The sequence below is a fragment of the Peromyscus eremicus genome, chromosome 3 (assembly GCF_949786415.1).
Source record: "Peromyscus eremicus chromosome 3, PerEre_H2_v1, whole genome shotgun sequence".
Lineage (NCBI taxonomy): Eukaryota > Metazoa > Chordata > Mammalia > Rodentia > Cricetidae > Peromyscus > Peromyscus eremicus.
The window spans coordinates 124,144,655-124,389,654 of NC_081418.1; the positions used below are offsets into that span (position 1 = coordinate 124,144,655).

Genomic DNA, 245,000 nt, shown 5'->3' on the forward strand with positions numbered 1-245,000 from the left:
TAAAATTTGGTGTGGTGATACACACCTATGACCCCAGCTCTAGGAAGGTGGAAGAGGGTCAGAGGTTCAAGATCAACTTGAACCTGTCTTAAAAATAATAAAGACCAAGAGGGGCATGATAGTGAACACCTTTAATCCCAGCACTGAGGCAGAGGCAAGTGGATCTTGGTGAGTTCGAGGTCAGCTTGGTCTATAGAGCAAGTGCCAGGACAGCCAAGGCTACACAGAGAAACCCTGTCTCAGAAAAAAAGAAATAAAGAAAGAGAGAGAGAGAGAGAGAGAGAGAGAGAGAGAGAGAGAGAGAACAAAAAGATGAGTCAGATAAGATACGTGCTGTTGCACTGAGAAAGGTGGGCCTTTGAAAGCACTACCTTGCTGTCTCCCTGTGTCGCATCAATGGTGTCATCCTCTAGGCACTACTGATGTCTGTTTGTCTGTCTGTCTGTCTTTCTTTTTCTTCCTTCCTTACTTCTTTCTTTTCTTTCCTTCCTTCCTTCTACCTTTCTTTCTTTTCAGATAAGAAATGGTCTCCCACAGAACAACCATCAGGAGTGTGGCCTCCCTCTGGGGTTAGCTGCTTCCTCTTTGTCTTTGGATGCCAAGACCTCCACATCTCTCACCAGAGCACCTTCAACAGCTCCCTGCTGGCTCATCTGCCTCTGTTCTTGCCTCCTTACTAACCTTTTAATTCAGGAGCCAGACCAGTATGTTTAGCAAATCATAACATTTCTCTTGTGGCCTCCACTTGGAATTGAATACATACTCTTCCCCTTGGCCCTCATGGCTGGGCCGTGATCTCATCTCATACCTTTCTTTCCTGCTCCCTGAGCTCTGCCATCCATATATATACACACATATGCATTCATATATATATATATATATATATATATATATATATATATATATATATATATATATATATACATTCATACTTTTTTTCTTTCTGTAATGTTCCAAGTACTGGCTGCTCAAGTAGATGTTCCTGAGACCTTTGCCTGGTGTCCTCTTCTCAGAAAGCTATGTCCACACTTCCTTTCCAAAGGACAACTCTAGCACACCTCTGTGTTTTGCTTTCTTCACTGCATGACAATATCTGAAGTTTATTACTGTTACATTTGTTCACATAATGACTGTTTCTAGACTCTCCATCTCACATTCCCACCAGGCCAGCATGTCTAAGATAATTTTCTGTGATGGTGAAAATGTCCTATACTTGTGCTGTCCACTGTGGTATGATTTGGGGTGGCTACTGAGTACTCCAAACACAACAGATTTGACCACAGAATCAACTTTCATTTGGGTTTTATTTTAAGGAGTTGTATGTGGCTGGAGGTTAGTCCCTGTGGTGGTTTGAATGAAAATGGCTCCCTTAGGCTCATAGGGAGTGGCACTATTAGGAGGTGTGGCCTTGTAGGAGGAAGTCTATCACTGGCTTTGAGGTTTCAAATGCTCAAGCCAGGCCCAGTGTCACTATCTCTTCCTGCTGCCTGAGGATCTAAATATAGAACTCTCAGTTCCTTCTCCAGTACCACGTCTGCCTGCCATGATTCCCACCATGATAATGAACTGTAAGCTAGTTCCAGCTAAATGTTTTCTTTTATAAGAGTTGCCATGGTCATGGTGTCTCTTTGTGGCAATAAAAACCAGTGCCCTAGCAGAGACACTGTAAGGATGTAAGGAGGCAGGGATCATGATTGTCTCCCTTACAACAGTACCTGACGTGTGTCATGAGGTTGAAAACCATGTCCATGCTGCACAAATATAGACCCATGGAACCCCATGGGACTTCTTCTCGGCTCTCTTCCCTGCTGTCACTGAAGGCTCTGCAGCCCCACATCACCATCAGCCCCAGGGTTTGTTTGCTGCACTGGCCTTAGGTACTGGGCAGAAGCACCAGGTGCCAGGGCAGCAGAGTCAATTACTCCCTCCACTGCACTCCATTTGGAGCCCAACACCTCCCGTGAGGAGGTGGGTGGTAATGAGGCCTTACCAGGCTCCGGTACATACTGCAGCTGCTTCCTATCTAGTCATCTGGGCTTTATGGAATGTGGAAATGGCTGGGCCTATAAATCCACGTGAATCACTCTGTTCGTCTCCTCCTCCTCCTCCTCCTCCTCCTCCTCCTCCTCCTCCTCCTCCTCCGTGTAAGGTTGGAAAGCAAGAGGAGGGAGAACAAGTCAGTGTCAGGTCAAGAGGCTGAATTCAATTAAAATGGTTTTTGGACTCAATCGCTTTAGGACATAAAATCAGCATCAGGCTGAATAATATATATATATATATATATATATATATATATATATATATATATTTGCAAGTTAGGGTCCCTCCTGGGTTCTCTTTAAGCAGAAAGATAATTCAGAACAGACGTTAAATCCAGTTTTATGTCTACCCTGTGAGGATTAGGCCATCTACATTATCCCACAGTGCTAGGACCAACTTCACCCCCACCACCCCCTCTCCAACAGCCCGAAGTGATGACTGAGAAAGAGTCAGCCCCAAAGGCTTCTAGAAAGTACCGTATGAAGTTGTACCCAGAGCTATACAGGAGAAGGGTAGGCACAGATACTTCAAGGGATCAACCAAGACAGAGAATTCCACAGAGTGTAGGGGCAACTGTTTACGGGACAGGACAGACTAAGCTCAACTCCACAAAAGTGGCTCTGAAGTTGTGCTTCCCAGAGAAGCTGGCTCTTGCTGCAAACAAACATAGGAAGGATCCTTAGATGGGAAGGAAGCTCCTGGGCCTGTCCCAAGAGGCTGAGGTGCTCTTATGAGGGAGTTACAGCAGTTCAATGTGACGACTCTGTTTTCTGCGGTACAGCCCTGAGAATTGCCTGTGATGTGATCTAGGGTCCCACAGCAAAATAGCTCTCTCTTAGGGCTGAGTTTTTACCTGAGATTTATTTTAAGGGATTGAAATGTAAAAAGCCACATGTAGCCTCCGGTTGTGCACTGGACCGAGCCACTCCACCACTGTAAGGAGGCAGGGACCGATGGTGTCTGTGATTATCCCCCTACAACAGCACCTGACAAGTAGCAGGTTGCGAATTAGCATTTGTATGGGGAAGTGTTTGTGATGCAGTGGGAATGGGGCATACACCTAAATGTTGTGTGGATAGCGCTCCTGAGTATCAGGTGCGCTGAAATACATAAGGTGGCGTTTAGGAAGCCCCGACAATGTGCAAGCTTATACACGAAGCCATTGTCAATATAATCTCAGTGAATCCCCATTACAATTCTAAGATAACTATAGTATTTCCATTTCACAGATTAGAAAAAGTGGGGGGTGGGCTCTGAGAGATTAAGTCACATGCCACACTAGAGAGACTTGTGAGAAGCTGAGGTGGCTACTAGCCAACATGAAGCAAGGACCTGAGGCCTCATTCCAACAGCCTATAAAAAGTTGTGTCCTAGCCGGGTGGTGGTGGTGGCGGGCAGCGACGATGGGGGCGGCGGTGGGGGCGGCAGCGGGGGCGGGGGCGGGGGCGCACACCGCAGGCGGATCTCTATGAGTTCAAAGCCAGCCTGGGCTACAGAGTGAGTTCCAGGAAAGGCGCAAAGCTACACAGAAAAACCCTGTCTCGAAAACAACGACAAAAACAAAAACAAAAAATGGTGTGTCCTATCAAAAAACACAATGTCATCTTAGGAGGGAACTGGCCATGGACTGAACTGTGTCCCCACAAACCAAACCCATATGTGGATATGATGATGTTTGGAGAGGTAGGGGTCTCAAGATGGGATTAGTGTCCTTAAAGAACCAAAAAGAAGCCGGGTGGTGGTGGCGCACACCTTTAATCCCAGCACTCAGGAGGCAGAGCCAGGCGGATCTCTGTGAGTTCGAGGCCAGCCTGGACTACCAAGTGAGTTCCAGGAAAGGCGCAAAGCTACACAGAGAAACCTTGTCTCAAAAAAAAAAAAAAAAAAAAAAAAAAAAGAACCAAAAAGAAAAGATGGTCCTCAAATACTGATAAATCAAAAAAATCTGCAGGGCTTCTTAACCTATTTCTGAATGCCATATTACTGTTTAAGAGACCTGGAACAGGGCTGGGAATTTTATATATCTGGGTTCTGCTGAAGTTGAGAACAGCTATTTTTAAAAGAGAAAAAAAAGGGGGGGGGTGGCTGGAAAGATGGATCAGTGGGTCCAGTACTCGCCATGCATGCGTACAGGAACCTGAGAGACAATCCCCAGAACCCATGTGAAGCCATGTATGGAAGCACACATCTGGAATCTCAGGACTCCTATCATGAGATGAGAGGCAAGAACAGGAGAATTCCTGGAAGCTTGTGGGCCAGCCACCCTGGTACACACAACAGTGAACAAATAATGTAGATGATAAGGACTGACATGGGAGTTGTCCTTTGACCTCCACATGGGCTCTGGGGTGCTGTGAGATATTTGATATGTCACTGTGACTGGTTTAATGAAAAGCTAAGTGGCCAGTAGCTAGGCAGGAGGTACAGCAGGGACTTCTAGACAGAGAGAGCTCTGGGAAGAGGAAAGGCAGGGTCCCCAGCCCAAGGCAGAGGAAGCAGGATGGGGAGTACAGAGTAAAGCTAACTGAGTCATGTAAAAAAAAAAGTAAATTAAAAGATATGGGTTAATTTAAGTTATAAGAGTTAGTTAGAAACAAGCCTAAGCTAAGGCCAAGCCTTCATAATTAATAAGTCTCTATGGTTTGTTTGTTTGTTTGTTTGTTTGTTTTTTCAAGTCAGGGTTTCTCTGTGTAGTTTTGGTGCCTGTCCTGGCTCTTGCTCTGTAGACCAGGCTGGCCTCGAACTCACAGAGATCCTTCTGGCTCTGCCTCCCGAGTGCTGGGATTAAAGGCATGCGCCACCACTGCCCGGTTCTATGTTGTTTTTTGTGTGTGTGAACTGGCAACCCAAAGAAAAATCTGTCTACAAATGGCATCCAACATGAAGACTTAAGTATTCAAACATAGGGCCTGAGAAAGAAAAAAAAAAAAATTGGACAAAGAGCTAGATGTAGCTTCCTAGTCCTGCAGTCTCTCAGGCAGGCTAGTGCCTGGCAGCATATGAAGGTACAGCTACCAGCTGCTGCCTGCAGACTGGAGTCATCCACCAGTGCCATGTGCTAAGCTGAGCTATGCCTGTGGCTGACATAGCAGTTTAAGATTTGTCTCACGGGGCTGGACAGATGGCTCAGTGGTTAAGAACACAGGCTACTCTTCCAGAGGACCTGGATTCACTTCCCACATGGCCATGCACAACTGTCTGTAACTCCACTTCTAGAGGATCTGACACCCTCACATAGACATACATGTAGGTAAAATACCAATGCACATAAATAAACAAATCATTTTTTAAAAGAAGGTTTGTCTTATGAGATCAAAGAATGTTGCAGATGCTTAATCAAGACAGATCCAGATGGAAAAAAAGAAAAAAATCCTAAACAGGTTACAGTGTGTTTAAAAAATGTATGTAGGCTTAAAAATAGAAAAGAAAATAGATATAGACAGTCACAGAAAAATAGTTTATAAATAATAAGATAAAGTCTTTTAAAAAAATAAAATAATATGAAAAAGATAAGCCACATTAAGATGGGAAATACACAAGAGAGTCTGGATCCTATACAGTGTTGTGCTAATTTTGAATTTTTTTTAATGCTAATGGACAGAAAATGACAGCTGTTGAGAGACACTGGATTGTGGAAAGGACTGCTGAATTAAACCAGCCTAGATACTTTAGGAATGCCTTAACTTTAATGGAAGTCAAAAAATGTGTTGCTTTGGGGAAGAGGTTATACTTTTGTTTCCACAGAAAATGAACAGTTGTGGATTTGTTCAAGGTTAAAGAGGATCAGATTTGATCAGGGGACCCCTTGAAAATCCTGGCTACAGACATAAAGAAATAAACCTGCTGGGTGGTAGTGGCACACACCTTTAATCCCAGCACTTGGAAGGCAAAGGCAGGTGATCTCTGCAAGTGCAAGACCAGACTGGTCTACATAGTGAGTTCCAGGACAGCCAAGGCTACACAGAGAAACCCTATCTTGAAAAACCAAAAAAGAAAAAAGAAAAAAGAAGAAGAGGAAGAAGAAGAAGAAGAAGAAGAAGAAGAAGAAGAAGAAGAAAAGAAAGAAAGAAAGAAAGAAAGAAAGAAAGAAAGAAAGAAAGAAAGAAAGAAACGAAGAAGAAAGAAAGAAAGAAAGAAAGAAAGAAAGAAAGAAAGAAAGAAAGAAAGAAAGAAAGAAAAATAGAAAGAAACCTAAACAAAACTACAAGACAGGTGACCTTTATTTTATCTGCTCAAACATAAAACTAAAAATCATCTTTGGATGGCCTGTGTACAACACACAGTCCATACTTGTGTTAATGCAGATATATATGTTACCTTTGAAAGTTTATATGTTTTTAGAGCAAGGAGACCAGACATTAATGAAAACAGGTGGCACAAGTGATCCAGCCTCTCAGAGTGCTCTGTTGCAGTTTTCTCAGAGTTCTATATCCAGAACAGCTTCAAGGCTATTGGCTGAGATGGTCCAGTCTCACAGACTACTCCAGCCAGACTTCAGATAAGCCCTACATTTTCCCATCACACTGAGACTAGACAACAGCTAGCTCTTCCAGGACTTGACCATTTCTCATGAAAATTTCTCAATTTTGTCAGGACCCCTCAAAAATCACCCCCAGACAACAGGAAGCAGTCTAGAGAACATAATGCCCACATTCTCAAGAGGTGGGGTGGGTGGCTTTTGGTCATTCAATGGGTTATGGATGTTTGTCATCATTGTTACTGGTCATGGTCAGGGAGAAAGCTGAACAAAGGATATTATATTCAAGGATCTCTTTCTGAGGGGAAAAAGGGGGAATATGATATAGAAATGGTTGGATAAAAGGGTGGATTGTTGAGTCTACTTTTGAACAACCACTAATCTCAAATATCTTGCATTGGTATGGAATTTTATATATTGATACAAATTTAAGGTTATTTTTGTTATATTGTATATATGTTTCTATTATTGTTTAAGATATTGTACCTATTCAGCTCATTTTAAAATGTATTGTAAAGGTTTAGCCCTTGAAAGCTATTTAGGATAATAAAGAAATATAGGTTAATAGTCATCTAAAACAATCAAACTTATAGTCATGTAAGGTAGGTTTTCAAGGTCATACAGAGATATATTTTAGATAGACAGGTGGTCTTCAAATACTTCAAAGATCTACAGAATACGGCATTTAAAATGTTTTAATAATATAAGGCTTTTCATGACAGTGAGACACATCTGCTCCTGGCAGCACCAATTTACTTCAGAAAAGGATGATGGGCATTGAAGAACCTCCTTTCTTGGTGGCAAAAGCTATCTATTTGAGCAAGAAACTGCCCTTGCCTCAACTGCTGACAGTATGTTGTTCAAATTGAACAAGCAAGACACATAAGAAGACAATGACAAACTTTGCCAAGACAAAGTAGGATAGTCCTTCAAAATTCCTGCTTCACAGGAGTCTGTCAGATATTCTAGGCCTGTAGAATGAAGATGGATGCCCCAATGTTGCAGAGGAAATGTGAGTGACTATCAGGCAGCCAGCTGTTTCTGTCATTTCCATAGTTTTGGAAGTTGTTTTCTCTATACTTCCTGTTTACTCAGATAATATTATAGTATTATATCCTTCTTGGGTCTCTGATGGAGTTGAAAATTAGACAGTTATAGTTACAGTTTTCCTTGTTACCAGATTCAGAAAAGAAACTCACAAAAGAAGTGTAAAGTGTATAAGGTTGAGAGATATAAAAGCTTAAATTGTTTATCCAAGAAATTTTTTTTGTTTTTATTTTTTGAGACAGGGTTTCTCTGTGTAGTCTTGGTGTTTGTCCCCGATCTCACTCTGTAGACCAGCCTGGCCTCGAACTCACAGAGATTTACCTGCCTTTGCCTCCTGAGTGCTGGGATTAAAGGTGTGCATCACCACCGCCTGGTTTCTAAGAAAAAATTTTAAGGTCTAAAAAAAAATTAGTTGATAATACAAGTTAGGATAGAAAGTGAATTCAGTATAGAAGTTTAGACTCAGCAAGATAGGATAGATAATGGAACATTTTCTATGAATTTGCCAAATGCAAATGGACTGGACATTGTGAATGTAATTCTTATCTGATAATTGTTCTTTTTTTTTTTTTTTTTCAGAGCTGAGGACTGAACCCAAGGCCTTGCACTTGTTAGGCAAACGCTCTACCACTGAGCTAAATCCCCAACCCCAATTGTTCTTATTGTATATAGTTTTACTGTGGTAGAGTTAAACCTTCCTTTTATTTAGAAAAAAAGGGTAAAATGTTGTGAGATATTTGACTATACCATGTAAAGATGTGTCACTGTGTTTGGTTTAATTAAAAGCTAAATGACCAATAGCTAAGCAGAAGGTATAGCAGGGACTTCTGGACAGAGAGAGCTCAGGGAAAAGGAAAGCCAGGGTCGCCAACCAGAGGCAGAGGAAGCAGGATGGGCAGTAAAGAGTAAAGGTAACCAAGCCATGTAAAAGAATATCGATTAAAATGTTAATTTAAGTTATAAGAGTTAGTTAGAAACAAGCCTAAGCTAAGGATGAACTTTCATAATTAATAATAAGTCTCTATATCATTTTTTGTGAGCTGGCAGCCCAAAGAAAAATCCATCTACACAGGGACACACACAAAAGCACATACATGCACATATCATAACACACATATACACAAACCATAATTATTCAGTGTTTATCTATAGGAAGTGGCTCTACGGATGATGATATCTTTTATTATCTTTTTGAGATTTTAAGATAATTACATCGCCGGGTGGCAGTGGTGCACACCTTTAATCCCAGCACTCGGAAGGCAGAGCCAGGTGGATCTCTGTGAGTTTGAGGCCAGCCTGGTCTACAAACCATCTCAGCCTTCCTTAGTTGCCTATAGTTTTTTGTGTAGGGTTGAGGCCTCCTGGGCTTTCCCCAACTACTTCAGCATTTCTATGGTTGTTGTCTTTGTTCAGCTCATGTTTAGATAGTCATGCTGGTGAGACTTTACGGGCATAGCTTCTGACATTCTTAGGAGAGACATAAAAAACTCACTGATCTTCTGCAACTTATAACCTGTCTGCTTCATCTTCCTCAATGATCTCTGAGACTTAGATGTATCCGTTGGGACTGTACCTGACAGTACAACAGTACCTGACATGTGCCATGTGGTTGAAACACACATTGAACAACTCTGCATTTTTATTATTTGTAGTTTTCTGGAATGATTTCTATCTGTTTCAAAGAGAAGTTCTCTTGTTGAGGGGTGAGTACTACACTTATCATGGGTTCAAGGACAAATACTTAGAATGTAGTTAGGGATTGTGCTGTTTTAGTAAAGTGATGGTCTCCAAGACCCATGACTTCACCAGCCCTGGGAAGTTGACTAGATTTCCAGTACCAGGCATGATTTCCCTCCTGTTGAGCAGGCCTTACGCCCAGTTAGAGAACTGCTGGTTACAGCCAAGACATGTGTACCACTGCTGCACCCTTAGGGCTATTGTGTCTCGCTGGTCATTGTTGCGGTTCATAGACATCATAGCTGGATAGGACTGTTGGTTGCTTCCCTCATTTAGAAGCTTGCAATGGTGCCTTCTGGTACCATGAAAGTTGGTCCTCGGAGTGGACGCTTTCAAATCAGTTCCAGCTCAGGGATCTCCAGACTCTACATCTAAAGTACAAGGTGTTCTTCATCATTATGAACTTACCTTGAACTTCTGGAGAGCAACCAAGGGCAATAAAAATGGTCTGTAATGTTTTGGAAGTCTCTTGGAAAACCCTGACCAACACTTGAAAGAGGGCTTCCTTATGTCTGATATTGGGGTTTTTGATCTTGAAGGGAGGACTGTAGACCCAGATGGAAAATTCCATTTAAACTATACATGTAATGTATTTTATACACTGAATGATGATTTTTTTTTTTTTTTTTTTGGTTTTTCGAGACAGGGTTTCTCTGTGTAGCTTTGCGCCTTTCCTGGAACTCACTTGGTAGTCCAGGCTGGCCTCGAACTCACAGAGATCCGCCTGGCTCTGCCTCCCGAGTGCTGGGATTAAAGGCGTGCGCCACCACCGCCCGGCCTGAATGATGATTTTTAATGCCATATAATATTACTATGTTATATTTAATGTTGATAATAAGAATGTATGCACTAGTGGGACATGATAGCACATGCCTTTAATCCCAGCACTTGGGAGGCAGAAGCAGGCAAATCTCTGTGAGTTTGAGGCCAGCCTGGTCTACATAGTGAGTTCCAGGACAGCCAGAGCATGTAGAGAAAACCTGTCCCCCATACACACCAAAAAAAAAAGTATGTGTTTTATAATCAATTTAAAATACATGAGTATGGGGCTGGAGAGATGACTCAGTAGTTAAGAGCACTGGCTGCTCTTCCAGAGGTCCTGAGTTCAATTCCCAGCACCCACATAGCAGCTCACAACCATCTATAGTGGGATCTAGAATAAAGTTGATAGAGCATTCATATACATAAACTAAATCTTTAAAAATGTATAGGTAAAAATGAATGAGCATTATCACAGAAGTAAAAGTTAATCCTTAGATACAAATGTATAAAAGTCAGTCCTATTGCACATAAAATTAAAATTCAGACAAAACTAATCCATAGTGATCAAAATCAAACATGACTGCTATGGAGATAGAAGGGTCTATCAGAAAGGGTCATAGAGAATAATGAGTAAGAGAAATGCTTACTTTGATGTGCATAGTAGTCCCTCAGGTTCATATATATATAGAAACTAATCAAATTGTATAAGCTCCATACATTTTTCTATGTGAAGTTTAACTCATTAGAAAAAGCCACTATGGTCAGCAAAAGTATCACATACGCACAGCATAGATATCATAGTCCATACGTCGACATGACAGCTCTAGTTATAAGTATGCAAAACTGATACATACATGAGAGTGCTGATCAGATGATCACATGGTAACTGGAAACTGAATCAAACGGAGGTTGGAGTCTAATAAAACTTCATTTCTATTTTTGCTGATATAGTATTATTTGCGGGGTGATTTGTGTGTGTGTGTGTGTGTGTGTGTGTGTGTGTGTGTGTGTGATTTCTTTTTAATTCAATTCCTTTTTGTAAATGCTACTGGTGTTTTGTGCTACTGTTCCAGGAAACTCTACACTTCTGACATCAGTAACTGCAGAAAACAAAAGGCAAAGGACTTGCGGGGGAAATATAGGAGTGATATGCCACCCAGGGTCTCTTTTGGTTTGTTATTATTGTTGTTATTGCCTGTGAATTTGGACTAAAACTCTCACTTTCCCAAACGTCTCAAATGTTGGCTGTCGGGAGTAGCCAACTCCAGCTCCCCTCAACTCAAGCATGGCCCTGAATCCAGGTGATCTACCTGACTGGAGGATAGAACCTCCCTCGGCAGCCTCTTGCAAATGACTGCCAAACAGAAGACTCATACTGGCTTTGGAAATACTGAAGGACTGTTCCATGTCAGAAATTCCTGTAGACCTGGCAGTCAGCTGCACTCACACCCTCAGAGGTGTCTTTGCTGAGAGCAGTCCCATGAACATGCTCACATATCTCTAATATGAAGATGGGAATTCAGTGTAGGACTATTGGTGCCCCTACTGAAAGCAAGTTGCCATTTCTTAGGGTTGGGTTTCTGTTCCATGACAGGCCTAGCTAACAAGGTGAAAGAATGCTGAAGCAAAAACCTGACAGCTAGGGAGAGGGCGTTGCAATGCATGGGTAATTTTATTCTTCTGACCTGCCTCCTAGAACTTAAGTCCATAGAAGATGAGTTAAGAAAGACTATACTGGGGCTGAAGAGATGGATGGCTCAGCAGTTAAGAGCACTGGCTGCTCTTCTGAAGGACCTGGCTTCAATTTCCAGCACTCACAGAGTGGCTCACAACTATCTGTAACTTCAGTCCCGGGGATGTGATACCTTCTTCTGGTTCCTGTGGGCATTCTGTACACACAGTGCACATGCATGCAGGCAAAACACCCATACACATAAAAATTAGTAAAATAATAACTATTTTTTTAAAGAAAAGCTATACTTGAGGACTATTTCTATTGTAACCACAGAAATTTCCCTGACCTTACAGCGTTCCTGAAACCATGGGAAGGAGACGTAGCATTCTTTCCTGAGCATGAAGCCACTGATGATGTCGCTTGAAGCCACTGATGATGTCGCTTTGCCACAATGGCTACATGCCGTTGACGAGTAGCCTTCTCTTCCTGTGGGAGAACAAGAAGAAGGTGCCATGTGAGTGGTTTCTTTCAAACTTGAGGGGAAAATATGTCTTAAGAGTAATCAACATTATACTAAACGGGGAAAAGCTAGAAGTGTTTTGTCTAAAATCTGGAAAAGACAAGGTTTTCCAATTGCCTCCACTCCTTTTTTTCCCTTCTCTTTTTTAAAATTTATTTTTATTTCATGTGTGTAAGTGTTTTGTCTACATGTATGTATGTGTACCACATGCATGCAGTGTCTATGGAGGCCAGAAGAGGTCATCAGTTCCCCTGGAACTGGGTTTACAGACAGTTAGGAGCTGCTGTGTGGGTGCTGGGACGCAAATCTGGGTCCTCTGGAAGAGAAGCAAGTGTTCTTAACCTTCTTTCCAGCCCTATTCCCTCCACTTTTATTCAACATAGTACTTGAAGTCTTGGCTAGAGTGCTAAGACACAAGTTGCCCAGACATACATGCAGGTGAAGCAATCATTCACATAAAATAAAAAGAAATATTTTTAAAATATATAAATAAATAAAACTGCTTTGAGATCCCACTTCAACTGAGACAAATGGCATAAAAAATAATAAAATAAATGGCATTAAATGCTGGCAAGGATCTGGAAAAAAAGAGGAGCCCTTACTCAGTGTTGGTGGGACTTGGGTAGCCACCATAGAAATCTGCGTGTTGGTTCCTCAAAACTCTGAATTCGGAACTGAATTCAGATACTTGTCCTGTATCCAGCTGCAGCACTCCTGGGTACAGGACAAGGGCTTCGAGTCAACAAAGCACAGAGATGCCGGCGCATCTGCAATTATTGCTTTGCTGCTCACAGCAGCCAGGAAGTGGAGACAGACCAGATGCCCATCAGCAGCTGAAAAGAAAAACGAAGTCATGACATCTGCAGGGAAATCATTATGTTACAGGGAATAAGACAGGCTCAGGAAAGAAAATGTCATGTTTCTCCCATATATGGACATATGCGTGCGTGTGTGTGTGTGTGTGTGTGTGTGTGTGTGTGTGTGTGTGTGTGCTTCTGGGTGTGTATGTGTTTATATACATGAGTGTGTTTGTAAGTCATAAAACTAGGAAGGGATTGTCAGGCGGTGGTGGCACACACCTTTAATCCCAGCACTTGAGAGGCAGAAGCAGGCAGATCTCTGTGAGTTCAAGTCCAGCTTGGTCTACAGAGTGAAATCCAGGACAGGCACCAAACTCCACAGAGAAACCCTGTCTGGAAAAACTGAAAAAAAGAAAAGAAAAAAAAAAAAAAAAACTAGGAAGGGATCATGAGAGGGCTAGGAGGAGATCTTTGGGAGCGGGGAAGACGGGAAGAGATACATATGATAAGAAAGCAGAAAGGGGAGTGTCTGAAGGAAGGACGGGGACGGACGGGCCAGAGGGAGGCAGGAAGTGTGGCGGGTGATGAAAGAGGGGAACACGTGACGGAAGTATAATGAGTCAGGAAAATGCTGCCGTGAAACCTGTTACTTCCTATGCTAACCAAAACCATTTTTTTTGAAATAGGGTCTCCCTATGTAGCTCTGGCTGTCCTAGAACTGGTTATTTAGACCAAGGGGGTCCTCCTGCCTCTGCCTCCCAAGCACTAGTATTGATAGCAGATTGTAGAAGCACCACACCTGGTTCTAACAGGCAAACAACAGAGATGGGCTGAGGAGACAGCTGAGTCAGTAAGTCACTTGCTGCACTAGATCGAGGACCTGAGTTTGAACCCCCAGAACTCACATGAAAAATAAATAAATAAATAAATAAATAAATAAATAAACAAACAAACAAACAAACTGGGTACAGCTGCTCATGATTCTAATCCCAACTCTGAAGAACAGCCTGGCTCACCGCGGCTCACTGACCAGCCGGCCTATACTAATTAGTGAGTTCCAAGCCAATAAGGGACCCTGACTCAAAAAATAAAAAATAAAAAATAAACAGATGGATGGCTTGAGGAACAGCAGCAGACTTGACCTCTGGCCTCCACACATACACAGCCTCAGACGTACACATGTACACACACACAAATGAACAAATACATACCCTACTTATATCTCTATCTTTCGTAGTTCTTACATTTGCATCAAAGGTTTGACTGAGTTCTGCAGTTTGGCCATCCTATGCCAGGTGACTGCAATGAGCTGGGTGTGTCAGGAGACCCTTTCATCTCAAGGCTTCAGAGCCTGAGGCAGGGAAATTAGGAGTTCAGCCTGAGCTACACAGCAAGTTCCAGCCCAGCTTGGGCTATACAAGAGATCCCCATCTCAGAAAACAAACAAAACAAACAAACAGAAAGTAAATTTTAAAAAAAATTAGATCTATTTTTATTGTTTTTAATTCTCTTTAGTTCTCTCTCTCCCTTTCTCTTTCTCGCTCTGTGTCTGTCTGTCTGTCTGGTGTGCATGAATACAATTGCCTGAGGAGTCCAGAAAAAAATGTCAGATGCTCTGGAGATAGAGTTGCAGGCAGTTGTGAGCTGCCAGACGTGGATACTAGGAACAAGACTCCAGAGCAGTGTGTGCCATCTCCCCAGTGGTAAGCCATCTCTCCAGGCACCCTTTGCTCAGTTTTTAATCTAGTTACTGATTTTTCCATCTCTATAACAAGCACCTGAGATAATCAACTTCAAAAGAGAAGGGTTGTTTTGGTTCACAGTTTTAGAGGGCTCCACCCATGGTTGTTTAGCCCTGTTTCTTTAGGACTATAGAAGCACTGAATGGCTCACTTAATGGCCCCAGGAAGGAAAAAAGAAGGAAGAAGAGGAAGTCCCACAAGGTTCCCCAATGACCTCCCACTAGGCTCTCACCTTACAGTATCTCCACCTCTTAGTAGCACCAAGCTGGGGACCAACATGGGCCCTTGGGGACACTTGAGATCTAAACCACACCAAGTTTGATTTGTTATTGCTGGGCCACAGAAACTCTTGCTACAGCCTAGTTACTAACCCTCTGTCAGGCACACATTGGCAAGTTCTGTCTCCTACAGCATGGGATGTATTTCAAGTTTTGGTGTCAACTAATTTGCCTGTTTTGTTTGTTATTTTTGTCTCTGCTCTTAGTGTCATTACCAAGAAATAATTACCAAATCAACTGACTAGATGTCAGATATCAAAGATTTCCTTCATGTATTTCTCTGCTTCTCTGCTTTTGAGACAGGGTCTCAATAGGTCATCCAGACTGGAGAGGAGTTTGCTATGTAGCCCAGGCTGCTGTGGAACTCACAATCCTCCTGCCCCCACCTGTTGAGTGCTCAGATTACAGGTGTGTACAACCACAACTGGTCCACTTATGTTCTCTCTAAAAGTGTAATAGTTTTCATTGTTACATATGGGAGCTAATTTTTGTCTAAGGTGAAATACAAAGGCACAATTTCATTCTTTTTGTAACTAGATATCTATTTTTCCCAAAAACTGTTTCTTGGAAAGACCAAGTTGTTTCTTGGCCCTTTGTTGAATATTATGGGTCCTTCATTTGGTTCTGTTGGTTTATCTGTTTTCCTATATGCAGGTGACCACTTTTAAATATCCTTTCAGAATTATTCTGTTCAAGGCTGGAGATGTAGCTCAATTGGTAGAGTACATGCATACCATATTTAAACCCTGAGACTCAAATCCCAGTACCACACAAACCAGGCACAGTGGCACAAATCTGTAATCCTAGTATTCAGAAAGTGGAGGCAGGAGGATCAGAGGTTCACAACAAGCCTATGAGATTTCTCAGCAGGTAAAAAACCTGACTGAGTTAGAGTCTCAGGACCTATGGTAGGAGGAGAGACTTGACTTCCAAGATGTTCTCTAATCCCAAAATGTGTGCTATAGCATGTGCTTGCACACACACACACACACACACACACACACACACACACACACCCCACAGCACAATCCACAAATAACAAATTAACTAAGTTCAAAATCATACTGAGACAAGGCAAAACAGTACAGAGATTCCTCCATTTTGTATTCTTGCTGAGGCCATTTCAGGTTTAACTAGAATTTGATCTCCTTGATGGAGAATCCCATGGAAAATTACCCAATGCTATTCTAAGAACCCATGGTCAAGATGTCCCAAGTAACTTAGCTTCTGTTAAACTGCCTGCTTGTGCAAACCTCCCCCTCCAGCTAACCGCTTATCTTAGCTTCTGTCAAACTGCTTGCTTGCTCAAAACCCCTGCAGCTGCCAAGGGAGATGCCAGGATGTGCTTTCTGCCTTTAAAAATCCTGTGCTCTGGACACTCAGTACTACACTTCAGTCCCAAATATCTGAATAGTAGTCCCAGATGGCTGAAATAAAGATTTTTCAATTGGCTATAAACTGAGTGGTCATCTCTGGTGGGCTCTTCATAACAATACTTAGCAACTTAGCAAGCTTGAGGCCAGCCTGGGATACATGAAACCCTTTCAGAAAGAGGAATAGGAAGAGGAGGGGAAGAATAAATATTCTGTTCAGCCTCCTGGAACAAAGGTTTTCTACTCTTATCTGTTCCTGTACCTGCTCTGCAAAAGCAAACAAACAACCAAAAAAAAAAAAAAAAAAACCAACAATAATAACTTTGTAGGCTTGGAACCTATCGAGTACCTGGTACACAACAGGAGGGTTGCTTTAATGCCAACTTGTCACAAGTTAGAATCACTTGAGTAGTAGAATCACACCTGAAGAATTGTCCTTACTGCCTTGATTAGTGTGGGAAGGTCCATCCTGATGGTGGGGACACCTTCTGGTTAGAGCCCAGATAAGAAGGGTTCAAAAGGACGTTTATTCTGCCTTTGGCTGCTTGGCCTCCCTCTTGTTGCAGAGTTGACTTACCCCATTATTGCTGCTGTTGCTGATTCCCTCATTGACAGTAGAACCAACATTTAATCTTCCATCGTGGAATAGGGACCAGCGGCTCTCAGGGAACTTCCCAGGTGCCCAGAGCCAGATTGGGATTACTGAAGCACCCTGCCTTGTGAACCAAGGGACTTCCGGGTGTTGCCTCCCCAATGAGAGCTTTTCTGGGACTATTGAACCACCCAGCCTCAAGGACTGAGTACCTGACTCTCAGTGGCCCAGGTATGATTTGGTTGTTGTTACTATTTTAAAGCTCACTTAATAAATTTTGGTGTGTGTGTGTGTGTGTTCATGTGTGTATGTGTGTTCATCCTTGGTTCTGTTCCTCTAGGGAGCCCTGACTAAATCAAAGCTCCAAACAAATGTGACTCCCACATGCCAAGATCCTGGTAAGCAACTTTGTGCTCACCGCTTACCCTTGAAAGGAAGTTTCCATTCAGTTCATCTTTGAAAGAGGTCAAACTCCACACCACTGAAGCTGGTATCATCTTGGGAAGACAGGAGAGAATGTTTACCTTGTGCATCAGATGGCAAAGATTTCATAAAACTTTCTATGTGTTTCTCTCTTCCTGCAAGGCCTCCACTACTCAGGCATTGGCCTCAGAGTACCAACCCATTCCTCCAAATAAGAGCCTGGTTAACTCAGTAGAATTGTCTATTGTCCTTCAGACTGAATGCTTAGGACTCCATCCTCCCCCACCTTATGCAGCTGATCCAAACTTTTACACAATTACCTGGGTTTCCTAGAAGGAGAGAAGTGTCCTGATTTCTTTTCTGGTCAACTTGACACAAGCTAGAGTTATCTGGAAAGAACCTCAGTTGAGGAAATGCCTCCATCAGATTGGCCTGTACAGCATTTTCTTGATTAGTGATTGATGTAAAAAGGCCCAGCCTACTATAGGTGGAGCCACCCCTGGGCAGGTTGGTCCTCAATTGTATTTTTTAAAAAGGTAGGGGGGTGGCAAGCTAATAAGGAGCATCCTTCTGAGGCCCCTGCTTTGGTTCCTGCCTCCAAGTTTCTGCCTTTAGTTTCTACCCTGACTTCCATCCATTTGAAGAGCCAGGCTGACTCCATCTTAGTTTCAAAAGCCACCTTATAGTAAAGACAAACCAGGTTCATTCCTGTTTATAATTCAACCTCTGTTTCTCAAGGATTAGGCTATGCCCCACCTGTAACCTTAACTACAAATGATTCTGTACTACCTGTTCCAGGAAACGACAACCATGCCTTTGTTTCAAAAAGTTAATTCACCATCTTATAACCCTACCTTTGTTTAAAAAAGGTTGTTATGGCTACCAACCGTGTTATGACTAACTGTTGTTATGACCACCTTGCAATCATGTTTTTGTTTCATGAGGTCATTACGACTAACTTGTTATGCTTACGTTCTGTTCCTGTAACCTGCCTAGTTTGCCTACCAAATCCTCCATTTAGAAACTCCCTACCCCTGAGCTATAAAAAAGTTTGTCTTCCTCACATCCAATGCTGACCTCTGGAACCCCACCCAAGGGGGGCAGCCCATGTACACAAATTAAAAAAGCTTGCTTTAATTAATTGCTTGCTTGGCCTGATGATTTGGGTCAGTGATCTTTCTCCTCCCAACTTTGAGATGAACACATTATGAACTATAAACTGTAAGCTGAAATAAACTCTTTCCTCTCCAAGTTTCTTTTGATCATGGTGTTTTATGACAGCAACAGAAATCAAACTGAGACAAGGGGCTAAGGGAGGGAAGAATCTATTGCTATGAAAACAAGATTTTTCTCTGTGTGGTTTTATAAAGATGTGTTGAAAGAATGAATCAACCAAGAGTATCACCATCAAACATTAATCAGTGTCAAGACACTGCACCTGCCGGAAGCTGGAGCTCCCCTAGTCCCAACCCCTTCTCCTGCCAACTCTTTACCGGGTCCTTGACTTAGCAGAAACCACAGTAAAGCCACGGGTCTGATTAAAACGCCTTCTGCATCACTGAGGCATTCCCTAGTTTGCTTCCCCCGTATGCACGTATGATTTCTGAGCTGCCTGTCTCTCTGGAACCTCCTGAGTCAGCATCCAGTCCCCACTCATACCCCTGTCTCCTGGTCTCTGGTTCAAGCGAACATCTTCGGCATGGCCTCCATCCCTGAGGATCTGTGCTCATGGAATGTTTTTTCCCACCTTAGCTCCACTGTTTCCATTCTTTCCTGACCACTGGACTATGGGAGGAACAGAGAACCAGTCTCGTGTTACCTGATCCTGGCTCTATTTCACAATACTGTGATTAACAGCTTTCAGCCAGCATGTTTGGGAGGAATACTACACTGCCACCCACAAGACATTGACCTTGGACAAGTCACTTGATTTATCTGTGTCTCAACTTTCTCGTGTGAAAACAATATTATACTCACTAGCCTGAGGTTGAGTTAATACAGTGTTCAGTTCCCGTGAGCTGTTATTATTGTAACATGCATACCTATATTATAACTCATACATGCTCCTCATTTAGTTCTAACAAAAACCTCCCAAGTTGAGTACTGCTCTCCCCGACACATAGATTTTACAGAGAGGAAACTGGGTTCAGAAAAAGTGAGTAATCTGCCCATTCTGAGCCTTTGTCCCTCCTACTCCATTCATACGTTAAATTCATAGCCCCAAGATAACAATGCTAGGAGGTGGGGTCTTTAGGAGGGAACTAATCCTCCATGGACAGGCTTAGTGCCTTTGTTAATAGAGAACACGGAAAGCTGCTGTTATTTTGCTAAATGGGCACATCGCCAAGCTGGTCAGGGAAGTTTCTTTTTCACAGTGGGCTGCAGCCAATGCAGAGACTCATAACTAGTCAAAGTGCTGAGAATAAGTGACCATTGAGTGCTCAGCCCTACCTCACCCCCAGGCTCAGGGAACATCAAGGAAGAAGGGGTGAAAAGAATGGGAAGGCTGGAGGAGGGAGAGGGCTGTGCAACACTGTCTCCTAGAAACAAGGCCGTTGCTCTCACCAACTTGCTGAAGCTGTGGTCACTACACACGCCCTGCCCAAGACATGCCAATCAAAAATGCCATCACAAGGCTCCCCCTCTTTCTGAGGAGCTATTGACAGTTGATGGCTGCTGGGTGATGGGGGCGGGGGTTGTGCAGGGGTGCGGGTCACTGGTGTGCGGCCCTACTCCCATGCATATACAGGGCAACACTCACTGGAATCAATAGGTCAGAAAGAATGAAAAAGAGAGGAAGGAAGGGAGGATGGATGTGAAGACAGACGGGAAAGGAGGGAGGATTTGGGAAACAGAACAAGTGGGAGGGGGCATTTGGGTTGAATATGAGATACACTGTATATTTGTCCTGGTTAGTTTTTTGTCAACTTGACACAAACCATCTGGAAAGAGCCTCAGTTGAAAAAGGCCTCCATCAGATTGCCTATAAGGAAGCCTGTTGGGCATTTTCTTGATTAATGATCAATGTGGGAAGGCTCAGCCCACTGAGGGCAGTGACACCCCTGGGCTGAGTGGTATAACAAAGATGGCTGAGCAATTCAGGGGAAGAAAGCCAGTAAACAGCACTCCTTCACGGCCTCTGCTTCAGTTCCTGTCTCAAGTTCCTGTCCTGCCTTGCCTCAGAAATGAAATGTGACTGGGCCATGTAAGCCTTTCTTCCCCAAGTTGCTTTGGTCATGGTGTTTTATCACAACAATAGAAAGCAAACTAATATATATATATAATTAAATATATTTTATATATATATATAATTGTCAAAGAATAAATTTCAAATATTCTAGGAGAAGACCACAGAGAACTGCCTTGTCTCTCCCACTGTCTGAGGACCATGAAGAAAGTGTGTGTGTGTGTGTGTGTGTGTGTGTGTGTGTGTGTGTGTGTGTGTGTTCCATGCCATAAGCCAGGAAGACAGCCTTCACCAGACAGATAATCTGCTAGTGTCTTAGACTTCCAGCCTGTATAACAGTGAGAAAGCTCTGCTGTTTATAAGCTACCCATGGCATGACACTTAGGGACTTAAGGTATTCAGCAGCCTGAATGACCAAGACCATTACAGAGGCAGTACATATAAAAGCAAGGTCTAAGTCAGGGTCTGTTTGGGCAGCAGAACCAAGCCTTTTCCACTGTGTCGGGTTTCTACCAAAGCCAATTATCTCCAAGGTATGCAGTGGACAAGGCTTCCTTGGGGAAAGAGCTAGGCAGAAGAGGCCTCCAGCTGGGGCAATTACTAATTCTTTATGGCATACCTAGGAAGTCATGTAGCGAAACAAATGAATATTAAACCAGACTTGAAGTATACAGTCCTGCTTTACCACTCATTAGCTACATGCAAACCCAGAAAGAGGATGCTAACGCTGTGTTGATAGTAAGAATGCTACACATGCAATCCCATGGTGGGAGAGCAGAACTGGCTGAGTGGGGAATCGGTAAGAAGATGCCAAAGGTCCTAGAAGTTATCAAAGGTCCGAGTGCCCTTTAAAGTCGGCGTAGTGGGAGACACACTGTCATCGCAGCCTAGGGAAACAGGGTCATTAGAGCAGCTGTGCACCCTTGGCAGGCGAGCCCATTCACTTCTGGAAGTCTGGTGTCACTGTAACAGAGTTGGATCTGACTCTTTCAGATGCCAGTGACAGGAAACTAACTCGAACAGTCATCTGCGTTAAAAGGAGGATTTCTTCAGACCTGGAACCTGGACTCCAGCGGAAGCACACATGGACTCACAGGTTAGCTCTGATCTCAGCTGTCTTCTCTGTGTTGCTGCCATCTTTAAAGGGCAGCCCTACCTGCTGCACATCGGGATTACACCGGACCCCACTAAAGAACCACAGTATTGCAGTACTTTCTCATCGGGACCGCCAGCCCGCAAATAACGACACAGAGACTAACTATTAATTATGAAAGCTTGGCCTTTAGCTTAGGCTTGTCCCCAAATAGCTCTTATAACTTAAATTAACCTGCTTCTATTAATCTACATTCTGCCACGTGGCTCAGTTACCTCTGCTCTGTACCATATGTCCAACCTCTTCAGAGTCTCACTGGTGTCTCTTTGGCACAATCTGTATACCTAGATTCCTCCTTCTCTTCCTCTCTCTCCCTGGAAATCCCATCTCTCTCTCCTGCCTAGCTATTGGCCATTCAGCTCTTTATTAAACCAACCACAGTGACACATCTTCACACAGTGTAAAGAAATATTCCGAAACACCACAGAGCAAAAGACTTTGAAATGAACGTTCCAGGAATCATTCATTGTGACCTGGCTTCATGTGTCTATGTCTGGAACATCATGAGAGATGAAGGACAAAAATATCCTAACTGGCTAACCCCTGGAGTAAGAAGGATGGGATGAGACCCATCAGTACCCTGTAAATTATGCTGGATGTGTTGGGGGAGGTAGATCTGAAAACCACGAGGTGCTGTTATCTGAATGAATGCTGGACGAACAGCAGAATATATCCACGTCAGAGTGACAGGGTACAAGAGTCAGCCCCGGTGTAAATGTGTTTCGGATATGACTAGGTAAAGGTGACCAGAGAGTACGATAGAATTCTGCAAAGCAAATCAGAGCTACTGAGAAGTCAGTGCAATGGGAAGCAACACGAGCATCCCAACCGAGACAAACACAGTGGATGCAGGACAGTGGCAGACACGACCTGGGACTAATCCCAGGGCTAAAACCAAGGTCAGCTTCTTGAGGGAGAAAAGTCTGGGGCTCAGGCCAGGTAGGTGGTTTGATATAATTGAGGACATAGCCAAAAGGCCTGTGCTGATGGAGCTGGTGCCTCTGGCTTTGGTTGAGTGGACAGCTTGTCCCTCTTCAAGGGCCAGCCTCAGCAGGCTAAGGAAACCATAGCAACCACAAGTTAAGAAAGACAGATGAAAAGCTTGTAAACACAGCTTCCAGCCATGTGGCATAGCTTTGGGCTCCTAGGAGACAGCCACATAAAAACCAGTCTAGCTCATGGCGACCAGGCAGAGGGGACTATTTCTGGGCACCACTGTGGGCCAACTCAGAGCCTGCAAAGCAGCCAGGCAAACAGGCAGCACAAACACATGGGTCTCGGTGGGTTGCGAATCTAGTTATTCACAAATGCCGAATGGCCAAGTTTGCTCCCTATGCTACTGCAGCTGCTATAGCTACTGTGCTGTTAAGCCACACACACCCTCCAGGACCCACCTCCCCTTCCTACCTCCTTGCAAACTTCTGCTCCACCCTCCAGCCTGTGAGGAAAGTTACCGCCAGCACAGAGTGGTAGCGCTGGAGAAACCTGCTGACCAGCTCTGTGTAGCTCCGTCATAAATAACCGGCTGCCTCATGCAATTTCCCGAGCTGCACAACTGGCAATGACAACCTGCGTTTCCATCCATCATCCACAGTGATGGTGGGGCCTCAGCGGGATGCTGATAACTCCATTTTTCAAGGCCGTGGCCAAGCTCGTTTTTCACTTCCGGAGAGTTAACTGTTTCTCTGCGGGGCTTTGTGACAATCCCCACTGAAAACAACCATTGAGTAGGACATAAAGTCTACTTTCTCTCACTCCGATTTTCCAAAGGCAGAGCACACACACATGGGGGGGGGGGGCAGGGGGGAGAAGGAAGAAGAGAGAGAGAGAGAGAGAGAGAGAGAGAGAGAGAGATATCAGCAAATTCTTTTCCCCTGATAAATACTTGAAATTTTAGGTGCACCAAACCCAAATAGTAACTATGGCAACACAAGCCATTCCAATAAGAGGACAAGGATTATTTCCAGCACAATAGCCTGGCTTGTGCTCCAAAAGCAGAGGTAATGTTGGCTGAAAGCAATTCCTGAATTGGGGTTTAAAAAAATCTACTAGCATTTGAAGCTTTATGCTTAGGATTCTACTTCCAGACCCTAGGACTAGATGGCAAGATGAATTGACTGCTGGGTCTCTAGCCTGCCTCTCCAAGAGAATGAGCGTGTCACCTCATCCTCTTCTTAGTCACTCTCCAGCCTCAGAGCCGTCTAAACCTCAGGATTTGAAGAAATCTAAGAACACGGCTTGGGAAAATCACAAACCAGCCAAGGCTCTTTGGGTTCATGCCTCTGGGAACTCCAAGGGCAAAGAGGTGTGCTGACCCGGCCCATGGTTGAGGAAGAAGATATCTAACCTCATTTGTTTCTCAGATTGGGAAACTGTGACCCACAGAGACTAGGATGCTTGGCTATGGACACTCAGAATCAGATGGTCACATGGACCCTGTTGAAAGCCACCGGCTGAGGAGGAGAACAAGATAGCATTTGATACCATATCAAAGCTCAGTGTGGCGCTGGCAAGATGGCTCCCTGGGTAGAAGCACTTGCTGAGCAAGCCTGACAGCCTGGGTTTGATCCCTGGAACCTGAGGTAAAGGAGAGTCAGACCTCCCAAAAGCTCTTCTCTAACGTCCACGTTTGTGCAGTGGCACGCGTACACTCATACTCACACACCCACAGCGGGAGTTTCTTAGAGTCGCATGTGGAATCTAAAACCCTTTCAGTGGACTTTGTTTGGAATTTGTTGGGCTTTCTGGGGCTGGGGATGGAACCAGGGCCTTGTGTGAGCTAAGGACATACATACTCTTCCATTGAGCCACATTCCCAGTCCCTCAGTGAACTTTTCATACTCTATTACAGTACCTACTTATTGGCCATTTTATATGGATTTATTTCTTTACTTATGTATCATTTTCGACAGCACATATTCATTCATTCTTTGAAGAATATTTGCTCACTGAGTTAAGCAGATCATCCAAACAGTATCACATTTCATTATCTAATATCATATATACTAAGTTAATTACCAATCTTATGAGATGGGTCTTCAAAGATAGGGATGACGTCTAGCTCACTGGAGGCAGATATTCTAATTTCCACTTGATAACTGTAATGGGATCTTTATAACAAATACCATCAGCCTTTTTCCTTGCCAGGCCCCTGTTAATTGTTTCTTGGAAATCCTCTTCCAAATACCCAATCTAGAGAACTATAATCTTTATCAATGGATAATTGTTACTGGTAAAATTGTTTACTATTGTCTCTCATAGTAATATAAAACAAGCACATATTAAGAGGTAAACTTAAAATGAAGGAACCAAGCATATGTTAGCAGGCTCAAATGACATGTTAAAAACTCCCCACCCCACCTCCCACCCCCCGGGGCTAGGCTAGGAAAGAGACTTGGAGAATAAAGGTGCTTGCCAATGAACCTGATGACCTGAGTTTGACCCCAAGGATCCACATGGTGGAAAGTTGTCCTTTAAGCTCCGTACACACACCATGGTATGTGTGTATTCTCTCTCTCTCTCTCAATGGAATTTTAAAAATTTAAGGTACAACTTTAAAAAGGATGAAAGAATGTTTAAAGAAAAGTGTTAAGTGGGTAGAAAACTGGCTTTCCTCATTGGATGGGAAAAGATGGCCTCCCACTAGGCAGAATTCATCTGCATATCTATAGGCAAGATTATTTTGTTCTATTTTTGAGCCAAGGTCTCATGTATCCCAGGCTAGTGTCAAACTCTCTTTGTGTAGCCATGGATGACCTTGAACATCCTGATCCTTCTGCCCCAATGCCAGAGTGCTCAGGTTACAGGCTTGGACCACCATGCCTGGTTTATTTGGTGCTGGAGATCCAACCTAGGGCTTTGTGTGTGCTAGTCAAGTACTAATACCACTGAGCTACACTCCAGCCAACAAGATTATTTTGTATTGCTACAATTTGACAGAGTTGTTAAATAACTCCCACAGAATCAGAATCAGCTAAGGAGTGTGCACCAAACAATATCAAGTTTTGCTTTGAAGCACAAATACACCTTACAGTTTTATGCCACTCACTTTTTCATGCATTGCACACACACACACACACACACACACACACACACACACACACACACACCCTTCAGTATGCTTCACAGGGCCTGGGCAGTGGTGGCACACGCCTTTAATCCCAGCACTTGGGAGGCAGAGGCAGGTGGACCTTTGTGAGTTCGAGGCCAGCCTGGTCTACAGAGCGAGATCCAGGACAGGCACAAAGATACACAGAGAAACTCTGTCTCAAAACAAAACAAAACAGGGCCTTTTATATGTACTTCTCATTTAATAAAACAAAATATTGAAACAATGTGTGCACATGAAGGCTGACATTAATTGAATTAATCATTTGTACTGCCTGATCAAAGACACACAAATGAAAGGAGGTTTGCATTTGGCTTGGTTTGATTTTATCACGTTTGGCAAGAAGAACATACTGGCTGCAGCCCTCATTTCAGGGATTCCACACCCATGGATTCAACTCATGGGGGATGGGAATATGTGTGTTGGGGGTTGGGGGGAACCTTACATCTGTACTGAATAGACACAGGCTTTTTCTTTGTCACTGGTCCCCAAATACAGTAGAACAACTGTTTACAAAACATTTGCATTGTGTTAGGATTTATATGGATCTAGATTTAGAATCAGATGTAAATACCATGCCATTCGCTTTGAAGGGTTTGAGTATCCACATATTTGATGGGGGAAGGGGTAACTAAAATCAGTCCCCTGGGGACAGATAATAGGATGACTGCGCCACGGTCTGGTGCTACTTCTGGTTTCTGCTGTAGGGACAACTTTAACAAAAGCCTATACAGTGGGGGCTAGAAAGATCGTTCAGCACTTAAAATGCTTACTGCTCTTACAGAGGACCAGGGTTTGGTTCCCATCACTGACGTGGCAGCTTACAATCAGCTGTAACTCTAGTTCCAGGGAATCTGACACCTTCTTCTGACCAGTGCATGTTCCTGCATACATGTGGTGTACAGATACACACTTGGGTACATTTACATACACACAAAATAAAATTAACTAAGGTTTTATAAAAGCCAATACAGTGAAATGAGGTCACGTAACTAAATGTCATGAAATTTTTGCCAATAGTAAAAGGTTCCTGAACACATGACAAACACAGTTAATTCAAAATCAAACATACAAGGAACCGAAATTTCCAGAAGTTCTTGTCCAGGTTGCACTATGGCTGATTTGTGGTTCTGAACACAGCATGGCTCTTCATGTCATGCGCGCTCTCGCACCATGTGACAACTGTGAATGCCATCTGAAACACCTAAATATCAAATTATTTATTTCTGTATTGTATTGCTAGAATGTTTGGCTTTATTTCTTTACTTTTGTCTTGGTGGGTTTTTTTGTTTTGTTTTGTTTTTTGTTTTTGTTTTTGTTTTTAAGACAGGGTTTCTCTGTGTAGTTTTGGTGCCCATGTCCTGGATCTCGCTCTGTAGGCCTCGAACTCACAAAGATCTGCCTGCCTCTGCCTCCCAAGTGCTGGAAATAAAGGTGTGCGCCACCACCACCCAGCTCGTTTTGGTTTTTTGAGAGAGGGTCTCACTGTGTTGCCCTGGATGACCTAGAACTTACCCCCATGAACCAGGCTGAACTCAAACTGGAAGAAATCTGTCTGTCTCTGCCTCTTGAGTCACTGGGATTAAAAGCATGCACTGCCATGCCCAGCTAGATTACTTGATTTTAAAAGTTAGTTTGAATTTCTGTCTCAAGCTCCATTAAAAAAAAATGGTTCAGTCAATTTTATTTTGGGATTAGGACAGAATTTCTAACAAAAACTAAACGTCCTTAAGCATGGTTGTGCCGTTTTGTACTATGCATCTCAGCAAAGCTGTGTTCTCAGCATTGATGATTATAAAATCAAAACATCAATCAACTCTGAAGACTGTTGAAGATGCCCTTCGTCCTGCAGCATCAAATACTCAGCCAAGATCTAATTCCTTATGTAAAAATAAGCACATCATCTCATTAGTATGCAAATTTGCTTTCATCTTTAATAAATGGTGAGATGCGACACACCAAAGAATTATTCTAAAACAGACTTCTTCATGATCTATAAATGTTTGATTCTTTTACCCATTTTATAAATCTATGTATTCAGGGTGACATAACAATTTCTCAGGCAGAGTGGGCTATGAGTGGAGCCTGAAGGAAAGGCAAATCAAAACCATCATCTTACCCCAGATAGAATGGCCATTGCCAAAGGCAAACACAAATGCTGGTGAGGATGCAGAGAAAGGGGAGCTCATGGGTGGCTGGCAGAAGTGTACAGCCATGAGGGAAAACCGTGTGGAGGGGAAAAAATCCTAACAACAGGAGCTGCCACGGAGCTTGTGGGAGAGAGGTTACCATACGTGAAACCTGGGTTCAAGTCTCAGTAAAATGGAACTGTGGTATCATCCAGGACTTCCACTGCAGTGTGTACTTCCAGAAGAAAGGAAATTGGAATGTCCAAGATAGTACACTTCCACTTTTATCTATTCCAATGCTATTCCCAAAAGCCAGGAGAGAGACTCAACCTAGGTGTCCACGAACAGACAGAGAGTGAGGAAAATGGAATACACTGCACAAGGAATATTTTTTTAACTTTTTTATTGATTCTTTGGGAGTTTCACATCATGCACCCCAATTCTGCTCACCTCCTGGTCTCCCCATGTCCTCCTCTCTTCCCTGCTGTGCCCCCTTAAAAAGGAAAACAAAACAAAGTAAGCAAGCAAGCAAACAAAGACAAAACAACAACAACAAACCTCCTGCTTCCCTTTCTTTCCGGCCTCTCCAACACCTCATCATTCGTCCTGGTGGCACTGAGGGCCTTACACAGTCTACCCTTTTGTCCCATCAGCTTTACTGGCAACTGTTCATTGAATGAGTCACTGGGCTGGTTCAAGGCCTCTGGTTTCTGGTACACCATCATCACTGGATCCTCACTGGAACTTCTCTGTGGTATCCCTTGGCTGCCTTGAGTCACGGAGATCTGTGGGTATTGTTCCACAGGACCAGTCCCTTCACAAGCTTCAGCAAGTCTTGGATGGGGTAGATGATATGGTGGGCCAACCCAAAGCCCGACTGCAGGCCTGGGTGGTAGCCAAGCTGGTCAGTCCGGGCCACTGGGGCTACCCACCTCAGGCAAGGGGGCAGAGTCAGCTCCCCTATGTCCATGTCCTCAGGGTCAGTTCACCCTCACCTGTGGTGAGGGGTGGGCCATCTCTCCGGAGTGCAGGGACCAGCTCTCTTACGGTAGTGTCCACCAAGAGTCTTGGCCAGCTTTCCCAGGGCCAGAGAAGGGCAGGGCCTACTCAGCATGGCCCTCTGATTTCATCTCCCATGGTTTCTAAGGCCTCCTGAGGTGACACGGGCCACAGACATAAACACAGACCCCAGCTGCAGCTGGACCACAGACCCAGACATGGTCCTCGGTTATCAGCTTGGGCCAGGATGTCATCCTGGTTCTGGGTAAAAGAAATGGCCACCGGACACCACCGAGGCCTCAGGTTTCAGCCCCAACCCTGGGCTTTTTTTATGTGACCTTTGGTGGCAATATGGGACCCGGACTTCAGCACAGCCCCCAGCTATGGTAGGACCATGGACCCAGACATGGTCCTCAGCAGCAGCTGGGTCTGGATGTCACCACTGCCCTAGGTGGCAGTGCAGGCCACTCAGATCGGCACAGGCCCCAGCAGCAGTATGGCCTCAGACACCAACATAGCCCTCAATCTAAGGTGTCTGCACGGCCTTTCATGGTAACAGGAGCCTCGGACATCAGCACAGATGGAATATTATTCAGACCTAAGAAATGAACATCTGCCATTAACATGATGAGCCTGGAGAATGCTACTGTTAAGTTCAGTAAGCCAGACACAGAAGCACAAATGCCATGTTCTCACTCATACTGAAAGCTAAAAAGAATTTGGTCTCCTAGAAGTCTGAGAGTAGAACTGAGGTCAGGCAGGGAATGCAGCTCAGTGGTAGAGAGCTCACCTAATACTCTCAAGGTTCTGGGTTCATCACCAGTAATAAACAATAAAGGAAAGAAAAATGTAGGTAGAGCAGAGATAAACCAGGGGCTGGCAGAGGAAGAGGGAGAGAGAAAAGTTAAATAATGGGAAATAATCAAAAGACAGAGATAGGAGACATAAACTCTAGTGTCCTAGAACACAGCAGAATGAGTGTAGTTAACCCCAGTGCAGTGTGTGAGAAAGAATTCTTGCCTTCTTCTGAAGACAGCCTCCATTGAGAGGTATATTTCATATTCCCTACAACTGGAACCAAAGGAACATCTTTTTCTCTGAGGGTGCAGAGACCCCAAGAAGTTAAGGGACAGGCCTGGCTCACTTCCCACCTCACCTCAGATCATGTCCCTCTGAGCCTGAGTGAGTCATCCCTCAGCTGACCTCATAGATTGCAATTCTTATTTTCCTCTGTTCTTCAAACCTAAGCCTAAAACACACAGGGTTAGCAGTCTCTTGGGTCTTATTTCTCAAGACTCTTGTGTCAGATAACACTTCTATTAAGTAAGTTTGTATGCTCTTGTTCTTGGTAGAATCGGTCTCTTTTGAAGGGCTCAGCCATAAGCCTAGTGATGGATAGGAAGAGAGTTCTTCCCTCTTTTCCCAATCCCACACAGAGCAATAGTACGTGTGTGTGTGTGTGTGTGTGTGTGTGTGTGTGTGTGTGTCATATTCAAAATGGATCAGTAAAAAAAAAAAATGGATCAGCATCTTAGTCATCTTCCACCTCAAAAGAAAAGAAAAGATTAACTGGATATGGTGGTACAAACTTGTTACTCACTGGGTGTGGTGGCGTACATCTTTAATCCTAGCACTTGAGAGGCAGAGGCAGGCAGATCTCTGTGAGTTTGAGGCCAGCCTGGTCTACAGAGCGAATTCCAGGACAGGATCCAAAGTTACACAGAGAAACCCTGTCTTGGAAAAAAAAAAAAACAGAAACAGAAACAAAAACAAAAACAAAAACTTGTTACTCTAGCACTGAGGAGGTGGAAACAGAATCTGGAATTCAAGGCCATCCTTGGCTACATAGTGAGCTCAAGCTTAGCCTAGGCTACATGAGACCCTGTCTCAAAAATAAATAATATTAAAATCCAAAAAAAAAAAAAATCCCTCAGCTGACCTCATAGATTGCAATTCTTATTTTCCTCTGTTCTTCAAACCTAAGTCTAAAACACACAGGGTTATCAGTCTCTTGGGTCTTATTTCTCAAGACTCTTGTGTCAGATAACACTTCTATTAAGTAAGTTTGTATGCTCTTGTTCTTGGTAGAATCGGTCTCTTTTGAAGGGCTCAGCCATAAGCCTAGTGATGGATAGGAAGAGAGTTCTTCCCTCTTTTCCCAATCCCACACAGAGCAATAGTACGTGTGTGTGTGTGTGTGTGTGTGTGTGTGTGTGTGTGTGTGTGTCATATTCAAAATGGATCAGTAAAAAAAAAAAATGGATCAGCATCTTAGTCATCTTCCACCTCAAAAGAAAAGAAAAGATTAACTGGATATGGTGGTACAAACTTGTTACTCACTGGGTGTGGTGGCGTACATCTTTAATCCTAGCACTTGGGAGGCAGAGGCAGGCAGATCTCTGTGAGTTTGAGGCCAGCCTGGTCTACAGAGCGAATTCCAGGACAGGATCCAAAGTTACACAGAGAAACCCTGTCTTGGAAAAAAAAAAAAACAGAAACAGAAACAAAAACAAAAACAAAAACTTGTTACTCTAGCACTGAGGAGGTGGAAACAGAATCTGGAATTCAAGGCCATCCTTGGCTACATAGTGAGCTCAAGCTTAGCCTAGGCTACATGAGACCCTGTCTCAAAAATAAATAATATTAAAATCCAAAAAAATAAAAAATTAAGACATTAAGACTATATGTTCTTATTAAATTAAAACTATAAGTTTTAATTATTTCCTTGTTGCTTTTCTGTCAGCTTAGCAGCTGCACCTGAATCTACTGGTATACTGATATTTTAACTACAGTAAGCACTCCCCCCAGACCAGGATTTCTGGTCCCAGTGCACCAGCTCAGCCAAGGCTGCCAAATGTAGTTTTAACTAAGTCTCTATCATTCTATTTACCAATAAAGACTAGGCAGGGGCGGTGGTGGCGCACGCCTTTAATCCCAGCACTCGGGAGCAGAGCCAGGCGGATCTCTGTGAGTTCGAGGCCAGCCTGGGCTACAGAGTGAGTTCCAGGAAAGGCACAAAGCTACACAGAGAAACCCTGTCTCGAAAAACCAAAAAAGACTAGGCAGTCAGATATTGGGGTGAAAACTTGCTAGCTCAGAGAAGCTGAGAAGTAACCACCTGACCTTCCTTTTTGGCCGGAGACCCAGCAATAGAAGCATCTCTCCACTGGTCCCAAACCAAGAAGACTACACATCTCTACTCTTCCCTGTGCATCTCTCTATCCATACTCCTGGCCCCTCTGTATTCTTTATGGCTAGTTCCTGTCAAATAGTCTCTGGCTCTGCCCCCTGAGCCAAGGTTAATTTTATTAACACAGTCTTACAGTTTCACAGTTTGATCAAATATTCCACAACACTTCCTCATCCAAATTCCAAATTATTGTTTTCATATCTTTAAGTTCTAATTTTTTCAACAACTCAAGACACAGGTATTGCTTTCTGAAGGTTGTTTTCTCTGTTCATGTACTGATATGTTCTTTGGTCCTCATGCCTTCCACCTTCTACATAAGGTCCAGAATTTCACTGCTATGGAAACTAGAAAAGTGATTCAGCAGTCAAGAGCACTTGCTGGTTTTCCACTTATCTGTGTCCCCCAGTAAAGTTTATCTGAGGATCAGAGGGAAAAAGCCAGCCACTATAGTAAACATAGAGGTCAGGCAATGGTAGCACATGCCTTTAATCCTATCACTTGGAAGGCAGAAATCTGTCTGGATCTCTGTGAGTTCAAGGCCACACTGGAAACAGAGCCAGGCATGGTGGTATATATCTTTAATCCCAGCACTAACCATAAAGGTCTGGAGGTCTGTACAGACAGACAGGAAGTGACAGAGTTAGGCAGGAAGAGGAAGTGATGTAGCTGGGCCGGGATAGGAAGTGAGCCGGCAGACCAGAAAGGCATATAGGCATGGGTATACAGGAAGTAGGTCTCTTTGGAAGCTGCAGAGTTGGTGAGGTGAGGTTGGCTGTGGCTTTTCCTAGTCCTCTGATCTCTCAAGTTTTAACCCCGATATCTGGCTCTGGGATCTTTTATTAATAAGACCATTTAGCATTTCGACTATAAGAGGACAGTAGTGTGGTTCTCAGCACCACTGAGAATATATGTATCAGGCACAACCATCTGAAACTGCAGCTTCAGGGGGGTCAATGCCCTCTTCTGGCCACCATGGGCATGTGCACACACACACAAATACACACTCACACACACATACACACATACACACACACACACACACACACACACACACACACACACACACAAACCCTTTTATTAAATCAGAATTTCACTAGTTATGAACTCTCTCAGGCTTCACCTGTAAATACCTTCATTTCGTCCATTTTTTTTTTTAAATATTTTACTGCGTAGCTAATCCCAAGAGATTTCTTTTCTCTTGGCACATTTAAGATTTTTAATTGTTTCTACTATTGCTGACACAAAGACAAAGGTGTGGGGGTGGCAGAGGGGAGTGGTTGTCACCATTCTTTAAAGTTCTTCTGTCTTGCCCTGTTCTTCAGTTTCACTTGTGATATGTACAGGTATGCATTTTTGTTGTTGTTGTTTCTCTTATGTGAGACTCACTGGGCTTTCTGAGTGTGTAGAAAGATATTTTTCATCAATATTGAAAAATTCTCAGCCACTATTTATATACATGTTAATTAGATCCTTTCATTCTGTCTTCCACATCTCCCAAACTCTCTTTTTTGCCTTCTATCTCTTTGTCTCTCTGCCTTATATTCTAATTTTTTCAGAATTTCACCCAAGTTACCAACTGTCTCCTTGGCTACGTCTAATTAACTGTTGAATCTATATTTCATTTCTAGAAATTCTTTTTCTAAAATCTACCTTGTCATTTTCAAAGTGTCTTTACTTTCAACTTTATTTCCTATATTCTGCGACTGATGAGTCTACAATTTGTCATCTCTGTGAGTCTCGGTCTGCTGCCCCAACACTCCTATTGTCTTGCTTTTTTATGCATTATTATTCTTTCTCATCATGAGCTAACATTTCTTTTTTTTAATTAAGAAATTTTCTATTCATTTTACATACCAACCACAGATCCCCCTCTCTTCCCTCCTCCCACCCCCAGCCTTCCCTCATACCCCCCCCCCATTCCCTCCTACAAGAAGGTAAGGTCTCCCATGGGGAGTCAGCAGAGCCTGGTACATTCAGTTGAGGTAGATCCAAGCCCCTCCCCCTGCAGCAAGGCTGCGCAAGGTGTCCCACCATAGGTAGTGGGCTCCGAAAAGCCAATGAGCTAACATTTCTTAAACTTCTGTCATAACAAACTCCTGTAAGCCTGGAGGAGTCCAGTGAACTTGGTTTTGTTGTGATCCCTTGGATTACTGCCCATCTAACAGCACCCTGCATGAATTCATGTCTTCCTTAGGTCATCAAGAGATTTGACCTGTGGTTACAATTCTAATTCTCAAAGATTTCTTTGCGGGGAACCTCCATCTAGCCAAACTGTTTAAGATAGGCAATAATTTTCCGCAGAGAGGATTCTCAGTCACCCTTACAGTAAATCACCTTTGCCCCAAACCATGACCATTTGAGATCAAAACTATAAGATAGGTTATATTAGATCCTTCCCTTGAGCAGAGTTTAAGATTTGGAGCCATAAAAACTCAAAGGTCAAAACTCACTAAGTTCAGAAAGTATCTAAGAGGCAAAAGACAGCTTTACTTTTCTTAGTTTTTTACTTAGGAGGACTCCTTAATTTGCTGACTCACGTGTATTTATCTATCATCTGTCTGTATATCTGTCTGTATATCTATCTGTCTGTCTGTCTGTCTGTCTATCTATCATCTATTTATCTATCTTGGCTTTTTGAGTCAGGGTTTCTCTGTGTAGCCCTGGCTGTCCTGGAACTCACTCTGTAAACTAGGCTGGTCTTGAACTCAGAGATCCACCTGCCTCTGCTTCCTGAGTGCCAGGATTAAAGGCGTGTGCCACCACAACCTGGCTCATGTGTATTTTTTTTTAATGGAGGTAGTGTTTTGGTTGTTTTGTACATGAGAGAGAGAGAGAGAGAGAGAGAGAGAGAGAGAGAGAGAGAGAGAGAGATATGCATACATACACGTGTGTGTATGTACACACATATGTGCACATGCAGAGGACAAAGGAGGGAGTCCGGCATCTTCCTCTATAGCTCGGCATCTTCCTCTATAGCTCCCCACCTATTCCTGGGAGGCAGAGTCTCTCCTGAATCTGGAGCTCCCTTTTTTTTTTTTTTTTCAGCCAGGCTGGCAGCTATCAAGGCCCAGCAATCCTCCTGCCCCTACACTCAGTGCTAGAGTTACAGGCTTGTTACACAGGTGCTTGGGTCCAAACGTGGGCCTTTGTGCTTGAGCAGCAAGTGTTCTTAACTGCTGAGACATCTCTCCAGTTCCTGAACGTGGCTGTTAAATATGAGCCAGCATGCTTAGCTGCTTGCAGCAGGAAGGTCAGTAAGGGGACCTATTCTGGCATGCTGCCAGAACACAAATCCACACAAAAGCATCCACCATGTGAATAATAAAGGGATTAACATGGCCTTCTTATACACAACAGGACAAAAGGAGGGCGGTGAGACTGGAACTACAGCCTAAGCTGTGGACACACCTGAGCAGCTCAGCAGGGACTGTGCAGTGAGGAGCACTGACTGCCATTCTGCATCTGAATTTGATCCAGCAAGTAATGAAGGAACTTCCAAATTTGGACAACGATTCATAGTTTTTCACATTAACATTTCAGTAGTTTATTATGGCTTCTTTTTTTCCCCTTTTCTCATTTTCCATATGTGTGTATGATGTGTATGATGTGTATTTTGTATATGGATATTTTGCACATGTATGTATGTGAAAAGCCCAAGATTGAAATCAGGAACCATCCTCCATCACTCTTTCTCCTTAATCGTTGAGGCAGGATCTCAGTCAAAACAGAGCTCACAATATGGCTAGTCTTATGAGACAGCTTGCTCTGGGAGTCCCTGTCTGCCTTTAGAAGCTAGAACTATAGGCAGATGGCATGCCCATCCAGCATTTACATAAGTTTGGGGGATTTGAACCCCAATCCTCATGCTTGCACAGCAAGTGCTTTATCCCCTGAGCCACCCCTTCACCCTAAGTTTCCTTTTAAATAGTATTTCTCAAAATGTGGTCCAAGCTCTACCTACATGAACATCCTCTAAGTCACCCATCAAAACTTCCAGATTCAAGCCATACCCCACCAACACCAAACTGGTATCCCCAGGGAGGGAAACAGGGAGAAAAAATTTCCAGAATGTAGTAATTTGAATTTTAACCAGCTTGCAAGCAAACATTATGCACAATAACTTAGAATCTATGCATCAGAGTGAAGCTTTCCAAACAGTTGAGACCATCAGTGGGTTGGGAAATCCATTTTTTTTTTCTGGAGCTGAGGTCCAAACCCAGGGCCTTGTGCTTGCTAGGCAAGCACTCTACCACTGAGCTAAATCCCCAACCCCTGGGGAGTCCATTTTTATGAATTGGAGTAAAGTCAAAACTCTAAAGGATAAAGACAGCTGAATGAAGCCTTGTTAAGGTAGGAAAGTGTATGTGCATGTGCAAGTGTGTGCATTTGTTTGTGTGTGTGTGTGTTTTGTGTGTGTGTTTGTATGTGTGTGTGTGCATGTGCAAGTGTGTGCATGTTTGTGTGTGTGTTTTGTGTGTGTGTTTTGTGTGTGTGTTTTGTGTGTGTGTGTTTGTGTGTGTGTGTGTGTGTGTGTGCACATGCATTCTAAACTGTGTTTTCTATACTGAGTTTTAAAAAGTTAGACAGGCCCTGCCTTAAAGGATGTCTCTCCATTATTTCAATCAGATTCTACCCATAACTTAAAAAACAGTGTGGGGGGGAATCCAGTGTAATTGGCTGAATGGATCGAATTCCCACAACAATCTAAAGCATATCTATGTGTGTACATGTACCAGTTCATTCTGGCACTCCCTGACTCCAAGTAGAGTGAGCAAATGAAGCATCCATCTGAGTGTGTGTGGCTGGGAACATGCTGTTAATCGCCACCTCCCCAGGGATGCTTCCTGGTTTTTGTCAAGATAGCACAAAGCCTGTGTTCCAGATCTCACTACATCTCAGTAGCTTTGTACCAAAGGAAAAGGAGGACCATAAAGTTCTGGCAAAGTGCTGTGTGCAAGATTCTGTCGTACCAAGTTTTGCTCCCACACGTAGGTTGTGGGTTGCCACTGGAGTACCTTGGCTTGTGTGGGAATCTTCCTTCCTTGTCCTGATGTTTGCTGCAGTCAAATGTTTCTGCAGCCTTTTCTCAAAAAAAAAAAAAAAGAAAAGAAAAAAGAAAGAAAGAAAAAAGAAAAAGAGAAAAAAGGAAAGATGAACAGATCTACTCAATCAAACATCAATACCAAATACACATGTAAGCACATGCCATACACATGGAAATACACAGACACACATGTGTGTATAGACACACATAGACACATATGCATAGGCACATACACACACATACACATGGAAATACACACATATAGTCACACATGTATGTATAAACACATGTAGACACATGCACACACATATACACATATACATGCACATACAAACATTAGTTATCTTCAATATTCCTTACAAATTTTAATCATTCATGTCACACCTTGTATTTCTAATTCCCACAAACTTCTGATACAATTCTTTATCTTTTTCATATTGTACTTACTATTATTGTGTGTGTACAACATGTATTTGGATACGCTTGTACCATGTCATGTGCATGGATGTCAGAGGACAACTTCCTGAAGTGGGTCTCTCCTTCCACATTAACATGGGTTCTTGGGGTCAAACTCGGTCATCAGGCTTGTGTAGCAAGTGACTTTACCAGCTAAGTTGTCTCCTCAGCCCATTTACCTCTTTCCCATAAGCTGAGTGGCACAAATAAGGTTTTCAAAAGGAATACTTTATGCCATCCCTATAAATTGAAAACTAGTATCACTTGGGGAAAAAAGGCATCTGTAAAAATAAATGTGAGGAGAGAGAAACACGATCACACTCAGGTTCAATTCTGTTGCCAACTGAGCAACCTCTGAAATTGAATGAAATCTGTTCTCATTGTTCAAAACCATTCAGACAGAGGAAGACTTGGGTGTTTCTTCTTAAAGACCAGTTGGAGTGGAGAATGTCAGAAGAGGGGAGCTTGGGGAAGAAAGCACTTACCACAGCAACCTCCTCTTCTCTCTTAGACCTTCAACTGACCAGGTGGTCTAAGATTTAGCAACTTTTATGTTAGCATCTCAGACTTGGGGAGACAAAGGTAGAAATGTGTGTGAGTATGAGAGCCCCCTCCAAAGCTTTTACAATCCAGATGGCTGTGCCTTGTCTCCAGAGTGGCTACCTCGGTAGGCAAAGCCTGGCAGTCTGTGTTTCTATCTAGCAAGTTCCCGTAAGGAACTGGTGCTGTTGCTGCAGGCCACTCTCTGAGAAGCACTGAATACATCAATCCTGTCCATCTCTCTCCCAGGCCCTACTCAGGCCCTACTCAGGAAGTCTCAACTTCTCGGCTCCCCACCAGCCTCCTTTGCTCTCTGCCCTCCTTAATCTTCTCATCTAGTAAGAACACCCCTCTCACTGTTTCCACCCAAAGGGAACATCTTATTTTTCCTCACTCCACAAAGACCATGCTTTGAAACACTTTCTATCGAACAAAATACATTTATTAGCTGATAACGAATTCACTTTCTCATGTTTTATTAATCAAAGACTGCCAGTCAGAGCTTCCAGTCAGCATGGGGTAACTGGTGTTTCTATACTGAGTTGATATAATTCTAGCCCCCAAGCAAAGAAACCCGATGTTTTGGTTTAATTAGCCGGAGCATGTCATCCCTGGTAAATAGGCACTGCTGGGTTTAGTCTGTTTTGAAGCCTGGAAAGAGCACATAGGTCTCCTCTCCTCCCACCCCATCACTGCTCTCTGGGACCCCGGGGAGCCTAAGGTGCTCAGATTGGGACCACCTCACAGATATCACTCCTGCGGTGATTAATCACTCGTCTTCTGTCATTTCTTCCACTGTTGTCTCAAAAGAGCACAAAAGGAGTATATCTGACCTTTGCTTTTAAACTGTGTAATGCCTCACTTGGGACTATAGAATAGCAACAGCCAAAAAAAATTACAAAGGCAGGACCACACTACTTGATTTATATTATATGTTTGACTATGGGACATTAGCATCCAGAGAAGAACAACTCCATTTAAGTTCCTCTGCTGTAAAACAGTCCTGCACTGGAGAAAGTAAATCTTCAGTCAGCAAAAACCACGCACCTTCTAGGATTGGTACAGACTTGAAAATAACCACTTGCCTGGGGAAATAACTAAGATGTAATTCCAGATGACAACTGTGCTTGGTACTTCTAGAAGAAGGATGGTAAAGGAGACCAATTGCCATGAGCCCAACTTATTCAGAAGCCAAACAGTCTTTGGATAATGCGAAGATCTTAATGAATCCAATCTGCTTTCCTCAAGGGGATGACTTCTACAATTCTATTTAAAACTCCTGTGCTGGTTTGAATAAAGAAATCTCCATATAGGCTCAAGCATTTAACCATTGGTCCCCAACTGGTGGCGCTGCTTGGAGAGGTCATACACAGGGAGGTGCAGCCTTGCTGGAGGAAGTACGTCACCAGGGGCGGCTTTGAGAGTTTAAAGCCTCACCCCATTTCCAGTTCCCTTTCTGCCTCATGTTTGTGTCTGAAGACGAGTTCTCCGCTTTGTGTTCCTGCAGCCGGGCCTACAGCTTGCTACCCTGCTTCCCCACCATGGTGGACTCTTATCCCTCAGGGATTATAAGCCAAAATAAACTCTTCCAGAAGATGTATTTGGTCATGATATTTTATCACAGCAACAAAAAATAGCTAACACAACTCCTGTCTCCCAGAAGCCAAGAAGAGGTAGTTGCCACCACACAAACCGACTTGATTCTAGCCACACTTTATCCTAAACTCCCCTGGCAATATAGTGCATGGCATTGCTATTGAAATTTCAAAATTGCTTCCTGCAGCCCATGACAGTGTCCTAAAACTTGACTTTTATAGAGTAATTTCTTTATATGATGGCCTTGCACATACTAGACATCTTGAAAATGTGAAAGGCCAGTGACAGCAGGCTTTTATCTCTCAATCTCTTCATGTGTCTTCCTGCCCTACACTGGTGAGAAGAACTCTTCAATACTATTACTAACTCTGCCTCAAATATTTCACCAAAGAAACCCCAGGAAATTCTTCTGACTATTGATGACTCTGAGGGTAAGCAATGCAAAAAGCAAGATTTGGGAGGTTGGTTTACTTGTTCTAAAGAGTTATTAGAGTTGACTAATTATGCAGCTTATCAACATAGATGATCTGATGGGTGCCATGTGGTGATCTGCCCCACCACTTGTGCCTGATTAAAGAACGTACATTGAACCTGAGAAGCCCTTCTTCTAATCAGGTTCCTGCTCTGGCCTGTTGCTACGGCAACTTAGGGCTCCAGCCAGGAAGACAGCAAACGTATTACACACTGTTCCATCTATGTTCTCTCTCCTTTAATGCCCTCAGAGCCATTCCGTGCTTCATACTGTACATGTTCAAAATGTTATGCCTGTGATTTCCTTTTTTCCTCCAATGTGGAAACCAATTGTATTTACATTTTCTACCATCATCTCCTCCATGTATCAAGAAGTACAAAAAAAAAAAATCTTACAGGGTTTAGTTACAGTTGGTGGGTTGGATGGACCATGCACATCTTTTCCTTTCTCTTCCTAAGACCCTACTTAAATTATGATCAAGAGATTAAAAAGGAAACCAGGCAGTGGTGGAGCATGCCTTTAACCTCAGTACTCTGAGGCAGAGGCAGGCAGATCTTTGAGTCTGAGCCTAGCCTGGTTCCTAATGAGTTCCAGGACAGCCAGGGCTACACAGAGAAATCCTATCTTGAAAAACAAAACAAAACCAAAGAGATTAAAAAGAGATATGTTCACATCGACCTGGAAAGTGAAAAGTACTGTCACAGTGAGCCTGAGATTTTCATTCCCTCCAATCTTTGCTCCTTTCTTATGACACAAATTATGCATAATACTAAATTTGCCATTTTAGGGCTGAGGACATAGCTTAGTTACAGACTGCTGAGCTAGCAAGTGCAAGGCCCTTGGGTTTAATCCCAAGGACTGTAGAGACAGGAAGAGAAGGGACAGGAGAGAGAGAGAGAGGAAGGGGGGGAGAGAGAGAGAGAGAGAGAGAGAGAGAGAGAGAGAGAGAGAGAGAGAAGCTGTGAAGCTATTTTAGATGTTCAGTTCACTGGCAAGATATACATTCCCATAATGTGCAAGGACCCTTAGCATCCTTCTCAAGAACTTTCATGGTCCCAAATTGAAAATCTGTCCCCATGAAGCACTAACTCCCAGTCTTCTCCTTCCCCAGTGCATAACAACTGCCACATACTTTCTGTATTTTGCTGCTGTTGATATCTCATGTAAGTGAAATCATACTGAACACATATTCAGCCATTTTGTATATGGTTTCTTTCATTTGCCATCCTCATGGTTGAGCTATGTAGTGAACTATACCAATAATTTATTCTTTCTTCGGGCTGGAAATATTCCATTGTTTGTATACACCACAGATACAGAACAAGCTAACAAGACTGCCTACCAAAACCCAATAGCAGGGACCCCTACTTCATAAGAGGTCAGAGCTTCTGTGATGGCTTGTACTGAATGTCAACTTCAGAGGATCTAGAATCACCTTGGAGACAAATCTCTGAACATGTCTATGAAGAGGTTTGTAAACTGGGTTAATTGTGGTTGGAGAATTCACTTTAAATGAGGGTGATACCATTCCAAGAGCTAGGGACCCTGGACCATACAGAAGGAGGGACTGGACTGAGTGTTAGCATCCACCTCCTGACAAAGGATCATGGTGTGCCCATTCCCAGTTGATACATCAATAGCACAACCCCTACACCGATAGCTGAGGGAACATCTTGGAAGAGGAGATGAAAAGATTGTGAGAATACTTACCTGGCAGGGGAGATACCATGATCACGAAGGTGGTTTTCCCAGGGCGAGGCTTATCCATTGCACTCCAGATGTGCTGACCCCTGCAATTTCCCCAAATGCGGGAAACTCGACTGCATAATTTGTGGTAGTGGGGGACTGCGTTCGCGCTCTCCCCTATAAAAAAAAAAAAAAAAAAAAAAAAAAAAAAAAAAAAAAAGAGGAAAAGATTGTGAGAGCCAGAGGACCAGTACATCTTCATTGAGATCATGTCTTCTCTAAACGACAGGGAAGCTGCACCCATGAGATCTCAACAGTGTGGCTGCCTAAACAAGATCTGAACAACAACAACACTTGTTGACACACCAATGTGGATGCGGGAAATCACACAAGGCTCCATTCTTAGAAGAAGAACTACAGGCAATTAATGACTACAGAGAGAGGGAGAATCAGTCTTCCCCAGGGATGAGACTCACAATGGGCTACCCAATACCAAGCGGTCAGCCCTAAAAGCACATATATACAAGCAACACTACATGAACTCTGTAGCTGAAGTTTTTTCTGTGTCCCACCTGGCCCATGGTCAGGACAAATCTCTCTCACCCACCAGTCCTGTAGCCGCTTGGACCCAAGTAAACACACAGAGGCTTATATTAATTAAAACTGCTTGGCTATTACCTCAGGCCTACCACTGACTAGCTCTTACATTTAAACTAATCCATAATTCTTATTTATGTTTAGCCACGTGGCTTGGTAATTGAGATTTTTAAAAAATTGAGACTTTTGAAAAGAAAAACAACTGGTAGGCCCATGGAAGTTCTAATAGGAAAGAAAAGGACAGATTTAGGAAATAATGCAAAAAATAAGAGAAAGAAAATGAAAAGACATAATTGACTCCAAGAAAAACAAAAAGTTACACAAGGAAAGAGATGTAATCATAGCATACTTTTTAGATTTTAGGCAGATAATCATTATACAATATTCAAAATGTAATTGTGATTGATATAATACAGTATTCAATATACAACATTCAATATGTTCATTTGACTAAAAGTTATGATTTGGTCACAGGAATTTGCAAGAAAGGGTAGGGGACAAGTATCAAGCTTTATCTCGCATATCAGCAAGTTAAGAGATGATGTCTACACTGACTTATTAAGCAACAGATTTGCTAGCATTTTCCTTTGGTATGCATCACTGGATACTTTGATGACTGCAGTTTAGAACTTTTAGGCCTAGTGACTTGGATCCTTTCTGTGGAACTGGCATAAATTCATTCTCTACCTGGTTTCCAGGGACAATGTGGGAATCAACCATTGAGAATACGAGTTTGGGGGCAGGTGAGACAGTTCAGCAGGCAAAGGCATTCACCACGCAAACCTGACCTGAGTTCAGTTACTGGGACCCACGATGGAAGGAGAGACTCAACTCCTGGAAGTTGTCTCTTAACCTCTACACATATGTGGTATGCAAAGGCATTCACCACGCAAACCTGACCTGAGTTCAGTTACTGGGACCCACGATGGAAGGAGAGACTCAACTCCTGGAAGTTGTCTCTTAACCTCTACACATATGTGGTATGTGTGCTCATGGCCACATTCCCAACACATACTCGTGCACACACACAGGCACAAACACACACACATACCACCACCTTATTATCATCATGATAAATTAAAAAAAAAATTTTTTAGTTTTTTGAGTCAGGGTTTCCTTGTATAGCCTTGGATGTCCTGGAACCCACTCTGTAGACCAGGCTGGCCTGGAACTCACAGAGATCCACCTGCCTCTGCCTCCCAAGTGCTGAGATTAAAGGTGTGTGCCACCACCACCCAGGACATTAAATATTTTTAAAGAGAATACAGGTTTCTAATTCATACTGGCCAAATATTCAGCTTACTTTGTCACTCTTTCATTTTAAAAATTTCTTTTGTATGTACAAATGTCTGTTTTGCCAGCATAGAAGTCTGTGCCACATGCATGCAGTACCCACAGAGGCCCAAAGAGGGTGCCAGAAACACTGGAACTGGCGTTCCAGATGGTTGTAAGCTACCATATGGGTTCTGAAAACTGAATCCACATCCTCTACAAGGGCAGTAAGGGTTCTTTACCAATGAGCCATTTCTCTAGCCCCAATTTTGCAACTCGTTTTGTTTGAGAGCCTTGACAGATAGCTCAGGCTAACTTTGAACTCATGTTCCTCTTGCTGTTTCTACCTCTCAAGTGCTAGAATTGCAGGCACACATCACATCTGCCAGCTCCTGTCACAGTGAATGTTTGCAGTAGTTGTCACATATTCTGTGCTCATTAAATGTAGGCGAGTATGAGTGTTGTCTTAATGTTAAAATCCAATTGCACTGGTCTTCCCACAGTAACAGAATCAAAAGGTAAGTTCATGACCAACTCAGTTGATTACTGTGGTTTCATGATTAATCTTCGTGGCTTCTATGGCTAATTTTGGTTGTCAACTTGACACATCTGGGAATAAGGAAACACAACTAAGAATTGCCTCCATTAGATCTGCCTGTGGGACATGACTGTGGGGCATTCTTTTGTTATTGATGATGTGGGAGGGCCCAGCCCACTGTGGGTGGTGCCACTGCTGAGCAGGTGGTCCTGAGTTGTATAAAAAAGCAAGCCAAGGGAAGCAAGCCAATAAGGAGTGTTCCTCCATGGCCTGCTTCAGTTCCTGCCTCCAGGTTCCTCCCTTTAGTTCCTACCCTTGTTTCCCCCAATGACGACTATAACCTGTAAACCAAATGTAGAATATTATTTTAAGGTGTGTTACATTTGTTTACACTCTGGAATATTTGCTTAATGATGCAAAGATGTGTCTCCTTCTTTTATGTTTCATTTGTTTAACTCTGTGAAGCTGTGTTACTGTGCCTGTCTAAAATACCAAGAGCTGAACGGCCAATAGTGAGGCAAGATAAAGGATAGGTATGCCTGGCAGGCAGAGGGAATAAATAGGAGGAGAAATTTGGGAGGGAAAGAAGAAAGAGCAAGAGAACAAGGAGAGGAGGACTTCAGGGGCCAGCCACCCAGCCATAGAGCCACATAGCCAGCTACAAAGTAAGAGTGAAAGTAAGATATATAGAAGAAAATGAAAAAGCCCAGAAGCAAAACGCAGATGGGATAATTTAAAGTTAAGAAAAGCTGGCAAGAAATAAGCCAAGCTAAGGCTAGGCATTCATAAGAAAATAATAAGGGGCTGGAGAGATGGCTCAACAGTTAAGAGCACTGGCTGCTCTTCCAGAGGTCCTGAGTTCAATTCCCAGCAACCACATGGTGGCTCACAACCACCTGTAATGAGATCTGGTGCCCTCTTCTGGCCTGCAGGGACACGTGCAGACAGAAAACTGTATACCTAATAAATAAATAAACCTTAATAAAATAAAATTCATGTTGAAGCTTAAAAAAAAAAGAAAAGAAACTAGTAAGACTCTGTATTTGAGAACTGGGTGGCGAGCCCCCCAAAAGAGTAAAGAGCAAAAGAGTAAAAAAAAAAAAAACCAACTACACCAAACAAACCCTTTGCCACCCAAGTTGCTTTTGGTCAATGTTTTATCTCAGCAACAGGAATGTCTCTCTAATCATCCTCTTCAATTCATCTTCCCCAAGGCTGCCACAAGCTGTTTCTGAAACAAAATTTCAATTGTGATAGCTATCCAAAGACGGCCTCAGTTATGCCCTCCCTGTATGCACATGCCTCTCTCTCCGTCAGAAGTCCAACCTATTTCCCCTCGCCATGAATCTGCCCATGAGCACTTTGACCAGCACAATACACAGGAAAAGAGGTTGGGGACTCGTGGGTCTAGGCATCAAGACCTGGCAGCTTCCAAGCCACCAGGAAGAACAGGCTGAGAAAGTGGTTACAAGGGAAGGCTCGGAATGATGGACAGTCATCCAGGTGTTAGACATGCCACCCCAACCATGTCAGTGCCACCTCGCGAGAGACTACAAGCTAAACCAGGAGAGGAATCACCCAGCTGAGTGCCAGACACTCCCAGGATGGTGAGGTAAACACAGTGGCATACACAAAGTGCTCGGTGCATGCTAACCATCACCACCACCATCACTGCCTTGTACTGCTTACCTCCCAACCCTTCTCCCTAGTCACTCCTATGCACGCTCTGGGGGCACAGTCATTCTAACATACATTTGCTCCTAACATATCACACTTCACACTCCTCGTATGTATCCTGGAATGGCCTTCACTCACCATGCCTGCCGTTTATCCTTCTGGGAAAGGTTTCTGGATCTGCCCACTCATTACAGCACTTGTCCCTGTGATTCTCTGAGCACCTACCTTCTGTCTTTGTTGAGGGTTTTCCCTTTTGCAACCTACGTGACCCCCGCATCCCTAGCTGGACTCCAAATTCTTGACGGATGGAGTGTGCATATCTGATTCACAAGCCAGCAAAGCATGTATCCTGGTTCATTTTATGCCAAGCTTCAGTCATCTGAGGGATGGAAACCTCAATTGTGAAAATGCCTCCATCAGATTGGGCTGTAGACAAGCCTATGGGCATTTTCTTAACTAATGGTTAACTTAGGAGGGCCCAGCCCATTGTAGGTGGTGTCACCCCTGGGCTAGTGGTCTTAGGTGCTGTACGAAAGCAGACTGCGTAAGACATGAAAAGAAGGCCATCAAGCAGCATGCCTTCATGGCCTCTGTATCAGTTCCTGCCTCCAGGTTCCTGTCCTCTTTGAGTGCCTGCCCCTACTGTCTTAGATGATCAAATATAATAAGAGAAATAAACTCTTTCTCCCCAAGTTGCTTGGCCATGGTGTCTTATCACAGCAAAAGGAACCCTAAGGAAAAAAAAAAAAAAACTGGCACCAGGAAGTGGGGTATTGCTGTGAAAGACCTGACCATGTTGTTTTGGGGAGGACTGTGGAAGGATTTTAGAACTTTGGGCTAGAAAAGCCAGTGAGTATTCAAAGCTTGGCGAGTTGTTGTGAGAACTTGGAAGATGAACCTTAAAACATCAGAGGATGGAGGCTGACTCCCGAAGTTTCAGAGGGAAGCAAAGACTCTGTCAGGGCCATTTGATATTCTGAATATAGAATCTGTGGTTCTAGTCAGCTGTGGCCAAAGATTCAGCCATGATTAACAAGAGACCCGCACCACTGAAGTGACACCTTGGCTTTACTGAGACAACTGATGGCAGTTAGCTGGACAGAGAAAACAGCAGTGCCTAAAAAGGGACCAGTATCACAGGGACGGAAACCCTAACTAAGACACCGTGGCACAAAGGAAGGTCCTTTAAAAAAAGATTTGTTTAATTTTAATTACGTGTATATGTGTGCATTTGTGTGTAGGTATGTGCATGTGTGAGTACAGGTCACTGGTAGAACCCAGGTTCTGGTAGAACCCAGAAAGGGGGCTGAATCCCCTGGAGCTAGAATTACAGGCGATTGTGGGTGGTCCAACAGGAGTGCTGGCAAATGAACTCAGGTCCTCTGCTAGAGCAGTCTATGCTACGAACTGGAAACCATCTCTCTAGCCCTCAGAAAAATTTAAATGAACTCAGGTCCTCTGCTAGAGCAGTCTATGCTACGAACTGTGAACCATCTCTCTAGCCCTCAGAAAAATGTAATCCATGTTTCAGGAAGGGAATGAGGAAGTAGTTGCTTTTACAACAGTGATTCTCAGTAAGAGGGAGGGAGGGGACAATTCTCTCCCCCGAGAGACATCCAAAGGACATTTGGCTGTTGCACTACTGGGGTATTCCATGCTCTCTGGCAGGTAGCAGACAAAGCTGATGCTCACACCAGACAATGCACAGGGCAAGCCATTACCTTGACAGAGTTGAGATTGAGAAGTCTTGTTTAGAAGATCATCACATGCAAGAGACCAACAGACAGACAGACAGATAGTCAGAGAGTGAGAAACGGTTGAATGCATATATGCATACTGGCCACCTTCCTTGAGCTCACCCTTCGCTCATCAGGGCCCTGTTACCCATTTTCTACGCACAGTCCCTCTGGCCCTGCCTGGCACTCATGATCCTGCGTGGCAGCATGGTGTCTGCTGTTTCTCTCCTTGCTGAAAACCGTCAATGCTGCACAGATTCCGTCACATGCCCAGAAAGGAAAAATCCCAGAGTCTGGTCTGAGTCACAGAGTGCTTGTGTTACATCTTGGATGGCTCAACGGACCTCACGTGTTGGGGATGCAGGCTGCCTGGCTGGCCCGAGGTGCACAAAAAAGTTAGATGTGGGAAAGTGACCCTTAAAGGTTCTAGGACTAAATATAATCCAAGAGTCCTTGTATTTGTCACTCAAGGCAGCTTGGAGGAACAGAAAGTCATGACGGAAATCTGCCTCTTTGTCCCCCGGGTTTAGAGCAGTAAGAAACTGCTCAGCACATAAGAGCACTTGCTGCTCTTCCAGAGGATCAAAGTTTGGTTCCCAACACTCTCATCATGTGGCTCACAACCACATAGAACTCCAGTTCCAAGGGGATGGAACACCTCTTCTGCCTTCCCCAGGCACCTCCCCCACCCAGGTGACATATATTCACACAGACACATACATATAATAAAAACAACAGAAATAAATCTAGCCAGGTGTGGTAGCATACACCTTTAATCCCAGCGCTAGGGAAAAAGAGGCAAACAGATCTCTGTGAGTTCAAGGCCAGCCTGGTCTAAATAGTGAGTTTCAGCCCATCCATTGCTACATTGAGAGACCTTGTCAACAAATAAATAAATAAATCTTTTTTAATGGGGTAAGAAACCTCACCCTACAGATGGGCGTTTCCTGGGAGGGTGTACCCTGCAGGACTCTCATGAGCATGGATGAGGCCCACACTGTTGAAGGGTATGTGTTTACTGTTTTTGCCAGTTTACAAAGGAGGCAGTAGAGTGCAGAAGTACAGCTTAATCTTTGGCATTAGATGGGCCTGACTGTGAGGCACCCTCCCGTCACTAGGCAGTGACCCTTGAGAGATGACTTGGTCATATCTGTCACCTCCATGAGGTGAGAACAAACTTAGTACCCACTTCCCTGGGTTGGGCTGCAGGTTCATGGTAAGCATGAGAGCCTCGGTGTAGCTAGCGCACCGCCCAGTATAACTGAAATACGAGACAGGTATCAGGAAAGGATGCTGTGGCAGTACGGGCAGCCCAGTGTCCTCCCAGAAGCTCCTCCGTCCAGGAGCCATGAAGCTCACATTCTCATAGGTCCTACCAGTGCTTCACACTGCAGTAAGCGCTTGAGCTCTGTCGGCTCGGCTCGTCCTCTTGATGACCTCCTGGAATATTTTATTCTCCCACTTTATGGATGGAATCATGATACACAAGTTTACTCACAGGTATTCTGTTGTGAAAACAGGACAAGTTGTAACAAAGGCAGTTGGCTCCAGGGTCCCTGCCCCTAGCCACACACACACACACACACACACACACACACACACACACACACACACACACACACACACACACACACACACTGCCCCTGCATGCCTTCAGAAGCAGACGAAATGACAAGGAGCCTGCCTACATCCTTTCCTGCTCCCAAACACCTTCTCCATCCTTAATGGCAGAAATTGGTAAATGCCCAGCGGAGAAGCACTAGCTCTGCCCACTGGGGTCCAGTATGAAATGATGCCTGCAAGACAAGATCTAGAAGAGTCTGTGGAGAGCTGGGTAACAGATGCCACATGGCGGTAGGAAGCAAATGAGGTTCAGAACTGAAAAACTGGGACTCCACCCTAGTACCTCCTTGGTGACAGGAGGCCTCTGAGCCCAGAGACATGCTTTCTCACAATTTTATTTCTCTCTTTCTGAAACAAGGCTTAGACACAACATCCCTGCTAGCTCTACAGTGCTGGGCAGTCCTAGCAGGGAAAGGCCACTGCATGCTGGGAAAGGGGAGGAGTGATTTTTGTCTGAATCTATCCCGGTAAAAGAGCGCCATCTGGTGAGCATTCTGAGAACATTCCTAGCAGCTGCTCTTACCAGATCCTTGTAACCCAAGGAAGATGCTTCCTTCCACTCTCAGATATCAGATTTACAACAGCAAAGGCATTGGAAGCTGGTAATGATGATAATATCTTCAATCCTTAAAGCCCTTGTTGCCAACATGTTTTCTTACCAATCTATTTCAAAATGGTAATGAGTTGTGAACAATGCAAAGAATAAATCTCAGCCATGAAATCCTTTATTCTGGATATGTCAATAAATCACAATGCCACCTCTACTTTTCCCCTTTCATTTTTGTTTCCTCGGATTTTGGATGGATGTTATTGTTATTGTTTTGAGGCAGGGTCCCACTACCAAGGCTGGCTACGGTAGGCCAGGCTGCCCTCAAACTCACAGAGATCTGCTGGTCTCTGCCTCCTGAGTGCTGGGATTAAAGTCATGCAACTCTATGTTGGACTTCTATGTTTACTTGTTTATCTGTTTATTGATTTTGGTTTTTCAAGACCAAGTTTCTCTGTGTAACAGCTTTGGCTGACCTGGACTCTTTGTAGACCAAGCTGACCTTGGATTCAAAGAGATCCACCTGCCTCTGCCTCCTAATTGCTGGAATCAAAGGTGTGTGCTGCCGCCACCACCACACCCTGGCTACTTGCTTTTAATTGTAAGCACACAACATGAGACTTTCCTCGAAGTGTGGTGCTAAGTAAAGGTAGGGTGGCACTAACTCTAGGCATGATATTGTACAGCTCTTGAGAGCTTACTCACCCTGGATAACTGAAATACTTGTCATTCACTGAGTGTTGTCTGAGTATTGATTACATGATTAGCCCTGTTGGGATTGCTTTATTCTTACAACTTCATTTAGGCCCCTCCCCCAAGTAATCAGGTGAGTAGGGAAGGAGCTGGAAGACTATACTACTCACTGTGTCAGCACCTAAGACTCTGCCAACTTGAAAAGTCCACACTAATAGCATGTGTAATGTGAATTACACTTGATAAACATGCCCTGATTAAAGCCATATGACCACCTCAGAGGAGAGAGGTTGTTCTCACAGCCAGGTGGAGATATATCTCACTATAAATGTGCTGCAGTTTGGACCTTAAATGTCCTTCAAAGGCCACATATTAAAGGGTTGGTCCCCAGCCTGTGGTATTGCTAGAAGGAGGGAAAACCTTCAAGATGTGGAGCCCTAAACTGGGTGGTGGTAGCACACCCCTTTAATCCCAGCACTCTAGAGACAGAGGCCGGCAAATCTCTGTGAGTTCAAGGCCAGCCTGGTCTACAGAGAGAGTTCCAGGACAGCCAGGGCTACCCAGAGAAACCCTGTCTCAAAAAAAAACAAAAAGAAATAGAGCCCTCGTGGGAAGGTTTAGGTAATGGGGAAAGGCAAGACTTCACAGGGGATTGTGGGACTCTGGCCTCTTGGTTTTTCGGCACCTGAGGTAGAGGACTCCCTTCCACACTGCGTGTTGCCACCATGATGTGCCTCACTGAGGCTCAGGAGCTATCTTTCCTCTTGACAAGTTTGTTGTCTCGAAAGCTGACTACACAAGTTTCTGTGTGCTGAGCACTGTGCTAGCATCTAGAGGTGCACCTGACCAAGGTGCTTGTAAAACTGTCCATTTGGCAGCAAACAGAGATATGACTAAGTACTCAAAGGGTGAATGTACTGTATGGAAGCATCTAGAAGCCAGAAGAGCTGACTTGCTCTAAGGGAAGAACTGTCCAAATGTCGATGCCCAGAGTGATGCTGCTCCAAGTGTCTGCATCCCTCATGAAAGCTACATACTGCCCACAGACCTATTTGTCCCCCATCTTCCCTTCTGACACCTCAGCTCCTTAACAGCACGTGTGTCCTGATCACCTAATAACCAGTGCCCAGCAAGGAGCAGAACAATGGCTGCTAAGTAGATATTTAATCAGAAAAGGCCTCTAATTCATCTTTGTCTTTCTTTCTTCTAGTTCCTGAAGGGCCATCTAAGGACATGGGGATTCAGAGGCAGCCACCAGCCTAAACAAGCTAATGGCACTGACGCCTCACAGATGCAGTTCTGCACTGGCTCACCTGGCACAAGGTCAGTAAGGACAGTAAAGCTGACAACTGCACTGGGCCAACACTCTGCTGGCCTACTGCTAAGCCCCTGTTGCATGAACCTTTCCTGGGGAGACATGACCAAAGGACTGCTCCCCCAAATAGGGTATGTGCTGGTTAGGATTTTGTCAACTTGACATAAGCTCAAGTCATCTGGGAAGAGCAAATGTTGAATGAAGAAGTGCCTCTGTCATATTGTCTCTCTCTTGACAATGACTGATGGTCCCAGCCCACTGTGGGCGGAGCCATCCCCAGGGCTGGCGGTCCTGGGTTGCATAAGAAAGCAGGCTGAATAAGCCATGGGAGCAAGCCAGTTCACAGCACTCCTCCCTGGCTTCTGCTTCTGTTCCTGCCTCCAGGCTTTTGTTTCTGCTCCTACCCTGACTTCCTTCTATGATGGACTATGATCAGAGCATGTAAGCCAAAAAAACTCTTTCTCCCCCAAGTGCCTTTCGGTCCTGATGTTTCTCGCAGCAGTAGAAAGCAAACTGCGACAAGAGCCCCAGTGGCAGGCCAAAGTAACGATTCTACCCAGCTCTGGCTTGGTGAGCTAACCAGTTTACCAGACTTACAGAAGCATGGGTTACCCCCAAAGTAGCTGCATTACTACAGGGATTTCCTCATAGCTGTAGAGATGGAATCACCTCCCCACCACCCCCTGCCTTCCACATTCTATATACCCTAGTGCCTCCTGAGAACACATACAGCTGGGGCAGAATTAGATACAACTGGCGGAGAGACACAGGCATAGGAGTGGCTGAAACCTCAGGTGAGGGCCAATGACCCACCCCACCTGCTCCTTCTATAAGGCAGCATCAACAGTACCCACAGCTGCTCTGATGACAATGCTGATGACTGACTGTTCACAGGACAGTGCTCCACAAGCACCCCCTCAACACAATCTCATTGTGTCCTCACAGCCACCTTCGGAAACAGGTGTCGTCCCACCACCACTTGACTTCTAAAGAGGAAGTTGTCAGGTTGGGCCTTCTAGAAGAAGATGTTAAGACAGAATTAAACATACAAGAGACACTGGGCAAAGCACTTATGGAGGGGAGGGAGCAGGAGTCGGGAGGAAAGCCTCAGCCCATCGGGCCTGACACTATAGAGAGAGAGAGGGCGGGAAGAGCTTCAGTCTGTAGAGCTCTAGTGTCCTTTCAAGCTCCATCACTGTGGAGACAGCCCAAGAAGAGAGTGGCCTCAGCGTGCATGCCACGAGGCAGGCTCAGGCGGCCACAGCTAACTACACCCCTTGCAGAAGCTCTCCCTTGAAGTTGAACTGCACAGTGCTCACCCACAGTTGACAAAAGACTCCATTCCCTGCTGATGTCCCAGCCCCAGGCCAGGCCACAGCAAGCACTTGGCAAATACTTGCTGACTCTGCCTCTTGTTCCTTTTGTGTAAAGGGGAACTGGGTAAAGAAAACTTTCCTGACTTGTTCAATGGGACGCAGTTGGTAGGTAGCCTTGCTGAGATTTGCATCCAGGTTTTCTCACTCCAAATTTCATACTGTCCTCCAGCTTTCTCCACATCACTCCTCTTTCTCCACACTGAACATGCCAACATTACCTGGCTATTCAGGATTCCTGCCAACTTTTTTCCCTCGCTCACTCATTTGTCCATTCATTAAGCAGAATACCTGTGTAGTATCTTGACCCAGGTACTACTGCAAGGTACTTGGATGATGCAAAACAACCAGGAAAGGTCCCTCCCTTTGAGAAGTTTACCATCAAGGGCAAAGAGGCAGGTACATGACAAAGAGCAACTGTGACATGTGACTGTTTTGTAGCACTGCATTGCTCAGTATTAAGTCCCTGGTAAGAGAAGGGCCAAGGAGTATGGCAGAAGCCTTCATGGTTCCAGCTAGATTCTGTCACTACTCGCCTTTCCCCACTTCAGCCACATAAAACTTCTGGAGGGAGTTTAACCTCTGAACACACAAGTCAGCCAGAGGGCACAGAGGCTGGAAATGCTAATGGGATGGTATCTCTTTAAGGAGGGAATGGCAACCTGGTAACTATGGTTACATACAATCCAACTCAAGTATCCAAGGGATATGTCTGGTTCACAATCCCATCTCATAGGGATGAACTTGTTTCTTAACCAAATGCAGGTTATGTTTAATAACTAGGCTGAGGGCTGAAGAGAGAGCGCTCAGCAGTTAAGAGCACTTGCTGATCTTGAACAGAACCCAAGTACATTCCCAGCATTCACACCAGGCAGCTCCCAACCATTTATACTCCAGAGCCAGAGGATCCAATGCCCTCTTTTTCCAGGCACAGCACCACCCTAGTGCTTGCATTTGTGTGCAAACTCACTTGAAGGATGGCTGATAAACACTAACATATAACAGATGTGCCCTCTGGGTGGCAGAACCTCAGAAAGTTTTCAACCTGTCTGGGTTGTTTGCATGTCTTATTTTATTTTATGGATGTTCTGCCTGTATGTCTGTGTACCACTTGCATGCTCAGTGCCCATGGAGGCCAGAAGAGGGTGTCAGATCCCCTGAAACTCATCAATCATGTCCACCCTTGTCCTATTCTTCCTCTGTGTTTAAAACCAGGATTTTTAAGCCTCCATTGGTGGTTCCCTATGAACACTGATGTCGATTTTTGCATCCTTGTACACCATCCCGTCCCATCCTGACTCAGGATGGCCATAAGATTACTCCGGCCAATGAAACATGACTGAACGTAAAGTAAACCCAGCCTGGATGAGCACTTATCCATTGTGGCCTGACCCCACGGAAGGCTTCCCTTGGAGGTCCACTTGGTGTGTGAGGAGCACAGGCTAGACAGTAGGGATCAGAAACCACAAGGGGATAGGGATTCAGCCAGCCTCCTGTCCTGACTAAGCAGCCTACAAGGAGCCCCAGGCCATACTCGTAGTCAAACCAAAGAATTACAATAAACAAAATGCTGTTGTATTACACTACTAATTTTTGAAGCAGCTCCTGTGTGATAGTGGGCTGGCTGGTCTTACGTCAACTTGACATACAAACTAGAGTCATCTGAAAGGAGGAAAACTTAATTGAGAAAATGCCTCCATAAGACCCAGCTGTAAGGCATTTTCTTAATTAGTTATTAATGAGGGAGGTCCCAGTCCATTGTGGGGGGGTGCCATCTCTGGACTGGTAGTCCTGGGTGCTATAAGAAAGCAGGCTGAGCAAGCCAGTAAAGCAGCATCCCTCCATGGCCTCTGTATCAGCTCCTGCCTCCAGGTTCCTGCCCTGTTTGAGTTTCTGTCCTGACTTCCTTTGATAATGAACAGTACTATAGAAGTGTAAGCCAAATAAATTTTTTCCTCACCAACCTGCTGTGTTTTGTCACAGCAATAGAAACCCAACTAAAACAAATAATGAATACTGAAACATCCTCTGCATGATATATCTCATCACCTCACCCCTCCATATTTCCATCACCTCACCCCTCCACATCCCATCACCTCATCCCTCCACATCCCATCACCTCACCCCTCCACATCCCATCACCTCACCATTCTTTTCTCCTTTGCTTCCTACACTTCAGATAACTTTGGAAACGGTGTCCCTTCTTGCTCTGTTTGGCTGTCATACCTAGGACACCTACTTACTGTTCTACAGAGAAGCCACCAAAGCTGGGCTCTCAGAGAAAATCCTGGAAACTAGAGCAATGGCATTCACCTAAATTCAGAAGGAAGTGAGATAAAACTCCAGGGCACAGTTAACCTCAAATTTAATGATTACCCATTCATGCAAACAATATTTTTCTAGACACTTGTTATAGTGTGATTTTTATTTTTAAAAATAGGCAGAAAGTATAATGCCCAATCTAGGGAGCATTCATTGTTTCACCTTTACCACCCACTTCTCCCTTTTCCCACTCAGAGTCTCATTTTTGCTGCTTCTTCTGATTAGTTAGTTTGTGTGGGGTTAGCACACTTCTAACTTTGTGGGTGAGTCTGGCCAGCATAAGCTGTCAGTGTAGGAGGCATGAGGTCCTTGTGCTCACAAATAAGCACTAGGGAAACCAGGAATGTTAAATACACAGGGTTGTGTCCTCAGCGGAGATGTGTACCGTTTTCCACCCAGAAAGCTGGGAATGGATGTAGTTGATAGCCTGGTGATCCGGGAATGGATGAAGTTGATAGCCTGGTGATCTGGGAATGGATATAGTTGATAGCCTGGTGATCTGGGAATGGATGAAGTTGATAGCCTGGTGATCTGGGGATGGATGAAGTTGATAGCCTGGTGATCCGGGAATGGATGAAGTTGATAGCCTGGTGATCCAGGAATGGATGTAGTTGATAGCCTGGTGATCCGGGAATGGATGAAGTTGATAGCCTGGTGATCTGGGGATGGATGAAGTTGATAGCCTGGTGATCTGGGGATGGATGAAGTTGATAGCCTGGTGATCCAGGAATGGATGTAGTTGATAGCCTGGTGATCTGGGGATGGATGAAGTTGATAGCATAGTGATCTGGGAATGGTTGTAGTTGATAGCCTGGTGATCTCTGTTCTCTGTAGTGCCAGGCCACACCTGAATCCCCCAGACTATTATCTGAGACTCTTCCTTTCCAGAACTTTATCTAGAGTATTCTCAGTCAATAGAACCCATCCTTATGGGAGATGTCACATGTACTTTACAACAGCCTAAGTGTCCTCTGTGCTACCTTTGGGCCAGACCACTCCTGACTCCCACAGACTCTTATGTTTATCTCAGTCATTCTCCCTGGACCCTTATCTTGAGCGTTGTTTCTGATTCAACAGAACCATCTTTATGGAAAAGGTCACATGTTCTTTGTAAAGAGTTTCGATGTAAATATGTCTTGAGCTTTGTTGTACACACAAGATTGAGTTCATCATCATCAGGAAACTTTTTTCCCAAAATTGTGCTGTTCTTAAATATGCCTAAAATAAACTGCCCAGTGTCAGATTGTAGAAGTTTGAACCAATACCAGCTACTGAGTCCTGCTGAACCTTACTTCCGTCTTGTCTCAGATTGTTACTCTGCCAGCCCTGATGGTCACAGAGACCCCAACATCAGAGTATCCCACCACTGGCTACAGTAATTGGCTTAGGGGCACAGACTTAAGTATCCCTCAGAGGCCATGTGTTGAAGGCCTGGTTCCTAGCCTGTGATGTTATCAGGGGGTAATGAAACCCTTAGGAGGTAAATTTTAATGGGGGGACTGGGTCATTGGGAGCATACCTTTGAAGGAGATATTGGGACCCCAGCCCCTTCATCTCTCTCTCTCATTTGCCTCCTGGCTGCCACGAGGTAAATAGGTTCCCTCTACCATGTGCTTCAGCCATGATAGTTCCCCTCACTAAAGGCCCAAGGCATTGTGGGTAAGCAACCAGAACTTAAAGCCTCTGAAACCATGAACTAAAATAAATTTCCTCCTTTTATTATAAATTGATTTTCCAAGGTATTCTGTCACAGAAATGAAAAGCTGATTACCACATATTCCAATTCCGTAAAGCCAATGGCACTTAATGAGATGTTTCCTAGTTTTCTGGAAAGGGACAGTCCTATAAAGCTAATCAAAGAGATAGCCCATCTTTGCTTGGGTGTAGTATGAGGTGGCAAGGTCTGAGGCTGTGACAACCAATTAGTACCTCAATAGAAGAACCTCATCTGGGATTGGTGGTTCTGGACCTGCAATCCAAGCACTCAGCAGGAGGAGGCAGATCTCTGTGACAGGGTCTAGAGAACTATCAAGGCCAATCCAGGCTTTATAATGAGACCCTGTCTCAAAAACAAAAACAAAAATGAACAAACAGTAACAAAAATTCAGAACAGACCACAGGGTGGATTTGGCTTTTCAGGACATAGTTTCATCTGCCCCTTCTGAAAGATTTCCTAAAGTCAATGATACTTGAGGATTTGAGAAAAGGAGTGGGAAGGGGCAGCCGTGGGTTGCCATTATCTACCCTGCTATACACTGGGCATATGTTGTGTGTGTCGGCCCTCTGCTATCAGGAGTGAAGTAGAACTGCAATACTCTACTGTTGCTAGCATAATGAGCATGAGTTGCTGCTACCCCTGTACACCAATGCATAGAGCGTAGCCGTCCTTTGTCGCTGGAAGTTCAGCAAACCTTCTGACATTACATCTAACATGCACGGTCACCTGAGTCCCGAGGAGCATGAAATCTGCCTTTGCCAAGCCTCAGGCACTGGGAGAGAAACTGGGGGCTATCAGACCAGGCACAGGGCCAGGCCACCTCCTCAACACTGCCCAGGAAAGAGATAACTCAATGCTGATTTCTACAGCAATCCCATCTGCTGCAGGCCACAGGAATATATCATAAGAACTCAGCTGGTTATGGCAAAGTCACTACCTGGAGGGATCAGGGAATTCCTCCAGAGGAAGCCAAATCGCAAGGAGTTTTTGGTGTTACTTGGCTTGTTATATATCAGCTGTATTCTGTTATTAAAATCATGTGTGCCTTCATAGTTTTCCCAATTGACTTTTCCCTAAGAAGGGCAAACAATGTGGACTGATCACTCTCTGGACATACACATTCCAGGTATTTGGGAAACAGCCTCGGGAAAGGCTTTCTCTGGAATTAGATATCTCCCTTAGCCACTTTCAAGGACTACAGGAAACACCGCCCAGGGGGGCGCCCAACTTCCAAGGACTAACAATGATAACAGCCCATGTGCAAGTCTCCTGACTTAAATTCCACAAGGAGATGCCACCCAGGTGGGCCCCAACTTTCAAGGACTAACAGTGATAGCAGCCCACATGCAAGTCTCCTGACTTAAGGTAAATTCCACAAGGAGACACCGCCTAGGAGAGGTGGACGTTAAGTAATAGCTTTACACAATTTAGCTCGGACCCTCCCTTTTATATACTGGGACTTCCAGGGCACAGGACGGAGAAAAGAAAATGGAAGAACTAGAAGGGTAAGAACTTGAGAGGAACAAACTGAGATGGGGAAGAACTAGAATGAAGGGCTAGAAGAGAGGACTAGAGGAACGAGATGGAAGATGAGGAAGAGCCAGATGGGGAAGAACAAGATGAGGAAGAGCCAGATGAGAGAGAAGGAGATGGGAGAGGAGCTGATAGGGGAAAGAACTAGATAGAGGAGAACCTAGAAGGGACAGAACTAGATGAAGGAATTAAGATAGAACCCAGAGGGGACAGTAGATAAATATAGAGAGAAATCAGGCAAGAAAGGAGCTAGATATGAGAGCAGAATAGAAGCTATGTAGAGAGAGAACTATCACAGAATAATAAAGTATATGAACTAAGGAGTTTCGTGTACATAGATTCATTTCTTTTCATCAAAGATTAATTATCAGCTGGTTGTAGATTCTTCCCAGACCCTGGGAGGGGACTATCGAGGGGCTGGACCCCCTTAGTCCCCGATACCCATCAGGTCTGGCCTGAGACCTGGAAGCACCAGACTTGGAGGTGGGGGAACCATAGGCCTCCCACTGTAGGAAAAGGACAAGCTCTTCGCTTGAAGGGTCTACAATAAAATAAATCCCCATATGTGTTCTATCTATCTCTTTCATTGCAGGAACACTTCATGCCCTCCTTCTCTGAGGCCCCATGACCAGGGAATGTATTGGACTTGAACATCTTTCTACCCTTTTGTTGTCACTTACTTTTTTTTTTTTTTTTTTTTTTTTTTTGGTTTTTCGAGACAGGGTTTCTCTGTGTAGCTTTGCGCCTTTCCTGGGACTCACTTGGTAGCCCAGGCTGGCCTCGAACTCACAGAGATCCACCTGGCTCTGCCTCCCGAGTGCTGGGATTAAAGGCGTGCGCCACCACCGCCCAGCTGTTGTCACTTACTTTTTATACCTGGGTTAGACATCTGTCTCCCATGCTCCCTTGTGCTCTGACCATCATGTTTATCATTTATATTTTCATTCATTTATTCATTCATTAACAACTCTGAGATAAGATCTCATGTAACCCAGGCGGGCCTTAAACTAGCTACATAGCTGAAGATGGCTTTAAATTTCTGATCTTTCTGCCTCCACTTCTGGAGTGCTGGGATTACAGGTGTGCACATCCACTCCTACTTGTTTGGGCTTGGATCAAACCCAGAGCCTTGTGCATGCTAGACAAACACTCTACCAACTGAGTTACATCCCCAGCCTTAAGTTCCTTCAGGTTCCTTCAATGTGCCAAGTGGTGTGCCAGGCACAGCACTGACCAGCATAATACAGAAGTAAACAAGCAAACAAAAATCCCTGCCATCAAGGAGTTACACTCTAGTGAGCAGAGGTATACGTAAACAAAATGCATCAATTATAACCCATACGTATTCAAAGTGGGTAAGTGCAATGGGAGAAGACCAGGAAAGAGGGTAAGAACCATCAGGGAGAATATTTGAACTTCATGGAGAAGGTAGTATTTTAAGCAAAGACTTAAAGTGGTTCTCAACCTTCCTAATGCTGCGACCCTTTAGTACAGTTCTTCATGCTGTGGTGATCCCCAACCATAAAATTATTTTGTTGCTGCTACTTCATAATTGTAATCTTGCTACTATATGAATTGTAATGTAAATATCTCATATGCAGGATATCTGATATGAGACCCCTGTGAAAGGATCGTTCAACCCCAAAGAGGTCTCAATCCACAGAAAAGAGATGACCTAGAGGTGAGGAGTACACAAGCCCTTCAGGTGTCGGGTGGGAGAGTGGAGATGGGGTTCCCAAGTCAATGTGATGGCAATTGCTAAGGCCCTGGAGTGGATACCCAGTATGTTGGAGAAACTGCAAGGAAGCCAGTGTGGAAGCAGAATGCAACTGGAGTGGGGTAATGTTTGGGGTGTTGAATGGGTTGCAGAACACCCCAAGCTGGTGAGTAATGGAGGATCTTCAGTGGAGAGGAGATCTTTATCTTAGTCTGCTTTAAGCTGTTGAAACAATGCTACAGACTGAGTAATTAATAAACAATAGAAGCTCACTTGCCTTGTGGTTCTAGGCTGGAAAGTCCAAGCAAGATGAAGGGCTGTATCCCATGAGAGCTGCTGGGGTCATAACTCAGCAGAAGTCATTGCATGGCAATACAGGGAGAGAAGGAGGGCCCAGGAAGCTGAACACACGCTTACAGTCAGGGAGATCCACTCTAAAGGGCAGAGCTATTATTACCTAATCATTTCTTTTTTTTTTTTTTTAAGCTGTATTTTTTTTTTTTTTTTTTTTGGTTTTTCAAGACAGGGTTTCTCTGTGTAGCTTTGCGCCTTTCCTGGAACTCGCTTTGGAGACCAGGCTGGCCTCGAACTCACTGAGATCCGCCTGCCTCTGCCTCCCAAGTGCTGGGACTAAAGGCGTGCGCCACCACCGCCCGGCACCTAATCATTTCTTAAAGGTCCCACTTCTTAATCTCGAAATGACAATTAAGGGTCTTTTTTTAAGATTTAACTTTATTTTATGGGTATGGGTGTTTTGCCTGTATATAGGTCTGTGTATCATGTGTGTGTAGTGCCCATGGAGATCAGAAGAGGTCCTGGATCCCCAGGAACTAGAATTATGGATGGTTGTGAGCCACCATGCAGGGGCTAGGAACTGAACCTGGCTCCTCTAGAAGATCAGCCAGTGCTCTTGACCACTGAGCCATGTTCCCAGCCCCAGACAATTACATTTCAACATGAGTTTTGGATGGGTTATTTCAATCATAACAACACATGGTATTTTTGTTATTGTTATATTAAAAGATCACATGAGTAATAATGTTCCAAAATTTCTCTGAGAAATGTATAATTAGCTGGACTGAAGTTTTGACACCCAGGTATCTAGGCAAGTGTTCAGGCTTTCCTTTGTTCGTTTGACAAACTCTACTGAGCCAGACACCCGGGCAGGGTACCAAACTGTGAACACCATGGTGTGAGTCTCCACTGTCAAAAAAAGAACTGAGGAGCAGGGAAGATGGATCGCCACAGCGTATCTAATAAAAAAAAAAAGTGGGGGTGTGCTCCCACCTTGTACTTTCTATTAATAAATGAACAGGTGTAGCAGGAATCTTAAAAAGTTCTTATTAATAAAATCAAACCTGAGGCCAGTTATTGGGGTGAAATGCTGGAAGGTCAGAAAGACAGAACAAGCCACAGCTAACCTCACCTGGCCAACTTCTCAGCTGGTCTTGTTTCCTCAGACTGAAAGCTTCTGTGTCCTCATCCCAATGGCTCTCAGCTGAACTGCTGCTAGAAAGCCTGAAGCTTAACCTGCCAAAAAGCTTAACCAGCCAAATGCTTAACCAGCCAAATGCTTGTAGTTTTTGGTCCTCACACCTTATATACCTTTCTGCTTTCTACCATCACTCCCTGGGATTAAAGGCTCACTTTCTGGGATTAAAGACCTGAGTCACCATGCTTGGCTGTATCCTTGAACAGATGGATTTCTGCCTCAGGAATGCTAGGATTAAAGGTGTGTGCTACCACTGCCTATCCTCATGTTTAATATTGTGGCTGTTCTGTCTCTGACCCCAGATAAGTTTATTAGGGTGTACAATATTTTGGGGAACACAATACCACCACAAACAGGGTATTTCCTGAGGTGACTATGGCTGAACTTCATAGATTGGATGCATCTCTTCAGAATGCTTGGCTTCTGGGGGAAATATTGGGTTCTTTTTTAAAGAAACTAAAAAAGAAATCCCATTATCAGTAATTTGTAATACTAAAAAAAAAAAATGAAGTAACTTTTATTAAAAGGTCAAACTCCAGTAAATCCATCTTTCCTTAATAAAAATATCCTGTGTTTAAAGTCTATCTATTGCTATGCAGACACTTGCAACTTAGAAAACATTGAGAGACTATTTTGGAAAGTCTTCTTTTTAATATTTTTGCCTTGATTGATTGATCAGTGCATGTGAGGTCAGAGGGCAACTTGTAGGAATAGGTTCTCTCCTTCCACCATGTGGGATCCAGGGATTACACTCAGGTAGTCAAGCTCAGCAGCTTCTTTTCCCACAGAGCCATCAGTGGTCCTTCTCTAGGTTCTACCAACATATATCAGCTATACATACCAGTGGGTTTCATTATGACATAATGTGTTTTGATCATTCACCCATCACCCTCTCTTGTCCCCTTCCCACTCCCGTTGATCCTTTTCTCTTCCCAAATAGTCCCTGTAGCCCAAAGCTTACAGTCACCCTTCTACTTCCATGCTGGGGGGCGGGGAGGGCAGAACCCCAGTGTGTTTAATTAATCAGGGTTGCTTCCAGCAGTACGGATGAGGAATTACTTATAGGAGCATGGGCATTCTACCAGTGGTTACGCCCCTGAAGATTGTGCCTGTGCTCCCCTCCCCCATCATGAACTGCCTATAGATGCTCAAGGGAGCCCTCCCCTCTCCGGGAGGGACTGTTGGTAGGCCCAATCTTGTACAAGTCTTGTGTAAATAATCCCAGCTGAACAGTGAGAAATTGTTAAGTCTCTATGTTTTGTCATTTAATAACAAAAAAAAAATTTAGAGAAAGGAAAACAGAAATGAATTGTGTCTATTATCAAAAAGCCACCTCAACAGATTCCAAAGACCAAATTCCTCTGGTAGCACAGTTCTGCTCTGTCACATATATCATGAAAGTGGGTCACTGACTACAGCCAAAAGCTTTTTCTTTTTAAGGTATTTCTTTTCTTTTTTTAATGTGTGGTGATCTTTACCATAATTTTAGAAGTTGGATGTTTAACTCAAGCCAATACTCTTGTTTGTGGGAAGGAATGCATCAGATACGTTTGTTTCAAAGCCTGCCTTCCAAGCAATTTCCACACTTAGTAAAGCACGTTTGACTCCATCTTTGTTCTGCCTCTCCACTACTCCCCACTAAGCATCTTAAGGCAGGAGAGGAGGCTACAGAAAGGCTGTTTTGGTTTGGTTTTTTAAAGCCTGAGAAACTGGGGCTTCCCTGTCTTTCAGAGCACAAAGGTCTATTCTTTGAGGCAAGGGGCCAGGGAGGCGGAGTAATTCAATTTTGTAGGCCACCATGTACTTCCTTCTCCCTTTCTCCTGCCAAATCAAGGCTCATACCAATCCCAGTGGACCTTAAGGGGCAGCCCTCTATGAAAAAGTGAAAGCAGTCGAGGAAAAAGAAAAGGGGCCAGCCAGAAGCAGCGTCCTTCAGAGCCTGGGGAACGCTCATTATAATTGAATGAAGCCCATGAAAGGGGCCTTTTCTGAGCAGCCTTGGTGGGGCCACTGCTCGGCCCCATTGTAAATTCCATCTGTGTGCTATCACTTCCTGACCCAGAAACAGGGAGAGGTTTTGGCCACACATTTCCCTAGGAGATGTGCCAGACCACACGAGGCTCACAATCTCCCAGAGATTTTGTATATAAAGCTTTAAGATCATGTTGGCCTGCAGTGAATTCCTTTTCTGAATTTATTTACTAAAGGGTCTTTTTCTCATCTCCCCACTTTCCTTTCCGAAACTGAAGCCTAAGTGAAGCAGAACGCAGTTGGAATTGTTATGAAGGAGATTCGGGGGGGAAAACAGAAGCTACCTGTCTTCCCAGCAGAAGCTTATAATGTGCAGATGCCCCAAGCTGAAGCCAGTCAAACAGCTAATGGGAACTTGACTGTGTTAGAGTCTGAGAGAATGGGGTGTAAATAAAAAAGCAAAATAGTGTGAAATAGTGGTTTGTTCTCACACTCTACTGTGTTTGGGGGCGATCTATAGACTGTGATTCGGTAATTCTGAGATGGAGCCTGAGAATGTGCATTTCTGTCTCCCTGTACTACATCATGAGTGCTACATCCCTGTACTACATCTGATGCAGAAAGGGTTAGTTATCCCAGGCCTTGGACATCAAGACATGAGATAATCAAAGGCTCAACAACATCTTCCTCAGAGTCAGTAAATGCACTGTGGTACCCAGCAACAGACACAGGCTAAGTGCTGTATACAGGCACTGGTTACGATTCTCCATCTCACACAGGTTTTATGTAATCATTTTTGACTATAAAATAAAACAGTTGTGCAAATCCATTTTTAGCCTGTATCCAAACAGGATAGCAAACATGTCATCTAGGTGAAAAATGACATCAGGATAGCAAACATGTCATCTAGGTGAAAAATGACAACAGGATAGCAAACATGTCATCTAGGTGAAAAATGACAAGTTCTAGTACTTATGGAAAACCATGGAGCTGGAAGGAGTAGATTCTGATCCCTACTGAGGTCTGCCCATTGCAATAGTCAGTTGAAATATAATCACTTTGTCTGGCTCATAGGTAGGCATCAGTCTTCACTACTTACCACTGAAACATGCCTCACCTCCAAGACTGCCTGACCCCTTCCAGACCAGTACCCATGCTAGGGTGTGGGAACACGGTCCAGGAATGGAGCCATGAGTGAATTCTGAAGTGATTGTGAGAAAACTCCAAGAAAACAAGAGTCTTGTGACCTCAGTTTCTTCAAAACATGGAATTGTTCTTGGAATGCATCATGTTCCTCCCAGGTATAGTGGATAAGAGTGAGTCTACTTCAGATTATTCATCACAACTGGCTATTGTTATCTGTTTATATGCCTCTATGGAAAAACATGGTTTCGTCACATGTGACTTATCCTTGTGATTGGACACTTTACTCATGTGACTCCTCAACCTTCAGAGTATAAACTAGCCACTGCTATGGATAAAGCTGCCTATTGCATGGGACTTCAGTCCGCCTCACTTGTCAGCTCCATTCTCCCAGGTCCCACCACCTTTAGAGAGGCACTTCTCTAGAGAGGCACAAAGACTAGGCACTTCAGGAATCCCAGATCTGTTAGCCTAGTCCTTTGTGGTCCAAGAACTCTGACCAGAAAACAAAGCACAGGTTTCCTATTCTCTGTGACTTCCTATGTTCTACTTATCATTACACCTTCTCCATGTCTCCTCCTCCCCATCTGTACCCATTTCCTGCCCTAAACAATTGAGTCTTTGCTAGTCTGAAAGAGAATCTCTCGTTTTGTTTTCTTTGGGTTTGGGTTTTAGTTTTTTGGTTTCTTTGAGACAGGGTTTCTCTGTGTAGCCCTGGATGTCCTGGAACTCAAAAACTCCACCTGCCTCTGCCTCTTGAGTGCTGGAATTAAAGGTGTATGTTGCCACTACCACCCTGCTTCCCTCTCCCTCTCTCTCTCTCTCTCTCTCCCTCTCTCTCTCTCTCTCTCTCCCTTTCCCTCCCCCTTGTTCTGATCATATTGGGCATGTCCATACCTTTATTACATGGTGTGTGTGTGTGTGTGTGTGTGTGTGTGTGTGTGTGTGTGTGTGTGATGCAGCTGTGCCACAGTGTGCGCAGAGGTCTGAGTATAACCTTTAGGAGTCAATGCTTTCCTTCTATCTTACAGGTCTTGAGGATCAGACTTAGATTGTCAGGCTTGGCAGCCCGTACCCTTACCCACCGAGCCATCTCACCAGCCCAGTTTGTTTGGAACAGGTTCTCACACTGTAACTCAGGCTGACTTCAAACCCCCAACAATCCTCCCACCTCACTCGGCCTCAAGTGCCAGAAAAACAGGTGTGGGTTACCATACCTAGCTTCCATATTCATCCACATCTTGATGTTCCTCTGAAGACTTCAAGTTTTTGAAAACCAAAGCTGGAAAAAAAAATCCATGCTTTATTTTGTTTCTTTTCTGACATTTTTCCCCCTGAGTCAATAGCACAGAATGGTCTGCCTGTTCAAATGAAGAGAACAGCATAACAGAAGGATGCTTGAAATGGGCAAAATACATTTATTGAAGGCACACAAATTATCATTTGGGAATCACTATTGCCAATTGGGCAAGTGGGCATGGCAGTAACCCTGCAGGCTCTGCCCTGCCTTCTGTGCCAGGATAAGGAGAAACACAGACAAGAAGTATACCAGGCTTTTTCTTTTGGGCCACCAACCAGCTCCCAAATCATGACACGGAGACTTCTTATTAATTATAAATGCTGGCCTAGCTTAGGCTCATTTCTGGCTAGCTCTTTTAACTTAAACTAACCTGCTTCCTTTATCTACCTTTTGCCTTGGGGCTTTTTACTTTTCTATCCTTCTGTATATCTTACTTTCCTGCTTCTTGTGTCTGGCTGGCTGGCAGCTGCATGGTTTCTTGTCCTAGGCATGTCGTTCTCTTCCTCCCCTATTCTCTTCTCCTTCCTCTCTCATTCTCCTCTCCTGAGCCTAGATTTCTCCTGTTTATTCTCCTGCCTAGCTATTGGCCGTTCAGATTCTTACTAGACCAATCAGGCACCTTAGGCAGACAAGGTGAAACAAGTGCAACACATCTTTACATAATTAAACACACATCCTAGGCCGGGCGGTAGTGGCACACTCGGGAGGCAGAGGCAGGTGGATCTCTGTGAGTTCGAGGCCAGCCTGAGCTACCAAGTGAGTTCCAGGAAAGGTGCAAAGTTACACAGAGAAACCCTGTCTCGAAAAAGAAAAAGAAAAAATTAAAAAACCCACACCCTGACATCATTAAGCAAATACACATAAACAACTTTACACCGTTAAGGCAATATTCTGCAACATAAGCAAATGTGACACATCTGCCTGGTTAAAATAATATTCCACAACAAAGAAGTGATGAGTATTATTGGCTTCTTCCTTTCAATTTTATTTTATTTTTTTTTTTTTTTCGATTTATTTACTATGTATACAGCATGTATGACCAGAAGAGGGAGCCAGATCTCATTAGGTGGTTGTGAGCCACCATGTGGTTGCTGGGAACCGAACTCAGGACCTCTGGAAGAGCAGTCAGTGCTCCCAACCTCTGAGCCATCTCTCCAGCCCTCCTTTCAATTTTATATCTAACTACAAATACCACTCCCGCTCTTCCAACTCCTCTCCCTACACACTCATTAATGTGTGCCTATGTGCAGGAAAGGCTAGACTACAAATAGATTTTACCAAGAGATTAATAGTAGCTAAATCTAGAAGGTAAGATATTGAGTAATTTGAATTTTTTTCTTGGTTTTCTTTTCTATATTTTACAATTTTCTAAAAGGAATGTGGTTTGCTTATAAAATAAACATACATACATAGGGAAGTATTTTGTTTTCTGTGTATAGGTATTTTGTCTGCATGTAATGTCTATGCACCACATTTGTGCAGTGTTGGAAGAGGGCAGAAGAACACATTGGATCCCTAGAACTCGAGTTACAGATGGTTGTGAGCCTCCATTTGAGAGCTGGGAGTCAAAGTCAGGTCCTCTGGAAGAACAGCCAGTGCTCTTAACCACTGAGCCATCTCCCCAGCCTCACATAGTGAAGAATTTTAAACAAGAATATAAGCTAAGGATGTAACTCAGTGAGTAGCATAGTACATGACTATCATACATGAGGCCCTGGGTTCAATCACCAGTATCTCAAAAAATAAAATAAGAAACATAATAAGTAAAATTGGACTTGGTGTGGTGAGTCATGCCTATAATCTCAGAAATAGACTGAGGCAGGTGGATTCCTATGACTTCAAGTCCAGCATGGGTTACAGAGTAAATTCTAAGCTAGCCTGAGCTACATAGTAAGAAAATTCATTATTCATCTGAATGCCTACTGTGTATCAGATACTGTGCAAAGCATTTTCCATATATGATGGGTTTAATTTAAACTTCACAATGTGTCTGAGAAATGCTATTGCTGAGCCATTTTAAAGATGAAGAAATGAGGCTTGAAGCCATACAGACTGACTAAGGAATACAACTGTACAGATGTGCACAAATATGCCTGACTACCATCATATGGCAACTGTTGCATCCACTCTAAGGGTAACTGAGAGAGGAGGCAGCTATTTAAAACTCAAAACTCAGGATGGTCACCTTCCCAGACCCACTACTAGCCTAATAAGAATTCTCTTTTAGGTACCTAGCTATGTGGGAGATAAAAACAAACTGACCAAATGCTTTGGGACATCTCCTCCTCGTTTGTTTTTTTTTTTTATAATTTTATTTATTTTTATTTTATGCATATCAATGTTTGCCTAAATGTATATATGTGTACCATGTGTGTGCCTGGTGTCCACAGAGGACAGAAGATGGAGTCAGGTCCCTTGGAACTGGAGTTTTAGGTGGGTAGTTTAAGCTCCAGCTCCCTGGCTCCATCTTTCAAGAAGTAGATTCCCCATTCCTCAAATCTGAGTTGGCCTTGAGAGTTGCTTTGATGGACAGATTATGGGAGAGGTGACACTATGTAAGCACCAGGGGACTTGCAGATTCTACCTTCACAGGTAGAATTCTATCTTGGAAACCCAAGACCACCATCCTGTGACAAAGCCCCAAATGAAAGACCTCACAGAGGCAGAAGCTCAGCTTTGTATCCCAAATGAACTCAGCCCCCTTGCCAACCTTCCAAGTGAACGCAGCTATGAGTCCAGGCAAAACCAGCAGAAAAATCTACCCAGAGAACCCACAAAATAATGGAAAGTACTATCAAGCATCACCTGACGATGTCTCAGTTAGCAACAGACAGCATATGATGGTGATCTCACAAGATTGCATTATCCAGAGAAATAGTAGTGTGTGTAGGTATACTACTGGATGATGTCACACAATAAAACAGCTTCTCAGACTACATCTGCATCATTAAGTGACAAGTGATTGTTGACTGAGGCCAGTTAATGGGGAAGGGATTTATTATGCAGCATTATCTAACTGATACAACTTGGATTTAAGAGTGAGCAAGCTGTCAAGTTCTAAATGCCTGTGGTTGTCATGGTTATTAAAGTTACATGATATGGTACAAGACCTTGCAGTGTGCCTCGTGCACAAATCTAGACCAAATTCCATGCTCAAAGAATGAACATAGTCTCACACTCCCTTCCCAATACTCTTCTCTAAACAGAGCAATCTGCAACTAAACAGATTCTGGTGAAAAAGAGGAGATTATGAGAAACAAAAAACTGTGTCAAAAGAGCTCTTTCTGCTTGAAAGCAAACTGTTTATGTAGAAAAGCCCCTGATAAGACCATTTTTTCTTCCTTTGTCTTTACAGCACATTGGGCTCCTGCCCCTCAAGATTTACTGGTTTGTGAGATGCATTAAGTATAGCAGACCAAGTTTCAATTACAACAGAAGGCAGGGGTCATTTACCTACAATTAAATGTCTCTTGAATAACATACCCCCAAGCAAGAGGAACTTGCTGCAAGAGGCATGTGGCTGGAGCTGTCATTCTTATCCCATATGAATGGCTCTAGACCCCAGGAAATCCTGTTCTCCCCAAACACAATTCAGAACCCACCACTCATTTCAGAAGGTGCTTCGTCCACATGGGTAGTTCCCTCTCAAAATCAAGAATCACAGCAGTAGGAAAAAACACTCTTGCTTACTTAGGGGGTGATACCTATGGTCAGTTTATAAAACACCAGCACATGCTGATGTCAATCATGATAGCCTTAAAAATAAAATCATCATTAGCTTAAAAAAAACTTTCCTGTTTTTATAAAGGAGGAACACAAACAATAATAAAACCACCAATAAAATGCTGTGGCAGTGGCTTAGGATGGGATGATAAATCCTCATGCTGTCACTGGGCTCCTCAACCCAACAGCCTCTTGGCCTTTCCTTCTAGGCCTTCTTGCTTTGCTGGCTTCAATCACTTGACCCCCTGGTTGGTCCTCTTCTTGACTTTCAGTCCCCTACTTTCTGCCTGCCATGCCAAGAGCAAAGCTGTTCCCCACAGGACATCCTGCATTTCTCTCGTGGTGGCACAGAGGAAGAGCTCTCGGGCAGGGTCGCGTTATGCTGCCATTTCTCAAAGATTTCTGTCTCTCTGTCTCTGCCTCTCTTTCCCACCCTGTCCCTGAATATGTTTTGATTAAAGAATGTGGGTAAATTCTGTCACCAGTCAGAGGAGTACAGGAGATTTGAATCCTAGATAACTACTAGGGTTCTGTTTCTGGTTTTTTAGGGATGTCAATGGAACTCAGAGCATTCTGCACACAGGGCAAGCACTCTGCCACTGAGCACATCCCACACCCCACTCATAGATAACTTTTAAACTTATTTACTATGTATTGTTAGTTGGGGGAGGGGACACATCTATGGAGGTCAAAGGACAACTTTGTAAAGTCAGTTCTCTCCCCACACCTTTACATGGGTTCTGGGAATCGAATTCAGGTCACCAAGCTTGCCCAGCAAGCATCTTTTTCTGCTGAGCCATCTTGTCAGTCCATACACAACTTCCAAATGACGTTTTCAAACATGTCCCCAGAGAGTAGTCATATATCTTCTCAGATGCTAAAGTAGAAATTCAATTTAAATCAACAATTACTGAATGTTTACCACCTGCCAGACCTTAGCATAAGATTGGGACTCTGTCATTTAGAGAAAATACAGCCGAAGTAACAAGGAAAAGCAAAGCCCCACCAGCTTCTTGATAGCTGGAGCTGTGGTCCATAGTAGAACCCTTGCATAGTATACAGGGCCCTGGGCTCCAACCCCAGCACCACAAAAACAACAATCAGCTGTTGGATGGAAAATGGCAGACACCATCTCAGCATCTCCAAACACAAAGAAATTCTCAGGTACCCATTTAAATATGAAGATAACGAGATGGATGATAACACTGGCTTCTCAGCCTTATCACTGTAGAGATCAACCAGAAGGTGTCTGTTGTTTGGATTTTGCAATGTCCAGGGAGTCTATAATTACTGCAAAATAAAAGAGTTAAAAGAAAAACTTCAATGTAATTGAATGTGTCTTGCAACTATATCATTCAATTTCAGTTCTACTTAATCAGCATTTACTCAACCAGATCCTAGACTGAAGACTACAAAGAAAAAGGTAACCCATGAACCTTGAAATAAAACAGCCAAGGAAGGGAGAGACACTGAGGAGATGGAATATGGTGTGCTGTGTGCTGGGACAAAGCTACAGACGACATATCAGATGGTATATCAGAGGTTACATAACCCAGGCCAGGGAAGGAGAGCAACATCTTGGGATGCTCTGGAAAGAGGATAATAACAGAGTAGCACTGGTTCATTAAGGCCTATGTGCTAGATGTCTGAAGTCAGGCATATGACAAGCAATACTCTCAAAAAGAAACACTGGACATAGGGTTCCCCTTCTTTTTAAGTTTTTTGTTATGTGTGTATATGTGTGTGTGTGTGTATGCATACACATATATACATATACATGTTTAAACATATATATATACATATGTGTAATATATATATATATATATATATATATATATATATATATAGTGTGTGTGTGTCTGTGTGTGCAAGCCCATGCCACTGTATGTATGTGGAGGTCAGAGGACAAGCCATGGGAGTCAATTCCACATTGTGGGTCCCAGAGATCAAACTCAGGTCCTCCAGTTCATCAGCAAAGACCTTTATCTACAGAGCCATCTCACAGCCACCCTATTTCTTTTCAATTTTATTTATTTATTACATGGGGGCATGATGTGTATATGTGGGCACACATGTGGAGGTCAGAGATCAACTCTACGGAGTTGGTTAGTGGGAACAAACTCAGGTTGCCAGGCTTCTGCAGCAAATGCCTTTACCTGCTGAGCCATCTCCCTGCTCAAGGGCTCCCCTTCTTGAAAACATCCCACTCATTGATTTGCAGAGCTGGGTTTTATGGCTACCAGGTCTCATGGCCCAGGAAGATTAACAGTTGGCTGCCCAGATGGAAAGGAGGAAGCCCCAGACTAAGTGAGGAGTGATGGTACTTGTCCTACTCTGTTACTGTGTGGCTCTAGAGTGTCCTTTGGCTTTCTGATGGCTCAGACTCTTCATCTATACCACGGTAACGTAATTCCACTGGACCTGACAAGGTCATTGGGATAATGGGTACAGAAAATGCTTTGAGGGGCTGGACAGAAAGCATAGTGGTTAAGATCACTTATTGCTCTTGCAGAGGACCCAGGTTCGATTCTCAGGACCCACATGGTGTTTCATATCCATTCATCACTCCAGTCCCAAGGGATCTGATGCCCTCTTATGACCTCTGTAGGCACCAAGCATGCACGTGGTACACAAACATACATGCAGGCCACACACTCACATGCAAAATAAAAAGAATAAATCTGAGTTTGTAAAAAAGAAAAGAAGGCCATGTGTGGTGGCACAGGCCTTTAATCTCAGCACTTGGGAGCACACCTTTAATCTCAGCATTTGGGAGGCAGAGGCAGGATCTCTGTGAGTTTGAGGCCAGCCTGGTCCACAGAGTGAGTTCCAGGATAGCCAGGACTGTTCTCAAAAAAAATAAAAAATAAATAAATAAATAAAAAGAAGAAATAAAGAAAAGAAAAAGCTGTAATGCCTTCCATTCAGTGTCCACCAAGGTAAGGACAGACTGGTGATTCACCATCTGCTTACTGGGAGGGCTGGACTTCACCATCAAAATCAGAGCAGCTATGACAGCCAGCAAGCGTCCCTCAACCGAGATTCCAGGCACTCCTTTCCCTAGGAACCACACTTGCCTGCCCCTCCCCCCACCCTGCATGTGGTCTCCTAAGGAGTGAGACTATATACAAAGTGCAAAGTTAACTGAAAGGGTACTCCATCCGCACAGCGTTTGGGGGTTCATTATCCGTGCTGGGACAGGACATTTCATTGAAGAAGCTATTTTGGGGTCACCCACACTCCTGAAAGAAGCTATTTTGGGCCAGGCGGCAGTGGCACACACCTTTAATCCCAGCACTCAGGAGGCAGAACCAGGCGGATCTCTGTGAGTTCGAGGCCAGCCTGGTCTACAGAGCAAGATCCAGAACAGGCACCAAAACTACACAGAGAAACCCTGTCTTGAAAAACAAAAAAACAAAAAGAAAGAAAGAAAGAAAACGAAAAAGAAAGAAGCAGCAGCAGCTATTTTGGGGTTTCCCACATTCCCATAAACCCACTAAACTCAGTGAAAACAGCATCGATGGCTGAGGGTCAGAATGCTTGTGGCCGTGAGTTTAACTGTTTTAGCACTCCTCTCTCATCTGAAAGTCTGAACAGATACCTCACAAAAACACCTTTTCACTTCATTTACTGGAGAAAATTCTTTAAGAGAAATAATCAAATCAGCTCTAATATTTTTACTTAATTTTTAAACTTTGTTTGATGATTAAGTATAGCTAGTTTTCTTGGTCCTGCCTGGCCCAAGGTCAAGACAAATCTCTCTCACCCGCCAGTCCCGCAGCCGCTCAGACCCAACCAAGTAAACACACAGAGACTTATATTGCTTATAAACTGTATGGCCATGGCAGGCTTCTTGCTAACTGTTCTTATATCTTAAATCAACCCATTTCTATTAATCTATAAGTTGCCACATGGCTTGTGGCTTACCAATATCTTAACATCTGCTTCTCATCCTGGCGACTGGCAGTGTCTCCTGACTCAGCCTTCCTGTTCCCAGAATTCTCTTCTTTCCTTGTCCCACCTATACTTCCTGCCTGGCTACTGGCTAATCAATATTTTATTTATTAACCAATCAGAGCAACACATTTAACATACAGAACATCCCACAGCAATTAAGCCTTGTTATAAACCTCATCCTTCAAACAGCTAGAGAAATGGCCCAGTGGTTAAGAGAGGATCTGAGTTCAGTTCCCAGTATCCACACCTGGCAGTTCAAAACTGCCTGTAACTCCAGCTGTAGGGGATCTGACAACCTCTTCTGGACTCTGTGGGCACCAGCACCTACAGGCAGAGACCCATACATAGACACAAACTTATACATATAATTCTAAAATAATAAAACTAAGTCACTTTTAAATTACATCTTTTAAATAATGTAACTTAGAAAACCACCAAAGCATACAAATAGGATCATTGTAAAGCATAGCTCACACCTATTTCTTGTAGGTGTGCATTGTCCTTAAGTGTCTCTCTCACTCTCTTTAAACCTGAAGCATGTATTTATCATTTCCATCTAATAAACTCGATAACTTAGCTTCAGGATGACTCATCCTGAAATTCGTTTCTGCAACATAGTCAAAAATGTGTCTTTGTTTATTGGAGCAATTCCTCTGCCTTTTGGTAGCAGTACTGGGCTATGTCCCCCCATTACCAATGACTTGACCTTAGCCTGCCAAGGTTGCCAGAGCCCAGGCTTTTGCCATATAAACTGTAGTTACATGAGGATTCTGCTAATTATATCAGCTAGCTCTTGCTGCATAACAAAGTACCCTACAACTAGCTGATATCAAAATAGTATAATACTTTTCACTATTTTACTAGTTTATTAGATAGTTTTCTGTATTAACTGATATCACCACCTTCATTTGGAAGGTTCACTGGGACATAGGCCCTTTTTCTTTTTTAGGTGTTTGGTTTTTTTTTTAAAAGATTTATTTATTATGTATTATGTATACAGTGTTCTGCCTGCATGTATGCTTGCATGCCAGAAGAGGGCACCAGACCTCATTACAGATGGTTGTGAGCCACCATGTAGTTGCTGGGAATTGAACTCAGGACCTCTGGAAAAGCAGCCAGTGCTCTTAACCTCTGAGCCATCTCTCCAGCCCCTTTTTTTTTTAGGTGTTTTTAATTTTTATTTAATTATTTATTTATATTGAGACCCTGTAGGCCAGGGTAGCCTCCAACTTGCTTTGTAGCCATGGATGACTTTGAACTCCTGGACTTCCTACCTCTACCTCACAAGTGCTGGTATTAAAAGAGTGTACCACTACATCCGTTTTATGCAGGTCTAGGGATAAAAGCTAGGGTTTTTAGCATACTAGGCAGGCACTCTGCCAACTAAGTTACATCCTCAGAGCTATGTAGAAATCTCTGATCTTAAAATATTAACTAATTTTCAATAGAAAACATTGTGTGGAACTGGCAAGACAGCTTAGAGGGTAAAGGCAGCTGCCACCAATCCTGACAACCTGAATTCAATCTCCTGCATTCATGAGCACATGCAATTTAAAAAAAAAAAAAAATGTTTGTTTGTTTGTTTTTCGAGACAGGGTTTCTCTGTATAGCCCTGGCTGTCCTGGAACTCACTCTGTAGAGCAGTCTGGCCTTGAACTCACAGAGAGCGAGTTTTAAAGAAAACATTGTGTAGTCGGGCAGTGGTAGTGCATGCCTTTAATCCCAGCACCCCAGCATTCGGAAGGTAGAGGCAGGCGGATCTCTGTGAGTTCAAGGCAAGCACAGGCTCCAAAGCTCCAAACCCTGTTTTAAAAAAAAAGAAAGAAAGAAAAAGAAAAAAGGAAAGAAAACATTGTGTGACACCACAAAACACATTAGGGCCCTAAATTTGGAACTTGGGCTACCAACTGGTAGCCGCTTATGCAAAGCAATGCTTTCAGCTAATCCTTCAATGTGCATTCTACCAGGTTTTCCTCAGTCCAAGGAGTCTGAATCAGGGACCTGGGTTCTGCTCCTCAGTCCTGATCCTCCTGGACAGAGCTTCTCAACGTGAGACCCCCAAGACCCCAAGCATCAGCAGCACCTGAGAACTTGTTAGAAATGCAAATTCTTTTGCCCCACCCCAAATCTACTGATGCAGACACTGTGGACAGGACCAGGCATCAGGACAACCTGGATTGCTTCTAAACTATTTTATGCACTGGAAACACCTGGAGACCTTAACAGACTACCAATGCCAGAGCCTCACGCCACTGAAATTCTGATTTACATGCCCTGGGTGCAGCTCTCCCTTCAAGAACTTAAGTGCCCTGCAAAAGACTCAAAGCTGCAGCCATGGGACTTCACTTGGACCTTGAAATATGGGGAGGGAGGCAAAGAGAGCTAGGGATATCTCAGAGGGGAAAGTACTAGGCGATTGGAAGGCTAGGCCATACCCCTACCCACACTCCATCCCAGGCCCACCCCCACACACCCAAAGCTATGGCTCTAACTCAAGGCCTCCCACATGCTAGTCAAGTGCTCTACTCCTGAGCTACATCCCAGCCAGAGACTCATTCTTGTAACAGCTCTTTTCCAGTTGCCTTCCATAGAGCATGATGGGAGTTATATCCTGATAAATAAACCCATCTTAATGTCAAACAGTTACAAGCCTAATTCTCATAATTCAGAGACTGTCCATGTGTATAAATACATATGTAGGAATTAGCTTGCATGGTCACAGAGGCTCAAGATCTGCACGGTGGAGGTCAGGGAGATGGCCCAGCAGGTAAGTGTTTGCCATGCATGATGACCCGAGAACAATCTCTGGAATCCACGTACAGGTAGAAGGAGAGAACCTACTCCACAAAGTTGTCTTCAAGCCTCTACACGCATGCTGCAGTACACACACCTGCACAAAACACAGGCAATAATAATAAACAGTAAAAGATCTGTAAGATGAGTTGAAGGCCCAAGAGGAACGGGTGTACAAAGAGAAAAAACTGATCCCTGTCCAAAGGTAGCCAGGCAGGTGAAGTTGCCTGTTAGTCTTCTTTGTTCAATTTAGGTAGAAGGATATACTTTACTAAGTCTACCAATTTAAATGCTAATATTATCTAGAAACACACTCGTAGATACACCCCAAATAATGATGGACCAAATACTTAAGCATTCCATAGCCCAGTCAAATTGACACAGAAAATTAATCATCACAGGGAATATGGACTCAAATTTGTGAACCAGTATTTCCCAAATGCTTTTCTTGAGGATCTAGGCCAATGAAATTCTCCACCAAAAAGGCCTCTGTGAAAACACAAATCTTGGGGAACGCTGTGTAATGAGGCATATTAACATATCAAAGCTATGAATCACCCCACAGGAAAGAAGTGACTCATAGCTTTCTCAACATTAGTGTTTGATCCCAGAACCTGTTTTTTACTTAACACCTATTCATTTCCCACGGAACTAAGGTGTTGCATAGCACATATTGGGAAATGCTATGCCAAGCCATGAGAAGATAATACAGATTTGCAACGTGGGATGGGGCATGATGTTTTAGAGGAATTTGACAGCACTGAGGTTTTTAAAAAAGAGTCTAGAAAAAGAGAGCCCAGTCGTGTCTATAATGATAAAGGCTTGTTTTTGTTAAGTGGGAATGGGCAGAAAAGGAATATGATGAGATAATTAATGGAAAAGAGCTTGCACATATAGGTTATAAAGAGAAAATAATAGAAAATCCCCAAATTTGGAGCTTATGAAATGAAAAGACTAAATAGCTACTGATAAGAAAAAAAAAAAAAGTTAAGAAAAGCCGGTTCAAAAACAAAAGTATATATATAAAAAAAAAAAAAAGTATGGCATACTAGGCTAGAGATGTAGCTCAGTGGTAGAGTATGTGCCTGGCTGAGGGAGGCCCTGAATTCCATACCAGCACCCCCAACACACATGCACACCCACACACATGCACACACACAAAATACGTTCAATTTTTGATGTGTTAGTTTGAGGGTCACAGTAGACAGAGAGCTCTAAGAAATATGCAGCAGTTTTCTGAATTCTGAGATTGGTCTGCAAGACATCAAAATGATTCATCAACTTGAGACTCATCAGCAGAGAATTGGAAATTAAATCACCTTTACCCTCTTTCCTACAGCCAGACTAACCCCTTCTCTTTGAAAAGCCATGCTTTTAAGCCAGCCTTGAGTCTTCTTGGTGGGTTGTCCAAAGAAGCTTTCTGACACATCTCTGTGCACTGTGGCAGTAGGAAATATCACCCTTTAATGAAGGAAGCCTCAGACTCCATATATACAGCCCAAGTTGACTGTAGACAGAAACATTACACTCATCCTGTTGCATGTAAAATATAACCTTCTCTCCGGGGCCTTCATATTATAGAATCCCAAAGTTCTAGGTACCCAACACCAGCAACTTTCAGATAGATTTCATAAACTGAAAAAAGTCTTGTTGCAATCTCCTTGATGCTTGTACTAATGAGAACATGCTGAGCATCATTGTCAATCAATTCAGCAAGTACTTAACAGGTGCTTTCTGTATAGTTAGCCCTGAAGTGGTCCAAGGCCTCTTCCCTTCTCCTCCATGCTGTTGTATTTGAATCCTAGCTGTTCCCCACTGCCCCATCAGCTGTATGAATTCAGATCAATTTCTTTAATTACTTTGGGCCTTGGCTTTCTTATTTATGAAAATGTCTTCTTTGATTATTTATTCATTCATGCACGCATTTATTCAATAAATGCTTCTGAGCTCCTGCCTTGTAGCTATAGTCATGTCAGACATAGTGTCCTCTCACAGTGGCAAAAGATGCAGGCGTGGTCCTTGTAGTCATGGAGCTTAAATATCACTGGATTCTTAAGAAAATTAGAGATAATCTGTGCAAATTACAAGGCACAGTGGTTCGTGTATAGAATGCACTCAGTAGATGCTGATGTCTTTGTATCTGTTGATAGATCAAAGCACACAAATTCAAGTGTTTGTGGTAGCCAACATGAGCATGGGCAGCGGTGAAACGATGGCAATATCATCTGTAGTGTCCCTGTCCTCACCAAAGGGCAAGGGCTACTCAACACCAGTCCATTGTCCCAGGAACAGCTGTGGATCCAGGATTCTTTAGGTTTAAAAAAAAGCAAGGAAAATCCGTTTTTAGATATTTCAAAACTAGTGGGGGCCAAATACAATATATCTGACCCAGGAAATTCAGGTTTGCAAGCTGACCCTGAGCAGGCAGGGTCCTCAAGAAAGTCTCGGTTTTCATTCTCACTGAGACATTATGCTGAAAAGCTAATGGACCCTCGAGTGAAATCCTATTTCACTCCAGCTCAATCTCAATCAATCAGCCTAACTCTCTTCACGCTCCACTGAAACAGGAACCTGGAGTGACAGGATCATTATCACCAGAGGAAAGGGAAATCTCACCACGGGTCATCAGCTTGCATTGTATAAATGACTATAAGGGCTAGATGGGAGCAAACAGTGGGAGGAGGCCCAGCAGAGAGCAGCGGAGCACAGGCAGTTCAAGAATCCAATCATGCTGATTGGATCTGAAGGCATCACTGAGGGGCAGCCACGCATAGAACCGGAACACTTAGTCAATCCCTGTAAGGTGGTCCTCCACCAGTGGGAAGCTCATGCTTTCATCATCTCTGATTCACTCTTTCCACTTCAATCCATTCTGTTTATGGATTTCATATCTGGTTCCATCCTTTGAAAGAGCTCATTATTTCCCTCTGTTCTCTCTTTCCCCTCCTGCTTCAGAGCAGGGCAGATGGAAAGCCCATAATAAAACAACAGCAGATGTGAAAAGATAGGGATATTTGTGCTGCTTTGGTGTGGAGTCCTAAATGAAGCTAGCTTAAGAGGCAAGAATGAAGCAGACTCGTTCCTTCTAGAAGAGTCTAAGCATTCCTAATGCTGTCATTCTTCTTCACAGAAACCCAGTAAATATACTTTTGTGCTCATATGACCTAGTTTAAAGTTTTCTTTGTACTCAACCATGTGAGATTAACTGGATGTTCTACAAGATCATGTGATCCTGTAGACCTGAGTGCTCCCCTCCATTCCATCATGTGACTTGAGATAATACATGTGTCTCATATACTGGAAGTGTGGGAACAATAACACTGGTCCCCAGTCCCATTCCTTGACATGCATGAGATACATGAGTACTATAGAAGAGGTGCTGAACTCAATTCACAACTGGAATATATAACTCTGGGTGACAGACTGAGGAGTTCCGTAGTTGGCTTTTTTTGTAACTCTTTGGGAGCCCAAATAAATACACATAGACTTATACTTACTTAAGGATGCCTGGCCCTAGCTTGGCTTGTTTCTAGCTAGCTTTTCTAACTTAAATTATCCTGTTTATCTTGAATTACATTTTGCCTCTGGGCTTTCTACCTTTCTTTATTTTATATATCTTCCTTTCCTTCTTACTCCATGGCTGGCTAGGTGGCTGGCCCCTGGCATCCTCCTTTCCTTTTCCTTTTCTCACTCCTCCCCCTTCACTCTCTTCCTTAGATTTCTCCTATTTATTCTCTCTGTCTGATAGCAGTGGTGATATTGTGTCCCCCAATATATTGTGCACCTTAATAAACTTATCTGGGGTCAGAGAACAGAACAGTGATAGATAGACATAGAGGCCAGAAAATGGTGGCACACACACCTTTAATCCTATCACTTGGGAGGCAGAGATCCATCTGGATCTCTGAGTTCAAAGCCACACTGGAAACAGCCAGGCATGGTGACACAAGCCTTTAATCCCAGGAAGTGATAGCAGGAAGCAGAAAGGTATATAAAGTGTGAAAACCAGTAACTAGAGCCTGGTTAAGCTTTTAGGCTTTTAGCAGCAGTTTAGCTGAGATCCATTTGGATGAGGACTCAGAGAGAGGCTTCCAGTCTGAGGAAACAGGATCAGCTGAGGAATTGGCAAGGTGAGGTGGCTGTGGCTTGTTCTATTTCTCTGATCATTCAGCGTTCACCCCAATACCTGGCTCTGGGTTTGTTTTTATTAATAAGACCCTTTAAGATTCGTGTTACAGACAGCCCTGCCTATTTCTTTCCTGACTAGCTATTGGCTGTTCAGCTCTTTATTAGACTAATCAGGTGTTTTAAGCAGGCAAAGTAACACAGCCTTACAGAGTTAAACAAATGCAACATAAAAGAATGCAATACATCTTTGCATCATTAAACAAACATCCACAGCATAAACAAATGTAACACATCTTAAACTAATAGTCCATAAGAGTTCCTCAAAAAGAAAAAGGCTGTCAGCAGAGTCCACCATGAATGAAAGAGTTTGGCAAATGAATGTCTCATTCAGCCTGGGCTGCCACAACCAAACACCATAGACCAAATAACTTAAGTGAGAGAAATTATTTTCTCACAATTCTGGAGATTGGTTTCTAGTGAGGGCTCTCTTCTGGCTTGCAGAAGACAAGGAGAGAGGGGGGCAGGGGAGAAAGAGGAGAGACGAGAGATAAGAGAGAGAGAATATCTTTGTCTTAAAGCATGAGTATAGGAGTTCTACAGAGTTAGGGGCCCATACAATTAGTACCTCATTTCACATCACTTAACATTAATTACCTCCTAAAAATACTATCTCCAGAGAGAGTTACATTGCGAGTTAGGACTTCACCATATGAATGATAACATGGACGGGGGGCAGACAACTAAGCCATAGCAATGAGCTAGTTAGAGCAGCATGATTAGATGCTCAAGGATCATCACCTGGTTATTCCCCAACCCAGTAAGACACCGCCCCCCATGTTCAAATGTTCTTTGGCTCTATAAAAGAAAAGCATAAAGCAGGAAGCTGTGTCACTGGGGCTAAGAGCTCAGCTACAAGACCATACCTATGAGAAGGTTTAAGTGTCTCCCAGATGCTTAAGGATATGGAAGAGATTGGAGATTGGCTTCTGAGGGAAGAGGCTGCCACCAACACAGGCTGTAGCCAATGAGCTGTGTGAAAATCAGCATCTAGAGAAGGCTAGTAGACAGGGTGGTCAGCAAATGATGAGAAGTCTGGAAATCAGTGACCCAATGAAAGTTGGTGATGTGGAGCGCCATGCCTGTGATCAAAGGGAATTCAAAATGTTGGAAGCAGGAGATGCCAAGCAGAAAGTCTGCTGCTTCAAATATACCCAAAAGCCTCCTCTCCCCTCTCAAGGCTTTCCAACACCTCCCCTCTCCCATTCAGAGGGAATCTGTTGAGAAAAGAGGAGTGAGCACCAGGCTTTCTGCTAATCCTAGATTGAAGTATGGCTACAAACATCACACTTATATTCACCAGTGAGCCCACAAGATGTACACTACCTGCGTTTTCCATCAACCTAGAGAACACACACTGGTGGAATCCGTTTTCCCAAACTGCTTGAGTCTCTAAATACAGATTTTCTTAACACTTTGCTAACAATAGTAGAGTTTGCTATGTCTAAATTTAAAGTTAAGTCAAGAAGCTAAAATAAATATTGTGTTTCTCTTTTATAAAAATGAGAAATGCTGCTAGGGAGATGGCTCTGTGGCTAAGCACTTGATGTACAAGTGTGAGGTCCGGAGTTTGGATTCCCAGAACCCAAGTGAATGTCAGGAGGGCATGGTAGCCTGCCTGTAATTGCAGTTTTGGGAAGGTGGGGACAGGGATTCCCAGAGCAAGCTTGCTAGCAAGACTAGCCATATGGACAGTTCTGGGTTTCACTGAGAGACTTAAATTCAATGAATAAAGTGCAAAAACAATTGAAAATTATACATTGCTCTCTGGCTTACCATGAACATGCACACACATGGAATGCTGTGTTTACAACTGTCAACAGCCTCTATATGGCCATGTTGGGAACTTTTCATAGTTGTGGTACTTGACCTCTCCAACAACACCTGTTATGTGGACAATTCCCTATCACACTCCCCTCTGGTGAGCTCCTTTTCCTTCTCAACTCTCTGGCCACTGTTGGTACGCCATTGTCAATCTAGGCACACATGGAAAGGCAGGACTTTTTAAAACCACATATGTACCTGTGGCACTACCAGGAACTGCCTTGAGCACTTAGACACTTGAGGGATCCCCATCTGAAAAGCAGTAAATGGAATATCAGACACAAAAGGGCCTGCTCTGCCCCGGAACTGTGGTCACAGTTCCATATGGTGAACCTTCAGTTCTCCTCACTGAGTGCTGGTCCCTGTGCCTGCTGCATAGCTAACCTGCGGGTGTCCTAGTAAGCTGAAAGGAACGCAACATTGAGTTGGCCCAACTGGTCAGTCTCGCCATGCTTTAAATCCAGACTGGCCCATTATAGGCTGGCCTGGCTTTCCAATCATATTTGGCTTTCTCAGTGGCCTCCTCTGCCTTGCCCTGCCTGGACTTCTGCTACCTGAATCACTGACCACTCGGAAGCATCATTTCCTGCACAGCTCATCATTTCTTGCACAGCTCCTTTCATGGCCTACTTCCAAGATACCTGACTATCACCTTGGTTTTAATTAGGATTTGCACTGACTATTTAGATTGCTGATTCTGTGCTCCGTGTCTCTAGACCAGACACCTGGGTTCCAGACTCATGGCAGCTTGGAACAGGCCCCACAAACCCCTTACACCCTGTGTTTCTAAGACTGACTTCATGATCTCCTTCCAGTCTAGGCTTCCTCATATGTTCTTTCCAGTAGTCAGTTGTACCTCCGTCAATTCAGTTATACAGGCCTGAAAGCCAAAATCATCAAAGTTACCTATGTTTCTTTAAACACTTATTTGAAGCATGGCAATGATGAATGAATCACATTGGCTCTTTTGAAAGACCAGTTTTATCACTGGCTTGAAGGTGTGGCCTATGCTTATTGTTCTCTCATAGGATTACTGATCTCACAGGTAGGAGTACAAAGTATGTCCAAATCAGCCTTCTGAGTCATCTACATCATCTTGTTTCTCACCTGAACTGCTGTAATCATTTCTTATCCAACCTCCCTTGTTCATGTTCTTCTAACTTCTACCAAGCTATTTTTGTTTCTTTGGTTTTTTTGTTTTGTTTTGTTTTTTTGTTTTTTGTTTTTTTGTTTTTTGTTTTGTTTTTCGAGACAGGGTTTCTCTGTGTAGCTTTGCGCCTTTCCTGGAACTCACTTGGTAGCCCAGGCTGGCCTTGAACTCACAGAGATCCTCCTGGCTCTGCCTCCCGAGTGCTGGGATTAAAGGCGTGCGCCACCACCGCCAGGCTTCTTTGGTTTTTTGTTTCTAGTAATTAAAGTTTTTTTTTTTTCATTTTGCTGAAGTAAGAAAACATCTACTGTGGATATCTTGGAAAAAATATTGTTACAGATACTCACTGTTAACATGTTTGTATATATGTATATATGTATGTATGTATGTATGTATGTATGCATGTATGCATACATTCCAGCCAATTTCCCTCAATGGGCATACCTCTTTAGATGAAAAGAATTATATAATACACATTCTGGTATGTCATGTCTTTAAAATTAGTCTTGTGTATAATTTTTTATGTCAATAAGTCTCTTTGTTTTCATTATTAGTGAAAACATAGCATCCTATTATTGGGACCATTAGGTTTCTTTCTGGATTTCCTCATCTTAAAAAATACGCTGTGGTAAACATTTTTGTACATAGATCTTGATCATATTCATGTTTTTTTTTTCTTATAGGTTTAGAAGAGCCAATGATGCTGCATATTTTTAAAGCTCTGAAGCCTTCACCAAACACTCTGACAGAAGGGTTTGGTCTGATCACATTCCCATTGTGGATGATCACTGTAATGTGCTTCAGACTATTGCTGGAGACTGGATAGAAAGTTATAGGTTCAAGTACAGAAAAGCAGAGAAGACTCAGAAATCAGGCATTCAGGCCAGTGTCTCTAAGCATAGCTGTGGCCCACTACAGAGTTCAGTTCCCAACATCCACATCAGGTGGCTCACAACTGCCTGTTACTCCAGTTCCAGGAGATCCAATGCCCTCTTCTGGCCTCCTTGGGTACCTGCATGTACATACACACTGCGGGCTAGTTTTACGTCAACTTGACAGAAGCTAAATTCATCAGAGAAGAGGGAACCTCAATTAAGAAAATGCTTCCATAAGATCGGCTGGAGGCAAGCCTGTAGAATGTTTTTCAAATTACGGATTGATGTGGGAGGACCCAGCCCATTGTGGGTGGTGCCATCCGTGGACTGGTGGTCCTGGGTTCTGTAAGAAAGCAGGCTGACGGGCGGTGGTGGCTCATGTCTTTAATCCCCTCACTCGGGAGGCAGAGGCAGGCAGATCTCTCTGAGTTCAAGGCCAGCCTGGGCTACAGACTGAGTTCCAGGAAAGGCACAAAGCTACACAGAGAAACCTTGTCTCGAAAAACAAAACAAAACACCAAAAATCAAAAAAAAAAAAAAAAAAAAAGAAAGAAAGAAAGAAAAGAAAGCAGGCTGAGAAAGCCATGAGAAGCAAGTAAGTAAGCCACACTCTGTGGCCTCTGCATCAGTTCCTGCCTTCAGGTTCCTGCCCTGTTTGAGTTCCTGCCCTGACTTGCTTTGATAATGAACAGTGATGTGGCAGTGGAAGCCAAATAAACCCTCCTCTTTCCCAAGTTGCTTTGATCATAGTGTTCCATCACAGCAATGGTAACCCTAACTAGAACATACAGAGACAGGCAGGCACACACACATACATGTAAATAAAATATTTTTGATGTGAAAATACAGCCAAGCTTAGTGGTACAGGCCTGTAATCCTATCTACCTAGAAAGCTAAAGTAAGATGATTGAGAATGTATGGCCTGTCTTGAATATTCAGGGTGTTTAGTTCAGTCTAGGCCACTTAGTAAAATTTGTCTCAAAAGAAAAATGCAAGAAAAGGGGTGGAGTATAGCTCAGCAGTGTTTGCCTATATATATGCATGAGCCCCTAGGATTAATTTTCTCCCCCCCCCCAAAGATTCAAAACTGCACTTTTTTATTTGATTCTTAAAGCAAACAACATGCAAGACCAAGGACTTTCATTTTTTATACACAACTAAGTATTTAATAGCTTCCTTTGTTAATTATTAAAGGTGATTAAGTTTTTATGTTCACAGAGAAAAAATGAAGTACCGCCAAGTGTTGTAAATTCTGGACTGCTCAGAAAGTTTGGCAATGATGCTAATTTTCTGCTGCACATGTGAGAACATGGTTGTGGGAGTTTCCAGTCTTCCAGAAGAATCTTTCTGCCTTCTCCACTATCGTCATCATCATTGTTGTCTTTGTCTCCTCCTCCTCATTATGTGCTCCCTCCCTCTTACCTCCCCCCCGCCTCCAGCATCCCCCTGGCTGTCCAGAAACTCACTCTGTAGACCAGGCTGGCCTCAAACTCACAGAGATCCACCTGCCTCTGTCTCCCCAGTACTGGGATTAAAGGCGTGTGCCTCTGCCACCTGGATATTGCTCCTCTCTTATTCCTCTGTTATCACCAAGTTCTGATACTAGCCTAGGCAGAATGGAAGCACCAGGCACATTTTAGGGTCTTTTGGCCCCAAAAAATCAGAACCAATGGTCTGAATGGCTCAAAATCTTCTTTCTCTGAAACTAGATTGGTTTACTTGTAAAGAGGTCTGACGCATAAGATGATCAGATGTTCTGGGGATGGAAGGAGCTGAAAGCAATCTTGAGGGAAGGTCAGAGACTTATCCTTTATGCTACCAACTCTTGGCTTTGGAAGCACCTGTCTTAGATAGCAGGGCTTAGAAGTCAGAGATGAGTCTTAGCAAACGCAAACAAGTCTGAGTTGAGAACTGTAATAACACTGTTTCATACTGGGATGAGCTATCTCTGGCCATTGGCTTACAGAGTCATAATACTGTGGATGTGAAGATGAAACACTAGTAGGAAAGAGAAGCAAGACCTTCCTATATCAGTGACTATCCAAGAAAACACAGCTATCTATGCAATTGGTTCCAGCTATCTGTTCAACATGTCTTTTCCCATCTAGCCCTGGGAAATCATGCTTCTAAAATGTATGTGATTACCCTGACAATCAACTTAGGAGAGAATATGGAGTCTGATTTCTTCAATCCCAGCTTGAATATCAAGAGGGATTCTTAGCAGAAACTGCCTGACAAAGGACTGCTCTGCTGCACTTCAGTACATTTCCATTTCTTTATCTAGAAAAAGGAGAAGAGAAAATTGGCTAATTATTCCTACTTGATTCTGTTCACATTTCTACTGCCAAGAGTAGCAGTTACTCACCAACAGACACTAGGAACACCCACATGCTAACAGACATGTACAGTCAGGCCCATGTCAGGCTTTTGCAGCTTTCCATTACACTCATAGAAGCCTCTGTTTGAAGTATTCCCAAGCACCAGAATAGGGCTCACCTCAACAGCAGAGGTTTTAAGTTTGTATTTCCTTTTATGTGTATGGATGTTTTGTCTGCATGTATGCCTGTGCACCACATGGCCAGACGACAGTGTCACATTCCCTAGAAATGGAGTTACAGATAGTTGTGAGCACCATGTGGATTCTGAGAATCAAACCTGGGTCCTTTGGAAGAGCAGCCAGTGCTCTTAACCACTAAGTCATCTCTCCAGCTCTGAACAGTGGAGTTTTATATGCAATAAAATTGCAAGCAACCATGAATTACAGACATATACTGTGATTCCAGCATCTATTCTTGGATCACAGGAAAGATAGAATACCCAAAGATAGAGGGAGAAAGAAAAGAAAAGGCAAGTTAAATATAGCTGTGCACGCCTATAGTCCCAGTATTCAGGAAGCTGACAGAGGAGAATTGCAAATAGGAGGCCAAGCTGGGTTACAGAGTGAATCTGAGACCAGCCTGTGCTACATAAGCAAGACCTGTTTCAAGAGAAAGAGAGAAGGAAGAGAAATAAAACTAAGTGAAAGCAGGCTAAAAGTAAGCAAACATTTTAAAAGATAAAGTGAATGATCTCATGCATTATAGTACTGGATTGTTCCAGGTATTGAGCATAACCTATGTTAAATGTTGCTCTATACCACTGTTTAATTCAATGCATAGTCACCACACACGTTCTATATACTAGTCATGGTTCTAAAGAAAGAGATAACAAAATACAAGAAAATTCCCTCCTTGGAGCATACATCTCAGGGGACAGCTTATCTAGTTATCCCAATAAAGAATGAAGACAGGAAAGCAGGAGGTCTGAGGTGTACTGCAGTGGCAGAGCACGTGCTTAGCAGGCACAAAGCCCTGCTTCTGATCCCCAGCATCAGGAATGAGTGAAGAGTGAAAAGGTAAGGAAAGAACAGGAAAACAATACATAGAAACAGAAAAACGGGGACAAATATATAGGATAAAAAAAACATTGAGGGATCTCCTGGTTTTGTTTCTGTTGCTGTGATAATACAATGACTTGGGGAGGAAACAGTTTATTCCATTTTACAGCTCACTGTCCATCATTGAGGGAAGCTAAGGCAGGAACTCAAGTCAGGAACCCAGAGGCAGAAAATGAAGCAGAGGCAATGGAGAAATGTGGCTTAATGGCTTGTTCTCCATGGTTTGCTCAGCCTCCTTTCTTATACAGCCCAGATCCACTTGCCCAGGAGTAGTGTCAACTACATTGATCTAAGCTGGGACCTCCCCACATCAATCATTAATCAAGAACATGAGCCAGGCGATGATGGTGGCACGTGCCTTTAATCCTAGCACTCTGGAGACAGAGGCAGGCAGATGTCTGTGAGTTCAAGGCCAGCCTGATCTACAGAGCAAATTCCAGAACAGGCTCCAAAGCTACACAGAGAAACTCTGCTTCCAAAAACCAAAAACAGAAAGGAAGGAAAGAAGGAAGGAAGGAAGGAAGGAAGGAAGGAAGGAAGGAAGGAAGGAAGGAAGGAAGGAAGGAAGGAAGGAATAAAGAAAGAAAGAGAAAATGACCCCCAAAGAGATGAGGTATACAGGCCAATGTGATGGAGGCAATTCCTCAATTGAGGTTCCCTCTTCACAGATGACTCTAGTTTGTTCCACACATTACAAAATCCTAACCAGCACAAGGGAAGAGGCTCTAAAGGAAATCAGACCCTGTCCCAAAACAAACAGACTCTCCAGGCTTGGCTGCTTCACATAGTAACTGTAGCAAGGGCAGTGCAAAGATTGAAAGTGGAGGCTACCAGGCCTCTCATGACTCACACTTGGGGCTGGTCTGGGACACACTGCCACATTCCAGAACACTAAGTCAAATCTAGAGGTAAAAGCAAGCCATAAACCCTGTGCCCCTTGTTGAGAGGATATGAGAACTGTTGGAAGCCATCTTTGTAAAACCTTTAAATTACCTCAATGACTATCCATAGCCACTTACGAGACAGTTATCATTTTACCCCTATTGTATAATTAAGGAAGACTTGGTCTGGGATGACTAAATAGCCCCTGTAAGCAGGCAGCAGATCTAGAGTAGCTCCTCACTGTCTCAGAGTCCCAGCTTCCAGCTGCCCTTCAGTGGAGGACCATGGTTGAATGAACAGAACCCAGTGTCCTTTCTCTGAGAGGATGGGAAAGAAAGCAAAATACTCAAGAGTTCAGAAGCCGGAGCTCAGATCACCTTAGTTTGTGTTTGAATGCTGGTTCGGACTCATTGACTCCATGACTTTGGCTAGTCAGCCTCAGTTTCACCACCTTACTATTGGAACTGATAACAATGTGCACAGTTAGAACAGTGGTGAGACAAGGCCCTGCCTGGACGCACGTAACCAGCCCTCTTTTCTCATGGGTTCTGCACTCACCAATTCAGCCAATCACAGATAGGAAAGATTGTTAATTGCACCTGTACCACACATGTACAGACTACTTACGTACCATTTACATTTTATTAGGTATAATAGACAACCTAGGAATGCCTTAAAGTATGCAAGCTGAGGTGCACAAGTCAGTACTTCTGCCATTTTATACAGGAACTTCAATATCTTTGAATGTGGGAATCTATGGGGGTACATGGAATGAATATACTGCCACATCTAAGGACCACTGTCCCTTTACTATTGTTGACATGGGTGTCCTAATTATTCACCTTCAATCAAGCACTATATTGCAGTCTCATGACCACAGTGTCCAGAGCTCCTATGGCCTAATGATCCTAAGTCCTCATGACTTCACCATCTTTGTCCTATCATCCCTTTGGACGCTGTCTCTGAATCAGCTTTGCCTCTGACCCCAATGCTGCTGCAGTGAGTACTCCCAAGGGACCCTGTCACACTGTTGACCCTGTGTCTGCTCTTTTGTTGCACCTTTTATTCCCTTTGCAACTAGTTGCCACTTGGTGCTAGAGCCCTAGTGGCCATCCATGTTTACCTACACCATTTCCAGTCTCTCTCAGCTCTAACTAGACAATTGGAGCAGGAAATGGAAGTTTCCAGTTTAGGACATTTGCTGCATTTGTTTCCTGTACTAGCTAATTTCTTTCCTTTTTTTTTTTTTTTTTTTTTTGTTTCGATTCGTTTTGTTTTGTTTTCTGTGCTTTCAAAGAGCCAAAATGTTCCAGCGTAAAGAACCACTAGGTGGCAGGGGTGTTTCACTGTCTAGCTCATCACCTTCTTTATTCCCTTCTATACATCAATTGCAGCAAAACTACAGTTTCTTTTAAAATGACTAAGTTGCTTTTAAATCAACTTACTTATCAATATGCAATTGCTGAAGAACTAATAAAATTCACATACTTTCTTCTGAAAATCCACTGTGATGTCACTAATTCCTTTCAGAGTTCTCACAGGGGTCATATTACTGAAGAAGTTTTACTACCTTTGGCTTGAAAGGGCGTGGGAAAAGCAAATAAACCAGTGCTTGTTCAGCACAGGGCCAAAGCTAATTGTTTTCCCTGCAGTTGTCAACACCCAACAGGACAAAGGTCTTTGGGTTAAGGGTTCATGGACTATTAGGCTGTTGTTTCATTAATAGGATTGTAGACGCATCTCTCATTTCCCAGTGAGGTTCCCAGGTTTCTTTGGAGGAGATGGAATTTCAGCTGCTTGCTGAGATAGAAGCCAGTGTAGGCACATCCTTCTTTCAATTACATCCCCACAGGACTCCAACCTGCCAGGTGGGATAGTCTTTTAACATAATGGACTAGCAGGGACAAAGAAGCGGGGAGATGTGGAGTGAAGGCCAGAATGCTAATAAAATCCTCACCTTACAGCATGGAGGAACAAGAATGCCATGTACAGTTGACAGGACAAGATACAGAGTCAGGTGTGGTAGTATGCACTTGTGGTTCCATTACTTGGGAAGTAGAGACAGGAAGATCTTGAGTTCTAGACCAACCAATGCTACTTAATGAGACTGTAAAATAAATAAATAAACAGTTATTTAATGTATCATTTAAAGTTAAATGTAACATTAAGATACAAACTCTTTGGGGCTGCAGCTGTAAGGACAGAAGGAAGGGGAACATGGATGAATGAAAAGTTAACAGGATCAACTTAAGTACCTCAGCACAATCCATAGAAAATACGGAAAACTGAAAAAGCAAGAAATAGTACTGTGAACATGTTATTTGGAGCATGAAAGTAAGCACCAAAAAAAAAAAAAAAAAAAAAAAAAAGAAAGAAAGAAAAAGAAACAACTAAACAACAACAACAAAAAAAACCCTAAAAACACAGAGTTAATAGACCTTGTGTCTAGAGAGATGAGGAACTAGGCAGTAGAGTAGCTGTACTGTGTGATTTTCTACCATGACCTTGCTTTATGTTAAGAATGGGCTAGGGCAGCCAGGTGTGGCGCAGGCCTTTAATCCCAGCCCTTAGGAAGTAAGGGCAGGTGGATCTCTGTGAGTTCAAGGCCAGCCTGGTCTACAGAGTGAGTTCTTGAAAAACAAAAGGGGGGCGGGGCTGGGAGTGTGGGACAGCTCAGCAGGTAAAGTGCTTGCTGTGCGAACCTTATCATCTGAGCTCTACCCCTAGAATCCACGTAAAGATGGAATGAGACAAACAACTCTTCCAAGTGCTCCTCAGACCTCCAAATGTGTAGCGTGTGATACACAAATCATCACCATATCATCATCATCGTCATCAAAGAATGAAGTGAAAGGCTAAGAAGTGGTTAGACCTGAGTTCCTTGCTGGGACCCACAGTGTAGACAGAGAGAATGAATTCCTGCCATTTGTCCCCTGACCTCCACAAATATAATAAACATGTACACACACACTAATAAAAAAGGTAAAACATTTCAAAACATTTGTTTCCTTGGAGATGACTTTAGCTTACACTTCTGCCAGGAGCAGTCATGCTCACCTTTAATCCCAGCACTCAGGAGGCAGAGGCAGGCAGATCTCTGTGAGTTTGAGGCTAGCCTGGTCTACAGAGTGAATTCTAGGACAGTTGGAGATGTTACACAGAGAAACTGTCTCAATACTGCCTCCAAAAGAGAACCACTGCTATGAGTTAAAAATAGAGGTTTCAGTTTTCATACACATATGTAACTTGTTCAAAATAGGCATTTTCTACTAAGGATCCATTTTAGTCAGTATTTTTGTGGCATATCTTTGGGCTCTTTTATGATAAACTAAAATAGTAGTCCTCTCCAACTCGATGTTGTATTTACATATCTATATCTGTATAAAATAATGATTATAAATGTTTGTTTAAAAAGAAGTGCAAATGTGAATTTAACAAGAAGTTGTAGATTTTTCAACACTGTACACAAATTCCTTTGTTGCAAATAAATATTTATGCTTCTAAAAAAATTAGTCCTCTCTACTAAACTAAAATAAAGAGAAAATGTGCTGTTGGCTTCATTGGTGACATTTCGGCACGAGTTCATCAGCATGGACCTATCAGCAGAATGTGGTTGCCCTAAAGCAGCAAATTTGGAAGGCCCTGGCCATACACTTCCTTTTTTTATCTTCTTTTGAAAACCACATCCAGTCTCCCAGCAATGACTGCTATTCCTTCAGAATGTACCAGAATTTGACAACTCTCACCATACCTAACCCTGGCACTCTAGTTTGACTGTTACCATCTCTTACTTGGCCCACTGAAATGTCTAGTTACTGCTTTTTTTTTTTTTTTTTTTTGGTTTTTCGAAACAGGGTTTCTCTGTGTAGCTTTGCGCCTCTCCTGGAACTCACTTGGTAGCCCAGGCTGGCCTCGAACTCACAGAGATCCGCCGGCCTCTGCCTCCCGAGTGCTGGGATTAAAGGCGTGCGCCACCACCGCCCGGCTACTTACTGCTTTTATCTGGGCTTCAGAGTGATGCTGTTTGTGTTGTTTGATTTTTGGCTTTGAAACAAGCTATCAGGAAGTTCAGGCTGGCCTCAAACTGCCATGTAGCTGAGGATGACCTTGACCGTCTATTTCCCAGGTGCTAGAATGACAAACCTGCATCATCACCACATACTGGAGATGAATTCAGGAACTCTGCATGCAAAGCAAGCACTCTGACAACTGAGCTACACTCCTAACCCCAGAGTGGTGAACTTTTCAAAATGTTTATTTTATGTGTGTGTGTGTGTGTGTGTGTGTGTGTGTGTAGACTAGGAGACTCCATGCACCAGGTCCATTGAAGCTGCAGCTGTGGATGACTGTGAGCCATCCAATGTTGGCGCTGGAAATTGATCTTTGGTTTCATAATAGCAACAAGTGTTCCTTACAACTGAGCCATCTTTCTAGCCCCGGAGCGGTATTCTTAACTGCAAGGCATGGTGAGAATTTGTAAAATATTGGTTATTTCATCTTACACTTGATTCCTCATTTTCTTAGCCTCCTATCTAATTCCAGACCTTTTGAACATTTTGAACCTGCTCTAGAATACTCTTCTTTCAGATTGCTAAACAGCCCGCTCTCTTCCTTAGGCTCTGCTCTGTGACCTTACAAAGAGACCTTTCTTGTCCTGTTGACATAACATTGAATTATTCCTCATCTCTCCTGCACTCTCTACCTGCCCCAACCCTGACTTTCCTTAGTTTTTCAGCATATTACTGATTCTCAAAGAATGTTATTGCATATTGTTTACTATGCTATCATTTTTCTTTAGAATATAAATGCAGACACCTAAGGATCTCTCCCTTGATGCCTCCACTGTTGTATACCCAGAGCCTAAATTAAGAAAGCCTGACATATAACAAATGGTCAATATTTTCTATTGCCTACATTGAGAGACCCAGCATACAACTGGTAGAACTTTAAAATAAAAATTTACTTATTTTATATGCATTGGTACTTTGCCTACATGTATGTCTGTGTGAGGATGCCAGATCCCCTGGAACTGGAGATACAGACAGTTGTGAGCTGCCATGTGGGTACTGGAAATTGAACCTGGGTCCTCCAGAAGAGTAGCTAGTGCTCTTCACCACTGAGCCATCTCTCCAGCCCCAAACTCTGAACCTTATTAGATAGTATGAAGACACACATAAGATACACATGAGATGGCACTAAATTAGACCCAGAGAGTATCTCTTCAGTACTCTAACCCTTCATTATGTCAAGAAAGTCTCTGTTAGTGCTCGGTTGTCTCTATTACCTCATCTTTCACAACTGGAGAGTGGACTGTAGATTCATAGCCAACTGAAAGCCTTTTACAATCCTAAGGTAAGTAATAATAAATAATCAAATGAATACATTTTTAGAAAAAACAAACAACATACAAGCCTTTTACACAGAATACTATCTGACCAGAATTTAGTAATTTTATCTTATTTTCATTACTATTTGTGTGTGTGTCCCTGTGTGTACCCAAGCCATAGCTCCATCAGTACTGGAGGTTAGAGGACACCTATTGAAGTTGGTGCTCTCCCCAGACAATGTGGGTCCAGAGGATGGAGATTATCAGGCTTGGTGGCTGCAACCCCCACCTGCTGAGTCATCTCACCAGCCTCTGTTCCAATTATCATTAAGAACACCATCCATTTTATCACATGGCTGACAATGTGTTAATCTCATTTAAGTCTCCCAACAATTCTTGGAGGAAAGTATAAGTTTGTAAATGAAGAAACGGTAGGTGAATCTCCCATAAGATCCAAAGCGTCCTCTATCCAGATAAACTTCACATAAAATTTGCTATTTTATTAAAATGTATAATCCTGTGTTTCTTAGTATACTTAAGATAGTGTGTAACTTATTATTACTACCTAATTGCAGAACATGCTCATACTCAGAATAGCCAATAACCTTTACTTCTCACCTCCAATTTCCCTCCTAACCCTAAGCAATACTAATCTGCTTTCTAACTCTATATATTTACGTTTTCTAGACACTAAAAATAAATGGAATTGTACCTGTGGTTTTCTGTGATCTCTCTGTCTCTGTCTCTCTGTGTCTCTGTGTCTGTGTCTGTCTCTGTCTCTCTCTCTCTCGTGTGTGTGTGTGTGTGTGTGTGTGTGTGTGTGTGTGTGTACACCCACGTTACTGGGGATTGGACCTGTGGCCTCTCACATGCTAGGAAACAAAGGACACTATCACTGAGTTACACCCACAGCCTAAATGTGGTCTTTCGCATCTGGCTTCTTTCAGTTAACATGTTATGAAGGTTCATACATATTGTAGCATATATCTGTACTTCAGCAGTTTTTATGAGCAACTATGGAGGTAGCTTCTAGAAGAGTGTTTACTTAGCACATGCAAAGCACTGGGCTTGATATAACATACCACAAAATTTTTAAAAAATTGAATAGTATTTTTTATGACTAAATACTAACCTGTTGTGCATCTATATCACATCTGTCCATCACCTCATGGATATTCAGGTTGTTTCTACTTTGGGCCTATATACAATGCATATTTATGAACTACTTCTTGTTTGAACATGTTTCCACTTCTGAGAATACACTGGTAGAATGGGGAATGTGGTGATTATATGTTATACCCTGTTCAGAAAAGCTAAATTGAATCCTAACATTGCTATAACATTTGCATCGACAGCAGCAACATTTCATTGCTCCATATCCTTTCTAGAACACGAGAGGAGATTCCTGCTTTTCAAACTTGCCATTTGAAGAGGTATCACGAAGTTAGTGTTAATTTACATTTCTCTAATGATTACTGATATTGACCATCATTTCACAAACTTATTGGTCATCTGTATATCTTTTTAGAAAGTTCTGATGCAAGTCCTTTGTGAAGTAGGAAAGGAGAAATTACAGGGACCTGAGAAGCAAAAGGAGCCTCTTTCTCACAGCTGAGAATCACAAATTCAAAAACAACTAGCAACTGCTTGAGGCCTTTCTCCTTTCCATTTATAACCTATAATTTTCTAGGACTCTCATCAGAAACTCCACTTACAGTAAAGCGCATGTCCTAACCCCTTGTACAATACTAGTGGCTCCTGGTTTTATCAGATTGTAATCCCATCCAAGGCACTTCTGAAGCATCTTATAATCTCACTTATGAAAAATAAAAAGGGATAAGCTTTCTTTTTCATTTGAGATGTAACTTCAGAGCCACTAAGTGGTTAAATTACTCTTAACTCCTAGGCTTAAAGTCTATGCCAAAACTGTCTTTATTTAATAAAGTGCGCTCCTTTTTGAGAAGTCTATACTAAGACTGCCTTTATTTAATAAAGTGTGTTCTTTTTTGAGAAGCCCACACCCACACTCTCAGATGTGCTTTCTTTTTTCCTGGAGTATCTACCCTCAACCCCCACAGAGGGTTTCTCTGTGTAGCCCTGGCTGTCCTGGAACTCACTCTGTAGACCAGGCTAGCCTCATACTCAGAGTATGAGTATGCCCTCCCCAGTGCTGGGATTAGGGCATGCACCACCACCTCCTGGCTCTTTTTTTTTTCCTCCCTAAACATTGATTTATGGGGTTGGGGCTCTCCTGGCACAGATGTGGAGGTCAGGGAGCAACCTGTGGGAGTCTGTTCTTCCACCATGTGGGTTCTGGGGATGGAATTCAGATGGTCAGGCTTGGTGGAGGACACACTTTACCAGCTAAGCCATCTATATCAGTCCTCTGTTTTTAAATAAACTACAACACTGCTTTATACTGGCTGGTCCCCAACATCTGTGCTGCATCCAAGCCCAAGATCTGGCTTTACCTTATTCATTGTCCCTGCTGATAGGAATAGTGTGGCTCCACGTCTGTTGCTGCTGCAGCCACTAAATTTTTTTTTTCTTAAGGTTTTTTTGGGGCGGGCAGAAACGACAGGGCCAGGGTCCGAGGCATTTAAAGAAGAGCTTGGGACCTTGGTCTAGTGAGCACGCGCCGGCCGGCCGGCCGTCTTGACACACGGCGGCGTCTCGGTCCCTCGTGCTCAGGTGTCTGCTGCACAGCTGCAGCTCCCGCAGCTGCGCGAAGGTCTTGTCCCAGAGGTCGGAGTTCAGGGGCCCCTGGATGCAGCAGCCTGACAAGCCAAGGAAGCTGAGGCCTTGGGGCCGCTCTTGGAGGGCAGATGAGAGCTCCTCCAGACCGGCACAGCTGACCTCAGGGTTGGCAGACAATACAATTTTAATTTAAAAAAAAATCGATTTGGGGGCAGGGAGAGAGAGAGGGAGAATGTACGTACACATCATTCATGCAGTGTCACAGTGCCCTTGGAACTCAGACTCAAGTGTCAGAGCCCCCGGAACTGAAGTTACAGGCATTTGTGAGTGGCCTGATCTGGGTGGGTGCTGGGAACAAAACTTGAATCCTCTGGAAAATCAGGTCTTAATCACTGAGAACCTCTCTATAACAACCATCACTTTAAAAATTCAGTTGTCTCTTTTTGTTGAGTTGTAAGTTTCCTTTTTAAAATGTCGCATTTGGGCTACTGAGACGTTTTAGAGAAAGGACTGCTGCCATTCCTGATGACTTCAGTTGGATCACTAGAAGCCACGTGGTGGAAGGAGAGGTCCAACTCCTGGGAGTTGTCCTGACCTCAGATTCGGCACATGCTCCCCCCCGCCCCACAAACACACAAAATAAACGTAACTAAATTATGAAATGTAGCCTTTGAAATATAAAGAAAAAACATGAAACACACAATAGTGTAGTAACAGTCAACATAAAAATGCAATACGAAAACCACAGACCAGGCTGTGGGCTATATTCTAGTTACAGCCCAGCTTGCTGGCCCCTTGCAGAAACCAAGCCGGGTGTGGTGACACCCATCTTTAATCCCAGCACTCCGGATGCACAGGCAGAGACCGTGGATTTCTGCGAGTTCCAGGCCAGTCACCGCTACCTAGAGAGACTTCCATCTCAGAACCGAATTCCAAGTAAAAACTGCTATGCAAGACGGGAATGGGGAGAGATAATCTCTTTAGACCTAGTTTCTCTGACTTTAAAACGGGAATTAAGTCATAGTACCATCCAAATGCTTGCCGCCTGACACAAACATCGGGGCACAACTGAGGAGCTGACTCAGCATTAGCTCTGGCTACGCCCTCCGCGGAGGTTACCTCAGGGCAGGTGACCCGCCCGCAGCGCTTCCTGTTCCGGGTCAGAGTGCAGCCAACTGCGCACAGCGTTATGCGCACCCTCGTCTCACCACGAGCCCACCCCGAGCGCGGGAGAACCATGACCCCCCAAGGCCTGACTTCCGTTTCCGGGGCGGCAACTCGGCTTCCGGCGGCGTGCCCCGAGCGCGCCTTCTCCGCAGGTGTGGCGGCCGGAAGGGTCTGCTTGCAGCCGGTAACTGGCCCGGGTGGGAGTGGCCGGGTAGGCGGGATGGAGGGAGGGCGGCGTTGGCTTTGTGCCAGTCGGTGCCGGGATGGAGCATCTGGCCCCTCGCCTGGCTTCATCGCGGGTGGGAATGGGAGGCTTCCCTCCTAGTCGGAGCCACCTGTCAAATTCTCCAACCTGCCTGTAGAAGGTGGAGTTAGTTCTGTTCCCAGTGGCCCGCGGTGACACTGTGTCACCGTAGTCACCTCTGTGGCCTGTCCTTGGTACAGCATAGGGCCAGCGAAGGTGTTAGCCAAAGTCACAACTCCTTTGAAAATATAATGGGAGGTGTGGATCCTCCATCACGGTAACACCTCTCCAGCCCCTTCAGCCTGCACAAACACACATACAGGAAGTTTGTTTTACTAACTTCAGGTATTTTTCCAAGATCTCCCCTGGATACTCATCATTGGATCTCAGCGTCACCATGTATTGAGCTTTCAGAGCTTTGTAATTTACATAGTGGAAGTTGAGTTAATCTTTATTAAACTCACTGCCCACTTGACTAGAGAGAGGAAAATAGATACCCTACCTACACACTAAAAAGTTTTGATCATTAGTCCAGAATTGTGTTGTTCTCATTAAAATCTTCCAAATTTGAGACATATTATTTAATTCCCAGTTTGAGGCTAGGCACGATTAATTTTGCTTTAGGGTCATTTGGACCTGAGAATGTGGGAGGCAAGAATTCAAACCCTCTGAATTGCTAGTTAGAAGGACAGGGTGGGAGGAGTTTCTGTTTTTATGTTAACAAATATAGTTGTAAAATGGTGCTTGCCACACAGATGACCCCCAAACCAAACACTGCATGCTGTGGAAATGCTCTGATTTGTTTTCCTTTCTCTTACGTGCCTGTGTATTGCTTATTTAATCATGTTTCACTGCCTGCAATCCCTTCCCTTATTTATATGACAGTTTTAATTCTGATACATACATTTGAAATATGAAAAGACTGGGGTTTATTTCTCTTTTTTTCTTTTCTATATTGCCTTTAAAGAGACTGTTAGGCCTTCCAGAAACATTTCTATCATGTCTGACACTCAAGAAGTTACCAGCCAACTCCTAGATCTGAACCTTCAAGAGAACAAGAAGTCTGTGCCAGTGATGGAAAGTGGCATCCGAAGTGAGTCTGAGCATCTCCAAGTCACTATTGGAGCCACTGTACCTACTGGCTTTGAGCAAACAGCTGCAGATGAAGTCAGAGAGAAACTGAAGTCATCATGCAGAATCAGCAAAGACCGGGGCAAGATATATTTTGACATTCCAGTGGAAAGTCTGGCTCAGGTTTGAACAAAAGAGTATTTAAATTAGTCTTTCAACTTGGTTACTTTTTGATTACTTTTCTGGTTTGTAGACACCTTGGCAGTCAGTCCTTTGCTTTGATCTGCTCAAAAGGATCACTGGGTTTTCTGTTGTGTACTGATTTGTGAAATTGACTATTTTTTAGTGCACAGTGTTAAATGTTTATAATGTCTTTATAATGTGCGTTCAGTTTAGTACATTTTAGCGTTAGTTTACTATGCTTTAGAGGTGATCATAGCATTTCCTGATGATTGATTCACCAAAATGAAATGGACATGACTGTCTGTGACACTTAAATTTACTTTAGCAGAAGTTTGGGTAAGTACAAAAGCAGAGGTTTTCCATTTCATCTGTGTCAGAGACATTCATAATCAAAAGTAATTCTGCATTCCTGCAGGTGAGAAGTAGAGGTCTGCAAACTGACATCTCATTCTAACAAAAGCTACAAGCTTTCTTATTACTATACAAGTGACATAGGGCATAGATTATCACCTGGAGATTTTTTAGATTTTGTTTTTATCTTGCCAGTGTATCCCAGGCTTGTAGTAGGCACCCACATAATATTTGTGGTATGTGTTGGTAAACAAGTATTTTGTTGATGCCTTCAGCAGTTTTGTGATGATTGAGCAGTATTACTCTTGTCATTAATCAGGGGGCTTAAGAAGCAAAGTAGTAGTTGTCTTCAGTAACTCAGCCATCACAGAATTAGAGCTTAAACCCCATGTGGTTTTTTGGGGAGAAAGAAGGTTGAAATAGAGTCTGATATAGTCAGGGTCAGCCTGACTTTCACTACACAGCTGAAGATGACTTTGAACTCCTATTCCCTTTGCTCTACCTCCAGAATGCTGAGATTGCAGGCAAGCACTGTACATCAGCTTTCAAATCCCACGTTCTTTGCCACTGCAGTACACAACAAACCACTGCAAGCCATGAAAGAAGTAGAATAAAGCTCCACTTATGTTTACGTTTTTCCCTTCTCCAAACCAGGATTGTTTTCTACATGACATTTCAAACTGTTGTACTTTGTTTTTTTGTTTTTTTTTTTAAAAACACGCATTCTTCGTGTTGTGTAACAAAACTGACCCTTTAGGAGACACGGTCATAATGCCCATGGGTGGGTCTAGGTATGGAGATGTGAAATCCATGCATACAAGTTTCATAACTGAGAGGAACAAAAGCCAAAGAAAAAATTCCAGATAAACGCTGCATATACATGACGTCCCTTTTGCATTGCACTTCAGAAGGGGAGACCTGGCAGCAGCCCAGCCCCCCACAGTAAACCAAGGGCAAAACCCTGCAGACGACCTCAGCACCGAGTGTCAGGGCCTAGCAGTCTCCAGTCGCAGGCAGGCGAGAGTCCTTGAGGTCTTGTGCCTGTACAAGCCATCTCGACCTCCCTCAGCTCACGGCTGCCCTGTTGGGACTGGAGCAGAGGGAGGGCTTCTGTGTGATCTTCTCATGTAAATAACACAACTGGAGGAGGTGGTGGCCTCTTGTCGACTAGGAAATCATTTTTCAAGCTTGGGCATAAGAAATCTTATACAATTTGCATAAACAGTTAAGAGTAAACGAGATTATTTGGAATAAATGCAAGTATTTTGACAGTGGCAGATTCAGTTGCTACTGAAGACAATATTTTGGGGGTAAAAAGACAAGTCAGGGTTTGCTGTACAAGATGCTGGAAGGCACAGAACGACCCCCAAGTTCAGTCTCTGCATTTTCATTTTCTTGTGATTCCCTTGTTCAACCAAGCACCAGAGGGGATTTCTAAGCACTCGAGCACTTAGGGTTTGAACTGCTCTAGAAATCAGTAAAAACCTCAGTTAACTGGGGGGTAAAAAGAGAAGGGAGGGTTCTGACAAAGTGCAGTTCTAAATACATGTTTAAATGAACAACAAATCTTTTTTTTTAAAGATTTATTTATTATGTATTCAGGAGAGGGTGCCAGATCTTATTACAGATGGTTGTGAGCCACCATGTGGATGCTGGGAATTGAATTCAGGACCTCTGGAAGAGCAGTCGGTGTTCTTAACCTCTGAGCCATCTCTCCAGCCCATACTTTGTTTTTTAAGATTTATTTATTTATTATGTATACAGCGTTCTTTCTGCATGGATGCCTGCAGGCCAGAAGAGGGCACCAGATCTCATTACAGATGGTTGTGAGCCACCATGTGGTTGCTGGGAATTGAACTCAGGACCTCTGGAAGAACACCCAGTGCTCTTAACTGCTGAGCCATCTCTCCAGTCCATCAAACTCTTGTACTTTTATCTCACTGCCCTTTCTCTGGAGTAAAGCAGGAGCTGATGGGTAACCAAAGAATGGAACATTTAGGATGGGAAAATTTTACGTTTACATTTTTCCCTTCTTCAAACATGACATTTCAAACTTTCATCTCACTGGCCCTTTCTCCTGGAAAAAGCAGAACTGATGGGTAACCAAAGAAATGGATGGGGAAATTTTTAAATATAAAATACAGATATGAGCTGGGTGGTGGTGGCGCACGCCTTTAGTCCTAGCACTTGGGAGGCAGAGGCAGGCAGATCTCTGAGTTCGAGGCCAGCCTGGACTACAGAGTGAGTTCCAGGACCTTCAGGGCTACACAGAGAAACTGTCTCAAAACAGCAACAACAACAAAAGTACAGATATGGGGTACTTTTAAAACCTGCCTGTAACCCCAGTACTGAAAAACTGAGTCAGGGAAGTTGTGAGTTTGAGGCAACCCAGAGCACCATAGCAAGACCCTGTCTCAAAACAAAAATGAAACATTTTTGTACCTTTTTCTTTTTTTAAATATTTAACTGTAGCTAGCTGTGTTATTCAAAAGTATTTTCTGAAGTTTGTTTCTAACGTTTGTTTTCCTCCCTAGGTTCATTGTCTGAGATCAGTTGATAACTTGTTTGTGGTTGTTCAGGAGTTTAAAGATTATCAATTCAAAAATACAAAGGTGAGCTATTCTAAGTGTGGTGGCTGATTCTCAGCCATCTTTCCCAAAGAGATTGTCTTCTACTGTTTACTGCCTGTCAGTAGCTCTGCTGTTGGTTTATTTGTTTACAATGTTAAGATAAAATGAGAATCTGGCACGTACCGAAATATGTGATCACAACAAGCTTTGTCATTAAAATCCAGAGATCTCTTGCAGTCCATCCCAAAAGCTGCTTTTAAAGGTCAGTGTTTTTTTTTTTTTTTTAAAAAAAAAACCCTGAAGTTACAGTAGAAAATAATAGACTGCTCTTAGATTAGCTTGACCTGTAGTACATATTTTGAAATTCCAGTTTGAAACTGGAATTGCTTCTAGCACATGAAGGAAAGATCACAGATAGCATTCCCTCCCCATTTTGCTTTTGTCCTGTTTTAGCTTCATGTTTTGAAGTGAAGCCGAAGCAACATTTAATACCCTTCAGTTGTTAAGACAACAGCTTTGTCTCCAGCCTGTATTTATCATCTGAGTCCTAAGTATTCAGCTGCTGTTTAATCTGAAGGGTGAAAATAGGCCTCAGTAATACTTTAAGGTTTTTTCCTATATCTCTTTCTGGCCAGGTTTCCAGAATCAAGTGCTTAAAACTTTTTCTGTCTATGTTATGTTAATGTCTAACTTAGAGGTAATCTTTCTTAAAAGAACTGTGGTATGCTGTCTAATTCTCTGGTCTTTATTAGTTTTCCAGATTATTTTGGCTAGCCAAAGTATTCCCAAATCAATCAAACTGACCTGGGGGAGAAACTGATCTGGGGGAGAAAGTGATAAAGCACTTTCCTTGTTAGATTCTAGTAAAAAATTTAAACAGCAACAAAAAGGCTAAAACCTAAAGCCTAAAAAAGCTAAACCCTAAAGCCTACACACAATTCAAACAGCTCTAAAATATCCACTGAAAATAACTAAAAATTTTACTACCTACAAAACTAACTTTCAACGTTTAGAAACACTAGCATTATAATCCTTCGGATTCCTTTTTTTCTTTAGTGATGCCCTGGGGGTTGATCCTTTGACCTTTGCACCTTAAGTGAGCACTCCCACTGAACTCCCCAGCCCTAACTCTTGAGTCTTCTCATAGTTACTACAAACTGAATGATACCTAAAAAAATAAGAGGCAGTCTTTTGAAAAGTTATGCTGCTAAGTATTTGGGAATTTTGAAGGTCAGTTTTATGCATGAATAAATGTTACTGGGTATTAAAATTTTTTTCCTGTCTTAAATTCTCTTACCTTTAAATTACCAGGACATTATTAAATTTATTAAATTCTTGGAATTTTGTCATCTTAAGATTTGTATAGTTGAGGAAGTTCTGATATCTAAATAGAGGTGAATTTGGTCGTTGTGGTACAAATTTACATGAGCTAACCTTTCAAAGTTGCTTTGGAAATCACTGTGAAAAGGTTCTTGAAGGCGAGGGGATCGCTATTGGTAAGGTACCTACTGCACAAGCACAAGGACCCAGGTTCAGTCTCTAGCACCTGCACGAAAGCCAGGCAGGACCGTCAATAGCTGTGACCTCATCACTTCCGGAGAAAGAGAGACAGGTGGATTCCCATGCTCTTCAGCCAGCCAGCCTAGCTGAATAAGCTCCAGGTTCAGTGAGAGGTCCTATTTCTGTTTGTTAGATTTTTTGAGACAGGATTTCTCTGTGTAGACCTGGCTATCCTGGAACTTGCTCTTGTAGACCAGGCTGGCCTTGAACTCAGAGATCTGCTCAGCGATCTTGGATTAAAGGTGTGTGCTACCACACCTGGCTTTTCTGCTATGTTTTTAAATAGTTTAGAACTTTTATTTTTGTGTCCTAGCTATTAGCTTTATAAATGCAACTTAGTACTATCTATCTACTCTACTATTTTCTTTAATATCCCTGCTATGTTTGCAGATGAAATTGTCATGTTTTCCCCATTTTCACTCCATTCTGATTTTATTGTTTCACTTCCTTACTGTTGGACCTGTAAATATACTTTATCAGCATGTACTCTGTCCTTTGGCCTGTAAGTATAAGCAATGAGGGTTGCATCATTCTTAAATTACTTCTCTTTCCTATTATGTGCTGAGTGTACCTAACTTTGCTTCTGTTTTATAGTCACAATTCACACTTTGTTTTTATTTTAGTCTTAAAGCCAAATGTGGATAAAGGTGTACTTCTTGCCCTTCACTGTTGGCTTGTTTGGTTTTGAAGATGAGGTTTTGTTCTGTAGCCCAGGCTAGTCTTGCATTTGAAGAGATTCTCCTGGGATTGTTAGCATGAGCCCCTATTCCTGGCTGTTTCTTGTTTTTTTTTTAATGGCCTGAGTTGAGGGATGTTTATCTTGTATATTCTGTTAGCTGGAGTGTAAAGAACTAGTCTTCCCTTCTAGAAAGACCATGGTAGTTCTTCTAGCAACAAATGTTGTGAAGAGTCTTGAGTTCATCTTGATAAATATGTAATGACCAAAAAACAAGGGAAAACCCAGCTTTCTTTGAAGACTTTTGAGTATCTCTTATTGTTAATTCACTTAAACTTTCTGGAAAAATATCTTCAATTGCTGAAAATTTCAAATCTCCTAGGTAAATAAATACATGTTAATTGTCTTCCTTTTTTTTTAAATCATTTTCTCTTCAATTCTTTTGAACTCTTTTGCTCATTGCCATGCTATTTGCTTTTCTTTTCTCCACATCCTTTACTGTTTTTCAGCAGGAATCTATGAATACTGGTTTCAGTGTGGCCTTTACTGGTATTTATGTATAGGTGAGCACTCATATCTCCACCTTATTCTCATTTTTAGATTTTTTTTTTTATGTGTATGGGTGTTTTGTCTGCATGTATGTATGTGCACCAGGTACATATGCCTGTTGCACGGAGGTCAAAAGAGGGGGCCGGATTCCCTAGAACTGAAGTTGTGAATAATGTAAACTATCAAGTGAGTGATCCAAACTTGGGTCCTCTACAGGAGCAGTAAGTGATCTTAACCACTGGGTCAACTTTCCAGCCTCCTTTACCTTGGTTTTTGTTTGTTGGTTTGGTTTGGTTTGTTTGTATTGGGTTCTGTTTTTTGTTTTTTTGTTGTTGTTTTTTTTTTTTTCCTGCAGACAGGTTTCTCTGTGCAGCTTTGGAGCCTTTCCTAGAACTCACTCTATACACTAGGCAGGCCTTGAACTCACAGAGATCCTCCTGCCTCTGCCTCAGGAGTGCTGGGATTAAAGGCACGTGCCACCACCACCTGGCCCACCTTTTTTTTTTCTTTGAGATAGGGTCTCTTGGTAAACCTAGAAATCACTGTCACCTAGGCTGGCTAGTGAGAAAACCTCAGGGATCTTCCTGTCTCTCCCACCCCAGCACTGGGATTATAGGTACACACCACTGTGCCTGCTTTTTTTTTTTTTTTTTTTTTTTGAGAGAGGGTTTCTCTGTGTAGTCCTGGAACTCTCTTTGTAGACTAGGCTGGCCTTGAACTCACAGAGATCCGCCTGCCTCTGCTTCCCAAGTGCTGAGAATAAAGGCATGCACCGCCACCACTCGGCTGTGTTGATAAGTTTTGAACTTACTCATATGTGAATAAGGCAGTTTCTCTTGGACCTGCTGTTTATAAGAGGGTCCTGGTGGTTTTCCAGACCCTGAGGATTTTCTAGACCAAGAAGAGCTCTCCCTGGACTGACTGGGGATAAACAAGTCTTTTCCTCTTTTTTTCTTTTTTATTGTTTTATTGAAGTATAATTTTCATTCCACTGAATGAATTGTTTTAATCTTTACTTCCTTTCTGGCCTCATGCGAACAGAGGCTTTGGAGTTTATCAAGAAAAGCACATTTAACTCTTATCAATGAACTGTGGACAAATATTTGAAAAAAGTGTATTGATACAGCATGCTAATTGCTAGATTGGAGTGTAAAATATGGCTGAAGTGACTAAGAAACTGAGTATTTCATTTCCTAAAGGTTTTGTTTTGTCTTTTTGTTTTAAAACAGAGTCTCACTGCATCCATACCTGGCCTGGAACTCATTTAATAAACCAGGCTGGCCTCAAGCTCACAGAGATCCAGTTGTCTCTGCCTGGGATTAAAGACGTGCACCACCACACCTGGCTTCTGGAGCTTTAAGTCATTTAAACATCCATACTGTGGTGGTTTCTATAGATTATATAGCTCTGTTTGGATAGTGTTTGCTCTGTTGGATAGCAGCATTCTGTATTTCACATTTAAATGTCATCCAGTAACTGCTTCTTTGTTGTTTACTCTTGCAGTACTAGCAGTTGACTTTAGGACCCCGTACACTGTACCATTGAGTTATATCTATGGCCCTCTTACTTTTTATTTTGAGATAGGGTGTTAATAAGTTATCTAGGCTGGCCTTTAACCCACTCTGTAGCTCAGGAAACCTGAACTTGCAACTTTGCCCAGGTTCCTTCGTAGCTGGGATTACAACTCTGTGCCAATAAACCCACCCTGGCAGCTGTATATTAACCACCCTTTATATGCCTCTGCTGTTGTAGGTGTGTGGCCTATAGCAAAGGTCAAGGTAGTTTGGGTCCTTCCACCATGCATTTACAGGAGTGTCCTTGCTAGTAAACAGTACATAAACATAGTAACCATAGATCATGCTTAGTACTGTAGTCAAACTGGAAGAGAAGAACTTGATAGGGCAGGTACCGCCAAATTTACTTTTTAAAAAACATAATCATATGAGCCAGGTGTGGTGGCCTACACCTTTAATCCCAGCACTTAGGAGGCAGAGTCAGGTGGATCTGAGTTCTAGGGCAGCCCGGCCAAAGAGCCAATTCCAGGATAGCCAGGGCTGCAGAGAAGAGACCCTGTCTCAAAAATACAAAACAAATGGATAATCATACTATTTAAAATCTGGACAAATAACATTTTTAACTTCTACAGTTTGAAATTCAAATTCAGAAGATCTGAAAGGAAGTCATCTAGACTAGTTGTCTTCTTCCTCTGCTGCCGTCCATCCCCTGCTTCCCCTCACGGCATTCCTCAGTGCTATATGTCTGATCTGCCTTCTCTTATTCTTTAGTAGTGTAGTGTTTATATACCCTCACTTCTCATTCACACTGAGAGTTCCTTAATTACAGGCATTATTTGGTTTACCCTTTGCTTCTGCACTCCCACCCCTCCATCCTAAGGACCAGAGAGCTGTCTATAAAGAAAGTGGGCATTTATTTGTTCAGTTGAAGTGGTGAGAAATAAAAGAATTTCATTCATCCTTTGCAGGAAGAAGTTCTAAAGGACTTTGAAGAATTGGCTGAAAAGCTCCCATGGTCTAACCCTTTAAAAGTCTGGCAAATTAACACCAGTTTCAAGAAGAGGAAAGCAAAGCACAGAAAGGCAAACCAGAGTGCAGGTAAAGAGAAGGCCAACTGTGGACAGGGAGACAAAGCAGAAGAGAAAGGTGCTAAGAAGCTTACCAGCAGCACTTCAGAACCCCAGATCTTGGACTATTATGAAAATCCAGCCATCAAAGAAGAAATATCAACCTTAGTGGGCGATGTCTTGGCGTCTTGCAAAGATGAGACTGGCGAAAGAGAAGAAACTGAACCACAAGTACAGAAGTTTAGAGTCACCTGCAACAGAGCAGGAGAGAAACACTGCTTTACCTCCAATGAGGCTGCGAGGGATTTTGGGGGTTCTGTTCAAGAGTATTTTAAGTGGAAGGCTGATATGACCAACTTTGATGTAGAGGTGGGTATCAGCTTCCACTGATGACTGTAATGGGGTTGGGACAACGGCTCAGTGGGTAAAGTGCTTGCTGAGCAAGCCTGAGAACCTGAGTTGGGATCCCTAGCACCCACCTAGAAGCTGGAAACAGATGTGTGCATGTTAACCCTAGCACTGATAGGTAGAGACAGGCAGTACCCTGGAGCTTGTTGGGCAGTCCAGCTGAAACAGCAAGACCCTATTTCAAAAAGTAGAACAGTAGAAAGACACTCACACACAAAAGGGAAGAAAGGTTCTCATGTTTGTAGAATTTCTAGACTAGCTTAGTAAAGGGACAGTAAAACAGTGGCCATAAAGCTAGGAGGATGTAGTTAGGAACAGCATGGCCTATGGAGATAGATGTGTAGATTGAATTTTTTTTTTTTTTTTTTGGTTTTTTGAGACGGAGTCCTGGCTATCCTGGACCTTGCTTTGTAGACCAGGCTGGCCTCAAACTCACAGAGATCCTTCTGCCTCTGCCTCCCGAGTGCTGGGATTAAATGCGTGCGCCACCACTGCCCAGCTGAGCCTCTGTTTCAAATGGAGCCAATAATAGTATATACCTTGAAGGTCTATACTATAGAAGGCAAATGAAATAATGGTTTAAAGTGTTTGGTATAGTATATTAGTATATGCTAAGTACTCAATGGATAGATGCTGTCAGAACTCAAGTAATGGGGGCATGCGCCTTAATCCTAGCACTCAGAAAGCAGAGGATCTTTTGTGAGTTCAAGGCAAGCCTGGCCTACATAGTGAGTTCTGGGACAGCTAGGACTATGTCGAGAGCCTGTCTTGAAAAACTCTCAGGTGTTCTCTGTCTGTCTGTCTGAACTCAGCATCAACATGTCCAGCAGAAGAGTCATTTTTTTTAAAATTGCAGTGCTGGACTCAGACCCAGGACCTTGCACATAGTAGACAAGCACTCTACTTCTAAGTTATGTCTACCCAGTTTTCTAGTTTCTAGTCTAGTATTTTTCTATATTATGTGGACTTCTAGATTGTAAATTTACCTAAAACAAACTTTTATCTGCAACTAAACCATAGTGGAATCTAATTTTTAGACCCTTAAATCTGGGTTTTAGGGCTAATCCTCATCTAGAACCAACTCCGCTAAAAAAGTCAGCTAGGTTCTCAAAACCAAATGCCTCCTGTTAGTTAGCTTGAGAATCCTTGTGACTACTGAGTGACTAATGTGGATAATAGTGATTGGAGTTCCTTAAATTTCTGTTGGCATGTATAGGTCCCTAGCAGTTGACATGATTACCAAGAAGTTGATTTCTGTTGCTTTGGGGTACTTAAATCTGGAGCATGTCACTTTCTTTGTAACTTTTCTTAAAAAAAAAAAAAGTCAGATTAGTACAATTCCTCATGCCATATTCTCTTACACAGCTGCCATGAGAATGAATAGGCTAAAGAACAGACATGTCTAGAAATTAGCAAGGTGACACAGAGGACAAATCATGGAGCCACACTGCCTGGGTTAAATTGTAACTCAGGCACTGGTATGAAGGGCATATGAACTGATGTCTCTGTGTCCTAGGCTCAGAGGGGCTTATAGGAAATGAGGCCACTCGAGTAAGATGTGTAGAACAGGGCCTTGCATGTTGGAGTGTCAGCTCTTGACTGCTGTCTTTGGTAAAACTGATGAGGACATTCTAAGGGGAAGATTGGGGAACATTTTATCTTCATAGAATATTTTTGAGCCGGGCAGTGGTGGCACACGCCTTTAATCCCAGCATTCGGGAGGCAGAGGCAGGTGGATCTCCCTGAGTTCGAGGCCAGCCTGGGCTACAGAGTGAGTTCCAGGACAGGCTCCAAAGCTACAGAGAAACCCTGTCTGGAAAAGCCAAACAACAAAAGAAGAATATTTTTGAATTAGGAACACTAGGACAAAGATAGTCATAGCAGACATTATGTAAAAGTACTAAGAAAACAGTAGTTGATAAAGCAAATGTGACATGGTGTCAGCTTTGGAGAGAAGGTACATTTGAGAGTCTGCTGTGAAAGTGGGCTTGCTGCACTTACGGATGTTCGAAGTGGTTTCCCAAAATGTAGTCATTTAAAAAATATATGTAGTCCAAGTGTGGTGGTACATGCCTTTGACTCAGGAAGCAGAGATGGGCTGATCTCTTATTTGAAAGCTAGCCCTGGTCTTCTCTGTAGCAAGTTCTAGGCTAGCCAGAGTGTAGAGTGCATAGTGAAACCCTGTCTGGTTTTTTGGTGTTGTTTTTTTTTTTTTTTTTTTTTTTTTTGGCTTTTTGAGACAGCTTTCTCTTTGTAACACTGGCTATCCTAGAACTTGCTCTGTAAACCAGGCTGACCTCGAACTCAGAGATCTACCTGCTTCTGCCTCCCGAGTGCTGTGATTAAAGGTGTATGCCACCACTGCCCATCTAAATCCTGTCTTTAAAAAACAATAAAATGCACACACACACACACACACACTCATACACTCATATTTTAAAGCCATGTCATCAAAATACGTTAATATAATAAAATCTGGGAGATAATCTAGTGATAGCCAGCTTGTATATATAGTGAGTGAAAAGAAAATATTTTAAAATTCAATGAAAATAATATATAGAGGAAAATACATATATTTCATTTTTGTGAAGTTCAGAAATGATACAACTAATTTATAATAGTAGTGGTCAGATTAATGATCACCCTGCATGTTGTCCAAGAAGGAAACAAAGGGAACCTTCTAAAGGGTACTGTATATAGGTCAAAGCTCACTGAAATATGTATGTAGTTAAGATTTATATACCTCTGGGCTCATGAAATGGCTCAGTGGGTAGACAGACTTGCCACCAAGGCTGTTGACCTGAGTTCAATTCCTAGGACACATGGTGGAAGTTGTCCTCTGATTTCTACACCCTGTCCGCATATACACATAAATAAATAAATACATAAATAAATGAATTTTATGCACTTTATAGTAAGCATGCAAAGTATAACTCAATCAGATAGTTTGGGAGGCTGGAGAGATGGCTCAGTGGTTAAAAGAACTGGCTGTTCTTCCAGACAGTACAGGTGTAATTCCCAGCACCTACATGGCAGGCGCTCACAATGGTCTGTAACTAGTTTCCAAGGATCTGACACCCTTTTCTGGTCTCCATGGACACCAAGTGTGCATGTGGTGTACAGATACACATTTAGGCAAAATTCTCATGCACATAAAATAAAAAATAAAAAATTTTCTAAAAAGAAAGCTTTTGTGCTTGGTAGATATGTGAGTACAAGCCATGCCTGGCTTTTCTGTGGGTGCTGAGTATCCAAACTCAGGTCTTCATAATTGCAAGTACTTCTCCACTGAGTCCTCACCCCAGCCCTGAGTAAGAGAGTTGTCTTGTTTTTGTTTTATCTTAAGACTTCAAAACTTCTTAATAAGGCAAACATATATCACATACTTATGATCATAGCATTTATGAGGCAGAGGCAGGAGGGTTTTGAGTTTCAGTCCAGCTAACCTACAAAAGAAATTCAAGCCAGGCCGGGCAGTGGTGGCACACGCCTTTAATCCCAGCACTCGTGAGGCAGAGGCAAGTGAATCTCTGTGTGTTCGAGGCCAGCCTGGTCTACAAAGTGAGTTCCAGGACAGGCTCCAAAAGCTACACTGAAACCCTATCTCAAAAAACCAAAAAAAAAAAAAAGGAAAAGAAAAAAGAAATTCAAGCCAATCTTGACTCAGAACTGTCTTTTAAATTTTTTTTTTTTTGTTTTTGTTTTGTTTCATTTTGTTTGAGACAGTCTCTTTATCTGGTCCTGACTGTTCTGAAACTCATTATGTAGACCAGGTTGACCTTGAACTCACAGATATCCACCTGCCTCTGCCTCCTGAGTGCTGGGATTAAAGCACTTGGGAGGCAGCACCACACTCAGCTAAGGCCCTATGTAAAACAACAAAAAAAAAGATCTTAAAGAATGCCAACTGTTTCTTTCATCTAATTTGACGTAGGTTCTCCTGAACATCCATGATAATGAAGTCATTGTCGGCATTGCATTGACAGAGGAGAGTCTCCATCGAAGAAATATTACACATTTTGGACCTACAACTCTTAGGTCAACACTTGCCTATGGGATGCTGAGGTAACAGAAGGGATTTTCTATCTTTATTGCAATGGACACTTTACTCTGAGTTTTGCTTTAAAACACTCATTTTCTAAAAAAATGTCTTGGTTAGAATTACAAAGTTGCCTATTTCCTCTTCAGTCTCACTGTTGTCGGCTTAGCTGGTGTGTTAGTATTATTGATTAGAAAGTGAGAGTGGTAGTTTCATGTATGTCTTTGGTGGATTGGCCGTCTCTGTTGAGAAAGGATATCCTTTTTTAGGAGATAGAGCCAGATTTGCTGGGCTTTGTTTTTATACAGTGAAGCAGACAAGAGAGCCTTAAAATGTGTAAGTGAATACAGAACTGGTACATTGAGTGAAGGTGTTGCAATGCAGCACAGGCCAGCCTTGGTATCCTGAGTGCTGGGCTCATAGAACACACTACCACACCCTGCTTACTCATATGTTTAAATGTTACACTGGCAGCAACCCAGGGATCATCTTGGGACTTTCAGAAGTGCAAGGCAAGCAACTCTTTGCTGTTGTCATTTTTTTTTTTTTCCCAGAGCTGAGGACCGAACCCAGGGCCTTGCACTTGCTAGGCAAGCACTCTACCACTGAGCTAAATCCCCAACCCCTGCTGCTGTCATTTTTCTGTCATTGGTGTTTCCTTTCTTAAAGTTCCCCCCCTCTGCCCCTCGCCCCACCCCCCAATCTTGAGATTTCAAGACTGGCATGGGACTCAAAAGATTATTCATGTACTCAGTTTGGCAGTACATATGCTAAAATTAAAGCAATAAAGAGAAAATTAGTATGGTCCCTGTATAAAGATGACAGACAGATTTGTGTAGTGTTCCATATGAACAAAAAAAGAAAAAGAAGAAAAAATTTATTCATGCTGGAGAGATGGCTCAGAGGTTTAAGAGTGCATGCTAGCCGGGCGGTGGTGGCGCACGCCTTTAATCCCAGCACTCGGGAGGCAGAGGCAGGCGGATCTTTGTGAGTTCAAGGCCAGCCTGATCTACAAAGCGAGATCCAGGAAAGGCGCAAAGCTACACAGAGAAACCCTGTCTCGAAAAACAAAAAACAAAAAAAAAACAAAAAAAAGAGTGCATGCTGAAGAGGACCTGAATTTGGTTCCCAGCACTCAGGCTGTCAGATAATAATGACCTGCAACTCCAGCTCCAGGGGATTCAAGCCTCTGTCTTCTGCAGGCATCAGCATTTACATGCACACATCCACCCACACATGCACACATACACATCCTTTTGAAAAAATAGAGTGGTGGCTGACTTTGGGGTTATAGAGATGGCTCAGCAGTTACTAGTTGTTGCTGTTCTCCCAGAGGACCAGAGTTCAATTCCCAGCACCCATGTCTGGAAGCTTACAACTGTCTTTAATTCCAACTCCACACCCTTTTCCAATACCTTCTTCTGGCCTCCATGGGTACCAATACACATGTGCACATGCAGAGAGAGACACACACAAATACATACACATTAGTAAAAAATAAAAATATTTTATTAAAAAGTTGTGTTCATGAAAACTAAATGCAGAAATACAGATAGGTTGTCTTATTCTGTACAGTGCCTGGCATATCCTAATGAGTTATATAAGTATATTTTCTTCCTTTCTAGTCCTTGCTTCCTCTTTCATCCTGGTCATATGTGGACTCATAGTTCCTCACAACTGGAGCATATGAAGTTGATAACAAAAAATTTAAAGCAAACACTCTTAAACTTCATTCATTGAACAGACATTGATTATTTGTCTCCAGCTGTGATTATAGAAACCAGCATACAAAGAAGTATTTTGGGTGCAAGTATTAAAAAGCTAAATAGAATAAAAAAGTGATGATTGGGCTGAGGAAGTAACTCAGTACAGTTTCTGCACAAGATAAGGTCCTGAGTTTGACCTACCAGCAGCACATGCGTCTAATTCCAGCACCAAGGAGGCAGAGAGAGGAGGACCCCTGGCCAGCCAGTCTAACTGAATTTATGAGCTCCAGGTTGTGAGGGACCCTTTCTCAATAACTGAGGTGAAGAACAATTGAGGAAGATGCCCAGCCAGGCATTACACACCTTTAATCTCAGCACTTGGCAGGCAGAGGCAGGTGGATCTCAGTGAGTTCAAGGCCAGCCTGGTCTACATAGTGAGTTCCAGGACAGCTAGGGCTCTGTAGAGAGACCCTCTCTCAAAAAACCAAAACCAAACAAGAGAGAGAAAATGATTCCCAGTATTGACCTCTAGCCTTCACATGCATGTAGGCAAACACAAGTGTGTACGCATGTACACATCTATACATGAAGTGATAATTATGCTAAGGATAAGGTGGTTGGAGAGATGAGCAAATATATCAAATCCACAAAAAATCTTGAAAGCCATCTCAAGAAAGGTAGACTATGGGGCTGAAAAAATGGCATAGCACCGTAGGAGCACTGGCTGCTCTTCCAGAGTTCTTTAGTTCAATTCCTAGCACCAACATGGTGGCTCACAATTGTTTATAACTCCAGTCTGGGGATGTGATGCCTCTTCTGGCTTCAACAGGCAATACTTATCTGTGATGCAGATATGCATGCAGGCAAAACATCCATACATAAAGGTTAAAAATTAAGAAGTGTAGAAACTAGGTAGTAGAAAACACGAGCTTGCTTTTCTGTCTCTTGAAAGCTTATGGACATATGCTCAGCTCACCTGTGCACATGGCTGCCCGCATTTAAATATATGTACCTCCAGTTGTACATGACTAGTTCACACAACCAGGGGCTACTTGCTCTTTATTACAAATTCCTAAGAGGATTTGAGTGACATGTTTTGATCAGATGCCCAGTCCTGGCTCATTAGCAGTGACTGACATTACAGGCTTGCCTAAGAATCTGTCTTATGAGGGAGATTGTTAGCATGCATGGTGTAAGGTCTCAAACAAAACATGAAAAGGTTAGAACAGACAAAACAGTAACCTGAGGATTGGTACTACACAGAGCAGATAGAAAAACGGGACCTGTGGTCCTGACTGTCACCTCGTTTTGGGTTCTAGGAAAAATGCTTCTTTGCATCAGTTTATCTGTTAAATAGTAATGGGGTTGTTACAAGGATTCAGTGAAATAACAAGTGTATAAAGTTAAAGCAGTTATTTTATGTTAAAGACATTATCTCTACATTATACACAAAATGAAAGGATACTGAATGCCTGGTTGTCAGCAAATGTCTTCTAAAGAATCTTCTCGCCGGGTGGTGGTGGCGCACGCCTTTAATCCCAGCACTCGGGAGGCAGAGGCAGGCGGATCTTTGTGAGTTCGAGGCCAGCCTGGTCTACAGAGCGAGATCCAGGAAAGGCGCAAAGCTACACAGAGAAACCTTGTCTCGAAAAGAAAAAAAAAAAAGAATCTTCTCAGCTTAGCTTCCTGAGTGCTGGGATAACAATTCTTTCTTTTACTTTTTTCAGCATTGAGTCTGAAACCCAAAGTTTGTACACATAGGTGAGCACTGCTCCTGACTTTCAGACTATAGATTGCTGCTCCTTCATGCCTGTGTCCTAACCTTTAGGAATCTCTATTTCGGAAGCCTCAGCTTTTGGCTGATCTCACATGTGCTGAATTGTTTTCTCCCTCCAGGCTCTGTGAACCTAAACCTACTGATGTAATAGTGGATCCAATGTGTGGAACAGGGGCAATACCAATAGAGGTAATCACGCCTCTTTATTTTTACATAAGCAAGTGATACTATCATGTATTTCAAACAGCCCAGTGCCATACAACTGAACAGTAATACTTGTTTTCTGGCTCACAGAGGAGCTGGAAGTGACGGCTCAGCCACTAGATTGACTAGCAGAGGAGAACTGAAGGTGTCATACACGGGAGGAAGTTGGTTTTCATCTCGATAGTTAGAGCTTCCTGGAGTGAACAAGTTTAGTTATGAAGAGGAGAAACCTCAGTGGTGTGGCTCAGTGCTGGGGTGGGGTACTTGCTTGGCATGCCAGAGGTCCTGGACTTGATCTTCAGCACTGCAAAACAAAACTAGAAACCAACCCACCACCTATGAGCATTCCTTATATTTGTTTCTCTGTTTTGAGACAGGGTCTCACTATATAGCCCTAGCTGGCCTCGAACTCAGAGGTTTGCCCATCTTTTCTAGGATTAAGGGCACAAACTACCACACTCAGTCTTTTTTACCTGTTTTCTTTTTTAAAAAATTACATGTTTTAGGAAATCTGACAAAGCTACATACCCAGTGACCTTAAATAATTTTAGAATTACTACCTCACTTATAAAAACTAAAGAAGGCACTGAGCAGTGGTGACCCACGCCTTTGATCCTAGCACTTGGGAGGGAGAAGCAGGCAGATCTCTGAGTTAGAGGCTAGGCCTGGTCTACAGAGTGCGTTCTAGGACAGTCAGGGCTACACAGAGAGACCCTGTCTCAAAAAATCAAAACCAAACAAACAAACAGAACAAAACAAACTGCAGAAGGCAAAACAAGAACTGAAAAGATTTTTTTATTTTATTTTTTTAACCTTTTTGAGGCAGGGTCTTGGTACGTAGCACAGGCCGTCCTTGAATTCATGGCAGTCCTCCTGTCTGAGCCTCTCTCAGAGTGCTGGGATTACAAGTGTGAGCCCCACACACAGTGGGAATGGGATCTTGTAGGTAGAGAACTGTTGAGACTGAGTGAATCACATCACCTATGTGTCTGTAAGTGATTGACAGGCAGGAGCTCACAGGAAAATCACTTAGTTTTGTGTGAAACACAGTGAAATATTCCAGACTATACCAAAAGCCAGTAAAAAGAAACTGCACAGAAGTACCACAGATTGTGTTGAGTGGGCAGAAATGGGACAGATGAGCAAGCCCAAAGCAACCCATAAAGGGTAAAATAATCCAGAGTGTAATTAGAAAATCTATGGTCTGACTTTGATCAGGAGTTAAGATCCAAGAGGAACCACATAGTCTGCATGTTCCACTAGTGTTGGCTGGGGAATGACTCCTGCTTGAGATCTGAACCAGAGAGTTTAGTTACGGTCAAGAATTGTGGAAACAAAGTTGTGGTTCTCCAGCATTAAACCATGACTTTTCTATGAAATACCAGGTAAAGTTACCATGTGTCCAGAAACATGCAACAGAAATAGACACCAGAATAAAAGAGGGGGAAAAACAGTCTGAGCCATTTCCATGTAAAAATAGGCACGAGAGCACCATTGTAGTAACTTTAGCTGAGGAATGATGGAAATCGTGAAAAGTTGCCAAGGTCTGTGGACAGATGTGGCCACTAAAGTATCATATACCTGGCCTACTCAGAGGATACTCTGAGATTTAGAAGTAATGTAAAGTGCAGCTTGAGGTGGGAAATCCAAATTGGATTAAAAATTAAAAAAAAAAATAGTTGGCAAAGATTCTTACCCAATGGAGCCACATCTCCAGTGGGTAAGAATCACCTGAGAGACTTACCCTGTGGGTTCCTTCTGTATCCCTACCTACCCAGTTTCTGGCATACCTGAACATTCCTTTTGCTTGCAGTCATTGTAGAATAATAGACTAGAATATGTCATCAGCTTCAGAGATCTGAGCAAAATACAAAGTTATGAAGTGCTGCATTCATGCATGCATGTCTTCATGGCACAAACTACCTTAGTGTACTCGTTTCACAAGTATGTATTGCTTGGCATATATATTCTGGTGACATTTTTTACTTAACTACAAAATCCTTTCAGAGATATATGGTGGTTATCTTTTAAAAGCTAAACTTTCACAATCCAAGAATATAGGTCTGGTTAGTTTGGTTAATATTTTGGGGGGTGGAGGGTTTCCGGGACAAGGTTTCTCTCTATAACAGTCCTGGCTCCTGGAACTCGCTCTGTAGACAAAGCTGGCCTTGAACTCACAGAGATTGCCTGCCTCTGCTTCCCAAGTGCTGGGATTAAAGGCATTCGCCCCCACCACCTGGCAGTTTGGATAATTTTTTAAAATCATGTTTATTTAGTGAATTAGTCTCTTGTATGTGCCAGCCTTTGCTGGGTAGGGATTGAATAAAATACTAGACCTATCCGGGAAGAGTTGCTAGATTACTTGGAAGACAGAATTGATAGACAGTTAAAAATGGGACAAGTCAGCAACAGAGGTGTACAAAGTGCTTCTGGGGCTGACACTGATGTGGTAGTGGGTGACACTGGAGCCACGTCTCCAGTGGGTGAGAATTCAGCAGGCAGAAAAAGAACAGGGAGGTCATTTCTGCTAGAGAAATAAATGGCACGGGTCACCATGTTATTGAAAATTGACCGTAATGACTGTCCCTTTAATTGTCTCTTGTGGCATATTTAACCAACATTCTTGTCTCATAGGGGGCTACTGAGTGGTCTCACTGTTACCATATTGCTGGGGACAACAACCCACTGGCAGTGAACAGAGCAGCAAATAACATCTCATCTCTGTTGACTAAGAGCCAGATTAAAGATGGGTAAGTTTAACTTCAAAGACCGCATTGCATCTTTGCAAGTCACTCTCCATACTGACTTGGAATTGTCATTCATTGCCTATGCTTTGTGATACCTTTAGAACCAAATGAACAGTGTTGGAAGATACCATCTAGCTTATTGAAAATCACTTATAATTAATGTAACTTCAATTTCCATATTTTATTGCAATTTTATTTCTCCTTTTTTGTTCATTATTTGTCTTTTCCCCCAAACAGTATAGTATAGTATAGGTTTATTTATTTAGAAAAGGTCATATCCTATAACTGGCTCTTACCTTGAACTCACTGTATAGTGCAGCTGGCCTCAGACTCACAGTGATCTTCCTGCCTTCGCTTCCCAAGCCTGGGATTATAGACATGAACTACCAAATCCAACTTTTTACATTTGCAGTACATGGGTAGATTCATTTTAATGTCACCAATTTGAGAATACTTTCAGTATTTTTACATGGTTCATTTTTAATGACTACACAGCATTCCATCATATAGAACTACTACAGTTTACTTATTTAGCTTTTTTTCTAAAATAATGTGAGTCGAGTCAGGGTGTGGTTAACACACACCTTTAATCCCAGCACTTGGGAGTCACTGTGACTTCGAGGCTAGCTTGGTCTACAGACTGAGTTCCAGGATAGCCAGGACTACAGAGAAAACCTGTCTCGAAAAACCAAAAAATAAATAAATAAAAGGTAAAACAATGTAAATTGAAAGAAGCATGAAGGCCATTCTCATAACTTCTAAATTACCAGTAATCTTGACTCGTGGCTCTGGCCTGTTCAGATCCTCTAATCACTTTGCCTTTGAAGCCTTTTGGATTGGTCTTTCTGTTTATTTGTGTATGTGTGGGCCTGAGAGTGCCATGGAGCTGTGCTATGGTGTAAAGTCAGAGGACAGCTTGTGGGAGTTGGTTCTCTTCTTCCTCCAGGTCCCAGGAATCAAACTCTTGTCAGGCTTAGTGGCAGGCACCTTTGCCAGCTGGGCCATTTCTCTGGCCTTTTACACATTTTTTTTACATGTAAACTCATTTCCTCTGGTGCTTTTTAAAATTGTGTGTGAAACCATACATCCTTTGAAAAACAATTATAACCATTTAAAAAACTTGTATTTCAGTTATGTCTATATTTCTTCCTATATTACTGTAACATTTCTTCTTAGAAAAACAATGTTTAAAAATTAATACTGCAGAATGTTTTTTCTTTTTACATTTATTTATTTGTGTGTGGGCAAAAGAGTAGGGGCTTGAAGGTCAAACTGAAGAATTCAGTTCTCTCCTTCCACCATGTGGGTGGGCCCCAGGAATCAAGCTCAGGTCATCAGGCTTAATGGCAAGTGCCTTTGTCTGCTATGCCATCTCATTAGCCTGGGAGAATATATTGAGTATCTTTCCTTTGTCTCTACAGAAAAACATCCTGGGGTTTGCCCATTGATGCTATTCAGTGGGATATCTGCAACCTCCCACTAAGAACTGCTTCTGTGGATATTATTGTAACAGATATGCCATTTGGAAAAAGGTAGAATTGGGTTTTTCTCTTTTTGAAATGGAGTTTGATTTCACCTGTTATTGTACTGTTTGTCTTCTCAGTCAGAAAGTGTACCATAATTCATTTCATCCGTTATGCCATTACATGATCCTATTCTACATTATAGGCTGAGGAGCATTTGCTTCTTGAGACAGATTTCTCTACTCAGTGGTTTGGCTCATATAATTTGTTTCTTGTCTTCATTGAGATAAGTTACAGTTATAAAAAATTATTCCAGGCAGTCCCGGCACTCAGAAGGCAGAGGCAGGTGGATTTCTGTGAGTTTGAGGCCAGCCTGGTCTATAAAGTGAGTTCCAGGACAGCCAGAGCTGTTAACACAAAGAAAACCTTTCTCGAAAAACAAAATACAACAAAAACAAACATTTTGATAGAAAACTCTGAACACTTGGCTAACATAGCTTCCTTTATTGGCGTAGAATGTCAAAGCTCTGGCCTCTAAAAAATGTCTTCTTCCTACCTTGGATTTTGTTCTTATCTCATATAAGAAACTACCTATTTACCTTTTGCAACACTTTTTATTTGACCTTCTTTTATAGGATGGGCTCCAAGAAGAGAAACTGGAATCTATATCCAGCTTGCCTTCGGGAAATGAGCCGTGTCTGTAGACCAGGGACAGGCAGAGCTGTACTGCTTACTCAGGACAAGAAATGTTTTACCAAGGTACCGAACATGAGAGTTAAAATCTCAGCCAAAGGCAACTTTAGGATTCTTAAAAGAAGGCTTTGGACCCTAGTGATAGGATAGGGGCACAGCAGGCAAGGCAGACAGGTGGACCCTCAGAGCCATTCAGTGAGCTTCTGGGTTCAGTGAGACCCTTCCTTACTTCGCCTGCACGCGTGCTCATACACACACACACACACACACACACACACACACACTCACTCTCTCTCTCTCTCTCTCTCACCTGCCTGTATGTGTACCACATTTATGCCTGGTGCCCTCAAAGGACAAAAGAGGGTATTGGATGGACCCCCTAGAATTGGAGCTGTAGATAGTTGTAAGCTGCCATGTAGGTGCTAGAAACTGAACCCAGATCCTCTGCAAGAACAGCAAGTGCTCTAACTTCTGAGCCAACTCTCCAACCCACCACCCATAACATTTAAGTGGCAAAGATTCCAGGTTGGTTTAAAAGCAGACTTGGCAGCGTAATGATTTTATGTTTTTTGTGTGTACCAGGCATTATCTGGAATGGGACATGTGTGGCGAAAGGTCCATACAGTCTGGGTGAACATCGGGGGCCTTCATGCTGCAGTTTATCTTCTAAAACGCACACCTCAAGCCTTTGTTCATCCTTCAGAACATGATGGAGGAAGACATGCTCCTTGGTAATGCAAAGAATGAAGACGACTGTATATTTATAGTTCCTAATGCTGGACGTGTCAGCTTTGGGAGAAAAATGGCAAAAAAGTAACTTAGCATTGCAGTCTTTACTGCTTAACTACTCCAGAACGCTTTGTTAGCAAGGTGACCGTAATGGTATTTCCTGAGAAGCCTTGGCTTCTAAGTTTGAGAACACTTTAGGTCACGTTCTATCACCTGTGAAGCCTAATGTTCTATAGCCTAAGTTCTTTATATCACCCTCAGAAAGTAAAGCATCCCTCAAGACCTAGTTTACCATCTGCCTTAAAATACACACAACCAAAACAGGGCAAAGGTGCTTTGTGTGGCTATTAGTAATAAGACATTACTAAGTAGTCCAAGTGTCGGTAGATGACGTATGGGACCAACAAGCCAAATTAAAGCAACTTTTCCTTTAGTATACATGTCTTACTTTTCAAAACCCAATAAACAAATAAATAAATCCTGTCAATGTTTGTGGGGGAGCTAATGTATCTTTAAATGAAACCCTGACCTGGGAGGCCTAGTTCATCATTCAGTTCTCCAGTTGTACTGAATCCTTCCTCAGATAGTGCTATGGGAAATGAAATAACCTCAGTACTCATCAGTCCCGCAATAGTGTGTCCTAAACAAGCCCTGCTTAAGCTTTGATGGGAAGTTATTTTGGAGAGTCTGGCTTCATTCAGCTTAGATTTTCATTATGGTGTTTCTATTTAGAACAAAGGACACAGTACTTCCTTTCTTTGAAAACAGAATCCACATTGACAGCATAGTCAGTAGCCAGTTGGCTTGGAATTACTTAGTAGAGAATGAACTGGGATTAATAAATTTGTAAAGGTTTTATATCCTAGATGGGCATTTTTGCAATTGTCAAATTATTGAACAAATTTACAAGTTTCCACCTTTGACAAAAGAAACCGTTTAAATCTCAAAGCAAGCTGGGCAGAGCCAGGATGTGCAAGGATAGTTCTGTTTTCATCACCATTTACCAAGTTCCTGACACAGTATTTGCCAGTGAGCATTTAATATTCACTGAACAAATAAACTAGTACTTTCAATGCTACGTTCTCAAGCTAATATACCAGGTTTATGCTTGATTCATCACAGATCTAATTCTATAAGTATACAAAAAATCTGATCAAAGACACTGCAAATACAGTGGGTACTATGTCATCTTCATCTCTGGTTGGTAAATTGTTAATATGGTTACTAGAATAAGAAATGAGCTATGAGTTTTTTTCCCCCTCTAGATGAGGTTTTGTTACATAGCCCTGACTGGCCTCTGCCTCCCAGGTGCTGGGATTAAAGGTATGCAATACCATCCCAGATGAAAGTCTTACTTTTAAGTTGTATTTTTGTGCAGGTGCCTATATGTGGAGGCTAGAAGCTGGAGTTAATAGGCAGTTTGATCTGCCTAGTGTGGGTGATGGGATCTGAACTGAAGTCCTCCCCTACAACATCTGGGCTCCATTGTTACTCTTCCCCCACCACCAAGGTAAAGTTCTTGCTAATCAGTTGTTAAGATGGAGCCATTTAGCCAGGCGGTGGTCGCCTTTAATCCCAGCACTGGGAGGCAGAGGCAGGTGGATCTCTGTGAGTTCGAGGCCAGCCTGGGCTACAGAACGAGTTCCAGGACAGGCTCCAAAGCTACACAGAGAAACCCCATCTCAAAAAACTAAAGGGAAAAAAAGATGTAGCCATTTAAGATGCCGGTTCAGTTTCAACTCAAGTTCTTACTTTTCTTCTGTGACCCACTTAAAGCAATACACTTTTCTACACTAAAACCTGACTGTCCAGTGTGCCTAGTATAGTCTTCTAGGCTTTTTAGGAGTCAAACTGTTTACCATGTACATCTTTCTAGAGAAGCCATTTTTCAAAATTTAAAACCTAATCCTTACCATTCTTAAAAATTTGAAACATTGTAGCACCAATTGCATTTATGTTAGGATTTATGTGGGGGTGGGGATGGGGTGGGTCAGCTCTGTTTTCAAGACTGGGCTGGGAATATAGCTCAGTGAGAAGACTAACCTAGGAGTTTGCAACTTTGAATTTCTGGGTTAAGAGGCCCAGATGGTTTTTGTGTTCGGCATTCAATTGAGAGGGGATAGGTATTAGGCAGAAAGCACTCTATCATGGAGTTATACACCTTCCAGTAGTTCGTCCAGGTCCATTTTGTTATGACCATCAATAATTAGAGTCAAGTTCTCATGCTCTTAACAGTGTACAAGTTTACCCAATTCTGGTTTTTACCTCAAAGTTTGCTCCCCCCCCCTTTGGTTTACAACACAAATGAGTAGCAATGAACACTGTGCCAAAGCACTGCAGCTCTACCCACTTTGTTTTTCATCATTAGGACAAATATCAACATAGTTGTTCCAGATAAGCCATGAGATTAAAAAGTCATTGCACACTTTTGACTATTTTAGGACATAAGTTTATTGCCAAGCTTTCACATAAATAAATAGAAGCACAGCAACAAGTCCACACACACACACTTGAAATTAAACTGAATGTACAATGAAGTAATAGAATAAATAAGAAATTAAAAACAGACACAGAGGAAAAAAATGTTCCTGGAGTTACAGAAATAGAAGGAAGCCCAGTGTGGTGGTGCATGCCTTTAATCCTGTCATTCAGGAAACAGAGGTAGGTGCACGCCTTTAATCCCAGCACTAGGGAAGCAGAGGCAGCTGAGCTGGATATCTGAGTTCAAATTTGGCCTTGCACACAGAAAGAATTTCCAGACAGTAAGTTCTACACATTGAGAAACACGGTCTCAAATAAAATAAAATATAGAAGAGGCCTGAGTTGTTGCGGCTGGAGAGATGTCCTAGCCATTAAGAGCACTGACTGCTCTTCCAGAGGACCCGGGTTCAATCCCCAGCACCCACATGGCAGCTCACAACTATCTGTAACTCCAGTTCCAGGGGCCCCTCACACAGACATTCGCACAGGCAAAACACCAATGCACATAAAATAGCTTCATCAATTTGAAAAGTGTTACATATATTTTAGTAGAGTTTATATCTGTGGGAAAAATCTTTAACAAGTTACTATAATGCTCAAAAGAAACACTGAGCATTTCTTTTCATCTGGCAGATACTCAGCAATATCAACTGTATAGTTTCTAAATTCTTAGGCATTATACATTTCTCCAGCTAATACAACAAATAATTTTCTTCTGAAATATTCAGTTTTTTTAATTTGTGGTTTGAAACTTATGACAGTTTTGTTTTATGGAACACCAGAAGTCTGAATTTAAATTATTCAGTAGCATTCAAAACAATCCAACACTCATTGGAATGACTCTACAACATAGCTGGTGCCAGCACCGTTCAAAGTTAGGGTGTTGCAAAGGACATGCCAAGTTAAATGATCTCTAAAGCCAGTATATATTTTCACTCCCTAAAAGTTTCTTGACCAACTCTTCCATATTTGTCAGTTTTATATAATATCTTAAAACACAAGTAAGATTAGTGGAACAATTAAGTATCTTCTTATAAAACCACAACCATCTTTCTAATTAAGTTCTAAAGTTGCAGTTTTATAATTTGGAACTTTGGGGAAATGTTCAGAACATTATGACAATAAAACACCTTTATCCTTATATACAAAGCTACAAGATTTAAAAATAACAACTGTATAGATTATGGAAGGCATAACCTAGAAAGTTAATAAACACATACTCCATACCTAAACTACCTTAGAAAAATCCAAACTGCACAGCAGCATTTAACATAGTGACAGTATCGTCAGTGAGAATCCTGTGTCTGTTTGCTTCTGAGAATGTAAAAGGCAACAGCTTGGTATTACAAAAAGTGTTGATCTCGAAGACCTGGTTCTGCTCAGACAGCAGGGATACAGCCTTAAACAAGCACTGTCCTCTCCTTAAGGAACAATCTAAAGGAGGAAAAACAATAATTACACAATTACTATTCTTAATTAGATTTTAAGAGCCATGACAACATTCAATTGGATCAGATGTGGTGTAGGGGTGAGGGCATTAAGGAAAGGTTCCTTGAGATGTTCTGAAAGCACTCTCAGTGACTTAAGACTTGGTCAAATTTTTGAATTCTTCTCTCAGAAAAACCTAGCATTTTGGTAGTTGCTCTATCACTACCTTAAATCTATTTCTAGATTTCCTAAAACAATATTTGAATCAGAGCAAGGTAGTACAAACAAAGCTGGTAGGAATATCAAAGGCTAGGCCAGTTTCTATCCCTAGCCCCAATCTACTCGTATGCCCATGAAGTTAGTAAATCTGAGTTTTAGTCATCTCTACTGTACACAGACTCGTACCAAAGCCTCTGTTATGATGAATAGTACTTCATATGGAATTTTAGTGAAGGGCCAAAAAAGACCAAGTCTACTGAGTGAATTCAAAATCCACCCAATAGAAGTAGGATTGGGTTGAGTAACAAAATACTCAATTTTACAAATATGACCTGAAAACATGTTAATGTTGCCAAAAGGAAGATCCAAACTTAAAATATTTCTTCAAACACCTAGAAAACAAGGGTGAAAAAATACCAGGACAAAAAAGACCAGTGATTACTAAGTCGGAAAAACGAGTCTAGGACATCATAAAAACACAACTCCAGTTCAAGCCTAAAGGTCACTCAGTGCTAACTAAACCAGTCAAGAACGGAGTCATGAATATCTTCTGGGTAAGTATGTCCTCCAATATATAAACTAAGGTATCAACCTTCAAGGTTAAATGCTTGACTCCCAAAGTTGTGACCCAGCAAAATGCTGTATAGCTAGGGTTCTCCACAAACTAGTCTCGTTCTTGGGATGCCCAACTGTCACATTTTAGACCAAGGGTTGTAAACCATAATTATAGTTACACCAAACATAAGGCCTTATCTAGTTCAAAATTTTTAAAGTAAAAATCACAAACCCTCATCTTTCACATCAAGCACAAATGTTTAACATATATAGCAAGTTTTTGTGGTAAGTATATGAAATCATGGCACAGGAAATTAAGTTTATTTACCACCAGCCCAAGTCATGCTTAGTACAAGAATGGGATAGCTGCAATGGTTCGGGGAAACCCAAGGAAGTGCTTCTGAGTACAAGACAGGGAGGCCTCAGTTTCCTCCATGAAAAGAGCATTAAGACACTTCAGTTAAGTATTAGATTCCTGCACAATAGGAGCTTTGTCCTTTATTTCATGGGCTTTAACTATGAATTGAAAACTTTGATTTCACAAATCATAAAACCAACATTTGTTTGGTTCCCAACTCTGCTTACTCACTGAAGAAATCCCTGTGTCCTTGAGGAATGCAATTTGATGGGAGAAACATAGTAGATCAAAGTTGAAGGAAATATTTGGAATATTTGAGTATCCTTGTATGTAGGTGGGTGTGAAAGACAACTTTGACTATAGTTTATTTCATGTACACTGGTGTTTTTCCTGTATATATTCTGTGTGAGGGTGTCAGATCCCCTAGCACTGGAGTTACAGACAGTAGTAAGCTGCCATGTGGGTGCTGGGAATTAAACCTGTGTCCTCTGGAAGAGTAGCCAGTGCTCTTAACCACTGAACCACCTCTCCAGACCACCTGTAGTTTCTTAGTTGCTATCTGCCTTGTTTTTTGAGATGTTCTCACTGGCGTGGAGCCTGCCAAGTACCTAGGCTTATGTGGCCAGTAAGTCCTAGGGATACCTCAGACGTGCTCTAACTTGCCTGGCTTTCTTATGTGGGTTGTGGAGATTTAATTCAAGTTTTCATTGCTTGCAACACACTTTACTAATTATCACCCAAGCCCCCTTAATATAGTTCCTTTAAAAGGATCTGACCTGCATTTTGCTTTTCCCTTTCACTCAGGGTTTGTTATTGTCTGGTTCTTTTTTAAGAGGGGAGAAAAAAACAGCTTAGGATAGTGATGTACTGGTCACTTTTAACCCCACCACTCAGGAAGCAGAAGCAGGCAGAACTGTAAGTTAAGGCTAGTCTGGACTATACATATTGAGTTACAGGCCAGCCAGAGACACATACTGAGTGAGACCGTCTCAGGAAAAAGTCTTTGAGACTATCATTTTTATATTTACAGTAAGCAAGTGAACATAAAAGGACAGAAGTTTAATCTGGCCTTGGCTGCCCAGAATTTAAATTCTCTGGGTGGGAGACTAGAAAATCCGACTTAAACAGCAAGGCAACAGTCTCTGCATACTAAATAAAGCCCTAAGATCCCTGTCCTAGACATACCACACTTTAAGACATGGAAGTAGAAAATAAAGCCTTAGTAGTTCTTTTAGGGGGCAGGGGCTCATTAATTATCAGTCCCATCTCACTCCTCATGAAACTTTTTTTTAAAAGAAAGGTCAAATTTAGAGTTTAAAAGAATTCCCAAGCCCACCCCAAAAACCAGGCTGCAAATCTCAGCAGCTGCCCTGAGGCAAAAAGCCACGCCATTTAAACCAGCATGGGAACTCAGACATGTGGCAGACAAGAAACCACATGGTGGGAAGGACGTTTCAAAGAGTAAGGAAGCCCAAAGAGAAGGGGAAAAAGAAAAGAAAAAGAAAAAGCAATAAAATTGACTAGCAGCCAAATCCCATGGTGGCTCCTAGGGAATGCCTCAATTATGATTTAATGAAATCTCAGCTTCCTAAATTTTGTTTTGTTTTTCGACAGCCCTGGCTGTCCTCGAACTTAAGAAACCTACCTGGCTCTGTCTCCTGAGTGCTGGGACCAAAGGTGAGCACACCAGTGCCCAGCTAAACTCTAGCCCTAAGGTTTTGAAATCCAAATTAATCAGTACTTGCTTTCATGTTTAGTAATGGTTTGTAGGCTTAGCTTTCAGCTTAGTATAGATGACGCAGAAAAAAAAAAGCACTTTAAGCAATTGGCTACCAGAGGTTCAATTTTTATTTCTTTATTGCTTAGTGTAAATAGAACATTGTTAAAGTCCCCATTAGTCTTCTATAACCCACAAGTTTGCAGCTATGGTTCCCCTGTCCAGTTACACTTCAAATGAAAATTAGTTCCTTGTTAACATTTCCAGTGCTTAAAGAGTGATTTGATTATTGGCTACCATATTGGGACAATACATATACAGTGTCCACGTCACTGCAGTAAGTTCTCCTGGATAGTATTCTTATTGAGCACACACACACAACACTTAACCTCAAGACCAAGCTTCACAAATACATTTATGTTGCTTACTACATTTTACTTCCGTCTAGCTACAAGTCAAGAAATATAGTAGGAACTTAAAAGAATTCAGTAAGACAGCACCGAAGCAGCTCAGCAAAACTACATTTAAACCAGCAATAACAACATGAGGAGTGATATGAATCAAGCCAGAGGCCAAGAGAAAGCACTGCTTAAATAGGAAAACACAGGCTCACAGGACCTTAGGCCAGGAGAGCCAACACCTGAACCATAAGTCTGAATTCCAGAAGGAACCACCATCTACAGATGTGTACAGTGACAAAATGTGAGTAAGCAGTAATCAATTCCATGTGACTCAAAGTGTGTATGCAGGAAATAATGAAATGAAAAAGCTGTCAGTAGCCCATTAACGGTCTTCTGTATTGTACTCATGGAATCCACTAAAGCATTAAGGAGTCAGTAAATTTCAGGTCAATTCATGTACCTTTTAATACAATCAGCCTGGCGATATGTAAGATACATCAGGTGATATTGGAAGAGACATCCATCTGGAAGCCATTAATAACAGTTCAGTTTATTAATGGTGAAAAAGGAGATAGGCGTTCATGGGAGTGGAAAGAAGCTGAACTTTAGGTTAGATTCTCAATAAATCTATTGTAGAAAAGCTCCTGAAGGGGTGGAGATAGAAAATGAAATCAAGGCAAACAGTCAACAAAATGTACTAAGGAGGAATAAAAGAACTGCAGGGCAAGGCCCTAGCTACAGCCTCAATTTGTGGTGTAACTAATCTGTCTGGTTTCATGACTCATCAGGCTTCTAAGATCAGAAGAGGAAGAATGCCAGTGCTCTGTCTAGGGATTGGATAAACCAGTACAACAAATGAAAACGGGACTAAAATGAGAGAGCGCTAAAATATCTCCTGGAAGGGCTGCAGAGGGAGCAAGAGGGACAGAGTGAAGTACTGGGCTCTGCAGAAAATGCTAAGATTCTGTTTATATATTCCAATTTACGATACTATAATTTCATGATATAGCAAGGATCTCAAGTGGGAGCATAAGCTTGGGTGAGCATGTCTTTAATCTAACACGATGAAAAATACTTCAAGGCAGATCATAAGCAATAATAACCTGTGGTTTTGCTGCATAAAACCCCAGGTGAGCGCCTAGTCACCCATTTCCCTCCTTTGCTCCTATTACAATTCCCTCCGGACACAAACGAAAATCTGTGGGAAGTCTCGTCCCTCCAATTTTACACCTGTTCAATTCCCCTGCAGGACAACGCCCACGCACCAGGTTAGCCCTAAAGCCTGCCTAGAAGACTCCCGCCTATCTTCCAGAAAGCCTCGACTTGCAGATCACGAGGGGAGAGGGGGAAGGGACTCTTCCAGGCCCGGGGCGGTCTTTAGAAGCCAGGAGGCAGCAGAGAACTCCCAGAAAGGTATTGCGGCACTCCCCTCCCCCTGCCGCGAAGGGTGCGGCCTTCTCCCCGCCTACTCCACTGCGGCTCCCTTATTGATTGCAGTTCTCACGGAATTTTGGAGAGCAAGTGCCTCCTGCCTCCAAACCGGCCCGACTGAGCCCCCACTCCTTCCTCCACTCCTAGGAGTGCGCTATGCAGGTCCGGTTCATCTCGCCCCTCGTGCGGCAACAACTCTAGGAGGAACCGCGCTCGTCCCCGCCCCCAGCGCGCGCTTCCTGCCACGTTGCGCAGGGGCGCGGGGCCAGACTCTGCGGCGCGGGGCCTTGGGGAGGGCCGGAACCTGCGAGCGCCTCCCTGCCGCCCCCGCCAGCCCGCGTATGGACTGAACTTGCACGAACGCGGGCCAATTGCAAGGGCCAGTTTTCTGAGCCCCGGGAGCCAATCAGACGACGAGGCCAGGCCGGCGGCGGGTAAACCGACTCCCCCAGAGGAAGGGGAGGGTGGGAGGCCGCCTGAGCGCCAGCCACTTTCGCTGACCCTCCCTCCCCTCCCCTCCCCCGCCCCGCCAGAGGCCGGCCGCGCCCGCACGTCCAGCTCTCCTCACCCCACCTACCTCCCGCCCCACCCAGTGGGCACAGCGAGGCAGCCAGCGGCTGCGCACTCCAGCACCCGCTAACTGACAGGCGCTTCACTCCAACCACAACACGCCATTTGTGTTTTTACACACGGCGGGAGGAGAAAAGGCCAATCAGCGACGAGACGTGAACCGGAAGCGCTCCTCCGCCCCCCGTGGGAGCCATGGCCGCGTCCGGTGGAGATTTTTCCGCTCCCTCCTCCCTCCCCCTCCGGTTGCTGCAGGGCGGACCGTAGTCCTGACCACCACCCGCTTGCCCCTTCCCGCGTACGACTCGTACCCAGCTGTTCCCCAAAGCGGTTCCACCACCCTCGAGGGCTCACCGCAACCGCCCGTCCCCGCGAACGCGCCGAGCCACCCTCCCGCCAGAGTCCCGATCCCCTACCTAGCCGAGGCTCTCTGAGGAGCCGGAGCCCCAGAGCACAGCCTCTTCTTTAGGCAGCCCCCGGCAGCTCCCGCTGATTGGCGGCGAGCTGGCCAATAAGTGTGGGGCGGTGGGCGGAGAGGCCAATGGCGCGGCGGGAGGGGGCGTGTCCCGCGTGCCCCTGGCGCCGGCACTGGGAATCCCCGTGCGGTCAGTGGCGTTTCCGCTCGGGCAGCGGGCTGAGTGAGCTGCCGCTGCCGCCGCCGCTGCCGCCGCCGGGGGAGGGGCGGCCGCCGCCCGCCTGCGCTCAGAGACTCACGCAGCCCTAGTCCCGCCAGTCCGCCAACACAGTAGTGCCGGCCCCCCTCCGCCCCTGGCCCTCCCCCTCCCCGCCTTGGGCTCGCTCCGCCTTTCTGCCCCCCACCCCCACCTCACGGGTACGGGCCATTCCCGGCCAGGAAACGCCGTGGCGCCGCGTTGGGCCTAACTCGAGTCTCGCTGCCTCCCGGGAGTGCCGTGCGCCGCAGCCCGGGCCCAGGCCCCGGCAGCGCCTGGGTCAAGGTAAGGGTCCAACAGAAAAGAGACACCGAACCACACGACCGGTCCCCGGGGGAAGAAGGGTCACCTCAGTCTGCCCGCGGTCCTTCTCGTCGGGGTCGTGGGGCCTGGGCCTCCCAAGGCTGGAGCAGGAGAATTCCTTCCTTCCCGTCTTCTCGGCTACCCCTACACACCGTTGCACCCCTCTTGCCCAGGGAGAAAGGCTCCTCTTAATCCAGTCGACCCCACTACCCTTTTAATGTCTTCCCTGGGTCAGGACTCTTCCCCTCCCCCTACTCTGGTCTCCCCTTTTTTTTCCTGGGCACTGCCTACTCCACGTTTATACCCTTTTCAGGAGAGGCCTCTCGCAACCCTTCTCTCAGAATACACAGGCATACTTTTTTTTTTTCTGCCCCTGAGCCCCCACCTCCACCCCCTGTTCTTGCGGCCTTATGACAACTCTGATCGTTCGGGGGCCCAGTCCTCCCCTCCATAATCTTCCTGAATGCCTCCCCCACTGCTTCTCGAGTCCGTATCTCAGATGGCTGCTGCTTTCCCCATACCAAAGACGTTACCTTCACCACCCCCACCTCACATTCTTGGACTCCCTGTGGCGTATGCCCCAGTATCCCTGCGATATCCCTGTTGAATTTGTAGGGTTCCAGCCTGGAACTGAGCCAGATTTTGTCGGTTTCCGTGCCTAGGGCGTGGAGAGCGATCTTTTAAGAACGACTTTAAAGACGGAGGAAAATGTGCCCCTTATGAATTCTCTTCCCTTATGCGTGCAAGCTAAGATGTGAGGTGAACGGTGATGGGCAAAAGCCCTGTTTTTAGTAGGTAAATCGCGCTGAGGGAAAGTTTTAACTGCTGGGAAAGCCCCTTCTATGCTAATTTATTCTATAGAGCGCCTTTGCCTTTTTCATTCCTGGGAATACGGGATCTTTCTCCTGTATACTGATGCTGCAGCTCGCTCTACTGGTCTGGGTCAGGGGTGCGTGTATGACCTGCATTTTCTGCTTTCTCATGTTACTTGTGTAATGTGTTCACCAGCAACTCATATCTTGCCCAGAGCTGTGAGCTCTACTGGGTTTTGTCTATACCTGGGTTCCTTTTTCCAATTTATCCTGGCTTAGAATACTTAAAGAATTTAGGTTCTCTAATTTCCTCCATACTTTGACTAAATAAACTGTTTTTCGATGACATATTTCTGACCAAGGTCATGTTTACATTACTTCCTTGGGCATATGTTAAATAGCTATACTTTTGATTGGAGAAGATCCTGATGATTGTTACGAGCTTTTTCAGGAGGAGGAGGGGGTATTGAAGGGAAAGTGCTTTTGATGGTTAATTTTATATTAATAATGGTTTTAGGTCGCTAGGAGGAAAGCTATAAGGGGTAGTTTTAGATGTGTACAGTCTGACCTAGGATTGAGGCAGAGAATACTGACATAATGGGAGATTTCTGAGCTTGGAGGACACAGGAATTTTTTTTCCTTTGGATTTGTTCCAGTTTTCTCAGGAGGATCATTAGTTCTCTGGCCAAAATTTGTGGCCAGTTATGGGAGTAGAACCTTTAAGGCTATTCCGATTGTCATGTGTAGAATATTGAATTATGTCCTTTGGTAGGACACGACCCAAGGCTCTTGTTCCTAGCTGTAAATTTAAATATGATTGCTGAATGTTTGGAAAATGGGCCTTCTAAAAACCAAAGCTTAATACTTATTCCTAAATTGCTGGTTTAATTAAAAACGAATATTTGGAATTTGGTACATGTTGATTTTTCTAATCAGAGATCTCAATTTAAAACTGACCTTAGGATTATTTCTTTCTAAAAGCATACTTCCAGCCCTTCCAGCATGGAGCACTGGTCAAAAAAAAAAAAGTGTGTGCTAAGAAGTGGGGGTGGGGTAAAGAGAAGGTTGCTCCTGTGTTGGATCACAGGAGTGAGTATACAAGGCGGCAGCAGCTGCTGGCTCTGGAGCTCTGGTTGCTACGTGAGAAGCTTGAGTAGTGCTGGCTGCTGTCTCCAGGGAAGGACAGCAGTGCAGCGTCCATTAATGCTGTTGGCTGCAGGGAACTGCACTTAGGCGATGGCTGCTCAGGACTGGAAAGAAAAGAAACCTTGCTTACTTTCCTGGGAAATTGTACTGCTGAGCTGGTTTGCTTTTTGTTAATGAAGAGACCAGGATTAGCAATTCATAACTGTATCCATTTATGGATGTCACCATCTGAAAACTGAATCAAAGTTAAAGAGTTTGGGTTTTTGTTTGGGGAAGGTTCGGCAGCTTATTGATATTACCTGAGGTTTTATACTACTAAAAAGTTCATTAGTGTTTTGATCCTTTTTAATCCTTTTGAAGACTAAAGTAACAATGTAAAGATTTCCCTGAGTACCAGAACAGGGTGAGGAGGATCTTTATGTTCTATTTTTTCAGTGCAACTGATATGTTTTCCTCTATCTGTTAATTGCTTAAGTCACTTCTCTGATTTGTATGTGTCTCTCCATATTAGACCATATTTACCTTCGTGAATAAATGTTCTGCTAAACATCTTAACTATAATTGGAAGCCTAAACTAAAAAGAGCTACTTTTGGAGTAATATTTAATTTTTTTATTCTTATTTTCTATATTAATCTGTAGACCTCTACAGATTAGATACCTTCACTGGTGTTTGACCTATAAATTGGATTAATTGTGTATGTGTTGGATTATAGTCTTTCCACTGAACAAAGATGATGTGTCTTGACAGTAATCCATCAGAAACACAGGAAAAACCAGAGGGAATGTTCAGAAATTGAGTAAGTTTCGTTTAGGATAGTAAGAAGGCAGTAAGAGTCTCTTCTAAGTTTTGATATCAGCCCCCAACTGAACAGAACCAGGATGATCTCTGATTAAGCCCAGTAGTTTGTCTGACAGAATATTTGAAACTGAGCCATCACCTAGGCATGTGCAACGAATAAAATTGTGGTTTTTTTCTCCCTAAGATTATTACTGCAAACCAATACCTCTTCTTCAAGATTCTGTTCGTCCAATTTTGTATCAAGTATTTAAATCCCACAAACATCTATAATTTGTAGTATGGCTCTAGCATTTGTGGCAAAGAACCAAGAAACAATGGTGAGCATTTTGTCATTCACAGATGTGGTTCATATTTTTCCAGTAAAAGCAGGTCTATAAAACAAAACTCTTAATGGTTGTTTCAGGTGGTTTTAATACATTGGTAAGATGCTATAACCCATAGGTATTATTTCACTCATATTGGCCATTACTATACTTATAGCTTAAGATATTTACAGTTAAGATACAAGTGTTTTTAGCTTAATTATAATATACAAGTTTTCTTAGAAAATAATGACTACTACTTTTATTTCCTGTTTTTTGGAACTGGTTGTAGTCTCACTATAATCCCTCTGGAGGATCAAGAGGCTTTTTTCTTAGAAGGATTGCTTGGACTGGCACTTAAAAATGCTTACATCTTTTGATACTGTTGAGTATTTAAGCCTGCATACTTTCCAAAATTATTCTGACCTTGTGACAAAGGTGGATATGTCAGCTTTGCCTTTGGATGGGGAATTAAAATCATCTTCATATTGAAATAACTGAAACATTAGGCCCTAGCAATCAGTAATTGTTGAGTACATATCAAAGGGAAATTAGATCATAAGTAAATAAGATTTTTACTAGTAACTTTTAGCTAAACTCTAGTGACTCGTCAGTTTATTTTGAAATTGAGAGGCCTAGCTAGTGGTGAACTTAAACTGCAAAGTGCCTTGGAAAATGTGTGTATAATACAGGTGGTCATTTATAATTTGACTTCTTAGAAAAGTAATGCACCTATATTATAGATTGATAGTACTCTGGACTCAAGATTCTAACATGTCTACTAAATAACATGACCTTCACTTGGTATTGTGTATGTTCTCTAATGACTAGAATTCAGGGAAGGTTGCAAAAGGTAGAGAGAGTAGCCTTTCTTTCACTAATCTATACATAGTTTGTTAAATCATGTAATTTTAGGGAAATTGTCCTATTCTGTATTTAATTATAAATGGGGTAGAGATGCCAGTAACCCTGACGGGTGATTCTGTTAGCAAGCATCACTTGGGAGTGTTCTTATTCAGCATTTGAGGAAGGGAGCTGTGAGGTAACTAAAGGGACAGTGATGCTCAGTCCAGCCTCTCTCTGTGTGTGTGTGTGTGTGTTCCTTCTGAGTAAGGGGTCTCAGACTCCATCCTGCCCCACTCTTTCCTTTATATATATATATATATATATATATTTTTTTTTTTTTTTGGCAGAGTAACTAGGGAAATGCCTTAATTTAATGTAAATTCCCTTAAAGTGTCTTTGATATGAAGTCAGAAAAATGAATTTTTGGCTTTTTCAAATCCTTGTTATTTTTAAAACCCTAAGATTATTGGTCAGTTTTGCTTGGAACCTGTCTGTTCTGTATTGTATGAGACTTCCCAGAGTTTTCATAGCGAATTGAAGTGATAGTCATATATGTGTACACTCAGAGGTGAGGAAACCTTTTCAAAAAAAGCCTTAATGTTCTGAATTACAATATAAAACAAATCAGAGGCTGTAGAAATTTCTGGCTAGGGAATCAAGTTTTTGATTTATACTGCTCGATCAAAGGGAAATGCCAGTTCCTTGCTGCTGTGTTTGAGAAATAGGTGGAAGCATGGGAGGAGCCACAGACCTCTGCAGCAGGATTTGGTGTGAGTAGAAAAGGAAGATTTTTGTTTCAAATCGCCAGCTGCTTATGTCAGACTGACTCCCTTATTATGCTTCCAGTAGGCCTGTCAATATGGCCAAACAGCTAGATAAGTGCGGGGCAGGACAAAGGGCTCTTTGCACAGCAGGGAAGCAGTGTTGGTGGGGGAGGGGCAGGAGGTAGGAAAAGCAAAAGGAGGTTTTTTTTTCCCCCCCCAGGAGATTATTCACTTAGGTTTACAATTAAAGAAACTGTTTTCAGTTCCCACTCTAGCCTTGAATTCATGCCAAGCATATACTTTTAAGCCCAAATTCCGTATATTCTAGAAATCTGGGAAGAATCTATCCTATCTTCCAAGGGAAAAAACAAAAACCTCAAGCTTTGTGTGGATTAGAGTGAGTTCCATGTTCTCTGCCCTTCTAAATGTAAGTTGCCTCCTTAGTGGACCAGGTCTAGAGCATCTGCTAGCCAGATTTTAGTAAGGATTGAAATGGCACATTCTGTGTGAATTAAATTTGTGTTTCAATACATGCAGCATGTTTAGTTGGGTTTAGATTCGACAAGGTGTCAAATACTGTGTTTTCTTTCCTTTGTGCAGTAATTGCATATTGTTAACTTGGATTTTATTTTAGTAAAAGGAAATGCACAGTCCAACATTCACATGTTTGATCACCATCATGTAAAATGTGTCTTGAAAAGGGTTTGGTTTTTTTTTTTTAATACGACAAGGCCTTGTAGCTCACATCTGTATGTCCTGAGCTACAGAATAAGACTTTGTCTCAGAAAAGAAAAGCAACAACAACAAAAACATACACAAAAAGGAAAGCTACCTTATTGTTTCAGTCTTCCTCCTACTTCCTGCAGAATCTGATATGCTCTGGAGATTACTGCTGCCCCCATCTTTTAGTTTAGGCTCAATCCTATTAGTTTGTGCTTAGCTCTCAGCAGAAGGTGATTGCATCTAGCTCGTTACTTAATAAGAATTATGGCGTTAGAGGTGTGTAAGCTATATCTCTTACAGGCAAAACCATGAGATACTGCCAAATTTAGGTTCCTGTTGAAGTTGTCATTAAAACGTTCAGTCTGTCCTGAGTCATTTCAGCTAGTTTTAAAGTAAATGTCAAATGTTACATGTATGAGAGTTCTTTTTAAAAATTGCATTCACAAATCAGACAGTAGTTATTTAGATTACAAAAGGATTCCTCCTTATAAAGTAGTATATGACAGTTCATTTCCATGAACAGTTTGTTTTAACAATTTAATTTTTAGAAATCCTTGAACTGTTTTTCCAAGAGCACATCTGTTGCTTGAATGAGATAAAGAAAACTGGAATGCTGATTTCTTTTTATGGATTGGCAAAGAAGACATGATTTTAAACTAACATAACCACAATGTTGTATATAATATACATTGATCAAGTTTTGTGTCATTTCTCTTTTGTTAAAGAAATACAAATGTGTTGCCCACATAATACTTTAAGTATGACAGTCTGGGCAGTTACAACACATAGAATATTTTGATCTGAAAAGGGAAATTTGAGAGGCTAGTGAGAAGGCTCAGTTGATGAGGTATTTGTAAAAAGAGGACTTGAATTCGGTTCCCCAGACCCATGTAAAACAGCCATGTGTGTAATGGATAATGGATGCTTGTAATCCCAGCCCTGGGCAGGCAGAGACAGATCCCTGGGGCTCACTCAGCAGTCAGTCTGGCCTACTTGGCCAATTTAGGCCAGTAAGAGACCCTGTATGAGTGTTGGAGGGAAAGACAGTGCCCAAGAAATGAAATGATGGTTGTCCTCTGGCCCGAATATGCATATCCATGTGCACATATGTCCAAACAAGAAAGTAAATTTGTATGTGTCACTATCACTGCTGTGAAAAGTTTCTCATCAGCAAAATAACAACAGCATTAATATGAACTTCAGTGAAGTATATTAATGTTACTATAGAAATTTAGATGGTCACTTCTTCGCTTTACAGTCACTTAACATGGATTATTTCCGTAGATTTGTGAAACTGAAAGGAAGCTAGTTCTAGTCAATCTCTCTACCAAGTAGCTAGTGCTAGCATTAGAATTCCCTTTGAAAATATTAGAAATCTCTAAAAATGTAGCTTTTATTGCTTCTGTTAGCTGAATCAGACTAGAGACCTAAACAGATCCTGACAAAAGTGAGGAAGTAGGAAACTACATCTTGATCCTAGTAATGTTTATAACTGACGGCATCCCAAACAGCTCATTTCATTTTCATAAGACCGAGGCAGCAGTAGGCCAATATGGAGGTGAAACACATACACACAGCACCTCATCTTGCCGTGCAGCTGCTCCACCTTACTTCCTGCTATTATTATCCCACTACGCCTCTTCCCAGCAAAAAAGAAACTAGGACAAAGAGGGGAACTGAATGGGCTACTGTAGTTTATATTATGATAGGTTGTGGGTTTGTTTTAATGTTCTAAAGCTAATGCTTAAGTCTAGTGACAAGAGGTAACTTTTATGCCCTTCACTCTTTTCAGATCTGTTTCAGAGTCTTAGCTTGGAGAAAGGTTTTAAAGCACATACTTTTATTGGCTATTCGTGGTTGTTATTACTACCAGATGCCACTGCATTATAAGGTGAAATCCATTGTGTATTTGCAGTTTGTATTGGAGATTACCAATGTATACAAACAGCTTGGGTTTATGACTAGAATTAAGATTTTTAAAGTTAAACCTTTGTATCCTTTGACCTCTCTACCTAATTAAATAGCTGTTTGAATATAAAAATTTTGTGCCTGAATTCTTTAAGCTTTTTTTGAACACTACTCAAAATGAAAGTTTTGATTTTTATCATTTTTGTTGTTGTATTCTGGTGCTGAGATTCCTTCCTCTTCACTCCTGAAATGTGAAGATTTTTTAGCCACCACCTCCCCCCCAAATAATTGAATAAGCTGTGTGTGTGTGTGCTGCTGTTACCGTAAAAATGGAAACTTTGTAATTCTTAGACATTATGATCTGGTTCAGATTTTCCAAGATTGTGCTAGTATATTTAATAATGTAGTGTCAGTCCACAGGGATTTCATTGTTTTATGTTTGCATTCATTGTCAATTTGTATTAGGGAACTGTTGTTTTCTCTCCCTATGTGCATGACTTTAAAAAATTTTTTTATTCCTGTCTTGTTCTGATCTTTATCCTATATTAAAAAATTCTATTTTCTACCACCAACCATAGCATGTAGTTTTGTGCCTTCATGGCTTTTGTGAAGAAGGGTGATTTAACAGTCAATTGAACATTCTTGTTATCCAAGCAAGGCTTTACTTATGAAGAACCTTGAAGGACATGTTAGCAATTAGTTTTCCTCTGCATTAATTTATATTAAATTTTTCTTTACTATGAACTGTTGAGTTGGCTTGTTTTTAGAGGAAAAAATAGTTATATATATTTCAAAAATAAATGTGGTTATTGTGACATTTGAGATATATCAAAAGAGTGCTTTTTTTTTATATAGTTTTGAGAATTGAACCCAGGACCTTGACTGTGTTGGCAAGTGCTATCTATATATAAGACCAAAAGGACATTTAGGAAAAAAAAACAAACTTACTTTCATTCTAAGATAAGTATTTAACCTCCTAAAACAGAACAAAGATGGGCTTTTGAGGCAGTAAGATAACTACACAGTGAGTGTAACATTAGATTGCTGTATGAACGCATTCATTTTATTTTCTCAATTTTGTGGCACAAACTACTACAGTCATGGAAGTAAATGTGTTCCTGTGCCCACAGCCTGAGAAGTGTTAGCTAGAATTGCTTTTTTTTTTTTTTTTTTTTTTTACTGTAAGAACAGATCTGAAAAAAATATAGAAGCAAGTCTAAAATTGATATTATTTGATTAATATTTTTAAAGTATCTTAAAATATTTCTGTTCTTGGCCGCCCCCCCCCCCCCCCCCCCCCCCGGGTTTCTCTGTAGACCAGGCTGGCCTCGAACTCACAAAGATCCGCCTGCCTCTGCCTCCTGAGTGCTGGGATTAAAGGCATGCGCCACCACCTCCTGGCAATATTTCTGTTCTTTCTAGACAAATTTAGTTTTATTTATCGAATAGAACTTTAATTCATGCAAAAGTACAAAATAAGGACAGGTTGATAATGTCAAAGCACATTTAAAGATGCGGCTGAAAATATATGAAATTGTTGGGATTTTTGTATTTGGGCTACTTGTATTAAAAGTGTGTCTGTTTATATTTAAAATCTTCAAAACAAAATAACAGAATCTTCACAGGTTAAACAATCACTTTATTGACCACACAATAAATAAGCAGAACTAAATTTAAATACCTTCTAAGAATCAAAACAAGTAAACATTGCTAACATCAGCTATAGTACTCAGAAGTTGCTGTTGCTATATACCAGGTAGAATAAGTAAATAAGAAAGCTAACTCCAAGGCACTTTTACTTTGGAATTTGAGGTTTAGTTGGCCTGAATCAAATGTTTTTACTTCACTCATAGACTTGATGCTTAGGTCATTAGGCTTTATAGTATTGTTAGTCATAATGTATCAGTTCATGATTTGAGTAGAAATTTAGCTAGACCATGTATGGTGTTCCTTGAAAGACATGTATTTTTTGAGAAACATGGCTCTGGCTGGGTAGGTGTAACCTTCCTCTTATAATTTACTATGAACTGTTAGTATGGAAAGGAATGGCTGGAAATTTGCATAGTATACAGAGCAGCAAGAAGTAGGCATACCCTTCTTTATAAAAATAGCAAGTGTGAGAGCTGGACAGCTCAGGATTAAGAGCACTTCCTGACCTTCTAAAGCAGTGGTTCTCACCCTTAATGCTTCGACCTGATGTTGTGGTGACCTCCAACCATACAGTTACTTTTGTTGCTACTCCATAACTGTAATTTTGCTACCATTATAAACCATAATGTAAATATCTGTGTTTTCTGATGGTCTTAGGCAACCTCTATGAAAGGGCTGTTGAACAACCCCCAGGAGTCTCAACCCATAAGTTGAGAACCACTGTTCTAGAGGACCCATGTTTGATTCCTAGCACACTCAAGCTCCAGGGGAGCTGATAGTCTCTTCTGGCCTTCCAGGGAACCGGCATTTATGTGCATATAGTTCACCAATAAAATAAATCTTATACAAAATTGCAATGGCTAACCAAGAGGTTAAAAAGTAATTTTTTGGTGGAATGCCGTAGTTTTTCCTAAATATGTAATAATAGTAGTGCATTTCTGTAGTGAATAATTGTGCAAAGGATTCAGCTGATTTATTAAAATCCTATTTATTTTCTGTGTATGGGTGTTTTGTCTGTATCTGTTTGTACCATGTGTATGCACGATACCTGTAGAGATGAAAGAAAGTGTCAGATCTGCTGCTATTGTGCTTATAAATGGTTGTGAGCCACTATGTAGGTTCTAGGAATTGAACTCTGGTCTTCTGTTAAGAACAGCCAGTGCTCTTAACCACTGAACCATCTTTCCAGCATCTCTGCTGATTATCTTTTTTTAGAATAATGACAGGAAAGGCAAGTGTTCTGTAGAGCTACACCCTAGTCCTGAAATAATTTTTCTTAAGCTTTTGTGAGGAGGGACCATGCTATATCTCAGTTTCCCTAGGACAGTCCCACTGTTCTAGCATCTCAGATAGATAACATGCGACACCCTTTTTACCCTGAAAAACTGGCCCAGAACAGACCATCAACTATGGAGGAAACTCAGTCCCTACCTAGAAAACCAGTTTTCTTTGTAGAGTTCTGATTCTGTGCTAGAATTTGTCTGTTGGTTTCTTATTCTCCCCTAGTAAACAATTTTTCAAATGTATTTTCTTTTCATTAATAGTATATCAAGAAGTAGCTAAAGATTGGATTAATTTTAAAACTATTAGGGAAAGTCTAAACACAACAAAACAGAAAAATGGGCTTCCTTTGGTTTTATCAAATTGTTAGTTTAAAATACCCTATTTAGGGCTGGGCATGGTGGCACATACCTAATCCCAGCACTTGAGAGACAGAGACAGGTTTACAAAGTGAGTTCTAGGGCTACACAGTGAGACCCTACCCCAAAACAACAACAATAATAATAGCCTGTGCTAATACACACCAGGATTCTCCCAGCACACCCTACTCAAATCCATTTAAGATAAGGATCATAATGGGACTGGACTCAGCAGTTAAAAGTACTTGCTGCTTTTGCAGAGGACCTGGGTTGAGTTCCCAGCTTCCAGATGATGGTAGCTCACAAACCTTTGTAACTCCAGTTCCAGGGGATCTGACACCCTCTTCTGCCTCCACGGTCACCTGGCACACATGTGATTCAGATGCATAAATGCTGGCAGAACACTCATACATAATAACTTTTTAAGATAAGGGCCATACTTGCACTTGATTGGGTTGAGTCTATAGATTTTTCTCTCCCTCTCTTTTGTGTCGTGTATGTTTTTTAAAATATTGTTTTGTAGAGTTTCTAATTTTTGAATTTCAAAGGCTAGGTTGTCGTTGATATATTTTGCTGTGAAATGTCCTTATACCTACATTTCATATGAATAAGTGATTAGGTAGTATGATGTTGTGAGGCTGGAGAGATGACTCAGCAGTTAAGAGCATTGACTGCTCTTCCAGAGGACTGGATTAAATTCTCAACACTCACATGGCGGCTCACATCTATCTGTATCTCCAGTTCCAGGGCTTCTGACACCCTCACACAGACAGACATACATGCAGGCAAAACACCAATGCACATAAATAAATTTTATAATGGTATTGTGTACTTTGTTGAGTTTCATAGTATTTGCCTGTTAGGATATTAAGCAACTGTTGATATTTGTGGCCTAGATCAACCATCCTCAAATGTTAGGAGTTAAAAGCTGAAGTTCCCAAAAAAATTGTTTGAGTGGGTTCTGGAGAGATGGCTTAGCAATTCAGAGCACATGCTGCTCTTTTCCAGAGGACCCAAGTTCACTTCCAGGCATTCCTGTCAGGTGGCACACAGATGCCTTCACCTGGCCTCCTTGGGTATATACACATATACACATAAATAAAAGATAAATCTTTAAAATTTTTAATTACCGATAAGTTTTTTTTTTTTTAAATGACATTTGTTGGTTGGTTGGTTTTCAGGTTTGTTGTTTTAGTTTTTATGGTTTTTAGAGACAGGGTTTTTCTGTGTAGGCCTGGCTGTCCTGGAACTCACTCTGTAGACCAAGCTGGCCTCAAACTCAGAGATCCACCTGCCTCCCAAGTGCTGTGTTCAAAGGTGTACACCACCACTCCCCAGCTTGACATGAGATTTTTTTTAATGAACAGAAACTTTCTATTTTTTTAATGACATTGTTTTACATTTTTGTAAATCTCTTTAGTATCAATCTTAATAAAAGACAGCTGCCTTTTCAAAACTGCTTCTGCCTTTAATTTGTGATAAGCTGAAAACTGAACTTTCATGCCTCACATGGATATAGTCAGAAAAGGGAAGAACATCGTGCCTCTTGGGGGAGTCTAGCAGATTTCAGGAGCTCTATCAACTGTGCTTGGAATCATGGGCCTAGAGCCATTCTTCTTTCTTTATGCTTTTATAATGGTGATATTCTATCACTTCATATATTGTTTAGGCTGAAATATTCCCTCTCATGTATTATTGAGTAAAGTTACAAGTTGAATACCAAAGGCAAGATAAGTAGTTGTTTTTCATCACCCCTATTTATTGGTTTTCAAAATAATGGATTGGTAACTTAGCAACCACAGGAGGTGATCAGTGAAGTATTACTATTTTGTGCTCATGGTTTTGAATATGTTTAATGCGTTAGTTTCTTGCTGTTACTATTTTTGACATTCGGATTGTATGTACTGCCGTTTGCTGTTGGCTAAGTAAATCCTTTAAATTCATTCTTACTTTCCTCAATTGTTTCATTGCTTTCTAGTTCTAGTATGACCAAATGTTTTAGGATCATTTTTACCATTTCTGACTCCAAAACAGTTTCTCGTGTGTGTGGGGGGGTGGGTGGGGGGGGTGGGGGGGGGAGTAGTCTTTTGCTTTGCTTTTGTGACAGGGTCTTGGGATATATAGCACATATTCACCTGGAATTCAGAGGTCTGTCTTTCTTCTTCAGATATCTCACTAGGCCTTAGTTTGTTTTGATGAGAATTGATCCTTGGAGACTAGAAATGTTCATTGTTCTGAATTGATGCTGCTGTTTCTAGGTCTTTCAAATAAACAAGGGTTTAAAAATACTTTTCTTTTTGCCAGGCAGTGGTGGCACATGCCTTTAATCCTAGCACTCAGGAGGCAGAGCCAGACAGATCTCTGCGAGATCCAGGACAGACACCAAAGCTACACAGAGAAACCTTGTCTCGAAAAACCAAAAAGAAAACAAAAAACAAATAAAGCTTTTATTTTTAATAAAATAATTAGATTAATAACCTAATCACTGATATTTCAAATTCAGTGCCACATACTTAATGTAAACTGATCTTTTTTTTTCTGTGCCCAGCTCCCAATTTCCAGTGACACCAACATATTTCTTCACTTTTTGCCAAAGTATACTCAAACCAGTTTTAGATTAGTAGAACAATATGATTATTAAAAGGTGGGTGGTTTGTTTTCTTTTGTTTCCTCTTTTTCCTTAAAGCATATCCCTTCAGGCACAGTCAATTAAATTACAGTATTTTTAAATCTCTTAGAGTGTTCTCTGTGTGGTTATGCCACCAGCTTGATACTCAGTGAAGTTAATTTTTTATTTCTTTTTCAGGGATAACCTCTTGCTTTACAATTAAATAAATGAAAGTACTAGTTACTCTGAAGTTTACAAAGCTAAGTATGGTTAAAAAAAAATATCCTGCTTCTATCCCCAGTGTCGTCTTCCCTGTCCTCTTTCTGTCTTATACTCAGACTTCACCTATTCTTTATGAACATTACAGTATTTTTTGCATTTACGTTTATTTATGGGTAGGCATGCACATCTGCATGCATGAAGTCAGAAGTCAACTTGTGAGTCAGTTTTCTCTGTCGTATGCATTCTGTGGATCAAACTTGGGTATATATGATTGATGGTAGAACACCTTTTTCTGGTGAGCCATCTTGCTGACTCTCAAAATGGCATTTTCTCAGGATACTTCTGTTTTAATGAAAAAAGTACTTAGATTTAGTTTATTTAAATACTTCCCTTTGGATTTTTCAATAAGTAAGAAATAGTTTTATGCTATAAAACTGGTGGCATAGTTTCTTTGAGGAACTATAATTTCTTGTATAACTTATTTGGGATAGGAATCTTCCTTTTTCTACTAATAAAGGTCGTTTAATGCTAGATTATGTTTGTTTCTTGTAGCTTCAGGTATACTTGACACTGCTGCTGTTGTAATAGCTCCTCAGTAGGCATTTCTTGAATAGTTCACCGTTAGTCTTGAAATTCAGGTGCTATTTAAAAGTACCTTTTTTTACTTTATCACTTCAATTCCAAATAAATCCATTTTTTAATTAATTAATTTATTGATTGATTGATTAGTTTTTCGAGACAGGATTTCTCTATGTAGTTTTGGTGTCTGCCCTGGATCTCGCTCTGTAGACCAGGCTGGCCTCGAACTCACAGAGATCCACCTGACTCTGCCTCCCGAGTGCTGGGATTAAAGGTGTGCACCACCACCGCCCCCAAATGTTTTAAAATTGGTTAAATGTTTAATTCTTGCTAACTGTGACATCTTAGAGTTATAATTTCATGTTTCAGCACTATCAAGTTCTAATAAGTAGACTAACAGTATTAAATTATAATAGGCAAAACAGTGAGGAATAGTGATTAGAATGTGAAGGTTCTGAAAGGGGAAAATGAGGAGCGTGAGAGGAATATGCTGAATATACTGTATGTACATTATATATTTGTGTATACAAATTTAAATTATAAAGGAAATAGTACAATTTGAGATTGATTTGTCGCCCCCACTCCCCACCAAAAAAAAATGGGGACTCTGGAATTGGATAGACCTTAATTCAGCCTCTGGTTCTGTCTTTATTAATGTGTACACACATTTTTGGGTGCTTGATAAGGCAAGAAGAAGATACAGAACCCTGTGGAAGTATAGTTACAGGTGTTTGTGAGCTTCCCAACATCGGTGCTGGGAACTGAACCTGGGTCTTCTGCAAGAGCAGAGTTACTCTTTAACTTCAGAGCCATCTCTTCAGCCCCAGATTCTAATTTTTAATTCAAGTTTCTTGGCAAGTTTAATTCTTTGGCCTAATAAGAAATAGTACCTTCCTCATAGAGTTGTTACTATACATTACTAAACATTACATGAGGTAACGCATGAAAATGGAGTATAGAAACAGTGGCTGGTACAGAATAATCAGTAAACAGTAGCTTTTAATTTGAAAGTTGGTATTTTAGGAGTATTTGATTAGTTTTCTAAGCTCTAAATCAACCTTACTTAGGATTATGTTCATAGGTTATAAATAGCACCTGATTTTCATTATTATATTGATTATATGAAAATAACTAATTGATAGCAAAGGAGTAATTGGTACCTAGCTGAAATTTGAAACTTCTGGCTTAATTTGTTTATAGTGCTGTAGTCAAACCCAGGGCCTTGCATGTGCTTGTCAGTGTCTTGCTATAGAGCTATATCCCCAGTCCTTTCTCCTCTGAATTAAAAGTCTCATTAGCCCAGATTGACCTTGAACTTGTGAATCTGACAGTTTCCACCTACATGGGACTACATGCCTTCACCACAGTGGGCAGGTCTCTCGTTTTATAAATCTGCCAGTGCTTACTTCAGAAATGTAATCACTGGATGGCTCAGCTGTGCAAGCCCTGGAACTCATTTAAAGTTGGAGGAAGAGAACAAAATCTAAAAAGATGTCCTCTGACCGCCACACCTGTGCTGTTATATGTGTGCACCCCCACAGACTCACACAATAATAAATATTTTTAAAAAATTTAATAGAAGAGGGTGCTTTAAGGACAGCTGAACCTTAGGAAATAGAGTCTTCAAAGTAGCTATAGAGTACCATGTATGCTGACCAGTTGTAGGGTTCATTCTTTACCCTAATTGGGATTGTCTGTCAGTGAAGCTTGAGTGCTTAAAGGTGCGCGTGCACATACACAAACACACTTTTTTAAAAAAGGCCCTTGAAATAACCTCTCTCAATAAGTCCCCTGGGATGACCTTGAACTAACAGTGTAGCTCAGGCAATGTGGGAGCTTCCTGCCTCAACCTTACAGTAGCTGGGATTACAGGTTTACCATCAGGTCCAGGTATTCCTTAACCATAGAAAGTTAATGTTTGCCTTTTAAAAGTACTTTTTAGACAAAAATACATTTGGCAGGTTACTTAGTGAATTTAATAATTTTGAGGTTGGAAGTTTAAGAATACTAAAATTTGTATTAGATGACAGTATTTTAGATAGAAGGAATTGTAGGAAAGGACAAACTGGCAAACTAAAGTCCTCCTTCAAGCAAAAAAGGTCTTAAACATCTTTATCTTTAAAAATACGCTCCAAAATATTGTTTATGAAACGATGGGTTATCTGGTATTTGCATTGGAATAAAGAGATAATAAAGGAAGCAAAATCAGCGGTGGATATTTGTTGGAACCGGATAATGACTAGATGGAGTCCTCTATACCATTTTAGTTTCGTATTTATTTGAAATTCTTTATCATAAAATGTTTTAAATTTAAAATAAAAGGGTTCATAGAGCTGGCCATAGTGGGACCTGGTCAAGTAGACTACAGTAGTAATTAATAGAACGAGTGGATATACCTATAATCTGGATATTTGTTTTAGTGCACAGTAAGACTTGAAGGTTATTCAGAGTTGGAGGCCAGCATGGGCTACAGAATAGGATCCTGTCTCAAAATAAAAACAAACAAAACCCTAAACAGAACCAGATGTTTTGATTTCTTCTTGTTGTTTACTGTATGTATTCTGAGCCAAATTCATCTCCTGACAATCATATTTCCAGTCAACAACAAAATGGAGTGGCTCAATAAAAGAATGTAGTGGCCTATATAGATATATCATAATCTTTTTGGTTTTTTTGTTTTTGAAACAGGATTTCTCTATGTAGTCCTGGCTGCCCTAGAACTCACTTTGTAGACTAAGCTGAGATGTATCATGATTTTTAAACTTTTAAAGATGTCTACAGCTGGGCAGTGATGGCTCACGCCTTTAATCCCAGCAATCGGGAGGCAGATCCAGGCGGATCTCTGTGAGTTCGAGGCCAGCCTGGGCTACAGAGTGAGTACCAGGAAAGGCTCCAAAGCTACACAGAGAAACCCTATCTCGAAAAACCAAAAAAAAAAAAAAAAAAAAAAAGTCTGCAAAGTTTAGAAAGCCTTCTTGACCAATAGATTAGGGAAACAAATTTGTTAATTGTTAATAGTATGTTTAATATACACTAGATCTTACCCTATGAGTTTGTTGAATTAATTTATCTGTTTATTTATTTTGGTTTTTTGAGACAGGGTTTATCTGTGTAGCTTTGGAGTCTGTCCTGGAGCTCGCTCTGTAGACCAGGCTGGCTTCAAACTGACAGAGATCCTCCTGCCTGGCTCTGCCTCCTCAGTGCTGGGATTAAAGGCGTGTGCCACCACTGCCCAGCTGAGTTGGTTGAATTTTTTTTTTTTCCAGAGTTGAGGACGAACCCAGGGCCTTGCGCTTGCTAGGCAAGCGTTCTACCACTGAGCAAAATCCCCAACCAGAGTGGTTGAATTTTTGATAAAGCATTTCCATGCCAAATGCTCAAGACTTATCCAAGAAAATTGACCTGATATTTAAATACCCCTGTATATTATTTAAGCATTAGCATCATTAGTAACATGGAACAAAATTCTGTCAGTTCCTTCACCTCCACTTGAAACAGTTGACTTAGAAGCAGGAATTCACTTCCTTGTTTGTATTCATCCAACTCCCTATTCTGTTCCTTCCTAGTGTTGGAAAGCTTCATACCGAAATTTGGGTCCTGTAATGTGCTTAATTCTTAGAACCATGCACTGAAGTGAATTGCAGATAGATTTAATTAAAAAGACCACACGGCTAAATAATAAAAATCTGTTGCTTCTAAGATCTTTTCATTATACCAGATCATCCTGATTTCAGGAACCTTTGACTCTACTGATAAAATCTGCACTTCTCTGCATTTCTTGTTTGGGTACATTTTGATCTTTCTCTCTTCAGGATTCTTTATCAGAATTGCATAGGGCTTCTGCATCATAGAATATGGATAGAGAGGAAATGAATGGGAAGTTATTGAGTGTTATCCCTTATAGTGATTGCAAATTCTTATTTCCTTGGTAATGGGAAACAAAGGCCTCTTCCAAATATCTATACATTATCAGTCACTTTTGAGCCTCCTTTATTCCAGGCTAGTTACAGTTTAGAAAAGGGTTTTTATAGAGCAAAAGTTTAGAGTTTCTGGACACTTTAGATCATTCTTTGTCTCTACATTTTTCTGAGGAAAAGTTTTATAGTCTTTATCAGGTTCTTTTGGATATCAATGATCACTCCTTAATATAGTTAAGAACTACAGGTACTCAGAATTCAGTTCCTAAGAGAGCAACATATACCAAACTGAACAAGTTTTTTGGCCTGAAAGGGGACAGGCAGTAAAACTACTGTGAATCCCACCTATGAAGCAGTTACTGTCTGAGCAAAGAAACGATTTGTGAATTCAGATCCTGTTTTTGAGAACTCAAATAACTTTACTACTAGACATTGGAGCCTGCTTGGTTTTATTTATATTAAGACTCTGTTTGCTCTTGATAAACTTCTAAGAAAATATTTTTTGGAAAGAATTAGTGACAGGTCTGGAAGTCATAAAAGACTTTCTAAATTTGAGTTTCAGGAGAATAAGGAATGGTGGCAGCCCCTAAACATTTATCTTTGCCATTCTGTTTTGTAAGTATTTAGAATGCAGCAGGTTGATAGCCAAAGGACGGACCAATATTGTCTCCTTTGAGCAGTTCACTAAAGCAGGATCAGCAGGAATTTGTGAGTATATGTACTCAAATAGCTATAAATGTATTATGTTTGAAAGCTGGTAGAAAAATAAGCTAGTTAAGAGTCAGGAATTAGTTAAAGTTGTTTGAATATTGTACTAAAGCAAATGGAAAGGCAGTGTGTTTCCTCTAAGAGTTGGAATTTATAATGTGAAAAGCAATCTTGAAAATTAGAAATCCTAAATTTATAGATGAATCGTGTTAATCTTGTCACTCTTAGTGGCAAGTGGTAATTAACCAGGGTATAAATTGCTAATGGTCTTTAAGAACAGAAAATAAAGGATCCTATGCAAAATTGTTGCTAGTTTTCCATAGTTTAGTTTTGGGGTGTTTTTCCAAACAGTAGAAATAAATTTTTGTACTTTTGTTTTGTATTTTGAAACAGTCTCTGTATATCCCTGGCTGTCCTGAAACTCTTATGTAGACCAGGGCAGCCTTTAACTCACAAGAAATCTGCCCGTCTCTGCCCTCTTAGAGTGTTGAGATCAAAGGCATATACCCCCATACTGGCCAATTTTTACACTTTCAAGGGCGGGCCCCCCCCTCAGAAAACTGGAGTATGCTTTTTAGTTATTAATGTTGGTTTATAAGAGATCTGTTGAAATCGAGAACATGTATTTTTTGTTATTGTGTGAATGTGTGCATGTGCTCTGGGTGTGAAGGTCAGAAGACAACTTACTGGGTTGGTTCTCTTCTACCATGTGGGTTCAGGAGATTGAACTCGTATCATCATACTTTTCAGCAAGTGTCTTTAAAAAAAAAAAAAAAAAAAGATTTATTTATTTTATGTATATAGTGTTCTGCCTGCATGTATGCCTGCAGGCCAGAAGAGGGCACAAGATCTCATTACAGATTGTTGTGAGCCACCATGTGGTTGCTGGGAATTGAACTCAGGACCTCTGGATGAGCAGCCAGTACTCTTAACCACTGAGCCCCAGCAAGTGTCTTTAATCACTGGCCCTGGGACATGGAATTTTTTTAATGGATTTTTAGCCTGTGTTGTGGTACTGCTGCTGTACTTGGGAGGTGATGATAGCAGGACAACCAAGAGTTCAAGATTATCTTTAGCCACATATCATGTTCAAATTCAGCAAAATAAAACAAAATCTGAGTTTTTAAATTGATTACAAAGTAGTGGCAAAACATTCAGTTGAAAATATTTTGTTCAAGAAAAATTCATAAATAGGTGTTTTAATGAAAAGGAAAATGGCTGATGTATGGAAATTTTAAGATATTTTGTGTCTTGTTCCATTCTGTAAACTCCCTGCTGTGTTTTAGGCCATGGCCAGAAAAACAACAAATGATTCAGTAGACAATAAAATAACTACAAAAATGTTAACATGGTATGTGGTTGTGGTTATGTTTTGTATAGGAATTCATAGTAGCAAAAGTACTATTTTACCAGTGCCCTGAAGCTACTTTTTTCAAGTATTGAGACAAACATTACTGAAACTGGATCAAAGGTAAATATCCACATCAAAGCTTCAGAATCATTTTTCATATTGAGGTCTTCTGCAAAAATACTTGTAGCCTGTAATCTAAATATTTTTGATGCTTTGGATGATAGGAACTGTCAAAGGTCCTGGGTTTCAGCAAACCTCTAGCTAGCTAATCCCACCCATCTCATTGTCTTCTAGAGAAATAAATAGCTTTCCATCCCAGAGACTGCATTTTTGTTAATAATTTACTGTGTGAGTAATATAAACTAATTTTTGCTAAGGCAGAGCTTACCCCAATGTTTATCCATATTTCTTTGAGGTAGCTATTACTTTCCACTACTGTTAACTTTTCAAATTACAGAGTATCTAAGGTTAGCTTCATTGTCATCAGTACAGTTAAGGTTTATTTGGGTAGTGGGTAATGTAGTAGTATAGTTTTCATTGATGGTGCTTTCAGCCTATTTGCTGGGAACTGGACTTTGAAGTTACTTGGGCTTTACATTTAAAACAGGAATTGTCCAAATTACTACATGTTTTTATTCTGTGACACTCAGCCATTGTTACTGAGTTATTTTTCTACTGGGGAGTTGTCTTAGGGTTTTTATTGCAGTAAAAAGACACCATGACCATTGCAACTTTTATAAGGAAAACATTTAATTGAGGTGACTTGTTTAGGGTTTCAGAGGTTCAGTGCATTATCATGGTGGGGAGCATGGTGGCATGGTGATGTTGCAGGAGAAGCTGAGAGTCTTGCATCTTGCAGGCAACATGAAGTCATTTGACTGTCACACTGAGAGAAGCTTGAGCAAGAATCCTAAAAGCCTGCCCCCACAGTGACATGCTTCCTCCAAGAAGGCCATACCTTCTACTCCCTTTGGGGGCCATTTTCTTTAAAACCACCACAGGAGTAAATGAGTTTCTTTGCCTATAGTCTGTCACCACTCAAAACTTCCCAAGTACTCAGAGATCACTCACTAAAAACAAGAACAGCTGGTCACCATGATATGATGTAATTAGTTATTTTTCCAGAAACAGTTTATAGAACACCACATGAACTTTTATCTCCTTCCTTGATTTAGGGAGCGGTTCTTATGTTTACCCATTTTTGTGTGATGACAAACAGAATATATAGGAATGCTGTTCATTCTTCCATAAGAGAAATTCTCATTCCCAGTAATATAAGAAAATTTATCAAGAAACTCATACAAGGTTGATGTTTACAGTGATTTAAGAGAGTTCATCCATTGAAACAGTTTCAACAACCACTTGTATAATTCACACCTGAACATTACTCAGCAGTCTAGTAGTTGTTGATTTACATAAGCTTATTCATCTGACTGAACCTTGCAGAAGAGTGATGAGCTTGATTTCCTCCACAACTTTATTGTTAGGATAAGTAGGACCCTCTCATATTATCACTAGTTATATTATGTACTCAGATGTGATGTGCACAACTGTTATTTTTGGAACTTGCTATAAGATAATCCTGAGATTAAGTAATATTTAGCTGTTTCACCATTTTAGTCAACCCCAATGTCTGTAGGAATGTAAAATGATTTTAATTTCTGGAGGATGGTTCATTAAGACTATGAAACATGTTCATACCATCTTAGTAGTTCCACTTAGAACAGTTGGTCCTAAGGACTTGTGTGCATATGTGTGAAGAAAGTTCTCAGTAAGAACATGAATGAGCCGGGCGGTGGTGGTGCACGCCTTTAATCCCAGCACTCGGAGGCAGATCTCTGAGTTCGAAGGCCAGCCTGGTCTACAGGGCGAGATTCAGGACAGGCACCAAAACTACACAGAGAAACCCTGTCTCCAAAAAACAAACAAACAAAATGAATGAATGTTCAGTGCAGCACTGCAGAATACCAAAAATAAGCAACAGTGTGAGCATTTACCTTTAGAGGATTCATTTAAATTATAATGAATCAATAGAAGTATGTTTTGGTATCATTGAAGAAGTACATATTTACACAAAGCTATGTCTTGTTAAATATAAAAACCAGCTTACAGAACCAGTTGGGCTATTACTTTTCTATTTTAAGAGGGTCTCTTTTTTCTATTTTAAGAGATTTTGTTTTTTTATGCTCTATTGTTGGGTTTCTTTGAGATATGGTATCACTAACTTGCTTTGTAGACTAACCTTAAACTCAAAGCAATTCACCTGCCTTTGCTGCCTCATGTTCTAGGATTGCAGCCATGTGCCACCATACCCAGATTATGTTTGTATATTTTTGCAAGCATCTTTGTAACAAGTTAATTATAAGGGTCTTTACTGATAGAGCCAGCCAACTTCAGTGAGGAATTCCCTTGTACACATCAGAGTTTTAGGTTTGTTTTTTTTTTTGTTTTTTGTTTTTTTCCTTCTTTACAGGGTTTCTCTGTGTAGCTTTGCACCTTTCCTGGAACTCGCTTTGTAGACCAGGCTGGCCTCGAACTCACAGAGATCCGCCTGGCTCTGCCTCCCGAGTGCTGGGATTAAAGGCGTGCGCCACCAATGCCCAGCTAGTTTTAGGTTTCTTTAGTGTTACGGTTTCTTAGATATTTTGTCAGGAATCAGAACATGCATGGTCAAGCTCATTTCTTCTGTGTTCTAAGAAATCTTCCTGCCGTGTTTACCTTTATTCTTAGGAAAAAATGTTTGTTTTCTCTAAGCATAAACTACTTACACAAGAAACTCTCCCTGGTAAACCGTGTAGTGGATTGACTTTTGACTCAGTTATAGAAAAAAACATACTCACAAGGGTTGGGGTTTGGTTTGGTTTTTTTGTATGTGGTTGTGACAGTGCAGTACTTGTCACATATATAAGCCTAGAGTTAAGAAACATCTTCAGGGACCAGATAAGGTGATGCCACACCACAGATTCAGGTTTGGGAGGTAGAGGCAAGATCTCTTGAGTTTGAGGAGTTCCGGGACAGCCAGAGCTACATAATGAGACCCTGTCTCAAGAAAGAAAAAAGGAGAGGAAGGAAGGAACATCTTCAGGGCTGAAGATGTGGCTCAACTGGTAAGAGTGCTTGCCAACCATGAACAGAACCCTGGGTTTGATTCCAAGCACCACACAAAACTCTGGGTGTCTTGGCACATGCCTATAATCTTAGCATGCAGGAGGTAGAGGCAGGTGAATTGGAGTTTGAGATCAGCCTGCAGAGTACCTAAGACCATATAGGAAGTCACATCTTCAAATAGCTTTTATGTTCATAGTATAGTTACTTTGTTGTTGTTGAATCAAAGATGAATAAAGAGAAAAGTGGAAAATATGTGTAATATAAAACCCAAGGTAAATCTGCATAATGTAAATTCACCCCAAAGATCTGGGAGTTTTATTCTGGTCTTGTTTAATGTAGTGCTAGTTAATAAACACACTTTTTATTTAGATATTGCTATCCAAAGTAGTTAGTGATTAGTTACTTTAATAAATAAAGGCTATACATTAAAATCTTAATTTTCTTTTGAACTCTACTGCTACATGTGTGACATTCTTGTGAGTAAAATTTCCCCTATTCTTTGTTAATCATGCAGCCCAGGGCTTGTTGAATGCTAGGCAAACACTCTCCCACTCAGCTACACCCCCAGTCCTATAAGTTAATCTTTTTGTAATTCTGTTTTTGTCTATAAAATAATCTGGAAGATGTCTTAGTGGTTAAAAGTACTTGCCTTACAAGCATAAGGGCTGAGTTTGAATGGGTTCCTCAGATCCCATGAAAGCTAGACACAGCTGAGGCCTGTTATCTCAGTCATAGAGAGGCAGAGAGAGGAAATTCCCTAGGAGTATGCAGCCAGCTAGCATTGTACACACAGCAGTGAACAGGAGACCCTGCTTTAAACAAGGACTTCAGCTTCAGATATCAATCATCCTCTGACCTGCAAACTCTTAATTACACACATGAATATGTGCTCACACACACAAAAAAAAATCATAAAAAATTTTAAGTCCTAAAATTGTATGTTTGTGAAGTAGAAGAATTTGTCTAAATCAGTACAGTTATGAGGTTAATAATGCCTTGTGGTTTGTGTAAATAACTCCATCTAAAAAAGGTAAACTTGTCTACATTTCAGGGTTTGAAAATCAAAAAGGTCTGAATTTGTTAAAAGGAAGCAAGTGTATCTGAGTGAGATTCTGCCTACTGAAGTACATTGCTGGTATGAAAAAGTTCTTAAGTATCATCTGATTCTAAGATCACAGTAGGACAGAACCTCAGAAGTCTTAATATTTTGGTTGGTTGGTTTGGTTTGGTTTTTGAAATAGGGGTCTCACTATGCAGCCTTTGGCTGACTTGGAACTCCGCTATGTAGACCAGGCTGGTCTTGAACTCCTAGAGCTCTTTTCTTGCTTTTACCTCTTGACTGCTTAAAGGCATGCACCACCCTGCCAGGCTCAGAAGTCATGAGTATAGAATTCAATCTAAATTCCTTGAGGACAGATCTCTACTTGATTATTAGAAGCTTTTTTCTTTTCTTAGTTTTTTCTTTATTTCTCTGAGAAAATTTTATTGACCTTTTAAATATTTATTTATTTGCCAGGCAGGACAATCCCATCATACTTCTTCTGGAACCTGCACATGGTTTCCTCTTTGCTGATTCTGTTTGGCCCCAATACAGTCTGTCCTATGATTCTTTTCTGTGATGCTGAAACCTGGCCTACCCAGCACCACATAGACGTCTAGGCCATAGATCCCAGTGTTCGGGTCATATTTGATGCCCAGATCAATGTGCTCTTGAATACCAGTATTGTTCCAATATCTGAGAAGTTATTTTTCCCTAACTCATACTCGTGTACCTTCAGACCTTTTTTTCAGGATTTCCTCTGACTTAGCTCAATGAAGTGAAGTGAACAGCAATCTTTTCATTTTTCCTTATGCCAAAGGACCTAACAGTGTATCTAGCTTTGGAAAGCACAGGTTTCTTCTGGTCTGTGAGCTGCTCCAACACCATGGCTGCCAGCGTCAGTCTGTCTCCACTCTCCCCCACACTGATACTGGGATTTAGGGATGTGAGGTTCCCGAGTGGTTCTCACCTTGATCTTGAGCCGTGATAGAGAGCAAGAAGAGGATATTCTTGACTGTATTAGGACACAAAGTTCTTAGAGCCTTACTAATTTAAGATCATGTGATTTAGCTCTGTTGTCATGGTGTATGGTCTTACCCTACTTCTTTCCCCAACTCTTCTACTGTTACATACAGCTCAGCCTCTCTCTTAGCCATTATAAGTAGGAATTTCTTTTTATTTGATTTTAAATTGCTTCTTAGTAAGCAAAGCTTTATAGACATTGCCTTATACCAGTTTCAGAATCCCCTGGAGAGAATATAATTTAGTTAAAGAGATGAAAGGGCAAACTGATGTTATAGGAGAAGAATTAGGAGAAAAGGAATTTTTATCTTGGCTTGAATTACCAAATCATGTATCTCAGTCTTTTACTGTTTATGCTATCCTGTCTGTTTCTCTTTCTTTTGCTCCCCAACTCCTATATCTTTTGCCTATATTCACTACCTTCAGAGTTAAGCCCAACTTAATACAATCTAAATTAGGCGAACTTCTTACCAGATCTCTGAATATTCTTAAAAGTTTACATAATGCTTATCCCTTCTCTCCCTTTTGCTGTTTAGTTTGTTAGATTTTGTTTTGAGACAGGGTTGATCTGGAACTCACAGAGATTGCCTTCCAAGGACTGAGATTAAAGACTTACGACATGCAACCTGTGCTTTTTGGGTTTTTTGTTTGGGTTTTATTCTGGGGTTGTTTACTTCTTGGTCATGTTTTCCACATTTCTTCTCACTTTTTTTTTTTTTTTTTTTTTTTTTTGGCGTAGCAGAATTGAAATACATACAGTTTGGGAAAAGTGAAAGCTGCTTTTAGCCACATTCAGGTTATTAATGATAGTCCTCTTTCTTCACAGATTCTTACCTAACTCTACAGAACTGTGTAAACATCCTGCTGCAAATTCTTCTCCATGCGCATCTTAGAGTCAGCAGGACAATATTCTTTCTGTTGGATTGACTTGAGACTTTATATAAATTGCCAAGCCAGTTGGGAGTATGCCAGGATTCACAGAAATTTGAAGCAGGAAAAAAAGAAAATGAGTATTTTATTTTAAGACCTTGTAGAATTCATCCTGTGTGATACAATGTTTTCTGAAGTCATCAAACTAAATTGTGGACTACATCACAATTTTTTGGGTCCTTATGTAGTCCTTTTTCATAGCATCCTTTTCTCTCAAGGTAAAAAGTAATGTTATGGTATTGCTAGTTTTTTTTTCTCCCTCAGAATACTTGGGATTTGGCTAGAAATGAATAAACATATAATTCAGATGGTATATGAGTTTTGCAAAAGAAAGCTAATTGTATAGGTGAGACCTTCATTTTGAACTGTTCTGTGATTTTTAAAAAAAGTATAGGGTTAAAAACAAAAATAGAAATTGTTGAGGATAAAGTCATTATTTAAAAATCTGAATATAAACCAGGTGGTGGTGGCACAAGCCTTTAATCCCAGCACTCAAGAGGCAGAGAGGCAGGTGGATCTCTGGTCTACAGAACTAGTTCTGTGATAGCCAAGGCTACACAAAGAAACCCTGTCTCAAATTCCACCCCCCAAAATCCTAATATAAAATTTTTCCATTCCTTTTTTAAATTTTATGGTCATAAGAAAAACTGATTTAAGAAAAAATTCAACTTAACATGTATAGTAATTTAATTTAGATAACCAGATTGAAAGATTAAATTGTAAAATTACCAGCTATTTTTCTTTCAACCCTTGTTGCAATTTTTCTGAAGGTAACTTTTTTTTTTTTTTTTTTTTAAAGATAAGGTCTCATATATCCCAGGTTGACCCAAAATTTGCTATATGTAGCCCAGAATAATCTTGAACTTCTGATAATTATGCCTGTACCTCCCAAGTGCTGGGATTGAAGCCCTGTAACACCACACCAAGTTTGTGCCAGGCTAGGGATAGAACCCAGGGCTTTGTGGTATCAGACAAGTACCTTACCAAATTACATAACCAGTACCTTTTTGTAAAATTTTTCTCTTATTAACCGAGTTAAATTTATTCATTAGCCTACTGAAGATTTTTCAGAGCTGTGCTGTATATGTTAATTTTAATTATGTAATCATGTAAATATGAGGATGAACATAATGATTTCAGGGTATGTCTTAGATACCTGAGTTTTGAGTTTAAGTTTATGAGTCCCAGTTTAAGGATTGTTTTAAAAGGAAATTTGATTTGTGGCTTCTAGCTAGCTGGAGTTCACTAACCTAAGGTCTTTAACAAGGTAAGAAACAATACTATATATGAAAAACCTTGTACTGAAACCGAAAAAGAAATTGGGCCTAAGATGACAATTTTAGGGAAGATTTTTTAAAATTGAATGTATATTTAAGTTGGAGTCTTAAGTTAATAGATATAGTCATTGACTCTAGTAAATTTTGAAGTCATACTATAGTGCTGCCCCTTAGAAAGGTGACTGTTGTGAATAGCATTGTAAAAACTACATTGTTTAACTGTCTTTTATGTTGGCCTAAGCAAGAGTAGATTTTCTCCTTTTTCTCTACTAGATGACATTATTATTTTATGTACTAAGTTCCATATAATTTCAGATACACAAAATATACCTCTCTGGCTCTAGATTAAGTTAAATATTTATTTTTACTTTTGTATCTCATAATTGGGTACCATATTTCATAGCAGTTTTCATACTTCATGAGGTTATTATGTTCCAGGTTTTTCTTAGGAGACTGAGGAAGATAACAATAATAAACATACTATTGTTAATAAGTTGAAAGAATTCTGTTCATCAAAATAAAAATGTTTTTGGTGTTTCTTTTTAAATGTAATTGTGAGTACTAGATACTGTAAACCCAAACAAATTAAAAGAAAGTGGGGTAAGACAAAGGAACATTCTAAGAAAAGGGCTTGGGGGTGTGTGGGGCAGGATATTCCCTTTATTTTATCAGGGACTGAAATTGAAGAAATTTGACATTCTGGTGGCTCATGGAGAGCTGATCAGAGATTGCTTCTTGGCTGAGTTGCTGTCTGCAAAGGCTGCTAACAATCGTTTGTCTGGCAGCAGATCTTGTTCATCGGGATTGCATCATCTCTGGGAGAGTGGCCAAGGTCCACAGCCTCAGTACAAAGACTGTCTGAAGCCTGCTCTTTCTGAAGCGGCACTCCTCTTCCTGCCAGTCCTCTTCCCAGGGTGGCGAAAGCAGACTTGGTCTGCCTTTCTTTCATTGCATTGGCTGTTTATTGGACTCTTGTCTCCCAGCTGCTTCCGCCTCACCTGTCTGATGTATTTCTTCTGAAATCTCTTAAAACTCTAGAAACTACATATAAATGGGGGCTCTCAAAAGAATACTCAGTATTGGAAGACAAGCTGGGTTTGTTTGTAGATGCAATATTCTGTAGATCTGCTGGGTTGTTAATTGATGGGAGAGTGAAACTGCATTTTTACTCTGCCCCTGCCCTTTCTCTTACTTGCTGCTGTTGAAGACTTGGCCTACTTTAATTCTTCCTTTTGCTGTCACCTTCACCATACCTTGCACTATTTAATTCTGACTATGCTTTTGAAAATTATTTCTGAAGAATAGTTTGTTTCCCAGTTTTTAAAAAATATGAAATCGACAAAAAAAAATGTGAAGTGCATGCCATCTAATAGTTGGTGACTCATGAGCAGCTCTCTTTCTATGTTTATGACGTATTAATATTTCAAGTGTGGAGAGCTCATTCTGGCCAATACTATATTTGACTTTGTGGAGAAAACACTGAAATTTAAGAAATACAGATCACCTCTTCCCTTCTTCCGCTTTACCCCAAATCTTACAGGTTTCGTGTTTTCCTTCTGGGAATGTAGAAAATTGGTGGAGTTCACCACAGGTAGAACTGATTACACACACACACACACACACACACACACACACACACACCACCCATCCCCCATCCCCATTCCCATTGTCAGGAATAGAGTGAGGGAGAAGAAAGGAGTCATAATTTCATATGTTTTTTGCTAGACCCTTGTCCAGAGTCAATGTAGTATTTGATGAAAAGAGGTCTGTGTCAGGTGTGGTGGCGTATGCTTACAATAGCACCTGGGAGGTTGAGCCAACAGGGTACATATTTAAGGTTGTTTTGGGCTACAGAATTTCAAAAGGAAGTTACTGAGTTTGGGTATGGTCAGTGAAGAACTCCAAGGAAAGAGAGGGAAAAACAAACAAACAAACAAAAACTCCTTTGAGAATCCCTCAGGAAACAGGGTTTTAATTTGAAGGGAAGAGAAAGATACAGTGTCTGATCACCTTGGAAATCAAGGTCATTTCCTTTCTGCCCTTAGTTTATTTTGCACACGATGGGGCGTGCAAGTTAAAGGGTTAGGCTTGGTGCTAAATGGAAAGTAAAGAGATTAACAAGGCAGTACAGCAAACAGAAATAAAATTATCATTAATCTGTAGGAGAATTCCACTTTGTACTTTGTGAGCCCAAGTGTTTTTGATATACTGATTTGTGTCTCAGCTTTTTCTAGGTCTTCAAAGCTACTGACAGATAATGGGGGGGACCTTAAAAGTGACTGCCCCAAATCCTTTTCATTTATTGTCTTTTGAATTTTAGTAAATGCTGAACTTGGTTACCATGATGAGTTCTCTTAGTAAATGTTTTCTTGATCCCTCTTGATGTGTCAGATGTAGTATCTGGCCATTAGAGCTACAGCAGTGGGTAAAAATACATTTTTGTAAAAATCCCTGCCCATGGTGTTTTGGTGATAAGAATTTGAGTAATGGAGTAAATGATATCTTGAAATTATTTCTGTCTAGAGAGTTCTTACACTCTTTCCAGGACACATCTCCAAACTGTGAGATTAAATGAATAGTTACTGTAACTATAAGCTTGATAAACCAGAGTAAATACCTGATTTCTTACATGAGATAAATGTTATAATAAAAGACTGTATATAGGTGATCTAGTAAAAGTTCTTTGATTAACATTTAAATAGCTACATGTCACACCATTTTTCAGGGGAGGGACTATAAAGAGAATTTTTATATTACCAGAATTTGAATTAAGAAACCTCATCATGGGGTCTGAGGAAGTGGCTCAGTACTTAAGACCTTTGGCTGTTTGTCCAGAAGTCCTAAGTTCAATTCCCAGCACCCATAACTATGGGATTTGATGCCCTCTTTTGGTGTGCAAGTGTACATGCAGATTAAACAGCCATAGACATAAATAAATAAATTTAAAAAAAGAAACCTCATTATCATGGAAACATTTAGAACAATATGGTTAAGCTGGCCTATTATAATTGCTTTCATCAGAATAGTAGCAGTAGTTCAGTTACATAAAGCTAGACAAGAGGAAAAAGAACTTATGAAGAGAAGTATTTCTTAAAGATGTGTCTCAGCTGTTCAGATAGCTGGTGTAAGATCTCACCATTGCATTCAAAGCAAGGTCTCACTCCAATAGTCCAGGCTGGCCCCTCTTGATCCTTCTTCCTATTGAATGCTGGGATTATAGGTGTGTGCCACCACACCCAGCAATTGTGTTGGGATTTCATTAGGTGATGTAGAAATAATTTACTCCCTCCAACTTCCCCGCGCCCCTTTTCAAGACAGGATTTCTCTATGTAACAGCCCTGGCTGTCCTGGAATTCCCTTTGTAGACCAGGCAGGCCTCAAACTCACAGAGATCCACCTACCTCTGCCTCCCAAGTGCTGAGATTAAATGTGTGTGCCGCCACTGCTTGGGTTAATTTATTCATTCTTAAATGGAGGTACTACATGAAGTAACTTTTCCATTTTTGCCTGGTAGTATATCTTTTTTCAAGTTAATCTGTCAGGGGGAAAAATTAGCTATCAGCCTAGGTATGTGTGTCTGCAGATGGATGGTTGAATGGATAATATTTATTTTTATGAATGTATGTTAGTGGTGGCTATAGCAGAAGAGTGTTAATAGTATTGACTCGGGTTTTTTTGTTTGTTTGTTTGTTTTAAGGCCTTTTCTGAAATGGAACACATGATTTGGATTCCTTTGACTAGTCAGAGGTTAAGATCATCAGATGAACTTCAGGCTTTCCTTAATGCAAATTATCTAACAGTGCTAAAATTAGAGGAGTATCCTTCAGTATGTCCTTTGGGCTTTATTTGTAGGTGGTCTCTTTGTTTTGTCATTGGCAGATTTTATGTCATTTTCCCAATGACGGTGTTTGAGAATTTTTGTTTGACTACTTGGTGGGTGGGGAGGGACATTTATTTGCAAGTTGGTCCAGAGACAGCAAGTGAACCAGTCACATCTATCATGAATTATGACAAGTTGATAGGAAAGCTGATTTCATTTGCATTTCAGTTTTCAGTCTAACAGTGTCACCCTGAGTTGGATGAGAATAGGTATTTTGCCATACTCTATTTGAAGAGGCCCAGGTCCTACAGAAAACTCTTTTAGTTTATAGTTTTATGAACTAATGGTGCAAAAGTAATACCTTTAGGTAGTCTTAAATCTTGGACCGACTCACCATTCAGAATTAGTTTCCTTAGCCACATTAATCTGTGTCATTTATAAAAATAAAATTTATGTCTCAAATCTGTAACTATTTTAAAATCTTCATTTATCCCTGGATTGATTCAATCAGTGTCTTATACTTTTCATTTTATTTAGCTATTTTTTGTAATAATGTTGATAATTATTTGACTTCTTTCTTTGGATTTTTCTGAGACAAGGTCTCTCTGTGTAGCCCTGGCAGTCCTGGAACTCAATCCATAGACCATGCTGGCCTCCCAAGTGCTGGGATTAAAGGCATGTGCCACTACCGCCTGGCTTTGACTTTTCTGTTGTCTTAGCATAAATTAATATATCAGTCATGAGACCCTTTTTAGTCTAGGTCTTTGACAGTATATTGACTTCTGAACACCCACATAAAAATGCTTCTTGTTTCATGCTTTCGTGGCTCTTTTTATGTTAAAATGAAACCACTGATGTGAATCATACAGATTCTGCTCTCCAAATGCCTTCCTTAATTTGGGTTTTGTTTTTGTTTTTTTTTTTTTGTACTTACTATTCAATGAATTTTTTATTCTTAAATAATACCAATTTATGGTTATCAATCAATATGTATGTTCATTGCTTTTTTAAACACAAAATCTCTAATCTTTGTCATGAAATGTTTATAGAGTTTATGTTACCTTTCAGAGAGGAAAAAGTACTCGTGTATACTTTTAAAAGCAGTTATTAAGTCACAGCAAAATTGAGCAGGAAGTACAGATTTCTGTATATCCTGTACCCACACGTTTACCTTTACCCTGTGGTTTATGTTTTTATTCATATCTGTGAGTATATATTCCTGCACAAATATGGTTTTTTGGATAATTATATCATTTCCAAGACAGTTAAGACTATTTAAAATAAGTCAGAGAGAGTCTAGAGAGATGACTCAGCAGTTAAAAACATTGGCTGTTCTTGAGTTCCTTGGATTCAATACCTAGCACCCATATAGCAGCTCAGAACTGTCTCAAACTCCAGTCTGAGGGGATCCACTGCCCTCTTCTGGCCTCTGTGGGTACTGCATGCATGTAGTGTATAGACATGACAGGCAAAACACCCATATACATAAATATATTTTTAAAAAACAAGTCAAAGCATAGAAATGGCTATCTGATCAAATATAAACAACTAATTGAGCTCTACCGGGTTTACTTTAGAATAAATAACTGAGTGTTGATAAAGCTACATTTATTGATTGCCTATGGAAAAGTTTAAATGGAACTATTAAGGAGTAAACTAGAATACTTCTGATAACCGTCCTGAATCTTAAGACTTGTTTCATATATCCTAGACTGCTAAGACTCTGTCTGTTAGGCAGTTAAAGAGGGAGGAACATGTGGTTGTTAGTGATCCAAGCAGGTCATTGTTTTTGCTTTGGCAGGAAAGAAAATAATTAAAATAGAAATTTAAAAGTAAGCATAACTCTTTGCTAACCTCATTTGTAGAACATTAGTAAATTAGAGTACATAGTAAACCTAGATTTATTCTTTAAAGCCTTATTCAAATTCAAGGGGCTAGAGAGATGGCTCGATGGATAATAGCACTTATGCAACTGAGTTCAAATCTCCAGCCTCCATGTAAAAGAAAGAGGATGTGGCTTCACAAACCTCTAACCAGTGCTGGGAGACAGCCAAGCTTGTTGGCCAGCCAAAATGCTGAATAAGATTTGAGAGCCATAGAAGATAATACCCAGAATCCTCCTGTGGTTTCCATATGCATGCAGGAGTACACTCAAGCCTACACACTTGACATGCATATACTGTACACAAACACCACAAGCACACAAAAAGACTTATTCAAACAGTTGAAAAACACTATACAGCATTTTATTTATTTACTTAATCATTTATGTATTTATCCACTTATTTATTTATTTTGGTTTTTGAGACTATGTTTCTCTGTGTAACACTCCTGGCTGTCCTGGAACTCACTCAAATTGTAGACTAGGCTGGCCTTGAACTTACTGAAATCTGCCTGCCTCTGCCTCCCAAGTGATGGGATCAAAGGTGTGCAGCGCCACCACCTGGCCTTTTAAGATAAATTTAAAGAACTCTCTGGTCAGTGGTTATTTTCCTTTTCTGTGGCAGGATTCCTCATGTCCGTAACATGTTGGCTGAGGCTCTGCAGCTCACCCCCACTCTTTGAGTGGTCAGTCTCCATTAATTGGACCCCGTGATTTCCACCCTCTGCTGTCTTGGACGTCATGAGCATTGCAATCCCTCTGGGAGTCACCACACCAGATACATCCTACTCAGATATGGCTGCTGGATCAGAGTAAGTGCTACTTCCTAGATAATAGGATTGCTTCAAGTTTGTGCGAGAATGGATTTCTTCTGAGCAGTTCATAGCTATATGTAATATTTTCTTAATTAAAACCTATCCCACTTCAGAAAACATTAGGCTTGCCCTTCCCCCACCCCCAGCTGGAGGGACAAAGGAATTGGAAGGGGGAGGAAAGGAACTTTGAAGGAGGGATTTCTGGGTAAATCATAAATATAATCAAAGTTGCAAAGCAGTGGTTACATTTTCCTTTGTTTTATGGGTGGGGAAAATTGAAATGAAGTAGGTGTATCACCTCCTTCTAAAGAGTTAATGATTTTGATAAGAGAGATAGGAGGTTTCCTTTCCAACTGATTTTCTTTGAAGGCCTCTTCCTATGTACTTGTCATTATTCTAGAGTAAAGGGGCTGAAACTATATGGGCAAACTGCTTAACCAGCTCACTCTGGGGTAGAAGACATGGAGAGCTGTATCATCTGTTTTTATAATATTCGTTGCCTAGAAAGAGGACCTTCAAAGTCAGTGGTACCAAACTTGTTTTTCAGCTAAGAGCAGCATTAGGAATTCAGAATTTGTCGAAAAGCCCAATCCCTAAAATAGACTCAGTTCTTGGAGAATTTAAATGCCAAATGACAATGAAGGTAGGCCTTCATTATACAATTTTATATATTACTCAGTTTAAAATTTTTTAGCCTTTTGTATCCCTTCTCTTTTAAGTTGTCCAAGATTGCCCCCGCTCACAGATTCCCCCCTCTTGTCCTTTTACCTCCCTTGTACCCAATCTTCCTTGCTTACAGAAAGGAAGTGGAAGCCCCCTACCTTTCAAGACGAAGTGGCACTACACCAGGATGTGAAAGTCCAGCGAAAGAGACCCAAGGGGCCTAGGGGGCAGCACACCCCCAGAAGCCAAGTCTATTCCAGGCAGTACCAGGGATTAGGGTCTGGGCTGGAAAAATCCTGGTGTTTTGAATATGTTCAGGTCCAGTTCAGACTCTTGATCCCACAGCCACTTCTTGAGTGAGGTGGGTGTTGCTCTAATTCCCGTTTCTCTTGCCATTTTCAGTCCCTGGGAATTCTTCCCCCTTCAGCAAAGCAAAGCAACTGTTCCAGAATTCTGGGTTGAATGGCATCCCTTGTTCATAGTGGTTTCCTTAAAACTGAGGATACTATTAAAGAGCATGTATATTTCTTTATAAAGCTGCCTGCTGTTGACTGTTTATTGGGTTCCTTAAAGAGGAAGACATACAGCTACCCTAGGAAGTAATATATGGTATTCTGGGGTAGTCTGGAATTGAAAGCCGGTTTTTAAGCTTCTTCTCATATAACAGTGGGGTGGCGGGTGAGGGCATAGGAAAGACTGGTCATCTTTATTGTAGAGGTTTTTGTTTGTTTTGTTGTTACTTTGTGGGTTTTTTGGTTTGGGTTTTTGGGGTGGCTTGTTTGGTTTGGTTTGATTTGGGTTTTTTTGGGGGGGGGATTGGTTTTGGTTTTTTGCATGCTGACAAGATTTAGTTACCGTTAGCTGAGACTTCCAATTGTATAACTCTTTCCCAAAACAAAGTATTTAAAAGTCTTCCTGTGTTATTGGATAGCCAGCTCAATTGTATAGTGATTGTAGGCCTTTATAAACTCAGATAATAACCTACTGTAGTATTAACAAATAATGTGTAAATAGACCTCATTAATATTTATGAGAAATAAATAATATTTATGAGAAATAAAGAGGTTAAACGAGTAAGTTTGGAATTGGTAGGTAAGGAAAAGACCCAAAGCAGTCATTCTTAGCACTAGTATTTCCTTCAAAGTATAACGGTAGCTATGCACATGTACTGGGGAATCCAGGAGTAATGCATGAATGAAAGCAGTCTGGTCTGTACTATGACTGTAGTGCCATGTCTAGGACTTCCTAAGTGCTCTAATTCAGTGTCTCCAAAGTTCTAATACCATCTATGGTCACAACCAACTTCACATTTCTTGTTGAGCAGTTTTACAAAGGGCATTGATGTCAGTCGTTTAGCTTATGTGCTAGTCTATTAATTATTAATGATGTTTGTCCTTCATCATGCCTAATCATTGTTCTAAGCACTGTTAAGATTAAACCTGGTATTAAAGGCAACATATCTAACCAAGAAAGAAACCTATACCTCACCTCATGAGATTATTAACTCTAATTATAGCAGTTTACATTCTACAATACACACACACACAGACACACACACACACACACACAAAATCTTCTAGATATAACACAATGAAAAAAGATATTTACATCTCTTGTATGACAGAATTTCAATTATTTTCTAAGAGGTGGCATTATAGTAGCAAGCTGCATATTATTCATTGAACATATTGATGGACTATATCTGTTGTGAGCCCAATTTGAGCCCAATTTCTCTGTGTATGTCCAACTATTATAACATTTTAGCCACAGAAGAAAAAAAGGGTATAATTATTTGCATAAAGTGGTTGTCTAATAAAGACATGCAATCATAATACTCCTTTTTTTGTGTGTGCTGTTTTTTGCTGTCCTGAGGCCCGAACCCAGGTCCTCAAACAGGCTAGATAAGCACTCTACTGAGCTACATCCCCAGATCTTGATACTGTAAATTTTTAATCTGTATTTTAAAATATACATAAAAATCAATGTATATATCAATGTGTAATTGTTTAATCCCTAACCAATGTAGACATTGTAAAGTTTTATCATTAAAGGTGGGTTTAAATTTTAGATTAGACATGCATAGCAATATTTTAAATGCTGTGCTTGACTACATACTACTAAGCAGTAGGATGGCCTGTTAACCTCCACAATATACGTTTTATTTTTATTCCCTAGACTTGCACATGAAGTGCATATGTACATATTTACCCAGTTTGGAGATGGGTAAGATATAACCAACATAGCTCCATCTCCATGGCCATCTTTTATTTCATGCAACTTTTATTTTTTCCTGTCCCACAAAAAAATTCATTTCTAATAAACTCTTATTTCACCCCATGTGTTTAATGGTATAAAATCTCCTACCTAAAAATATGTACAACCCTTTGGATGGATTACTTATTTAGTAACATACATAGTCAATAACAATGTATAAATCCATTACTTTCTTTTAACTGTCCATCATAGAAACTAAATTCTACCTTCATTTTATTAATGCTTGTCTGCCTTTGGTTTCATTTAGGAAACCTTACCTGTACTCCCCCAGTTGCCTCAGTGACCCATGTTCAGATCATCCTTTTCTCAAGAATACTGACTTGCATTCTTGATATATTTCCCTCCCAGCCACTCCCACTGCCAGTTCCCATTTTGAAGACCCAGTCAATTACTAAAGTGCATGCACCTCACTAACAGAGAATACTTCCCTCTGTCTTAAGTTCCTCACCTAGAAATGACCTTTGCTGTTATTAATAAGACCCCTTCTCACAGTTGTGGAGCATAAAACTAGGTGAGTTTGATACATATCTCAGAGTCTTACTTTATCCCTCACTTATCAGTTAATGTGCTACATTGAATTACACGCATTACTCCTGCTCAGTGTTGTGGTTTTTGTATATCTTGAAGCAGGAAGGTGGTTATTTGAAGCAAACTGAATTATTTGATTCCCTAAAACCCTTTGATCTCTGGAGTTGCATTAACACTGATTTTTGGAGTTGCTAATGGGTGAATCTTTGTTCTGATTAATATGCATTACAGATAATCCAGCAAGTCATACAATTACATTCTTTAATTATTCTTCAAAAGTCCATAAAACCTAACCGAGTAAAGTTGATGTAAACAAACAAACCTATTTTATTCTTCTCTAAAACCTATTTTATCCTTCGCCATGGGTGCCTTTTTATTATCAAGTAAAGCTTATGTTATATTTATTGCTTTGAATGTATTTGGTTCTTTAATTAAAAAAAATTAACGCCTGGGCAGTTAATTTTCTACTTGCCCAGGATACAACAAAAACCAAAACTAACCCAAGCTTCTTAATGAGCCTGGTTAGCAAGGCCTCAAATGCAGTTTACAGACAAAATACTGTCCTTGCTTTCAAGCAAGGCATAATGGGAAAGAAGAGGTCAGACATCTTTGTTTCAAATCCTGGCTCTATCAGCGTATCAACTTGGAAAAAATCATTAATCTCACCACCTCATCTTCACTTCCCTCTATAAAAAGGGAATGCTGCTTACTGTGTTTAATAATCACAGATATTAAATGAATTACTACATGGTAGACCCAAGTAATAGGCGATTCATAATGGTAGTTACTATTTAGCATGAAACAAATCTAACTCCCAAGTTAAGTTTTGATTACTTTGAAGTTCTGTTATTATCATGCAGCTATTAAACAATTGTGTCCTTGAATATGCTTGCATGTCCTTGATGGATGAGAAATTTTAATATGTGAAAGGTATTTGGGGGTTCAAGATGAGAGGTGTAATAAATATAAGATGCCATTGTTTTTGCCTGTACTTTCTTCAGGGTATCCTGTCTTGGTAGTGAATGGAAGAGGGCCTGGTCCCTGGGGCAGTGCAGAAGGCACTTTCATCATCTCACTCACTGCAAATGTCATGTGAGGTTTCATGGAAGTATTAAGAGATCCAATTAAGAAGAATAGTTCTGAGTCTAAACCAGCCCAGAGTGGCTTCTCTAGGGGAAACTCCCCGCTCTGCTGGTACGTTTGTGTTTGTCATTAGGGACACCTTGTATCCCAGGTGCCTGCCTTGAGACATCTGCCTGTACTGGCTTCATGTTACACACAAATCCACATTCAATAACACTATTATTTATAGGCTTAGTTATGTTAAACAGACTTTCACTAAAGTTCTTTCTTATTCTAGTGGCTGGTGGTTGTGGAAAGAGAAGGGGTTAGAATGGGAAATGAACTATTAGAGTAGGTGTTATGCTATCATGCGTTGCTTTTCGCCTTTGTGCAGCCCTGAATCTGTGGAGGCTAGTCCAGCAGTTAATGAGAAGAGCGTGTATTCCACTCATAATTATGGGACCACTCAGAGGCATGGGTGTCGAGGACTGCCTTATGCTGTGAGTATGCACTTGTTTCTCTCCAGAGCAGTGATCTTCCTGGAGTGTAATCCATTCTTATACATTGTGACTTTCTTGAAATGTTTATATGCAGCATGACGAAGTTGCCCCTTTTGCACTTCCCTGCCTCCAGCGGACGTCTAGCCCTGCATCATTGTTCTTGTTTTTATGTCCCAGTTGACCTTGGCATTTTGTTTTATCACTTTCCTGGTTGAAGCCAAAAAACAAAGGGTACTACTTTCTTCTTTCTTTCCATATGTACCATACTTTAGGGGAGAGAGGGGCCAGTGTTTGGACACTGTTGATTTAAAAAATCTTATTTTCAGGATCATAATTACGGAGCCCCTCCTCCTCCGACACCTCCTGCTTCTCCCCCTGTCCAGACGATCATCCCTCGTTCTGACCTGAATGGCCTGCCGTCGCCCGTAGAGGAACGCTGTGGAGACAGCCCGAACTCTGAAGGAGAGACTGTTCCTACCTGGTGTCCTTGTGGTCTTTCTCAGGATGGCTTCCTTCTCAACTGTGACAAGTGCAGGTAAGATCCTGTTCTATTTAAATTCAAACCTGGGTTGCTGGGATTAGGGTTTCTTATCAGTAGGGAAAAGCTCAAAGTATTCTTTCTTGTGTTTGTTAATGTAGATGATTCCTTAGTGCTCCTTGGCTCGAATTCTCTGCACTAGGTGAGAATTGCTGACAACAAGGAATGAGAGATTGATGTTAAAGCTATTGAATTTGATATGAAATTTAATGTCCTGGAAACATTTGGTAGGTGGGAGGGAGGGGGTAGTATATGCAGAGACACTTCTCCCATGTATGATGTGATATGCTGCATGCTGCTGGAAGGACTACTTTAAGTTTATTTTCCCTCTTTAGGGGAATGAGCAGGGGGAAGGTTATTAGACTTCATCGGCGGAAGCAGGACAACATATCAGGTGAGCGGAAGGTGGGTTAAACCCACATTTTGACTAAATATTTGTGATTTAAATGTTCTCCTATAGTACATAACTATCTTCACATAAAGAAGTCCCCACAAAGCCGCTGTATAGCTCTATTGGGAAATAATAGACCTGTACCAGTCAAATTATTCTTTGTGAGCACCAAAAATAAATGTATTCCTTTTTCTTTAAGTTATTCATTTATAGTTAAAAACAATGTAGTTTATTTTGAAGGGGAAAAATAGATGGAATACAGAATAAATCTTACTTAATGTCAGCAACAACAACAGAAATCTTATTTTCAGAAGAAAGATGGGGTCTATGTTGATTTATTAGATGTAGAGTTACAGTAGAAGTAATGACTTACTAGATGTGGTACGCATGGAAGGGAGGAAGTTGATGTACCTGAACTGTGAAATCATCTTATTTCAGGTGGGGATAGCAGTGCAACAGAAAGCTGGGATGAGGAGCTTTCTCCTTCCACTGTGTTGTACACAGCAACACAGCACACACCTACAAGCATCACCTTAACTGTTAGAAGAACCAAACCCAAGAAGCGGAAAAAGAGTCCAGAAAAGGGTCGTGCAGCACCAAAGACGAAGAAGATTAAGGTATGCAAAAAAATAAACAAACAAATAAATAAAACTTGAATAGAAGTATGTCTGAAATAGCTCAAATTTTTGAGCAAGAATACACTTAAATTTTTTTAAAAGAAATTTGATGCCAGTGTTTGGCCACTTTATTTCTCAAAAATAAACTGGTTTATATTAAGTATAAATAGACCAAACTCTCTTCTAACCTTCCTGACCATCACCATAGTCTCAGTTTCTTCTATTCCACCCACCATCCCAGGTATGGAATTCCAGCCCTACCCGGTATAATACTGTATGAGTTGCAGCCTCAAGTCTAGGCTTCCACAATGCTTACATCATCTCCCTACTTCTCTGCCCTAAAGCAATTTGAAGTTCTTTTCTTGGTTACATGGCAGGCCTCAATGTTATTAGGTTGATTGTTTGTCCTTGCATCTAGACAAAACACCAAAAATCAGAAAACATCTCTTGAATGGTCTCGGTTTCCTTAGTGTCTTGATCACTTTCCTATACTCTTAAATAAAAGATCTCCAGAAGAAATCTTTTTGTGTTTTCTATTCTTCCTTTCCCATCACAGCAACTTGGTTGCTCCCAGGTCACTTGCCCACCCTTTGTAAAGGGGATTGGTCTTTGTTTCCTTCTTAATTTCAAAACTGATAATCTGCAACTTAAGGATTATAACTATTACTTTCTGTCAAGGATATGTATAGTATTTAAGTGGTACATGCTCTTACGTATTAGTTGTCTAGTTCCACCAAAGTGTTGGAATTCATATCTATGTTCATTAGCCTTTGAACTGTCCTTTTTCTTGATCATAGTTTGAGATATACCATTGTATTGGTTACACGGAGAAAATAAGACAGTTAGTGCCTTAGTTTTAGTCTCATGGGTATAACTGTCATTCTTGGTACCAAGTTTTGTTTTGTTCTACTTGTTTTCCTCTTTGGGATAGGCATTTCGAGAGGGATCCCGGAAGTCCTTGCAGATGAAGGTAAGGGGTAACCTCCCTGATGCTGTGTTTTATGTTTGGTCTTGCATTTTGGTAGGCTTCTTTCCTGACATTGATGATCTGAGAATCTTGTAGTCTGCTTTTCATGAGTTTGTAATTGTTGCCATTCAGTTTTCATAGAGCTTTTCTCCACAATGGATTTTCTTGGCTATTTTGTGAAATATTTTCACGTTTCTGTTTCATTAGCTGCCTTTGTGGTGGTGGGGTAAGTCACAGTTTTTTAAACCAAATGAGGATAGTGTGTTATATTCTTGTGATTGGGTTCAACTTCAGGAGTGAGGTTTTTTTCGGCTGATGAGCCAGGCTCTCTTGTAAACCTTCCCTGATGTGGACTTTGAATCACCATTTGGAAGGATAACTCCTTAGCAGGAAATTGGTGTTGTTAATATGAGGTAGTCTTATTGAAATAGCACTTTTTTGCTTTTGTTTTGTCATATCTGTTTGGTGGAGATTTATATAATACTAGTTAGCTTATGTGGCTTGGTGTGTGAGAGAGTGAGTGAGTTGGAGAATGGAAAAGTAATGTGCTTTTTAGATACTGGCTGGTTTTGTTTTTTGTTGTTGTACTGGTTGGTTTATAAAAGTTAACAGAAAGGAGTTTTGGTTATACTTTCTCATATCTTCTTTTCCCTGTTCACTTATAAGCTCTCCTACCTTCCAAAAATTTAGGATTCAAGATCTTTAGTTTGAATTTAAGTTGTAGTTTGGTTCTTTTAAGTGTTCATATCCCTAAATCTCTTAGATTGACCATTACATACACGGTGACGTATTAAGATGAGCTTATTGGGATTTCTTTGTGTTTATTTGGAGCACCAGTTGATGTTATCAGTGATATCAAGTGACATTTTACCTGAAATTTGAAGGTCTCACCTCTTGTGTGAATAGGAGACAACTTTCACAACCACAAACCTTCAGCGGCCTGAGCTGTGTTTTGTAACACATTTATAATCATTTCTTTAATGAGATAGATCTCTTCGCATAGCCAAATTTATTTTAACTTCTCATTTCATTTTATTTCATTTACTAAGAAGGACCTACATAGCTAACTGTAGACCTCAACTGTAAAGCCTTTTTTCTACTATCAGATAATTACTGCAACTAACTCCAGAGTTTCAAAACCTTTAGGAAGGCATCTGTTGCTCTCAGAAAAGTTCACATTAGCTGTCACTTTGTTTATAGTTTCAGCATATCCTCAGAGGTGTGTTAAAGTCTAAATAGAAAAAAAAGTTTTGCTTTAATGATTTTATAGTTTTAGTTGGGTTATTAAATCCTCCTCCACCCCTTCTGGGATCTGAGGACCGAACCCAGGGCCTTTCGCTTGCTAGGCAAGCACTCTACCACTGAGCAAAATCCCCAACCCCAGGTTGCTAAATTTTGTCCTCACAGTTCATGAGAACTTGCCTAAATATCCAAGTATGAGCTATGAGAATGGATAGAAAACAACATTTGGACTTTTAATTTCCAAGTCAAGAGTTTCCCCAGTAGACAACAACTCTTAGCCACTAGTTTTGGTACTTTATTGATCAGGTAAAGGTACTTTCTGCCAAGCCTAACAGCCTGACTTTGATCCCTGGGACCCTCGTGGCTCAAGTTGTCCTCTTACCTCCACTAGAGTACTGTGGCACATGCACACCAGTAAAATAAATATTAAAAATAAAGCAATAAAGTTAACTGGTATTTCTTCACATTTGGATAAGTAATTCTTTATGGTAGATGACATAGAATGACAGTACGTTATTCAAAGTGCATTTAGCAATGTTCCCAAATGGTAATTTTTCCTGTGGGTGGTAAGATTATGAACTAGTATTGCTAATGAAAATAATAGATGATACAAAAACACAATTATTCTCCTAACACAAAGACAAACCGTTTGTAATGCTGTACTAACATAACTGAATATTAATCTATTTTGAAATTTTAGGCAATATAACAACTTAAGATCCTTTTTGCTTTTTTATGAAATTTTTTTAGGAATTTGATATAACTCTTGATATGAAGAAATTGATTTTTATGACTAAAAATGGTCATGAAGTCAGTAATGGGTGAGAATACTGACTAGATTTATTTCTCACTTTATAAGCAGACAGACAAGTTTTCTCACTTGAAGTTGTCCAAGACCTCACAGTTCATTGATAACAGAAGCCTGATCCCCTGATTCTCAGTCCATTACTCTTAATAACATGCCAGTTGCCATGTGAAAACAAGTGTCCTGCCCCCCCATATTCATGAATGGTCTCTTACTAATTCACTTGATCTTTGTTTTCTACAGAATTCTCCCTCTGAAGCACAGAATTTAGATGAAAATACCACTGAGGGCTGGGAAAATCGGATAAGACTATGGACTGATGAGTATGAAGAAGCTTTCACTAATCAGTACAGTGCGGATGTACAGAATGCCCTTGAGCAACATCTACATTCTAACAAGGAATTTGTGGGCAAACCTGCTGTTTTAGACACTATAAATAAGACTGAACTGGCCTGTAATAATACAGTAATTGGTTCCCAAATGCAGGTGAGAACTAAAGCATTAAAGATACCAAAAGATTGAGATTTTTTTTAGTACCCAAAGTATAAGAATGAGTTGGAACTATAGGTCCTTACAGAATAACAAATGAAGTACCTTCCTGCTGATCATTGTTGACCAAAATCAGATTACAGTAACTAAACTATCTAGGTATATATTTTACAAACATCTTTATTTAATAAAGGAGATTGAAGTTTCTAGTGCAGCCTAGATAGGAATTACAAAAGATTTATAGGAAGCTAATCAAACTAATCTCATAGAGTAGATACAGCTCCACTGACATTGTAAGTTTTTCTCTGGTCTTGCCTTTCCTGGTATCACTAGTTGGACCATGTGTCCTGGGAAGATTCAGCTATGTCAAAATGAAAATTTTCTGATCTCCAAGCTATAATACACAGATAAAATCTGAAAATTTTCCACAGTTACAAAACATTGTAAATTTTTACCACATTGCTGTTGCTATTCTTAAATGTTAATGCTCTGTTTTTATTCAGTTACAGCTGGGGAGAGTCACTCGTGTTCAAAAGCACCGGAAAATCCTGAGGGCTGCAAGAGATTTGGCTTTAGACACTCTCATAATAGAATATCGTGGGAAAGTCATGTTACGACAACAATTTGAGGTCAATGGGCATTTCTTCAAAAAGTAAGAACGTCATTCATTGAGCACTGAGGGCTTGCATGGTTCTGACTGACCAGTCAGTATTGCTCTGAAAATCATCCTACTTGATGGGCTGCTTCTGAGGAAAAGCTAATGATTCAAATAAGCTCATGCCTGTCTGCTGTTGGTACAAAAGGGCAAATAAATCTGCAAAATGTTTAGTGTATGAAGTGGTGATGACTCCTTTCCAAGCCCAGCATATTCCTTGCTTTGTGTTTATTCTTTAATGAAAAGCAGACAAGTTTGTGGTATTTTCTAGCTTAGGAATTGCAAATGACTGCTCCTTATTGTGTCAGCATATGATTCACATTTGTAGTCGTGGGGTGGCCTTTTTGTTTGTGTTGAGAATTACAGGAATTTTAATTGTATCCCTAGACCATATCCCTTTGTGCTCTTCTACTCAAAATTCAATGGTGTAGAGATGTGTGTGGATGCTCGTACTTTCGGTAATGATGCTCGGTTCATCAGAAGATCATGTACACCAAATGCAGAGGTAAGCAATCCTTAGCAACTTCCCTTTCAATGGAACCACCAAAGGACACGTTTACTGAAGAAACAATCTGAAAACTTCACCCAGATAAAGGTCTGTAGTTATTAGTTGTATGATCTTTAAATGCAATGGTTAAAAAAAAACAGAAGTATGGTGCCATATGGAGATAAGGACATTTCTTTAGAGAGGACAGAAATGAGAAGGGGCAAGTTAGTATTTGTAAGAAGTAAGACAAACTGGATAGATAAAGTCTATAAATTGGACTGGGGGGGAGAAAAGGCTATGTGGTAGTAGTTGTTATTAGGTCCAGCTAAGCCATTTGTCTTCACTTTTACAGATTTTGGAAAATAGTGTTTTGTAAGAATTTCTAGGCATTTCTAAAATTAATGAGTTTGGTGCATTCACAGAAAGTGCAGTAAGATTAACAGAGCTTTGTTTGCAAGCTAAGGGAATATAATTCTCCAGCAGAATGCAGATAATCTTTAAAATATAAAACAATTTTACCCTGATTTCTAACATTGGAATTTTTTCATTTTGAAGAAGTCTAATTGTTCGTTACTTTAAAATAATTTCAAATGAAATGATGGAATTAAATAAAATAACAGACTACTCAAAATGGGCAGAAATTATTTGACTCACAAACTTTTCCCCTTAATGGAAAACTTGGTCTTAAAGACAAGCCTAATGATACCTTGTTCACACAGGTGAGACACATGATTGCAGATGGGATGATTCACCTGTGTATCTATGCTGTATCGGCGATCACCAAGGATGCTGAAGTCACCATTGCATTTGATTATGAATATAGTAACTGGTAAGACATCAGAAACTTACAAGCATGAATGAATGACATCGTTAAGATTTTAACTCAAAAAGTCTGTTTTCAACTCCCCTTCCCCCTTTTTTTTGCTTTGCCTATTCTTTTCACGAGTAATGTATTTTCTGCCTAGAAGTTATGTAATCCCAGCACATGGGTGGCAGAAGCAAGTGGATCTTTATGAGTTCCAGGTCTCCCTGGTCTACATAGGGAGTTCCATGCCAGCTAGACCCTGTCTCAAAAAACAGGCTATAGGGAGAACTGATTCAGTAGAGATTTGCTTTCTTTCAACTTCTGTACATAGGCTACAAGTAAAGATATACAGAAAAACAGAATATTTATTGAAATATCATACCTATCCTAAGTTTTTCAAAGATACCATCAGAGGAAATTATTACATTAACGTTTCAAAAAGTGATTGGATGATATGCCATAATGTTCTGTTTTCAAGAACATTGAGACACATTTGGTTGTTTCTTTGACACAGTAATTACAAAGTGGACTGTGCGTGTCACAAGGGAAACCGGAACTGCCCTATACAGAAAAGAAATCCCAATGCTGCAGAATTGCCGCTCCCACCGCCTCCTAGCTTTCCCACCATTGGAGCAGAAACCAGACGTAGAAAGGCACGGCGGAAAGAGCTGGAAATGGAGCAACAAAATGAGGCTCCAGAAGAGAATCATAACCCACAACCACAAGAAGTTCCAGAAAAAGTAACTGTTTCCAGTGAGCATGAGGTAATCTCCCCGGCCAAGTCAGGATGTCTGAACTCAGGTTGCCATGAGTTGTTTTAGAGACGTCATACTAAAACATTTTATGCTATTTACATCAACATGAATATACTTATTTGGGTTTTCTTTTCATTTAATAATATTAAGAACAATGAGACCAAGCCGAGGCATGGTGGCGCACACCTTTAATACCAGCACTCAGGAGGCAGAGGCAGGTGGATCTCTGAGTTCCAGGACAGCTGCGCTGTTACACAGAGAAACCCTGTCTTGGGGGGAAACAAACACACGCACACGCACATGCTCACGTGTGCAATGTGTCTCAGAAAAAAAAGAGAAAACAAAAATAATAATATCAAGAAGAACCGTCCTTTCAAGGCCTGGTATGGTGATGCACACATAATAATCCCAGCATCTATAAGGCTGAGGCTTGATGATCAAGAATTTGAGGCCACATTAGACTGTATAATAAGACCCTGTCTCAAGAAATGTACAAACAAAAAAATAAAGCATCCTTTGACTCATAGACCGTCTGCTTAGCATAAGGACCTGGGCTTAATTCCTAGCATAGGGCATAGAAAGGGGTGGGAAAGTAATGATGCCAGAATAAAGCAGGTTGATGTTGCTTGGAGCTTGAGTGTGATCTAATAGTGCTTCTGTCTTAAAGGAAGTTGACAATCCAGAAGAAAAACCTGAAGAAGAAGAAGAGGAAGAGGAAGAAGAAAAAGATGAGGCTACAGATGACCAGGAGAACCCAGCTCATAGCAGGAGGGTAAGGAACATCCAGTAGCTGTTTCTTAGTTTCTCCCAAGTCTGGGATTTTACCATAAAGTAGACTTCATTATAGTTTTTACTTATTTTTCTACATGTAGGCACACACACAGTAGTTTATGGTAACTATCTAATAATGGTTTTAAGATATTCCCTTCTAACAATTGGATTTTCCTAAAACTTGGTGAAGACCAGAGTTTGTTGGATTAGGAGTTTTCTTGCTTTGTTTTTAATTTTTATATTTAAAAACAAAATCAAGTAGAGCTGGTGATAGCAAAGTTATACAGTAACTTTGTACACAAACAAGGTCTTGAGTTTGATCCCAAATTCCTGAGAGAATGGAGAGAAAGTCAACTTTGTTAGCCCTCTTATCTCCATGACAGAAATGTGTAAGAAAAACAACTTACATGAAGCCCAGTTTACTTGGGCTTAAATTTCACAGGTTTCAGTCCAGATCTGCCAGCTTCATTGCTTTAGAAGCAAGCAGAAATAGGACAGCAGGAGTTCATTGCAAAGAAAAATTGCTTACCTCATTGCTACCAGGAAGCAGAGGGAAAAGAGAGTGAAGGGACCAAAGACAGAATATGCCCTTCCAAGACACACCCCTGTTGGCTTGCTTCATCCAAGTAGGTGCCAGTTCCTAGGGTTTCCACAACCTCCCAGTAGTATTTATCACTTGGGTTCCAAGCCTTTGGGGCACATTTTATATCTAAGCCATATTACTTCTTTTGTCAAATAGATTAAAGTAATTTGTTAAGTGTGTTTACTTGTGCTTAGAAAAAGTTTAATGACAATTTACTTTGTTTTTGAGCTCTGAAAATAGGACAGAAATTGGTTGTGGTTGCTTTTATGTACTAAAACATGTCAAGGTGTAGCTCAGCTGTTTTTAAAACTTTTAGCTTTTGAATTTGCTTTATTTTACATCTGTTTCCTATATTTAAAATAAAATTTTGAAATTTTGTCCAGCGATGTATGTGCTACCTTAATAATACCTTGAATAAGTTGTTATAAACTACACTAATGGTCGCTTCTAAAATAGCTGCACCTGCGTCTGGTTTAATCTTCCTTCTTTTTTTTTCTAGACTCGGGAAGATAGGAAAGTTGAAGCCATCATGCATGCCTTTGAAAATTTAGAAAAAAGAAAGAAACGGCGGGATCAGCCTGTAGATCAGAGCAACTCAGACATAGAGATTACTACCAGCAGTTCAGAGACAGCCATTGTGGAAGAGACAAAAGCTGCAACTCCTGAGTCTGAAGTCAGCAACCCCATCTCAACTATTGCCATCCCAAGCACCCCACCGAGCACTGGTGTGAATACAAGGAGGTCTTCCCACACTGGGGTAAGAGAGAAAACGCTTACAGTCCGTATGTCTACTAACGTCAGTTGTCTTTTCTTAGAATGGTAAAGTATTTTCAACTTGGCTCTGTATCAGAATAAGTAAAGCCATTTTGATCTGAACAGCTGATTTGTGGGGTACAGGTGAAGTCAAAATTTAAATGACAAAGTCCTCAGCACTTAACTGTCTCCCAGATAAGCAAGGTGGTGAGTTCATAGAATCATTTGCTTTGGATACTGGGTTTGGTGTAGCTTAGTGTGAGGAATGCTTGCTGAGCATACAGAAGGCCTCACCTAGCTTAGTCTCCAACCCCAAGGGAAGAAAGCAAATCATTGGGTTTCTCTCATGGACACTCTGAATAGCCCAGTTACATGCCTCTTTCAGGAGCTTCTCTAAGCCTGTCTGTTTCTTCCCTGACTTAGCAGTAACTAAAACTTAACATAAAACCTCTGGGTATAGAAAAGAAACAAGAGTTGCCTTTCCTGCCAAAAAGCTTTCTATTAGGTAGTCACCTTTATCTGGCTTCTGACCTATTTTTATTTTATATTTGTTTATTAGTAACTAAGTTAACTTAGCCAAACGTTTGTCTATGGTCTGTTTAGGTGATACAAGTCTATAAAATTTTGCACTTAAAGATTACATTTTAAAAATAGTTTTGTGGTCAGGCGGTGGTGGCGCATGTCTTTTATCCCAGCAGTCGGGAGGCAGAGTCAGGTGGATCTCTGTGAGTTCAAGGCCAGCCTGGTCTACAGAGTGAGATCCAGGACAGGCATCAAAACTACCCAGAGTAACCCCGTCTTGAAAAAAAAAAAGTTTCGTGACAGGGTCTCACTATAGAGCCCTGACTGGCCTGAAACTTGCTTTGTAGACCAAACTAGCCTCAAATTCACAGAGATCTGCCTGCCTCTGCCTCCTAAGTGCTGAGGTTAAAGATATATGACACCCATGCCCAGTTCAGATTTTTTTATTTCTATGTGTGAATGGTTACATGTTTGTATGTGCACATGTGTGTGTTCTTTTTCACCATTATCATTTAGAAATGCTTTAAATAGATTAAGTAAGAAACAGGTATAAAATTTCTGATGCTGGGTAAGAGGTGGCTTTTCTTTTTTTTTAAGATTTATTTATTTATTATGTATACAGCATGTGTGCCTGCAGGCCAGAAGAGGGCACCAGATCTCGTTACAGATAGTTGTGAGCCACCATGTGGTTGCTGGGAATCGAACTCAGGACCTCTGGAAGAGCAGTCAGTGCTCTTAACCTCTGAGCCATCTCTCCAGCCGAGAGGTGGCTTTTCTAATCCCAGCACTCAGGAATCTAAGGCAAGAGGATGTAAGCTAGAGGCCAGCCTGGGAGATTGTATCTACAAAAGGGAAGAGTAATTTCTAATTAACTTTGGCCCTGATATTGTTACAGGATGTAGCTGCAGAGAAACCAATCCCCAAACCACCTCCAGCTAAGCCTTCTAGACCCCGACCCAAGAGTCGGATTTCTCGGTACCGGACCAGTTCAGCCCAAAGACTAAAACGCCAGAAGCAGGCCAATGCACAACAGGCAGAGCTTTCACAAGCTGCCTTGGATGAAGGAGGAAGTAACAACTTAGTAACTCCTCCTGAAGCTGGAAATATAGACAGTTCAGGAGAGAACAGACAGTTGACGGGGTCTGACCCAACTGTGGTATCAGCTACTGGATCGCATGTCATCCGTGCTGCATCTAAATACCCCAAAACCAAAAAGGTAAGTGACAACATAAATCTAGTCTGGCAAGGAGTGTCTAAGTAAAACAAGAGGGTTTATAGTCCCCAGAAAAGAAATAATCTTAGAATTACTAGATTGAGTCTTCTAGGTAAAAGTTGTTTATGCTGAAAGCTGAAACCATCCCACTTACTTTTTGTTCACTTGATTTTAGACAGAAATTAAATCACTGATAACTAAAAGTGTTTTTTCTTTGTGAGCACAGAGAGGGTAAAGGAAAGATACCCTACATCCTCGTGATGGTTGCTGCATCTATTCTAGTTTTTAGATGAGGTTTGTCTTTGTGAACTACACTAATGTTTCAGATGGCTGTTACATATGCAGTGTTAACTAATGATTTTTTCTTTTAACCTTAGTATCTAGTTACAGAATGGTTGAATGACAAAGCAGAGAAGCAAGAGTGTCCTGTTGAGTGTCCTTTACGTATCACCACTGACCCAACTGTGTTGGCAACAACCCTGAACATGCTACCGGGTCTTATTCATTCCCCATTAATTTGTACCACCCCCAAACACTACATTCGCTTTGGCTCACCCTTTATGCCTGAGAGGCGTCGAAGGCCCCTTCTGCCTGATGGCACATTCAGCTCCTGTAAAAAGGTATGTGTATGCGTTGTGTGCATATGTATGCGTATGCCCACCTTCCTGTGAATGAAAATATGTTTTAATACTACAGTATGCTTATAGTTGTGGCATATTTGGCATAATTGTCTAGATGCTCATGAATCTCTAGATAACTGTGAGTTTACATGGTGTTAGTTGTTAAACATGAACATTGACGCATCAGGAGCCACAATGATTAAGTGGAATGTGTGCTTCATTTTTAGTGCTCAAATATGTGGCTATTCAGAATTGTCTTACCTGGAAGCTTTTCAGGTTACCGAGTGAAAGCACAAAGCAATTGATGGAATGGATGTATTTTGTAAATGATTTTGTGGTACTGGTTAGCATGGTCATTTGTGATTATTAATGTATGATACTGGGCCCCAAATCCTTAGAGCACTGATGTACCCATAAAAATGGACAAGATTGTGCTTGTAACTAAGTAATCAATCACTGTTACTTCTTGAAGGAGTTTAGAGGAAAAATTATCTCATAATTGCCATAATTTCTGTTACTTGATTAGATAACAGTGGGTTAGACTTCTTGTTCCCTAGAGAATATGGAATATGCTGTAAAAAGACTCTCTGCCTTACTGTGACTCTCTAGTTGAGTATAGTACCAGTAGTATTTGGTTGTTGTTTTGAGAGCACACTTTATTAATTTCCACAAGTTGTACATATTTTACAAACATAATTTGGGAATAGATTGTTCTTCAAACCTATAGTGCTTTTCAGAAACAGGACGTACTTGATTAACTCTTCTTTAGATAGAGTTCTATTCCCTGGAATCCCCTTTTCTCTAATTCTCAGATCTGGATTCAGGCTGCCTCCCTCAGTGTCTGTCATTGCCCTCCTCCACTGGCACCACATACATGAGGATGCTGCTTGTAGCTTATTTGATGTGATGAAGTCTCCAACCTCCAGGCAGGTCTTCCCTAGTTCCTCTAAACTTAAAGATTTTCTCTTTCCCCAAGAACATAAATTATGTCTTGGGGGTTGGGAATCTGAAGAATCAACAGAGTGGCCTAGGCTATGGAAGGGAGGAGTGCAGCGGGAGTCTGCATAGAGGAAGGGCAGTGCTGCAGAGTCAGTAGATGACGCTGCAGAATCTGTAACGGTATATCCTACCTAAGGAATGCAGGCACTTGATTTGTGTGGCGAAAACTTTCACATAGAAGAAATTCTGAGAAATTTGACCACGAGATCTTTGCCAAAGGGATTTTACAACTTAGTGTCATAAATGGCAATAGTTTTTGAAAAGCTGTTTACTAAAGGAATTTTGTCTAGGAAAATTCCTATTGTACAGTTGTGTCTATAGGGAAATCACTTACACCAAGTCACTGAGATCTACTAGCTTGTCTTGGATCTTGAAGAGATGATCAGAAGAGGAAGATGGGTTTGTTGTACATACCAGTGATCACCAGCCATGGTAGTGCATGCCTGTTGTTTCATCATTCAGGAGGCTGAGACAAGGTTATTGTGTTGCCAGCCTGGGCTACATAGCAAAATCGCCTCTCCAAAACAAAACAAAACAAAACACCAACAACAAAGAAGAAAACATGATTTACTGGCTTTAGTAAGTGATGGAATTCCTAAGTGTAGAATGGCAAAACTGAGATCTAGTTTGCCTACATTGTTCACCTCTTCATTCAGAGTAATAGCAGGAAGCTGATGTGATGGCTAAGTGAGCAAACACTTGTCACACAAGCCTAGTAAACCTGGATTCCATCCCCAGAACCCAGGTAAAGGTGGAAGGAGAAAACCTATTCCACACCTTGCCCTCCAACGTCTACATAGACGTGAAATCTGCACCCATACACACAGTAATAATGTTCATTTGTTTTTTCCAGACAAGGTTTCTCTGTGTAGCTGTGGAGCCTGTCCTAGAACTCACTCTGTAGCCCAGGCTGGCCTCAAACTCACAGAGATCCGCCTGCCTCTGCCTCCCGAGTGCTGGGATTAAAGGCGTGTGCCACCACCACCCAGCTGTTTTTTTAATTTTTTACTTTTTGGTTTTTCAAGACAGTGTTTCTCTGCCTCAACCACCCTGCTTAACTTTTTTTTTTTTTTTTTTTAAAGGAACAGCAAAATCAAAGCAGCTTTTATGAAGAGTGTTGAGAATTAGAAAAGAGAGCTACCACCTCTCCCTAAGGTGTATACTTAGTGGCCGGGAGTGCATTTTCTTCAGTGGTAATAGCCACTGGCAAGATGTTCCTGTAAACAACCCTAATTTGAAACTGTTTACTAAGTTTAAAAATAAATTAATAAGAAAGTAGAAGTCAGGTTGGTTACAAAAAAGGCAAATCAGTGAGAGTGGGAGGGGGATAAGAAAAAGAATGGAAAGGGCATGTTCAAATACAGTATGGATGTATGTGGAAAACTAATGAGAACCATTACTGTACATAGTTAGTATATGCTAAGAAAATCAACTTTAAAACAAAGAAAATTAGGATGTAGATATAGTCTTAAAAGCATTTTCATCAAGCCAGGTAGTAAAATCTATTCTGGTGTTTAAGAAGAGTTGATGGAGGCTTTGGAGAGATGTTTCAGCAGTTAAGAGCACTTACTGCTCTTGTAGAAGACTCAGGTTCAGTTCGCAGCACCCACATGGTGGTTCACAGCTATCTGTAACCCCAATTCCAGGAGATTTGATGCCCTCTTCTGACCTGCATGCATCACATACACATGTACATTCAGGGAAAACACTCACATAGAAAATAAAGTTAACCTAGGTTTTGTTTTGTTTTGTTTTTTAAGGAAGATTGATGATAAATTAGTAGAGATTAATGTAAAGATTGTTGTAAATAATGTAGACTAACTTTTGAAATGTCTTCTTGGTAATTATGATGCAGAATTGCAATCTTTTTGTTCCTATCTTGCTTTTCCAACAAGAAGATACCCAAGCAAACAAGCAGACAAATGTTTAAAACTGTGACTTACATTTAGTAGAAAATCCATTTGTTTGAGCTCTTGTTTTTGTTGTTTTATTACCATGTGTGTGGGGAGGTGGTTTTCATGGGGAAGTCACAGGACAGCTCTCCCACCTTTATATCAAATTCATGTCATCAGGCATTTACAGCTATCGTTTTTACCCACTGAGCCTTCTCGCCAGCAATTTTTGAGCTTTTATCTGGCTATGTTTCAAATTTAGTTTATTTATTTATTTACTTACAGTCTCAAAATAATTCTGGCTGGCCTGGAATTCTATGTAGAACATGCTAACCTCGAACTCATAGAGATCTGCCTGCCTCTTGAATGCTGGAATTAAAGGCATGAACCTAGCTTGGTTTAACATTGATATCTGTAGTATCAGATTGAAAGAAATTTAATTTAACCAATCTCTATGTTATATTCTCCAAGACTTTCTGACCATCCTGATCCTTAGTTGCCCCCATACACATACACGCACTTTTTTACTTTAAGCAGGGCTAGGTATCTAACCATGGTTCTTCTACATGGTAGATAAGCACTTTACCACTTTACCACCAAGTTGTATCCCCAGCCCCATATCACTGTTTTAGAAAGAGACTATCATAGCAAGGCTGCTTCATTAAAAGTGAATCTTAAAATTATTGATTGATGGCCACTGATGTGGCTATTGGAAAAGTGTTTGCATAGCATTCACAAAGGTGGGAGTCCATCTCATAAACTGGGAGTGATGGTGGCACAGATGTATCATCATAGCACTTGGGAGAGTAGAAGCAGAAGGATCATAAGACCATCTTACCCTCCTTTCTTCCTAAAATACACATGGGAATTCAATTTAAATCACTGCTTTAATATTCTTGAAAAGAATATAGATTGTATTGTACAACATACAACTTTTTCTGGGGAGAGTAAACTAAACTATGTTTTTTTCAGCTAGTAATCTAAGTCTGCTTTTTCTTATGTATGAGTGTTTTCCCTACATATATGTAAGTGCACTGCATGCACACCTGGTACATTTGGAGGCCAGAAGGTATCAGATCACCTTGAATTGGAGTTACAGGTGGTTGTAAGCCTCTCTGTATGGGTGTTGGGAACCAAACCCAGGTCGTCTGCAAGACCAACATGTACTCTAAACCACCAAGCCATTTCCAACACATAGAACAATATATATTCTTACTCATAGACCCACGGTTTCATTTATCATTAAAGTCAATAGACCTCCTAAGTTAAAAGCAGTATAAGACAAGTTTGTGTCTGTATGTATGTTTGTACTCAGATTATTCATTTGTGAGAACATTAATATCCTGGGAGTGTCTAAATTCAGTTGAGTCCAGTTCCCCAAAAAAAATACACAAATTAATGTCTTTTTTATTCTTTTGTTTCTTATTAACATATAAGCCTTGAGTAAGTGCCCCTTTTTGTTCTGTATAAAGTCATCCTGGCATATGTAAAGGATATTTGGTCTCCTGGACTCTTTTTGAAACTATGTTTTGTTATTTTATTGTATCCCCCTGAAGGGTTGTTAATCTGTTCCTTTAAACATAAACATATTCTTGAAATTGGGAGGCAAGCAGGGATAAGTGAATGAGTGTATTTAAAAAAAAAAGAAGAAGAAGAAGATCCTGTCACTTGAATCCCATTGAGAAAAGAATTTGAAAATTGGGCATATTTCCATTGCCATGCTACTAGGTTTCTTTGCATATTTGATCTCATTTCACCAGTATAGTAGCCCTATAGAATTGAGATTATTGGCTACAGTTTATAAGCCTAGTAGTTTTGTCTCAGAACCAGTAGTAGGTTCTGAAATTTGCCCAAAGTAAGGCATCTCTAGTAATTCGCAGAGCAGGTTTCAACCTAGGTCTTTACATTCCATGACTTAGTTAGTTCAGTGTTCTTTCTCCTTTTCAAACACGCACGCCTCACACATCTTTAGGCTTCCTAAAAAACTTTTCAATATAGTTTATAAAAATAGAATTTTTTTCAGATTTCACTTATTCTAAATAGAATTTACATAGGTGAGAAGAACAAGAATTTAAAAGTTATCTCTTATCTATAGGGTGTTAACTTGTTCAGCACAAAGAAATGGTCATATTCCTTTTTTATAATGGTAATGGTTGTGTTTAGCTTTGAAGGCAAGCCTAGCAACATCTTACTTCTCTATGTCCCATCTAGTTTTGTGCTCCCTTTTTTGTAGTCTTTAAGTTCTAGAATGCAAACTCTTAGATGTCTTCCAGATACTGAAAATATTTTAATAACCTTTTTTTTTCTTTAATTTTTGGGGGGTGGAGTATCGAAATCTCAAATTTGAGTTCTTGTCTTCTGCTTTGTACAGAAAAATAAATTTGAAATAACTTGCATATAATGTAAATAAAAACATACATTTATAACAAAGGATTTTCCACTTGTACTCCCAGGATAGTTTTCACCCAGCTATGAAAAAGAACTTTAGACCAAGATGACCTCAAAGGCCTCCTCTACATTCTAAGGAACTGTGCTTCTGATAGCCTGTGTGTGTTGGTACTCTGTGTGAGAGAGGAACTATGCTTCTGATAGCCTGTTTGTTGATACTCTGTGTAAGAGAGCATGTCACTCTTGCTTTTGGCTTTTCACATACCTTGTCATGTCCTATAATATTAATGTGATTCAAGTGACTCTGGATATCCCTTTTTTTTTTCCTATACCCATTCTCTCATCTCTGTTTACTTTTTTTTCTTCAATTTGGTAAACAAAGATATTTACATGATAGAGAATTTTTCATAGTAAAATTTCCTGGGTTTGTCTCAAGGTCTAAGATTCCAGCAACCACAAATCTTCTAGAACTGCTCTCTTGAAGAGAATATTTATTTACCTGTGGTATATGTTCTCTAAAGGTGTAAAATTATAGTAGTTTACCTTTTCATATTCGGAGATAGTCTGGCTGAAATTGATGCTTATTGTAATTGGATCTGTCTTCTGTCAGGACAGGAGAACCACAGAATGGTGAACAACTTAGAGCTGTGTAACTTAAGAAAACAAAATTACAGATAATAAAATTCCTTTTCCATAGGATGCATAGTCTTACCTTGTAATTTTTTGCAAGTTTTCTTCTGACTTTAGTTTTTCTCATCCATTCAGATTGCATATTAGCTACTAAAGGAAAAAGAAGTAACTAGAGTGTTCTTTACAAATTTCCACAGAATCTCTTTTTTTTTCTTTTCTTCCCCAGTGATTATCATTGTTCAAGTATAACTTACCCAAACTACTTGATGGGGAAGAAGTTCATATGCACATTATCACTTAAAGAGTATACTTTTTAAAGTGGAGGCCTATCTTTAAAACAATAATGCTATCCTATGCAATGTGAAAAGTTGAGTGCTTTCCATTTTTTTGTTGGTTATTAGGATCCCGTTATATAATTCAGACTGTTTCAGTTTTTCCTAATAGAAAAAACTGACTTGACTGTGAGGGCTGCGAACGTAGGTAGAGTGCCTCCCTTGGCTCAGACCCTAGCACCACAAAAACTTGGTATAGTGGTAAAATCCTGGATTTCTAGCTTAGAGGGTAGAGCAGAGGATCATAAGTTCAACGTCATCTTTAGCTACACAGCAAGGCCAGACTAGGCTGCATGAGACTATTTCAAAAATAATCTTCATTAAAGAGAAAGGAAAGAACAGCAAAAGCCAGCCTTGGTTGCACGGGCAGGACCCTGTCCAAAACCACTTGACTATGAAGCCCTGTGAATGTATTTGTATTGCATTTCTCACCAGTTGGTATTTAGTGATCTCGTTAGTGCACTGAAATAGATGTCTTAAATAGTTTTAAATGGTTTTTTAAAATTCTCTGGATTTTCCCCCCCATTGTAGCGCTGGATAAAGCAAGCCTTGGAAGAAGGGATGACTCAGACATCATCTGTGCCCCAAGAGACTAGAACACAGCACCTATACCAAAGTAATGAGAATAGTAATTCTTCTAGTATCTGTAAAGACAATGCAGGTATGTATCTGGTCTTTTTCTAAATTTGACATGAGCAGTCATCATTTGAGGGTTCACAGTAAAAATTTCAGTGTTGGTACTCTGATTTCTAAAAAGAAATAGTGTGTTCTCTAAATAGTTACTTTACATCTGTCTTTACAGAGGAAGAGAAAGATCTCGAGTCAGGGATCAGTTTTCCCAGGACGACAAAGAAGGAACTAGACAGTATACAGATAACAGCAGAAATGGTTATAAAAAAGGTTAGATACGTTTAAAGTAGTAAGTTTAGGAAATCTTTATTTGTATTTTATAAGGGGAGGTAGTAGAAAGTGGTGGAACACTAATGTTCAGGAAAAAATGGAAATGTTAAATGGCTTGTTGGGTGGGATCTGGCTAAAGGGGCAGGAAAAAATGAAATTATGAGGAATCGTTACTGATTTTTTTTTTTTTAAGGACTTGCCCCCAAGAACTATAAAATTCCTGAGATGACATGGCTTTAAATCCTCATGAGCCAAATGGCTATGGAAAAAAAAATGATCAGATCCATTGTCTTTCACAGTGTTTTATTGCAAGCTTCTAACTGTGAAAGCATTGGTGCATTGATACCTTTTTTGTTTGTGTACTTATTACACAGGGTTTCTCTGTTTAATCTAGGCTGGTATCAAACTCATCCTTCCCAGTACTCAAATTCAGATGTGTACCAAACCACCATCCTTGTGACACTCTTCACATTTTGCCTTTTTTTTTTTTTAAGTCAAACTTTCTCCTTTTTGTGAAAATTATGCAGTATCAGCATATTTAGTAGATCCTTGGGTGTGGCTCAGTAGTAGAACATGTACTTTTTTTTTAGCTTTTGTTTCAATCCCTGACTCAAAGAAATAAATAAAGTAAACCATTCTCAGTGATTTCCATAAGCTTAACTGTAAATCAGTTTTCTGAATACTATATATTCAAAACCTACCATAGCCAGGTATAGTGATACACCCACCACTTGGGAAGCAAAATAAGACAATAGGATTGCTGCAAGTTCAAGGCTGAGGTACATAGCAAGACCCTGTCTCAACAGAAAATATTACAAAACAAATCAGTTACTAAAACTCATGTTAAGGAATTACTAAAACTCATGTGAAGGTTACAGCTAACGTAATACTTTGGACTTTTGTATTGTTTGGGGGTGTTTTGTTTTCTGTTTTTTGTGAGTTGCTTTTTTGAACCATTATTTGTAGAATTGCTGAGTGATTATTATGAAGTTGAATTTAATTAAATGAATTTTACTAGTAATTGCTTTATATTAAAATTCTACTTTCATCTAGATTTTAATTTGTTCATCTACTGAGACAGATTCAGGTTTGATTTAACAATTTTTGAGGCAGAACTCCCTCAATTTTGTCAACTTTTAGAATGTAGTTAGACTAGCTGAATATGTGACCTCCTCTATCTGGTGGATATGTTGTGTAGGTATATAGTTAATCTTGGAAAACAGAGACTATAGAGCAGTTTATTTCCTGGCTTTCACATACTTAGAGAGAAATTGTCTTTGTTACTACATGTCCTCGGTGGAATGGAATTAGCACTGTTAGTCACCAGCCTTCATTACCTTTCTACCCTCCACTCGAGCAAGCAATGAGAAACATTCTCAGAACACACTTTGCCCTTAAGGATCAGTATAAACAGAAGAAAAGCATTACATAAATCAGTAGTCATCACTAAAAGGTGGTTTGAATCATGAGGAATTATTTTGTTATGTTTCAAAAAGTTTTGTTTACGAAAATACTAAGGAAAATTGATAAAGATAGGAAAGTTGATGCAGTAGAAAAAAAATCAAATATCTTTGTTTGAGGACCAGTTCTCTATCCTTAAATTGCTTGATTACTAAATTTCTCTGACCATCATTTGTAAAGTGATACTAGCAATGCCTGCTTTACAAGGCTAATAGGAAACTGAATAATATATATAAAGTGCTTGGTTCAGCATCAGACCCATAATAGAAATTGCTGCTGTCATTTTACACAGAACACTCTTTGTTGTCAGGTATGAACTACCTAGATTACAAATGATAAATTCTAGGTATGGTTGCACCTAATGTGTAATCCCAGTAATAAAGACTGGGGAGAAAAATATTATTTTTTTATTTCAACCTGGTCTGTATAGTAAGGCTATCAAAAGGAAAAGTCAAAGGATGCTAAAAGCTAAAATTGTATAAAAATAAGAGGTATTACCATTGATGGAGGGAAAAGATGTGATGTTCATTTGTAAATAACATTTATATGTCCCTAGGAATAATACCTTAATAATAAATGAAAAGTTCAGAACTAATAACAGTTGAGTAAAATCCTTGGTTAGAAGTAGAGTTAATACCACTTAAATACTAAAAAAATTACTAAAGTAAAGTAAATTCAGTATTCACTAATGGAAAGAATAAATACTATCCATCCATATTCTTTCTACACCAATAGATTGCAAGGAACTGTCATTTAAAAATTTGATTCTGAGTTTACCTAAAATTTTTCAAATAAAACTTGGAAATGTAATAATAAAGTACTTTGCTGAAAATACATAATTAGCTTCCCTGTAATACTAATGGCTGAATTATCATAGCATATGTGCGAGAGCAAATGAGAATATAGAACAGAACAGCTAGATTGGGCTGTCAAATAGAGACATGGTAAATTGCTCTGGAATTTTCAACACTCGAGAGATTGTAAAATTATTAGATTCTTTGCCAGTGCAAATTCTAGTGCGTTCAATATTTTCTCTTACTATGTTTGGGTTCTTTGTGTTTTGGTTAGTTGGTTTTGATTTGTGTGGGTTTATTTTTTGAGACAAGGTCTCACTATGAAATCCTGGCCAGCCTTAAGCTTGCCATCTTCGTGCCTTAGTCTCCTAAGTGCGGGTAGGGGTATGTACCACCACACCCAATACAATTCAAATGGTATTAATTCTTGTTTTTGTGGTCATACTGTCTTTGAGTTAATATAGTAATAAAAAGATTTTCAGTAAAAATGATAGAACAATAATTCAACTAACAGTCTGTAAAGAGTTGCCCACACCTTTAATCCCAGTACTGGTGGAGGGGGGTGGGGAGACGGGCAGATCTCTGAGTTTGAGGCCAGCCTTATCTACAGAGGGAATTCCAGGACAGCCAGGGCCACACAGAGAAACACTGTCTCAAAAAAACCAAACAACCCCTCCCTCAAAAAAAAAAAACAAAAAAAACAAAAAAAACATTATGTTCAGATTCATCATGCTTTAAAAATATTTATAATCCTAAACTCACTGGTTGTTCTAGGTTCTATATAAAGATGTAGACACCAAATATTTATGTACAAAATTATTCATAATTGCTAATAGTTGCAAAATTACATGGACAATTTTTTTTTTTTTCCTTTGGTTTTTTTCGAGACAGGGTTTCTCTGTGTAGCTTTGTGCCTTTCCTGGAACTCGCTTTGGAGACCAGGCTGGCCTCGAACTCACAAAGATCCGCCTGCCTCTGCCTCCCGAGTGCTGGGATTAAAGGCGTGCGCCACCACCGCCCAGCGGACAAAAATTTTTTAACGCCCAAACTCCCAACTGTTGAAAGAGTAATAGAATTTGTCATTTGATCTGTGTTCATCTACATGGTCATGATGAAATAATGTGTGCTATCATTGACATTTAAAAAAAATTGTGTGTGTGTGCGCGCGCGTGCACATGTACTTGGGTGTGCATGTGCATTTATGCACTTGCAGTTTCAGAGGATATCTTGAGTCAGTTCTTTCCTTCTGCCTTGTAGGTCTTAAGGATTGAACTCAAGCAATCAGCCATGACAGCAAGCCTTCACTTTCTGAGCCATCTCATTGGCCCTTTTAATTTTTTTATCCATTTTACATACCAACCACAGTTCCTCCCCCCCCCCCCCTTATTTTTATTCTTGGTTTGAGGTTGTTGCCTAATGGTAGTACTTGCCTAGCATGAGAAAAGCCTTTGGTTTGATCTCTGGTATCACAATTTTTTGAACAGTTTATCCTTGGTTGGCTTTATCAAATTGATCTAAGACCAGGAAAAAGCATAGCATCACTTGTGAATTAGATTTACTTACCTCCTTGAATCTGCAAGAGATTTAAAGGATGACATATATGACCAGTTCTCTTGGAATATAAAGTTGGCTTGATATTTGTTTTTTAACATTTGAAATGGAGAAAGCAATGTGACACAACCACTCATGGACATGGTGGTATATGCCTTTAATCATAGCACTCAGGGCAGAGGCAGGCAGCTCTCTGGGGTTGGAGGCCAGCCTGGTCTACAGATCAAGTTCCAGAACAACCAGGACTACACAGAGAAACCCTGTCTCAGGGGGGTAGAAGAGGTGACCTGTCAAAACTAGGGAGATGGTTCTACAGAATGGTTCTACCACCATGCCCAGCTTGATAGTTCATCTTAAAGTTTAGTTTCCGTAATAAATATAGCTCGCAAATGTTTTTGGATAAATTTATTAAACAGTCATAAACATGATATTGTTGAATTCCTGAGTGGCTGTGTTACATTGCTTTCTCCATTTCAAAGTTTGAAAAACAAATATCAGGCCAACTTTATATTCCTAAGAGAACTGGTCATATACATCATCCTTTAAATCTCTTGCAGAACACTTTCTATGCAAGCATAAGAGCCTAAGTTTGAAATTCATTCCTAGCACCCATGTAAAAAAGCCAGGCATGGATGAATGTTCCTACATACAATTACCCCCATTGGAAGGCAGAAACAGGCAAATTTCTGAGCTTGCTGGCTAGCCAGCCTAGCCAAAACAGTGAGATTCACATCCAGTGAGAGGCTGTCTCAGGGATAAGGTAGAGGCAGTAGGGTAAAACATCTATTATCCTCCGGCTTCTACATGCAGGTGTACACACCTACCCACACATGGACTTGCATACACGTGCCACACATACTACAAACCCCTAAAAATATGAATTATTATGTAACTCCGCTGTTTTATTTTTATTATAACATATTCTAGAATTTTTTAGCTATAAGCATATTTCCTTCTTTCAAAAGGAAAGGAGATATAAATACTAGTAAAGAAAGATGAGTGTTGTCATATGCAAGTAATAGAGTTATATACCTAGAAAGCCAAGAAAATTAGCTGGAAAACTAGTAGGCGTTTATTGAGTGGCTAAATTCAAAACCAGTATGTAAACATTTTAAAACATGAAGATGAACAAATGGAGAAGTATGTTCTATTCACAATAGTAATAAAAAGTAGAGAACAAGCCAGGCGCTGGTCGTGCACACGTTTAATTCCAGCACTCAGGAGGTAGAGTCAAGTGGATCTCTGTGAGTTTGAGGCCAGCCTGGTCTACAGAGCGAGTTCCAGGACAGCCAGAGCTACATTGAGAAACCCTGTCTCAGAATAGCAAAATAAAAATAGAACACTGGAAATCAAGTCTCTTGATGAGGAGGAGGAAATCGAAGCTTGAGTAGCTAAAAAGGATCATGAACTGTCAGTAGTGAAGGTATGTCCCCAAATTACAGCTGATGGTTGTATCACCAAACAAAACACTGAGTTGGGAGTTTTTTTATTATAATATGCACATGGTTGTCTGATTGCTATCATTTATTGCCAATATTATGTTGGTATTTCCAAAAATATCAGTATTGCTAGATGTGGTATGTGCCTAGAATCCCTGGAGAGATTGAGAAAGTAAAACCCTAAGTTTGAGACCAACCTAGACAACATTGTAAGGCCCTGTCTCAAGAAGGGGGGGGGGGGTGTATGTTAATGTCAGTTCCATATTGTACAGGAAATAGAATAACTTTCAGAAACAAGACCAGTATATTTAAAAACCTATAGAAACAAACTAGGAGAACATTGTAGCTTAGCAGTAAAGTACTTGCCAGAAATATTCAAGGACCAAAAGTATGTGTAATAAATAATAGTCTAATGGAAATAACTGTTTTTTTTTTTTTTTAATTCAGTGAAGGAAGATTATAGTTGTCTTTCAATTACAGAAGATGTGCAAAGAAGAAAAAATGGTAGTAGGCATTTGCCTATAAGAAAGGTGGTGTAGGAATCAACTCCTTAAACTTAATTATAAGTACTTCTTCCTTAAGAAATTAAGTATAATTTAGGGTGTCAAGCCTGCTGCACAATCCTGAAGACCTGAACTCAGATTCCAGAACCATGTAAAAAGCAGGATGCATGGGGTGCTACTGTAATCCCAGCACTATTTTGGTGAGATGAAGTTGTGGGACAGGCCAGAAGAGCATAGGATAGTATTCTGTGCTTTAGAGGTCCTGTTTTAACAAGGTGAAAGGAGAGAGCAAACTCCCAAAAGTTACTTCTGACCTCCACAATGTGTAGTACAAATGTGCACTTTTTTTTTCCTCTTAAGTATGAATTAGAGCAGGGATATAGCTAAATGATAGAGTGCTTACCCAGCATGTGTGGGTGTCCTGCAGTTGAACCCTCAAAACAAGATAGAATGGTACTTCACACTTTGGAGACTGTGGCAGGAAAATTGCCAGCAGTGATTTCCATTCTAGCCTGGACTACATGCTGGGCCACAGTGAGAGACCTGATCTCAAACACATAAACATTCAGTTACAGACTGCTGGGCTGTATATTGTGAGACCCCTCCCCCCAAAAAAAAGCGGGGAGGGGGCATGCTGCCAAGCCTGACAACTTGGGCTCAGTCTCTGAGACCCACATGGTGAAGAAGAGAATCGACTCCCCAAGTTGTCCTTTGACTTCCACATGCACAACATAGCGTGTATGCATCCATATACATTTACACATGCACATGAAATAAAGTGTTTTTTGTTTTTTGTTTTTGTTTTTGTTTTTTTTTTTTTGGTTTTTTTGTTTTTGGTTTTTGGTTTTTCGAGACAGGATTTCTTTGTGTAGCTTTGCGCCTTTCCTAGAACTCACTTGGTAGCCCAGGCCAGCCTCGAACTCACAGAGATCCGCCTGGCTCTGCCTCCCGAGTGCTGGGATTAAAGGCGTGCGCCACCACCGCCCGGCAAATGAAGTGTTTTTTAAAACCAAATAGGAATTAATAATTAAACCTAAAGGTAATAGGCCAATAAGTGGCATTTTTTTTAAGTTCAGGGATAGAATTACAAAGACGTAATTTTAACAGGCAGAAGATAAATGACAGTTACTAGCTAATATTAGCTAATAGAAGCATTGTAACAGAGACAAAAAACTTTTTTAGAGCCAGGTGGTGGTGGCACACGCATCCCAGCACTCGGGAGGCAGAGGCAGGTGGATCTCTGTGAGTTCAAAGCCAGCCTGGGCTACAGAGTGAGTTCCAGGAAAAGGCGCAAAGCTATACAGAGAAACCCCGGGGGGGGGGGGTGTCCTTTTTTAGATTTATTTTTTGTACATGAGTGGTTTGCCTATACATTTTATGTACATAGACCACATGTGTGCTTGGTGCCCATGGAGTTTAGCAGTGGACATTAGATCCCCTGAAACTGGAGTTACAGATGGCTATGAATGCCATGTGGGTACTGGCAAGAGAACCTGGTTCCTCTGCAAGAGTAGCCAGTGCTCTTAACCACTATCATCTCTCCAGCCCCAGTAAATACATCTTAAAAACAAACTGAAAAAGTGTATTTGTAACATTTTTGACAGTCGGCATCTCTATTTATAGAACTCTTATAAAACAGAAAGACTTACATACTGATACAATGTAAGCTGAGCATGGGCAGATAATTTACACAAGAATAAATACAAAGATAGTAAGCATTTGTGGATGTTCATGCATAAAGATCAGAGAAGGCAGTCAGGTGTTCTGCTCTAGCTCTTCACACTGTTCCTTTGAAACATTGTCTCACTGAACCTGCAGCTAGGCTGGTGGCCAGCAAGCCCCAGTAGCCTGGTAAACTTCCACCTCTGGCACTGAGGTTACAGGCAAGAGTGCAACTGTATCTGGCTTTTCATATTAGTATGGGGATTCAAACTCTTATTTTCAAGCTTCCATATCTCCCAGCCCCACAGTCATCCTTTTAAAAAAAAAAAAAAAAAAAAAAAGACAACAGAAGCCCTGTATTTGTCCTAACAAATAAGAAGTACAGAAATGAGTAGAGAACAGCATTTTTCATCATTAAGAGTATACTTATAATTGCAATAAAGGAAGATACTTAGCACAGGTTAAATTTTGGCAATATTGTCACATACCCATTTTTAATTTTAAAAGATATTTGTAAGTCAGACATGGTAGCACATGCCTATATTCCCAGCTTTTGAAGACAGGAGAAGGATAATTGTTTGAAGCCAGCCTGAACTACATGGCCAGTTCAAGGTCAGTTCAAAGTAAGACCCTATTTCAAAAACCCCACACTAACCCCAAAGAACAAGACTTAGAAAATTTTATTCAGTATCAGAGAAATTTGTGGGTTAAATGCCTGAATGTTTGTTTACATAATCTTAGGAAGTATTGAGTCAAGGTTTTTAAAAGTGTGTGTGTGTGTGCAATAAACATAAAATTTGACACTTGTATACAAAAAGAAATATGAAAACAAATGGCAAAGACTACTGACCTATGAGTTCCAGAAGTCATTAAGTCTGTATGTTGAGTACAGCATCCTAAGTGTTCAGTGAATATCATTAAAAAGACACCACATTTACTCATTTGTATAGCCATTCCCCCCAATTTTCCTACAGTGATCTTTACCACAAAATGTCTTTAGTAGTTGCATTGTTGAACTCTCAGTACAGAGTTCTTAGAGATTGGTTTTGAAGTCTTTAGAAGTGTTTAAAAGTTATGGTGCAGATTAATCTTGAATTACATGTTTATTTGTTTTTTTGTACCTAAGCATGTTTAAAAGGATAAAAACAGCACATGCTGTATAGACCGATTGGAAAAGTACTCTTTCATTGTAAGGAAATGAAAAGCCTGAGAAACAGAAAAATAAAATACTCATTTAAACATAATCAGTGCCTCATACCTCTTTGTATTGGCTACTCTGTTAACTCCAGTGGTTTCACAGTTCTGGTTCCATACCATTGTCACCAGAATAATCTTCCTAACCACATCTCTGATCATTATCCAAACTTTACCTTCAATGCATATTATGATTGTCACAGTTTCCGCCAAGCCATGAAGCTATAGTTTAGAATGCTTTTATTAAGACTGTAGACAGGATGGCTAGAGATGGAAGCTCTGTTTGGCAAAAATTCTTGTCTAGGGTATACAAGGACCCAAATTTGATCTTCAGCACCATATAGGGTAGGGAAACATGGACCAGGTGCTCTTTCTATACATCAGAGTCTTCACCTTCAATACAGGGTGATGATAATAACAGTAATGCTAGGATTTATAGACATCTTAACTTTTCATATCAAGCACACCATCTAGAGCCTGGTATTCAAGAAACACTTAAATAGTGGTGGTCTTTTGTTTTGTTTTCTGGGAAATGGAATCCATAGTGTTGTTCAGGCCTAAGCTAGCCTTCAGCTCTTGGGCTCAAGCATTTCTTCTACCTCAGCCACTTGAGTAGCTAGGACTATAGTCCTTTTACACTGTCTCTGACTTTACCTACTTTGAAGGGTGTTTGTATGTTTGTTTTAATTTTTATCATTACAGAGGCCCACGGTATGCATGTGGAGTTCAGAAGACAATTTTTGGGAGTCAGTTCTCTCCTTCCACCTTTTATGTGTGCTCTAAGGATTGAACCCCAAGCACCTTTACTTGTCAGATCATCTCAAAAACCCTTTCTTTGTAACTTCTTAAGCCTACTAATTTTTTTTTTTAAGGCAGGGTCTCATAATATATCCCAGGCTGCCTTAGAATTTGCTGTGTAGACTAGGCTGGCCTAAAATTTGTGGCAATCCTGTGTCTGCCTCAAAAGTGGTGGAGCTATAGTCAAGCTTGATCATACTTAGAAGCTTAAGGTAAATAAATTCATTTTACATGTTTTCTCTAAGCTCTTTGAAAACAGAATAAATATATAATGGCCCTTACACACCTAACTTTGCATGAAGTACATATTAATAACTAAGTAAAGGATCTTTTAACTATGAGTGAATAAAAGTATATTTTTCCTCTGAAATATGTTTTATCCTGAAGGCCCTCATAAAAACAAGTAAACTACACTACATTAAACACAAAACACAGTCACTAAAATACTTAGTTATAGTAACTTGCTTTTTTTAGTGGACCTAAGAATACAGCTAATCTAAACAGAAGGTGTCTTGGTTGTTGTTTTTGTTTTGTTTTGTTTTAATAGTTAAGAAGTTTTTATAGAAACCATTTCTAGCTCCTAGTTCAATGCTGAAAACACTAGGAGCTAGAAAAGGATCCAAGATCTTATGTGTCTCCTACTCAAGAGTGTTTGCTGGAAGAACTCCTGAAAGGGTACACAGATAAATAAGAGAAGATGAATATAGGTATGACAACCTAGCAGGTGGTAGTAGAGAAGTAGAGAGTGGTTTAAGTAATCACCTTGGCATTGATCATTAAAATTGTTCAGATTCATGTGGAGTTTCTCTGGGACATGGAATGCTTCAGAAATTACATTGATTGTAGTGATTAGAAGTATGTATAGGCATTGGGTTTGAGTAGAGGAGATAATTTAATGGGATAAGGCATAAAAGAGTTAGGACCCATTGCAGGCTAGAGGTCAGTGCCTTTGCTAACTAGCCTTACAGTAAGATATGATTCAGTTCTCATCCAAGCTTTGTGTTTCACAGACTTATTGAGCCCATTAAAGAAATGGAAGTCTCGCTATCTGATGGAGCAGAATATCACCAAGTTGCTTCGGCCTCTGTCTCCAGTTACACCACCCCCTTCCAGCTCAGGCTCAAAGAGTCCCCAGCTGTCCACACCTGGCCAGACTCACCCAGGAGAAGAGGAGTGTCGAAATGGATACAGCCTCATGTTCTCGCCAATCACATCTCTTACTACTGCTAGTCGCTCCAACACTCCTCTGCAGTTCGAGGTGATTGGGGTTTGGTGGTTGGGAGTGATTGATATGAAAATCATTATTTATACCTCTTCATTTCAAATATAATATCATTTCAGATGTTTCTTAACTGTCTTCCATCTTCATCTCATTAAGAAATCGCACCAGGCGGTGGTGGCATGCCTTTAATCCCAGCACTTGAGTGGCAGAGCCAGGTGGAACTCTGTGAGTTCAAGGCCAGCCTGATCTACAGAGCGAGATCCGGGATAGGCACCAAAACTACACAGAGAGACTCTGTCTTGAAAAAAAACCAAAAAGAAAAAATCAGCAACCTTGGGTCACTGTGGGCTGGTAGCCTTTTGTCTTGGCAGCCCCTGTTCTTGCCAAAATAAGAACAGTGCTGCCAAGATCTCATTCACTTGTCTTGACATTCAGTCCTTCGGTCTCCTTAATTTTAGGTAGTAAGCATGCAGGATCTTCATCTTTAGTATATATGTTGGTCAAAAGAGGTGTCTAGGTTCCTGTGGTACCCATTAGTTTCCCAAGCCTGGGTTTTCAGACTACACTGGGCTCACATCTGTGTGTTAGGCTTCTAACTGTGTAAAGTGTCTTTCCCAGGTTCTTTGGTAGCTCCACTATGGCCTCAGGGGACAGAGACTTAGCAGTATTGGGGTATGGCTTATGGTGAATGTTTGTTGTTGTTCTTGTTGCTGTTTTGGTTCTCCCATTCCAGGTTACTTTCCCTCCTTGTTATTATGTGTTGGTCTACTGTTATTATGTGTTAATCTACTTTAATGGTTGGATTACATTAGAAATATATGTATTAAGCTGTTCGTAAAAGTCATACTCAATCACTTTAATATTCAAGTTCAAGTGGAAGATGTGAATATAATCCATGTGTATTAAAAACTCATCTTTTGCATGTTGCTTTAATTAAATAGATATTCTGGGGTGGGGGACAAATTGATCCACCCACTAAAAAGTCTGACTTTTACTTCTCTGGATGTTGTCTTGATAAAACTGAATGTCTCAGTCTTGTTGAAACTTTTAATGAGTATCTAAGGATTAACAGTGCCTGGGTTCTTCTATGGCTAATGCAAAAGGAGCTAGCAACTGAAAGCAGAACAATGTGCTCTATTTCTAACTCAGTCCAGTATTCACTTACTGTAGAGCCAACCTTTCTGGGTGGAAAAATGTCATCCTGGTTACATTTGATTTTCTTAGGGAAATTACCATATTCCTGTGTCATTCTTTTTAATCAGATATTAAAACAGAATTCAAACCTCTCTAACTTTGTCCACTTAACAGTTAAGCTTTCGTTTCAGTTAGCAATTAGAATTTTATGGTAAGGGGCTGGAGAGATGGCTCAGAGGTTAAGAGCACTGGCTCTTCTTCCAGAGGTCCTGAGTTCAATTCCCAGCAACCACATGGTGGCTCACAACCATCTATAATGAGATCTGGTGCCCTCTTCTGGCTTGCAGGCGTACACGCAGGCAGAACATTGTATACATAATTAATAAATAAATCTTAAAAAGAATTTTATGGTAAGATATCCTAAGGAGAAATTGTCCCTGGAATGCAATCAGTTATAGGAATAGAGTTGCACCTTATCATGGCAAGTTTCATTATTAATATGAAATCATAGAAATTAGAAGTCTTCTAAAACAAGCAAGTTTATACCCAGCACATTTTTTATCTCTTGCTGCATTTGATAACTATAAAATGCTGTGTAAATGCAAGGTATTTTAAGAGAAAGAATACATGGATTTTGGTGAATCTTAGTCTGTAAGATGAATTGCTAAACAGTCTTATTAGTAAAAAACCCAGAGCCAGATATTGGGGTGAAAACTGAAAGATCAGAGGACTAGGACAAGCCACAGCCAACCTCACCTTACCAACTCCTCAGCCTCCAGAGAGCTACTTCCTATATACCCATGCCTATATGCCTTTTCTGTGTCCTGCCCTCTTACTTCCTCTCTATGCCCAGCTCTATTACTTTCTGTCTGTACAGACTTCCAGACCTCTATGGTTAACTAGTGTTGGAATTTAAGGCATGTGCCACCATGCCTGGCTCTTTTCCCAGTGTGGCCTTGAACTCACAGAGATCCAGGTGAATCTCTGCCTCCCAAATGCTAGGATTAAAGGTGTATGCTACCATTGCCAGTCATTAATATAGTGACTGGCTCTGTCCTCTGATCCTCAGATAAGCTTTATTGGGGTGCACTGATAAAATATAACCACATTAGTGTAAGCATACAGTTAAAATACCAGGAAGCAGGCTGGCTCAGCAGTAAAGGCACTTGCCACCATGCCTAACCACCTGAGTTCAGCCCCTGCAACCCATATGGTAGAAGTAGAAAACCAACTCCACAAGTTCAACCTCTAACTTCACCACACAGACAGACGTATATACGTACATACATACATGCATGCATGCATGCATGCAACATTTTAAACATTAAAACATGGGATTTAAAAACATGGCTCAGAGCTTGTTCCCATTGCCAGCACCCAGATCAGGTGGGTTACAACCTCCTATAACTTCAGTTCCAAGGGATGGAGCTCCCTCTTGTGTCTTCCTCAGGCATCTGCACTAACATTCACAGACACATACATACACATGATGTAACATGAATTCCTAAATGGTCTTAATAAAAAACTCGGAGCCTGATATTGGGGTGAAAGATCAGAGAAACAAAAGAGCAAGCCACCCTTTACCTCTAGGACTCCTCAGCCTGAAAAGCTTTCCTCAGGCCAAAAAACTTTAGTTCTTGTCTCCTCATACCTTATATACCTTTCTCTGCCCACCCTTTTCATTTCCTGTCTCAACTTTCCTAGTGCTGAGAATAAAGGTGTGTGCCACCACTGTCTGGCTCTGTTTCTCTCCTAGACTAAGTCAGTCTCATGTAGCCCAAGGTAGCTTTGAACTCACAGAGGTCCAAACGATCTCTGCCTCCCGAGTGATAGGATTAAAGGTGTATGCCATCACTGCCTGGCTCTGTGTTTAATCTAGTGGCTTGTTCTATGTCCTCTGATCTTCAGGCGGATTTTATTAGGGTACACAATATATCACCACACATTCACACATAATTTTTTAAAATAAGTTAAAATGTTTTAGTGTCTAGAAAATGGCTCAGCGATTCAGAGTTCCTGGTGCTCTTGCCAAGGACTGGGCTTTATTACCAGCACCCACATGGTGGCTCACAACCATCTAACTCCAGTTCCAGGGATCTGATGCTTCCACAGGCACATGGTGCATAGACATATATGCATGCTTAATACCCATACATACATACATAGATATATATATATATATAGATATATATATATATATATATATTTTTTTTTTTTTTTAATGGGAAAATGCAGTAGTTTTTCAAAAAATTATCAGGAAGTGTAACCGTAAGTTTTCCTGTGTCCCGCAGCCATTCAGTCCCAAATAAATACACAGAGGCTTATATTAATTATAAACTGTTTGGTCTATGGCTCGGGTTTATTGCTAACTAGCTCTTTTATCTTAAATTGACCTATTTCTATTCATCTATGTATCGCCCACATATCTCGTGGCTTTACCTGTGTTGCATTACATCTTGCCTCTCAGGTGATGGCTCAAAGCATCTCCCCTGACCCTGCCTTTCTTCCTGTATCTTTGTTTGGATTTCCCACGTGGTATATCCTGTGTTGCCATAGGTCAAAGCACCTTCTTTATTAACCAATAGTAGCAACATATTCACAGTGTACAGAAAGACCATCCCACAGCAAGGAAGAAAAGAAAATATGTTAAATAGCAAAACTTCGGGTGCATGATTATAAAGTTCTTATTTAAATAAGGCAGTGTCACCATTCTTACCATTACAAAAACAACTTCATCCTACCAATCTTTGTCATCCTGATAGCAGTGGTCTTTGCTGTATTTGGATACAGAAAAGTTGTTTTGCAAGTTTTTTTTTTCATCAAAACGATGACACAGAGAGTTGAGCCTAGGCCATATATCTATAATCCTTGCAGTTTGAAGACACAGTTAGTTTAAAAAGGAAATAATACACCGAAAGGTGACTCAATACAAAATTTCTATATTGTTCTTCTAATGTACAATTGTTATTTGAAAGAAGAAAATGTTGAAATAAAAATTTTCTGTTAAAATTTTAAAAAGTAAAATGAAATACAGTCTAGAGTAGCTGTAGTTAAGAGCTCTAACTTTTCTTCCAGAAGACCCAATTTTGATTTCCCAACACACCCATATGGCTCCGCACAGCTATTTGTTAACACTGGTCTCTGGGAATCTAATGCCCTTTTCTGATCCTTTCAGGTACTGCGTGCATGTGATAACACAGACATGCAAGCAGGCAAACGCATACAAGTAGAATCTCAGAGTTCTGTTTTTGTTTTTGTTTTAAATATCAAAAAAGTATCACAAGTAAAACCAGCTTCAAGTGGAAAGGGGAAAACTTGGAGTAGGCGACATACATTCAGAACATACCTAGTGCTGAGGGGATGAGGTACACAGTCAAAGAGAACGAGCTTCTCAGGAAGGGAAAGAATCTAGAGGAAGAATGAAAGCAACTTGAAAGAAATTGCCCACTTAGCCTTCCCTTTCCCTTCTTGTGTGCTCTGAGATCTATACTCTGTCTTACACGGGCTCTAGTGTTCCTTGAACACCCAGCACCTTCCCCACTGAAAAACATTGACTATCCAAACCTTGTTTTGCTGAAGCAGCTCCATATGTCCTATTATGGCATGTCCTATTATGGCATGGCCTATGTCTGCTCTCTGGGTCACAGTTTTGATAACTTTCCCCTTACTCTAGTCACTGGTACCCTGAGTCCTTGTCCTAGCTACCATCATCACTTTACTGTTGCCATTCATATCACCATCAAGAGCTCATGGACGGTCCCTGTGTGTAGGGAGGCACTGCCTCAGCTGAGTGTCCTGTCCTGTGTATCCTGTGTAGTTCACAGACAGAGACATACACGTGGTATGTTTTGCGCTTTTTGGGGGGCGGGGGGTTGTCTTACTTTTTTTTGGTTTCATTGTTTGTTTTTTGCTTTGTTTTGTTGTGGTACCTAAAATACTATGAATTCTATCTAACTGCTAAGGATGCACAAGTCTAAGAGGAACTAGCTGTTTCTCTCTTCTGTTAGATCCCAGGTATTCCCTTGGGTAACTGATAGGGCCTGAAGCTAGTAAGAAAGTGAAGAAAGATGATGATCAGAGGGTATGAGGAGAAGGAACAGAGCTCCTCTAGGAAGAATAAGGGTTAAGGTGCCCTACCCACCATATAAGAAACAGTAAATACTCTAAAATAAAATTTTTTTAAAAAGTTTAACATTTCACCTCTTTCCTCAGTTCTACTTGAGGTGTGTACTTACAGCATAAAACATTAATACCCAGTTTTCCTTAAGTACTTTCCAAGACACCAGGAAGCAAATCACTTTGTCCATGGAGAGAGTTCTGCAGTTAAACATTTTCCCTGTGCATTTTTTTTTTTTTTTATCTTTTTGGTTTTTTATGACAAGGTTTCTCTGTGTAGCTCCGGAGCCTGTCCTGGAACTCACTCTGTAGACCAGGCTGGCCTCGAACTCACAGAGATCCACCTGGATCTGCCTTCTGAGTGCTGGGATTAAAGGCATGCGCCACCACCGCCGTCCCTCTCCCCTGTGCATTCTTAACCATACCTACCCCCGCCTCCAAATAAAAAGGTTATGGCTAACTTCCATGCTTTACTTTCTCTTGTGTTTTTCTTCTTGACTTGGAGTAGATGAATAACGTGATACTTTCCCTCCTCTAGAACATATTTTCCCTTGAGGGTTCCCCTGTGCATAGACCTAAGTTCCTGTCACCTGAGGTAGTTATCACACCATCTCAATCACACATGGAGGCTGAGAGTGAGTGCATGAATGTGGTCCTGAATGTGTGGGAGGGCTGGGAATCTGAGTAAATGGGGTGCTGGGCTGGAAGACAGCCACTCATTCACAGCAAGTAGAGTGAATATTCTGGGTAACTGTAGAAATAGACCCAAGAAAGTTAAGTAGCTGTATATATGTTGTGGGGTTAGGGTTTTGTTGTTGTCATTTAGGGGAAGCAGTGGTTGAAGAGTTTCATTAAAGAAGAAAATCTTCAAAGGATACAGATTCTAGTGCTATCAGAGTCTTGTTAGAGAAAGTGATGAATAATGTCTGCTTATTAACAAGGAAAGTGGGGTTGGTAGGCACTATCTCAGTATTCATCATGCTGTCGATGTATTATTGGGGTTGAATTGACAGCTCCGCATTGGACTTTGGGTCATAGTTGAGCAGCTTTCTTCGTGAATCCAACTCTCTTCAGCTTTCCTTCATGTTCCCTGGAACTCCTTACTGGGTGTAAATATGCAAGGAACCTTAATCCTCTGTTCTACAGTGTCTGGGATATGGTTGCTGTACAGTGAATGATGCCTCTTAGACTATCACTGAATGCCTTTGAGTGCTTTTCTTGGAAACCCTTCCTCTGTAAAGATCCTAAATTCAGATTTTAGTGTTAACTTTTATTATAAACTTTAGGCAAATGTAGTAATTATTAACCCTATAAATCTACATGGAGCCTTTTTCCTCTTAAGGAGAAAATTATAATCTCTGGATCTTTAGAAATTAACTGATCTTTAATCCTACTCTAAAATAATTAGGGCCCAACTACCTGAGGATTATCCAAAATCTGAGTCAGTAGATTTTCTATAGATCATTAAGAAACTGAAAAGATTGTATTCTACTAGTTTACTGTTGATTTGCTGGGTATTACTTGTTGGGAAAGTATAGGTTGTTCTGACCTTGGTTGCTAAAGATTCTAGTTTGGCAGGGATTTGATATTTGACATGGTATTTGGATTTCTGGTACCTTCTTTGTAGGCAGTTGACCTAGTAGAAATCTTGATGTTAGGTGAGGATAAGCAATAGTAGGTGGGTTTTATCACTGGTGCTCTGTAGTGGTAGGTATCAGCAGTCCTTTGATACATTTATTGGTAGACAGCAGAGGACACAGAAGAATTGATCAGACAGAAAGTTGCATGAGAAACATAATTCAAGGTATAAGTTAATGATAAACTATCTTTAATGCCATTCTCCTACTGAACTAGTAATTTACATATTTGGCTTTGCAGCTACCTTCTACTTTTCTCCACCTTCCTTCACCACCTCCCCCATTGATACTAATTTAGTAATGTATAACACTGGAAACCAGCAATTTAAGACCTTCCTGTATTGTGCTTGGGGCTCAGATATGCCCCTGATTGCACTGCCAGCCCCCAAGTACGCTGTCGGTTGGCCAGCAGCCTGATGAAGACAGAGTAGTCATGTTGTCTAGTTGCCTGGTGCCAGCTTCCCCAGTGTTCTCATGCAGAAACACTGTGAGTCCTTAGTAGTCTGGCGTGTGGGCACTTTCTTTGCTCAATGGACTTTACACATGTTAATGAGTCTCTCTTCTGCTTCTATCCTTCTCTTTGTACACCTGTGCCTCTCTACCTCCCTTGCTGCCCTTTGACTTTTCCTTTCTACCATGCCCCATATGTCTGTTGATTTATTATTATTTTTTTAATCCTTTTTAGCTTTGCCACCGAAAAGACCTGGATTTGTCAAAAGTGGGATACCCAGACTCTAGCACTCACAGCTGTGCTGATAGACCTTCCCTGCTCAACTGCAGTCATCCTGACCTGGCTTCTCATCCCTCTGTCGCTCCAACCTCAGAGGCTGGCTTCCCCAGCAGGAGTGGAGATGGCTCTCAGACCTTGCTGAGAAATTCAGACCAGGCGTTTAGGACAGAGTTCAACTTGATGTACGCCTATTCCCCTTTGAACGCTATGCCTCGAGCAGATGGACTGTATAGAGGGTCCCCCTTGGTGGGGGACAGGAAGCCTTTGCATTTAGATGGAGGATATTGTTCCCCTGCAGAAGGCTTTTCCAGCAGATATGAACATGGCTTTATGAAAGACCTCTCTCGTGGCTCCATGTCACCTGGTGGTGAAAGGGCCTGTGACGGAGTCCCATCTGCTCCTCAGAACCCACCACAAAGGAAAAAAGTAAGTATTCATGTTATATCGGGCCACTCCTAAAGAGTATTAACCAGATAATTCAGAACTTTGTAAGCTCCAGTCATAGCACTTGTCCTGCTCTATGCTGTAATCTGTGAAAATTAGATCTTATTTAATTACATTTACTTCTTTGGTTTATGCGGGGTGTAGGGGACATGAATATGCCAAAGGCACATATGTGGAAGTCAGAAGGTGACTTGTGGGAATCAGTTCTCTATCCACTGTGTGGACCCTGGGACTGAATTTGAGTCATCTTCAGTCTTGGCATCTCTCAGGCCCTGAGAAATAGACTGTATTAGTACCGCTGGTAAGTGTTGTGAATAGCCAGGACGACTGAAGTGTAGTCAGTAGAAGAGTACTTGTGTAGCCTTCCGTCTCCAGCATCACCAATACAAATAAGCAAATATCCAGCCAGGCATAGTGGCACCTATCTATCACCTTAGCATTCTGAAGGTCGAAGTGGGATTGCAAAGCTGAAGCCGTCCTAGGCTTTTAAATAAATGTTGTGTGCAACTGAAAGGCTAGAGCACTGGAAAGAATACTAAAAGCTGTGTTACTTGCAGAACTCAGTTGGGGGCACAGCTTTTAAGACCATCATGTGTTTTCTCAGACAGATGTGGTTCACATATATAATCACAGCTCCCATTTGTGAAGTTGAGGCAGGAGGATTGAGGTCAATGTCAGAGGCTGGAGGGCTGGGTCAAGAACAAAGGACTCAACTTGAGTTCCCAACTCCCTGAGTTAGTGGTTTACAGCTACTTAATGTTAACTCCAGTTCCAGGGGTTCTAGTGCCCTCTTCTGGCCTCCATGGGCACCCATACATACACTCATACAGACAAATAAATAAAGAATCTAGATTTTTAGAAAGTTCAAGGCTAACCGGAGCTACATAGAGACCATGTTTTGTTTTCATTAATTCATTTTGTCATCACAGTGGTTGTATAATTAGGGGATTTTCCATTTTGCACGTGAGAAAACTAAAGCTAGTTGAGTAACTTGCCTTTGGTGACAGACGCAGCTAATAAATGAAGGAGCCAGGGTATACTACAGTGATTCTTATTCTAGATTGCATGTTCTAGCTGTTAATGTGCTGGATCGCCTCCTAAATTCTATGGTCATGGAGCTTCACTAGAGAATAGAATTAATAAATCCTGAATTACGGTGGTGGTAGTTGCTCCAAAGGAGTTGTTCATATCTTAGAGGAATCCCCTATGTAGTGGGTAGTTTAAGAATGAACCAGGAAGTCTTTATTTAGCCTGAGGAGTAGGAATTCAGAGCTGGGGGGTTTAGCTACATTTCAGATGAGAATGAATCAGCTACAAATCTAGATGAGGATGTTACTGTACGATCGATCGGTTTGGGATGCTGCCCTGGGGTGCAGATGGGTGCAGACAATGGACTGCAGTGATAACACCAGGGAAGACCAGGACCAGGATGCCGTGGGCAGACTAGACCTTAGAGAGCTTGTCATGGTGTGAGGCTTAGAAGTCATGCCTGTTCTCAAAAACCACAAAACCTAAACTCTGCCTGGTGTTTTTGTTTTTGTTTTTTAGTCTATGCTTTTGAGAATATTCTGGGTTGTCATAGTGACTTGGATGTATTTTTTGTTAGGGACTAATAATGCCGAGTATCCCATGTGTAACATTTTCACAGAAAAAAACTAGTTATATCCTCATTGAAATAGAGCCTTGTGATGCCAGGTGGTGTTGTTGCACACCTTGAATCCCAGCACTTGGAAGGCAGAAGCAAGAGGATCTCTGAGTTCGAGGCCAGCCTGGTCTACAAAAGCAAGTTCAGGACACCTAAAACTACATAGAGAAACCCTGTCTCGAAAAACAAAAAAACAGGGACTGGAGAGATGGCTCAGAGGTTAAGAGCACTGACTGTTCTTCCAGAGGTCCTGAGTTCAATTCCCAGCACCCACATAGTGGCTCACAACCACCTAATGAGATCTGGTCCCTCTTCTGGTCATACATGCTGTATACATAATAAATAAATAAATCTTTAAAACAAAAAAACACAAAAAAGGAAAAGAAAGAAATTTAGAGACTTGAGACTTTATTTTAATTACAGTAGTGTTCATTATCCAAGTTTATTAGCTTCTCTCCAAGATTATATAAAAATGCGTACACAAACTATTTTTATTGTTTTTGTGGTATTTCACACTAAGACACAAAATTAAGAGCTTTTATGATAGGAAAAGGAAACACTGCACACAATAGGGAGTGAGATAATGATGGGGGTTCAAAGCCTTGTATGAGTAGTACTGACTTATAAAATACACACCAACATTGGTCGGAAGGGATGACTCAGCACTTAAGAGAACTGACAGCTCTTCCAGAGGACCTGGATTCAACTCCTAGTACCCACGTGGCAGCTTTCAACTCTCTGTGACTGCAGTTCCAGGGGATCCAGCACCCTCACACAGACACACATGAAGGCAAAGACACCAGTACATATAAAATAAAAATAAATTATTGAAAAAATACATAACATGACAAATGTCTTTGCATTTCTAGTTGCTTCAGAAATATTTGTAAAATATATTGGGCACCTGTGATGTGCCAAATTTTTGTACTGTTAATCAAAGGCCAAGGAATGGGTGACTAGAGAGATGGTTCAGCTGGTAAGAGCATTAACTGGTCTGTCACAAAACTTGAGTTCAGAACCCTAGCACCTACATGGGATATATCACAAACAACAATAACTCCAGCTCCAAGGCATCCCACATCCCCTTCTTTGCTCTCAAGCCACATACACATACATACGGGTAGATAAAATGGGTTTTTTTGGGGGGAGGGGTTGATTTGGTTTTGGTTTTTTGGTTTGTTTGTTTGTTTGTTTAAGGCAAGGTTTCTCTGTGTAGCTTTAGCTGTCCTGGAACTCATTCTTTACACCAGGCTGGCATTAGACTCAAAGAGATCCACCTGCTTCTGCCTCCTAAGTGCTGGGATTAAAGGTGTGCACCACCACAGCCAGCTAATAATACAGTATTTTAAAGTCAAGGAAAGGCCAGTGAGAGATGAGTGGGTAAATGCACTTGCTGCCAAGCCTGACAGACCTGAGTTTGGGCCCCAGGACACATGTAGTACAAGGAGGGAACCCACTTCCCCAGGTCATCCTTTGACCTACACATTAGTGAATAAGTAGATGGGGTTTTGTTTTGTTTGTTTTTTAATTAAAGCTAAATAAGCTTATGTGTGGTGTCGCACTTCTGTGATCTTAGGACCTGGGAGACTGGGGTAGTTAGATCCTAAATCCAAGGGCTTCCTGGTCTACATACATTCAGTCTCAAAAAAAAAAACACACATACAAATAGAGCTAGGCATGGTGATACTTGACTATAATCTATTCAAGCACTTAGGAGGAAGAGGCAGGAATTTGAGACCGTACAGGATACATGAGACTATCTCCAAAGAAACCCAACTCTTCCCTTCAAAAGTAAAATATATGCCAGCAAGATGAGTTAGCAAGTAAAAATGCTAGCCATGTAGCCCTGGCAGCCTGAGTTTGATCTCTAGAACCCACATTTAAAAAGCCAGAGCCAGGCCGGGCGGTGGTGGCACACGCCTTTAATCCCAGCACTCGGGAGGCAGAGCCAGGCGGATCTCTGTGAGTTCGAGGCCAGCCTGGACTACCAAGTGAGTCCCAGGAAAGGCGCAAAGCTACACAGAGAAACCCTGTCTCGAAAAACCAAAAAAAAAAAAAAAAAAAAAAGCCAGAGCCAGGGCTGGACAGATGGCTTGGCAGTTAAGAGCTGCTCTTTCAGAGACTAAGATTCAATTCCCAGCACCCACATGGCTTAAAATGGCTCTTACTCAAGTCCTGGGGATCCACCAGCACCAGATACGCATGCATGCAAAACACTCACTCTCTCACACACACACACAAATGGTTTTTAACTCTAAAGCCAAAGTCTATAATCCCAGCCTCAGCACTCATAGCAAGATACAAAGTGGAGACAGGAGAATCAGCCAGAAGTCCACATATGCGGTACGAGGGCAGAGTAACAAGACAAATTCCCTCAAAAAGAACCAACTCCAGAAAAGTTGTCCTCTGACCCCTATATATGCATCATTATATGTGCTTGTACACACACAGAGAGAAAAAATTAAAAGCCCAGTAAGCTTAACCTATACCTTAATACAACTTATAGCTTAGTCAAGAAACAAGATTCTATAGTAGGCTCAATAAGCAATAGAGCACAATACTTGGTGGACAGGAAAAAGGTCTGTTGTTGACAGCAGGGGGAGGGGGTGTGGAAATGAGTAAAGATTAGAAGGTGGTTTGAGGATTGGGAAAACGTTTCCAAGTTACAGATAGGTTGCTGAAGTCTATAAATGAAATTTCTTCTTGCTTTAAAATACTTTTATTCCCTTACATGTAATACAAATAACCCCAAATCCCATTGTGTGTTTTCCAAATTTGAGTATAATGAAGAACCATGAAATACATACCTTTTTCCTCTTGGTGGTACTTTATTTATTGTGGATTTATTTGTTTGTTTTTGATGGAGTGGGTGTTCCTAGGGAGTGAAGAACTGGTTTTTCCAAGGTGCATAAAAACTGCATTTTTCTGCCCTATTCTCACAGATGCCCCAGTTGTTGGACGTAACTGATAGGTGACGAAGGTGTCAGTAATCTCACAGGCTCCTCTGAAGACAGTCAGAGGATGCCGTCTGCTTGAGCGCTATTCTTCAAAAATGACATTTAGGGTATTCTTTTCCCCCTCACCAGTTTCTGACTGGCTTGAATCTGTAGCAGTGATCAGATCTCTTTTATACCTGAAAAAGGTTGTTATATGGGGCTGGAAAGATCTCTTAGTGGTTAAGAGCCCATACTGCTCATCTAGACGATGTGAGTTCAATTTACAACACCCACATCAGATGGTCTCTCCAGGGGTATTCCAACTCCAGCACCTGCACTCAGCCATACACACATATAGTTTAAAAATACAATAAAGGTTATCATAATTGGTGCCTGCTTTGTTTGCATGGCTTGCTACTGCTTTACCCAGGACTCTTTTCTTTTCCCTGTTGTCAGTAAGCCACTCGCTAATGATAGCTTCTTCTTCATATCTAGGTATCCTTGCTAGAGTACCGCAAACGGAAACAAGAAGCCAAGGAGAATTCTGGTGGGGGAAGTGACTCTTCACAGAGCAAAAGCAAGTCTGCAGGAGCTGGGCAAGGCAGCAGTAACTCTGTTTCTGATGCTGCTGCCCATGGTGTGCAGGGATCCTCAGCCCGGACCCCCTCGTCCCCTCACAAAAAATTCTCCCCATCTCATTCCTCCACATCACATTTGGAGGCGGTAAGCCCATCAGATTCCAGGGGCACTTCCTCCTCTCACTGCAGACCTCAAGAAAACATCAGCAGTAGGTGGTGAGTTTATATTTAATTAGCTTTATAATTAAATTCAGGTAGGAAATATTTATTCAGATCATTCCCAATTTTACCTAAAATGTATGAGACAGGCAGCCTCCAATTTGCTGTCTGTCTTGTTCACCTAGTTAGTATAAGCACATCCCACCCTTTAGAGTCTCACTGGACAATGTGTAGTGAAGTTGTGGGTACCCATAAGCGATTTTATTAACAGGGCTCTTTGTCTTAATTTATATGAAAAGTAAGTAAACAGCGAAACCGTGTGTGTGTGTGTGTGTGTGTGTGTGTGTGTGTGTGTGTGTGTGTGTGTGTACATACATGCATATGGAGGTCAGATGATACTTCCAGGAGTCAGTTCTTCCTTGCTACTATGTTGGTTCTGGAGATTGAACTTGGGTCTTTAGACTTGGTAACAAGCACCTTTATCTTGCCAACTCCAGGTTCCTCTAATTTAAGAACTGTGTCCCTTGCAGCTAGCATATACAGAGTGATGAAATGCTCTGAAAGGACTTGTCTAGTTTAGGAGACATCATAGAAAACAAAATAAGCAATAGTAATGACAAGTTGTGGGTGTTGGATGAAATAGGATTACAGGTTGGTTTAGTTTTCCTCTGCAGTTTTTTTGAGGCAGAGTCTCATTCTGTAGCTCAAACTGGCCTTGAACTCTTTGATCCTGCCTTTGCTTCCAGGGTGCTGGGATTATAAACATGCATCACAGTACCCCAGCTAGGGATGCAGCTCTCAGTGTTTCTTTTTTTCAGAGGTGGGGTGGAAGATACATTGACGTGGTACATTTGGAAGCCCACGATCAACACTGGGTGCCTGCCTCTATCACTTTCCACCTTATCTTTTGAGACAGAATCTCTTATTGAACTTGGAGTTCACTGATTAAGCCAGAGTCTCTGGAGCTTCAGGGATCCTCGAGCATGGGGATCTTGAAATAAAGAAATGAGCCTGGGAAAGAAGAGACAAAGTTTCAAATCATTATATTCATTAATATAAGAGTCCTGTATTAACTTATAGTATATGTGTCAGGAACACAGCTTCACAGAGGAGAAAATTTCACATAAGAGACTATACTGGCCGGGCGGTGGTGGCGCACGCCTTTAATCCCAGCACTCGGGAGGCAGAGCCAGGCGCATCTCTGTGAGTTCGAGGCCAGCCTGGGCTACCAAGTGAGTTCCAGGAAAGGCGCAAAGCTACACAGAGAAAGCCTGTCTCGAAAAACCAAAAAAAAAAAAAAAAAGAGAGACTATACTGTGGCGGACCAAACGGTGGTGCAGAGGCAGGGAGGTCTCTGAGTTCAAGACCAGCCTCGTCTACAAAGCCTGGACAGCCAGGACTACACAGAAGTTCTGTCTTGAAAGAAGAAGAAAGAGAGAGACTCTACTATACCATCTTTGTTACAGTTACTTGTTTCAGACTCTTGGCTCAAAATTCCTGTGGCTTAAACTTACACTCTGGTACCTTTGCAGGATGGTTCCTACATCTGTTGAACGACTCCGAGAAGGAGGAAGCATCCCTAAGGTTCTCCGAAGCAGTGTGAGAGTGGCCCAAAAGGGAGAGCCCTCCCCGACATGGGAGAGCAACATGACAGAGAAAGAGTCAGGTAAGCCACGGTGTGCAGTTCACAACAAATGCTGGGATGAAGTGCGTCTTCCTGACAAGCCTGGGTTCTGCTCTACCCGAGTCTCCAGCTCAGTCTTGCTCTTTGAGCTACAGTATTCATGAGATCTAGCATTGCTTGCTCTCTGTCTGCTCTTTTCCCAAGGGATACTTTTCTGTAACTCTCATCTCTCCAAAGTTCCGGAGCTCCACCTCCATGAAGGATGAAGAAAAAGAAGGAGACGAGAATAAGATGAGGCATTTAAAATTTAGCGCATAATTAACCACTTACTTTGCCCTCCTGGCATGCTGCGCTCATTTTATCACAGAGAGCAGCATGTGTTGATAACATTGATTTGAGTGGATGATGTCTATTTTCCTATGTATTCTGAGAAGCCAAAGTTGATTTTTATAATGCTTTTCAGACCCTGCAGATGGAGAAGGCCCAGAGCCGTTGAGCTCAGCACTCTCTAAAGGAGCAACTGTTTACAGCCCTTCCAGATACAGCTACCAGGTAAGTCTGCTAAGCTCTAAGGAGAGGGGTGCCTGTGGAGATGTGCTATATTCCTAGTCATGATAACACTGTCAGCTGCTGACATTGAATAGTGTCTCAGCAGCCCTGTAAGTCAGCCATCATCTGCTTACCTCAGGGATTTCAGTAAAGCAAATGAGATAATCAGAGATTGTTGCTGATACCCTTTAAAAACTGTTTTTGGGGGCTAGTGAGATGGCTCAGTGGATAAAGGCACTTGTGATCAAGCCTGATGACCTGAGTTTAATCCCCAGAACCCACACAGTGGAGGAAAGAATGTACTCCTGGTTGTCCTAAGACTTCCACATTAGTGTTGTAGCACATACACATACACACTTTTTAATGCAAAGAATAAAAATAGAATGTTGTAGCCAGGTGATGGGTGGCACACACCTTTAATCCCAGCACTTGGGAGGCAGAGGCAGGGGGATCTGTGAGTTCAAGGCCAGTCTAGTCTATAGTGTGAGTTCCAGGACAGCCAGGGTTAGACAGAAAAGCCCTGTCTCAAAAAAAAAAAAAAAAAAAAAAAAAAAAAAAAAAAAAAAAAAAATTAAAATAAAATAAACATAGAATGTTGTAAACACTCCACAATGTTGACGGGACTGTGTTAACTTCCTTACACTTTCCTCCCTACTCTTTGAAGCTCCTCCAGTGTGACAGTCCACGGACAGAATCACAAAGCCTCCTTCAGCAGAGTTCGTCCCCCTTTAGAGGACATCCCACCCAGTCTCCAGGATACAGTTATCGAACTACTGCACTGAGACCTGGAAACCCCCCCTCTCACGGTTCTTCAGAATCATCCCTCTCTTCCACATCCTACCCCAGCCCTGCCCACCCTGTGTCCACAGACTCGTTGGCCCCATTTACGGGGACTGCAGGGTATTACAGCAGCCAGCCGCATTCTGGAAACAGCACTGGCAGCAATCTTCCGAGGAGGAGCTGTTCTTCGAGTGCTGCTAGCCCTACCCCACAGGGCCCCTCAGACTCACCAACCTCAGACTCGGTTTCTCAGCCCAGCACAGGAACGCTGAGTTCCACCTCCTTTCCTCAGAACTCTAGGTCGTCATTGCCATCAGACTTACGGACTATCAGTCTGCCCAGTGCTGGGCAGTCAGCTGCCTACCAGGCCTCCAGGGTATCTGCGGTTTCCAATTCACAGCACTACCCACATCGTGGGAGTGGGAGTGTACACCAGTACCGACTCCAGCCACTGCAAGGGTCAGGAGTCAAGACTCAGACAGGACTTTCCTAGGGCTTCTGGATATGGGCAAACTGAACTTGATGAGCCCATAGCTGCTTCCTTCCAGCTGCCTCTGGAACCAAGGCCGAGCATATTGCTGGGGAAGAGGGGTACAAGGTGCCAGAGGAATGGGTCTGGTCAGCAAGAAATGAGACTTGTGGTCGTGACTGGCCTCCGGCCTTGGAGAAAGATGTAAATCTTGTCTGAAGCAGAGACTATAAAGAAGTTTCTCCCTGCTGTTAAGGGTACATTGTTAACAAGCAAATGGTGTTTCGGTTAGTAACGGTTCTAAGTGCAATGACTTGTGTTGAAGCCTATGTCTCCCATCCTTGCCTGTAGCCTGTAGTCACTTGTGCAGTAAGGACATCTTTTTCAATAAAAAAAAAAAATTTTTTTTTTTCTTTTCAAAAGAAAAAGTGGAAAGAGCCAATCTCAAAGCCCCAAGCCATCTGAGTAGTGTTAGGGTTTTATGCACTTAAGAAAAAAAAAAAAAGGTAGGTATGTAAATGTTTGCTGTGAGACAACCATTCCAAAAGCAGGTGCATGGTCAAGGTGTGTCCACCAGGAGTGCTCCCTACCTTTGTCTTAGAGCCACTAGGAAATGGGCAGAGAGAGGAATGCTCGCCACTTACTCTGACTGAGGCTTGCCTGGCTTTGAGAGGAGCTGGTGGTCAGCTCTTGGTTATTTGGGAGCAGATTTGGGATGCATTGGGCCCCAGCTGTTACCATCCCATCCCTCCTTCCCACATTTCAGTGGGTTAACAATAGCCCTATGAAGTAAACAGAGAAGGAGGTGGGCCAGTTTAGGAAGGATCCAGTGGTCTGGGGAACCTTTGAATTTTAATTTTCCTATTCCCAGTTCATCAGGAGTTGCTGTCCTACGAACAGGACTGCCTCCGTGACTGAGAAGCATGCACTTATGACTGCAGGGTAAGAATGGGGCAGATAGGGTTGTAGAGTGGCACCGACAGGGCTGTGATTGTGTGTGGGGTCTGCCCCACGTTTCTTTAGGGGATGCTTACACGAGAGTGGGCAGGTGAGAGTTAACAAGTCACCCATACCCCTAACATTGTTCTGGATGAGAGACAAGAGCAGACTGGCTTCTCCCCATCAGTGCATTGTGCCTGTTGTACACCCCTGGAGGAGCCCTGGAGCCAGCCCAGGTGGGGTACACAATCTTTTTAAATTCCATATGGTTGCCAGCTTATTTCTTTCACTTGTTTACTGTAATACCTGGCGTGTTTTTATTTATCTAATTTTGTATTCAGCTATAACCATGGTAGGGTAGTGAGTGTATGACAGTGTGATCCCTGGTGCTGCAGTGGACCGGACTTCTTTTGGACAAGATATACTGTGAGTCTCCCTCCTTACCTCTAATCTGTTTTCTTTCCCATTCCCCAGCCTCTTTCATCTCCTTTTCTACCCTGACCTACAACTATCATATGCACAGTCTTCTCTCTTTGTGTGTGACTGTTACAAAATTTCACTTTTCAAAATTGAAATCAGGTGTTTGCTCAAATGAGGGGAGATTTTCTGTTTTGGTTTTAGTTTTTTTGTTTTGTTTTTAATGCTGAACCCTCAGCATAATACTTTTCTTTTTGTTGTTTTCCCCACAAACCCATCAGTCTGGGAGAGCATTGGGAGTGGAAATCATGTTGCCTGGGATGCCGGTTTCTTTGTATATTATATAAAACGTATGTAAATGTCTCTCCATTTGGGCTGGGGTTTGCATTCTCCCCTTGGCTAAAAGCTAAGGGGAGAGGCCAGCGGGCAGGCGGCCCTCACCCTGCCTGGCACGTGCAGAGACCCCAGCCACTCTGTGTGGGCAGGGTGCTGTCAAGACCAGACCTCTGGGGGGGAGGGTGGGGGGAGGGGGGACTCTTGGAAGGGAAGGAGCATCGCTTCTTCCTCAAGTGGAGTGTTTACACCTTGCTGTAACATTTGAACTTTCACAAGAGATGTAATAATTTTGATAATAAAATTCTTAACCATAAATCATCATAATGTTGAGAATGTGTTTGTTCTAGAACATCACTTTCCCTGATTTAACCTTACCTGACCAAGTACAAAATGAACCCATGTCCAAAAGAGTTGCTATCAGTGGATTTGGGCCTATGGTGTGGCCAAAAATCCTGATTCATCTTCCTCAGGCCATCTGTGATTGATATCAGGCCAGTGTTAATGCAAATCTACAGTATTGGAAGTGTCCCTAGTGTCTATCATTTACTTGGGAGGTAGACGTTGGTGTCTCTTATTTAAAGGCAATACCAGACATTATTTGTGGTACTAAGTGAATTGTGCTGATTAAAATGGAAATGAGTCGGAACAAAGCAGGTATCTCTTCTCTCCTAGAGCTTATGTTCTAGGGGAGAGAGAAACCAGTGTGTGATTTTAAAGTTCAATACCATGTTATTGCACCATTTTCACCATGATGGCACCAGAAGTGTAAAAATGGAGAGCCCTTTCCAAACCCCAGTAACAGCTTTGGAGATCCAAATAAACAAACCACTTGTCACCTGCCTTTCAGCAGTCCAAGACACTGACTCCAGAAGCACCTCAAATAGCCTTAGAAGCGCACCTCAGGAAAACAATCATCTCCCTCGCCACTGAGTGGTCATGAAAAAGAGACAGCACTTGTCTTCAGTGGCAAGTGTCAAGCCCGTAAACACCAGGTAAGACTGACTGTGAAGCAGCTCTGCGCCCTTGATCTGCCCAAGGTCAGTGTCCTAACTTGACTAGGCCGATAGGCAAGGCATATATATACTCAACTGGTTCCTGACAACGGTGCCGGTAGACGGTGCCAGCAAAGTTGGGATCATCTAAGCCCTTGTATGTTGCATGTATCCCAGGGTGGCTATGAACATGGCCCAACACAATTGTAAAGCACAGTGTCGCTGCAGTGTCGAAAACCGGTTAACTAGGTCATTTGAGATACATGCTTTCTCAACCATTATAAAGGAAAACAACTCAGTGCTACTGTTTTCAGGACAGATGTCTAGAGTGGTTGAAAGAGCCTCTTTGGTTTGTTTGGTCAGGGAAAGTCCAAGAGTTGACACTGAAACTGAGTCCTTGGTGATGATGAGGGAGTCATTGGTTAGTGCTAATTATTTCAGGAAGTGTAAGCTCCATTAGCAAAAGCTTGGTTGAGACGGAGCTAGGAGAAGGTTAGCTAAAGATCCAGTGATAGAATTGAGATGGGGTGAGCCATGTCATCTGTTGTCTTACTCAGCTCTTTGGAACTGTAAAAAAGCAACTGTAGACAGTATGTGACCCTAGGAAAGGCATCTCCAGAAATAGGTAGGTGGAAGAAGGTTAGATTTGGCCTGTAGGCTGTAGTTTGTGATCCCTAAATGGAAGTCTAAAGTGTCCACATTCTAAGCAATGTGGAGAATCAGCAAGATTTCAAGCAGAAAAGTGGCATGATCTACTAGATGGTTGCTGTTTTCTTAAAATTACTCTATTTAACATTGTCTTGATGCTGTTGAGGGAGAAATTAATAGAAACTGAAAAAAAAAACAAAAAAACAGTTTCCAGCCATTAACAATTATTCAGGCAAACAGTGCGGGCAGTTGTGATGGCTATTATTGGTTGTCACTTTGTGTACATCTGGGATTAACTAAAATCTATAAATGGAAAGCATACCTGTGAGAGATTTTTTTGCTTAATTTGAAGTAGGAAGATCCACTTCTAACCTAGATCTTTGAGGTAGGAAGACATGTCTTTAATCCTGATCTTTTGATTCCAGTGTCTACTGAAGACCCACTGAGACATCCAGCTTTGTGAATTGATCAACTGCTGGATTCTTGGAACTTCCATTCACACCCAACTGCTGTGGGATGTTCTGTATGCTGTGAATGTGTTGTTCTGATTGACTGATAAATAAAATGCTGATTGGCCAGTAGCCAGGCAGGAAGTATAGTATAGGCGGGATAAGCAGAGAGGAGAGTTCTGGGAACAGGAAGGCTGAGTTGGGAGTCGCCAGCCAGAGACAGGAAGCGTGATGTGAAAGTACCGGTAAACCACAAGCCATGTGGCAACTTATAGAGTGATAGAAATGGGTTAATTTAAGATATAAGGACTAGATAGCAAGGAGCCTGCCACAGCCAAACAGTTTAAAAGTAATATAAGTCTCTGTGTGTACTTGGGTCTGAGCGGCTGAGGGCCCAGGTGGGACTGGAGAAAACTCCAGCTATACCCAGCCATTGTTGGATTAGCTGGACAGCAGCCTGTAGGTCATTCTAATAAATCCCCTTTCTATATATATAGAGATTCATTCTTAAAAGTTGTGTTACTTTAGAGAGCCCTGACTCATACAGCAGCCTTCTATTAAAATGTCAATGCTAGAGATGAAAAGTGGCTGAAATCAGTTATGTTTTACAGTTAACACAGCAGAATTTATCAATGGATTGATAAACTTGATTGGCAGAAGTTTACTCAGTATCTTTATGTTTTGCTGAGTGTGAAAGGTATCAAACATGGTGTACTGGATGGTTTTGTGTCAACTTGACACAAGCTAGAGTCATCAGAGAGGAGGGAGCCTCAGTTGAGGAAATGCCTCCATGAGATCCAGCTGTAAGGCATTTTCTCAATTAGTGATCAATGGGGGAGGGCCCAGCCCACTGTGGGTGGTACCATCCCTGGGCTGGTGGTCCTGGGTTCTATAAGAGAGTAGGCTGAGCAGGCCATGGGAAATAAGCCAGTAAGCAGCACCCCTTCATGGCCTTTGCATCAGCTTGTCCCTCCAGGATCCTACCTTGTTTGTATTTCTGTCTTGACTCCTTCAGTGATGAACAGCGATGTGGAAATGTAACCCAAATAAACCCTTTCCTCACCAACTTTTTGGTCATGATGTTTTGTTGCAGTAATAGAACCCCTAAGACACATGGTAACACTATTGTAACTAAAGTAAAGCACTCAGAAGGTAAATGTGGTTTGAAAGAAAATGGCCCCCAAAGGGAATGGCACTTTAGGACGTGTGGCCTTGTTAGAATAGATGTGGTCTTGTTGGAGGAAATCTATCAATGTGGAGGTGGGCTATGAGGTCTCATATATGCTCAATCCCTGCCCAGTGTCTCAGACCAGTTCCTGTTGCCTGCAAGATGTAGGACTCTTCAGCTACTTCTCCAGCACCATGTCTACCCGTACGCACCATGCCCCACCATGATGATAATGGACTGAACCTCTGAACTGTAAGTGAGTCACCCCAATTAAATGTTTTCCTTTATAAGAGTTGCCGTGGTCATGGTGTCTCTTAACAGTAATAGAAACCCTAAGACAGTAAGGATTCCTACTGCATTTTGGAGAGGATACTCTAGGAATATCTAGAAAACCTGTCACCATCTACCACCTAATTCTGCCTAAGGTAAGAGGAAAAATAGGTTACATGGTCCTCTTTTAAAAACACGAGTTTTAGCCACGTGGTGGTGGTGCACGCCTTTAATCCCAGCACTCAGGAGGCAGAAGCAGGTGGATCTCTGTGAGTTCGAGGCCAGCCTGGTCTACAGAGTGAGATCCAGGAAAGGCACAAAGCTACACAGAAAAACCTTTCTCGAAAAACCAAAAATAAATAAATAAAAACACGAGTTTTTAGCAGGCCTGGTGGTGCACGCCTTTAATCCTAGCACTGTGAAGCAGAGGCAGTCGGAACTCTGAATTCAAGGCCAATCTGGTATACAGATTGGAACTCTGTGAATTCAAGGTCAGCCTGGTCTACAGATCAAGTTCCAGGACAGCCAAAGCTGTTAAACAGAGAAACCCCTGTCTTGAAAAACTAAAACATAAATAAGTGAATGAATGAATGAATAAAATAAAAACCAGGTGTCTTTAGCTGGGCTGTGGTGACGCATGCCTTTAATCCCAGCGTTTGGGAGGCAGAAGCAGGAGGATCTCTATAAAGTCGAGGCCAGCCTGGTCTACAGATTGAGTTCCAGGACAGCTGAGGCTACCCAGAGAAACCCTGTCTTGAAAAAAAAACAGCAACAACAAACCACCAAGTGTTTTTGTGTTCATTGTAACATTTGTCATAATTTTGTGAGGGAATCAAGCCAGACACTGGAAGGTGAAGATGAGAACTGAGATGCAATGTGGAGGCGCGTTTTACGGCTTCTGATAGTGAGTAAACATGTTTCCTACCAGATATGAAGGATGGTTTTTTTTAATCATTGACAGCTCACCTGTATGCAAAATAGGAAGGTACAACAGTTAACTGCTTATTGGGAATTAGTGTATTTGCTATTATCAAGTGCCAGCTATGTTACTGAAGGGTTAGTTTTTCTTGTGGAAGTTGAAGCTGAGCATTTTAAGAGTGGGGGGGGGGGGAGTTTGTGTGTATATTTGGTTTTGTCTTTTCAAGACAGAGTTTCTCTGTATAACAGCTTTGGCTGTCTGGAACTCACTTTGTAGAGTAGGCTGGTCTCAAACTCACAGAGATCTATCTGCCTCTGCCTCTACTTCCTGGGTGCTGGAATTAAAGGTGTGCACCACCACTACCGGGCTTCAGTCTATATTTTTAATAACTGACATACATGCCAAAAAGGAGAGTACCCTCAAACTTGAGAGGAAAACTTGGGTTATAATGCCTCCTTTCTCTGAGTGTAAGCAAACTTAACGCCTATAAAAAGGAGTAGCACGCCGGGCGGTGGTGGCGCACGCCTTTAATCCCAGCACTCGGGAGGCAGAGCCAGGCGGATCTCTGTGAGTTCAAGGCCGGCCTGGGCTACCAAGTGAGTTCCAGGAAAAGGCGCAAAGCTACACAGAGAAACCCTGTCTCGAAAAACCAAAAAAAAAAAAAAAAAAAGGAGTAGCAGGAGGAACTGGAGAGATGGCTCAGAGGTTCTTCTGGAGACGAAGTTCAATTCTCAGCACCCATATGGTGGCACACAACTGTTTTGTGGAATATTATTTTAACTGGGCAATGATGTGTTACATTTGTTTATGCTGCAGAATATTACTTTAACTGTGTAAAGGTGTGTTACATTTGTTTATGCTGCAGAATATTACTTTAACTGTGTAAAGGTGTGTTACATTTGTTTATGCTGCAGAATATTTAACTGTGTAAAGGTGTGTTACCTTTGTTTATGCTGCCTTTGTTTAATTATGTAAAGATGTGTTGCATTTGTTTCACCTTGCCTGCCTAAGGCACCTGATGGTCTAATAAAAAGCTGAATAGCCTTGTACTGCATTGGAGACACTGTGTTCAATTTTTTTTTTTTTTTTTAATTTTTAAAAAAGCTAAATAGCCAATAGCTAGGCAGGAGAGGGATAGTCAGGGCTGGCAGGCAGAGAGAATAAATAGGAGGAGAAATATAGGCTCAAGAGGAAGAGAGAGAAGAAAGGACGAAGAGAATGAAGGAGAAAGAGAGAGACACACCCAGAGCAAGAAACCAGCCAGACACAAGAACCAGTGGAAGCAAGATATACAGAAGGAAAGGAAAATAAAAAGCCTCAAGGCAATAAGTAGATAAAGAGAAACAGGTTAAGTTAAAAGAGCTAACAAGAAACGAGCCTAAGGTCGGCCAAGCATTCAAAACTAATAAGTCTCTGTGTCATGATTTGGGAGCTGGTTGATGGCTTAAAAGAAAAAGCCTGGTACACACAACTGTTTGTAACTCCAGTCCTAGGGGGTCTGCTGGCCTCTGCCGGCCTCCTCAGGTATTGCAGGCACATGGTACACAAACATATATACAAGGAAGGCACCCATACATATAAAATTAAAAGGGAAGGAAAGAATAAGTCGCAGGAAAAGTTCAAAGTCACATCTCCTACAATCATGAGACAAAATGTAACACAGTAACATAGTAAAGATAGAGATGGGGCTGGAGAGATGGCTCAGGGGTTAGAGCACTGGCTGCCCTTCCAGAGGACCTGGGTTCAATTCCCAGCACCCACATGGCAGCTCACAACTGTCTGTAACTCCATTTCCAGGAGATCTGACACCTTCACACCAATGCACATAAAATAAAGTTAAATAAATTATTTTTTTAAAAGATACAGATAAAGAAATATCTTAAGGAAGCGGGAGTTGGAGAGACTTCCTCAACATGATAAAAATTAAAAGTGCAATTCGGGAGTCCCATTTTACTTCCTGTTTCACTTTCTGCATGACAGATTACTCTCTGTCAACTTGTAAAAATATTAGCATTTGCTTGGACTCTTCAAAACAAAGAAATTGTGTACACAGTCAAGATTCCATGTGGTAGTGTTCATTTCATTCTGTGCCTATTATAGAAACGAGACTGAGCTAGGTGTGAACGAGGTAAAACGTGTGTGTGGATGCTCCTTGACTTACAATGGGATTACAGACCCGAAAACTATTGCAAGTTGAAAATAGTGCAAATCAAATGTTTCTAGTACCCTTAACCAACGATCATCATAGGGCACCCTAAACTACCTTCTTTCTCAGAATGCTTGTGTTGGCCTTCAGTTAGGGAAAATTACCTAACACAAAGCTTGTTTTATAATAAAGTGTTGAATGCCTGGTGTAATTTAATGCTGTGTGAAAATGAGAAATGGAATAGTTGTATGGGCCTTTTGTCTAATGTTGTGAAGTTAGAGTAGTATGTTAAGCTGTCCTAAGTGAAGGAGCATCTGGCTAGTGTCCAGTGTCATCTGAAGTTTCAAGAACTCAAGGTCTTGGAGCTTATCACCTATACATTTAAATTACATTATCTTGTAAAATGAAATATGTAGGTGGAAATCTAATGGGGAGATGGTCCATAGGGGTATCATAAGATACTGGCAAAGAACTCAAAGAACTAAGTTATCGGGGACTACAGGGGTCCAGCCCCTCGATAGTCCCCTCCCAGGGTCCGGGAAGAATCTACAACCAGCTGATAATTAATCTTTGATGAGAAGAAATGAATCTATGTACACGAAACTCCTTAGTCCATACACTTTATTCTTCTGAGTCAGTTACAAGCTTATATTCTGCTCTCATAATTAGCTCATTTCTAGCCTGATTTCTCTCTACACTTGTCTGCGGTCCCCTCCAGGTTCTATTTTATTCCTTCATCTAGTTCTGCCCCTTCTAGGTTCTCATCCATCTTGTTCCTTCCCATATCATCTTTTCTCCCATCTCCTTCTCTCTCCTCATCTCATTCTTCCTCAACTTGTTCTTCCCCATCTGGCTCTTCCTCATCTTCCATCTCGTTCCTCTAGTACTCTCTTCTAGCCCTTCAATCTAGTTCTTCCCCTTCTCAGTTTGTTCCTCTCAAGTTCTTACCCATCTAGTTCTTCCATTCTCTTTTCTCTTTTCTCACCCTCCGTGCCCTGGAAGTCCTGGTATATACATCCAGGCTTCCAGGGTCAAATGGAAGGGTGATAAGAATCACATAGGGAGGCAATAACTGTTAATTATCATTTGCAACCCCAAAGGGGAGTGACCAATGGGGAAATGAATTAACTAAAGGCTAAATTCGGGTAATATCTAAGAAGAGGGAATCTTATGTGCTCAACTATAGTCTTAAACGTGATTAGTAGAAAATGTTAAGAATCTATAAGTTGCTAGGTCAATGGGAGAAAATAAAACTGTCTTCTTTTTTCCTGTGGCTCCTATCTGTCCAAGCTATCTGCCGTTTTTCTGCAGGGTGGCGGAAAGTGTGCTCAGTCGCTAGGCAACCTGTGTACAGCTGGATGCCTGTGGTGATAGTTAAAGGGAGATCTGGAACTGGAGGTAAGGTTTGGGAAAGGAGGAAGTAAGGCTTAATTGGCACATCCGCCAGGCCTTCTCAAACAGGTAGCCTGGATGGTCTGTTCTTAGAGAGTACAGAGGTATCTCTGATAAGGTACTTTCCTCCATCCGGTGATGGACCTGGCCGGATGCTGCCAATAATGATAATTATAGGGAGGCTTGAACTGGGGTTCTGGCTGAGCATAGCTGTCAGCGCAGAAGGTTATCTAAATATTCCTAGAAGTGGTTAGGTAAGGAGTTAGCGGTCTATAAAGTTAATAAGGCTGTAAGAAAGGAGGGTCCGAGCTGAATTGTGTAAAGCTATTACTTAACGTCCACCTGACCTAGGTGGTGTCTCCTTGTGGAATTTACCTTAAATCAGAAGACTTGCATGTGGACTGTTATTACTGCTAGTCCTTGAAAGTGGCCAAGAGAGATATCTGATTCCAGAGGAAGCCTTTCCTGAGGCTGTTCTCCAAATACCTGGAATGTGTATGTCCAGAGAGTGATCAGTCCACATTGTTTGCCCTTCTTAGGGAAAAGTCAATTGGGAAAACTATGAAGGCACACATGACTTTCATAACAGAATACAGCTGATATATAACAAGCCAAGTAACACCAAAAACTCCTTGGGATTTGGCTTCCTCTGGAGGAATTCCCTGATTCCTCCAGGTAGTGGCTTTGTCATAACCAGCTGAGTTCTTATAATATATTCCTGCGGCCCGCAGCACTAAGTAGAGAGATGAGATGTTGTGTGTATAGTGCTGGATGGCAGGTCAGTTCTTCTAATCTATAAAGCTGATGCAATCTAAGTTAAGAGTCCCAGCAGGCTATTTCTGGACATCTACAACCTGACCTCACCACCTGGGAAGAAGGTTACAGTAATCATGATGATGGTGTCAGTGTTGGCAAATTGATCACTGGAACAAAACAGAGGCCAGGAGTCAACACAGGTGTGGTCATCTGACCTTTAAAAAGATGCAAAGCAATAAAGAGGCAGTCTCTTCAACAAATGGTGCTGGAACAACTAGACATCCATCTACAAAAGAAAGGACAGCTGGGCGTGACAGCACACACCTGTGATGCTGGCACTGTGGAGGTAGAGACACTAGGTTAACGATAACTTTTCACATTTATTTCTCTGTGTCCATACACATGTATGTCCACCATGCATGTGTGGAGGTCATAAGTGTTGCATAAATCCTAAATGATCTTATAGTAAAAACCTGGAGCCAGACATGGGGTGAAAGCTGATATCAGAGAAGCAGAGCAAGCCACAGCCACTTCTCACCTCACCAACTCCTCAGCCAAAAAGAGAAGATCCTGTCTCCACAAATCCTCAGACTGAATGCCTCTGAGTCCAGCCAAAAAGGCCTAATTCCTGTCTCCTCCCGCCTTACATTCCTTTCTCTGCCCAACCATATCACTTCCTGTCTCAATCTTCCTTGTGCTGGGATTAAAGGTATGTGACTCCCAAGTGCTGGGATTAAAGGTGTGTGCCACCACTGCCTGGCTGTTTCTCTTTTAGACTGGATTAATCTTATGTAGCCCAGTGTGGCCTTGAACTCACGGAAATCCAGACGGATCTCTGCCTCTGCCTCCCAAGTGCTAGGATTAAAGATGTGTGTGTCCCCACTAGCTGTCCTCTGATCTTCAGGCAAGCTGTATTTCTTAGATTACAAATATATCACCACAAGAAGAGCCACCATGTTCCCAAGGATCAAACTCAGATTATCAGAGCTGGCAGCAAGTACCTCTCACATGTCCAAAAGTGACTTTTTAAATCCACAAATGACATGACCCACAAAACAACTGTCAATATGGACTTCATGAAAATTAAAATGTTTTCTGCAGAAGACACTGTCAAGTCAGAGTGGGAAAATAGATTTGCAAAGGGCATCTGATAAAGGATTGTTGATCCAAAGTAAACAAATTTAAAACCAAGCAATGAGAAAGATCTCTCTTTTTAAAAAGGCAAAAGATCTAAACAGATACTATATATGTAGATGGCAAGTAACATGTATGGAAAAGTGTTCAGCATACATCTTGATAGTCTTGGAAATTAAAACCTGAAGTACCCCTGTATACATATAGAATAACCTGTTATTGGGATTTTTTTTTCTCTTTTCTTGGGGGGCCCTGCCACCCAGCTCCCAAATAAATCAACACACAGAGGCTTATTCTTAATTAGGAATGACCAGCCTTAGCTAGGTTTAGTTTCTAACCAGCTTTCCTTAACATCCCATCTACGTTTTGCCTCTGGGCTTTTCCTGTTCTCTTACTTCTGTAAATCTTACTCTTACTCCGTGGCTATGTAGCTGGGTGGCGGGCCCCTGGAGTCCCTCTCTTTCTCTGGCTCCTAGCTCTCCAATCCCTCTTCACAGATTTCTCCTATTTATCATCTCTACCTGCCAGCCCAGCCTATCCTTTTCCTGTCTTGCTGTTGGTCAGTTCTTTATTAGACCATCAGGTGTTTACACAGGCACAGTAACACAGCTTCACAGAGTGAAACAAATGCAACATAAACAGAAGTAACACACCTTCAAATAATATTCTACTACAATAACCAAATAGGAAAGTAAAAGCAAATCCTGGGGAGGCTAACAGAGGCTCATTACTGGAGGGCAGTTATTTTGTGATAATATGGAGATTTCTTGCAAAATACATCTTCCCATACTAAGTGAGATGCTAGCGAGCTGGATTCACATTAAAGGGATCATATACCCCAGTCAAGTGAGTTTTATCCCCGGGATACATGCTCAATACATACACACTAAAAAGTGTAACACTCATTATCTGAGTACTTAGAAGGCTGAGTAAGAAGGATCTTGAGTTGTTGGCCAACCTGGACTATACATTGATGCAGAGGGTGATTTAACCTTATATACCGAAATCCCTAAAGATTCAACAAAATGCTGTCAGGATTAATAAATATAGTAAAGTAGCAAGATTCAAAATCAATTTATCAATGGGGTCTAGTTTTGTAAGACTGTAATCCTAAAATTTGGAGGTGGAAGCAGGAGGGTGGTGAGTTCAAAGTCGCCAGTCCAGCTCCAGAAGACCCTGTCTAAACAAAAACAAGTTACATTTCTACACAGTAACAGTTACCCACAAGGAAATCAATTTGCAGTAGCATCAGAAAGAACAAAATAGGATAAAGTTAGGAAGGTGAAGGTCGGTACAAATGGGAAGGGACTGTAACACCATTCAACCTTTAAAATGGGAAAGCTTACCTTTTAGAACATGTTAAATGAAATAAGCCAGCCACAGAGTTAGTTCACTTATATGTGGAATCTAAAAAAGTCAAACTCATCGAAGAAGGGTGGTTATCAGAGGTCACAGGATTGGTAAACATGATACACTAATGTTTGGCAGACAGCAGGAGGTGGAAGCTTGGGAAGTTCCCAAGTGAACAAATGACAACTTGGAATGTGTTTTACAGAGCAGCCCTGGATGTCCTCACCACAAAAATAAAATGCGAAATGTGATGTATGTGTTAAGTCTTATCAGAATGTATATGTGTGTAAAACATATGCACACATACAAGTTTTGAATATGAATTCTCAACCATACCTCAAGGCTGAGGAAGGAGACATGATCTATTAGAAGCCACATAAAGACAGAGAGGAACCTTAAGTGCATTTTACTGTGTGAAAGAAGCTAACTTGAAAAGAATAGTAAGTATACAATTCCACCCATGGCATTCTGGAAAAGGCAATACTATGTGGGCAGTAAAAAGACAGCCAAGCCCCAGGTGGAGCTCCAGGAGTCCAGTCGGCGAGAGAGAGGAGGGATTATTTGAGCAGGAGATGATGAGACCATGATTGGAAAAAGCACAGGGACAAAGAGCCAAACGAGTGGAAACACATGAATGGTGAATCAATAGCTGAGGAGCCCCCAACTGGATCAGGCCCTCTGAATAAGTGAGACAGTTGATGAGCTTGAACTGTTTAGGAGGTCCCCAGGCTGTGGAACAGGGCCTGTCCTTGGTGCATGCGCTGGCTTTTTGGAACCTAGGGCCTATGCTGACACTTTGCTCAGCCTTGGTGCAGGGAGGAGGGGACTGGACCTGCCTTAACTGAATCTACCAGGCTGGTCTGACTCCCCGGGAGAGACCTTGCCTTGAAGGAGGTGGGGAAGGGGGGTGAGTTGGAGGGAGGGCTGGGGGGTGGGAGGAGGGAGGGCAGGGGAATCCGTGGCTGATACATAAAATTAAATTAATTATAAAATTAAAATATTTTTAAAAAAGATGAGGAGTTGAGAGACAGGGAGACATGGGAGCTTGAGAGAAGTGAAACAAAGTGGATATGTGTCACATGTTTCTCAAAAGTCATGGGATGTAGCTGGGCAGTGGTGGCGCACGCCTTTAATCCCAGCACTCGGGAGGCAGAGCTGGGTGGATCTCTGTGAGTTTGAGGCCAGCCTGATCTACAGAGCAAGTTCCAGGACAGGCACCAACACTACACAGAGAAACCTTGTCTCGGGGGAAAAAAAAAGTCACGGGATGTACAACACGGAGCCCTAATGTAAACTCTGGACTTCATGAAGTAAAGAAATGTCAGTGTGGGCTCATCAGTTGTAGCACATGAACTGTGTAGTCAGTCCTTTGTAGGATTCTGTTTAGGGGGAGTGGCTTTGTGTCAGAGAAGAATGTGAAGACTTTTCCATCAACTTTGCCATGAATTTAAAATGGCTTTAAATAGTTTGGTTTTTTTTTTTTTTTTTTTAAGTGACAAATACTGGAGACAGCTAACACAGATACCCTTGTGTGGGAAATAGGAGTTTCAACAGAAGCATCAAAGGGGCTGGAGAAACACCAAAAGTTACAGTTGAAGAAAACTGTCCTAAGATCATTGAAGCCATGAATTACATCTGTGATTAGTTTTTGTCAACACACTAGGGTCATCTGGGAAGAGGAGTCGCCTCCATCAGACTGACTTGTGGGCATCGTCTATGGGGCATTTTCTTGATTGCTGGTTGATATGGGAGGGCCCAGACCACTGAGGGCAATATTATCCCCAGGGCCCCTGGGCCTAATTTGTATAAGAAAGCTAGCCAATTAAGCCAATAAGCAGTTGTCCTCCACGGTCTCTGCTTGAGTTCTTGCCTTCAGGTTCCTGCTTCTGTTCCTGCCCTGACTCCTCCAGATGATGAACTGTAAAAATGTAAGCTGAAATCAACCCCTTCCTCCTAAGTTGCCTTTGGTCATGGGGTGTTATCACAGCAACAGAAAGCAAAGTAGATCCCATACTTGGTAAGCTGAACCCCAGATGACCAATGTCAAAACATCCTGAGACAGACATAGTGTCTGAAACCAGCGCTTGGAAGGCTGAGGCCGGAGGATCCCTGTAGGTTTGGGATCAGCCTAGACTATCCACAGATACTGGCAACACAATTTATGTAATGTTTGGACAAAAAAAAAAATCTATGAAGAAGTAATGTGAATAACAGGGGCTGGAGAGATAGCTCAGCAGTTAAGAGCACTGGCTGCTTTTCCAGAGGTCCTGAGTTTGATTCCCAGCACCCACATGAAAGCTCACAACCATCTATAACTCCAGTTCCAGGGAATCTGATGCCCTCTTCTGGCCTCTGTGGACACCAGACATGCACATGGTACACAGACATACATGCAGACAAAAATCCATGCACACAAAATAGAAAACACACACACACACATATTGGAGTCTGATAAAGCATCCAGGTTTGATTATGAATTTGCTTGAAGTAAAAAAAAAAAAAGTAAAAAAGACAGCAGTCAACTCCCCAACAAGAGAATCTTTACATAGTATTGAACACCTGTCATCTTAGCAATTGGGAGGCAGAGGCAGGAAAATCGCTGACCAGTTCCCACCTGATCTGCATAGAGACCTCCAGGCCCACCAGAGCAACATAGTGATACCTAGTGAAAAACAAAAAAACCAAACCAGGCCTAGAGAGATGGCTCAGCAATTCAGAGCAGTTCCCAGCACCCACATGGTGACTCACAATGCCTGTAACTCCAGTCCCAAGGGATCTGATGCCCTCTTTCAGCCTTCTGGGACTCTTGCATATAGTTTGTGCACATAAACTCACACAGGTTTACACACACATTACAAATATTTTTTTTTAAAACGTGAAGGGAATTACCCAGGAAGAGGGAAGCCAGCCAAATTCCACTGTGAATGCTACGTAATCCCCAAGAAGTAGCGGAGGATAGCTCATTTTTAAAAAGGCAAAGCTGTGTTTTTGAGAGGTTCACTTGCAACATAACAGAAAACATAAACATTGGGAAGCGATTACCACACAAGCCAAGCTACCATTACTCTGAGAACTAGGCTGAGGCTGCTCTTCAGCAGCAGCACATGAAGCATTGCTGCTGTCTAGCAGGATTCTCTGTGATGGTGTTTTGAAGACTTGTATAACTCATTACCTTTTGGGTTTGGTTTAAGCTGTATTTCTGTAGTGCTTAAACATAAACAGGCCATTAGAAACAGGCCAGAAATGGTTGATAAACCCACAAGTGGTGTGTTTCTGTACACCTAGGGCCTAGGTGCCTAGCCAGGGCGGACATTCGCTGAGTGCTTCGTTGAGTGAGTAAATGGATTTGAAAACATTGCAACACACCCAGGTTGAATCGGCGTCTGGGCTGCATCTGGTTGAACCTGCATCTGGGCTCCTCCAGGTGCATCTGTTGGGCACCAACAGCCAGCGTCATCCTGCCCTACCTCACATGTCTCCCCACAGGACGGACCTCCCAGAATCAAGAGTGCTGTATCGTCCTGGCTCCTAGTCCTGCCCTGCAGCTGCTTCTCCCATATCCCTTCTCTCACTGCCTTTCCGCTGTTTTCAGAACATCCTTCTCCTTTATAGGTAAAACTCATATCCTTCATCTCACCCATTGGCCCTTACTGAATAAAACACACTTTATTAGGATCTCATTACCATTGAAATCGTGCATGTGCACGCGCGTGCTTGTTTTTTATTTGTGTGTGTGTGTGTGTGTGTGTGTGTGTGTGTGTGTGTGTGTGTGTGTAATGACAGGGTTTCATGTAGCTGAGGCTGGCTTCCTTCTTCCTTCTCACTAGCCAAGCATGACCCTGAACTCATGATTCTCTTGCCTCTACCTCCCTTGAGATGGGTTTGCAGACATGCACCACCTCATCCTTGCAAACCATTTAAATAATAAACTCCTTACTTATTCCCTCTCGTCTGGTTATGTCGATGTTCCCACTAAACTTTTCCCGACAATTGCATCTTGTGCACAAGATTAAAATCTCCTCCCTCCTGAGGCTCTGGGTCTTTTACTACATCCTCTAGACCATCAGTTCTCAACCTGTGGGTCGAGACACCTTTGGAGATTTGTTCGAAGACACGGATATTAACATTACAATTCATGACAGTAGCAAAAGTTATGGAGTAGCAATGAAAACAATGTTATGGTTGGGGGTCACCACAACATGAGGGACTGTATTAAAGGGCTGCAGCGTTGGGAAGGCTGAGAACCACTGCTCTAGACCCTTTCACTACTATTATCTTTTCACTCTGACCAGCCTCAAAGCTGTTGGACTGCTTGGTGGACCCTTGCCCTCCACTCTAACTCACACCACATTTTCCTGAAATTGGGGGGAACAATGTATGCAGGGTTCCTCTCCAAGTCTTCCTGGGACTATTCAGGTGAGAGTCTGGGTTCTGTCCTCACAATCTCCCGCCTTCCCCGCACCTCCTGTTTCACGAAAATGCCAGGCCCTTAGTCCCTCCATTCTCCCCACCTATGGCCTTCCAGGCTCTTCTTTCCCAACACCCCACCCTAGATCTCAGGGCAGACCTATGCCCTTCTCAGCCTTCCCTCCTACTGGGACTGTGGTAGATTCACGGCTACCTGTCAGGCCTTGTCTTCATACTCAGCTACTTCAGCGTCCCTTTCAAGCTCCATGTCATCTCAACCTTTGGTCCACTGAGAAAATAAACTCCATGAGGCCAGAGCTCCAACCCTAGCCGCAAATGACACCTTTTCCCCACCAGCCCTGCACTCGGCTGGCTCCCACCCCTACAGAACTGGTCCCTTTTGCAGTCCTCTCTCCCATGCTCTCCTCTCAGCCACAGCTGTGAGCTCTGGAAATACGCACGTGTTTAGAGACTCTGTTGCTTCCTCGGGTAATGTGCTGGTTCTCATCCTCTGTTGGCTCACGGGGCTACTTAGCAGATCGTGAAGGAACCCTAGCCTCTCATTTCTCCCTCTCTGCCAGAAGATGAATAACCCTCTCTCCATCCCCAACTGCTCTCTCTCACTCAGAACAAACCTCACTTGGCTGTTTCCCAATGCTCCTACCGACTTCACTGGTGGCCTCCTCATCCCCAAACCAAGGGGACTCATTTTTTAGCGCTTTAGTGCTGGCCCTCTGTGCTCATCCTTGGTTTCTGTAGCACCACACTGGAAGTTCACTTGAGAGCTGGCAGACTTCTGTCCTCTCTCCGTGTGCTGCTCTTCCTCTGACTGGCCTTTACAGCAGGCGTCTTCCAGCCTTCCCCCGGTGCGGCTCTCCTCGCACTGTGTAATCATGCTGGGCAGGCCCATCTACACTTCTGATTGCAACTATGACCGGTGTGCTGCTCTCTGTAGCCCACTTCCAGGAAAGTTCCACTAGGGCCTCCCACATACAAACCGATCATATAACTCTCTTGACATCTTAGCAAATCTTTCCAGTCCCCCAAACAAGTTTTTTTCCAGTTCACTGTCTTCCTTAATGCCACTGTATCTTTTATCCCCAAACCAGTTACCAAGTGTCCTTAACTCAACGTCCCGAGCATCGAACACCCTCCCTCTCGGAGATCTATTGCCCTGACCGCACTTCAGACCAGGTTTCAGTCCCCTCTTGTCCAGACTGTCTCCTCTTTAAATTGTGTTTTCCATGCTAGCTTTGACAGCACATGTACTGCCCTTGAAGCGATGCGGAAGAGCTGAGCATGGTCCCTGAGCAAGGGTGACGTGCTAAGTTGTGAAGCATTCCATCCTTGAACCAGACCAGTGACTCACTGCAGTGAACATTTGCAAGGGAAGCTGACTGGACAAAAGGGTAGACTGTGGGACACACTGCGGCTTCCAAGGCCACCAGGACGGAGGAAGAGGTGTTGGAGAGGCGGGAAAGATGGAGGAGCACAGAGGGGTTTTTGTTTTTCATTTTGTTTTCGTTTGTTTGCTTGCTTGTTTTGGTTTGGGTTTTTTTTTAAATTTTTCTCTTGGGGGGCACTGAAGAGGGGAGGGGAGGATGTGGAGGGACTGGGAGGTGAGTGGAATTAGAGTGCATCCAAATTAGGGTGCAATCCCAAAGACTCAATAAAGGAATTATATTTTTAAAATTTACATGTATCTATTTATTTGGGGGGCATGTGCCACAGTGCACATGTGGAGGTCACATGACAACTTCGGGGAGTTGGTTCTCTCCTACTACGTCAGTCCCAGGGATCCAACTCAGGTCACCAGGTTTGACTGCAGACGCCTTTGCCCAGAGCCATCTCTCAAGTCAAAACCTGTCTTCTTTTTAAAATTTTATTTTTATTATGTTTTAAAACTTATTTATTTTATGTGCATTTGTGTTTTGTGTATGTCTGTGTGGGGTTGTCAGACCCCCTAGAACCTACAGACAGTTATGAGCTGCCATGTGGATGCTGGGAATTGAACCCAGGTCCTCTGGAAGAGCGGCCAGTGCTCTAACCACTGAGCCACTCTCAGACCCCCCCCCATTTTTTATTTACAATTTTTTTAAAAATTTATTTTGTTTTATGGGTGTGAGTGTTTTGCCTGCATGTATGTCTGTGCACCATGTGTGTGCCTAGTGCTCTTGGGGGCCAGCAGAGGGCATCATATCCCCTGGAACTGGAGTTACAGATGATTGGTTGTGAGCAGCTGTGTGTGTGCTGGGAATTGAACCCAGGTCCTCTGGAAGAGCAGCCAGTTCTCTTAATCACTGAGCCATCTCTCCAGCCTCCCAAACTATCTCCTTTTGTTCCGTTCATGATCACCACAACCAAAGTAACCTCCCTGAAATGTGATCCCTGTTTAAAATACTTGTGTGAACCAGACATGGTGGCTGTGGTGGCTTGAGGTGTCCCCTAGAAGTCTTAGGTATTTGAGCACTTGGTCACCAGTAGGTGGCTGTTTGGAGAGGATTAGGGGGTGTTGAAGGTTTCGAAAAATTCATGCCATTCCTATTGAGTTCTGTGTCCAGCTTGCAGTTCAAGCCCTTAGATACTGCTCTGGACCTGCCACCATCCGCCCATCCTCATGTGCTCTACCCTCTGGAACCAGAAGCCCCCAATAAACCCTCTCTTCTATAAGTTGCCTTGATCCCACTGTTTTATCACAGCAACAGGAAAGTAACTAATGCAGTGGTGCACACCTATAATCCCAGCACGTAGGAGCTGAGGTAGGAAGACTGCTTTGAGTTCAGTCTAGCTCCGGCTACACACCAGGACCCTGTCTCAAAAACAAGAAGTTCTTGCCAGGGGTGGTAGTACCCACCTTTAATTTCTGTACTTGGGAGGCAGAGGCGAGTGGATCTCTGAGTTCCAGGTCAGCCTGATCCACATAGTGAGATCCAGGCCAGCCAGGGATACTCAGGTGGATGCTGGTCTACCTGCCCCCAGTAATTGAGCAATCTTCCCCTGTTCTTATGTCTGAGTTTTTTCAGACCCTGTTAACCTCAGGTTCCTATCTGACCCCTCCACACCTCACACTCCACGCTTCAACTCCCAGCACTGCATCCAGTCTCTCAGGGATATGACCCCCCCACCAGTCCCTCAAGCTGCCTTCTCTCCCACTGTGGCCTGCCTGACTCTTGTTTCCACACAATAAAACTTCACCCTAATCCACTCATTCCACCAGAAGCCATATAAGGTGCCTCCCCTCAGAGCACCCACAAATACCTGGATTTAGCAGATTCTGCCATTTTTTTGTATGTTCATCTCCACATCCAGATGTACTCTTAGAGTCTCTGTGTGCCTGTTGCAATGTTCAGTCCACTGTGTCACAGCTTACACATTCCCTAACCACCTTACCATTTCCTGCAAGGTGTAATGCTCATCTCGTCCGTGTGGACTTTCATTTTTTCCCCTTGTCTAAGTGTTGTCCTATGGAGAGGTAATCTGACTCCTCCAAGTCCCCCCAGGCACACAAGGTGGAGTCCTGAGTGTGGAATCAAGGCTGTGCTGCCAGGAGTACACACAGGCTGCCACTGCCACTGTCTTCTTCGCCTTGTCACAGAACCCCAGCTTTATTTGGGTTGGCAACATGCCCAATTAATGTTCCCAGCCTCTTTCAGCGATACGTGCCAGGTGACTCAGTTCTGTGGCATTTCCAGGCGGCTTCAAATGGCTTATAGACTAAGTGACTGGAACACTAGCAACCACCTTGGACCAAGAGATATTTAATTAATTATTGGGTTTTCCTCCTTTTAATTTTCTTCCTTCCTCCTCTCTTTCCCCCTCCCTCCCTTCTTCCCTCTCTTTCTCTTCCTTCCTTCCCTTCCCACCCTCACCCCCCTCTTTCTTTCTTTCTTTTCTTTCTTTTTACATGCTCTCACTATATATCCCTGGCTGGTCTGGAACTTCCTATATAGACCAAGCTAGTGCCAAACTCACAGAGATCCACCTTGCCTCTGCCTCCTGAGTGCTCGGATTAAAGGTCTGTGCCACCATGTCTGGCTTTTAATTTTTTTTTAATTTTAATTTTATGTGCAAAGGTGTTTTGTCTGCATGTATGTATGTGCTGATATCACATGCATGCAGTGCCCATGGAGACCAGAAGAGGGCATTAGCTCTCCTGGAACAAGAGCTGCAGACGCACATGGATGCTGAGAATTGAACCCAGGTCCTCTACAAGAGAAGCCCGTGCTTGTTGCTGCTGAGCCATCCCTCCACCCCCAACCTGACCACTGTGAGGGAGTCTTGAGGAAGGCAGTAAGGACTGAAAGTGACAGGACAGACAGGACTTGCAGACAGACGTGGTGCCAGACTCCTACTGACACCATGGGCCATGCTCTGAAAATACCTTTTTTTCATTCTTGAGACTAGATCTCCTCATGTAGCCTGGTGTGGCCTTGGTTTTACAACGCTCTTGCCTCCGTCTTCCAAGTGCTGAGATTACAGGCATGCACGGCACCACAAGGCCCACCTTTTTTTTTTTTTTGTTAATGCTGTGGTAACAGAAACTGCCATTAAGTCACAGTGAGCACTAGGGTTCCATGAATTTGCAGCCACTGATACAAAGAGTTGGGTTATAGCCCACCCATGAGGCCCAGGGTCGTGATTCAGGAGCAACAGCCAGCATGGGTGATATAAATTGTGTCTTTATTTGAACATCATTCCACCTGCACTGAAGCTCAAATCCGGCAGCAGCAGAAGGGGTCAGGACCAAAAGAAATGTTACCAAATTAGACGATGAACATCAAGGACACATTCGGACAGAACTTACTAATGGGGTGTAGACGACATCAATCTACCCTAACACACAGCACAGGTCCTTGGAGGGCTGTCAGAGTCCTAGGGAGGGCTGGCTGCTCCTGCTCACATCTCAGGAAAACTCCAGTCCCACCCAAAAGCTAGCTCTGAGCCAGGCGAGAACCCACAGAAGCCTCTTGTGCTGGAAGGAGCCCAGCCCCTCCAAAAAGAGGGTTTCCCTTTTTCACACCAGAGGCTGGAGAAGGGCGAGGCCCCTCTGTGCTCAAGCGGGACTCTTTAAAGGTCCTGGGCTCCTTACCCAGAGCTCCAGCTACAAGCTGTCAACTTGGCTTTTGCAGGCCCCAGAAGGATGTCAATCTTCCCCACATCCTTGTGCCCTTAGGAAGGCTTTCCTCCGTAGCTGTGGTCCTCTGAGGGGAGCCTTCTACTTGCCACAGCCCCAAGGACTGGTCTAACCAAAGCTTTGGACCAGAGACCGGACCACCTCGAGGTTATGACTGCTCTCTCCACTCTCTGCCAGGAGCAAAGAAAGTCAGTAATACGAAACACCAGCATCCTTGTCCAGTCACAACTAGCTGAGAACTTTCAGGGACCTGACACCAGGAAGCTCTTGGTTGGTGATCAGAAACCGAGATGTTGATCTTCATAGCCTATCCCTTCCCCCAAAGGCTAACACCAGCTCACCTGCCCTCACTGTTCCACATCAACTGTCAGGAGATCTGTCAGAGCACCCCTTGAGTTCCCGGAGGAAGCTTCCATTCTCCCTGTCCCCACCTCTTCTAAGTCCCTCTGCTGCCTCTCATCCTCCCCATGCCATCCTGGGGCTCCTGCAGACTTAAGCCCATCACCCTGAAACTCCACGATGCATCTCTAAGTGCTGGGCAGTAGCTGGGTGGCTGGAGGGGGCATTGGAACACTGTTAAACTACTCCCAAAAAAGAATTAGTTTCCTACCTCCCCATCATCTGGATTACCCTACTGCTAACACAGCCTGACCTACTAATCCCCTCTCTCTCTCTCTCTCTCTCTCTCTCTCTCTCTCTCTCTCTCTCTCACACACACACACACACACACACACACACACACACACACACACACACCACACTCCTCCACAAAGGAACAGGGATGCCTGGACCATAGACCTCCAGTCACTTGGCCTCCAAGGGGTCAATTCTAGCCTGTCCACCAAAGCACAGGGGCCTCTCGGGCAGCAGGTGTCCTCAGGAGCGCAGACTCTTCAAGCACCCACATGGCTGCCCTCCTCACCCCACCCCCCAGCATTTCGTCTTCCCTCTCCTCCTGCCCACTCTCTTCTCTACATTTTATTCTTGTTCATTGCAAATTACACCTCCATCTCCCACTTCCTCTGCCACTTCCTGTCCCTCTTCATCCACTGCCCCTGCCTCCCGGGGAAGCCCTGCTCCGGTCCTTCACCTCCCTTTCTTCATCACCGTGTGTGTCTCTCTAGACCCCTCCTTGAACTCGGGCCCACTGTCCCCTCTTCGCCATGACTGTCCGTCTCTCTTGGCTTCCCCGGCTCTGCTCCTGCTTCCCACTTGCCTAGTTCCCAGTCAGTGACCCGCTCCCAGGCCCTCTCGTCCCGACCTGGACCTTCTCTCCTCTGGTTTGAATCTGAGGGACTGACTCCTCCCTTCCCCGTCACGCAAGTCCCCCCACCCCAGTCCATTCCTAGTCAGTCACCTGGCCACCTGCCGAAGAAGACGGCTCCAGTGCTGTGGCTCCAGGAAGGGACGAGGTGGGGACCGGTGCGGGGAAACATAAGGGCAGTGACCAAAGCTGGGGAGGAGGTATCTGGCCTGGAGGAAAGGGCGAAAGGTGGAGATGGGGTCTAGAAAATTCCAGGTGTCAGGAATCCTTCCAGGAACCAGCATCGGATTCCAGGTAGGGTCCTGATGGGGCAGCCTTGGGTCATGGGTCTTGCTCAGGGATCCTAACTCTCAGCTCCAAGTCCTAAGAAATGAACACAAGGACAGCAAATTTGTGGACTAGCCGCCCTTCCAACTCTGGCTGAGGCCCACGTGACACACGGAAGTGATAAGCCTCCTGGGAAGCCCATAGGGGCACACACTCCTCAACACAGGGACCAGGCAGCAGGCCATGCCCTAGAAAACATTATGCTGGATGAAGCCAGTCTGCCACCCCTCCACTGGGGACAGAAGGCTCGTCCATAACTAGATGGCCCTGCCACCAAATCTATAAGGTAACCAAGGATGGTCAAAAAAAAAAAAAAAACCAAAAAAACAAAAAAAAACACCTAGAATCTCCCTTATTTTCTCTCTGCTAAGGGGGAGGGAGTAGCCCCCACAGTGGGAAAAGAATCGAGATCTTCTCATCTGCCCCTCCCTAACACACACACACACACACACACACACACACACACACACACACACACACACACCTCAGCTCCAAGCACTGCCCATGAGGCTGCAGACCCTGGGCATATCGCAAGGCGAGAAGTGGGCAAGTAGGAGAAAGAGTCAGGGACAGGGTAACAGGGCCTGGGGTGGGGACAAGGGTACCCTGTTCAGAGGCGATCTGCAAGTTCAAGTTAGGCAGAAAAGTATCAAAGACGCAAGACAGTCTCTGCCCTTGGCAGATGTCCGAGGTGTAGGAAGCGTGAGAAGAGAGGTATCCCTTAGCTCCACCTCTGAGCCTCCTCTCCACAGCCACGGACCCTGACAATGGGCCCGGGAAGTCTATGCTGTACAAAACAGGCCAGAGTCAAGGGTCCAGTCACTGGTGAGACATCCCAGTAGAGAAGAGGCCAGGCTAGCCCCAGGCTGGGAAGCTGGCCCACGCCAGCTGCTGTGATCAGCCGTCTCCTCCCACAGCCTCCAGAGCCTGTGTCTCCCCTCAGACTCTGAGGTGAGGAGGGACTACTAGCAGTGGGAAGGAAGACCCTATCTTTTCTCCCTCAGCACGGCTCAGGTTCCTCTGAGAGCTGGGAGCAGGCTTGAATGAGGGAGTCAGAAGAGGCCCCGTGGGTGGGGCTGGTGGCACCTGGAGCTTTGTGGTAGATGTGGTGGGACCATCATCAGCAGATAAAAATAAAGTAGGAAAAAGTCTGGCCCTCCTGGGGCAGTGTCTTGAATGAGTCTCTTAGGAGACCAGGACTGGGGAGGCAAGAACGCACAGGCAGGCTTCCAGACTGAAGGGGTCTGAGGAGCTCGCACAGCAAGGCTGCCTTCCCCTGGGGATCCTCAGGGACCTCCAGCTAGTCTACACAGGAGAAGGAAACCGAAGGACCAGAGAGGGAGACCCAGGCTCCCTTAGGGCAAATGGAGGCAGGGCCGGAATCAGGCTCTCTCAGGATCTCAAGGGCCTCTGCCAGGCTGCCGCCCCATGCCCACCTCTCTTCAAAGCCTGGAGTTGTGTGCAGTCAGTCAGAGATTGGGGTCTGGAGCTTGACCACAGGAATGAGAGGGCAGCAGACGGAATATGCTGAGGTCGGGCCAACTCCTGGGCTACAATCCTGGGGTTCAGGGTCCCTGGGTGTGAGCAACAGGGCATGGCAGGACTCCCCATCCAGAGACATCACCTCCTGGCCGCAACACAGAACTTACTGTAGTGCCTACAAAATCTGAGGGAGAGAGGGAGGAAGGGAGAAAGAGAGAGAATGTTAGAGATGGTCACCGCTGCCCCCTCAGCCACTCTCCAAAACAGAAGTGGGCAAAGAATGACGACAACCGAGGTGTCGGCTGCCAGGGAAGCCTCAAGCACACCACTCATCCCCACAGGGTCATTCTGCGGGTTCAGAGAGATGCCATGCAAGCTCTTGGCACACAGCAAGTGGTGGGGGCTTAGTTTAGTTTTTACTTTGGCTCAGAACTAAACTACAGAGTCCACCTTCATCCACCAGTGAAGGATGGAGATTTCTTGGCATTGATGGAAGTATATTACTTCCCATATCACTTGTATAGAGATTGGGGGGCGTGTATTTTAAAGACAGGGTCTCTTATAACCCAGGCTGGATTTGAACTTACAAGGTAGCAGAGGCTACCCTTGATCTCCTGATTCTCCTGCCTCTGCCTCCAGAGTGTGACGATTACAGGTGTACACCCCCATGATTGGCCTCCCACACCATGTTTAAGAGGGAGCTGTAGAGGCTTGCCACTGGTCTGGGGACAGCCTGGGGTACACAGTGTGTTCTAGGGTGTTCTAGTTTACACCATAAGGCCATGTCTTAAAAGTAAATGAACTTGTGAGAGAGCCATCTGGAAACAGGAGAGAGACACAGTGGACCCCATTCATTGCTGGTTACATCCATGCACGCCCAGGCAGCTTCAGGAAGGCTACTAACAGGCTTGGTCTTGCACTTCTGGGAGTTGCCACCAGGGGGCAGGTCCTGACCTCAAACCAAGACCAAAGAAACTACCCGGTGGGAGGGATCTGTAGGAGCTTTTAAGGTCAGGTTAGCAGAGAGGGTGTCCTAGGTAATGAAAAGGGGACAGGAAAGCCCTAGCCTCAATGGGCTGGGACAGGTAGTGTGATTGCAGGGAAGAGCTTTGGCTCTGGACTTGGACCTGCATTCAGGTCCTGACTGCACTTAGAGAACTGTGTGCCCCCCTCTCTGCGCCCATCCCCGGGGGGGGGGGGGGGGGGATGGATTTGTGTCCTCATCTACAAAACAGCAGTCGTAATGCCTGCCTGTGAGGACTGAGGCTTCAGCAAAGTGCCAGCCCCTCACGTGACAGTCCTTGGAGACAGATCTGTTCTATCACCTGGTTTTAAGAAGTGTGGGAAACTGAAACTCAAGGTGAAGTCATTTCTAGGCTTAACCTGTGCTCACCACCCAAGACTTCAAGCACACCATGGGGTCCCTGCCAGAGGAGTGGATATGCAGCAGCATACATTATCTCATGTAATCCCATTGTATGTACAGTGAGCCAAAACCCAAGAAA

General features: G+C 41.9%; 3 protein-coding genes, 2 long non-coding RNA genes, 2 other non-coding genes and 2 pseudogenes across 17 annotated transcripts in view; 5 read left to right on the plus strand and 4 right to left on the minus strand.

Annotated features, from left to right (window-relative positions):
* The first annotated feature begins 12,034 nt into the window (after positions 1–12,034).
* Positions 12,035–12,261, plus strand: LOC131907597 (small nucleolar RNA U3; annotated as a pseudogene).
* A 29,781-nt stretch (positions 12,262–42,042) lies between these two features.
* Positions 42,043–42,206, plus strand: LOC131907574 (U1 spliceosomal RNA). Its single transcript, XR_009378476.1, has one exon. It is a non-coding gene; the product is annotated as a U1 spliceosomal RNA (small nuclear RNA).
* A 27,972-nt stretch (positions 42,207–70,178) lies between these two features.
* Positions 70,179–98,696, minus strand: LOC131907265 (uncharacterized). Of its 2 annotated transcripts, XR_009378350.1 has the most exons (5): positions 98,468–98,696; positions 95,876–96,005; positions 94,702–94,764; positions 71,484–71,605; positions 70,179–71,192 (listed from the first exon to the last, which is right to left on the minus strand). It is a non-coding gene; the product is annotated as an uncharacterized LOC131907265 (long non-coding RNA). The 2 variants fall into 2 exon arrangements; XR_009378351.1 differs by lacking the exon at positions 95,876–96,005 and having other exon boundaries at positions 98,468–98,695.
* Thumpd3 (THUMP domain containing 3) lies at positions 98,662–122,645 on the plus strand. Of its 2 annotated transcripts, none has more exons than XM_059258323.1 (10): positions 98,662–98,791; positions 99,819–100,105; positions 102,991–103,068; positions 108,294–108,761; positions 112,735–112,865; positions 116,442–116,511; positions 119,161–119,276; positions 120,695–120,805; positions 121,372–121,495; positions 122,012–122,645. In XM_059258323.1, exons 2-10 carry the CDS (start codon positions 99,851–99,853, stop codon positions 122,162–122,164), a joined length of 1,506 nt encoding a protein of 501 aa, XP_059114306.1. In that variant the 5' UTR covers positions 98,662–98,791; positions 99,819–99,850; the 3' UTR covers positions 122,165–122,645. The 2 variants fall into 2 exon arrangements, with proteins under 2 accessions (XP_059114306.1, XP_059114307.1); XM_059258324.1 differs by lacking the exon at positions 98,662–98,791 and adding an exon at positions 99,080–99,196.
* Positions 113,586–113,692, plus strand: LOC131907522 (U6 spliceosomal RNA). The gene has a single exon (XR_009378430.1). It is a non-coding gene; the product is annotated as a U6 spliceosomal RNA (small nuclear RNA).
* Positions 122,646–124,584: 1,939 nt separating the features above from the next.
* Positions 124,585–131,887, minus strand: LOC131907268 (uncharacterized). Its single transcript, XR_009378353.1, has 2 exons — positions 131,732–131,887; positions 124,585–126,073 (listed from the first exon to the last, which is right to left on the minus strand). It is a non-coding gene; the product is annotated as an uncharacterized LOC131907268 (long non-coding RNA).
* On the plus strand, positions 131,019–218,393 carry Setd5 (SET domain containing 5). Of its 9 annotated transcripts, XM_059258326.1 has the most exons (25): positions 131,311–132,271; positions 165,970–166,156; positions 166,707–166,802; positions 166,959–167,183; positions 170,626–170,818; positions 171,081–171,186; positions 171,513–171,721; positions 172,060–172,118; positions 172,554–172,732; positions 175,990–176,232; positions 176,739–176,887; positions 177,278–177,395; positions 178,097–178,206; positions 178,697–178,946; positions 179,605–179,709; positions 180,791–181,048; positions 182,462–182,782; positions 183,157–183,399; positions 190,172–190,301; positions 200,953–201,200; positions 208,737–209,207; positions 214,302–214,600; positions 216,076–216,209; positions 216,631–216,719; positions 217,381–218,393. In XM_059258326.1, the coding sequence occupies exons 5-25, from the start codon at positions 170,727–170,729 to the stop codon at positions 217,987–217,989; spliced, it is 4,422 nt and encodes a 1,473-aa protein (XP_059114309.1). In that variant the 5' UTR covers positions 131,311–132,271; positions 165,970–166,156; positions 166,707–166,802; positions 166,959–167,183; positions 170,626–170,726; the 3' UTR covers positions 217,990–218,393. The 9 variants fall into 9 exon arrangements, with proteins under 9 accessions (XP_059114310.1, XP_059114312.1, XP_059114314.1 ...); XM_059258327.1 differs by lacking the exons at positions 131,311–132,271; positions 166,707–166,802 and adding an exon at positions 131,019–131,182; XM_059258325.1 differs by lacking the exon at positions 166,707–166,802.
* On the minus strand, positions 156,879–158,056 carry LOC131906471 (large ribosomal subunit protein uL5-like; annotated as a pseudogene).
* A 25,035-nt stretch (positions 218,394–243,428) lies between the features above and the next one.
* Positions 243,429–245,000, minus strand: part of Lhfpl4 (LHFPL tetraspan subfamily member 4) — an 18,537-nt gene continuing 16,965 nt past the window's right edge. Inside the window, exon 3 of the mRNA XM_059256837.1 lies at positions 243,429–243,679. Within this exon, the coding sequence (XP_059112820.1) occupies positions 243,579–243,679 (101 nt within the window). The 3' untranslated portion in view covers positions 243,429–243,578. The remainder of the gene's footprint in view (positions 243,680–245,000) is intronic.

Bases quoted from the DNA above. Each gene is read 5' to 3' on its own strand.
- Thumpd3 (XM_059258323.1), top strand. From the start codon at position 99,851: ATGTCTGACACTCAAGAAGTTACCAGCCAACTCCTAGATCTGAACCTT. The intron at 112,866-116,441 runs GTAACAGAAGGG...TTCTCCCTCCAG, and splicing joins CTTGCCTATGGGATGCTGAG to GCTCTGTGAACCTAAACCTA. The intron at 119,277-120,694 runs GTAAGTTTAACT...TTGTCTCTACAG, and splicing joins AAGAGCCAGATTAAAGATGG to AAAAACATCCTGGGGTTTGC.
- Setd5 (XM_059258327.1), top strand. From the start codon at position 170,727: ATGGAAGTATTAAGAGATCCAATTAAGAAGAATAGTTCTGAGTCTAAA. The intron at 178,207-178,696 runs GTAAGACATCAG...TCTTTGACACAG, and splicing joins GATTATGAATATAGTAACTG to TAATTACAAAGTGGACTGTG. The intron at 179,710-180,790 runs GTAAGGAACATC...TTTTTTTTCTAG, and splicing joins ACCCAGCTCATAGCAGGAGG to ACTCGGGAAGATAGGAAAGT.